We start from the raw sequence: 215,587 nt of genomic DNA, 5'->3' as shown, positions 1-215,587 counted from the left end.
ACAACACCTCACACTACATTATTCAAGCACACATTGACACTACTGATTTCACTGACTAACACACTCCATAAATAAATTTGATTCTTAATTCATATTATTTGTTATAATAAATACTTTATATTATTTGGCATTTTGTGTCTGTTCCCGTTTTTGTAATTGCCAACGGGCCGGGTTATGTCAATTTATATAAATTAGGAAAGAAAAGTTCGGAAACTTGTGTTTGGTCGATTATTTCTCTGTTGTTACAATGCTAATTGTCATTGTATTTGACATGGTTGGAAAGCCTGTTTATTTACCTTCACAATGATGTCCAACTTGTAAGGATCATGCATTTGTGGGATGAGCAACACAGCTGATTATGTGGGTAATGCCCAAGAAAAATTTGCCAAAATGCTCTGCCAATGGTAAACAGTGTATTCTCCTGTTGGTATTGACTCTTGTTTTGAGTTGTTTGGGGGATTGGATGATTGAACTCTCTATCAGTAACAAGGAACAAACAAGACATATTGTCTATTTTACACTTTATTCATTTAATACACCGTCAGGAGCCTGAGTAGCGGTGGAAGATCCATACGCAGCCACAACAGCCTGACACCTTTGTGAAGGTAAATAAACAGGCTTTCCAACAATGTAAAATACAATGCCAATTAGCATTGTAACAACAGAGAAATAATCCACCAAACACAAGTTTCTGAACTTTTTTTCCCCAGTATATATATATATATACTGTATAGTATCAACATGGAAGCTCTGGAGTTGTTGGAATGAGGAAAGTAATGCAACCAATAACTTCTGCTGTGAGTAATTAGTGAAAGTAATTAATTACATGTTTTAACTAATTTGCCGTACATAGATCATAACTCTGCTACCTACAAATGTAGATGACTAGCTAGCAAAGATCCATGGAGATCCATGGAGACTACTTCTAAAAGTTGAATGTCTCCAACAACTTTCTTTACATTTATATTTCTTCTTACATTTAAAGCAAAATACAATGTGTGAATAAGTCTGTTTTTGAGTGGTTTTAAGGTGCATTTTCTACTCAATATTTACAGAGCTAGGCAAGCAGTTTCACCATGTTTTCAGTCTTTGTGCTAAGTGAGGCTAAACATGTCCCAGACCTGTTCCAGCTCTGGACACACACACATGAATTTAACATCAATAATATATAATGACTCCAGATATGATGTGGGTTACATGTGCAATAACATATACAGCTTGACAAATATCATTATAAACGCTATTTTGTGGACGGAAATGTAGTTCAGCTGTGATTATATCATACATTATAATATGAAACACTAAATGAGTAAGCCACCAGAAGTTCCAAAGCAGAAAATGAAATTTATTTAAAATCATTCAGCAACTACAAGACCAGCACATCGTCCTTCATCATTTCCCTTCCTTCTTCCTCCTCTCTACTCCAGTAACTCACTCCTCAGACTCCCCTCACTGTCTGAAAAGTTGATCAGCTCCTCCACCTCATCACCCTCCTCATCCTCATCTTCCTCCTCAGCCTCTCCCGTGATGCCTTAGCCTCCCCCTCTCCTCCTCCCTTTCCCCCCAGCTCCAGGTAGCCCTTGGCCCCGCCGCTCTTTGTCCCACCTCCTCCTCCTCGACCCTCCGCTTTGCTCTTGATAGGCAGAACCATCAGGATACCCTTATCCAAAATGGGGGTCCCTTCAGGGTCGACTCCCTCCCCCGCTGCACAGCTGGCTCGGTCTGCGCTCAGGGTATGAGCGCCGGGATCCAGGGTGACGGTGGACTTGCTTGTGCAAAGACCCATGATCAATGCCTTCTTGGGCGTCTTAAATTGATTGAGATTAGCTCCTTCTCACAGATCTCAGGTGGTTTGGGTCTGTGTAATCAATTGCTTTGTAGTCTATGACAATAAACTGAAGCTATCCAGAAGCAAGAATATAAAAAGTTGACTCCTTGCTTGATTTGTAGTTCCAAGGCACAGGGTTGGTCGAGCCAAAAGATTCACAAGCTTCAACAATATTGGTGAATATCCCTCATAAGCCTCGCATAGGCACCTTGATGATTGTTAAAAGTCTGTTGAAAAACAAAAGAATCCGTTCCCTCTTCAAGTTCACAGTCATCAGTGATGTTGTGAAGAAAAGTGCGGGGTTACACCTGGAGCGAGGTCATACCTGGAGCGGGGTCATACCTGGACCGGGGTCATACCTGGAGCGGGGTCACACCTGGAGCGGGGTCACACCTGGAGCGAGGTCACACCTGGAGCGAGGTTATACCTGCAGCAGGGGTACACTTGGAGTGGGGTTTCACCTGGATCTGGATGTCACCTGCATCTGCTGCCGCGTCCGGTGCCTGCTTGACACCAACTGCTACCATCATTAATTAATTCCGTCTGTACGAGGGACTACCAAGACTAACGGCAGCCTAGAGAATAACACTTCTCGGTCACTGCCAAAGACATCAAGAACTCCCAGCAAGCATGCTGATGCTGCGGGAACCAACGCACGGGCATCGATCACAGGGACGTCCCACACCAACACACATGGACATACTGAGGAGAGATGCTGGACAGTGCTGGCGAGCTAGCCAGATGTATGGTGGACTGAGCTGGAAGCTCCACTTGAAAGCCCGTCTGAGGACGACCCAATGATATCAATTCCGATAGTTGTATTATCACTCTTTTACATCCACTACTATTGGTTTTGTGTTATCAGTCCTACTTGTATTAGTTATTACAGCTGCTGGGCTATTATTGTGGCTGCTTCCCTCTCTCTCTCTCTCTCTCTCTCTCTCTCTCTCTTTCTCTTTCTCTCTCTCTATCTATCCCCCCAACCGGTTTCGGCAGATGGCCTCTCACCCAGAGCCCGGTTCTGCTCCAGGTTTCTTCCCAGTAATCGGGGAGTTTTTCCTGGCCACAGAGCGCTTGGTGGATCTTGTTGGGTCTCTAAACTATGGTGTACAGTCTAAGACCTGCTCTATATATAAAGCATCTTGAGATAACTTCTGTTGTGATTTGACGCTATATAAAAATAAATTGAATTGCATTGAATTGAAAAGTGAGCTTCTTGTTAATGTCAGGTCCTGAGGCCTAAGGCCAGCGGAGATGCTCCCATCCACACTGTCTGGCTGAATTTGCTCGTCTGGTTTGAGAGGACCGTCCCAACCGAGCTGTCGGAGACAGACTCCTCTTTACCTGCCTTCAGTCCACAGTAGGGGTTTCACCTCCTCTGCTGTATCCAGCTATACATACAGCCAAACCCCTCCGGTGAATCTGTTCTATTCATCCTTGGACCACTTGGAAAATGTGTGTGGGGAAAGTGAAGAAGTACTCTCTACTCACCAACTATTGATCCAGTCTCTAGACTCCCATGTGAAGCAGGGCAGATGTAGATGAACTTTACGGTGGATAAAGTTAACCAAAGGCTGTGTGTAGCCAACAGGGCTGAGACCTGTTTAGGATGATTACATGTCCCTTTCCCAAACTCTGCCACAGAAGGTTTTATCAGCCTGCATTGTTCTCTCAGCCTCAGCTGCCTCACTGTTTTGACCGATGCTCGTTCATGTCTATGTAGAGCGAGTGTTTGTTTAAAAGTAAATTTGGGGAACGAACGTGATGTACCCCTTGAAGCTAATGGTGCTCACATGGGGGTTGGCCCCATTGGAACTCAAACAAACACTATATATATATATATAGGATTACATGTTTAAATAGTGTGAGAACGTGCTCACAAGCACCTATTTTTCAGGCCATTACGGCTGCACCCCTGGATGAACACAGTTCAACTTTTGGAACGCTGCAGTGCGCACTCTATGTCATGTGACGAGGAACAACCAATCACAGCCGTCTTTTCTTTCTGCCGTAAACATCATTCTACGGTAAATATGGAGGACAAGTTAATTATTTTAGTGCAGGACTAGCCACAGCTTTACAATCTGCCCCATGGACTACTTTATTGGCTTCTGTCTGAGGACGTCACAACATTCGGTTGAAAGGTTAGCCACTCTGACAAAGAGGAATCGAGAGTAAAGCTGCCGTGAGGGATTTACGGTGCTGGAAATGCATTTATCTTTGTTTCGACTGTGTTTAGTCATTGAGGCTTCCTGCTAAATTACTACAACTTCATCATCATCGTCATCACAGCGCGAAGGTTTTGGTTGTTTAGTAACGGCAGCGTGACAGGAGTGCAACCTCCAAAGCACCTTGGAAAGAGGAAAAGCAGCACAGCTGCCGTTTTCCACGCGTTTTAGACGTAGCATGTGTTTGACTCCATAAACGGCTCATTGTGAGGTAACAAAAACACAATCATTCTTATTCTCAGGTGATTATACACTAAAGAAAACATACTTATTAATATTATATTCCATTTCTGCCAATATATCCCCCTAATTTTGTTACACACCGGTCCTTCAACAGGGTCATATATCTCTTTATTCAATTTGACATGCTATTTGTCCTTCTATATTTGGATTATTTCTATGTATTTTTTATGTAATTTTGGCCCTCTATTCACATTCATTAGCACATTTTGGACAGTTTTAAGCATAGACTAACTTTATTACTATTTCCCTTCAATAGAGGTCATATACAATGTGAATGTATTTACGTTTTGTTTCTGTATTATATACTGTTTATACATGTATCTCCATGTATTAATCTGTATGGTATAGCTCTTGGCATATGTTTCCAGTCTTCAGCATTCAGTTATATTCAGTGATATCTTTCAGCTTGTGACACTAGTCCTCATTGTTTCTGAGTCATTAGGAGAGGCCATTTCTGGCAGATTATTTATGTAATTATATATTCTCTTTCCTGAATGATGAACCTCATCTGTGCATGTAAATTGCCATTTCTGTTGGTTTCATTCCACTGATGATAACATCTGGTTTTACCCACAATACATAAGGAGACATTTATGTGAGTGTTTAGTTTCTTTCATCATTACAACCATTTCTCATTAGTCATTTAATACATTTTTAGTATAAAAATGTTGATTGATGCAGCTTTATTAAAATCCATATATTGGCCTCAATTTATGCTTGTGTGCACCCCCTCGTGGCTGTGAAATAGGAATTACAGAAATACAGGGAACATCCCAAAATAGAAGTTTTGACCTCAAACCCAGAGAGCATCTCCTGACTCTCTACTGAGCACATTATCAGAAAATGGTTCTAGACCACCTGGTTTTACTACTTTATTATGGATGGATGTTTCATGGACAGACATTTGCACAAAAAGAAAAACATTTTCATAAAAACAACCACACATAATATAAATAAAGCTATGTTATATAAGCTACCTCTATGTTACAAGAACTTTACAAAGACTGTGGAGCAGGTGTTGCTATATTCATATGACTTCTTTATTCAACTTAAAGAGTGCTCCGAGAGCACAGTGCCTACAATATGCTTTGACACTTTGATCACAAATTTAAAGCAGTTCATTTATTAAATCCTATGAGGAATATGTTGATCCTAACCATACGGTCTAACCTTATATCTGATGAAACGTTTTTGTACGAGAACATCTTTAGAGATCAAAAAGTCTCAAAAGCACATGCAGCATAGCAGAAACCAACGGCAATACTATCTCTATATCAACAAGAGCCTCTAAACCTCTAAAGGCATCTTTGTATGAACTTTAATCCAATAAGAAGAGTAATTTCTGAAAAAAAACCTGTTATCTAGAAGGCTTCAAGATGAAAACGGATTCATTAGGGCCAAAATGGCTTTACAGTGACACTTGGTCACAACTAAGACGACTGCTTCTGTGTGCTAAAGTCATTGCAAAGTGGATCCATCCAAGATCAATACATAGATTTCCCCCTTTCACAAAGCTCTGGTCCACCTACGCTTTTCTGCCCTCTTTAGGTTTAAGATGAGAAACTGGATATTAAATGTGGAGGTGTGGAGTTAGAATGAAGTGATCTTACCAGACTTCTGTAGCAGCTGGTCATCGCTGCTGAAGCCACATTAGGCGTGGAATCTAGTTCTGCTGCATCGATTTAGATCTACTTTTAACTGTCCATCGTGAGTCTGATGATGTTATAGGAGTGCAATACCAAACTCTGTACTCTTGTTAGTATGGAGCTGGAGTCAGGACAGGGATAACCTGGTTCTGTTGAAATACACTTACCAACAGCTCTAAAGCTCAGTAATAACACATTGTATCTTGTTTGCTTAATCCATACACAAACAGAAATATTAAAACAACTATTGGTGGTTTTAGGGTGAATCATGTGTTGCAGCTATTCCTTGGTAAACATCAGCTGGACTCTTGTCATCACAGTGAGGTTGCCAGGTTTTACTAACATGACTGTACAGAGAATAAACTAAAACCGGCTCACCGACCTTATCTAGCAACTGCGATAAAGGTGACTGTAGTATAACCGTAGTATAAAGCAAGAGCGCCAGTCTATACATCCATGATATAAAGATGGACGACATGACAGCTCCCCAAAAGTGAAGCCAAAAGATGTTGATCACCTCCTGGTGGCTGGCTGCAGTATCGGTCATAAAGCCCGCCCCCTCCATGTTAACCGATGGAACATGGGCCACTTTTTTTTATTTTATCACGCTGATGAAAGTTCGAGTGTTCATTTTTCTGATAAGTTTGATTTTAATTAGTTATTTGATGATATAAAGGAGGTGACACATCATAATTGACAGCTGCTCTGAGTGAGTAGTCGCGGAGCTGGCAGCTCGGGAATTGTATGTAGAGTAGGAACATAGAGAGTTTAACTTCAACTTTAACTTTCCATAACCGTGACTGACTGTTTCAAACATCACTGTATATACTGTATAACAGACTGATCTTTATATACAGTCTATTGTTCATGCCGTCACTGACCGTGTTGCTAGCTAGCTTAGCAACATCTCCACTGACAGTAGCCGCGCTGTTGGGCTGCCGTGTCTTCATATCCACACGCAGATTGACTTCTGAAACACAGTTCACCAGTCTGTGTAATAGAACATGTGTCAATTTGATCTTAAACATATTTAGAGATGTTATGGTTCGTTGGTGTGTCTTTCTAACCAAACAGTTGGCACTTGGTGCTAACGTAGCAGCTAGGTGGCTCAAACTAGCAAGACTCCAAGGCGCCCCCCGATCACTACTGCGCAGACTCTGGCTCCAAATGACGTCACCAATACAAGATGGCAGCTCCCGTAGCCTATCTGGGATAATTGGCTTCATTATTGTACAGTGGCAGGAAATTGAGACGCGTCCATCTATATATACAGTGCTGGAGTGCTGGGTGGATGGATGAACCACTAAAATAACAAATTACCAGGCTTGCTGTTTCCCCTGCTTCCAGTCTTTATGCTAAGCTAGGCTAACCATGTCCTGACTCCAGCTCCGTACTGAACACAAAGACATGAGAGTGGTATTGATGTATTGGGTAAATGGTCAGTAGGGCCAGTAGAGTGAAAGCCCATGGTGAGTGTTTGTAGACCTCCTGGTTTAGCCTGATAACATAGCTGACTGCTGTTGTCTTGTGCAGCGTTAAATAGCCAACATTTTCCATGTACTCAGCAGCAAGGCAGCAAGAAAAGATGTTGTCCTGCTACCAAGAGCTCCATTTTGGCAAGTGCATTGTGTCCAGGTGTGTGAACCTCTGTCCTTTATGTCTTTATGTTTATGTCCATGTCTGTCCCTACCATGGTCCTTCCTCCCTCCTCCTTCTTCCTCCTTCTCTCTCTCCTCCCCCCATTTCTCCCTGAGCTCCTGTCTTCCTGCAGGCGGAGACAGAGACAAAGAGAGGTCGTCCACCACAGGTGAGGATGAGGAGGAGTCGGGACAGTCCAGCCAGTCTGCAGTAGAGGATCGTGGGTATCCGTCCTGCAGCGAGGAGCCTGGAAACGTGAACTTCCAGTAGGAGTCTCCTTTGAAGAGATAGACAGAGCCTGGAGAAGAGGGAGAGAAGTTTTCACAACCAACAACCAGCATGTTTTCAATATCATGTTGTTCTGTGGAACAGTGACAACACATTCAAAGTGCTTGCTTGTTTTTCCAGCCTCTTTCTCCCTTTCTCGCATCTCCTGATTCATCTTCTTTGCTTAATCTGATCTACATCAGACTTTCATATGTGCTCTGATACGTGTGCATTTACAAACAAAATCACATACATTTTCATCATACACCACAGTTGTCATTGTCATGATAAACTAATAAACGTATCTCTTCAAAAATTCGATTAGGGGAGTCAAAAATAAACAGCCAGTGGCCAAACACATACCATCCTGTGGTTACCTTCTAATTTGGCAATTTTTAATCTAGATAATAATAAAGATGATGCACAACTTTATTATGGTTCACTCATACACTGTAGACTAACACCAGCCCTCTCATGTAAAACCTCTGGTCATGCTTAACTTCTGTTGATATGGTGAACCTGTTAGCAAACAGTTGCCTGTCTACACATCCAGCAGACACAGAGCAACATTAGCCTTCACTAGGAGTCCTGTTTGTGTCATCTGATGAATGTAAGTCCAATATTCTCTCTCTTTTAGATCTGTGTTTAATCTCCACCAACTCTTTAGAAAAGAACTGTCTTTTTAGCTGCTAAATGCTCCACTATGTTCACCAAACTGGGTACAGTGGGTTTATCAGAGCTTTGTCTCTATGAGAGCATGAGAGGAAACCAGAACAGCAAAGTGAAACAATGAGCTGAAAGCTCCTTAAAGCCGAGGGGAGCTGCAGGTTCTCTGTAGGTTCATCACTATGACTGAACCCTTTCACATTGTCATGTGATTTTCTTGTTATAAAATATTCATAATGACATATTATGTCCATAAAAAAGATACATATGTAAGCCCTCTGTGATGGAGCATGGTACCAGAGAGCCACGCTTTTTGTCACCACTTGTTGGCAGCACAAGCCAAATTATTAGACTATGTTCAGACTCTAACACACAGAACACAGATGATGCTGATTTTTCATCATTCAAGCTCACTCTTGAATTGTGTGTGTGAATTTAGCTCAGATTTTTATAGTCACGGATGGGGGCTATAACCAAAGCCCTCATCCCTTCAAAATTCATCAGCGAAACACTAAACGCTGAAGCAACAGAATGTGCTCACCTCATCTTCTTGTCCTGGGCACTTCATTTGGTCCTTATAAGGACAGACACATGTAACGTGACACACAGACACAAACATGATTGCTGTCCTCACCATCGCTGTCGGTGGTGATGCCACTGACGCCCTCTCTGAGCAGCTGGGTCCAGGTGTCTTCTTGCTTCTCTTCCTCAGCGTCTCCCACGTTCCCCCACATAGGACCCTCCTCTGGGTCCCAGACCAGACCCCACCTCCCTGCTGCTGCCTCCTCCTCATCTCCAGCTACGTTCACCCCCATCCTGAGGGCAGACAGGGCCTGAGGGCAGCCTTCCTGCAGGGAGAGATCCCTGAACAGCCAGAACTGGGAACCTGCAGCAAGACGAGAACACAACCTTCTGATTCACTCCACATTTATCAAAGAAAACCCTTGCTGTGGGTGAATGGCCAATGATACTGCTTTGGAAAATGTATTGAGTTGATCCAGATGTTTCGCAGAAGTTGAACTGGGTAGCGATCAGCTTCAGTGTGACCACCATTTTGCTGTGTCATTTATTTTTGAATTCAGTGAAAAGTATTTATGTATGTATTTATTAAGTCTTTATGGTCTATATTCAGTCTCTTATGATTCATTTATGCGTAACATTCATAGTGTATTAACATTATTGGATTATACCACTAATAAAGATGATGGCATGATCTGACTGTCTCTCCAGCACAGCGTGAAGCCGAGGCAGGTCAGGAGGTAGACCCCTCCAGAGCCTTCTGACTGACGCCCCGCGCCCCGATACCAAGCCCCCACCGTTGACCCGCCACATGGTCAGACCTGGAGGGACGACAGAATGGGGGAGAGGCGAAGGCATGGTGATGCAAGGGAGATGGAAGTGATCCTGCTAACCAGAGCCAGACAAACTACTTTTTAATGTCTATTTTCTAATTTGACATGCCTAACGAGTCAGTTTGTGGTGTATTCAGACCTTTGAAGAAGAAGGTCTCTCCTCGGATCCTTGCCACAGCATCAAAACTGGTGTTACAGCGATCTATGAAGGGGCTGAAGGGAGAAAACACACAGCGAGAGTTACTTAATGAACGTTATGCTTTCATTTGGTAGAATTAAATCAAAGATGAACTTTAACACCTTAAAGGGATAGTGCAGGGGTTTCTCAGTGGGGTTCTATGAGGTATTTCTCCATAGTCGGTAGGTAATAACCTACAGTAGAAGATGGTCAGCACGCCCCAGTTTGGAGAAACAAAGCAAAGCAATACAGTGCTGTGGATGGGGTCAGGAGCTAAACAGATTTTAGACACCTAAAAGAAACTTACTTACTTACTTTGCGGAACATCGGCCATTGATGAATAGTTTCCACCCTTGTCTGTCTTGGGCGGTCTTCTCCAGCTGTTTCCACGTCAGTCCCTTCTTTTTGAATTCTTATTCCATACTCCTTCTCCAGGTGTTTCTGGGTCTTCCTCTCCCCTGTTTGCCTTGTGGGTTCCATGTCAACGCCTGCTCGGTTATTGATGTTTTATTTCTTAGAGTGTGTCCAATCCAGCTCCACTTTCTCCTTTTCAGCTGTACTTCTACTGTCTCTTGTTTGGTGCATTCCCACAGGTTGATGTTGCTGATGGTGTTTGGCCAGTAGATCCCCAGGATGCGTCTCAGACAGTGATTAGTGAATGTCTGCAGCCTGTTGATGATGTTAGTGGTGCTCTTCCAGGTTTCTGATCCATACAGCAGTACTGTTTTAACGTTGGAGTTGAAGATTTTGAGCTTGGTCTTTAGTGAAATGTTTTTGGATTTCCAGATTTTATTCAGTATGTTGAATGCTGTTCTTGCTTTTCCGATTCTTGATTTCCGATTCTACCTAAAAGAAAGGCTCACCTAAAAACATCTATATTAGTTTAAAGGTCCAGTTTTTAAGATCTGGCGACATCTAGCGGTGAGGCTGCAGATTGTGACCTCTCCAGTGTGCCAAGCATGTAGGTGATCTTTGATGGCCAACATGAAAATGCAAATGGAGCAAAAGACAGTTAGGTTTAGTTAAGTAACTCTCGCTGTGTGTTTTTTAAGTTAGTTTAGCTCTGAGAATACCAGTGAATATTCAGTGGAAGTTTCAGTTTGCTCAGAAATAACTGCTGCAGCTCCTCCAGACCAAAGGAGGTGTCTGTGTCTTGTTTCCCGGCGGCTGAGTGGAGTGACGGGGGTTAACTCCAGAGGAGTAATGTTAGGCCCAAGCAGGAAAAGTTAGCACAGTGTTTGGAGGTCCCCCTAAATGCTACACACTGTTCCTTTAAGCGAACGCTATATTTAGAATATATTCACATGATCTTGCTGTCAGACAGCCCCTTCTGACGGGGAACTGAACTGAAAGTGAAACCTACAGTTTCTATGCTCTCTTCAGAGCCACCAGACTCTACTGACAACAACAGTATAGATAAGTTTCACTTTCAGTTCAGTTCCCCGTTGTAAAATATTCTAAATATTGTGTACACTATATGAGATTGATGTTTTTTAGGTGAGCCTTTCTTTTAGGCGTATAAAATATATTTTGCTGCTGGTCCCATCCACAGCAGTACATAGCTTTGCTTACGTCTGTTTTGCCGACTACAGTCTACTGTAATTAATACATCAACTATGGATACTTACCTCTTCCAACCCTGAGAAACACCTCTGAGTAGGGTCCGACAGCTATCTCTGCTCCACTGACTGTCATGCAATCGTTTCAGATTTTCTTCATTTTCCGTCTGGTTTAGTACTACTACAAATCATCCTGGTGACCTTTCACACCAGCAGTGCTGAAAAAAGTGAGTGTGTCCTAACATTATTGTCAGGAGAGAAGCCCTCCAGCTACAACATAGCTGGAGGAATACTACAAACCTGAAGAGACACCTCAAGGCACACCACACATCTTATCGTTAACTTAACAATAAGATGTTACCTTATATTTTAACTTATCTCAACTTATATTAACTTAAGCAAACTAAGTTACTAAAGGATCAACTGGATGGATTTTTTTTATTCCCTTTTGTTATGTTTTTTGTGTGCACCACACACCATTGAAAGAAGTTTGATCATCATGGTCTTGACTAAAACTAGACTAAAATGTTTGTTTTGTCAGTCTTTTGATGACTAAAATGTAAAGTGTTTTAATTGACTAAATATAAAAAAGGATGAGGTTGACTAAATATGACTAAAACTAACGTAGACTTTTCATCTAAGGACTAAGACTAGGACTAAATCTAAAAGTAGCTGACAACATGAACACTAATCTAATGCATATTGTAGAGCTGTAAACAAATGTTGTTGCTACTGGTGAAACTAATTCATACAATATGGCTCCAAGCTGAAAATATCTCTTAATCTATATCTTATCATACCCATATCTGTGGTGATGATGGTGGCGGCCTCTGTGGCGCAGCTGAGGCTCTGGAGCGAGGCGAGGAGCATCAGTGGTCAGCAGCTGGTTCCTTTTACCTAAATCAAGAAATAAATCAATTTAAACCTAATGGCAATAAAGCAACCAGATACTCTTGGCAGTAATGATAAAGCCATACTTAGTGTTTGTGGTCGTGATCACACACCACTTTTTTCTTTTCTGCAATGTGATCATTATTTCATGATTTCTCCAAATATCCTAAACTGTCTCAGTGAGCAAAAGGTGTCAGATTCTGATGTCGTAATCTTCTATAAGCAGACATAAAGCAGTATCCAGAGTGTTAATTCATCTGGTTACTACACTGTTGACGATCACAGACACACCATCCAATATGGCGGCGCGCGGTTGTGCAGCGGCTCTTAGCTCTCTCGTCTGGTGCTTTTTTGTATGTATATTGTTACGTTTTTTGTGCTTTTCTGACGGACTCTGCCAAGCACAGCTTGTGTATAGTCGTCTGGAGTTGATTAACATTGGTCTACAAAGTAGTTCTCCAGTCACAAACTACTTTCAACAGATGCACAATATTCCGGACATCACATCTTGATGATGATCTTGATCCCAGGGGTCTCCGTGGATTGTTGTCGGCTCCCACAAGCGACGCAGGCGGCACAGGGATAGGAAACAAAAGTGCGGATGCCGAGCCGGCCTGCTAACCAGGCTAAATAAGCAACCACACAGACCCCCGCTCCCGAGTCTCTTTCTGGCCAACATCCGATCCATCGCACACAAAATGGACGACATGGAGCTGCGGATAGCAACAAACAACTTTGTCCGTATCTGCTGTGTGATGATCATGACCGAAACCTGGCTTCATCCCGGAGTCCCGACGCGGCCGTGCAGCTAGCAGGGCCAACTAGCCACGACCGCAACAGTGACTCTGGTAAGAGCAGAGGAGGAGGACTGTGCATCTATGTTAACAACGACTGGTGCTCACAGAGCCAAGCTATGGACAGTTACTGTTCCCCACACCTAGAGGCTCTGACGGTCATCTGCCGTCCGTTCTACCTACCAAGAGAGCTAACGGCAGTAGCTATCACGGCTGTCTACATCCCTCCAGATGCTAACGTTAGCTTAGCCCTCAGCCACCTCCACAGTGCCGCGGTACATGTAATTACATCAACACTTGGCCCGAGGATGCCCTCTCTCAGCTACAGGACTGCTTTATGAGCACTGAGTGGAGTATATTTGAGAACCAGGACTTGGAAGAATACACACAGTCTGTACTCTCCTACATCACGTACTGTGCTGGGAATGTCACTGTTAAAAAACACATCCGGGTTTTCCAAACCAGAAACCCTGGATGACGAGTGACGTACGGCTCCTCATCAGAGACCGCAACACCGCCTTCAGGTCAGGAGACAGCGCACAGTACAGCATGGCCAGAGCAAACCTGAAGAGGGGAATCAAAGCTGCCAAGGGGACGTACAAGAGGAAGATAGAGGGACATCTAGCTGACAACAATCCACGGCAGGTGTGGCTGGGAATCCAGGACATCACCAACTACAGGGGCAGCAACACCACAGCTGTCAACGCTGATGCGTCGCTAGCAGAGGAACTGAACAGTGTCTTTGCCCGTTTTGAGGCGAGCAGACCAACGGCGCCCCCTCCAGCCTACACCAGTACCTCACTAACTATACAGCAACATCAAGTGAGAGGTGCACTCACGTCAGTGAACCCGAGGAAGGTGGCTGGACCCAACGGAGTACTAGGGAAAGTACTCAGGGCGTGTGCGGACCAGCTCTCAGAGATCCTCACCAAGATCTTCAACCTCTCCCTGACCCAAGCCACCTTCCCAGCCTGCCTGAAATCAGCCACCATCATCCCGGTCCCAAAAACACCAGCCATCTGTCACGTTTAGGATGAATTTAACATTGAACCCAAATGCAGAGTAACTGGCAGGACAGGTATGTATTAAATAAAAGCGAGCTTTAATTAAGCTGAAAACAGATCCAAAAACCACAAAAACAGGGAGGAGAACAAAAATACAAAGAAACCACAAAGTACAAATGAAACACACCAAAAAACCAAATTGAGAACAACATGAAACTACAAACCAGAAGAGACTAGGAACACGGGCAGGAGGAACACTAGGACCAGAACCGGAGGAAACAAGAAACACGGAGGACAAGGTAGACGGGGCTGGGAAGACAAGACAAACCGACCAGGACAGAGGGGAAACACACAGGCTTAAATACCAGACAAGATTACACACAGGTGAAACAAATCAGGGCGGGGCAGACAATCAACAAAAGGCGGGAAAACAAACAAAAGAGGGAAGTAAAACCAGACAAGACACAGGAGGAGTGAACTACCAAAATAAAACAGGAAACACCGGAATAATACCAAAATAAACCAAAACCAAAATCACAAAAGTAAATAATAAGAGGCTGACACAGCCAGAACATGACACCAACAGCAGCCTGAATAACTTCAGGCCCATTGCTCTCAGGTCGGTGGTGATGAAGTGCTTCGAGAGGCTGGTTTCTCAGCACATCAAGGCCTGCTCCCCCGAATATTCGACTCCTACCAGTTTGCCTATAGAGCAAACCGCTCCACCGAGGACGCCATCGCCATCACCCTCCACTCCACGCTGAGCCACAGTAACACCCTGGAAACTATGTAAGGCTGCTCTTCATAGATTACAGCCCAGCTTTTAATACTATCATCCCGGACATCCTGATCAATAAACTCCTGGTCTTACACCTCCCCCCTCCACCTGCACCTGGATAAAGGAACTCACCAACAGACCACAATCTGTGAAACTCGGCCCCCATCTCTCCTCCTCTCTCACACTCAGCACTGGCTCTCCTCAAGGCTGCGTGCTGAGTCCACTATTGTATGCACTTTACACATATGACTGCACCCCCACCCACCCCTCCAACACCATCATCAAAATTGCAGATGACACCACTGTGGTTGGGCTCATCTCAGGGGGTGATGAGATGGCCTACAGAGATGAGGTCCAGCAACTGACAGTGTGGTGTTCAGCTAACAACCTGCTGCTGAACACCACAAAAACCACGGAGATAATCATAGACTTCAGGAGGAACAGCGTGGCCCACAGCCCTCTCCACATCAATGGGAACTGTGTGGAGAGGGTGCCATCTTTTAAATTCCTGGGAGTGCACATCTCTGAGGATCTCTCCTGGTCCACAAACACAACGGCTGTGAAAAAGAAAAAAGGCCCAGCAGCGACTTCACTTCCTGAGAATTCTCAGGAAAAACAACTTGAACAGAAGCTGCTGGAGTCCTTCTATCGCTCTGCGATCGAAAGCGTACTCACGTTCTGCATCACGTTGTGGTACGCGACGTGATGCAGAACTGCAGAGGGTCATAGACACGGCCCAGAGGATCATAGGCTGCCCTCTGCCCTCCCTGGAGGAGATCTCCAGCTCCCACTGCCTCAGTAGGTCCACAACTATTCTCAGGGACTCCTCCAACCCAGCTCATCACCTGTTCGACCTGCTGCCCTCTGGCAGGCGCTACAGGTCAATGAAAGCCCGCACTTCCAGACTCACGGACAGTTTCTTTCCCTGAGCCATACGGACACTGAACAAACAATAAATCTGTGCAATATTAATACACTGAATGTGAATACCTCTATCTGTGCAATATATCTTTGATGCAATATACACCTCAAGTGCAACTTGTTTTCATTTTATTTATTACACTTACCCTACCTATTTTACAAGAGCAATTACCTCTGTTTACATTACATCTATTTTTATATTTGATACTCTAGTGTAACACTTCTGTTTATACTTATTTATTACATCTACTTTACCTGTTTCATATTGCTTTATAACTGTGTGTGTTTTCCCTGTTATATGTTTTATCTGCCCCGTTTAGTCTTGTAAAGTATTGTTTTTAAAGCACTGATCAGAAGTGGCAACTGTGAATCTCGTTGTATTTAATACAATGACAATAAAGCTTTCTATTCTATTCTATTCTACTGTTAGTCCCTATATGAATGTTACAGAGATTTGGAGGGACCTCTGATCAGCTCCTGTTAAATGTGAGTACAATGACGAGGATTAATCATCATGGGACCAAAAAAGGTGTTTACACCCTGTTTACAAAAAACAAAATGTTTACACCCTAAATCCTCATGGTGGACATTTTGGTTTTTAAACACAGCTGTGAGAAAAGTCCATTTGTGCTGGGGAAAGTCTTACCATAGAGCTGGGTGATGTGCTCCAGATCTTGTGGTCCCAGGCGGTAGTGGAGAGGGTCTCCAGCAGGACCCTGGTAGTACGGCCTCATCACTGAGTGGCGAGATGAGGAGTGAGCGAGGCCCAGTGCATGGCCAAACTCATGGACCAGCACTGTGAACAGGTCGGTACCCTCAGAGGCTGCGAAAGATGGACAGATACAAAAAAAAGTGATGAGCTGATTGGGTAGAGGTGTGTAGTTCTAATATCAATCCTATCGTTCACTGTTGGAAGGGGGTGATGCGGTGATTCTCTTATTCAAGAAGGTTTTTCTGCTTTGGGCAGCATGAATGTACCCTGCAAATGTCATGACAAGACAGCAGCAATTATCCAATATGGTGGTAATTCCTGTTGGACACTGGGCTGAACGACTGCAATGGTCAAAGGTCATCATTCAGGTCATAACTGGGCTTCTTAGTGAGTTAGAAGCCCGGTTCCGCACCATGGAAACTATAGCTATCATTAGCTACTGTAGTTAGCCAGCCCCTAGCCGGTGCAGGCCGACCAAGCGTAGCTCCTGCTAGCCGTCCCCCGCCAACCCCCGAGCAGCCGGGAGGCCTGGGTGACTGCCCGAAGGACGCATAGTCGTACCCTGAAGCCCACCAACCACTCCACGTTTCAAGCAGATATTCCCCACTCAGCGACACAACTGCTGAGAAACCAACTCTGGTTATCGGAAGCTCTATCTTGAGGAACGTGAAGTTAGCGAAGCCAGCTGCCATAGTTAACTGCATCCCGGGGACCACAGCTGCCATAGTTAACCGCATCCCGGGGGCCAGAGCTGCCATAGTTATCGGATGGCAGCCGATCGGAGGTCACTAAAGTTAATGTGGAGTCGATGTGTGCATACGCAAAGACAATGTCGGACTCCGTAGTTTTCTCTGGTCCCCTCCCCAAACTGACCAGTGACGACATGTATAGCCGCATGAAGTCATTCCACAGCTGGCTGTCGAGGTGGTGTCCAGCAAACGATGTGGGCTTCATTGGCAATTGGAACTCTTTCTGGGGGACACCTGGTCTGATTAGGAGAGACGGCATTCATCCTACTTTGGATGGTGCGGCTCTCTTATCCAGACCAAGATTGTTGGTGGAACAAATCCATGACAAACCAGAGGTCATTCCAGGACGCAGAGCTGTAGTCTTACACACTTCTCTGCGCTTCCACTAGAGCAGTTACCCACCCATAGCTTAGCCCCAAACCTAACTGAGACCACCTAAATGAATTAAATCAAAAGTAAACAGAAGAGGAGTTAAACATAACAATCTAATAAAACCTAACACTAGCACTGCAATAAAGCAACAAAACAGGAGAATTAAATGTGGACTCTTAAATATCAGATCTCTGTCATCTAAAGCTCTACTAGTAAATGATTTAATATCAGATAATCACATTGATTTATTTTGTCTTACTGAAACCTGGCTGTGTCATGAAGAATATGTCAGCCTAAACGAATCCACTCCCCCGAGTCATATTAATACTCACATTCCTCGAGACACCGGCCGAGGAGGTGGAGTTGCAGCCATCTTCGACTCAAGCCTATTAATAAACCCTAAAACTAAACTAAATTATAACTCATTTGAAAGCCTTGTTCTTAGTCTTTCACACCCAACCTGGAAAACACTACAGCCAATCTTATTTGTTATAGTGTACCGCGCTCCAGGCCCATATTCTGAATTTCTATCTGAATTCTCAGAGTTTCTATCAAGCCTAGTCCTGAAAACAGATAAAGTCATTATAGTAGGTGATTTTAATATTCATGTGGACGTTGATAATGATAGCCTCAGTACTGCGTTTATCTCTTTATTAGATTCAATTGGTTTCTCGCAGAACGTGCATAAACCCACTCACCGCTTTAACCACACCCTCGACCTTGTTATGTCATATGGCGTTGAAATTGAACATTTAATTGTTTTTCCACAGAACTCTCTTTTATCAGACCATTATTTAATCACTTTTGAATTCTTATTACTAGACTATACACCATCAGACAAAAGTGTGTACATTAGATGTCTATCCGATAGTGTTGTAGCTAAATTTAAGGAAATGATTCCATCAGCATTAAATTCAATACCATGTCTCAATATAACAGAGGGCTCGTATGTTAACTCTAGCCCCACCCATTGATCATCTTGTAGATAGTGCTACAGACTCACTGCGAGTCACACTTGAATCTGTTGCCCCTCTAAAAAAGAAGTTAATAAAACAAAGGAAGTCAGCTCCATGGTATAACCCTCAAACACGCAAATTAAAGCAAGCATCGAGGAAACTGGAAAGGATATGGCGTTCCACCAAACAGGAAGAATCTCATTTAGTCTGGCAAGATAGTCTTAAAACATATAGGAAGGCTCTCTGTGATGCCAGAGCAGCCCATTACTCATCATTAATAGAGACAAATAAGAACAACACCAGATTTCTATTCAGCACTGTAGCCAGGCTGACAGAGAGCCACAGCTCTATTGAGTCATGTATTCCTACAACCCTCAGTAGTAGTGACTTCATGAGTTTCTTTAATGATAAAATCATAACTATTAGAGACAAAATGAATCACCTCCTACCGTCAACTGGTACCAATTTATCCTCAAACTTAGGAACCTTAGAAACAGCTGTACAACCTGATATATATTTAGACTGCTTTTCTCCCATCGACCTCCACAAACTGACTTCACTGATCTCTTCATCTAAATCATCTACCTATCTCCTGGACCCTATTCCAACTAGACTGCTTAAAGAAGTTTTACCTTTAGTTAGCACCTCTTTACTGGATATGATCAATGTGTCTTTACTAACAGGCTATGTACCACAGTCCTTTAAAGTAGCTGTAATTAAACCTCTTCTTAAAAAGCCCACTCTTGATCCAGAGGTCCTAGCCAACTATATAAATAACCTATATCTAACCTTCCCTTTACCTCCGAAATACTCGAGAAAGTAGTTGCCAGTCAGCTGTGTGACTTTCTACAGAACAATCATTTATTTGAGGATTATCAGTCAGGATTTAGAGTGCACCATAGCACAGAGACAGCACTAGTGAAAATTACAAATGACCTTCTAATGGCATCGGACAAAGGACTTGTCTCTGTACTTGTCTTGTTAGATCTTAGTGCTGCTTTCGACACCATTGACCATCACATCCTATTACAGAGACTGGAACATTTAATTGGCATCAAAGGAACTGCACTAAGTTGGTTTAAAGGTCTCATGTTATGCTCATTTCCAGGTTCATAGATGTATTTTAATGTTAATGTACATGTTAACATGCTATAATGTTCAAAAAACCCTTTATTCTCTACTGTTCTCATCACGCTGCCTGCCTCAGAGCCTAATTCAGCCTCTGTCTGAGAGACCCTGATTTAGCGCCTGTCTCCTCCCACTCGCTATGATTGGTCAGCGTTTCCTGCTGTCCTGTCAATCAAACGCCCTCAACACAGCGTCACTTTCTCCCCCTTCCCTGTAGCTCAGCTCTCCGTGCAGCTCCGTGAGCACAGAGAGAGAAGCAGCAGGAAGAGTTTATAAACTACTTAAAAGTTTATTAACCAGAAACTTCACACAGCGCACGTTACCGGAGGAATCTGAACAGAAATCGGCGAGAAATGAACAACATCTGTGTCCAGATTCCAGGTTTTCCTGACGTTTTTTCTCCGGGAGAAAAAGAGAGAGGATGGTCTTTTATGATACTATGGTGGCCTGTAGACACACTGGGGACAGATATTGATGTTTAAAAGACATGGAAAAGTGCATTTTGCACAATAGGTGACCTTTAAGTCCTATTTATCAGATCGATCTCAGTTTGTACATGTTAACGATGAGTCCTCCATGCACGCCAAAGTTAGTCACGGCGTTCCACAGGGTTCTGTACTTGGACCAATTCTATTCACCTTATATATGTTTCCCTTAGGCAATGTTATTAGAAAACCCTCCATAAACTTTCATTGTTATGCAGATGATACCCAATTATATCTATCGATGAAGCCAGACGAAACAAACCAGTTAACTAAACTTCAAGCATGCCTTAAGGACATAAAAACCTGGATGACCTGCAATTTCCTGATGTTAAACTCAGACAAAACTGAAGTTATTGTACTTGGCCCTGAACGCCTCCGAAACAAATTATCTAATGATATAGTTACTTTAGATGGCATTGCCCTGGCCTCCAGCACCACCATAAGGAATCTGGGAGTTATCTTCGATCAGGATATGTCCTTTAACTCTCACATAAAACAAACCTCAAGGACTGCCTTCTTTCATCTACGTAACATTGTGAAGATCAGGCACATCCTGTGTCAAAATGATGCAGAAAAATTAGTCCATGCATTTGTTACCTCTAGACTAGATTACTGCAACTCCTTATTATCAGGCTGCTCCAATAAGTCTCTTAAGACTCTCCAGTTGATCCAGAATGCTGCAGCACGTGTACTGACAAGAACTAGAAAAAGAGATCATATTACTCCTGTATTAGCTTCTCTGCACTGGCTGCCTGTAAAATCAAGAATAGAATTTAGAATCGTCCTCCTCACCTACAAATCGCTAAACGGTCAGGCCCCATCATATCTTAAAGAGCTCATAGTACCCTATTGCCCCACTAGAGCACTGCGTTCCCAAAATGCAGGGTTACTTGAGGTTCCTAGAGTCTCCAAAAGTAGAATGGGAGCCAGAGCCTTCAGCTATCAAGCTCCTCTTCTGTGGAACCAGCTCCCAGTTTCAGTCCGGGAGGCAGACACCGTCTCTACATTTAAGAGTAGGCTAAAGACTTTCCTCTTTGATAACGCTTATAGTTAGGGCTGTCTTTGACCAGCCCCTAGTTAAGCTGCTATAGGCCTAGACTACCGGGGGACTTCCTATGACACACTGAGCTCCTCTCTCCTTCTGTATATATTCATGTCCCATTCATTGTCACTAACTTCCTTCCTTCCCGGGAGTCCTTATGCTTTCTTGTCTCGCAGGTAACCACAGAGCGGTTTTACACCTGGAGCGAGGTTATACCTGGAGCAGGGGTACACTTGGAGCGGGGTTTCACCTGGATCTGGATGTCACCTGGATTGTGGCTGCATCTGCTACCGCGTCCGGTGCCTGCTTGACACCAACTGCTACCATCATTAATTAATTCCGCCTGTACGAGGGACTACCAAGGCTAGCGAGGGACTACCAAGGCTTAGTGACAAAGTGGCAGCCTACAGGCTCCGCCAAAGACATCAAGAACTCCCAGCAAGCATGCTGATGCTGCGGGAACCAACGCACGGGCATCGATCACAGGGACGTCCCACACCAACATACATGGACGTACTGAGGATGGACAGTGCTGGTGAGCTAGCCAGATGTATGGAGGACTGAGATAGCTGGAAGCTCCGCTTGAAAGCCCGTCTGAGGACGACCCAATGATATCAATTCCGATAGTTGTATTATCACTCTTTTACATCCACTACTATTGGTTTTGTGTTATCAGTCCTACTTGTATTAGTTATTACAGCTGCTAGGCTATTACTGTGGTTGCTTCTCTCTCTCTCTCTCTCTCTCTCTCTCTCTCTCTCTATCCCCCCAGCCGGTCTCAGCAAATGACCTCCCACCCAGAGCCCGGTTCTGCTCCAGGTTTCTTCCCAGTAATCGGAGAGTTTTTCCTGGCCACAGCGCGCTTGGTGGATCATGTTGGGTCTCTAAACTATGGTGTACAGTCTAAGACCTGCTCTATATATTAAGCGTCTTGAGATAACTTCTGTTGTGATTTGACGCTATACAAAAATAAATTGAATTGAATTGAATTGAATTAATTCAGCCATTTGGAGATATTTTCTGTATAAGAAGAAATTTGGCCTGAGGATGGTGCTACAGGAATTATCAAGAAGTCACCAAACTCAGTAGGTTCATCCTCTGGGTACTATGAGATAGAACATTTGATGAAAATCCAGCCATTACTTTTCAAGATACCTTGCAATGGACCAAAGTGTTGGTCAAAAGGACATTCTGAGCTGACAGGTTTGAGAATACCAGAGGTGTTGCTGTTGTGAGACATGATGCAGAATCAGGCAGGTCAGTTACACAATGATTTGTTTCATTTTTCATTTCTTTCCATTGCTAATGAATATACTGAATATCAAAGTACATTACATCCATCATGTGGCAACAGTTAGCAGCAGAGTTTGGTTTGAGCCTGGATGTCACTGTGTAATAAAGATGTGATAATATTAGAAGATGAACTGTGCAGAAGTTGTCTGAACATTGTTCCACCTGGCTGTCTGAAGGCCCACTCCTCCTCTGCATCCAAATGAACTCCTCCTGCCCGGGCAGGGTCTGATGGGAAGAAAGCATGGCCAACTGCACCGCCTGCCCCGTCGAAGGGATAGCCATCACCGTGGTAACCATGGAGGAAGTCTACCTGTAGGTCAGCTGCCTCTGGGCTGCCCACCTGAAGACAGAGGGCAATAGAAAGGAAAGGACGCTTGATGGTGATCAAAAACTGCAGCAAAGGGCAGTAAGTATGTGCAGCTATGGGGTGTTGTGCCCAGCTTCTGTCCTGACATGGCTTTCAACCCGCCCTGTAGCAAGCTCATATCTACCATCTTTCCATGTGTCCTTAATGCAGCGTCAGATAAATGTACCAACCTCGTGGAACTCCAGCGGCGTTGGCTCTGCCCACACTCTCAAAGCATAAAAGACCAGGGAGCGAATCATTTCCCGGGACAGATGGGAAGAGGACGGGTAAGAACGCAACCTAAGGATGTAACAGTGTGTTTGTGTGAGTAAGAGAGAGACAGAGGGAAAGACCATATACCCAGTTACAGATAACTTGAAGCAAATATATGTGCGGTTGTAAAAAATAGGGCTGGGTATCGGTGCTCGATAACTTTAAGGCAGGGGTGTCAAACTGAATTTCATCCCGGGCCACATCAGCATTATGGTTGCCCTCAAAGGGCCGGTTGTAACTGTAAGACTATATGAATATATCTACTCTTTATCATATTACATAATTGCCTCTGCATTTGATTATTATTGGTTTTAGTAATAACTTAATTAATAACTAGCTCTGAAAGCAGAAGTCTAGGAAAAATTATTGCAAGCAGACATTCAAGTGTACAACTATTGTACAATTCATTTAAAAAATGAATTCAGTAACAAAAACACATGCTTGTGCATCGATAAATATGCATGTACGTAGACACAAAAATATTGAATGTGGGCACACACACACACTCACATTTCTATGTGTTATTATAACATAGATCCCATGAATTTATGACATTAAGAAACCCTCATCATTACTCATCCATCAAAGATCAACATTTTTAAGTGAATAATAAAGTTCTTTTTTTTTACCATCACACAAATAATATGAAGCACTATTTATGACATCGACTTTGTTTCACTTGTTGGTTGCAGTTGAGAGGGGCAGAACTATGGTACAAAAATAAATACGCCCTGATCTAACGTGCAGTCTGTGGCATATAAATTGTTTGTGATCCAACAGCTAATCGGCTGAGATCATGTGTGGTTGATGACATTTTACTAAAACAAATGACTGCAGATAGCCTTGCAGTGTGCATAAGCCCAACTATTGAGGAATGGCTTTGATTATAGTAAACATGTGACTGTCTGAACACACACACCTGCACACATACACTGAGTACATATACAAAGTAATATACTAATAAAGTCAAAGTAAAACTAAGGGTTGTTTCAGTTCATAACTATACTGCTCAGGTTCTGGTTGAGGTTACTCAGGCATAATGTGGATGAAACGGGATGTGAGAGTGATGCTGCCTGGCCCTGTACACACCAAGTAGATCTCTATTCACCCTGAGACACCATATTACATACCATCCTAATCCATGGATCAATCCCTGCACATACCAACAAACACAAAACAAACAAAAGGCAAGCGCCACCATTAGACTGCCCGCATATGACATTGTACCTATTCTTGATTGAAATACATTTCATGATATTGTATATACCTGAAGCTTTTTAAAAAAGCCTATTTTGATCTATTTGTTATCTGGCCAGATGACTCACGCTGTTTTTCTGAGGTCAGTCCGTCGATGTCTGGCTTAATGTCTTGTGCGGTAGCAATCCGTAAAACAGCGTGGAGGTTATCATCGCTGATGCATGATCTGTGCTTGGTCTTGTTCAGATTCATGATTGAAAACATCTGTTTGCACAGGTAGGTGCTTCCAAACATGGACAGGACATGGGCAGCTTGAAGTCGGAGCTGTGGCATCAAAACAGGGGGGAGGAGACGGTAAAAGTCCTCGATTGCAGCATTCTGGAACTTTGCTCTCAGGCTGCTGTTGCATTGAAGTTCTATTAATTCCATCTGAAAGTGATGTGGTGCACTGTCGACGTCGGTGGTGAAAGGATTGGCAAAGATGGCAAAGGTTTGGCACTGTGCTTTAAAGTCAGAGAAGCACCGATCAAATTCATTAATCAACTGGTTCACTTTGGTAGCCAATCAAGCGCATGAAAAAGCACCCGTGACTGAGGTTGAGATGCTCTGACAGACAGGAAAGTGGGCAAGACTATCCTGTTTGAGTTGGCGCAGTTTCAGCTGAAAAGCTGTGATCGCGTCGTACATCCCCGTTATGACATGTTTGCGGCCCTGCAGCCTCTGGTTCAGTTGGGCAAGATGCTCTGTTATGTCACACAACATGGCAAAATCACATAGCCAGTTTGGATCTGACAATTCGAGCAAGGGTTTTCCTTTACTTTGCATGAACAGAGCAATTTCAGCCCGAAGCTCAAAAAATTGCTTGAGGACGGCGCTCCTGCTCAGCCACCTTACTTCTGTATGGTGCAACACATCTCCTTGTTCTGTGCCCACCTCCTTCAAAAATAGTTGGAGCTGATGGTGATTCAGGCCCCGCGCCCGAATGAAGTTCATCGTTTTCGTGACTGTGGTCATTACGTTACACAGTTCCAGAATCTTGCCACACAGAGCTTCTTGGAGGATAATGCAATGGTAACTTTCAGAGGTGTGTGGCAGTTACTTTTTTGCATTTTCTCTTTTCCCGCGGGCCTTGAGTTTGACACATGTGCTTTAAGGTATCGACCGAAATTACCCAGTACCGAGTAGTATCGCAACTTCTCCAGTCAAACAATACCTGCAATTGATACATTTTATGCCCAGATCTAGAAAAAAAATGACCATTTGCATGATTAGCCAATCACTGCAAGCATTCTTTGATTTAATGTGACATGTGATTGGCCCACTACCACAGCAGCTACACCCATAAAGGGTGTGCTTTGGTGAAGTCGGGCGCGGTGTGTTTGACAGAGTTGGTAGTTCAGTGCGCCAAGATGCCACCATAACATTGGAAAATATGGCTCTACTACACGCCTGTGGCGTCTGATTAAAATAAATGCAGAGGTGGTGGTATTTTATGCAACTGAATGTTTCCATTCATGTGATGGGTATCGATTGAGGTAGAACTAAAAGGTATCAAATGAAGTACTATACTGGTATCGGTATCACTTTCAGGGTACTGGTATTGGTGCTGGTTTAAATGATACCCAACCCTAGTAAAAAACTAAATTTACTATCTTAATTGAAACTGGAAAATACTCATGTTTGTTCCAGTTTACCAGATCATAATCTGCTATAGATTACGAGAAATTAATCTTATCCAACCTCCAGTTAATGTTCCTGCGTGTCCACATGGAGGTAGCCCTTCTCCTCCTGCTCCTCATGTCGCTCCCCTCTTGGTTGGCCGGTGATTTGGATGGGTCGTCCTGGTCAGGTAGGGAGCAGCGTGGACTGTTCATCAACGCCATTGTCTCTTTGTCTGAACACACCAAAGCACAGAAGAACCAGAGGAAAGGAAGGAGCCACATACAGAACACTAGATTCAAGAAGGAGTAGCCTGAACATTAGCATGTTGGATCTAAGCAGCTTTTCACAGGTAATCCTCACCTACAACTCCAGTGTCTTTGAGGCCTGCAAACCTCTGCATGGCCCTGACAGCATCAGTGACAGCTGTCCAGGCCTGCAGCTGACCAGTGGAGGGGTCTGAGGGTGGGAGGTAGCCATACTTCATCAACCAATCCTGTGAGTAGAGAACAGCAGGTAGTCATCTAAATACAGTGTCACCTGGTAACCACGAGGAAGCAACAAACACAACATGATCATACTGAACCCATGGGCCTTTTTATGGATATGTTTAGGCAACTCAAAGCACATGACTAAGGTTCATGAATAACATGGTCCTGGTTAAACAATCAATGCTGGGATAGGTGGTTGGGTGTTCCTAGCACAGGTCTCTGACACAGGATCAAGTAGTCTCATGCTTCAGGTCAGCATTATTGCTTGGCCTCCTGGTTTTCCTCCCTCAAATTTCAAAATATATGAATCCAACAAACTAAATAAGCGACAGAGCACTATGGTATCGGTTTATATTAGGATTTGCATCAATGCACACTTTGTTAGCATGCTATCTTAGCATGCGTGCTTTCTGCATTGTTGTTTTCACATTGATCCATTGTGTTTGACAAATGATGCCTACCGTCGTTGATATAAATGGGGTGGACTAAATAATAGGAACACCTCTTTGTATAATGCAGTACAGTTCAACAGCATCACAAACTAAGTGCAAAATGATTCTACAGTTGAATCAACACCTCTCAATAATCCTATAACCTCCATGAAGGGAGGAGTCATTGCTGGACAGTTGTAGTAGACTGCATTAGTTTTGGCTAGGTGGACCTAATAAACTGGCAGTTGAGCGGTTATAAACTGAAGGCAACGGCATCAGATTGTGTCTCAACCACAAGTCAAGATTTCATTGATTGGAGCACTTTCAGATCCAGGATCAGTTGTAGTAACGTCGTCAGGTGAGTTGGACTAACTGGGACCCAAACTCAAAATCCAGACTCAAGGTCCTTTAAAATGGCTTTTGAGCCAGATCATCATTACACCACTCGTGTTGCTCCTGTTAGCGCTGATTAGCTTAAAGTACGTTTAGGTATGCCTTCTTCAAATGAGATGATGGTCAGATATGCACACACTGATTCACACTGATTCATTTGCATTCCTTGCCCCCTATAAGTGTTCATGCTGTTTCTTTTACCACCAGTTGGGTGCCCTCATCTTCAGTGGGTGTCACTGGTGCAGAGGAGGGTGTGGGGGTTATATCAGCACAAGAGGCTGTTTGCATCCATCCATTGCTCAGGCACAGAAAAAGAATCCACATCTTCATCTTGGCTGCATATTTTTGCATAAACAATCTTTTGTAAATCCATCGGAGTCTGAGGTTATTCTCCAACCCTGGAGGGAAATCCAAAAAAAAAGGAAGATTGAAAATTTGGAGACAAATTGCAATTGCAGCTACAAATACTGACAGAATACAGCCATGAAAATGACACTGACCTCAGTTACTGCTACTGACTGATATTTTCCAACTTCAGATTATATTTTTTGTACAAGAACATGTTAAAGTCGTCCCACAGGACGGAGAAGATCAAGGATTAAACCAGTATCTGGGATTTTTTTGGCCACTTACAGAGCAACATTATCATTCATTTGGAGTCATGTTTGTGTCCACCATAATGTAGGTCTAATAGTCTCCACCAACTCCTGAAGGACATATCTGTCTCTTTAGCTGCTAAATGCTCCACTAAGTTCACACCAGCTAGTCTCTGTCTGCTGGTTTCTGCTGAGCTTCTGCTCTGAAAGCAGCTCTGAAACCTGCTTCAGCCAAATAAGACGCTATGAGAGCAGTGTGAGTGAACGAGAAGTTGCAGCTGGACAGTTAAACAATGAGATGAAACTCAATATAAAGCTCCTTAAAGCCCAGAGGAGCTGCAGCATTTATTTCTGCACAAACTTCCACTGTACATTCACTAGATATTCTCAGTGCTAAACTAACTCTTCTGCAGTGTGGAGTGTGAGAGGTGGAGCGAGAGAGCGAGTGAGAGCGAGTGTGGTGTGTGAGTGAAGGCAGGCAGAGGAGCACAGCAGAGTACAGCAGAGACTCTGGCCCTGGACACCAAAGCTATGGTCTCCCCTGTGTCTTCTGACCACGGTCGGGAGGCTGGAGCAGGAAGAGTTAACACTGTTTAACAGACGGGCTTCACTTTGAGGTTTTGGTGCTTCTGTGTAGTTTGTGTTGGAACAGCGTAGCCACACGCGAGCGCGCATGGGACACCGACCCACATGATTTATACGTGTTAGGACTTACAAACGTCCCTTTAAGTGAGTAAACTCTATCAATACTTCACCACAGAGCTGGCCGGTCTCCCAACACCATTGAAGGCTCTCTTTAAAATCTCTGTTTTGCTGCTTTACAACATTTTAATCTCAAAATCTATCTGAAAATGTGTTTTTACCCAAATCCTCTCTGAGCTCCCTCCATCATGCAAATACAGAGGATGCACTTTTCACTAGGTTCCTATCTCTAGTGTCTTCACTAACAACTGATAAAACCCACCTTGACATCAGGGTCACTACGGCATGAATGAGTGAAAGCAGTCAGCGGATGACGGGAAACATCCAGACTCTATGCAGTATTCCACTGGGAGACAACATACCAGATTCAATTAGAAGATGGATGCAAATTACCATAAAATACTGAGGGGGGGTGGGCACCGCTGACTGCTCTACAGGACACTGGTGGATGTGAGAGTGTGTGTGTCCGTGTCAGTCAGATACTTCATTTAATTAAGTTAGAGGGTATACCATTACAGTTAAAGCATGGGGGGGCAGAGAAGAAAGGATGAAAGGGAGGGATGAATGGAGGAGTGTTAAAGCAATGAGATTAGTAGAGTAGAGGGTAAGAGTCAACAGACAGACCGTTTAAAGCCGACAAACATTCTCCCTTTAACCAACCACCAAATTATGTGAAATACATTTTTATATTTAATTTGTGAAAAACTAGCATCCACTGTTCTCTGTCATAACACAGACAGTAAGATGAACCCTGTTCCTCAGCTTCTACGGTAACTACAAGTCATGAAGTCCTTTTCTTTTATCTGTTACTGAATGGGATTTATTATAGAGTAAACTGAACATTTTATAATACTCAGTGGACGTCCATAGCCGTGGCTGGAGAACACTGAGGTCACAACCTTTATAGACTGATTCCACATTTTACTCAATATAGTTTGAGACCAAGACGATTAAAAAGAAAATCAGCATATCTCATCCTGAATTTGATTCTCTGCACTTTAGAAGAGAATTTGAAACAAAATGTAAATTCTCTGTAATTCAACAGTTAAGTGAATAATTAAAAGACTTTCTTTTAAAAGATTATAAGAAGTCTCCGGAGGGGTGTTGGGTACTTTGAGACTAAACAGACACCCTGAAGCCCAGTCACTATTCAAATAGCAGTCATTCTGATTATATTGGCGCCGACACATGCAATACTGTCACCATCTGACACTGGCCTCCGACATCCAACACCTCTCGTTGTACAGCCCATGCATACGTCAGATAAACGTACATGAAATGTCAAAATTCCAAATGTAATCCAGCAGATAGGCTGCTTACCTTCCTCATCCTCCTCCTCCTCCTCCTCTGCGTCCGTCCTTCCTCTCACTCTCTCTTTATCTGCCACTATAGGAACAGATGGGTCCTTTCTCTTCTCTTGCTTCTTCCCTCAGCCCCCCTCCCCCCCCCCCTGCCATCCCCTCTACCCCACCCACTGCCACAACACTACATGATAAATGGAAGCTTGCATGTTTTGTAGAAACCGCCTCTTTCTTCCTCTTGAGAAGATTCTTGCTCTCTTTCCATCTGTGAGCTCCACCTCCCAACCAATCTTTACCATTAATAACATAACAAGAAACGCTTTGACTTTACACCATTCCTCTCTTCTAAAATCAAACTCTCTCTCTCTGAGTCTAGGATGGTGTGTTTGACCTGGAGAGGATTAGTGAGTGTTACACAGCAAAGATGGGTTTAGATTTAGTGTGTGCGTGTTTCCCTGTGTGCAGCATCTATGTGCATGTTCATGTGTGTCGTCTCTCATGACAGCATTAACATTTTACACACAATCCTCTTAACGCCGGGATTAAAAACTGAAATGAAGACGAACAGATTTGTCTCTATCTGTTTCCTTTTTTCCTCTCGTGTTCTTTCTTTGTGTTTAAGCCACTGGACCAGCTGTTAGAGGCTCAGCGTCCTCCTTTAAGTACCACTGACCTTCTTCTGCTCAAGTCTCTCCATAAAGACATTCATCCCAATCACTTCTAAGTTCAAATGCAGAGAACACCAATCACCTGTTGGAGAGAACGTATTGTAAGTGGTAATAGTTCATATATTCCATATTGCCATAGGCTGATTCATGTCAATACTAGTATTCTTTCTATTAACAGCTGAGGCGTCCCACTGGGATCATTAAGTTCCATCTATCTGCTCTACAGTGGCTGGCAGAACAAACACATGCAGGGCCGATGGGAACCTGATTCCTCTGATGTGTTTCTGCAGGACAGACAGATGGACTGACCCCAGTCTACATATACTTGTCAAGAGATTCATTTGTCATAGACATTCTGACAAAAGTCTAACATGACTCACATGCTGAATATTATACTCCACTGATGGTACCAAGTGTACTGACACTTGGTACCATCAGTGGAGAGTATATATACTCAGGGAGTACTGACTCCCTGAGTAGACTGGTAGACATACACTGATCAGCCATAACATTCAGACCACTGACAGGTGAAGTGAATAACATTGATTATCTGGTTACCATGGCACCTGGCAGTGGGGGGGATATATCAGACAGCAAGTGAACATTTTGAACTTTGAACTTTGTGTTTGAATCAGAAAACATGTGCCAGCGTAAGGATGTGAGCGACTTTGACGAGGGCCAAATAGTGCTGGCTAGACGACTGGGTCAGAGCATCTCCAGAACTGCAGCTCTTGTGGGATGTTCCTGGTCTGCAGTGGTCAGGACTTACGAAAAGTGGTCCAAGGAAGCAGAACCTGTGAACCGGCGACAGGGTCAGACCTGAGGCTCATTGATGCACGTGGGGAGCGAAGGCTGGCCCGTGTTGTCTGATCCAATAGAAGAGCTACTGGAGCTCAAACTGCTGAAAGAGTGAATGCTGGTTCTGATAGAAAGGTGTCAGAACACACAGTGAGGAGCAGGGTGTTGCGTATGGAGCTGCGTAGCTGCCGTGAGCATCAGAACTGGACCAGGGAGCAATGGATAAGGTGGCCCGGTCTGATGAAACACGTTTTCTTTGACATCATGTGGATGGCAACGAGTTGGAGGTGTTGACTCGGCCTCCAAATTATCCAGATCTCAATCCAATGGAACATCTCAGGGATGTGCTGACAAACAAGTCCGATCCACGGAGGCCCCACCTCACAACTTCCAGGACTTAAAGGATCTGCTACTGAAGGCTTGGTGCCAGATACCACAGCAGACCTTCAGAGGTCTAGTGGAGTCCAGGCCTCCACAGGTCAGGAGGACCTACTGAATATTAGGCAGGTGGTCATCATGTTACGGCTGATCGGTGTATGTCGCTGCGTTTACCTTCAGAGCCCAAACACACATTTATCATTATTCTGAGTGGACTCACTGTGATCACTGGGTTTGTTCACAGCAGTGTGGTTTCCACTACAGGAGCAAGTAGATGGTGTAACTGTGTGCTTCTAATAGAGTGTTGTAGTGATGCCAAGGGAAACACACCATCACACCTCCAGGGCTTCTCAAGTTTTTAGTAAACCTTTAGTTTCACATGTGACATGAACCCAGACCTCCTCCCTACGCTGACTTTGTCTCTCTTTATACCACGTCACCTGACTTCCTTAGAGGCAACCCTGCACTCCTGGCTCCAGATTATGTGAGTTAGGACTTAAAGTGCATTACTTTTCGTAGCTATAAGGATGAACAATGAATGAGAACAGCATACACACTATGTGTTTTGGTGAGTAACACTTAAACAACACAGTAACACTTAGTGCTGCTTCTCTGGTTGTGTGTAAGGGATAATGTACAGCTAGCCGCTCATTTCTGTCCGACAGAGTCCGACATCAGATCTGCGCCCATAGCAACGGTCTGTTATACATAGCAACGGTCTGTTATACATAGCAACGGCCTGCTATACATAGCTGTTATACAGAAAGAATAGACCGCAGAACGCCGTGATTGACCAATCAGAATCGAGTATTCAACAAAGACCCCCCCGCCCACCTACACCCTTGCTTTATTAGTTGGCCATAGCATAGCATACTGTCCAGACAGCATGCCCAGATAGACAGATGTATATTCTATAAAACATCTCTATGTTTCTTCTTTTATTCAGAATAAGTTTATATGAAAACATCAAATCAAGGTTTCTGGGGTAAATGTAGATGATGTCACCGTGACAACAGGCTATTTCCTCATGAATGCAGCTGGGACAGGTCAAAGGTTACTTGTGGTAATGGGTGATAGATGCTGGGGGGGGGTTCTTGGTAAATATATGAATGGAGCTGTGTGTCTGGGACTGTGTGGGGTTCATCTTGCTCTTTTTGGACTGCATGGTGTCTCTGTTAACCTCTCTGAAGTCCTGCACCCATGGTGTCCCTCTTCCACATCTGCATTACAGTTTGACTGATACTGGGTTCTAAAGGCCAATACCCACACACGTCTTTTAGAGGTTAGAGCTGCCAATACACAACATTTTGTTCCAATATCCAATATTTTCAAGTTTGCCTTTTTTCTATGCTATAATTCACAAAAAGTAGAAAAGTGGTCAGTGATTCCAAGAGTTGAACAAATAGAAGAGTCCTGAAGCTCTACCCAGGGAGGCCAGGCTGTGTTTACTATGTCATACAAGAGGGGTGGAGACACAATCTCACCTCTTACTGTACTGTGAAAAATATATGATATTTATAATTCAAAAAAATAATAATAATTACAACAAAAAAATTAAATTATTTCATATATAAGGATGTGGGAGATGTTTTCTTTGAAAAAAACAAAGAATGTATACCCTGAGTTTATCCATTTACCCGATCCTCAGAAACTACCATATTTGTGTGGGGAGAAAAATCAATGTGCAACATTAGCTGCAAACATATGTTGACCCAGAATAAGAGGTTCTACAAGTTCTGAACATGTTTCTGATTGATTACATATGTAAAAGAATGTCTGTTTAAAATGTATTTGTTTTATTGTGATTACTTCTTGTGTGAAATGTAATTATTCAATAATATGTCATTTAGCTTTGGCAATAATGTAACCTGAACATTCATGCCAATAAAGCTCATTTGAATTTGATTCCACTTGAAATACTATTTTGGGTGGAGATGTCTGTGCGTATCTTCTGATGGAGTTTCTGTGGAACCGTGAGCTCGGGGCTAACAGGCTAGTACACTGTATACTGCCCTGACGTTGGTCTGACGAAGCTGACCTGTGGTGGCTGGTGATCAGATGGTGGTTAACCGCCAGAGGAGCTCTGGGTGGAGGAAAGAGGAGGTCAAGGCTGCAGCTCCACAAAGAGGGCAGTGTTACACTGGGATGTCAGAGCGGAGAGGACAGAGACGACGTGGTCTCATTTAGAGAATGAATCGATTCTCAGTTGACAATGACTTCACATGAAATATGATCACAGCCCTTATGATCAAACCTCTTCTTAATTCAGGACTTAAACAGAAAAACACAATAAAGTGCTCTGAAAAATGATGTTTTGAAAGCTGTCATGGCTTTTCATGAAAACAAGGATTAAAGGGATAGCTCACCCAAACTGCAAAAAAACAACACCACGTTTTCTCACTTACCTCTAGTGGTATCATAGACTGTATACTGTATAACGATGGAGGAAAGAGACAGCCCACATGTCCACTTATGCCCTGGAGACATGTCCTCCTACCTGGGGCAACACCGTTAGCTAACCACACAGACCCAGTCTGAGCTGAACGTATTGTTTGCAGTAACGTAACTGCAAGTAGCCATACTTTGGGTGAATTGAACCTTTAAATGCAATTGTTGTGTGTCAGAATTGATTACAGCAACTCAAACAGCCCCCTGCCCTCCAGCTTTCATTTCTGTCAGAGCCTAAATGACATTATTGCTCAGGATGATGAGTGGTTTCTAAGTCACTTTAGTCTCACAAAACATGTTTTGTTCATGTTTCGTGATTGTTTTGTATTTGTTGTTATTCATCCACCCCTGTTTTTGTGAGAAAAGGATGAACTAGAACTGTGCTACAACCACATCTGTCACAGTACTCATCTCCCCTCCTGACATCACTGTCTGGCCAGCGGTAGAGGAAGTAGTACTGGGATAATAATGATGGAGCTTGTGTTTCAGGAGCTGTAAAGCTAACCTTGCAGGTGTTCGGCTACACTTACAGATTTACAGACAGACTTAGTCTGTGACTAAGTCTGTGGAAGAAAAATTCAAATCCTATAAAAGTAGCAATGCTACACTATAAAAATATGCCATTACAAAAAAAAGTACTGCATTCAAAATGATCCTACTATAAGTGATACTGCAGAAGGGTCTAGTTTCAGAATGTTACATAACAATGTAACATTCTGAAACTAGCCTGTATTAGCCTGATGGATTATTACTACTGATACATTCATGTGCAGCATGTTAATGTTGTACTGATTTACATTGGTAAAGGCAGTTTTTAAACATGTTATATAGTGTTGGGGAGTTTAATCTGTAACAACGCATATCATACATATGTGTAGGCCTATTTAATATTAGTGGTTGAGGTGCTGTCAGAGATTTGCCCTCTGTGCTGAAAGGCACAGAGGGCAGAGGCAGAAAGTGGAAATAGTCTACTCACATAGTCTACTCACTCCATCTCTACAGAAAGTATGACATCCATACATCCATCCATTTTCTTCCCCTTATCCGGGGCCGGGTCGTGGAGGCAGCAGGTTTAGCAGGAATTCCAGACGTCCCCCTCACCAGCAATGTTTTCCAGCTCTTCCTGGGGGACCCCGAGGCGTTCCCAGGCCAGACCAGATATATGATCTGGCGTCCAGGAGGATCCTGATCAGATGCCCGAACCATCTCAGCTGGCCCCTTTAGAGGGGAAGGAGCAGCGGCTCTAGTCTATTTGCACTTCCACTGCATTTCGACTCAGCTCCTTCTTCACCACAACGGTCCGGTACAGCGCCTGCATAACTGCTGACGCCGCACCGAAACCGCCTGTCCACCTCCCGCTCCATTTTACCCTCACTGGTGAACAAGACCCCGAGATACTTAAACTCCCTCGCTTGGGGCAAAGACCCACTCCCAACCTGGAGGGTGCGGTCCACCAGTTTCCGGCAGAGAACCATGGCCTCAGACTTGGAGGTGCTGACTCTCATCCTGACCGCTTCACTCGGCTACAAACCGTCCCAGTGCTGCTGAAGGTCATGGTCTGATGAAGCCAACAGAACCACATCATCTGCAAAGAGCAGAGACGCAGCCCTGAGGTCCCTGAACCGGACACTCTCCTCCCCCTGTGTGGGCCTTGAGATCCTCTCCAGGAAAATCACAAACAGGATCGGTGACAAGGGACAACCCTGGCGGAGGCCAACACCCACTGGAAACGTGTTTGACTTTGTGCCGGGTATACGGACGCAGCTCTCACTTTGGTTATACAAGGACGGGGTGGCTCGTAACAATGACCCCGGTACCCCATATTTCCGCAGTACCCCCCACAGGACTCCCCGGGGGACACGGTCATAAACCTTTCCGAAGTCCACAAACAACAAACCTTTTTTCCTTTTCATCATCACAACCTGTTTCTGGCACTGTAAAGCCTTACTGTTTCCACAATACAGCCACACCAAATATTGTTTCCAGGCAGAAAAGAGCTGTTAGCAACACAATGTGGTTTGAGCTACGTTCGCCACTGAGTTCAGCGCACATCACAACACACAGCGCCCAAGGTGGCCGACGCAGTGAATAGCTGTCGTGGCGCAGCGCAAGCCATTAGAAATTTGTTGTGAATGGGCTTTCACTGAGAGAGAGAGAGAAATGGAGAGAATTAAATTTAAATACTGAGAATTAAAAGAAAGATGAAAAAGTATTTAAGATAAAAATGCTGCAGTGCTATACTTATTTTGCTATTTTGATTCTTTGAAAGTCACTAGAATGCAGGAAACAAAGTCTCTGAAACAAATTTTTCTTCTTTAGGAGTGGTTTTGAAGTCCTCCTTATTTTTGTGGTCTCGAGGTTGGCAAGTATATGTCTTTAAAATGTCCACCAGTGGGGTTGGGCGTGCTTAAAATGTACATCAATCATTTTCATTGTAATAACCTTGTTTCTTACTTTAAACAAAAACAAACTTTAAACATTACTTTACTTTTAGCTTTATATTATGTTGCTTTCTCCGCTTTTATTTTGAAGGTTGAACTACCGATTTGCTTCCAAACCATGATCCCATGTGTTAGCTCCATAGACCATGAGGTGGACCATGAAGTAGACCAACCATGAGGTAGACGTTGTGTATAATCTATATTGTGACACCAACAAGATTATTTGAAACTGTGTCCTCTTGAAAAATTAATCACCATAATTTATATAGAACTCATAAGAATTTATGCTAGTGAGCTAATGCAGTCAAATACATACAGAGCAGACGGGATATTTATCATTAAATCCGGTTGGTCGTTGGTGAGTTGCTGGTAGTGAAAAAGGTCCACTGGGAACGCATCATTTCAAATGACAGGGTGAAAATGTGAAAACGTGGAGATGCCGGGGATTGAACCCGGGGCCTCATACATGCAAAGCATGCGCTCTACCACTGAGCTACATCCCCTGATGACAGCAGGGAAAATTTAATACAATTTGATCTAACCTGTGTCCGGTGTTTTGTTGTATCGTGTTTAAACAGCTAAATATTGGCTATTATGCTATTAATGGGGACAAAGAGTAGCAGTCCACACAGGAAGCCGGTTTATTTATATAATGTAACTTTCATTCAAATGTTTAGTTAGTCATCGTTTAAATGTACTGAAAATGGGTAACGGACTACGAACATAACGTTAACGCCATCCCTAACGTTACCGTTACCGTTACCGTTACTCCTCATAAAACTGAGATGAAAACTGAGATCTTGTCCCTTTGCTATTCTGCAATGTGTATTCTGAGTTTCTATCTGGTGTCCTGTGTGTTCCTGGTGGTGTCTGACAGGACGAGGTTGTCTCCGTCCACCAGCAGAGGTCTCTGTCTCCTCGCTGTCCAGCATATTGAAATGAGATGTCCTTCATGACACAGTTCACACCTTTCCCCGTAGAGACAGACAGGCGTGCTTTAGTGTTGTTTCATTTGTGAAGACAGGTAGTGTCCCAAAGCTCCACAGCTCTACAGTACTTTACCAGAGCCGCTCACCTCCACCTGCTGCCCGCTGGGACCCGGACGGACCGCCACCTCCACCTGCTGCCCGCTGGGACCCGGACGGCCCCGGAGGGCACGCCACTGAGAGATGAGATGAGGCTCTACTCCTTCAGAGCTGGATGTCTGCTGCTCTTCGCGTGTGTCGCGTCGGTTGCCTGGATTAAACGGGTTCCCAGTGATGGAGGTGAGCTGTCAGTGTGACCGTAGTAACTTGTTGGTCTGGAACACCACTTGAATGTAGCCTTCATTGACTGTCTGTTTCCATGAAAACACTCAGAGTTTTGATGTATTTTTTGTACATGTGCTGGCAACGCTGCGGGAGGAGTAGCGTGGCAAAGTTTTAGGCGGAAGAAGTCAGAATATTAAGAAAATAAACGTGTCGGATTATAGACCAGTGTGTACCACCTCAACATTTTCCCTTCCTGTTAGTGTAAAGAAGTACAAGTACATCCTGAAAACGTCCACAATTAATGAAAAATCCACCCCGAAATAGGAATAGAAGTGCATTTTATTGCAAAACTGTAATTAATGATTAATTCTGACTTTATGAAGTTATACTTTTGACTAAATATCAATAACTTTGGCTTACTATGTAAAAATTCTGACTTTTTTTATCTTAAAATCTGGACTTAATTTTTATAAAAAGTCATTAATGTGACAAAATATCTCAAAATTGTGACTTGAAAAATTAAAATCTCATTCTTTTGACATTTAAGATTCATAACTTTGAGTCGTATCTTTCATGTTTGACTACCCGAGTTTAAGTCAAGTCAAGTTAAACTTAATTCTCATAATTATGACTTCCTATGATAATTATTACTAGTATCTCATAGTTTTGGTGTGAAAGGTCATTATTCTGACTTATCATCTATCTATCTATCTATCTATCTATCAATGTGAAAAGTCATCCAGTAGGCCGGATTGGACCCTTTGGCGGGCCAGTTCTGGCCCTGGGGCCGTATGTTTGACACCCCTGTTCTAGAGGGTTTACATGCTGTGGCTAGCTCCACACCTGATGCTGTTTGTACAACACTATCTGAGGGGAGAGGACAGGAGATGGAGAGACAGAGACAGGTGATCAGAGAGGGGACAGGACAGGAGATGGAGAGACAGAGACAGGTGATCAGAGAGGGGACAGGACAGGAGATGGAGAGACAGAGACAGGTGATCACAGAGGGCAGAGGACGGGAGATGGAGAGACAGAGACAGGTGATCAGAGAGGGGACAGGACAGGAGATGGAGAGACAGAGACAGGTGATCAGAGAGGGGAGAGGACAGGAGATGGGGAGACAAACAGGTGATCAGAGAGGGGAAAGGACAGGAGATGGGGAGACAGGTGATCAGAGAGAGGAGAGGACGGGAGATGGAGAGACAGAGACAGGTGAACAGAGAGGGGAGAGGACAGGAAATGGAGAAACAGAGACAGGTGATCAGATAAGGGAGAGGACCGGAGATGGAGAGACATAGACAGAGACAGACAGAGACAGAGGAGAGGACGGGATATGGAGAGACAGAGACCGGTGATCAGAGAGAGTAGAGGACGGGACATGGAGAGACAGAGACGGGTGATCAGAGAGAGGAGAGGACGGGACATTGAGAGACAGAGACGGGTGATCAAAGAGAGGAGAGGACGGGACATGGAGAGACAGAGACAGGTGATCAGAGACGGGAGAGGACGGGACATGGAGAGACAGAGACAGGTGATCAGAGAGGGGAGAGGACGGGAGATGGGGAGACAGAGACAGATGATCAGAGAGGGGAGAGGACCGGAAATGGAGAGACAGAGACAGGTGATCAGAGAGAGGAGAGGACCGGAGCTGGAGAGACAGAGACAGGTGATCAGAGAGAGGAGAGGACGGGAGATGGAGAGACAGAGACAGGTGATCAGAGAGGGGAGAGGACGGGAGATGGGGAGACAGAGACAGGTGATCAGAGAGAGGAGAAGACGGGATATGGAGAGACAGAGACAGGTGATCAGAGAGAGGAGAGGACGGGAGATGGAGAGACAGAGACAGGTGATCAGAGCGAGGAGAGGACGGGAGATGGAGAGACAGAGACAGGTAATCAAAGAGAGGAGAGGACGGGAGATGGTGAGACAGACAGGTGATCAGAGAGAGGAGAGGACGGGAGATGGGGAGACAGAGACAGGTGATCAGAGAGAGGAGAGGACAGGAGATGGTGAGACAGAGACAGGTAATCAGAGAGAGGAGAGGACGGGAGATGGAGAGACAGAGACAGGTGATCAGAGAGAGGAGAGGACGGGAGATGGGGAGACAGAGACAGGTGATCAGAGAGAGGAGAGGACGTGAGATGGAGAGACAGACAGGTGATCAGAGAGGGGAGAGGATGGGATATGGAGAGTCAGAGACAGGTGATCAGAGAGGGGAGAGGACCGGAGATGGGGAGACAGAAACTTGGTTTTAACATTGTAAAACTCATCTTTACATCCAGGAACAAAACAATAGTGTCCCCTGTATTGTTTTCTTCTGTCCTGTGTCCTCAGTCTCTGACGTTCAACTTGGTTGAACGTTTTATTTTCTCTTTAACATGAAACATAAAAGAAAGACTTACTTTAGGTCTACCCATGGTATTAGCACATAGATTGATGATGTCATTTCCTGTGTCTAACCTCCATCAAATGTTATGTTCATACTAGATGACTGTGGTTGTTGTTCACTGCATCCGTCTACTGTTTCTGTTCTGTATCAGCCACAAAGTTGTTTTTTATTCAGGACGTTACATCTAGAATACAGTGAGCTACAGTTATAGTTTAGTGCACTTTACACTATTGTAACAAAACACGCCTTACACTGCAGCACTGTGACAGTTATCAGATCTAAAAGAAGTTATTTCTCCTTTTTCACCATACATTTGACATGTAGAGCAGTGGGGATGTAGTAATTAGCAATTCTGTAGCAATAGCTGACGAAGGTAATGTTGTTAAAATATAATCATATAATATCACAATGAGGAGAAATGTTGGCAGACATACAGTATATTGCATTGATTCAGTGAGCTCTATGCACAGTAAGAAGCATTGAAGCTTGTGCTAATATCAGGTATCTGTGTTTTGAGGCCTGATTTTGTGATTTGCATGTTGTACTACAGTATAGAGAAGAAAGCAAAGAGCAAAGAGTTCGGGGTTTAAAGGTCATAAAGAGTTTTGCACATTGAAAACTGTTCAGTTGTAAAATACTGTAAGAGCAACCAAGAAATGCTCCTCCCTGAGCTGCCTCCACCCTCAGAGTACCTACGTTCCACCCAGACATAATCTGAGCCCTAAATGTGCTCTCTGCACAGCTTCCTCCTTCTGCTTTTAATCAGGTCAGGACCAAAGAGTGACACCAAAGCTGAAACTGTTGCTTCCTTTCTCTTTTTATCTAACCAGGAACCTTACGAGTTTCATAGGTTCTCTATCAAGGCAACTTGATACATACTGTAGTATGTGCTTCAAATGAGCTGCAAGGCCTGAAAGGTTATACAGCTGGTCTAGTCTTATTCAATTGCTATTGTACTCCACTTTTGTGGCTTCATTATCAGCAGAGGAGATCATGTGACTGCAAAAAGAAAAGAGAAAAGAGACATTCTTCCAGGATATAAAAGCTGGCCAATGTGCCCTCTGTCTCTCTCTTCGGACAGCTACCGCCCACCTTACATCCTTTTCTTTTGGTTTCCACCATCAACAGCACACATGCCACACGTCTGTGCATTGCTGATATTTCTGATTTCCATATGCCATTGTCCCTTAGTTTTAATAAATTACCTTTGTTTCAGGTAAATATCTTGTGTGGACTCCCTCCTTGTCACATTCCTCAGGCAGGTTGGTCACATTGTGGTTGTTCCTGTTTGCTAATGCTGACAGGTGTTGTGAGAGACTTGCGGTCGCATGAGCAGTGCATGGCGGCTGTCTCGTTGAACTGCTGCATCTCTTGTTTGCCTTTTAAAATGACCATTTCATTTCATTGTAAATGTCATTTATATTTATTTTAGACAGAAAAAAGGTTGAGAAGCATGTGGTAATTAGTAAATAATGAAAATAATCTGTGATTAAAAGCCGGTACTATTCATTTATGGAGCCGTGCAAGTCACTGTTTTTTCTGCAACACTGTCATGCACATATTTCAGAATAAAAGCCTTGTGTTAACAAATGAAGGAATTCTGTCCACTGGAAAAAAAAGAAGAGGGTTTTTATTTTGAATCAGAAACAGGAAGTTTTGAGTTGTGTTGCATGTGTGTGACATATTCTACCGATGTCTAGACATTGAAACTGTAGTAATGTTGCTGGTATGATGTCAATATAGTGTCAAAGGATCATTTTCAACGTCTATCGTTGCTGTAAACCATGCTGCAAGCGGAAAAAATAGCCGAGCCGCGGCGTCCTCTGTGATCATTGTTTTCCAAAACTGGCAAAAGCATGCTCTCATAAAAGGAAGTTCTGTATGCATGTGTCTGGTGCTGAGTAGTGAACTAGAACATGTTAGTGTGCTGGATTACTCTAAAAATTAGGTGCAAACACCATCAACAGGTTAAAATGTCTTCAAATGTTAATTGTTGAAAGCAGTTGAAATGTCAGTTGAACTAAGAATTGAGATAGTTCAATTAAATTTTTCAATTCAATTTATTTTTTTATAGCGTCAAATCACAACAGAAGTTATCTCAAGACGCTTTATATATAGAGCAGGTCTTAGACCGTACACCATAGTTTAGAGACCCAACAGGATCCACCAAGCGCACTGTGGCCAGGAAAAACTCCCCGATTACTGGGAAGAAACCTGGAGCAGAACCGGGCTCTGGGTGGGCGGCCATCTGACCGGTTGGGGGAAGGAAGAGAGAGAGAGAGAGAGAGAGAGAGAGAGAGAGAGAGAGAGAGAGAGAGAGAGAGGGAGGGAAGCAACCACAATAATAGCCCAGCAGCTGTAATAACTAATACAAGTAGGACTAATAACACAAAACCAATAGTAGTTGATGTAAAAGAGTGATAATACAACTATCGGAATTGATGTCATTGGGTCGTCCTCAGACGGGCTTTCAAGCGGAGCTTTCAGCTGTCTCAGTCCTCCATACATCTGGCTAGCTCGCCAGCACTGTCCAGCATCTCTCCTCAGTACGTCCATGTATGTTGGTGTGGGACGTCCCTGTGATCGATGCCCGTGCGTTGGTTCCCGCAGCATCAGCATGCTTGCTGGGAGTTCTTGATGTCTTTGGCAGTGACCGAGAAGTGTCATTCTCCAGGCTGCCACTTTGTCACTAAGCCTTGGTAGTCCCTCGTTAGCCTTGGTAGTCCCTCGTACAGACGTAGTTAATTAATGATGGTAGCAGTTGGTGTCAAGCAGGCACCGGACGCGGTAGCAGATGCAGCCACAATACCGGAGACATCCAGATCCAGGTGAAACCCCGCTCCAAGTGTACCCCTGCTCCAGGTACAACCTCTCTCCAGGTATGACCTCGCTCCAGGTATAACCTCGCTCCAGGTGTGACCCCGCTCCATGGTTACCTGTGAGACAAGGAGGCACAAGGACTCCCGGGAAGGAATGAAGTTAGTAACAATGAATGGGACATGAATATATACAGAAGGAGAAAGGAGCTCAGTGTGTCATAGGAAGTCCCCCGGCAGTCTAGGCCTATAGCAGCTTAACTAGGGGCTGGTCAAAGACAGCCCTAACTATAAGCGTTATCAAAGAGGAAAGTCTTTAGCCTACTCTTAAATGTAGAGACGGTGTCTGCCTCCCGGACTGAAACTTGGAGCTGGTTCCACAGAAGAGGAGCTTGATAGCTGAAGGCTCTGGCTCCCATTCTACTTTTGGAGACTCTAGGAACCTCAAGTAACCCTGCATTCTGGGAGCGCAGTGCTCTAGTGGGGCAATAGGGTACTATGAGCTCTTTAAGATATGATGGGGCCTGACCGTTTTGCGGCTATCATTAGCAACGTCCACATGAATATTAAAATCACCTACTATAATGACTTTATCTGTTTTCAGGACTAGGCTTGATAGAAACTCTGAGAATTCAGATAGAAATTCAGAATATGGGCCTGGAGCGCGGTACACTATAACAAATAAGATTGGCTGTCGTGTTTTCCAGGTTGGGTGTGAAAGACTAAGAACAAGGCTTTCAAATGAGTTATAATTTAGCTTAGTTTTAGGGTTTATTAATAGGCTTGAGTCGAAGATGGCTGCAACTCCACCTCCTCGGCCGGTGTCTAGAGGAATGTGAGTATTAATATGACTCGGGGGAGTGGATTCGTTTAGGCTGACATATTCTTCATGACACAGCCAGGTTTCAGTAAGACAAAATAAATTAATGTGATTATCTGATATTAAATCATTTACTAGTAGAGCTTTAGATGACAGAGATCTGATATTTAAGAGTCCACATTTAATTCTCCTGTTTTGTTGCTTTATTGCAGTGCTAGTGTTAGATTTTATTAGATTGTTATGTTTAACTCCTCTTCTGTTTACTTTTGATCTAATTAATTTAGGTGGGGCAGACACAGTCTCAGTTAGGTTTGGGGTTAAGCTATGGGTGGGTAACTGCTCTAGTGGAAGCGCAGAGAAGTGTGTAAGACTACAGCTCTGCGTCCTGGAATTTATTTATTTATTTATTTAAAAAGGATCCCCATTAGCTGATACCAATAGCACCAGCTAGTCTTCCTGGGGTCCGAAATCATGTACATTAATTTATCACATACATACTATATACAACATCACATTTGTGTTACACTAATAACACTCAAATTTTCAAACATATATAAATTTCAAATTTCAAATTCATACACAAATCTTCCACAATTTTTTTTTTTTTTTGTTTAGCCTCAAGGCTCATCATCAGGGAAAAAGGAACAAAGAAAACAAAGAAAACCATACATGACCAACACTGGACTATCGATCAGCTGTTTAAGTAATGTATTCGTAGATGGTATTTGAATGTGGATTTGTTAGAGGATTGACGGATGTGAAGAGGGCAGCTATTCCAGTGAGTGATGGCGCGGTAAATGACCGTCTTTTTTAAGGCATTAGATTTTGGGTGAGGTAACATGATTTGGCCATCACCTGCTGTTCTAGTGAAATGACTGTGAACGTCCCTGCATCTGGTAATTTGACTGTATAAAAACTCGGGTTTAGTAGAATAAATGCTGTTACTAAAGAATGTCGCTGTGCTTAAGGCAAGTCTTTTCTCTACTGGTAACCATGACAGTTTATGATGCATGCTGTCTGTGTTCGTTCTCATGGGGCAGTGTAACACAAGTCTTGCAGCTCTGTTTTGTGCAATTTGTAGTTTCCACAGTATGCTTTTCGGTGCAGAAGACCATACAGGTGAGCAATAGTCCAGGTGGCTTAAACTTAAAGATTTAACTACTTGTCCCAGAACGTGTGCTGGAACATACGGAAGGCATTTTTTTGCCATGGAGATGCCATTTCCCATTTTCCTGACAATTGTTTCTATGTGCTCGACCCATGACAGTTGATTGTCTATGGTTAGTCCCAGTAATGTGACCTTATCCACCTGCTGTATAGGTTCACTGTCCAAGTAGAGATTCATTGTGGGCATAGATGACAGCTTATGACTAGATCCAAAAATAATGGATTTGGTTTTTGAGATATTTAGTACCAACTTATTTTGTTTTATCCAATCGTAGACCAAGTTTAGGTCTGAAGATAGAACTTGGTCTAGTTCGCCGCTTGTATTTGCTGCGTAATACAGTGTGGAATCATCGGCGTACATTTGTATACTGGCTTTATGCAATACAGATGGCAAGTCATTTGTGAAGATGGAGTACAGGAGAGGTCCAAGACAGCTGCCCTGCGGCAGGCCACAGTTAAGCCCTTTACTGTTTGACATGCTGCCATTGTAATACACCCTTTGTGTTCTGCATAAAAGATAATTCTTCATAAATGTGATTGCACTTGATCTAAATCCATAACGTTGTAGTTTATTAATTAAAAGGTCATGATCTATGACATCAAATGCCGCGCTGAAATCCAGTAACACTGCACCTGTTATCCTAGAATTATCTATCTCTTTTAGCCAGTCGTCTGTCATTTGCGTTAGTGCAGAACAAGTGGAGTAGTGATGTCTGTAAGCATGTTGAAATCTAGTGTACTGGCCATTACAGTCAAAGTAATTTTGTATTTGTGAATGGACTATTCTCTCCATCAGTTTGCTTAGTACAGGGAGAATACTGATGGGTCTGCTGTTCTGCCCAGTAAATGTTAATCTGCCATCTTTAGGTAAGGGAATTATTTTACCTTCTTTCCAAATACTAGGATATATACCTTCCATTAGACATTTATTTAATATGTGACATATGGGACCAGAAATGTAATCGGCTGAGAGACAAAGTACCTTACTGTCCAGCATATCAGTGCCTACGGAGCCATAATCAGGAAGGGCTTTTAACAACTTCCTTACTTCACTCTCATCCACACTGTTAAACTGAAATGAACAACTTTTGTTAATCATTATATTGTTACTTATAAGGTTGAGAGTATTGGAATCCATGCTGCTCATATTCTTCCTTAGTGCATCGACCTTATTCACAAAGTAATCATTAAAATAATTGGCTATGTCAAATGGTTTAGTCAAAAACCTGCCATCCGACTGAACAAAAGAAGGGCTCCCAGTTTTATTTCTCCCCATTATTTCATTTAAGGTTCTCCAGAGTTCTTTACCATCTAGTTTCACTGCATTTATTTTATTTTTATAATATTCCTTTTTCATGCTTTTATTCTGTTTTGTCACTCGGTTTCTCAATTGACAATATTTTAGTCTGTCTTCCACAGATCCTGACTTTGCTAATGTGGATTTGGCTTTGTCTCTCTGTTTCATAAGGTCTTTTAAAGACTCATTCAACCATGGAGCTGGTCTGGATTTGGCAGTATACTTCTTCATGGGAGCATGGTTGTCGACAATCCTCATAAAGATGTTCATAAAAATATGTAAAGAAGCTTCAGGCTCCTGTGTAGCATACACATCGGCCCAGTTTACATTCCTGACATCCTCCAAAAAACGTTCTGAGATGAATTTCTTATACATTCTCTTATTAATAATTTTGACACCACATTTAGGAATTTTGGTTCTCCTGGTAATAGCTATAATGTTATGGTCACTGAACCCTACAGGTAGAGAGACTGGTTTAGTGCAGCGCTCAGGAGCATTTGTGTAAATATGGTCGATGCAAGTGGCAGATGTATGACCAGCACTGTTAGTAAAGACTCTGGTCGGTTGAGAAATCATCTGTGATAGATTACAAGCACTGACTAGTGACACCATCTTCTTTTTCATCGGGCATTGATTTGCAAGCCAGTCAATATTCATGTCCCCTAATATGAAAATTTCACCATTCACATCTGCAGCTCTGTCAATTAGTTCACATAAGTCATTCAGATAATGAGTATCAGTTCCTGGAGGCCTGTAGCAACAGCCTATCAAGATTGGTTTTAGGTGAGGAAGATGTACTCTAACCCATAAGGATTCTAAGTTATTTGGCATGAGCTCAGCACACAGTGTTGCAGGAAAATTGTTTTTTATATATATCGCTACTCCACCTCCATGTATATTTCTGTCCCTCCTGAAGATGTTATAGCCATCAATAGATACCTCAGCATTCTGGATAGTTACATCCAAGTGGGTCTCAGACACAGCCAAGATGTGGATGGTGTTATTCTGAGTGAGATTGTTCAGTTCATGTACCTTATTTCTGACACTGCAGATATTCAAATGAGCCATAATAAGGCCCTTTGTAGGAGATGTTAACATGCTGAAAATCATAATTTGAAATATGTTCTTACATTTTTTTGGTTTGTATAAACTGTGGTGGCATTTAGTGGTTTGAAATGAATCACAGAAAATAATATGTAATGAGAGCGTTTGTTAGTCATTGTCTGTGTGGTTATCTCCAAGATGTTAGAATGCAGTAGAGATAGTAACCTGCATGGAATAATCCTACCTCCATGATAGTCCCAGCTGCAGGTCATTTATTCACCAAACTTGTCCAGTTCATTGCTGTCTCTTATAAGGAGAACTTTTGCTGCCTCTGGCGTCGATCCATTCAACTTAATGAATACTTTGCAATTCGTAGTCCAAGTCGCCTGGATCTTGTTTTGTTTTCTTAATATGCGTGCTCGTCTAGCGATGTCCGCGTTCTTCTTGGTGAGGTGTTCATTGATGTACATATTAGACCCCTTTAGTTTCCTTCCTTGCCTGAGGAGCGCATACTTTTTCTTCCTGTTGGTGAAGCGGATTAATATTGCTTGTGGCGCATCTTTGTTTTTGCTGGGCAGAGTGTGACAGGCTTCGATGTCATCGCTGTCAACAAGAATGTTTTTACTCTCCAAGAAGCCCACTACTTGTTGTTCCAGTGACTCTTTTTCGGCCTCGGAAACATCGACCCCGCGCCGGGCAGCGGTTTCCGCGGAGGCCGCTGCCACCCTGGTATAGGACTGATGCCTCGTCTTCAGGCCGCTGATGATTAGATCATTCATCCGTGAGTATTGTTCGAGATCAGACACTCGATTCTCCAGGATTGTAATCTTTATGTCTTTTTCCATGTTTTGCTTTTTAAGTGATTGGGCTTCTCCCATCAGCTCCATTATCCTCTTTTGTTGAACGGCGACCGTTGCGAGCTCGGCTGACATGAAGTCGAGCGATTTTTTAATCTCTTCCATCTCCTCATCGGGGATGGTTGCAGGTTTCCTCGGCATTTTGCTGTGCCGCAAGCAGTTCAAGTGTGTGTGAATTACGATATTAAGTCACCGAGTCACGATATTGGGCAAATAGAACAGCAACAGCTTCCGCGTTGTCGGCTGTCAATCACAGCGTGTCGGCTGTCACTCGAATGACCTCTGGTTTGTCATGGATTTGTTCCACTAACAATCTTGGTCAGATTTCTGGATAAGAGAGCCGCACCATCCAAAGTAGGATGAATGCCGTCTCTCCTAATCAGACCAGGAATTCCCCAGAAAGAGTTCCACATTGTTTTTGCGTATGCACACACCGACTCCACATTAACGTTAGTGACCTCCGATCGACGTAACCGGGTGTCATTACCGCCGACGTGAATAACAATCTTACTGTATTTACCTTAGCCAGCAGTCTAAAATATGATTCAATGTCGCCCGCTCTGGCCCCCGGGATGCAGTTAACTATGGCAGCTGGCTTCGCTAACTTCACATTCCTCAAAATAGAGCTTCCGATAACCAGAGTTGGTTTCTCAGCGGGTGTGTCGCTGAGTGGGGAATATCTGTTAGAAACGTGAAGTGGTTGGTGGTTAACCGTGGGCTTCAGGGTACGACTACGCGTCCTTCGGGCAGTCACCCAGCCTCCCGGCTGCTCGGGGGTTGCTGGGGGACGGCTAGCAGAAGCTACGCTTGGCCGGTCCGCACCGGCTAGGGGCTGGCTAACTACAGAAGAAGAAGATAAAGTGCAGAACCGGGCTTCTAACTCGCTAACCCTCGCCTCCAATGCAGCGAGTGCACTACACTTAATACATGTACCATTAGCTCTACAGGAGGCAGAGGAATAACTAAACATGAGACACACAGAGCAGGAGAGAGCAGGAGAAGGAGGAGAGGGAGAGAGAACAGGAGAGCATGAGAGAGCAGGAGAGGGAGAGAGAGCAGGAGAGAGCAGGAGAGGGAGAGAGAGAAGCCATCGCTAACGGCTAAGCTACTGCTAAGCTACTGCTAAGCTACTGTTATGCTACAGTACGATAGCCCAGCTAGCGTTAGCCGAGCTGAATATGTGTGGTTAAGTCTCTAAAAAGGAGCGAGTTATGAGTGCTTAAGCAGAACTAGTGTAGGTATAAATGTAGCGGGTAATTAGCCGCTGTAATGAAGAGTATATAACTAGCCCTGGATGTGCTAGAGCAGCTACAGAACACAGCAGCACACAGAAAGACAGGCAACCGGAAATGAGGCAATACGCTTACTGCAAGCACGTCAGCACGTCAGCACGTCCAAAATCATCACGACTTGACAAAATCGTTGTTGAAGTGTGTGCGCTGTAAATAGTGTCATTTAGTATGGAAACAGTGACAGCAGTTCAAGTAGTTGAACTTATACTAAATAGCAGTTGTAAACAGGTTGCAGTGGAAGGTGAAGCACCTATGACGGACTGGCCATCTGGAGTTTTCCCATCGGGCTGTTTGACAACTGCAACCCTAACTATACATATTTTAAATAATCCCAGCCCCCGCTCAACCCTTGTGCATCACTAGAGACATTTTTGGCTTTCTGATTTTTAATTTGTCGATCATTTTGGCTGTGTTAATGTGTATACATTTTGGCAAGGGTGTGAGTTTTCTTTCAAATTTTGGAAGTTCAACCTCAGCTCCTATAATAAGTCTATAATAAACCATGTAGCCAAAATACAGACACTCAGACTCTTAAAGCACTGCCTAGTTTCACCGTTTGGTCGGAGTAGATGTTCTAAAGCAGGGGTTCTCAACCTTTTGCAACTGAAGGCCCACTTGTGATTGTCAAAACATTTCCGAGGACCACCTTCCCAAATAAATGAGTAAAAAACCTAACATGTTTATACAACAAATAATAAACTGGGATGTAGATATGTGTTATGCCACTGTCAGCTGTAATGACCAAAATACATATTCTGCTTACCCTCAGCGAGACACTTGGGCTTGCCTCTGGGAAATAATGAGATCAAGTCGTGGTGGGATGTGTGAGAGGCTGACACGCAGAGTAGCATTCAAGGTTGCTTTCAGTTTGTTCCTTGCCTTTGATTTTGTGACAGTCACAATGGAAAACCCTGACTCACATAAATAGGTGGTGGTGAAAGGCAACAGAAATTTGATTGCCCGTTTTGACAGAGAGGGATATTGACTGGCAGCCAGTATCCAGAATGAAGCAAGGTCTACTTGTGTGAGCTGAAGCTTCAGGCTGCTGTCTGCTGATAGTTCCATCAGTTCATTTTCCAACACAGTGGAGAGAGCTATGTCTTCTGAAGCAGGATCCACAGAGAAAGGGTCCAAAATTCAAAGGTTTCCATCTCGTGCATCTTCTGGGAAGTAGTCTGTAAACTTTCCCGACAACTGAGTCAAATGCTGGGTTATAACACTGGATATGTTGACATGAGGAGTGGCTTCCAAAGTTTCACTGAGGAGTGAAAACACGTCAAATCGTCCCTCCTTGACTCTTCTGTTCCACAGAATAAGTTTTTTCTTGAAGCCCTCAATTTTGTCTGAAACCAAAAACACTGTGCTGTTTCTGCCTTGCATTGATATATTGAGCTGATTTAACTGGTCAAATATATCTGATAAGTAGGCCAGTTTTGCACAAAAGTTACCATCAGTGTAATGCTCAGCAAGAGGGGAGTGCTGCTCTTCCAGAAATGTGTGCACTTCTTCTCTCAGTTCAAAAAGGCGATTAAGCACATGTCCCCTTGAAAGCCACCTTACTTCACTGTGGTACAACAGCTGCAAATGATCTGCATCAAGTCTTTCACACAAAGCAGCAAAACACCTTGAGTTGAGTGCATTTTTCTTAATATAGTTAACAGTTTTCACAGCCACGTTCATGACTTCATGCAGTTCTGGTGACATCTGCTTTGTAGCTAGACTTTCCCGATGTAAGAAACAGTGCGTCTATTGATGCAGCGCCGTCTGTGCAAACACCTGTACAGTATTTCCAATCAAGACCTTTTTCGGTGAAAAAGGCAGCGAAGGCAGCGCATTACATTATCTGCCGTTGTTCTTGTTGGAAGCTCCTTGGAAAACAATAGATCCTCGTGAAGATTAATGTCCTTGCAGTATCTTACAAAAACTAACAATAAAGCGGCATTGCTAACGTCAGTCGACTCGTCCAGCTGTATGGCAAAGTATGGGCTCGCCTTTATTCCTTCCAGAAGTTGGCATTCGATGTCATCACTCATGTCAATAATTCTTCTGCTCACCGTGTCATTGGAGAGTGGTATTGACTGAATTTTGGTTGCAGCGGCTTCTCCCAGTAACTCTCGGCACATATCCACAGCGCTTGGCAAAATAAGCTCCTCTGCAATCGTAAAGGGTTTCTTGCTACGAGCAAGAGCAGCAACCATGTAGCTAGCTTTCAAAGTGGCTTTTGACTGAGTTGTTAATGTTGTGATGACTTTCTGTTGTGCCTGAAGCCCGTCCCTTTTCCTTAGGAAATATTCTTTTGGCTTCTCGACACATCCTGGGTGCTTTGTGTTTAAGTGTCTGTGGAGCTTCGATGGGTTTAGCGCCTCATTTGACAAGATTTCGCCACATTCAACACATTGTGCCTTGGGCTCAGCATCACTGCCTGCCATTACGAATCCAAATTTAATGTATTCAGGGTCATATTTCCTCACCACACGCTTCGGAGCTTTTACTGGCGCAGGGTTGTCTCCCACATCACTTTTTCGCTTTAAAAAACGATCCATTTTGTCTCACTGCATCCGAGAACGTTAGCTAGCTAACAGTGGCAAACACGTTTATCTCTACCTGATGATGTTTGGTGTTTTTACACAAGGATGAAGGAGGTTGGGTCACACTTAATCAACGCGCCTACGGGGTACCGCACATGCGCAGTAATATCTGCTCTGCACTCGCCGAAATTGAGCCGACCGCAGCTCCAGTTACACTGCGCATGTGTTATACCCAATACAAGACCCGTGTCCGCCCGTGTCTCAGCCTCCTTCAATAGGCTTTGGTTTTACGGCAGCTGGCATCTTACCTCCTTTAGGTTTTACCTGTTCACTTTGCTAAATAATAATAAAAAAATAATCTAGTACCACTGCCTCCGCGGCACACTAGATGGCGCTCTGCGGCACACCGGTGGGCCGCGGCACACTGGTTGAGAATGGCTGTTCTAAAGCCTGAAAACAGAGCCATGAGGAGGTGCAGAAGTCTAGTTTTCTCTCAGAACACTTGAATTGTAATATGCTGAAAGGTTATTATGGAATCTTTGCTCAATGATATAACGTATAACAGACTGTTGCTACGCATAACAGACCGTTGCTACGTATAACAGACCGTTGGTATGTATAACAGATCGTTGGTATGTATAACAGACTGTTGCTATGTATAACAGACCGTTGCGACGTATAACAGACCGTTGCTATGTATAACAGACCGTTGCTATGGGCACAACTCTGATGTCGGACTCTGGCCGTCCATTTTTGTGTCAAAATATTGATTTCTTCAGTAAGTAGCCGTATAATAAGCGGGATAATGTACAGCTGGCCGGTCGCTGTACATTATCCCTTACTTAATATTTTCTGACTAGAGGAGTGGAGCAGGATGGACAAACAGAAAGAGGAAAAATGATAAAGGTGGTGCTGAAAAGCTGAGAGACAAGAGGCTGAAGTCCCTCGGTCCTGATGCAACCAAATGTTTTAAAATGATTCATTTGGAGGGGGGGCGCTAGTGAGCAGGCGATGAAGTAGGCAGCGTGTTGCAGAGTAATACAGACAAAAACACCCACAGTCTTTCACCCAACTTGCTCACTAAACAAATGGAGAAAGAAACCATGGCTCTAAGAAGCAACGAAGGCCGTAATACTAACACTGCAACAACCGGGCCTGTAAAGACTACCGACTCAGGTGAGCCAGCTCCAGCTCCAGCTCCAGCAGCGGTAAGCCCAGCTGAAATCATGGCCTTTAAGAATGAGCTGCTGTCATCGCTGCGAGCGGATTTTACGGCTATTTTCAAGGACGAGGTTCGGTCTGTGCTTGAAAGTGAAATGTCTGCTATTAAATTAGAGATACAATCTACCAAAACAGAACTGTGTAACTTTAAAGTTGCTATAAAAGCCGAGGTGGCACATATTGGAAACACCATGGAGGAGATGGAAAGGGGACTTTCTGGATGTTCAGATGACGTCGCCGTTTTACAGCAAACCCTAGAGGACAAATGTGAGGATTTGGAAGGAAGATCCAGACGCAACAATGTACGGATAGTAGGGGTACCAGAAGGCCAGGGCAGCTACAGCACAACTGCAGTCTCCGCGCTGCTGAAAGAAGCATTTCAGCTGGATAAAACTCCTCTACTGGACAGAGCGCATCGGACCTCGCAGCCACCACCGAAACCAGGGGCCCCCGCTAGAGCCATAGTGGCCCGCTTTCATTACTTCCAGGACTACTCCAACATCCTGCGCCTTGCCAGGGAACGGAGGCGAGTGACGGTGAACGACCTAACCATCTCCGTCTACCCGGACTAGCACGAGCACGAGCAGCATACAACGGCATCACACAGCAGCTGCGGGGGGTCGAGGGACTTCGCTTTGGCATACTACCTGGCGCGACTTCGTATTAGCTACAACGGAGTGGAGAAGATGTTTACGTCGCCCGATGAAGCCCAGAAATACATCACGAAAAACATTACAAAACAAGCGGCTGATCCCCGTTAATGACTGGCTCTCATGGAAGGAGGCTATTATTTCTAACTGTAGGTTGTCCAAACTGACTTGACATAATCTCAAACCAGCCTGTCTGGGTAAGTGACGTGATGATGTCAAGCTAATGTCAGTAGCCTATAAGCCTGTTGATGTACACTGTTGATTTTAATTTGTTATATTATACAGTAGTGTGCAATATTTAGATAGCAATTGCAGATATGTCTAACTTCCTGATGTGAGGTTTTTTTTTTTCTTTGTTTAAACCATGGTGAATTAAAATAAGTTAGTTGGGAAATTATTTAAAGCATTAGGAGGTTGCTTATGTTCATTTTCACCCAATTTAACTTGATATAATCTATACCAGCCTGTTTGCCTATCTACTCTGGGTATAGTGTTAAGCCAATATCAGGTTAATGTCAAGGCACGTATGTAGGCCTAAATTATTTGCTTTCTACAATTGGTATGTTATCTTTATACATTTGCAGTATGTAACCTCTTGATGTGAGTTCACATATAAATAAATGGAAGGTTAAAGTGAGTTAGTTGAAACCTTATTGAGGGTTATTTTATTTTATATTGATATCTACGCCCAGAAGTTTTCATGTTTTGTTGAGTTTAGCTTCTAGTTTAGTAGTTTCCCCAATACAAGCACATAGTGTGGATATTGTTACTTTGGGAAGAAGGTTCAACCCAGCTAGGATGGGTGAGAAGGGAAGGGAAATGAGGGACTTAAAGGGTTTTCTGTACTTGGGTTTATTTTTTCATTTGGCTTACATCATATGTTATATTATTTATTTCTTTTTTTACTTGAGCAACGATAGGGGCATAACATGCAAATTATTATTTGTCACTAGATATACTCATTATCTCTGGCCATGGCACAGAATGTGACTTTAGGAATGATGGCTACGTGCCCAATTTCTTTTGTGAGCTGGAATGTTAAGGGGATGAACCATCATGTGAAACGCAAGAGAGTCCTGACACATTTGCATCAGTTAAAGGTTGATATTGCTTTCCTTCAGGAAACTCATCTGAATATACAGTATCTGACCATTCACGTTTGCATACTAGATGGGTTGGTGAAGTTTATCATTCAAAATCTCAGTGTAAGTCAAGAGGAGCAGCAGTCCTTATTAGAAAGCATGTACCTTTTATTTCTTCCCAGATTTGTGCAGACCCAATGGGCCGATATGTGATTGTTACAGGCAAATTATATAACACCCCAGTTATCTTAGCTAGTGTCTATGCCCCTAATTGGGACGACGCTGCTTTCTTCACTAATTTCTTCTCCCGATTACCTGATTTAAACGAACATCATTTGTTGATAGGTGGAGACATGAACTGCGTGATATCCCCTAGTCTAGACCGTAGCGCTGCCAAAACTACACCAACTTCTAAAGCTGCCCTTTCAATTCAGCTGTTTCTTGATACCTATGGGATAGTTGATGTTTGGCGTGCTCTCAATCCTACTGCTCGCAAGTATTCCTTCTTTTCAGCTGTCCACAAAACATTTTCACGCATTGATCATATCTTAATGGATAAGAACCCTCTGGTGCAGGAATGTGACTACCATGCGATTTTAATCTCTGATCATGCTCCCCTTAAACTGAAGCTTAATCTACCAACCTCAAAAAACGCTTACAGACCATGGCGACTCAACCCACTTTTACTTTCAGATAAAACATTTTCAGATTTGATCTCATCACAGATTGATTTTTTTCTAGAAATTAATCAAACACCAATGATGTCATCATCAACAGTATGGGAAGCACTTAAGGCATATTTGAGGGGCCAAATTATTTCTTATAACGCACATCTACGGAAAACCAGAAATTTTTGTGCTAATGAATTGATGACTACTACGAGCATGGTGATAAAACAGGGAGGATCCTTGCACACCAACTTCGCCAAAAAGCAGCAGGGCAGGTAATCCCTGAGATCCGGAATGAGTCTGGAATGGTCTGTATAGATCACTCTGACATTAACTCACGCTTTTTGAGGTTTTATCATAACTCTGAATCGTTGAGAGATGATTACTGATCGGCAGATGGCCACCCGCCCTGCGCCCAGTTCTGCTCCAGGTTTCTTCCCAGTAATCGGGGAGTTTTTCCTGGCCACAGTGCGCTTGGTGGATACTGTTGGGTCTCTAAACTATGGTGTACGGTCATAGACCTGCTCTATATATAAAGCGTCTTGAGATAACTTCTGTTGTGATTTGACGCTATACAAAAATAAATTGAATTGAATTGAATTACTTGATTAAATCATTTCTTCAAAGTGTTGAGATCCCTCATATAGACCCCGTGACAGCTGCCGAGCTAGAGTCTCCGTTTTCAATTGGAGAAATTGAGATGGCCATCAGGAGTATGCAATGTGGAAAATCCTCTGGCCCAGACGGGTATCCATCGGAATTCTTTAAGAAATTTTCAAATCAATTGGCTCCAGTTTTAAACTCTGTATATAACGACTCCCTGTCAGCTGGCTCACTGCCTGAAACATTACGACAAGCCACCATATCACTTATTCTGAAAAAAGGCAAAAATCAACAGGAATGTGGTTCCTACCGTCCTATTTCCTTGATCAATGTGGACAGCAAAATCCTGGCAAAAATGATTGCTCGCCGTCTTGAAACAGTCCTCCCAACCATAATCTCGCCTGACCAGACGGGCTTTGTAAAAAATCGACTGTCCTCTTTCAACATCAGGCGCTTATACGATATAATTTATGGTGAGCACCCGACGAACCGGAAGTGGTGATATCTCTGGATGCCGAAAAGGCTTTTGATCGGGTGGAGTGGGACTATTTATTTTGTACTCGAGAGATTCGGATTTGGACCAAATTTTTTGTCGTGGATTAAAATTCTATATAGTTCACCAATGACAGCAGTGCGTACTAATAATAATATATCACCTCCTTTTCAACTAACACGAGGGACAAGACAGGGGTGTCCTCTGTCCCCCCTTCTTTTTGTGATTACGATTGAGCTGTTGGCTATAGATTTGCGTAGCAATAAGGATATTAAAGGTATTACAAGGGCAGGGTTGGAACATAACGTCTCGCTATACACAGACGATATGCTACTCTATCTGTCTGACCCACCCTCCTCTCTTCCTGTAGCTCTTAATCTCTTAATTGAATTTGGCAAAGTTTCTGGCTATAAAGTAAATACACAAAAAAGTGAATTGATGCCCATAACTTTGGCAGCAAGAGACTCCCTGTTTATTCATACTGTGCCGTTTAAAGTGTGCATGGACAAAATTAAATATCTTGGTGTGTGGGTCACATACAATTTTAAAGACCTCTTCTCAGCAAATTTCCCTCCTTTCCTGTCCTCTCTCAAGGAGGATATTAATCGTTGGGATCTGCTACCCTTATCTCTGGCAGGTAGAATTAACGCTATAAAGATGAACTTATTGCCTAAACTTCTTTATATGTTTCAGTCTATACCAGTCTTCTTAACTAAAACATTTTTCATTTCCCTGGATAGAAAGCTTTCTTCTTTCATTTGGAGTAAGAAGAATCCACGTATACGCAAAGCTATACTACAGAGACCTCGGCAGCAGGGAGGGCTTAGTCTGCCAAACTTTCAGTTCTACTATTGGGCAGCAAATATCAAATTTATTTCCTATTGGATGGAAGGAACTGAAGTAACAGCTGTGCCTGACTGGCTAATACTAGAGAGAGACTCTTGTAAGAACACCTCATTACTCGCCTTATTATGCTCTAGCCTGCCATACTCAGAGCCTATTACGAATATACTTCTAACCCAGTTGTTATTCATTCTTTAAAAATTTGGAAACAATTCAGACAATCCTTCGAGATCTGTAAATTTTCAATACTGGCTCCCATTGTAAATAACCATGCATTCCTGCCACCTTTGACGGATGCCTTATTCAGTGGTTGGCAGAGAAATGGGATTTGTTCATTTAAAGACATGTTCATAAATGGCTCATTTGCCTCTTTTGAGCAGATTGTTCAGAAATTCAATATTCCCAGGTTACACTTTTTCAGATACCTACAAATTCGCAGCTTCATGTCTTCAAATATCATTCAATTCCCTACACAGCCGCTAGACACGCTCCTAGACTCAATCAATGACATCACATCATCCAGAAAGGGAAAGATAGGTGACATATATTCCTTATTAATGAGAGAAAATATGACAAGTCTTAACTCCCTTAAAAATCAGTGGGAGGGGGACCTTGGTATTGACATTTCAGATACTATCTGGTCAAAGATGATGAGGGGAATTTACTCATCTTCCATATGTATGAGACTGTCGTGCAGTTTAAAATTTTCCACCGACTGCACTGGACCAAAGTTAAACTATCCCAATTCAAATCCGATATAGACCCCATGTGTGACCGCTGCAAGCAGAACCAGGCCACTCTAATTCACATGTTTTGGGATTGTCCTAAATTATCTAATTTTTGGCAATTAATTTTCAATATGCTTTCCAAAACTACAGACAAATTCTTAGAACCATCAGCCTGTCTTGCTTTGTTTGGGGTGGTACCATAAAAAAATTTACGTTAAACAACAATAAACTAAACCTTCTATCTTTTGCTACGCTGGTGGCCAGACGACAAATTTTGATTAGATGGAAGGATTGCAACCCTCCAACATTTGCACAATGGCTCAGAGACATGTTATATTTTATTAAGTTGGAGAAAATTAGGTATACTATCAAAGGGTCAGCCGAGAAGTTTTCATTGATCTGGCAGTCTTTTCTTTGTCGCGTTGACTCTTTAGACTCAGATAACTTTGTGGCTGATTAAAGTTTGATGTATGTGTGTGTAGGTATGTATGTGTGTGTATGTATATACTGTATATGTGTATATATACTGGAAAAACAAAGTTTGGAAACTTGTGTTTGGTGGATTATTTCTCTGTTGTTACAATGCTAATGGTCATTGTATTTTACATCGTTGGAAAGCCTGTTTATTTACCTTCGCAATGATGTCCCACTTGTAAGGATCATGCATTTGTGGGATGAGCAGCGCAGCTGATTATGTTAGGTAGCGCCCAAGAAAAATTTGACAAAATGCTCCGTCAATGGTAAACAGTGTATTCTCCTGTTGGTGTTGACTCTTGTTTTGAGTTGTTTGGTGGATTGGATGATTGAACTCTCTATCAGTAACAAGGAACAAACAAGACATATTGGCTATTTTACACTTTATTCATTTAATACACCATCAGGAGCCTCAGTAGCGGTGGAAGATCCATACGCAGCCACAACAGCCTGGCACCTCCTCCTCATGCTGGTCACCAACCTGGTCACACGTTGCTGTGCGATGGCGTTCCATTCCTCAACCAGGATTCGTTGCAGGTCAGCCAACGAGGTTGTGTTGGTCACTCTAACACATACAGCATGCCTAACCTGATACCACATGTTGAATTGGGTTGAGGTGTGGACTCTTGGCAGGCCGTTCCATTCTCTCTACTCCCACATTGTGGAGGTAGTCTGTAATAACCCTGGCTCTGTGGGGGTGAGCGTTGTCATCTTGGAGGATGAAATTAGGTGCCAGATTGTGGAGATATGGGATCGCCACTGGCTGCAGAATCTCATCCCGATATCTCCCTGCATTGAGATGGCCTTCAATGATGACAAGCCTTGTTTTGCCAGTGAGGGAGATGCCGCCCCACACCATGACACAGCCCCCACCAAAAGCTGTTACTCCATCGGTGCTACAATCAGCATAGCGTTCTAAGCGTCGTCTCCATACTTTGACCCTGCCATCCAACTTTGGCAGACAGAACCTGGACTCATCACTGAACATGACATTCCCCCACATGTTCAGGTTCCATTGTCTGTGTTGTCGACACCAGGGCAAACGGGCCTGACGGTGAAGGGCAGTCATTGCAGGCTTCCTGGTAGCCTTATGAGAATAAACTGTTTAGAGCATTTTGGCAAATTTTTCTTGGGCGCTACCCACATAATCAGCTGTGCTGCTCATCCCACAAATGCATGATCCTTACAAGTTGGACATCATTGCGAAGGTAAATAAACAGGCTTTCCAACGATGTAAAATACAATGCCAATTAGCATTGTAACAACAGAGAAATAATCCACCAAACACAAGTTTCCAAACTTTGTTATTCCAGTTTATATGGATATTTGACCAGGAATATTTCAAAGGAAAAGTGCCCTAAATGGTGGGGTGTAATGTCCTAGAACTCTATCAATTTATCATGATTTATGTTTATCTATTTATTTTTTATTTATTTATTTATCTATTTATTTATATTCATTTTTGTACACTTTTTTTTTTTTTTTTTTTGAGTGCCCTCTGGGTATTGTCATGGGTGGGGGTGGGTGGGATATATACCAGTCCAAACATGTTTGTGCAATGGATTGTAAGAGTTGTATTAGCAAAATGTATAAATAAACTCTGTTTAAAAAAGTAAACCGTCGAAGGCACTGGCAGCAGAGAGCAGCCCAGTGATACCAGTTCAACTGTTAGTCAAGGTTCTGCAGCTGAAGCAGTAATAAGGATAAGACAAGCAAGGTTTGGTAAGGCTAGCTGGCTATGTGGCCATTTCAGATGTCTTTTGTTGAAACATATTCAACATTGTCCCGCTCCTCAATGGTATCAGGAAGCGACCAATCACAGCCTGGATTGGTAAACACTGAGCGAGGGACCGCTGGCAAGCTGCTGCCGCGCCTCCTCCGTGATTTGTTTGTTTATTTGATTGTTTTGCTTCAACTCGTCTGTTGCATACTGCTTAGATTGTCTGCTTCTTTGCTGAAGTAGTTCAACAGTCTGGTTGTCCCTGTGTGTTTGGCGCTACTGTGTTTAACTTTACACTCGGTAGCCTGGAGCTAATTTCGCCGGTAAAAGGGCTCACCTGTATGGGACTGTCGGGTCTCCTCTGTGCTCACTGTGGCTGGATTCCCTGATCTGGCACACGCCTCATCGAAGCTGTCTGCTGCCTATCCTGCCTGCTCTCCAGGGTTCCAAGTGATTCCTGTGGTTTACAGCACAGTGCTTGGTCTCGCCCACCGGCTAACCTGCTAACCTGCTAACCTGCTAACCGGCTAACCTGCTAACCTGCTGCACGTCCCGGCGGTGTGTTTTGGTCTTCTCGCCAGGGGGAGAAGACCGCTCCACATCTACCTGGCTGGCTTCGTGGCCTCATCATCATCATCATCTGGATTACAAAACTGTTGGATTATAGTGTTTTAGAGCTCTCAACACCATCATGTTGGTCATCAAACTCCTCATCTGGATCACTCTGTGTTTCACCGTCACAAGCGCCACCCTGCCGCTGAAATACTCTGCAACGGAGCTGTTGTCTCTTCGATCCCACTACACGATCCGTCCAGCTCTGCTTTTTCATCGTGACATCCTCAAACGACCCAGATATGTGCATCGTGGATCACATCGGAACTTTCAGTTCACCAAGCACAACAACAACAACAACAACAACAACAACAACAACAACAACAACACGAGCATTCCCTCCTTCTGGTCCACTGAGCCCCGCCCCCCTCGCACTGCCACCCGTCCTGTCAATCACAGTGTGTTGTCCCCCCTGCACAAAGCAGCCACCTATGCACCAATTGTCTGTTTAAAACTGGCTCTTTTTAACATCAGATCCCTCACTAGCAAGGGTTTGCTGGTCAATGAGTTTATAATGGACAACAAACTGGACTTTTTATGCCTCACTGAGACCTGGCAACAGCCAAATGATTTCTCCCAGCTCAATGAAGCTGTCCAACCTGGTTTTAAATACACTAGTAAACCCCGTGCTTCAGGGAGGGGGGGTGGTCTTGCTGTGCTCTATCGTGAGAGCATCAAAGTCTGTACAGTCACCGTCCCCCATCATTCCACTTTTGAATGTTTAGCTATAAAACTCACAGGCTCCACACCCATCATCATTATCACCATCTACAGACCACCAAAGCCCTCTGCCCTCTTTCTCACTAAACTATCACCACTATTAACATCTGTGTGTGCCATGTCCCCTCCTGTTATCCTTTTGGGTGACTTCAACATCCATATTGACAACTCTTCCATTGGTTTTACAAATGATTTCACCTCACTCCTTGAATGTCTCAATATCACACAATATGTCAACTTCCCAACCCATAACAAAGGTCACATACTTGATTTAATTTACTGCACTGGTATCACCCCTCATAACCTCACTGATGCTGACCTCCCCATCTCTGACAACTAAGTCATCTTAGGTCCACGCCCCCCTATCTAAAATAAAAGAGCAACGGACCATCTCCTTCAGAAACATTAAACGCATCAACCCCACAGATCTCATCACCTTTATTAACTCCTCCCCCAGTCCTCCCCCATCCTCCTCCCCTGCTGAACTGGTGAGTCACTACAATAACTGTCTCTCCTCTTCCCTGGATACCATGGCTCCCCTGAAAACCCGCACAGTCTCCTTCACCCACACCGCTTCCTGGTACACCGCTGACCTCCGTCATCTTCAATCAACCGTTCGTTAACTTGAGCGGCTGTGCAAAAAGACTGGACTTTCAGTGCACATCCAACTATACACAGAACACCGTTACAAGAACGCTCGCTCCACCGCCAAATCCTCCTACTACTCCAACCTCATCAATACCGGTCAAGGTAACACCAGAACCCTCTTTTCAACAGTCAATCACCTTCTTCACCAGCCTCCAAGAACCCTCCCCCAAAATACCTCCACTGATCACTGCACTGCCTTTCTGCAATTCTTTGATAACAAAATCAACACCATCCACTAACAGCTGGCCTCATCCTGCACCTCCCCATGTGACCCACTCTGGATGGTTACCTCCTGCCAACCACTCATCAGCACCCTCCCTAACTTCACACCAACAACAGAATTAACCATCACCGAGCTCATCCATAAAGCCAAACCCATTACATGTCAGCTCGATCCCCTCCCCACTATCCTCGTCAAAGCCTGCCTGCCCTCTATCTCCCCCATGATCACAAGAATCATTAACTCCTCCCTCACCACCGGTATTGTACCCCCCACCCTCAAAACTGCTGCAATTACACCAACTCTCAAAAAACCCGGTGCTGACCCAGCTGATCTAAACCACTACAGGCCAATCGCCAACCTCACCTTCATCTCCAAAACTCTTGAGAGAGTGGCTGCCGCCCAACTTCAGTCCCACCTCGACTCAAATAACCTCCATGAACCCTTCCAATCTGGTTTCCGCCCCAAACACAGTACTGACACAGCCCTGGTCAAAATCACAAATGACCTCCTCCGTGCAGCTGACTATGGACTGCTCACAATCCTCATCCTCCTCGATCTCACTGCTGCCTTTGACACCATATCCCACCCACTACTCACCAAACGTCTGACAATATTGGTATCACTGGTGTTGCACTTGCATGGTTTTCCTCATACCTCATCGACAGACAACAATTTGTACAACTTGTGTTCCGCTGTTTCACTGGGTGTCCCCCAGGGGTCAGTATTGGGTCCACTCCTATTTATCATTTACCTTCTTCCCCTTGGCGCTATCCTCTGTCATCACAATGTCCTTTTTCACTGTTATGCCGACGATACACAGGTTTAAATTTCAACTAAATCCTCCGACCACATCACCCCCATCCTCATCCAACTACACTGGCTCCCTGTTAAAGCCCAGATCGACTACAAAAACCTTCTGCTCACCTACAAAGCCCTCCACAACCTTGCCGTGCTACAGGGCCATTTTCCATTCCCTGTTGATGTGCAGACACTGCATTTGAGAAGTAAGTCATGAAAGAAGTTGAGATTTCAGTTGAAGTTGTGTCCATAGACACAGTTGAAGTTGTGTCCATAGACACAGTTGAAGCGTCCATAGACACAGTTGAAGTTGAGTCCATAGACACAGTTGAAGCGTCCATAGACACAGTTGAAGTTGCGTCCATAGACACAGTTGAAGTGTCCATAGACACAGTTGAAGTGTCCATAGACACAGCTGAAGTGTCCATAGACACAGTTGAAATGTCCGTATACACAGTTGTAAATGTAAACATTCCAGATGTGTCCCAGTTTATTTCCTGTTGTAGTGTATGTCTGCTGTTATGTTAAAACTGTATGGGAGTTTTTTTTAGTTAATAAGAAACCAATAGTACGTGAATTGCATACTGTTTCTGGTGAAATATTACAGTATGTAAACGCTGGACACTACGCTGGCATAAATATCCCACAATGCAGTAGTAATGACAACATTCATAAGAGACGTTGACGGACAGCTCTGTAACGTCCACAATGCTTCAATTTAAGTATAAGATTTCACTTTGCTAGCCGTGATATAGCTTTAAATTAGTTCAGACTTTGATTCTCACAAATCGTCATTTTGGTCACATGAGTTTGGCACAGGTTACCATGGTTACACGTCTAGGAAGCTCTCAGGAAGTGACAGCGTAAATTGCAGCTCAGTATGTCCGAAAGATGCATACTACTGTTTATTCACACAAAAGTACGTTGAATGATAGTACACACATATTCAATTCAATTCAATTCAATTTATTTTTGTATAGCGTCGAATCACAACAGAAGTTATCTCAAGACGCTTTATATATAGAGCAGGTCTTAGACTGTCTTAGAGACCCAACAGTATTCACCAAGCGCGCTGTGGCCAGGAAAAACTCCCCGATTACTGGGAAGAAACCTGGAGCAGAACCGGGCGCAGAGCGGGCGGCCATCTGCCGAGACCGGATGGGGGGATAGATAGATAGATAGATAGAAAGAGAGATAGAGAGAGAGGGAAGCAGCCACAATAATAGCCTAGTAGCTGTAATAGCTAATACAAGTAGGACTGATAACACAAAACCAATAGTGGTAATACAACTATCGGAATTGATGTCATTGGGTCGTCCTCAGACGGGCTTTCAAGAGGAGCTTCCAGCTATCTCAGTCCACCAAACATCTGGCTAGCTCGCCAGCACTGTCCAGCATCTCTCCTCAGTACGTCCATGTGTGCTGGTGTGAGACGTCCCTGTGATCGTTGCCTGCGAGACAAGGAGGCACAAGGACTCCCGGGAAGGAATGAAGTATAGTAAATATAGGGTATGTAGTGCATATTATGTGATATCGGACGCAGCCTGTGTGAATGAGGCAAGCTGACAGGAAGTAAACATGGACCCAAGCTGTTGCCTAGCAATGCAATTCTGTTGAAACGGTCTGTTTGTTTCAGTTGGTGTGTAAGCAGTGACAGCCATTGAAATGTCACTTTAAGAAGTTGAAGTTTCAGTGGAAAAGCAAAAAAGAGCCAAAGTGCCCGTTGACATGCAGCCACTGAGTTGTTAAGCAAAGATGCAAAATTTGCTGAATCCAGCTTCTCAAATGTGAGGATTTGCTGCTCGAGGAAGGGGCATTTTTCAAAAGTTTGAGAAGTTTGAGAGAATATTTGATGATTACCTGAAAAATGTAATGTGCCTCAAGTTGTCACCAAGACCTACAGTTTAAAGATCCCTAAAACTGTGTGTCTTGTTTGACTTGGAAGCCCAGTTTCTGAGCTGCAGCTGCAGCAGCACTATAGCAATACAGCTGTACTACTTCTAACACTGATGACAGCCAAGTTGAGTTTGATCAAGTGAAATGAATGCTGAACATCTGATGATGGGATTAATACTTACGTCTCTGTGTTCAGGTTCAACAGGACGGCCAGATCTGCAGACCCTGTACCAGCGTCTGGTGGTGGCTGAGGAGTTGGGAGGGCAGGTCAGCAGGGATCTCAGCAGCATCCTGGTACAGCTGAGGAACATATCCAAGACTGCCAACATCACCCATCCCACCCTTAACACCACCACCTCCACCACCTCCACCATTTCCACAGGTGGTGTTCTTACCTAAAGTAGCAAGCATGTGATGGGCAGTGGTTCAGCCCTGTAGACTTTATCAACCTGAAATAGACATTTCTATTATACTCTATATCACCGACTCAAACCCTCTGAGAAACTCTTCACACAATAACTGGTACCAGGTGACACTAGTACGTACGCCAGTTCTAGTACAATGCACTGCTTCTGATCTGGCAGTTACTGTTAACGTACTGCTTCACAGCCATGGATGAATCTATAGTGGACCCCAGGGCAAAGGTTTGCTGTTGGCCCTTATTCAGCCCTTCACCTCCTCTCCCACTGGTTCCCATTAACCAGGGCTCCAGACGGCACATATCAGATCATTATTTTGTGAATGTGCGAGATAAAATCATCATCAGCCATCGTCTATCCATCCCCATCTCCAAAAGTCTCAAATATCAACTTGACGAGCAAGCGTGTGTTGAGCAGTTGTGAGCGCGTAGGGAGGGTAGAGCTCATGCTTGTAACAGCCCTGTGCTCGCTGGACTGCATTTATGCACGCAGAGCAGAAACGTTACCTCACTTTTCCGCTTGCTCTGTGCGCTTGCATCACGTGCATGTGTGCCTGGATTTTATGTGCGTGGGGTGAGACTAATTATACGCCATATGCATGTACGTAATGGTGCAAAGCGCATGAATGCACGTGATGCGCGTGTATGTAGTGGCATAAAACGATCCATTTAGCTGTAACTGTGTTCCAATTCTAATTCAAACGCCAGTGATGATGAAAGTGTTCACTTTTCACTTGTTCATTGACTGAAGACCTCCTCTCCCCTTTCCCTCCTGCGGACAGAAACAACAAGGCTGCAGACAGACAACTCAGGCCGACAGACGTTCCTCCTGCCCAACATTTACCTCTACATGCCCCATCTCAGACAGCATCCAGGCAGCCTCCTGCCCAGAGTTGTCCTGGGACAGGGACGCCGTGGAGGTACGAATCACTCAGCTTTACTATCAACCCTTATAGGACTCTTTGTGTTTCAGCCAGCAACTTCATAAGAGAAGAGTATCTCAACTAAAGTGTGATTGTAAAGTGTGGGGGACGAGTGAAAGGGTCAAACAGCTGTTCACTGTTGCTCTGTTTTCTTTCTCATTACCTATGTATGTGTGTGTGTGTGTGTGTGTGTGTGTGTTCTCAGTGTCCATGGTGCTGGGCATCCCTACAGTGAAGCGTGAGAAGCAGAGCTACCTGGTCAGCACCATCAACTCTCTGCTCTACAGCCTGACGCCTCTGCAGCAGCAAGATCTCCTCATAATCGTCTTTGTTGCTGAGGTAAGACACAAATATACAGTATACACACACAGATAAGAAAACTGAAACCACTCTCATGTTCGCACACTAAATATGAAGCCAGAGGCAGCATTCAGCAGGCAGCAGGCAGCAGGCAGGCAGCAGGCAGCAGGCATGCAGCAGGCAGCAGGCAGGCAGCAGGCAGCAGGCAGGCAGCAGGCAGTAGGCAGCAAGCAGCAGGCAGCAGGCAGCAGGCAGCAGGCAGCAGGCAGTCAGCAGGCAGGCAGCAGGCAGGCAGCAGGCAGCAGTCAGCAGGCAGCAGTCAGCAGTCAGCAAGCAGCAGGCAGCAGCCAGCAGGCAGCAGTCAGCAAGCAGCAGGCAGCAGGCAGCAGCCAGCAGCCAGCAGGCAGCAGGCAGCAGTCAGCAAGCAGCAGGCAGCAGGCAGCAGTCAGCAGGCAGCAGTCAGCAAGCAGCAGGCAGCAGGCATCAGCCAGCAGGCAGCAGTCAGCAGGCAGCAGTCAGCAAGCAGCAGGTAGCAGGCAGCAGCCAGCAGCCAGCAGGCAGCAGGCACTAGTCAGCAAGCAGCAGGCAGCAGGCAGCAGGCAGCAGGCAGCAGGCAGTCAGCAGGCAGTCAGCAGGCAGGCAGCAGGCAGCAGTCAGCAGGCAGCAGGCAGCAAGCAGCAGGCAGCAGGCAGCAGGCAGCAGGCGGGCAGCAGGCAGCAGTCAGCAAGCAGCAGGCGGGCAGCAGGCAGCAGGCAGGCAGCAGCCAGCAGGCAGCAGGCAGCAGGCAGCAGTCAGCAGGCAGCAGTCAGCAGGCAGCAGGCAGCAGGCAGCAATCAGCAGGCAGCAGGGAGCAGGCAGCAAGCAGCAGGCAGCAGGCAGCAGGCAGTCAGCAGGTAGCAGGCAGCAAGCAGCAGGCAGCAGTCAGCAAGCAGCAGGCAGTCAGCAGGCAGGCAGCAGGCAGCAGGCAGCAGTCAGCAAGCAGCAGACAGCTAGGCAGCAGGCAGCAGGCAGGCAGCAGGCAGCAAGCAGCAAGCAGCAAGCAGTCAGCAGGCAGCAGGCAGCTCAGTGTGTTGTTCTTACAGTACCCTTTTTGTCTGGATTAAACAAACAAGAAATACAATTATAATGATTAGAGAGCTTTAGGTGCTGATAGGCTGATTTGTGACCTTGGACAGAGACAGGCTAGCTGTTTCCCCCTGCTTCCAGTCTTTATGCTAAGCTAAGCTAACCCCCTGCCGGCTTTAGCTTCACATTTAGCATAAAGACATGAGAGTGGTGTCTTTCCTCTCATCTAACCCTCGACAAAAGGACAAATAAACATATTTCCCAAACTATTTCTTTAAAGAGAGACATGAAACAGGCAGTGTTACCAGTTTCTCCCAGCGTCAGAAATATCTGCCAAAATATTCTAGATGCAATTAAAACTGAAAAGCTGCACTTTTGCATAGGATTTATTGCTGTTGTATTACTAAGAGCACTCCACAGTAGATGCTGTTATAAACTCTTCATGATTTAAAGATCACACCTCACACCATTCCCATAACATTATCTGTAAACTGCATCTCATAAATCACCATCAATGGAAGAAGCCTGGAGTACAGGAAGTCAGCACGTTGTTCTTATTCAGCGCCACAAAATAACCTTTCCTCTCTCTCTCTCTGTCTCTCTCTCTCTCTCTCTCTCTCTCTCTCTCTCTCTCTCTCTCTCTCTCTCTCTCTTTCTCTTACTCTCTCTCTCTCTCACACACACACTCAAACACACACATGCTCATGCTCATACACGGAAAAGACAGACACAGAGCTGTCTGACATGTCAGGTACTGAGACCCATGAGAAGGGTAAACACGTCTACCCTTTAAGACATCTAGTTTCTGCAGTACATCACAAATACCTGAAATACTGTACCTGTACCTTGTGTTTGTGAGTTTACAGTTACATGAGTCAATCACAGGCTACGTCACCCCATATCAATGAAAACTGGGTATACAAGGTCAGGCCTTGTTGGGACGAGCTCAGTGAGGCTGTCTCACCCCATAAGACCTCCATACTCTGTTTATTGTTGTTTGGTATTAATTAACTAATCCCTTTTTCTCCCCCCGTCATGTCAGACGGACTCAGACTATGTGGGCAGCATTGCAGAGACCATCAGGAGGAAGTGAGTGATTCTAGACTGTCTCCCATGTTCACCTTGGTCTCATGTCTTCTGTTAGCTGTGGTCCCTGACAGTGGCCAGCTGCTTGTGTCTTATACATTTTCTTTTAACTGAAAAGGTTTTCAAAGAGGTCTATTGAGGTAAACAAATAACCTGATTGGTTACTGTTATTAGAGTTTAAAGCAGCAGGTTTGTCCTGTAAGCATACAGCAGTCTCATATCAGCCTGTATCAATCCCGTTAATTTAGACATCATGGATTCACCTTGTTTCCCCTGCTCATCCTCTACTGGCCGTCATTTGTTGTCAGATGTGGGACTGTGATTTTGGTTTCACTACACTGCATAAAACTGAAGTTATTGAATATTTTTCTCTTTTCGGCGTTGCATTTTGTAGACGGTCCCTGACCGCTGGTCTCCAGCTGGCTGCACATAGAGACCAATGTAATGTGTCCAGCTTGGAGAATGACTCGTTGTGATTTAAATGAGCTTGTAGCTCGTTGTCTACCTTACTACGGTTAGAAAGAGACCTCGTTGGTGTTTTAACAACATTTCGTTTATGAGTTATTGATCCAGGAAGTTCATAATGACCTAAAACACAAGATGGCAGCAGCGCCGTGATGACGTCAGATTTCATTCCATATTCTCACATTTCATTCCATATTTTCACATTTCATTAAATATTCTCAGGATTCATTCAATAGGGCGTTTTCACATTAGGTACGATTGTTCCGTACCGTGCCTGAGTACGATTGCCCCCCCTCTCCATTCAGCTTTCACATCAGTAAAGTTGGTCTGTACCCGAGTACAGTCATCATCCACGTGTATTTGTTTATGTTGAGATCAGCTGTTATTAGTGGCGGAGCATCGTAAAACTGGACAGAAACAAAATAAAACTCACCAAAACCATCTGAGCGTCTCTCGTTCTTCAACGGTAGACCTAATGGTCTACCGTTGAAGACTAGCTAAATATAAGTTTGAAGAAACACCATCTGCATGTAGATGGTGCGGCTTGGACACATCATCAGTGATGAACCCAGGGTCATCGGATGTTTCGGGTCTTTGATCATCAGATACCCTCACCTAGCGTCCCAACCGGGGATGATTAGTCCCCGGCTTGTGTCCAAGTGGCACGCTACGCCATGGATCCCCCCTCTTGATCCACAACCACCTTGAAGCTTTTTCTGCAGCTTCAGTGATGTTCCTGGATGCTTTTCTCTCTTGCAACCCTGTGATGCCAAGGAGCCTGAGTACCCGGTGTAGAGACTGCCCTGGAAATCCCCTGCAGCCCGACTCGATAAGCTTACAGCGAGCTTTCCACCCACTCCCTCTGCAGGCCTCTAGCAGTTCAAGGTATTTGACCCTCTTTCGCTCATGGGCCTCCTCTATGCGGTCTTCCCAGGGGACTTTAAGTTCCAAGAGCACCACTTGCTTTGAACGTCAGATGTTAGGACCAAGTCTGGCCTGAGTGTCGTTCTCGCAATGTGCTCTGGAAACTTCAGCTGTCTCCCAAGGTCCACTTTCAGCTGCCAATCACGAGCCGAGGCTAGCAGCCCAGTTGAGGTATTCCGCTCTGCCTGAGGTTTCTCCCCTGCCCTGACGAAGGCGATGTTGTGCCTTGCTGGGAGATGATGTTTGCTCTGTTTGATTCCAGTGCAGATGGTGTCCGCTACTGCCTTCAACACCTGGTCATGGCGCCATGTGTATCTCCCCTCTCCCAGGGCTTTCGGGCAGCAGCTTAGGATGTGCTCCAGGGAACCTCATGCCAGGCACAGCGGGCATGCTGGCGTATCTGCAAGACCCCAACTATGCAGGTTGGATGGGCTTGGGAGGACATCGTACACCGACTGAATCAGAAATTTGAGTCTTGCTGATTCTGACTTCCAAAGTTCTGTCCAGGTGATCTTCCGGGCAGATGCATGGTCCAAGTTAGTTAGTCCAAGCTCCTTGCTGACGTATGGCCACTGTCCTACTGCAGCGCTCCTTCTCCACCTCTGCCCGGATCTCTCCCTGAATCAGCCGCCGTCTCTCTCTCTCCTCTGAGCTTTATCGTAGCAAGGTCTTGTATGACTACCGAGCCCTGCTCGTCCAACTGCCACAGAGCCTACCAAGACGCCATGTCTCAGCCTCGCTTCTGCCTGCACGACTGCCTCCTGAGCCCGTCACTTCCTTCCAATTTTCACTGTTATGCCTGCAGAGGAGACTCTGGTGTCAGATGAGTCTGTGTAAAGTATAAAAGTGCAAAGCTGCTAAGGCTCTTTGGCAGGGCCAGCCACCTGCGAAGGAACTGGCTGATTTTTCGCTCGAAGCCCTCCACAGTGGTTATTGGGACTTCGTAGCAGTGGCCAAAGGAGTCTCGGCAGGATACCATGATAATAGATCCATGCCTAGAACTTCCCTGGGAGTCCTGGCTTGACAACTGCTGACAGCCATGTCTTCAGTTCCATCTGTGTTGACTGGACCGCCGCCATGTCTCTCAGGGTTCCATGGAAGATTTTCCCCAGGCTCTTCACGGGCTTGTCGGACACTGATGGGATTAGGACTCCAGGTGGAAGTGATACTTGTCCTCCACTCTCCCCTTCCTCAGGACCAAGGACTTGGATTTGGCTGGCTTGAAGGCCATTCTCGCCCACATATTGAGCCTCAGAGGTGAATCTCAAACTGAATCTGCCTTAGTAGTCCCAAATGAGTTCTTGGATCTTCTCTGGGACGTGGTATGCTGTCAAGGTTGTTGTCCCCAGCTTATACGGAATGGATCCATAAGCATTGGCAAGGTCAAGCCAAAGGACTGACAGGTCTCCTCGGTTTTCCTTTGCTTCTCAGATCAACTGGGTGACCACTCCTGTATGCTCTATACAGCCTGGCACGACTGGAACCCCTCCCTTTTGCACTGCAGTGTCAATGTAGGAATTCCTCATGAGGTACTCAGTAAGCCGTTTCGCAAGGATCTTGAAAAAGACTTTGCCCTCCACACTGAGCAGTGAGATGGTAAGGAACTGCGTGATGTCTCTCGCATTCTCCTCCTTTGGTATCCAAACACCCTCTGCATGTCTCCACTGCTTGGCTACCTTCTCCCTCCGCCATACTACCTTGATGAGTCTCCATAGCCTCTGCAGGAGTCTCGGGCAGTGTTTGTAGACTTTGTATGGCTCTCCACTCGGCCCTGGAGCTGCACTCGTCCGCGCCGCTCTGACTGTATCCCTGACTTCTGCTAGGGTGGGCTCTTTGGTGTTGAACTGGATGGAGGGGTCAGGTGGTGTAATTAGCTCTCCACATGGGGCCAGATCTTCCTCTCTCCTACTGTCACTGTAAGTGGCACTAAGGTATCGGTTGATTTCCTCTTCTGGGCATGCAAGGGTCCCGTTCCGCTTTTGCCCAAGCAGCTGTTTAGTAAATCCAAAGGGATTTGCTATGAAGGCAGTCCGCTTGCGAGCCCTCTCTCGGCCCCTTCTCCTGTGCCACTCAGCGCATCGGAGGGAGATGAGCTTCTGCCTCACGATGTTCCGGAGCTCTGTGAGGGCTGGTCTTTCCTCTTCTCTTGCCTTCCTGTACTGCTGCTTTAGAGACCTCAGTTCTTTCCTGTGCTGGGTGATCTTAATCTCTCGCCGGTTTGGCCTAGCTGTGCTGTTGGCTTTCGGTCGTTTGATGCCGAATCTCTCAGCACCAATGCTGATGATCAAGGTGTTTCGGATGTTTGATCATCAGACACCCTCACCTGGGTGACCAAACCGGGGATGATCAGTCCCCGGCTTGTGTCCAAGCCAAATAATAAACATCGCCGGAACCCCATCGTCTACTATTGTCTATATTTTAAGGAACCTCTCGCCTGCCTTCCTGCTGTATTGCCCATGGTCGTGCAGTTTAGAGGATGAGATCAGCTCATGAAAAAAGCCTGCCCTTTCACAGCTACTCACTAACTGCTAAAGTTACTCGCGTTAAATAGCAGTCCACTTCTGTGTTTCGGTACAGTTGGCTTTCACACGAAACGTGCCTGAATACGGTACGGAGCATTCACACTAATCAGTCGAACTTGACTTTGGGGACAAGAGTAATCGGATCCGGGCCCGGGTCCCTGATGTGAAAGCACCCATATTCTCAGGATATCATTCAATATTCTCACATTTCATTCAATATTCTCAGGATTCATTCAATATTCTCACATTTCATTCCATATTCTCAGGATTCATTCAATATTCTCACATTTCATTCCATATTCACAGGTTTATAAATGTAATGTACAGTATATATTGATATATTTATATATAGTTAATCTGGCTGCTGAGTTCTGGATAGATACTAATTGTGAGACTGAGTGGGAGTTTCAACAGGTAAAAGGAGAGTTACAGTAGTCCAGGCGTGATGACAAAAAGCATGCATGATTTTTTCGGTCATTAAAATTGAGCATGTGTCTTATCTTGGAGATGTTTCTTTTTTGATAAAAACAAGCTTGGATGATATTTCTGGTCTGCTGCTCAAAGGATGAGTGGCTATCAAAAGGTTCTTTGCCAGGCACTTAACATTTAATAATTGGCTTTAAGTGAACCGAGGGAGGACTGTATCTGTAGTTTATGACGCTGTGGACCAAAGATGAAAACCTTTGTTTTATTGCTATTGACTTGTAGTAAGTTAGCTGCCATCAAGTCCTTGACACTGGATAAATATGGATGCAGTATGGTTAGAGTGTTCAGTACGTGTGGTTTAAATGATGAGAGGTAGAACTGTGTATCGTCAGCGTAACAGTGAAACCAGATGCTGTGTATAATATGTCCAAACATGTACAATGAGAATAAAGCTCTAAAATATAGGACAGTGAAAAAAAGATAAAGTATACTTAACTAAACCTTAATAGCAGTAGTAATAGTAAAGTATTAATACTAGTACAAGTACTATAGTACCAGAAAGAGTAGTACAGTATGGCACAGGTATCACTTCTTCAACACCCTGCCTTTATAGGTCAAGGACTTGAACCTAGCATTGTGGTGGTTGGATGTGGTGGGTCATTTGCCAAGCTACTACACAGAAGTTCTACCTGTTGTCAATAGCGCCACTAAGGGACCTTCACCACAGTACATTCTCTGAACATGTTGCATGGCCTATGTTAATACGTAACTGTACTCACTACTACTACTATGGTTTAATCCAGTCATCACTATAATGTATAGAGACAATCTCACCATTTTGTTGAATTTTTGCCGTTTATTATTGCCTTACATTGTAATAACACATAGTTTTCACTATAACTTGTATGTAAATAATATTTGCAATGCTGAAAACATGGAAAAGGCAGCTTGGGGGTGGCCAACATTTTCAATATTGCTGGTAATCCTGGTCATCAGCATGCCAATCTGAGATATCTCAATATCCACATTTCTTCTAAATATATGTAAGGGATAATGTACAGCGAGCCGGTCATTGTTGTGAAAGAGTCCCCGACATGGCGATGCTGCCTCTCTCATCACCCTGAAGGGGATTCTTTCACAACAATGACCTGCTAGCTGTACATTATCCCTTACATATATTTAGAAGAAATGTGGATATTGAGATATCTCAGATTGGCATGCTGATGACCAGGATTACCAGCAATATTGAAAATGTTGGCCACCCCCAAGCTGCCTTTTCCATGTTTTCAGCATTGCAAATATTATTTACAGCTACTTTCATTGGACAGAGATGGCGACACTGGGCTTGTTTGTTTCTGTTAGATCATTTTTAACATCCAGTGAAGATTACCAACCTTACCTTTAAAAGCAGTGTCCAGGCTCATCTGGAGTTCAGTACACCATGATGGACCTTTTCTGTTCTCTACTCTGACATGTTGATACGTTTTACTTAAGCAGTAAACTAGATTCTACAGTATATGTTTTCACAAATTACAAATACAATAACTATATGGATCTTTTCATTGGATTTGAGACTTAAAGTAGTGATCACAAAAAGTGTAATGAACAATATTCTTAAAGATCCTATTTTTATAGTGTCATTAGTATTTATAGAAATTGTTGTCCATCAACAAAGTATTTTTTATGTAGGACTCATCTTTCCCATATGATTTGAATGCTGAATTGTTGTGTAGTCCTGTTGTTATTTTGCTGAAGTCAGTCAGTTAACAGTTGTTTCTTTATAGTTTTCCCAAGGAGGTGCAGTCCGGACTGTTGGAGGTTGTCTCTCCTTCTCAGTATTACTACCCCGACTTCACCAGCCTCAGAGAGAGCTTTGGAGACTCCAAGGAGAGAGTCAAGTACATTTACCATTTCTCTTACTATTTATTTGAAATGCTAGAAGTATTGCTTGTGTTAAAGGGATAGTTTGGATTGTTTGTGGGGTTGTATGAGGTGCTTCTCCATAGTCAGTGTATTACCTACAGTAGATGACAGTTGGGAGAAACAGACAGGAGACTTTGGTGAATCTGAACTAACCCCTTAAAACACCAAAGTAACTAATCCATCGAGGCAATCTGTTTAGCTGCTGCCCCTGTCCACAGCAGTACATTGCTTTGCTCCCGTGCTGGTCCATCCACTGTAAGTAATACACTGACTATGGAGAAGCACCTCATACAGCTTTATTCCCATTTATGTCATCATTTTCTTTGCTGTACCTGTGTATTGACTGCTGTTGGAATGGGATCATTGGTATATACACTACAGTTTATAAAGAAATAAGAAAATGAGCACCAGTAGGTGAATTAGAATTTTATCACAATTCACTTGTCTGGTTAATTATATTGATGTTTGTGTGTCGCATCTTTTCTGCTCTTAGATGGCGAACAAAGCAGAATCTGGACTACAGCTTCCTCATGCTCTATGCTCAGGACAAAGGAACCTATTATGTTCAGGTAGGGCTCAGAGGTCAGACAACTATTGATATATATGTGTTTCCTATAATGGGAGTATACAGTATAGAATGTTTTTTTACGGCCCACCCAGATAGTGTGGAAATCCAGCTCAAAGTGCAGCCGAGATGATGAAAGACACAAATACACACTCTGATGGGAACCAAACATATGTGATGTATTTAACCATTAACCAGTGATCTCCAAACGCCGTTAGGAGCAGTCAACCCAGCAGTCAGTTAGAAACACACACAGGTGGGTAGTTATCATGAGCAGCAGAACCCCCCCCCCATGTTCAGAACAAGACAGACGCAGACAAAACCACACCACCCACACTCTCTGACTGAGAGAGAACCCCTCCCCCCCTTCCCTCAGAGAGATCTGACTGCAGCCTTGTTGCAAGCTTGAAATAGTTGTTGAGGATTTCTGTAATGGAGTCGTCTCTCACTCAAACCAAATAGTGGCTACTTACTGAAATGACTTATTGTGTGGTGTGATTTCCAGTTGGAGGATGATATTATAGCAAAGACAGGCTACTTCAACGACATGAAGAACTTCGCCATCCGGGAAGAATCCAAACGGTGGCTCTTCCTGGAGTTCTCCCAGCTTGGATTTATAGGTGTGTATGAAATATTAACGTGGAAGGTAAATCCACATAATGAGCCTTGTTTTTATTTGTAGTGTATACTGACAGTAACGTGTTTGTGTGTGTGTGTGTGTGTGTGTGTGTGTGTGTAATCCTCTAGGAAAGATGTTTCGAACCCGTGACCTCCCGATGATTGCAGAGTTCTTCCTGATGTTCCACAGAGACAAACCCATCGACTGGCTGCTGGATCACATTCTGTGGGTGAAGGTTTGCAACCCAGAGAAAGACGCAGTAAGTCAAACACACCTAATAATATGCACATGAAGCAGTAATCTGACATTTTACTTAAGATTCAACATAACCATAGCAATATCTTAGAGGGCAATTCATCTGGCAACAGGACAAAACCAAGACTCAAGGAAGTGTAAAAACACGTGCAATATGGTAAATTGAAAACTAGAGCACCAGCACAGGAAAGATAAAATAAATAAGAAGGAAGAATAAAAAAAACTCAACGAGAGCAATAACCTACACTACATATAGTATACTAAAGTGCATCCTTCTTAAAGTGTCCCTTTTGCTTAATGTGCATGATAAAAGCCTATTGTAGCTGGAATAGAAAAAATGGATGCAAGACATTCAAAAGATTAGATCAAAGCAAACTGATAACAATAAAGATCAATAACAGTATATAACACAAAAACAAGGCAAAGACTAGACATTATTTTACACATGGTTGGAACATCCAACCATCCATCCATTATCTGTAACCGCTCGTCCTATTCAGGGTCGCTGGAGCCGATCCCAGCTGACATTGGGCGAAGGCGGGGGGGTAAACCCTGGACAGGTCGCCAGACTATCACAGGGCTATTGTTGGAACAATGAAGCTATTTTATTATTGGTCTTTATTGACCATTATTAAAGATTGCACGCTTTTTAAAGGTTCTATATATGAGATTTTGAATGTGAATATAGCATCAAACAACTAGCGTCTATGTAAAGATATAGAGGAGTAATGTCTACCTGAGCCGAGGGTGAAGTCTCTCTCTCTGTGTGTGTTGGAATCAGAGCTTCTCTGTGCTGTGTTGACACAGCCAGGCTGGCCGTGTGCATGTTCGTGTGAGTCTCTCCCTTTGAAACTGTTGGTCCTCCCCGTGTTTACAAAGAGACTAAGAGAGTGACCTCCCACAGAGGTAGCTAGCGTTAACAGGATAGTTAGCAAGTTAATATTACTTTACATGGGTTCAGGTCACTTGGCAGATTGAAGAAATAGCTCCTTATCAAGCTGAACATGTTACTAATGTTACTAAAATAACTCTTTACTGTAGAAAAGCATCAACATTCCAACCGACGAAATAATAACCACGATGTACATCCTCTCACTTGTCTTCCTCTTGCTTAGTGTACATCCTCTCACTTGTCTTCCTCTTGCTTAGTGTACATCCTCTCACTCGTCTTCCTCTTGCTTAGTGTACATCCTCTCACTCGTCTTCCTCTTGCTTAGTGTACATCCTCTCACTCGTCTTCCTCTTGCTTAGTGTACATCCTCTCACTCGTCTTCCTCTTGCTTAGTGTACATCCTCTCACTCGTCTTCCTCTTACTTAGTGTACATCCTCTCACTCGTCTTCTTCTTGCTTAGTGTCCTTACCTCCTCACTTGACATTGTTCACTAAAGTGTAGTCTGACTCAGTGGATGTAGACTGTAGGTGTCAGCCTTCCATTGGCCTCCTATTTCACGTGGCATTCTCCCCTTCCGCCATCCGTGCTGTTTATTTTTCAAGGCCATCGACGCTGCATCGGCTTAGCGCCGCCCAAGATGATTGTGATTGGTTTAAAGAAAAAGAAACAGGCCAGGGAGTTTTTCCCCCGATAGCAGGATGATAATGTGTGGAGCCAGACCTTCCTTTAGCACTGACACAAGGCTATGGGAGACCAACAAAAGGGTAACCGTATTCTATTGTTTATCTGGTTGTGTGTCCAGGGACCGAGAACACGAAGGGAGCGGGGAGGTGTCGCCGATGCGCCCATTTGTTTTGTTCTGTGATGCGAATGGTCTAGTGCAACATCTAATGGTTCTGAATGTCGTATATAGAACCTTTAATGTCCGCATTTCATAAACATAAACATTAGTTCCTCAATCACATTATCCATCCATCCATTATCTGTCCTGTTCAGGGTCGCTGGAGCCGAGCCCAGCTGACATTTGGCGAAGGCGGGGGGGGGCGGGGTAGACAGAGGCCCTGTTCAGATTTGGTATTAACATGCGTCCTCAGTGATTGGATCACAAGTGGACAACTTGAAGTACAGGTGTGAACACACTCAAGACACATTGAGGACGCATTGAGATCGGATCGGAATTATTATCATACTGTGGGAGATGTGTCTGTGTTTTTGTTGACATGACACCCGACCGCCCCCCCCGCCTGTTCTTTCTCCTCCCGGCTCTCTGGAGCTCTGTACTCTGCTGTTGTCTGGCAAAGGCACCGGTGCCCCGGGGACTTCCAGTACAATAACCTTTTATTTTGATGTTAAAATGTTTTTAATAAATGTACCCGATTCATGAATATGTAGAATATTACTACTGACATTAATGTAATATTACGTCACAACGGCTGCTGTATTAGCCGTGTGTTCACCACGTGTTTATTTGCATAATAGAACATTGAAGTGAGATCGGATCACAAGTGGTCACTGGAGACACATGTGGAGACGCATTCTAATGCCAGGTGTGAACAGGGCCTCAGACAACACGCTCACATTCACTCCTATGGGACATTTAGAGTCACGAATGAACCTAACATGCATGTCTTTGGACTGTGAAATCGGGGAACCCTGAGAACCCTGAGAAAACCCACGCTAACACGGGGAGAACATGCTAACACAGGGAGAACATGCTAATACGGGGAGAACATGCTAACACGGGGAGAACATGCTAATACGGGGAGAACATGCTAACACAGGGAGAACATGCTAACACGGGGAGAACATGCTAACACGGGGAGAACATGCTAACACGGGGAGAACATGCTAACTCCACACAGGAGGACTCCAAGCTGGGTTCGAACCCTGTGAAGCGACAGTGCTAACAACTGCACCACCGCGCCGCCTTCCATCACATTATGCTGCTCAGTAATTATTATTATTCAGAATGTGGAAACAGTCTTCACAGAAGTGGAGCAGGTTGTTCAGTGGTAAATACTTGAGGAGTGTACATAAGTGATAATGACGTTTACTTTATGACGGTGTAGTGACCTACATGCTGGTGGTGTGTTGTCTCATCCAGAAACACTGTAATGAACAGAAGGCCTTGCTCAAGCAGAGGTACAAGCCCTCCCTCTTCCAGCATGTCGGCCTCCACTCCTCTCTGCCGGGGAAGTTACAGCACCTGAAGGTGAGTGTCCTCTGCCCTCTGTGTTAAACCAACATCCATAGTCTGCCTGGGACTGTGTTTCACATCTTTCTATTCATTTAATAACACTAATGTTTGAAAGTAATTCATTAAGAAATGAGACAATGTGATTGATTTATCAGTGAAGTGTATGGATCTGTTTACTAGATTATTTAACAGTAGAGGTTTCTTGATGTGAAATAGCTTCATGCTGCTGTTTCTCAGGAGTGTGTAGTATGGCTTCCCGTAGCTTGGAGCTTCATGAGCTACAGTTTTAAAGTAGGTTCCCCGACACTGCTTGTGTCATGTGACAGTAAACAGCCTCTTTGGTCTCTCTTCCACTTGTGTACTATGCAGGCCTCCTGCAAACAGTTTTTATACCATTTTGGTCACTGATACAAGCATCTGTGTTCAGTAGGGTTACAACGCTCAGGAGAGTTCTCTGACTGTTCTGTGTTTGCTGGCAGTGAGAAGTAGCTTTAAGTTCTGAGGACTCAGTAACATCACTAAGACTGTACCAAATACTAAAAGTACTACAAAATAAATGTATTTTTGAACAAAATCTTCAATTTGAATAAAGTGATTCATTGGATTAAATTAGTTATTGGCATCGGACCAGTCTACCTCGTCTACTGTATCCCACAATGCAAAGCTTTGGACCACTACAAGCTACGGTTACAACAACAACAACAGCCAAAACTGGCTTCTTCTTTACATTTTTCGTAGCTATTTCATCACTAAATACACGTCTGAAATTTTTGAGACGAGAAATCAACTGTGTAGATTTTGAATATTGACAGGTTTACGATATTAGATGTTGAATCGAACATTTGCTCTGTCGTTTTCAGAGTTTAAAGCGCCACAAACTGCAGTCACAGCTAGCTAGCGCCTGCCGGGGTCGCTGGAGAGGGAAGAAGAGAGGGAAGAGGAGAGAGAAGAGGAGAGGAGAAGAGAGGATAGGAGAGGGTAGAGGAGAGGGAAGAGGAGAGATAAAAGGAGAGAGAATAGGAGAGGAGGGGGAAGAGGAGAGAGAAAAGGAGAGAGAAGAGGAGAGGGAAGAAGAGAGAGAAAAGGAGAGAGAAGAGGAGAGGGAAGAAGAAAGAGAAGATGAGAGGGAAGAGAAGAGAGAAGAGGAGAGGGAAGAAGAGAGAGAAGAGGAGAGGGAAGAAGAGAGAGAAGATGAGAGGGAAGCGGAGAGGAGAGAGAAGAGGAGAGGGAAGAGGAGAGGAAAGAGGAGAGAGAAAAGGAGAGGGAAGAGGACAGAGAAGAGGAGAGAGAAGAGGAGAGGAAAGAGGAGAGAGAAGAGGAGGGGGGAAAAGAGAGAGAAGAGGAGAGGGAAGAAGAGAGGGAAGAGGAGAGGGAAGAGGAGAGGGAAGAGGAGAGAGAAGAGGAGAGGAAAGAGGAGAGAGAAGAGGAGAGGGAAGAAGAGTGAGAAGAGGAGAGGGAAGAGGAGAGGAAAGAGGAGAGAGAAGAGGAGAGGGAAGAGGAGAGAGAAGAGTAGAGGGGAAATGAGAGAGGAAAGGAGAGGGAAGAGGAGAGGAGAGAGAAGAGGAGAGGGGAAAGGAGAGGGAAGAGGAGAGAGAAGAGGAGAGGGGAAATGAGAGAGGAAAGGAGAGGGGAGAGGAGAGAGAAGAGGAGAGGGGAAAGGAGAGGGAAGAGGAGAGGGAAGAGGGGAGAGAAGAGGAGAGGGAAGAGGAGAGGAGAGAGAAGAGGAGAGGAAAGAGGGGAGAGAAGAGGAGAGGGAAGAGGAGAGAGAAGAGGAGAGGGAAGAGGAGAGGGAAGAGGAGAGGGAAGAGGGAGAAGAGGAAAGGGAAGAGGAGAGGGAAGAGGAGAGAGAAGAGGAGAGGGAAGAGGAAAGGGAAGAGGAGAGAGAAGATGAGAGGGAAGAGGAGAGAGAAGAGGAGAGAGAAGAGGAGGAGAGAGAAGAGGAGAGAGAAGAGGAAAGGGAAGAGGAGAGGGAAGAGGAGAGAGAAGAGGAGAGGGAAGAGGAAAGGGAAGAGGAGAGAGAAGAGAGGGAAAGAGCAGCCTCTGACGGGGCAGAGAGATTCCTGCTGAGACAACATATTCCTCTAAGATCTGGAGGGAGATCAGTCCTCTGTTTAGAGCTGAAAAAGCAGTTTTAGTAACGTAAATGTTGTGGATCAATATTTTATATTTCCCGCCCACCCAAGTTGATGATCCTGTTTGTAAACTAACAGAACATAAACAACTAAATCAAAGTTGTATTTTTCGTTAATATTGTAATTGTAACGAGTTAGTTTTTTTGTCCAGTGCTTTAAGAGCTGGTTTAAAGGCTAAAGCCTCGTCTAGCATACTGCTAAATACATCACTTTAACGGTTTCATACTGCATACTACTGAGGAACGCAGTATGTACTGTATACTGCGTACTGCGTCGTCAGTAGAATGTAGTATGTACTGTATACTGCGTACTGTGTACTGCGTCGTCAGTAATATGTAGTATGTACTGTAAGTATACAGTACATACTACATATTACTGACGATGTACTGCGTCGTCAGTAGTATGCAGTATGTACTGTATACTGCGTCGTCAGTAGTATGCAGTATGTACTGTATACTGTGTACTGCGTCGTCAGTAGTATGTAGTATGTACTGTATACTGCGTACTGCGTCGTCAGTAGTATGCAGTATGTACTGTATACTGCGTCGTCAGTAGTATGCAGTATGTACTGTATACTGCGTACTGCATCGTCAGTAGTATGCAGTATGTACTGTATACTGCGTCATCAGTAGTATGCAGTATGTACTGTATACTGTGTACTGCGTCGTCAGTAGTATGTAGTATGTACTGTATACTGCGTACTGCGTCGTCAGTAGTATGCAGTATGTACTGTATACTGCGTCGTCAGTAGTATGCAGTATGTACTGTATACTGCGTCGTCAGTAGTATGCAGTATGTACTGTGTACTGCGTACTGCGTCGTCAGTAGTATGTAGTAGTTGGTTTGGAATAAAGACGTAGTCTTTTTTTTATAATTCACTTTCTTTAATGTATAGAACTCGTCAGTGAGCGGGAGAGCAAACAGTTTTTTACTGTAGTGAAAATGTTTTTTTTCAAAGGCTAAACGCAAACAAATATGGACTGAAGCAGAATATTTTGTAATCATTAGATAAAAACATGTTGTGAATTTTGTAAATTATTACATCTGTGTTTGGATCACACAAGTCTGAAACAATCCTACACAGCCACCACTGGAATCTACTGATAGTATCATACTAATATGAGTGTAGCCTGATCTTTATCTGACGCTAGGCAGAGATACGGGTTTGAAAACAATTAATAGACAATTCAAAAAAAGAAGCTGTGCAGCATTCAATTTCAAATTCATTTCAATGTCAACGTAATGAATGAAGCTTGGAACTAGTCGGTCCAGCCTTAAACATCACATTGGACCAGTGTTTCCAGTCTGCCTGCTCACCTACATTTTCATCTGTCCAATGAAATGCGAAAAAAATCATCTCTGTTTGTTGAGACTGAAGTCGCAGCTATTTTTGAGACTCCTTTGAATTCCATTCCCAAAGTTTGAACTCCTCACTTCTCACAAGCAGAGGATGGAGACCACTGATCTTCTGCATGGCAGCCAGACTGGAGAGAGTTGATTTAGAAGGTCAGAGATTCATTGGTGAAACGTAGATCAGAGTTTAGATAAGATAAGAAGCCTGATGTCAGGGCCAGCTGAGCTGATTGCCTCCTGTGTGAGTAAAAGAGGTGTGGAGATGTTTACTGATGATGTGAACCAAGAGGGTATCGCCCTCCTTAAATCGTAAGCCAAATGGATCATGGTTGTCTCTGTGATGGTAATGCTGCCATCAAAGCATGATGTAAATAGAGTTATTACAAGTGTGTGTGTATGTGGGTGTGTGGGTGTGTGTGCGTGCGTGCGTTCATGCGTGTGTGTGTGTGTCCTCCAGGATAAGGATTTTGGGAAGCAGAGTCTGTTCAAGGCCCACAGTAACCCGGCTGCAGAGCTGAGCAGCAGCATGAAACATTACCAGCAGCACAGTCTGGCCCGGGCTTACACAGGAGAGGACTTTTTCTGGGCATTAACACCCATCAAGGATGACTACATCCTCTTCACCTTCACCCAGCCAATCCACATTTACAGGTCAGTTATTCATTTGTTTTTAAAGTTGACAAAACGCATTTGGTATCATTTAGATCTTATTATCCATGAAAACGTAGAAAAGGAGTCTGAGATAATGCAGCTTTCTTCAGTCCAGTTTTCTAGATAAGGGATGATGACGCAGACTGCCTCTGTCTGTAGCTGTGAGCGACGCCTCATTAAGAATACAATCAGTGAGAACATGTAAACAGAGGTGACAGATGGGCAGCACACCCTGTTCCACTCACCAATGTTTAAGTCACAGCTTCCATGCTTTCCTTTGTGTCAGCTACCTGTAGATGTGCAGTTCTGCTGCAGCATTTCTTGACTTTTTGTTTTGGATCTATTCAAGTCACTGTTTACAGTGGAAACATGTCCTCTGTCCTCATCAACTAAAGGGCCATGCAGCTGTGACACCATCTTTATTTGTACCACACACCATGCAAATACCATTGGACAGACCAGGCAATCTCAAACACCAAGTTGCACCACAAAGCCTAGAGATGATGCAACCGCTGACATGTTCTCTTCCTGTGTGAGAGGAAAGATGTGTCACAAGTCTGTATTTGTAACCTAAAAACAAGTCAAACACAACAAACTAGCTTCCAAATGTTACTCCGTTCTATCTTGTGAAAAGTTGCGGCTGCTACTGTATAGTTGTGCTTTGAGTTTCATGAGCATTGCCATGCCTTAGTTTATACTTCCGTGGAAAAGCATGTGCAGCGCTCCCACAGAGACGGTTAGTGGAGCTCACAGAGAGCTGCAGAGACGCGCCGTGTGACTATGCACCGGGAAGTTTGATTGGACAGAGCCGGGAGGTGGCATGTTCAGGCAAGTACCTCACATCTATTATCACCTTATTAGTTGTAGACACAGGAGCTCCTCCTCATCATCCAACTCTCCTCTGTCCTCCTCCATCAGTCCGTATCAGTCCTTCATCCTGTCCTCTGTCCTCCTCCATCAGTCCGTATCAGTCCTTCATCCTGTCCTCTGTCCTCCTCCATCAGTCCATGTCAGTCCTTCATCCTGTCCTCTGTCCTCCTCCATCAGTTCGTATCAGTCCTTCATCCTGTCCTCTGTCCTCCTCCATCAGTCAGTCTGTATCAGTCCTTCCTCCTGTCCTCTGTCCTCCTCCATCAGTCAGTCTGTATCAGTCCTTCCTCCTGTCCTCTGTCCTCCTCCCTCTGCTGATGTGACTCAGTGTCTACAGGTAATGGTACCGCTGGTAGAGAGGGAGGAGGGTCTGCTTTGTCTCAGCCAGCTGATCAGTTTACTAAGATTCGTGGCAAACTAAGCTAAACAGACGACATACAGACAGTTTTTGTTTGAGCTTGTTAACAGTTCGCTATTAGCTGAGCTAGCGCTTGTGTGAACAGAAGCTGTGTTTCCACCAAACAGTTCAGTTCAGTTCAGATCAGTTCAGTTCAGTTCAGTTCAGTTCAGTTCAGTTCAGTTCAGTTCAGTTCAGTTCAGTTCGTTACACATTAGAATGGTTAGTTTGGTGTTTCCATTATCAAAAGTTGTGGATAGTACCGGTACAACCGTTCCATTCCTGGTACCTGCTCAGTCGAGGTTCCACGTGAGCCGAGCCGATATTAGCAGGTGGTCAGAGAAAATCGTTATAGCGCGACACGGGACATCCTGCACAAACCCACCATTTTTAAATAACCAAGCTGCTGTCAATAGCGACTACAATTTTTTTATTCAATTCACCCAGATTTTTAAAAATGGCAGTTCGCTCAGCGCCAACACAGAGAACAGAGGAGATGCTGCAGCCTGACAATAAATTAGACCAAAACTTTAAAAAGTACCAATTAAAGAGCCGATAATGTTGGGGCTTATCAATACTACGGTTGTTAATAATTTAGCACCGGTGCCCGTTGTCATGAATGGCAATGCAGGGAAACCATTGGACCCAAACGCAGACAGATGAGGATGAATTCAGGGATTTATTTTCAAAAAGGCTTACAGTGATCAAAAAGTCCAAAAGGCGGTGAGTCCAGCAGACAGACTAGCAGGTAACTGACAAGTAGCCGGCTGGTACGTGAGGAGAGTGATGCTGATAAAGGACTTCATGACACTTACCTCAAAATCTCCTCGGACACCGTTAAGGACATCACATTCCACAGAGTACACCGCATTGGATCCAAAAACCCCACAAACAAACGCCCACGCCCCATAGTCGCAAAATGTGAACACTTCAAACAAAAACAAAAGGTACAACGGCAAGGCAGACAACTTAAAGGCACGGACTTCGGACTTAATGATCAATTCCCCCGAGAAGACGCAAAACACTATTTCAGAAAACAACACATGCAACAAGGACAAAAAGTGGTCATTTCATTTGACAAACTATACATAGATGGAAAACTCTACCGCGCAAAACAACTACCCCATGGCTTTTCTAATTCCCCCCTCCGCCCTCCCTGCATAACCTCTCTCTCTCTCTCTCTCTCTCTATCTCTCTCTCTCTCTTTCCCTCTCTCTCTCTCTCTCTCTCGCTCCCCTTCAGTTCACTATATCCTGACTTATATATATACTGGAAAAACAAAGTTTGGAAACTTGTGTTTGATGGATTATTTCTCTGTTGTTACAATGCTAATTGGCATTGTATTTGACATCGTTGGAAAGCCTGTTTATTTACCTTCGCAATGATGTCCAACTTGTAAGGATCATGCATTTGTGGGATGAGCAGTACAGCTGATTATGTGGGTAGCGCCCAAGAAAAATTTGCCAAAATGCTCTGCCAATGGTAAACAGTGTATTCTCATAAGGCTACCAGGAAGCCTGCAATGACTGCCCTTCACTGTCAGGCCCGTTTGCGCTGGTGTCGACAACACAGACAATGGAACCTGAACATGTGGGGGATTGTCATGTTCAGTGATGAGTCCAGGTTCTGTCCAAGAAAGTTGGATGGCAGGGTCAAAGTATGGAGACGACGCGGAGAACGCTATGCTGATTGTTGAACCGATGGAGTAACAGCTTTTGGTGGGGGCAGTGTCACGGTGTGGGGCGGCATCTCCCTCACTGGCAAAACAAGGCTTGTCATCATTGAAGGCCATCTCAATGCAGGGAGATATCGGGATGAGATTCTGCAGCCAGTGGCGATCCCATATCTCTACAATCTGGCACCTAACTTCATCCTCCAAGATGACAACGCTCACCCCCACAGAGCCAGGGTTATCACAGACTACCTCCACAATGTGGGAGTAGAGAGAATGGAACGGCCTGCCAAGAGTCCAGACCTCAACCCAATTCAACACTTGTGGGATCAGCTTGGGCGTGCTGTACGTGTTAGAGTGACCAACACAACCACGCTGGCTGACCTGCAACCAATCCTGGTTGAGGAATGGAACGCCATCCCACAGCAACGCGTGACCAGGTTGGTGACCAGCATGAGGAGGAGGTGCCAGGCTGTTGTGGCTGCGTATGGGTCTTCCACCGCTACTGAGGCTCCTGACGGTGTATTAAATGAATAAAGTGTAAAATAGCCAATATGTCTTGTTTGTTCCTTGTTACTGACAGAGAGTTCAATCATCCACCAAACAACTCAAAACAAGAGTCAATACCAACAGGAGAATACACTGTTTACCATTGACGGAGCATTTTGTCAAATTTTTATTGGGCACCCACATAATCAGCTGTGCTGCTCATCCCACAAATGCATGATCCTTACAAGTTGGACATCATTGCGAAGGTAAATAAACAGGCTTTCCAACGATGTGCAATACAATGCCAATTAACATTGTAACAACAGAGAAATAATCCACCAAACACAAGTCTCCAAACTTTGTTTTTCCAGTTTATAAAAATGCACATTGGTCTCACCATCACTTAACACGTAAAGTTTATGCCTTTGTATTTTATGTTTTCTTTGTTTATTGTCATCTCTCTGTTTTATTTGTCTCTCCCTCTCTTCATACCAGACCCGCTCATCCCATACATGTATCATATCATATCAACCACACACACACACACACACACACACACAGTCCACTCATGCTCCACATCTAAGGAAGACCATCTGCCCACACACCTACACACAGACAAACCCAGACGCATATACCTCCACACACACACACACACACACACAGATATGCACAAAACATAACACCATTCAAATAACAGCACACACCGTGGCACCATGACCTCACTTAAATTTTTAACTTGGAACATCCGAGGAATTGGTTCACAGGCAAAAAGACTTAAAGTATTCAACCACATAAACACATTACAAGCAGATATATGCCTCCTTCAAGAAACTCACACATCTGAATCTGACTTTCATAAATTAAGAACACCACAATTCAATCAAATCTTCTTCGCTCATTTCAACTCTCGACAAAGAGGTGTAGCCATTTTAATACACAAAAATATATCATTTACACACAACAACACCATCACAGATCCTGAAGGACGATTCATCATAATAAATATCACCATACACAACAGCCCTATCACTATTGCATGCATCTACGGACCAAATACTGACGACTCATCCTTTTTCCATAACTTTTTCACCTCTCTCTCCAATCTGTCAGACTCTCCAATAATAATCGGAGGAGACTTCAATACAGTCATAAACCCATCACTCGACAGGTCTAACAATCCAAACAGCACACGTAACTGCCAAACTACAGAAACCATTAAACAGTTCATGAGTGATTTTGGTCTTCGTGATGGTTGGCGATTAAAACACCCGGCCGCTAGGGAGTTTTCATTCTTCTCATCAGTTCATCACTCCTACTCCCGTATTGACTTCTTTTTAACCAGCAACTCAATTATTTCCCCAATCCCAAACATACTAATACACCCCATTACCATCAGCGACCACGCTCCTGTCTCCCTCACCTGGAATTTTGACCATCCTCACAAACCATCCAACAGATGGCGATTTAACACATCTCTGCTGGCTGACCCCGATTTTGACAATTACATCAAGAGAGAGTGGGCCTCCTTCCCTGACATAAATGATTCACCGGAATTAGCACCATCACTACTTTGGGAAACAGGGAAAGCAGTATTAAGAGGACAAATTATATCATATTCCACACACAAGAAAAAGAAAGACAGGGAACAGGAAATATACTTAGAACAAAAGATTAAAGAACTACAGAACATAAACGCAAATAATCCTACAGCACAAATTTTAAATGATTTACGAACATACAAACTCCGACTGAATGATCACATAAACAAGAAAACGCAATTCCTCCTACACATACTCAGACATGAACATTTTGAATACAGTAATAAATCAGGAAAAATATCTGACTCAGCAGGGAAGACCGTACAAACACCTGAAAACATACTCAACAATACATAAACCAAGCCAAGAAGATATTAACTCATTCCTCAACAATATTGATTTACCCAAACTTTCTGAAGACCAAGCAAATACACTTGACAAACCATTTACAATAACAGAATTCTGTAACGCACTCAAACTCATGCCCAACAATAAATCACCAGGACTTGAGGGCTTCCCTGCTGAGTTCTACAAACACTTCTGGAACACTCTAGGCCCCATTTTCAACAGATTAACTACTGAAATTAAACAAAAATCCAAACTTCCCATCGACATGAACACTGCCATAATCTCTCTTTTACTCAAACCTGATAAAGACCCCACCTCCCCATCAAGTTACCGCCCCTTATCTGTCATTAACACAGACACACAAATCATTAGCAAAGCATTAGCATCACGCATTGAAACAGTTACTCCATCTCTCATCCACTCAGACCAAACTGGCTTTATCAAAGGAAGACACTCATCCAATAATTTACGTAGACTATTTAATTTAATCCATTACACATCAAACACAAACACACCAACAACAATAGTTTCTTTAGACGCCGAAAAAGCATTCGAAAAAGTAAATTGGGTATTTTTATTTTCTACATTAAAAACATTTGGTTTCGGTGAATCATTTATACACTGGGTTAGGATTTTGTACACATCATCAATGGCCACGATCACCACTAATGGACTAACATCACAACGCTTCACTTTGCACAGGGGTACATGGCAAGGATGCCCACTCTCTCCATCTTTATTCGCAATATTCTTCGAACCACTTGCAGCAGCCATCCGTCAAAATGTAAACATCACAGGAATCCAAACAAACAATATGCATCACAAGATCAGCCTTTATGCAGACGACATTCTCCTTTACTTACAAAATCCTTCATCTTCATTACCCGAAACCATCCGCCTCATAAATACTTTTTCTAAAATATCTGATTACACTATCAACTGGTCTAGATCCACCATTCTCCCACTCAGCCCTAATAGTTGGGATGTGGCAATTCCAACACCACTCACCTGCCTGCGCACTGCTAATATCACATACTTAGGAATCAACATTTCCCCCAGGCTGTCAGAGTTAGTCCATCTCAATTTCAACCCACTTCTCAAAAAACAGTAGAGGACAACCTTCAACGTTGGATGAATCTACCCATATCCCTCATAGGCAGAATCGCATCTATCAAAATGACCATATTACCAATGATAAATTACCTATTCTCAATGATCCCAATCAAGCCCCCACCCTCCTGGTTCAAATCTTTAGACTCCATCATCTCAAAATTCTACTGGAAAAACAAGACCCCTAGAATCAAACTACCCACTTTACAAAAACCCAAAGCTCAAGGAGGTCTGGAAGCACCAAACATTCTCCATTACTTCATTGCCAACCAACTGCAATACATTCACAAATGGACCAATCCCAACCAATCCGACAACTCCTGGACAGATATAGAACAAACACTATGTACCGATTTCCATATTTCAGACCTACCATTCATCAGTCGAAATAACTAACACCACAATCTCACCTAACAAGTGTAACACCCACCACAAGTGCTGGCTAAGGAATGACAAGTCGAGGAGTATCTTAACAAAATAGAAGTTTTAATTACATAAATTCAATTAAACCATTCATATTCCCCACTGTAAACTACTCACTGTGTTAACCCCAGCTACACTAAAATCTTACCCTTTTTTGTACCTTGACTCAGTTGTACCACCACCTGGTGCAAAGGAGCAGCCATCTTTGCAAATCCTGCTATGAAGCACCTATAATAACTGGCAAACCCTAGAAAAGATCGAAGCTCAGCCAGGTTAGTGGGGGTCCTCCACTCTCGCACCGCAACTACCTTATCTGGGTCTGTTGCAACTCCATCAGCTGATAGTACATGGCCCAGATATTTCACCTCTCTCTGAAAGAAATGACACTTCGAGCCTTTGACCTTGAGCCCCTGCTTCTGTAGCCGAGAGAAAACTTCCTCCAACCTCTCCAGATGCTGCTGAATAGAGGAAGAGAACACGATCACATCATCAAGGTACAGTAGAACAGACAGGGCAGGGCTGAATTACACACTGGTACAGTGCAAATCAAGGTGTTAACACGCTAAGTGAATTCACACATCTATAAGTCACACGTGATTAATTTCACTGCAAACGATTTGGAAACCACCCCACACCTTAAGCCTGCTCTGGCTGTCTGACTGGGATTCAACGTGAGTACGGTTATACACCGTGGGAGAGCAGGCAGATAGACAAACAAAACAAACAAAAACAAACAACAAAAATAAAGAAAGAAAACTAGTCCGCCCCAAGGGCAATACCCATTTCTTTTTGCCCGCTACCGGCTCACTTGCCAGGGCGGACTAGACGGTAAATAAGCCCTAAAGCAAACAAACGCAAACAAACAAACAAAAACAGTCCCACGGCAAGAGCAGCTAATGACCGACTGATGCTCTGCAGAGAAAACAAATATTAGTAATCTTAAAACACTTTATTATCATACATTAAAATACATGTCAACTAAATATTAAAACACTACATAACTAAACTTTAAAATACCTGGTACGTCGATCTACTTTCCTACCGACTACCAGCCGCCTTCAACGCAGCAGGGAAACAGGTCCGTTGTTCCTGCTCTTTCGTTCCCTGCCTGCCACACGGAAAGAGGTGTGCATGTGCCTCACTCCACCGGCCTGAATCAATGCCACAATCAACGTTCCGCCTGCAGGTAGCCCTATATGGGCAAACCCTCCCTCATGGTTGCCCCTCCCCTTTCCCGGTCCGTGTCACCTGCCACACAAGCACACTCCGATCTGGAACAATCCTGACTTTTTAATGAACAGAAAGCCACACCTCATAACATCTTCCAAAATAATACTCTGGTCTCATTTCCTTTTTTGGTCCAGAAGTACGGCATTGGGAAGAATCACTTTCTAGAATTCCTACAGATTAAATCATCTATTCAAGCAAAAATCAACATTAAAGCATTTAACTCAGATCTTCCCCCACCAGCATCAGAATTGTTTAACATCACCTCCAGAAAAAAGCTACTATCTAAAATATAGAAGATCATTTCCACATCCAACCTAATAATATCCATCCCGTCAATAAAATGGGAACAAGACTTACAAATTATCCCCAGTGCCAACTTCTGGACCAAAATTTGCCAAAACATCTTCTCTATATCAACCAACACAAACATACAACTCATCCAGTACAAGATCATTCACAGAGTACACTACACGGGAAAAAGAATGTTTCAAATGGGTTTTACAGAATCAGAAATTTGTCCGCACTGCACACAAAACACCACAGACACCTATATGCATGCCACATGGGACTGCACACCAATCAAACAATTCTGGCGGGACATCACTGACAACCTCTCTCTTCTTCTGGACTGCCACATCCCACTCTCCCCTTCACTCTGTTTACTGGGAGACATATCCAACACCAACCTTAACAACACATCCAGCAGAATACTCTCCATAGCCCTAACCATCGCCAAGAAAACTATCCTCATGAACTGGAAATCAAGACAAAACAATATTACACTTTGGAAAAATCTATTAATCGATTACATATCAATGGAAAAATTATCTGCCTCCATAAAAAAACAAACCGCCGACTTTGACATAATCTGGAATCCATTCATCGACACCATTAATTCATAATTTCCTCGCCAACTTCACATAGTGAAAGTCTACTTGGTGTGCGGTTGATGCTGCATAATAGACATGAGCTGGAGTTCTCCAGGCCGACAACCCATAATGACGGCACCATTTAAAAGAAAAAAAGAAAAGAAAAGAAAAAATAAAGAAAAGGGGGGTGGGGAAGATAGCTGACTTAGATGAGCAAACCCCCTCCTGAGGGTCTGTGGGTTGCCCACCTGCATCTCAGCTTGTAACTAGAAAATGCATTTCCTGCTGAAAATGCGTGGGAATGCTGACAGCTGAAATTTATTGCAAAGCATTGCTGAAAATGCAGAAATGTGAGATGACTTGCCTAAAAATGTTCAAGCTCAAATGCATTGCACTGCACTGCTGAAAACCCTAGAAGATGAAATGTACAACTGTCAGAGTTGGAAGCTGAACTGCATTACCTAAAGAAGCTAAGAGCTGAAATACATTGCTAGAAAAGCTGGAAGTTAAACTGTATTACTGTCAAAAGTGGTCAATTTGAATTTTCCTGAATAGGTGGAAAGAAGAAATGCTTTGAATGTATATCAGACACATGAACTGCATTGCTAAACACAAAGAGAGACAGAGAGAGAGAGAGTAGTATTTGGGTGAAATGCCACTTTCTGTGTAACAACTTATAGATTTTAAAGATTCATTCAGTGAAAATACTATTTCTGTCCAAGCACTTATAGTTTTAAAGGTTTATTTCACCCACATACTACTCTCTCTCTCTCTCTCTGTCTCTCTTTGTGTTTAGCAATGCAGTTCATCTGTCTGATATACATACAAAGCATTTCTTCTTTCCACCTATTCAGGAAAATTCAAATTTACCACTTTTGACAGTATTACAGTTTAGCTTTCAGCTTTTCTAGCATGTATTTCATGTATTTCAGCTAGCCTAGCCTTGACCCTGTTGATCCGGCCAACTATAGGCCCATCTCTAAACTGCCATTTTTATAAAAGAAGTTCTAGAAAAAAAAAATTTAATCAGTTAACTTCCATTTTAAATGACAATAGTATTTTAGACAAATTACAATCAGGCTTTCGTTTTACACACAGTACAGAGACAGCGCTCCTTAAAGTGACTAATGACCTCCTTTTAAAACGCAGATGCAGGGCTCTGTTCTATTTTAGTTCTTCTTGATATCAGTGCGGTCCTCGACACGATAGATCACAAAATTCTTTTAAACTGTCTGAGGGATTGGTTTGGTATAACAGGTCCCGCTCTAAACTGGTTTAAATCTTATTTGTCCAATAGAACCTTCTCAGTAATACTTGGCAGCTCCTCGTCCTCCTCGGCTCACATCACCTGTGGAGTGCCACAAGGCTCTATTCTAGGTCCGGTCCTCTTCTCACTTTACATGCTTCCATTGGGTCATATAATGCAAAAACACAACGTGTCTTATCACTGTTATGCAGATGACACACAGTTGTTTTTGCCCATCATCCCAAACTGCCCCAATAGCATCATTGCCCTGCAAAACTGCCTAACTGAGATTGAAGAATGGATGCATCAAAATTACCTGCAGCTGAACAATAATAAAACAGAGGTTTTATTGATTGGTCCAGACTGCACAACTGAAGTGCTTAAACACAAGCTGGGTTCCTTAGCTCCCTATGCCACACACTCTGCCAGAAACTTAGGAGTCATATTTGACTCCAATCTCACCTTTGAAAAGCAGGTCAAGACAGTTGTCAAGCTTGTTTTCTAAAATTACGAACAATCTCCAAAATAAAATCTTTTCCTGTCATTCAGTGATATGGAGAAAGTCATACATACTTAAATTTTTTCCAGACTTGATTACTGTAATTCCTTGTATTCCTGCCTCAGTCAGAAGCAACTTTCACGACTACAACTGGTTCAGAACTCTGCTGCCAGGCTTCTAATGGGCATTAATAAAAGGGAGCACATTACACCAGTCCTGGCATCATTGCACTGGCTTCCCCTACAATTTAGAATACATTTTAAAATTGTATTAGTCACTTTTAAAGCACAACTTGGTCTGACCCCAGAATACATAATGGATCTCTTAACACCCTATACGCCTGTACGTGGTCTGAGATCATCTGATCAGCTACTTCTTGCTGTTCCCAGGTTCAATTTTGTGACGAGAGGCGATCAGGCTTTGCTGTCAGGGCTCCCAAACTGTGGAATGCACTTCCTATAGAGATACGATCATCTAACTCTGTATCCACTTGTAAAAAATGTTGAAAATGCATTTTTTTAGGATAGCAAGTATAAGACTGGGTATAAATATATGTATGTATACATCCATTTCTGGACGCATGTATACATTTATACACATTTATGTATATATACTGTATATTTGATTTATCAACTTGTCCTACCATTTTACCACTTCTATTAGTATTGATATGTTCGGTTATGTTCAGTTTTAGCAGTTACCATATTTTTTACTTTATTTATCTGCTTTTATTGTCTTGTGAAGCACTTTGTAACATCTGTTTTGAGAAGTGCTATATAAATACATTTATTCTTATTATTATTATTACTCGCTGAGATGTTTCCTCCTCTACAAAATTACCATGAACCCACATAGACCCGCGGCTCCGTCCTTCATCCAGGACAACTACTCTACTTTGTCGTTTACTTCTGCGGATATTCCGTATCATAGCAACCCGACGCATCCAAACTGTCTAAGCTGAAAAAACACTGCGCCTCCAAAGTGCTCTCAAGCGCTCCCAGCTGGCCGTTTTCAGACACAGGCCCAGTAATTTTCAGTAATTATGCTTTATGTGTCATTTATTTAGGAATGAATTTGATAAGACAATATAACACATCTAATAATGATGTTACAGTTGGATATAGTATTTTAGCCCTAATGCACCTGTATACAGTGTGTCAGGGGTGTCAAACATACAGCCCGAGGGCCAGAACTGGCCCACCAAAGGGTCCAATCCGGTCCACTGGATGACTTTGCACAGTGATAGATAGATAAATAGATAGATAGATAGATAGATAGATAGATAGATAGATAGATAGATAGATAGATAGATAGAGAGAGAGAGAGGTAGAGAGAAAGATGGATAGTAACTTTATTGATCCCAAGGGAAATTCAAGAAATTTAAAAATGGCAGAGAAGTATGAGATTTTCATTTTCAAGCCTCACTTTTGAGATACTTTGTCAAAACTTAAGTAAAAGAAAAAGTCCAAATTTTGACATAATAAGCCAAAGTTATTGATATTAAGTCAAATGTATGACTTTCTAAGTCAGAATAATGACCTTTCACACCAAAACTATGAGATACTAGTAAGAATTATCATAGGAAGTCATAATTATGAGAATAAAGTTAAACTTGACTTGACTTAAACTCGGGGAGTCAAACTTAAAAGATACGACTCAAAGTTATGAATCTTAAATGTCAAAAGAATGAGATTTTAATTTTTCAAGTCACAATTTTGAGATATTTTGTCACATTAATGACTTTTTATAAAAATTAAGTCCAGATTTTAAGTTTAAAAAAGTCCGAATTTTTACATAGTAAGCCAAAGTTATTGATATTAAGTCAAATGTATAACTTTTTAAAGTCAGAATGAATCATTAATTCCAGTTTTGCAATAAAATGCACTTCTATTCCTATTACTGATTTTTCAATAATTGTGGACGTTTTCAGGATGTACTTGTACTTCTTTACACTAACAGGAAGGGAAAATGTTGAAGTGTTGTTATTTACAGGTTACTATGCAGTGGTTTTACTGGTCCGGCCCACTTGGCATCAGACTGGACTGTACGTGGCCCATGAACTAAAATGAGTTTGACACCCGTATACTGTATGTTGATCCTGGCAGTCCACTGGCTCATTCCACCTGGGCTGTCTCTTCTCTACTGTAGGTACCTGTTCCGCAGCGGAAATATTGAGACCAGTGGAGATAAATTCAACAACACCACAGTGGAAGTGCTGCCTAGCAATGTGAGTAACCTGCCTCTGTGTGTGTGTGTGTGTGTGTGTGTGTGTGTGTGTGTGTGTGTGTGTGTGTGTTCATTGGTTCCATTGCTGCCGTCGAACAGGTCTTGGTTTTCATCTCAGGTGTTGATGCCTCGGGAATGAGTGGCAAGGCATCAGGAAACACCCACCACACCGAGCTATCTGCTATCACTCCACTGCCTCCCTCTGGCTCTGTGTGTGTGTGTGGGTCTGTGTGTGTGTGTCAGTTGACACTTCTGTCACACTAAAGGGGAAAAGTGGTCATGCCGTGGGTGACCTTTGAGTAAAGTTACACTGTGTGGAAGATAAGAGGAAAAGCAGATGAGTCCAGAGGTCCAGAGGCTTCAGGTTGCTGGTGAAACACCGACAGACCAAAGAGAAGAAAATAGATCAAATACATTACGAATGTATAAAAACCTATTCAGTGCAGGCAAGTTAATAACAGCTGGTTCCTGGTGAGCTCATTGTTTTTTTAGCTGATGTCATGATGAACGTGTCAAAACCATGGACAGCATCAAGAGGGGAGAGAGAGAGAAAGACCCACTTTATTATGCCATCGTGGCCTCTTACTGATAACAAATATTAAAACGGATCAGTATCAGCGACAGACTCCAGCCCAGTGGTCTACTGGACACACACATTACCTTGATTTCAAATAGCATCCTAACAAGTGAGTACAGTCATGCTCCCCAGAGGAGGAACTGGACTTACAAGCCGGTCAAATCATGAACTTTGTTAACAAGAAACCATTTAATTAGATGGCCGTGGAAGTTGCTGTGCATATTAATGGTCACGTATAGGGCTATGTGTTGTTTCAACATTTTCAGCACTAGAGCTGATGTGATACCTGAATTTTTGATCTAAAACTGTCCACTGTCTCAGTATCTCACTTCATTACATCATACATTTAATCAATTCTAATTTAGGGTGCATAAAGATAACAAGCCACTTACTTTATCATTTCACACCCTGTATAATGTTTCTATAATATGCCTATAGTGACTTAGAACCAACAATGGTGCATTCATGTGGTGTGTGTCTTACACTAGGCTACCAGGTCATCCCTTATTTTACATTGTTGCATGCAGGGTCTGAAATTAGCATCAATGCAGGTACGTTGTTGGCAGTGTGCAGATAAAATCATCAGGCCACCCGCCACTTTGGCAGGCAGGGAAAACGTTAAGGACATCCCGTCGTCCCGGGGCCGGAAAAAATATGATTGGGGAGGATGAAAGTTAATTTTGGGACGAGAGTTGAAAGAAAAATACCCGTTACATTAGAATGAACGGCGATGAAAATGACTGCACGTTTTGTGTAGCGCAACCGTTATTATTAAACCTCCGTGACAACATATACTAACACACGCATACACACTGTATGCATCCGATCCGTCCCGCACATACACACACACACAAACACATATACCGCCGGCCTCTGATGTGAGGACAGCTGCAGCGTCAACGGAATTATTCCAATGAGGTAAACTTTATATTATTAACGTTACATTTAGCTAACGTTAGACTGTCCGATGTTAACGGTAACGTTACAGTTAGCTAACGTTAGACTGTCCGATGTTAACGGTAACGTTACAGTTAGTTAACGTTAGACTGTTGGATGTTAACGGTAACGTTACAGTTATCTAACATTAGACTGTTGGATGTTAACGGTAATGTTACAGTTAGCTAACGTTAGACTGTCCGATGTTAACAGCAACGTTACAGTTAGTTAACGTTAGACTGTTGGATGTTAACGGTAACGTTACAGTTAGCTAACGTTAGACTGTTGGATGTTAACGGTAACGTTACAGTTAGTTAACGTTAGACTTTTGGATGTTAACGGTAACGTTACAGTTAGTTAACGTTAGACTTTTGGATGTTAACGGTAACGTTACAGTTAGCTAACGTTAGACTGTTGGATGTTAAGGGTAACGTTACAGTTAGATAACGTTAGACTGTCCGATGTTAACGGTAACGTTAAAGTCAGTTAACGTTAGACTGTTGGATGTTAACGGTAACGTTACAGTTAGCTAACGTTAGACTGTCCGATGTTAACAGTAACATTACAGTTAGTTAACGTTAGACTGTTGGATGTTAACGGTAACGTTACAGTTAGTTAACGTTAGACTGTTGGATGTTAACGTTAACGTTACAGTTAGCTAACGTTAGACTGTTGGATGTTAACGGTAACATTACAGTTAGCTAACGTTAGACTGTCCGATGTTGACGGTAATGTTACCAGTTATCTAACGTTAGACTGCTCGATATTAACGGTAACGTTACAGTTAGTTAACGTTAGATTGTTGGATGTTAACGGTAATGTTACAGTTAGCTAACATTAGACTGTCCGATTTGAACAGTAACGTTACCAGTTAGCTAACATTAGACTGTCCGATGTTAACGGTAACGTTATAGTTAGTTAACATTAGACTGTCCGATGTTAATGGTAACGTTACCAGTTAGCTAACGTTAGACTGTCCGATGTTAAAAGTAACGTTACAGTTAGTTAACGTTAGACTGTTGGATGTTAACGGTAACGTTACAGTTAGCTAATGTTAGACTGTTGGATATTAACAGTAACGTTACAGTTAGCTAACGTTAGACTGTTGGATGTTAAGGGTAACGTTACAGTTAGCTAACGTTAGACTGTCCGATGTTAACGGTAACGTTAAAGTTAGTTAACGTTAGACTGTTGGATGTTAACGGTAACGTTACAGTTAGCTAACGTTAGACTGTCCAATTTTAACGGTAACGTTACCAGTTAGCTAACGTTAGACTGTCCGATGTTAACGGTAACGTTACCAGTTAGCTAACGTTAGACTGTCCGATGTTAACGGTAACGTTAGCAGGGCCGGTTCTAGCTTTTTGGGGGCCCTATGCAAAATCTTCTTTTTCGACCAAAAGCAATTTTTTCCACATAGAAAATATTTTAATTTAACTTAGCTGCATTGTTAAGGGATACTGGTGAAAAAAGTAAGTTTAGAGCCCTGGATGGAAAGAGATGTTTCAGTTTGTTTGGGACCAGAGACACGGTGAAGAGAAAAAAAAGCGCTCAAAAGCATGGCGCTACTAAACCTGACCTATTTCTCCCTGATAATGCTTCACTGTGAACAACAAACCTGTGTTGAAATCAGCAGGAGGAGAGTTATTAATATTAGCTGTTAGCAGCTGATAGCAGCACATTCCTGACTGGTGAAATAACTAAGCTACTAACGTTAACGGAGGTGCCATTGAGTTATTATTATGAGGTGTTCAGAGTCTGCTCAGGAAAAATGACTATTGGGTGAAGGTAAATTACAACGTCATCATGATGTAACCTCGTAAAATTACGTTTTTGGCGATAAACTTGAATAAATCCGATAGTTTGAAGGAGATGTTTTCACATCAATATAAAATAGATATTAGACAGAGAATTATGAACTGTTTATAATTATTATGTCCCTCTCTCTCTCTCTCTCTCTCTCTATATATATATATATATATATATATACTCACCGGCCACTTTATTAGGTACACCTTGCTAGTACCGGGTGGACTTCTGCCGCTGTAGCCCATCTGCTTCAAGGTTGGACGTGTTGTGCGTTCAGAGATGGTATTCTGCATACCTTGGTTGTAACGAGTGGTTATTTGAGTTACTGTTGCCTTTCTATCATCTCGAACCACTCCGCCCATTCTCCTCTGACCTCTGACATCAAAAAGGCATTTCCGTCCACACAACTGCCGCTCACTGGATATGTTCTCTTGTTTGGACCATTCTCTGTAAACCCTAGAGATGGTTGTGCGTGAAAATCCCAGTAGATCAGCAGTTTTTGAAATACTCAGACCAGCCCGTCTGGCACCAACAACCATGCCACGTTCAAAGTCACTTAAATCCCCTTTCTTCCCCATTCTGATGCTCGGTTTGAACTTCAGCAAGTCGTCTTCACCACGTCTAGATGCCTAAATGCATTGAGTTGCTGCCATGTGATTGGCTGATTAGCTATTTGTGCTAACAAGCGATTGAACAGGTGTGCCTAATAAAGTGGCCGGTGATTGTATATACATATATACATACATTTATCAGCTGGATCTGGCGTGATTACCAACATTCCTGTTTTATTAACTCGTTTTTTGTCAGCAGGTTAATGGTGACGTTGGAATGTGGGCTTGGGTTAATGATTGCATATCACCACAGCGCTGTAATGTGTGTGTGACCAGTGTTGATTTCTTATCTGATCCCAGCTTCACAGGTTTGATAGCGACAGGGTCGGGTCAGGGAGAGGCTATAAAGTACATGCTGATAGTGAAAGTGCTGTTTCTCCTCAGAGCTGTTCAGAGGATGCCTCTGTGTTGTACAGTATCACACAGCTGTGTGTTTGGCTGTATCATATGGTGGGACTCCTGAACTTGTGGAAAAATGACACAGGGTCTGACTGACTGCGGTGTTTAAAGACAGTATCCACACCAGTTTGTTACTTAAAACTAAAGTTCAGATCCCACTGAAAGCAACTCTAGGACAGCAGGACATCAGAGTATAGGACAGATGGGAGTTGTCTCCACAGGGCAATATTAGTCACATTTAACGCCAATGATGATGCACAATTATTTCAGGAGTCATAACAGTTTTGGAATTGAAAAATATGATGAGTTTGCTAAATCTCCATGATTAAAGGGAGAGTGTGTAGGGTTTGGCAGCATTTAGTGGTGTGGTTACAGATTACAGCTGAGTTCCCCTCCGCTCACTCCTCCCTTTACAAGACTGCTGCCGGCTTGTTATTAACACGATGTGTTTCTGGGTAACATATCGGCGGATGCCTCTCTCATTCAGCAGCCTTGTTATGTCTGTATAACGTTACACTACGTTGTCTCTCATCCCGTCATCTACCGCTTTGTTCTCTCTCAGCGCGGACGGACAGCAGCTCCCGCACACACATCGACACACGTATCTCTCTGCTCTCAGGAGGAGGTGGGGTCATGCATCATCAACGCGTCATCAGTTATCAGTTACACTGTGTATGTGTTATACCCTGTGGTGTTAATGCTCGGGCTGATCGGAATCCTTCAAATTATTCCTGAATCCGGATCATGATCCGGATCGCCATCAAAATGGAATGGATTGTTCATTGTGCCAGACAGACAGACCCTTGGCCTTGAAGGAGATAATAACTAATAATAGTTGTCACCTCTTACACCTCGTGTTACGAAATTAGAAACAAGGTATGTTATAAGACACACTCTCGAATCAACGAGCACTTTTTCAAACTATTATTATGTGGATATTAATTATTAGTGTCCCCTCCTAATAATATACATAGTGGAAGCTTGGTCAAGTGTTGCCTGTCGACGGATCGTCAAATCATGTTTTCTTTTTTTTCTCATTGATCCGTCTTTGTTTTAGCTTTATTTATCTATAGACCAACCACACACCATCATTATTGGCCGAGAGACTGTACATGTGCCTCTGGTTTAGCTGTTGTTTCAGGACCATGGACAGCCTGTCTGTTGTGAGTAGGGGGTGGGGTGGGGTGGGGTGGGGGGGTGGGGGATGGAGGTGCCTGCCTCTGCCATCAGTGTATGAATGGGTGACTGTTGACGAGAGCTTTGAGTGATCGAAAGACTAGAAAGGAGCTTAATAAAAGCAAGTCCATTTACCATCTAAAGATCTCAGGGTTCATGTTGATATCACAGTGGTAGCCCGGGGACACTGTGTGTTAAACCTGCCTGACATCCGTTGTGGTTTCTTCCTTCAGGCGGCAGCAGGAGACAGACTAGTGGCGAGTTCTTCTTCCTACAAAGAATCTGACAACGGCTTCATCATTATCGGTAAGTACATCAAATAAATTCATAATCTCATAATAACAATACAAATGAATAAAATTGAAATTTGAATTATTGAATGATCAAAGAATGGCACGGTGGTGCAGTGGTTAGCACTGTCGCCTCACAGCAAGAGGGTTGCAGGTTCAAACCAAACTTCTGTGTGGAGTTAGCATGTTCTCCCTGTGTTAACGTGGGTTTTCTCCGGTTCTCTGGTTTCAGGTTAGGTTCATTGTTGACTCTAAATGTCCCGTAAGTGAGAATGGTTGTCTGTCTCTATGTGATAGTCTGGAGACCTGTCCAGGGTTTAGTGGACAAATTTGAAGAAATTCCCTCCGGGCTTTCATAAGATATCACTTTCACAAGAATAGCACAGACTAGGGATCCCCAGTTCACCTGTCAGGGAGAACTACTGTAGCAGCCCCGGTGCTGCGTTCACTGTCTCCAGTTCACCTGTCAGGGAGAGTTACTGTAACAGCCACGGTGCTGCGTTCACTGTCTCCAGTTCACCTGTCAGGGAGAGTTACTGTAGCAGCCACGATGCTGCGTTCACTGTCCCCAATTCACCGTCAGGAGAGTTACTGTAGCAGCCTCAGTGCTGCGTTCACTGTCAGGAGAGTTACTTTAGCAGCCACGCTGCTGCGTTCACTGTCCCCAGTTCACCGTCAGGAGAGTTACTGTAGCAGCCACAATGTTGCATTCACTGTCTCCAGTTCACCGTCAGGAGAGTTACTGTAGCAGCCTCGGTGCTGCGTTTACTGTCTCCAGTTCACCGTCAGGAGAGTTACTGTAGCAGCCATAATGTTGTGTTCACTGTCCCCAGTTCACCGTCAGGAGAGTTACTGTAGCAGCCATAATGTTGCGTTCACTGTCCCCAGTTCACCGTCAGGGAGAGTTACTGTAGCAGCCAGTGTGCTGCGTTCACTGTCTCCAATTCACCTGTCAGGGAGAGTTACTGTAACAGCCACGGTGCTTCGTTCACTGCCTTCAGTTCACCATCAGGGAGAGTTACTGTAGCAGCCACTTCTTTTCACCCTGTGCAACATGTGGCGTCTATCATTATTTGAACCTTCTTTCAACTGCGTCCCCCTCTCTGGCGGTGTGAAACGGACTCAATAGGAAGTTAAAATATATAATTATAAAAATATAATTCAAAACGGTAAACACCCACAGCATAAATCCAGCTGTCCTTCCTGCATTTGTCAGTTTAAACTGTGTTAATTTAAACCTGGATTATGACTTAAACTTCTTCATATGTGTGTAATATTATCGTACGATCTGCTCACTGAGCTCTGATTGGTCAGTAGGAGGTGTTTTCATACGAGTTGATCTCTTATCTGGAACATAACCTGCTCCGGAGCAGGTTAGCCGTTCAGCATCAGTTACCATGGCGATCTACCCCGGTAAGAAGTGATCCACCTTCGTAGTACGGAAAACCCAGAGTTTACCCTGAAGTTACCTCGCTAACGCCATATCCTACTTCGTAGTACAGGCCTCAGTTCACCGTCAGGGAAAGTTACTATAGCAGCCACGGTGCTGCGTTCACTGTCTCCAGTTCACCTGTCAGGAGAGTTACTGTAGCAGCCACGGTGCTGCGTTTACTGTCTCCAGTTCACCATCAGGAGAGTTACTGTAGCAGCCACGGTGCTGCGTTCACTGTCCTCAGTTCACCGTCAGGGAAAGTTACTATAGCAGCCACGGTGTTGCGTTCACTGTCTCCAGTTCACCTGTCAGGAGAGTTACTGTAGCAGCCACGGTGCTGCGTTCACTGTCTCCAGTTCACCGTCAGGAGAGTTACTGTGGCAGCCACGGTGCTACGTTCACTGTCCTCAGTTCACCGTCAGGGAGAGTTACTATTGCAGCCACGGTGCTGCGTTCACCGTCCTCAGTTCACCGTCAGGAGAGTTACTGTAGCAGCCACGGTGCTGCGTTCACTGTCCTCAGTTCACCTTCAGGGAGAGTTATTATAGCAGCCACGGTGCTGCGTTCACGTCTCCAGTTCACCTTCAGGGAGAGTTACTGTAGCAGCCACGGTAATGCGTTCACTGTCTCCAGTTCACCTTCAAGGAGAGTTACTGTAGCAGCCACGGTGCTGCGTTCACTGTCTCCAGTTCATCTGTCAGGGAGAGTTACTGTAGCAGCCACGATGCTGCGTTCACTGTCTCCAGTTCACCTTCAGGGAGAGTTACTGTAGCAGCCACGGTGTTGCGTTCACTGTCTCCAGTTCACCGTTAGGAAAGTTACTGTAGCAGCCACGGTGCTGCGTTCACTGTCTCCAGTTCACCGTCAGGGAGAGTTACTGTAGCAGCCACGGTGCTGCGTTCACTGTCTCCAGTTCACCGTCAGGGAGAGTTACTGTAGCAGCCACGGTGCTGCGTTCACTGTCTCCAGTTCACCGTTAGGAGAGCTAATGTAGCAGCCACGGTGCTGCGTTCACTGTCTCCGTTCACCTTCAGGGAGAGTTACTGTAGCAGCCACGGTGCTGCGTTCACTGTCTCCAGTTCACCTGTCAGGAGAGTTACTGTAGCAGCCATGGTGCTGCGTTCACTGTCTCCAGTCTACCTGGTAGGAGAGTTACTGTAGCAGCCACGGTGCTGCGTTCACTGTCTCCAGTTCACCGTTAGGAAAGTTACTATAGCAGCCATGATGTTGCGTTCACTGTCCTCAGTTCACCGTCAGGGAAAGTTACTATAGCAGCCACGGTGCTGCGTTCACTGTCCTCAGTTCACCGTCAGGAAAGTTACTATAGCAGCCACGGTGCTGCATTCACTGTCCTCAGTTCACCATCAGGAGAGTTACTGTAGCAGCCACGGTGCTGCGTTCACTGTCTCCAGTTCACCGTCAGGAGAGTTACTGTAGCAGCCACGGTGCTGCGTTCACTGTCTCCAGTTCACCGTTAGGAGAGCTACTGTTAGCAGCCACGGTGCTGCGTTCACTGTCTCCAGTCCACCTGTCAGGAGAGTTACTGTAGCAGCCACAGTGCTGCGTTCACTGTCTCCAGTTCACCGACAGGAGAGTTACTGTAGCAGCGACGGTGCTGCGTTCACTGTCTCCAGTTCACCTGTCAGGAGAGTTACTGTAGCAGCCAAGATGTTATGTTCACTGTCCTCAGTTCACCGTCAGGGAAAGTTACTATAGCAGCCACGGTGCTGCGTTCACTGTCCTCAGTTCACCGTCAGGAGAGTTACTGTAGCAGCCAAGATGTTGCGTTCACTGTCCTCAGTTCACCTTCAGGGAAAGTTACTATAGCAGCCACGGTGCTGCGTTCACTGTCCTCAGTTCACCGTCAGGAGAGTTACTGTAGCAGCCAAGGTGTGGTGTTCACTGTCCTCAGTTCACCGTCAGGGAAAGTTACTATAGCAGCCACGATGCTGCGTTCACTGTCTCCAGTTCATCTGTCAGGGAGCGTTACTGTAGCAGCCACGGGGCTGCGTTCACTGTCTCCAGTTCACTGTTAGGAGAGTTACTGTAGCAGCCACGGTGCTGCGTTCACTGTCTCCAGTTCACTGTTAGGAGAGTTACTGTAGCAGCCACGGTGCTGCTTGTAGTGTTGAGGACATGCAGCCTCTTCCTCCACCGCTCATATAGTTTAGTTTAGTAGGTTGTCAGCTGTGTGTCTGCCCGGCGTAACGATAGCGAGTGTCCGACAACCGTGTGTATGTTTGTGCTACGTTCGTGCGTACTGTACTGCGTTCGTTTGTAATAATAATAATAATAATAATAATAATACATTTTATTTAGTAGCGCCTTTCTGGACACCCAAGGACACCTTACAAGGATCAGTTTAAAACATAGACAGATAAAACAAATAAAAACAACAGGACATGACAGAGACATAATTGTACAGACACATAGGATGGGTGCTAATGAGTACTAGAGAGAGTAGGCCAGTTTGAATAGGTGGGTTTTGAGGAGGGATTTGAATGATGTAATAATGTCAGACTGCCGGATGTGTGGGGGGAGTGAGTTCCAGAGCCTGGGAGCAGAGCAGCTGAACGCACCAGCTCCCATGGTTCTGAGGCGTGAGGTGGGGGTGGTCAGAAGTCCGGCTGATGATGAGCGGAGGGAACGGGAGGGTGTGTACTGCTGAAGGAGATCTGTGAGGTAGGTGGGGGCAAGGTTGTGGAGGGCTTTGTAGGTGAGCAGGAGGTTTTTGTAGTCGATCCGGTATTTAACAGGGAGCCAGTGCAGTTGGATGAGGATGGGGGTGATGTGGTCGGAGGATTTGGTGCGGGTGATGATCCGGGCGGCAGAGTTCTGAATGATTTGGAGTCTGTTCAGCAGTTTGGTGGGAAGGCCAGAGAGGACAGCATTGCAGTAGTCGATCCGGGATGTGACAAATGCGTGAACCAGGATTTCAGTGCTGGAGTGAGACAGGGATGGGCGGAGTCTGGAGATGTTGCGGAGGTGAAAGAAAGCAGTCCGGGTGACGTTTTTTATGTGGGATGTAAAGGAGAGGGGGCTGTCCAGGGTGACCCCGAGGCTCTTGACATGGGTGGAGAACGGAACAGAGAAGCCATCAATGGTGAGGTTTGGAGCAGTGGTGTGTTGAGATTTGGAGATGTTGTTTTTGGAGCCGATGAGCAGGGCCTCGGTTTTGTACTGGCTTCGTGCTCCCCGTTGTCACACATATACAGTCTGTCAGCGCAGCGTAACTTTAGTGAGTGTCCGACAGACCGTGTGTGTGTTGGCAGTGACTGTGAGGTTGTTGGTGGCGTTCTAGCTGTGAATGTAGCTGTAGCAGTTTGTGTACAGTTTATTTATCGTGAATAAATGCTACAACTCCTCAGCTCAAGCAAGCTCAAGAGACCTGAGCCAACTTCCTGTATCTTGCAACGCCGGCTCAGACTCTCTTAAGGTGGGCTGTTTTCTCCTTAAAGAGACGAGCCGCTCCTCTGAGTTTTTCTCAGCTTTTTAATTAATTGATAATATTTTTTATAACCGTTTAACCGATAGCGTTAATCGGTTAAAATTCGTAATGAATCGGTTAACGGTTAAATGGTTAATTATTAACATCCCTCGTACGGACAGATGTACGGACCAAGCTCCCAGGATCATCTTCATCATCATCATCATCATCATCATCATCATCATCCATCACACAGACAGCACACACAATAGCAAATGACACTGATGACTCCCTCAATCAGCACTCCCATTACTACCATCAGGCCTGTCACCATCATTACATTATGGGACTTATGCTTCCATATATGGACGTGACCTCCTCAACCATCTTTGCTGACCTCGATATCGATATATACGTGTTTGTTCACATAAGAATGTCACCAAAATTTCTAACATGATGCCAAAGAAATAGCAGGGTTTTGGGGTGTTATTAACGCAGCCTGTTTATGTATTGCTTTGGTTGTGTGGTTTTATTTAATTTAATTTAGGATATTTTAATTTTTTTCACATTCCAATTCCAATTTCTGAATATTCTTATGAGTTAAAAGTCCATTGCTCTTTGAAAGGGTGTAAAGTAGTCATTGTGACAGGCCTCAGCAGGAGCTTTGCTCCTTCTGACTGCCTCGCTGACACTGTGGTGAGCTGGGATGGAGGGTGGATTATCTGTATGTATAAAATGATGCATTAGTGAAAGTCTACAACTTAAACACTGTAAAGGGAGATACGGTGTGAGCTAGAATGTTTGTGCTTTCACCCTTACACGTGCACGGACAAAACCACTACTGTGCGTGTTTGTGTTTCAGGTGCATTTGAGGACGGAAAAGCTGAGGGGGAGGTTGAAGAAGTGCTGCAGCCCATCTCAGCGCTACGCCTGGTGGTTCACTCTGACGCCGACGTCTGGGCTCTACTGAGCGAGGTCTGACCTGCTGTGTGTGTGTGTGTGTGTGTGTGTGTGCGTGTGTGTGTGTGTGTGTTGCTATGAAATGATATTGAAAGCCAGATACATACACTTGCAGTTTTGGGGAAGCAACCAGTCATTCTGTGCACTCTATGCTAACATATTAGCATACTGTACGTTCAGTAATAGTCAGCATTAGACTCAGTATTGGCACAGAGCTTTTAATGAAAACTAATATATCCAGGACCAGGTGGTTAAAACCATGTCAGGTGTGTAACCACACATCAGCTGTTCTGACCACATACTCTTCACATGGGAACAGGGAGAGGAGTTCCTCTAACACTCATTAGTCAGATCTAATTAGAGCTGTTCTCGAGGCGTGTACAGACCTGGCGTTACCATCACCTCCCTCGCTTTCCTGTTACTATTGTTACCTGTAAGACCGAAACTAATTCCCCTTTCATTATTCTCATTGGCTGCATTCCATTTGGCTTTGCATGGTGCCAAGAGGTGACAACTAGGGCAGCACAAATGATGCTGCATGTTTATCAGATGATAATCAGGTCCAGCAGGTCCAGCAGGTCCGGTAGTGTGTGAGGCTGTGGTAATACAGAGTGTTGAGTAGTTGTACTGAGGTGAAGAGGGCAGCATGTTAAACTGCTCTACAGCTTCCTTAACAACGTAGGAAATATGCTTGTTTACTTTCTTCCCAAGCGTGAGATGAGGAGATCGATACAGATCTCATATGTATAGAGCTGGATTCAGGATGCTGTTAGCCTAGCTTAGCATAAAGACAGGAAGCAGGGGGAAACAGCTAGCCTGGTGCTGTTCAAAGTTCTCTGAAGTACAACGTGTTAATATTACCCCTTTTACACAGAGGACTCAACCAGGGTTGGTTGTGTGTATGAAAGGGTTAACCCGCGTTGATCGACTGGCCTTTGCGACCCAGGTCGAGAGGTGGGTCAGACCAGGGTCAGACCAGGGTCGCTAACAACCGGGGCGGGACACACCTATCCTCATCCACATCCTAACACGGATATGTGGCGAGACATGGAGGTGCGGGAGCTGCTGGCCGTCCACGGAGAGGAAGAACAAAGCGGTAGATGACGGGACGGAGAGACAACGCAGTGTAACGTTAGACAAACATAACAAGGCTGCTGAATGAGAGAGACATCCGCCGTAACGTTACACAGAAACACACCGTGTTAATAACAAGCCGACCACCTCACGGCACCGGCAGCTGGGAGCTGGGATCTGTTTTTAAAGGGTGTTTACACATCTTCTATTTGTAACGTTACCTTTTTAAACTTTTTATCTTTCCAAATAAACCTGCTAAAAGATCCATCTGTTGCCTGTTCTCTCTGTTAGAAAGTAACAAACCCAGTCCTGGTTCATTACTTTATCAAGCAATTAGCAAACTAAATGAAATATAATCTAATTTTATTATGTTTGGACAAGCTCTTACATTATCTAACAGTTGCCCCATGTCCAGCTGAACAACCCTAGTAGGTCTACTATACTGTATTTAGTAAACCTTAGCTGGGATGGCAGAGTGAGTGAAGTTTGCATTTCAGTTTTCAGAAGTGTCTATTCCGTCTGTAAATGTAGCCTATATTATCATATTAGATAACACAATGTGGTCTGATATATGATAAATGGGTTCTGTAGATAGACAGAGGAGAAAAGGTTCATGTTGACGAATAGATACTGTAATCTGTATGTTGTCTGCATGTTTTTTCATACATTACAGCTCCGTATATACAACCTAGTTAAACATGTTGACTGGCTCGGTTTGAATTGACAAAAGGAGGGTTGGACCAGGGTAGGTTAACCCTGGTCAAGAGTTGCTTCATATAGTAGACCTACTAGAGTTGCTCAGCTGGTCATGTGGCAGCTGGTAGATAATGTAAGAGCTTGTCCAAACATAATAAAATGAGTTTATATTTCACTTAGTTTGCTAATTGCTTGATAAAGTAATGAACCAAGACTCTGTTTGTTACTTTATAACAGAGAGAACAGGCGACAGATGGATCTTTATAACAGAGAGAACAGGCGACAGATGGATCTTTATAACAGGTTTATTTTGAAAGATAAAAAGTTAAGAAAAGGTAACGTTTCAAATAGAAGATGTGTAAACACACTTTAAAAAACAGATGTGCTCACATCTGGCGGTACCGTGAGGTGGTCGGCTTGTTATTAACACGGTGTGTTACCATGTAACGTAACGGCGGATGTCTCTCTCATTCAGCAGCCTTGTTATGTTCCTTTAACGTTACACTACATTGTCCATCACCGTCCCGTCATCTACCGCCTTTTTCTTCCTCTCTGCGGACAGCCAGCAGCTGCCGTACCTCGATGTCTCGCCACATATCCGTGTTGTTCTCGTCCGTCGTTCATCTCCGGTGTGTCTGAAATCATTCCTGCTGCCATCGCTCCGTTTGTTGATCAGCCCCGGCGACCGGTGACAGTTACGTCACGGACTGCTACGGCGACCGGTGACAGTTACGTCACGGACTGCTACGGCGACCGGTGACAGTTACGTCACGGACTGCTACGGCGACCTGTGACAGTTACGTCACGGACTGAGCGCCCTCATTTGCAACCAAATAGGTTTGTCCCGCCCCGGTTGTTAGCGACCCTGGTCCATGCAATTCACATCAAAATAGACCCTGGTCTGACCCACCTCTCGACCCGGGTCACAAAGGCGAGTCAATCAATGCGGGTTAACCCTTTCATACACACAACCAACCCTGGTTCAACCCTGGTTGAGACCTCGGTGTGAAAGGGGTAAGAATTGTCCTGACCAGGGTTGAACCCGGGTTGACTGGCCTGGTTTGAATTGACAAAAGGAGGGTTTGACCAGGGTCAGATAACCCTGGTCATTCGTGTGAAAAGGCTATTAGTGAGCTGCAAAGGTGCTGGTTAACCAGGCTAACTAGGTGCTGACTCCAGCTCTGTACTGAACACACACTCAGTGATAACGGCTACACGCTCACTCCAAACCACAGATACATTCATCAACATTTCTTCATCAACATCATCATCAACCTCCTCATTTCACACTCAAAGAACTGTGTGTGTGTGTGTGTGTGTGTGTGTGTGTGTGTGTGTGTCTTGCAGCAGCTAAGGTTTGCTTAACACTCACTCTTGTTCCTCTCTGTCAGATACTCATTAAAGTTTGAAGACCACAGAGAAGAGGAAACCACAAACACACACACACACACACACACTGCCATCAAGCCCAGTGCTTCAGCTGAACAGACTGCCCCCCCTGCTGGACGAACACTTTCACTACTGGGACTATTATTTGATCTACTGGGATTACTGGAATTCCATGAAGTGCCTAAACCACCGGTGGTCTGAGAGGAAGGAGGACGCACGTTTAGTGTTTGTTCTGAGGTCACGTACTTTAAGTGTTGCCTTGTGGAGTTTGGAAGGGAATCCACCTCCCTGTAGCTGTTTAAAGACACTCCACTTATCAAAGAGTTCAGAGTGAAAACAGTAAAGCTACTCAATAATTTATTACATTATATTTTGTTGTAACAAATAAAGAAAAGAATCTAGTACCACCTCGTCTTTAGAGTCATTCATTTCAGCTGCTTTCTTTTTTTACCTGCATTTATATGAAATAGTGAAATACAGGTTTGGAGAAGTGATGATGAGCGGCAAGGGAGGAGCATACCTTTTAAATGGAGGGAAACATTGACCAGCGGGAGGAGGCGTCACTCTGAACAAAGCGTGGATCTGTCAGAGCGATCAAGGTTCATCGTGTCATTAACTGTTGATGAGACAACGAAGCCACAGAGACAAAATTATACCAGCAATCACCTGCTGGCTCCTCTGCTGGATGTTAAATACTATATACCGACTTTACTCATCAAGTTAAGACTGCACTATTGCTTGGCATCCAGATTCTCTCTGTTGTGTTTGTATCAGTCATGTGATCGAGGGAGGCCTTACACGCTGCTTTCACCGCTTGAATTGAGCTGGGGCATCCGGCGTATGCGCCAGCTGTTACGCCTTTTAAATGGTGTGACTCCACCTACTCGGCGTACCGGCGTGGTAATGGTGCGGAACATCTTCACATCATTTTCAATAAGAACCAAACAGGGTAGACCGGAGCTATGACGGGAATTTATTAGGTCACAAATCTCCATCTACCAATAAGAAGGATACAGGTGTTCTGCCCCACACTGACAGGTTCAACAAAGCTAACAGGAGACTCAGGAAGATGTCTCTCATACACAATTAGTACATTACAATGTAGATATGTTTTTCTTCGTTCAGATGATGTGTCCATTTAAGCAATAGGTCTTACAGTTTGGGAATTATCTGCTTTAAAGCACCAAGAGAGTCCTTCCTTTCTCTCATCCGCTGCAATGTTAATTCATCTCTGAAACTCAAATGTGGAGACTTTTTAAACTGCCAGTTCTCAGTCATTTTTTACTTTATCCACACAAATGACACCTTCATCAAAGTCTGGAGGCGCTCAACGAAGACATTTCAGCTATACAACTTATCGTTTTTAACTGAGGGGTCTTTTTCAGGTAGTAGCTTCTCTGTGTTTTCCCCAGCTATGTCCAACCATGACTCAGCACTTTCAGACACAAACAGGTGATTCTGATTGGCTGATCAGAGCTCCATCAGTTTCTGCCTCTTTAGCACTTTTTGGGACCTCTCTCACTACATTTTTAATAAGATAAGATATTCCTTTATTAGTCCCACAGGGGGGAATCTGCAGTGTACAGCAGCAAAGGGGATAGTTCAGAAACAAGAAGCAGCAATAAAAACAAAAAGCAAGATACAACACAGTAAATCAAAAGTGGAACAAGATATGAACAATTTAAATAGAAGGAAATATAAAAAATAGGAACAATATATACAATATTGACAATTGTTAGCTGATTCAAGCCTTCGGATGTTTCAGGTTTTAAAGTACATCTGTCTCCCATACACACACAAAAACAGCAAAAACACGGGAGTTGTTTGCGTTATTGTGTGACTTTGGTGTTTTAAAGGGTTAGTTTGGATTCACAAAAGTCGCACAACAAAAACTAACTAACCGATTGAGGCAGCGGTAGACCAGCAACTCCCGTGTTCTGCAAGGTAAAATGACTGTTTTTGTCTATGGAGTCTGGTGGCTTTGTAGAGAGCATAGATGGATATAATGGCTTCAGTTGTCTGACAGTGAGGTAAAGCGGTGAACATACTGCATTTCTTATGTAACCTATATCTTCAGATGTTTCCTTTCATTTGTCACCTGCCTGTATTATGCAGTATACCGATCAGCCATAACATTAACAACATTCAGACCACTGACAGGTGAAGTGAATAACATTGATTATCTGGTTACCATGGCACCAGGCAGTGGGGGGGATATATTAGACAGGAAGTGAACATTTTGAACTTTGAATTTTGTGTTGGAAGCAGAAAAAATGGGCCAGCGTAAGGATGTGAGCGACTTTGACGAGGACCGAATAGTGCTGGCTAGACGACTGGGTCAGAGCATCTCCAGAACTGCAGCTCTTGTGGGATGTTCCCAGTCTGCAGTGGTCAGAACCTACCAAAAGTGGTCCAAGGAAGGAGAACCGGTGAACCGGCGCCAGGGTCAGACCTGAGGCTCATTGATGCACGTGGGGAGCGAAGGCTGGCCCGTGTTGTCCTATTATCCAATAGAAGAGCTACTGGAGCTCAAACTGCTGAAAGAGTGAATGCTGGTTCTGAAAGAAAGGTGTCAGAACACACAGTGAGGAGCAGGGTGTTGCGTATGGGGCTGCGTAGCCACAGACCAGTCAGGGCGCCCATGCTGACCTAATGTTATGGCTGATCGGTGTATACCAGTACTGAAAATGTAGAGGGCGAAGCAGCAGCTCACTTGTCCTTCCGAGCACCCTTAGTGACTCTGTGCATGCGAAAAAACATCACTAACAAACATTTCATCAAAAAGGATCACTTTATTAAACTAAAGTCATTTCAAATTAGCAACAAAAACTATCCTTTGTAAACAATGTAGAAATGCAACAGGGTTAAAGATATCTCAAGACTTCATAGATGTGTTTAACAGTAATGCATAAAATACAATATGCACATTTGTCACTGATTTATTGAGAGGCTAAACAAGCTTTGCCAGTTTAATGGTATTTATTCATTTACTTCCAACTTGCAAGAAGCAGCAACAGAAAAGTGACATTGTAGTGAAATGACAAAGACTGGAGGCCTTTAGACCCTCCTCTCTTTAGAGAGGTTATAAGCAGTAACAATAAAAACATTTTATAACAACAAAAATACAAATTCTAAGATCTACTGTGGCAACGTCAGCAATACTGACTAATAAATAAGAGAAGGTTGAAGCAGCCCAGTTCTCCTGTACTGTGCTCCCTGTCGTGGGGAGACAGTAGACAAACATGTGTCTCTTCTGATCCTCCATGCAGGCCAGTAGGAGTCTCTAGTGCAGTGACAAAGACATGATCCCTCACCAGCTTCCCACCAACAAACACCGGAAAACTGTGTTGAACCGAGCCGGAGCCGTTATGGGCCGAGGAGAGAAGGGAAGTTAACGTAAACATCCTAACTCTAAGAATGTGAACAGGGTTGTGGGCTGGCCTTTATTTGTTCGGTGTGGGGGTGAAGAGGGTGGAGGAACAGCAATATCACCAATTCCAAACATCTCTGTGAGCCAATGAACATCTGACAACATGGCATTCAAAGAATCTCAACACGATGTGGGCATCTGTGCTGCCGACTGTGAGTATAGAAAACTAACGGGAATGACTGTGAGCTTATGAGTTTGTTGATTTGTTGTTGTTGGAGTTGATTTTCCGTTATTAACTGCACAAACTGCAAAAGCAATGCGTGGAAAATGTTAAATATCCCCAGAAGGAAACATCCTAGTAGGCTCAGGGTGCAGAGTTAGCTATTAGCATGTAGCGATGTAGTCAGAGCCCCTGATGTTCATAAGGTGGTGGATAGTGTTGCGCAGGACCTGCTGAGGAAGGAACGGGCAAGACACACCGTTACTGAGTGTTTATGTTTAAAAAATATTGCAAATGTGTGTCACGCTCTATGATCAATGCTAGTGTTACTGCTATAGTACCCATATCCATGTTACTAACAGATCGTGTTACTGCTATAGTACCCATATCCATGTTAACATATCTTGTTACTGCTATAGTACCCATATCCATGTTACTAACAGATCTTGTTACTGCTATAGTACCCATATCCATGTTACTAACAGATCGTGTTACTACTATAGTACCCATATCCATGTTACTAACATATCTTTTTAATGCTAGTGTTACTGCTATAGTACCCATATCCCTGTTACTAACAGATCTTGTTACTGCTATAGTACCCATATCCATGTTACTAACAGATATTTTTAATGCTAGTGTTACTGCTATAATACCCATATCCATGTTACTAAGAGATCTTTTTAATGCTAGTGTTACTGCTATAGTACCCATATCCCTGTTACTAACAGATCTTGTTACTGCTATAGTACCCATATCCATGTTACTAACAGATCTTTTTAATGCTACTGTTACTGCTATAGTACCCATATCCATGTTACTAACAGATCGTGTTACTGCTATAGTACCCATATCCATGTTAACATATCTTGTTACTGCTATAGTACCCATTTCCATGTTACTAACAGATCTTGTTACTGCTATAGTACCCATATCCATGTTACTAACAGATCGTGTTACTACTATAGTACCCATATCCATGTTACTAACAGATCTTGTTACTGCTATAGTACCCATATCCATGTTACTAAGAGATCTTTTTAATGCTAGTGTTACTGCTATAGTACCCATATCCATGTTACTAACAGATCTTTTTAATGCTAGTGTTACTGCTATAGTACCCATATCCATGTTACTAACAGATCTTTTTAATGCTAGTGTTACTGCTATAGTACCCATATCCATGTTACTAACAGATCTTTTTAATGCTAGTGTTACTGCTATAGTAGCCATATCCATGTTACTAACAGATCTTGTTACTGCTATAGTACCCATATCCATGTTACTAATAGATCTTGTTACTGCTATAGTACCCATATCCATGTTACTAACATATCTTGTTACTGCTATAGTACCCATATCCATGTTACTAAGAGATCTTTTTAATGCTAGTGTTGCTGCTATAGTACCCATATCCATGTTACTAACATATTTTGTTACTGCTATAGTACCCATATCCATGTTACTAACAGATCTTTTTAATGCTAGTGTTACTGCTATAGTACCCATATTCATGTTACTAAGAGATCTTTTTAATGCTAGTGTTACTGCTATAGTACCCATATCCATGTTACTAACATATCTTGTTACTGCTATAGTACCCATATCCATGTTACTAAGAGATCTTTTTAATGCTAGTGTTACTGCTATAGTACCCATATCCATGTTACTAACAGATCTTTTTAATGCTAGTGTTACTGCTATAGTAGCCATATCCATGTTACTAACAGATCTTGTTACTGCTATAGTACCCATATCCATGTTACTAATAGATCTTGTTACTGCTATAGTACCCATATCCATGTTACTAACATATCTTGTTACTGCTATAGTACCCATATCCATGTTACTAAGAGATCTTTTTAATGCTAGTGTTGCTGCTATAGTACCCATATCCATGTTACTAACATATTTTGTTACTGCTATAGTACCCATATCCATGTTACTAACAGATCTTTTTAATGCTAGTGTTACTGCTATAGTACCCATATTCATGTTACTAAGAGATCTTTTTAATGCTAGTGTTACTGCTATAGTACCCATATCCATGTTACTAACATATCTTGTTACTGCTATAGTACCCATATCCATGTTACTAAGAGATCTTTTTAATGCTAGTGTTACTGCTATAGTACCCATATCCATGTTACTAACAGATTTTGTTACTGCTATAGTACCCATATCCATGTTACTAACAGATCTTTTTAATGCTAGTGTTACTGCTATAGTACCCATATCCATGTTACTAACAGATCTTTTTAATGCTGGTGTTACTGCTATAGTACCCATATCCATGTTACTAACAGATCTTGTTACTGCTATAGTACCCATATCCATGTTACTAATAGATCTTGTTACTGCTATAGTACCCATATCCATGTTACTAACAGATCTTGTTACTGCTATACTACCCATATTCATGTCATTAACAGATCTTGTTACTGCTATAGTACCCATTTCCATGTTACTAACAGATCTTGTTACTGCTATAGTACCCATATCCATGTTACTAACATATCTTGTTACTGCTATAGTACCCATATCCATGTTACTAACATATCTTGTTACTGCTATAGTACCCATATCCATGTTACTAAGAGATCTTTTTAATGCTAGTGTTACTGCTATAGTACCCATATCCATGTTACTAACAGATTTTGTTACTGCTATAGTACCCATATCCATGTTACTAACAGATTTTTTTAATGCTAGTGTTACTGCTATAGTACCCATATCCATGTTACTAACAGATCTTTTTAATGCTGGTGTTACTGCTATAGTACCCATATCCATGTTACTAACAGATCTTGTTACTGCTATAGTACCCATATCCATGTTACTAACAGATCTTGTTACTGCTATAGTACCCATATCCATGTTACTAACAGATCTTGTTACTGCTATACTACCCATATTCATGTCATTAACAGATCTTGTTACTGCTATAGTACCCATTTCCATGTTACTAACAGATCTTGTTACTGCTATAGTACCCATATCCATGTTACTAACATATCTTGTTACTGCTATAGTACCCATATCCATGTTACTAACACATCTTTTTAATGCTAGTTTTACTGCTATAGTACCCATATCCATGTTACTAACAGATCTTGTTACTGCTATAGTACCCATATCCATGTTACTAACAGATCGTGTTACTACTATAGTACCCATATCCATGTTACTAACAGATCTTGTTACTGCTATAGTACCCATATCCATGTTACTAAGAGATCTTTTTAATGCTAGTGTTACTGCTATAGTACCCATATCCATGTTACTAACATATCTTTTTAACGCTAGTGTTACTGCTATAGTACCCATATCCATGTTACTAACAGATCTTGTTACTGCTATAGTACCCATATCCATGCCACTAACAGATCTTGTTACTGCTATAGTACCCATATCCATGTCACTAACAGATGTTGTTACTGCTATAGTACCCATATTCATGTCATTAACAGATCTTGTTACTGCTATAGTACCCATTTCCATGTTACTAACAGATCTTGTTACTGCTATAGTACCCATATCCATGTCACTAACAGATCTTGTTACTGCTATAGTACCCATATCCATGTCACTAACAGATCTTGTTACTGCTATAGTACCCATATTCATGTCATTAACAGATCTTGTTACTGCTATAGTACCCATTTCCATGTTACTAACAGATCTTGTTACTGCTATAGTACCATATCCATGTTACTAACAGATCTTTTTAATGCTAGTGTTACTGCTATAGTACCCATATCCATGTTACTAACAGATCTTTTTAATGCTAGTGTTACTGCGATAGTACCCATATCCATGTTACTAACAGATCTTTTTAATGCTAGTGTTACTGCTATAGTACCCATATCCATGTTACTAACAGATCTTTTTAATGCTAGTGTTACTGCGATAGTACCCATATCCATGTTACTAACAGATATAACAGATATTTTTAATGCTAGTGTTACTGCTATGGTACCCATATCCATGTTACTAACATATCTTTTTAATGCTAGTGTTACTGCTATAGTAGCCATATCCACGTTACTAACAGATTTTGTTACTGCTATAGTACCCATATCCATGTTACTAACAGATCTTTTTAATGCTAGTGTTACTGCTATAGTACCCATATCCATGTTACTAAGAGATCTTTTTAATGCTAGTGTTACTGCTATAGTACCCATATCCATGTTACTAACATATCTTGTTACTGCTATAGTACCCATATCCATGTTACTAAGAGATCTTTTTAATGCTAGTGTTACTGCTATAGTACCCATATCCATGTTACTAACAGATTTTGTTACTGCTATAGTACCCATATCCATGTTACTAACAGATCTTTTTAATGCTAGTGTTACTGCTATAGTAGCCATATCCATGTTACTAACAGATCTTGTTACTGCTATAGTACCCATATCCATGTTACTAACAGATCTTGTTTCTGCTATAGTACCAATATCCATGTTACTAACAGATCGTGTTACTACTATAGTACCCATATCCATGTTACTAAGAGATCTTTTTAATGCTAGTGTTACTGCTATAGTACCCATATCCATGTTACTAACAGATCTTGTTACTGCTATAGTACCCATATCCATGTTACTAACAGATCTTTTTAATGCTATAGTACCCATATCCATGTTACTAACAGATCTTGTTACTGCTATAGTACCCATATGCACGTTACTAACAGATCTTTTTAATGCTAGTGTTACTGCTATAGTACCCATATCCACATTACTCACAGATCTTTTTAATGCTAGCGTTACTGCTATAGTACCCATATCCATGTTACTAACAGATTGTGTTACTACTATAGTACCCATATCCACGTTACTAACAGATCTTTTTAATGCTAGTGTTACTGCTATAGTACCCATATCCACATTACTAACAGATCTTTTTAATGCTAGCGTTACTGCTATAGTACCCATATCCATGTTACTAACAGATCTTTTTAATGCTAGTGTTACTGCTATAGTACCCATATCCACGTTACTAACAGATGTTTTTAATGCTAGTGTTACTGCTATAGTACCCATATCCATGTTACTAACAGATCTTGTTACTGCTATAGTACCCATATCCATGTTACTAACAGATCTTGTTACTGCTATAGTACCCATATCCATGTTACTAACAGATCTTTTTAATGCTAGTGTTACTGCTATAGTACCCATATCCATGTTACTAACAGATCTTTTTAATGCTAGTGTTACTGCTATAGTACCCATATCCACGTTATTAACAGATCTTTTTAATGCTAGTGTTACTGCTATAGTACCCATATCCACATTACTAACAGATCTTTTTAATGCTAGTGTTACTGCTATAGTACCCATATTCATGTTACTAACAGATCTTTTTAATGCTAGTGTTACTGCTATAGTACCCATATCCACGTTACTAACAGATCTTTTTAATGCTAGTGTTACTTGTGTGAGCAGAGCTCTGTACTTTTAAGTAGGGGTGTAACAATTCATCTACTACATCAATGGATCGATTTGTATTCCTACGATCCAACTACATCGATAGGTACTAGGCAAGTTGTCCTTCACGGGAGACGTATATCGATATAAAATCGATCTGAAACGCAAAAATGTATTGTATGAATACTAAGAATTTGCATCTTGTATTTAAGGACGACAAATGTTATATGAAAGTGTTTTTTAGCACTTTTATTAGTAAAGAAATGTTAACCGTTACTCCGGTTAACTCTCCAGACATGCGGCAGCTTGCCAGCTCTGCCCCCTGCAGCGCGGAGCTGCATGCCGATGAACGGTGCACTGGACTCCTCACTCTCTCAACCGGTAGCGGCATGAAGGGAGACGGGCACCGGTCTGCATGAGCTGCCGGTGCTGTGGTGAAGAGGAGACGGTCAGCAGAGTTTCAGGCGCTATCAGTCCACTTGAAGAGGGCGGCTTCACCCACAGGAGCTTTCCCTGTGCGCTGTCGTTTTTCATTCAGAGAAAAGGACTTTCCTTTCCCCGTCATGATATCTACGTGCAAACAGCATCATTCTCACGTATCCAGCCGGAGAGCAGACGGTCCGCGAGGCGAATTATCACGACGGGAGTAAAGTAAATAAACAAAAGAGAAATTCAGCTAACGTTATTGTAACGTAGTTTTAACATGTTGTTCCAGATGTTTTCATGTATGAAAAGAGCCCAAATGAACCCTGTAGGTGGACTACTTGATTACTATCAGCAGATTAGTTAAACAGCGTTTTTAGGAATGATTCTGTCCCAAGCTGTTTGATCACTATCAGCTGTTTGATCACTATCAGCGGTTGATCTCTGTATTATTGATCTACCGTTTATATTGAAAATGAGGAGAGAAGCAGCAGGTTAAACCACTGTTCATTTAACTTGAATAGAAGTTGGTTTATTATATGTAGTGTTAAATATTGCACTGCCTTGTATCTTGAGAACTGAATCAGCAGGTCCTGCAGTTGCACTTTTTATTATTTTCTAATAAAAGCTGTATGTATTTGCCATTAATCGTTGTTTACTTGTTTATAACCATAATTAATTTATCCCTGATTCCCTCACAAGAAAAACTTTGAGGAATCCTGACCTGCTCTGTCCAGTATCACATATTTATTTCACAGTCACACTGATTGAATCTTCGGCAAAAAAAGTTACTGAATCCATTTCAAATCATTGAATCGTATCATACCGCTCTAGATGAGACAAATATCGTCCTTGAATCATATCTGAACCAAGGAAATTGTCTTGTATCGTTGTAAAAATGTATCGTAACAGCCCTACTTTTAACCCATACTGCCCGTAGCTGGTGTGGGACATAGACACAGTTCATCTCTCGCTACCTGTGGAGCTGACTTTGTGTAGTCTGGGTTAGCATTATTACTACTTTTATCACTGGAATATGTGTCATGTCGACAGATGGCTATCAGAGTGTGGCATGTGGTACAAAAGAATTTGGAAATGCAATAACAAATGCAGCATATAAATGTACCTCTAAACAGTCATTTTGATGGTTTCTAGTTTCTAAACCCTTAAAATGTCCATGTATAAGCGATCATGATGTGATGTTTTCCACCCCTGCTGCGCATGCATCCTCCATTGTTTGATTCATTTTTGATCCTTTGTTTAAGTCAGTTCCTCATTATTGTTCTATGAATGTTTACATGTAATCGGTTCTGACTACTGAGTCAATTCTGACTTCATTTACAGCACAAAATAATCCCCATACAAATTAAATATGCACTTAATGTAAGTACCATTCCAGTTTTCAGTCAACCACAGTTTACACATGTAGCTGTGTTAAAACTACTGTCTGCTGGACCGTCAGGGAGCACCTGTTAAGAGCTAGGTCTGCTGTTCTCAGTACTCTGCTTCCTGGGATGAGAGATGAAGTTAGATGTGGGTCTGAGCTGCATCTGACTAAAGTCTAAAACAGGCTTCTGAACAAACACATATTTGTATCCAGATGTGATGAGGTGATTTCAGGGTTACCACAGCTCACACGATGCGGTGCATGTCTGCTGATTAGTGGATCTTAACAGAAGTGGGGGGTCTTTGTATTGGGGCTAATTTTCCAGTACTGAAACCTGTACATTGTGATTTGATAAATGCAACGCTGCCTCCTAGTGCACATGTTAAGGTAATGTAATACCCATCTCTGCAGACTCAGACACACGTTCTAGGCGTATGCAATATTTACGGGTCCATGATGTTGGTCATTGGAGTCCAGTCATCCAGGACGGTGTTGGCTCAGGTTATAGAATGTGTGTGAGGCTCCAGGTAAAGGCTCTCACAGGGTCTCCTTACTTTCGTTTGCTCTTGGTGTCGGTGGTCTGGAAGACACTGGAGGCAGACATGAGGTTCTCTATATACTGACCCAGAACCTGGTTCTCGGACTTCAGCTTCAGGTTCTCCTCTTTGACAGCATCCACTCTGGCAGACAGGTCTGAACACACACACACAGTCATCAGCAACATTATACAGGTGTATGGAGGCTGGATGGGTATTTTTGTTTGATCATGTGCTCTAAAGAGTCAATAGAACACAAATCCTAAAAAGAAACAGCCAGACTTTTGACCTGAAGTTGATGGGTTTGATTTTCACCAGTATCTGCCATCTTTACCATCAATTATTCCTCCTCACAACAAGTTATTTTGCCCATCACCTTACAGTCAGCCCAGTGTCTTTAGTTTTATTCCCAACATGTAGAGAAATCCATTGTTACGTGGTGTCAGTATTTCTATAATGTCTTATAAGTGAAAAGTGTTGCAATATATTGTAAAAGAAAGCTAAGCGAGGAATGGGAGCATTTGGAAGAGCAGTCTAACATTACTGTAAAACAACCAGAGTTTGATGATGGATAACCTTCATATGTTCCTGAAGTACACACTGGTCTGTCTGGTTTTGATTGCAAAGGGCAGAAATAAACATTGTTGGGCAGGTAAGTCATTTGAGATCTTTTGGAAATACGACTTACTGTACATTCACTGCATTGTATGTTTATACATCCAACAGAAATACCACGCCACCATCCCCGTTTGCTTGAAATATTTGCATTAGTTGTTATCAGTGCTAGTTTACATGGACCAACACACCTGACCTGTCAAACTACTTTCTTCTGTTTCCTGTTGGAGACAAAGAAACAAAGGCTTCTGGTTCCCTCTGACACAGGCTGGTATTTATTAAACTGCCTAAAATGTATGAAACACCTCAATTAAAAAATGGATATTGTTTTAGGCCTTTAGATCAGTCTCAATATTAATGATTGCACAAAGAAGGATTCACAAATGTATTTTGTGATTTATATATAAATGACTCTCCACAAAAATAGTTATCATTGTATATAAATGTAAAAAAAATCCACATATAAAAAAATAAGATTCACAAATATATTTCTGATGCACACACAAATATTTCTTGTTTTAAATAAATGTCATTGAAATCTACAAATACATGTATTTAAAAGAATTTGCAATTTTCATCAAAAATTATATTATTTATATACAAACTGTTGAACCTGCATTTACAAACTGCTGACATGTGTGAACTTCAACAGGGAATTATCTGTAGCCAATCAGACGTCTCACACCTTTTCAGCCAATCACATGAGCGTGTCCCCACGGGGATATGATTTATGATTTAAAGATGAAAAATCTGGTCACGTTGCTGCTTGTATGTGGTGGATGGACGGTTTGACTGTCTGGCTTTGTAGATTAACAACTAAAAAGTGTGTGTGTGTGTGTGTGTGTGTGTGTGTGTTTTACCCTCTAAAGTGTGTTGAAGCTCCAACACCTGGTTGATGAGCCTCGTCTTCTCCTCCAGCTCAGCCTGGTTCTCCATGTCACCTGCAGCCATGTAGAGGGAGTCAAACACCACGACGGACTGACGGACTGACTGACTGACATGTGGACTGAGCACAGATTGTGTGTGCTTGTGTGTGTGGGGGGGGTCGTCTCACCATCGTCTGAGCTCATGGTGAAGTACTCGTCTTCCTTTTTGGAATGCAGGGCTGCGACTCTAACGGACACTGCAAGATTTAGGAATATTATTTGATCAGTTTAGTGTAGACGTTTACAATACAAGAGAGACCAGAGGCCTGTACTACGAAGAGAGTTATCTGGCTTCACTCAGCCTAACAAACAAGATCTCGCTAAACGGTCCTACGCAGCTGGTTATCATCTCAGTAAATCAACCCAGGGTTTCTCAATCTGGCTATGAGCGCGTTCACAAGAACGGGGCGGTGTTTGCAGCATCTGACCAATCACAGACATGGACAAGTCTACTGACTGCAGACAGACAAGCAGAGCAGCACATTTTATAAAGGAAGAGTAAACTATATTAGACAAATATGAAGAAGTTAAACACTTAATCCAGACTAAATGCAGGAAGGACAGCTGGCAAAAGAAAAAACTCCCGATGTGTGAATGTGTAAATTAACAGACTTAATAAGGTAACAGAATACTCAAAAGTCAGATACAGTCGTCTAGATGGGGCAGTGATATAAAAATAGCTTTCAGAAGTGTAATGGTTGAATAGATTACACTTCATTATGCCCTTTAGTGAAGATGTGGCGTGTGTGACTATTTCAGCCTTCTTTCAGCTGCGTCCTCGTCTCCGGCGGTGTGAAACGGACTTGAGAGCAAGTAAAAAAATTAAAATAAAAAGATAATTCAAAGCGGTAAACACCCACAGCATAAATCCAGCTGTTCTTCCTGCATCAGTTTAAACTGTGTTGTTTTTAGTCTGATTATGACTGTAACTTCTTCGTATTTGTGTAATATTATCATACGATCTGTGCACAGAGCTCTGATTGGTCAGTAGGAGGTGCTTTTATAGGAGTTGATCTCTTATCTGGAACATGACATGCTCAGGAGCAGGTTAGCTGTTCAGCATCAGTTACCATGGTGATCTACCCCAGTAAGAAGTGATCCACATTCGTAGGACGGAAAACCTTGAAGGGTTAATTAACCCTTACTTCGGTAACTCTAAATCCTGCTTCATAGCACAGGCCCCAAGAGCCACTACGTTGATGACATAACTCAATGAAATGCTCGTATTTGCAAGTGTCTAAACCAAAACTTGCAAACATTTTTCCCTAAATAAATATCGAGTAACGTTACTGTCGGATACACTAATTTGTAAGGTAGAATTTAATATCTACAAATAACATTTAAAAATGAATACAACATAAAAAAATTAAAAAAATTTAAAAAATGAATTAAAAATGAAGAAACTTTAAATAAAGAAGCAAATTAAAACAGGAATATTTATGTCACATTTCATCAATTAATGGCTGCATTTATTTTGTAGTATTACTTTTGCTACATTTAATGACACATTTATTTATTCATTCATTTATTTTTGATTTTGGTAGCTTCCGTCCTCCATAAGAAAACAGCATCATAGAGGCTCAGAAAACAGCGTTAGATATGAATGGGTTGGGGTTGTAATGGCATGATGAATGTGTTGGGGTTTTATCTTGTATGTTTTCTTTTCTTTTATTGATATGGACCTCCCGTGGGTCCCAAATAAAGTTTACATTTAATGTAATAAACGTTGACAAAGTGGTACGCCCAATCTGTCTCCATAGCCTGTATATGGTCCTCATAAGAGACAAAACAAAGACAAGAATTTGGTTTCAACATTGTTCCACATTACCATCTAAACATGCTTCTAGCTGAGTAAACGGAACTTCCAGACTTGATGAAAACATGGTGAAGTAAAGCACACCTGAGCCCTACAGCCCTATCACCATCACTGTCACTGTCACATCCTGTTCTAGCTGCGAGTCTGAACCACCGTTAGCTTGTTAGCCTGTTAGCTAGCCATATTCAAACGGGTGACAGAAGAGGCAGCAGGCGGACAACACAAACCCACCCTGAGCCAGGCCTGCTGCTAACTAGCGATTAGCATGCTAACTTCCTCTAGCTAGATGCTGTGTGCTTCAGCTGCCACACACAGTACAGTGAATAAACCCTCATGTGAACAGGGGACACGTACCTTACGATGTGAAAAAACAACTGCTGCGTTTTAATTCAGAATTTCGACAAAAATGCAAGGGTTTGTGTAAATCCCCACAGCTTGTGATGAGTATGTCCAGATCTCCAGCATCAGGCCGGTACAGCACACAGCCGCCAGGGGGCGATGTCACACCACCAGGACAATGCTCTCACCCTTTCAATGCCTGTAGAAGAAGGACTTCAGTTGTACAGGTGGCTTTTTTAACCTTCTAATGTCAGTACAGGTAACACATCATCTTAATTCTCGCAGACACCACACATTATGACTGACATAGTGATGTGTAGCGTCCCAAGAAGTAGATTACATGGGGAAGGACAGGTAGAAGTCTGATAGAGGCCAACATGTTTAGGGACAAGTCAAGGATGGGTGGATGGATGGATGGTGGATGGATGGATGGATGGATGCTGGATGCTGGATGGTGGATGGATGGTGGATGGATGGATGGATGGATGGGTGGTGGAAGAAATCTCAGCGGCGGCTGCACTTCATCAGGCTGCTGAAGAAGGCTGGACTCAGACGTCAGCCCCTCACCCTGGCCTACCAAGGGTTTGTGGAAAGCATCCTCACCAGCAGCATCGCGGTGTGGTTTGGGAATGCTACCCAGGCTGAGAGGAAATCGCTGCAGCGAGTCATAAAAACTGGAGAAAAAATCATTGGCTCTAACCTCCCCTCCATTGACATGATATACACCCAGCGCTGCAGGAGGAGGGCACAGAGCATCCTGAGGGACACACACCAACCAGCTCACTCTCTGTTCAGGTGGAGGGAATCAGGACACAACCTGAGGCACCACAGGCCAGAGAGCATCTCCACTCACAGAGCACCACTGCTTTCACAACAGCTTCTTCCCAGCTACAATAAGACTGGTGGCAAAGGACGTTAAAGAGGGACACAAATAGCCCACACCTCACCTCACCTCCATACCATTACTGACACACAGTACACCTGAACTGAATGGACTGTAATGCTGTGCAATATGCTGCCTTCCACTGTGGAATTGTCTGAAATATATTAATTCTTTTTTTTTTTAAATATATTTTTGAGAGTTACAAGTTCTTTTAACATGGTCATGGAGCATATATACTATATATTTGTATTCTGGGGGTATCGTTCCTATGCAGAGGGTAGTTTAGTTTATTTATTGACTACACTGAGGGTGTTTTATATATATATTTATTATATATTTTAATAATTTATTTATTTATTGTGTTGAGTTGAATGTGCTACTTATTTTGTACTGTAATTACCTTGTGCCTTTTCTACCTTTTTTCTTTTCTTAAAGCTGACTCGGTGTAAAGGTGCAAATGGCAAATAAAACTCTTGAATCTAGAATCTTGAATTTAAGACACCCTTGTATCCCTGAAGGTCATGAACTAAATAAAAACAAAAAGTTTATTCACTTTGATAAATCAACCTTGATATTTTTTTTTTGGGGGGGGGTTATAAAATGTCACTGTGCAGGGGAGTAATATTCTTTATTACACGGCTGTGTTGAATACACGATTCTGATTGGATAATCACGGCGTTCGGCGATAATCACAGCTAGCGGGTCATTGTTGTGAAAGAATCCCCTTCAGGGCCCTGTCCGGGTTTCTTTCACAACAATGACCCGCTGTACATTATCCCTTACTTAACAAATGAGTACAACAATCCTATTATTTTTGAAATGGACCTAATTTCATAGACCTACTATTTTACTGGTTGTTCTGCATAAGAAGGTGGAGGTGAAATCTTCAGAGGTGGATGTGAAAGTACTTGTGTAGTATTCCTCGCAGTATTCCAATCAAACCCAGTAGAGACAGAGTGGCAAAGACAGCCAAAGTCAGGTAAAACCCAGGTAACCTGCAAACAAACAAACAAAGCACTCAGTCAGCATCCTCACATTGAGGAAAGTCACTCATCAAATACTTTAATAATGTCATGTCGTATATTATACTGGAAACACACATTTAAATGTTTAGTAGGAACTGCGCATCAGTTACATAAATTACCTTTTCTTGGTGGACTTGACGTATCCATTGACGTATTTTTGTCTGGCGATTATGTACACCAATCCTCCTGCAGCTGCTGTCTCCTCACTGAAGAATATCCCACAGGTCCACAGAGTCACCAGGAACAACGGGTAGAACTCCACACAGTTCTGACTGCCAACACACACCACAGCACACAGCCAACTGTAATGCCCCAATGTCTTTGATTGTCTTTGACTAGGAGAAACACTTGATGTGGCATATTATAATTTTGGATAGCTGATATTTAGAGCTGCCATTCAGTATCTTCATTCTATATTCACGGTGTTTCCCTCAATTGTGTTCTTGTCCAGGTGCAAAAGCCTGTGAGACAGCTCTTAGGCTACCATGAGACCATTCAGACTGACTGTAGACCTGTGTAGGAACTTCACTCTCTGCTCAGGTAAACATTACTCCTCTATATCTTTACATAGACAATGGTTGATGATGATATATTAATGCTGTGAATATGTGTATAGAGAGTCTTTAAAGAACAAGGTATGGAAGCTTTACACTGATCAGCCATAACATTCAGACCACTGACAGGTGAAGTGAATAACATGGATTATCTTGTTACCATGGCACCTGGCAGTGGGGGGGAAGTATTAGACAGCAAGTGAACATTTTGAACTTTGAACTTTGTGTTGGAAGCAGAAAAAATGGACCAGCGTAAGGATGTGAGCGACTTTAACGAGGGCCAGATAGTGCCGGCTAGACGACTGGGTCAGAGCATCTCCAGAACTGCAGCTCTTTTGGGATATTCCCGGTCTGCAGTGGTCAGGATCTACCAAAAGTGGTCCAAGGAAGGAGAACCGGTAAACCGGCGACAGGGTCAGACCCGAGGCTCATTGATGCACGTGGGGAGTTAAGGCTGGTCCGTGTTGTCCGGTCCAAAAGAAGAGCTACTGGAGCTCAAACTGCTGAAAGAGTTAATGCTGGTTCTGATAGAAAGGTGTCAGAACACACAGTGAGGAGCAGTTTGTTGCGTATGGGGCTGCGTAGCCGCAGACCGGTCAGGGTGCCCATGCTGACCCTAGTCCACAGCTAAAAGCGCCTACAATGGGCACGTGAGCATCAGAACTGGACTACGGAGCAATGGATAAGGTGGCTGATGAATCACGTTTTCTTATACATCATGTGGATGGCAACGAGTTGGAGGTGTTGACTCGGCCTCAAAATTCTCCAGATCTCAATCCAATGGAACATCTCAGGGATGTGCTGACAAACAAGTCCGATCCACGGAGGCCCCACCTCGCAACTTCCAGGACTAAAAGGATCTGCTTCTGACGGCTTGGTGCCAGATACCACAGCAGACCTTCAGAGATCTAGTGGAGGCCAGGCCTCCACGGGTCAGGAGGACCTACTGAATATTAGGCAGGTGGTCATCATGTTATGGCTGATCAGTGTATATTATCTGTGTATCGGTGTTGTGATTGGTAGATTATCTTTTACAATCTGAAACACAGGAATGTAAGAAACTGTAAGATACTGTAATGTTAGATATGAGTAGTGGAGCCAGAAATGTGAAGTATTGCACAAACTGAAATTTAAACCAGATGATGGCGCTAGAAGACAAGATAATGAATGTCTGTACTACATTTCATAATAATCCATCCAATAGTTGCCCAGTGAATGTTTTGTTTTAATGTCAACCTGTTGGTGGCACTAGAGGAAATGTCAGGGGATCACCAGCGTCAGTAAAATCCATCCTCTGGGGACCATGAATGTCTGTACAACATTTCATGGTGAGAGTTGATGACATATTGTTTGAAGGACCAAAGCGGTATCCTTGTGCCAATATGTTTTGCAGTTTAAAAGGGTTAATGTAAAAGCACAATTGAGCATAATTATTTATCAAATAGATTGTGGAGTATGTGACGACCTACCACTGGCATACCTTTTGAATTTGAATTTGGGGGTTATATAATTATATATTAGTTTATGAAAAGATGTCTTAGTCGTCTTACTGTGCCCGAAAAGTCCTCTCAAACTCTGGAGGTCCAGTGACCGAGGGTGGCAGGACCTTATGGGCCATCCGGGACCAACCAACCCGCCGGGCCAGGTAGCCTGGAAGGAGACAGTGATGGTGGGTTTGAGTCTACTGTCACTACAGTACAGTTCAGTAAACTTTGACCCAAAACCACTCCCACAGTGATATGGGAGTGTGAGAAAAGTACTTGGTGCATATCCACTACTCCCTCTGATGAACAAGACTGTTTAAGTAGGTATGCTGAATGTTTAGCTCACCCATGTGCAGGGCAGACAGAAGAGATACTGCAGCCAACAGAAAAGGGGAGTCGGTTCCCATCGCTCTGCTGAAAATGTAGCTCTTCACACAGTTCGCCTCATGTACAAAGTCAACTTTACATAACAAGCAGAAGGTACTTCCTGGGATAAAGCAACTTTAGCACAGCCCACAACAAGTTCTGTCACGCTGTGTTGTTAAAGCCCTGCCCTGCTGCTGAATAGATGAGGGAAGGGAAAGCTGAGCTAAAATATCCATACGGATATCTGCACCTGCTTGGTTCATTGCACAAAGGCTGCTTCTGTTGCTCTCCTTCAACTACAAACGCACCATAACTACCAGTAGGTAGTTATCAACCTTCTTACTGCACATCCACCTCCTGCATTGTTACTGAATCTTCAAGAGATATTGTAAAATTACAAGTGCACACATGCGCGTTGTGCGCACCATGAAAAAAATCAACTCTAGGTGTTATCAACATAATAACCTAGTCCAGCTGGTGTGTTTTATCTGATGAATTTCAGTCTCTTTGACATGTGCTAGATCCATACAAGGAGTAGGTTTGGTTTCAGATGTGGGGGGGGAACAATGCAGTAAAAACAAACAAACAACAACAACACATTTGAATCAATCGAGCAAATAACTTAAAACATTGGCGCTAAAATTAGTTACTGTGTCTTCCATAATAATGGTAGTTATAAGAAAAATGAAATGGTATGTAGACCTCTGCATTGTATCCCTACCTAAAATCATTTTTAGTTTCCTTTATAGATACCTTACACTTTATAACAGATACATGTACTGTATTTGCACATTTACTACAAAGAGAACTGGGCTTTACTATCTTATTTTTAACTGATGTTCAGTTAGCATCTTTCTAGGAGAATATTAACAGTATATTAAAATATAAATTGAACATTTTTTTTTGTGATTTGTGACACCTGCATACAGCCCCAACAACCTCCAGCAACATAGTGCAGCCTCTATGTAGCCTGAGAAGCACCATGCTCCTGCTAAACTCTCAGACTGTATCAGCATTTTATCAGCTCACATCTGAACTCTGGTGGCTGCATACTGAGGATACTGTTCAGAGAGACTTCAGTAAGAAACTATCACCTGTTAATTACCCACCCCACTGGACCAGTATCTCTGTGAAAAACTAAAAAAGGAAGGGGCTTTTAAGATGCAAGGTAAAGTGTAAAATGTTTCCAGACTCTTACTCATGTGGCATTTCTCTTTATTTACTTAAGAGTATATGAATTATATATATATACTTATATATACTTATATATATATCTTTAAAAGGCTGAGTTAATGGGGCAATTAAACAGAGTGTTATCCTATCCTTAAGCCTCAACTTTTGTACTCACAGGTTAGCCGTCAGTGGCTCCATCATAATTCATGTAATTCAAAGTTGAAGCCTCTGAACTTCATCTTAAAGCTGCATTAATCCATATTTGTATATCAGCAGTAGTCCATTGGCCCAGACCAAAACAATCACTGCTGGTACCACCTGAGGTGGCAAAGTCTAGTAATGATTTTTGTAATCCTCCATGTGTTTGGGACACATTCTGATATAATAACCTTTGCAGAGTGGCTGCTCAGGTGTAGTTAACAGAACTTTTATATCCATACCCTATGACAGGCGTAAATAGGCAATATTACCGAAGAACTACCTAGACCAAAGCCAGATAGATCACAAACTGGTTCTTATACATGTGTTTAAATACACAATGAAAATACATGATAATAAGGAATACCAATAGTCCTTGGGCCAGACCAGATATCGGTACCACCCATTTGAAAACCCACTGGCCTAGAAATAAGATAATGTACATCACTTATCTGCAAGGTGAAATTAATAGTCTCATTTTGATTTATAATAAATGAATGAACTAATAATACAATGTGTGTGTATTTCACTGTACAGTGAAAACCTCCAGGGTCAGTTAACGACGTGCCTGCAGCCTGCAGCCTGCCGTGTACACATGACGCCCCATGCAGGCTGACAGGCAGACAGGCAGTCAGGCAGCCGGTGGCGCGGTCAGCGGACAAACAGCAGCCGCCTGCAGCATGGACAGCGATGAGGACAATATAGAAGAGGTCGTGGAAGGTACCGAACATATTACTTTTATTTACTTCCCCTGTAACCACAGACAAATGGCGGCTATGGACGATATTTCTCGGTTACTTTGAGATTCCGAGTTTTCCGTGAATATCCATGAGTCAGCGTCGCTGGGCCCGCTCGGTAGCTCAGAGCCGCGGACTTTATTTATGAAGAATATCCGCCTGACAGGCAAGTCAGGGCGGTCCGGCTGAGACCAGCGTCCCGCTGCTGGAACGATTTGATCAGACAGGAAATGTAAAATAACACCAAAGGTTCTATTTGAGTTTTTCACAGCCTGCTACACGTGTGCTCGGTTTATGATCACTAGTAACACTGAACATGTGTTCTCTGTATCTGTCAACAGTACTGGGAGCCGTTAGTAGCAGTTAGTAGCGGTGAGCCGTTAGTGGCCGTTAGTAGCGGTGAGCCGTTAGTATCCGTTAGTAGTGGTGAGCCGTTAGTAGCCGTTAGTAATGGTGAGCCGTTAGTATCCGTTAGTAGCGGTGAGCCGTTAGTATCTGTTGGTAGCGGTGAGCCGTTAGTAGAGGTGAGCCGTTAGTAGCCCTTAGTAGCGGTGAGCCGTTAGTGGCAGTGAGCCGTTAGTAGCCGTTGGTAGCGGTGAGCCGTTAGTAGCCGTTGGTAGCGGTGAGCTGTTAGTAGCGGTGAGCCGTTAGTAGCCGTTGGTAGCGGTGAGCCGTTAGTAGCCGTTAGTAGCGGTGAGCCGTTGGTAGCGGTGAGCCGTTAGTAGCGGTGAGCCGTTAGTAGCGGTGAGCCGTTAGCAGCGTGAAGCCCTTAGTAGCGGTTATTTCACCTGTTACAGTACTGTGAGCCGTTAGTAGCAGTTATTTCACTTGGTACAGTAAATCAAATCAAATCAAATCAATTTATTTTTGTATAGCGTCAAATCACAACAGAAGTTATCTCAAGACGCTTTACAGTACTGTGAGCTGTTAGTTGTGGTGAGCCGTTAGTAGCCGTTAGTAGCCGTTAGTAGCCGTTAGTAGCGGTGAGCTGTTAGAAGCGGTGAGCCGTTAGAAGCGGTGAGCCGTTAGCGGCGGTGAGCCGTTAGCAGCGGTGAGCCGTTAGTAGCCGTTAGTAGCAGTGAGCCGTTAGTAGTCGTTGATAGCGGTGAGCCGTTAGTAGCCGTTAGTAGCCGTTAGTAGCGGTGAGCCGTTAGCAGCGGGCACCTGTTAGCAGGGGGGAGCCGTTAGTAGCGGGGAGCCGTTAGTAGCGGTTATTTCACCTGGTACAGTACTGTGAGCCGTTAGTAGCAGTTATTTCACTTGGTACAGTACTGTGAGCTGTTAGTGGCAGTGAGCCGTTGGTAGCGGTGAGCCGTTAGTAGCCGTTGGTAGCGGTGAGCTGTTAGTAGCGGTGAGCCGTTAGTAGCCGTTGGTAGCGGTGAGCCGTTAGTAGCCGTTGGTAGCGGTGAGCTGTTAGTAGCGGTGAGCCGTTAGTAGCCGTTGGTAGCGTGAGCCGTTAGTAGCCGTTAGTAGCGGTGAGCCGTTAGCAGCCGTTGGTAGTGGTGAGCCGTTAGTAGCGGTGAGCCGTTAGTAGCCGTTAGTAGCGGTGAGCCGTTAGCAGCGGGGAGCCCTTAGTAGCGGTTATTTCACCTGGTACAGTACTGTGAGCCGTTAGTAGCAGTTATTTCACTTGGTACAGTACTGTGAGCTGTTAGTTGCGGTGAGCCGTTAGTAGCCGTTAGTAGCGGTGAGCTGTTAGAAGCGGTGAGCCGTTAGCGGCGGTGAGCGGTGAGTAGCTGTTAGTAGCGGTGAGCCGTTAGAAGCGGTGAGCCGTTAGCGGCGGTGAGCCGTTAGTAGCCATTAGTAGCCATTAGTAGCCGTTGGTAGCGGTGAGCCGTTAGTAGCCGTTGGTAGCCGTTGGTAGCGGTGAGCCGTTAGTAGCCGTTGGTAGCGGGGAGCCGTTAGTAGCCGTTAGTAGCCGTTGGTAGCGGTGAGCCGTTAGTAGCCGTTGGTAGCGGTGAGCCGTTAGTAGTCGTTGGTAGCGGTGAGCCGTTAGTAGCCGTTTATAGTGGTGAGCCGTTAGTAGCCGTTAGTAGCGGTGAGCCGTTAGTGGCGTTGAGCCGTTAGTGGCCGTTAGTAGCGGTGTGCCGTTAGTGGCGTTGAGCCGTTAGTAGCCGTTAGTAGCGGTGAGCCGTTAGTAGCCGTTGGTAGCGGTGAGCTGTTTGTAGCAGTGAGACGTTAGTAGCCGTTGGTAGCGGTGAGCCGTTAGTAGCCGTTAGTAGCCGTTAGTAGCGGTGAGCCGTTGGTAGTGGTGAGCCGTTAGTAGCCGTTAGTAGCCGTTAGTAGCCGTTGGTAGCGGTGAGCTGTTAGTAGCGGTGAGCCGTTAGTAGCCGTTGGTAGCGGTGAGCCGTTAGTAGCCGTTAGTAGCGGTGAGCCGTTGGTAGTGGTGAGCCGTTAGTAGCGGTGAGCCGTTCGCAGCGGGGAGCCGTTAGTAGCGGTGAGCCGTTAGTAGCCGTTGGTAGCGGTGAGCCGTTAGTAGTCGTTGGCAACGGTGAGCCGTTAGTAGCGGTGAGCCGTTAGTAGCCGTTGGCAGCGGTGAGCCGTTGGTAGCCGTTGGTAGCCGTTGGTAGCGGGGAGCCGTTAGTAGCCGTTGGTAGCGGGGAGCCGTTAGTAGCCGTTGGTAGCGGTGAGCCGTTAGTAGCCGTTGGTAGCGGTGAGCCGTTAGTAGCCGTTAGTAGCCGTTGGTAGCGGTGAGCCGTTAGTAGCCGTTTGTAGTGGTGAGCCGTTAGTAGCCGTTGGTAGCGGTGAGCCGTTAGTAGCCGTTAGTAGCGGTGAGCCGTTAGCAGCGGGGAGCCCTTAGTAGCGGTTATTTCACCTGGTACAGTACTGTGAGCCGTTAGTAGCAGTTATTTCACTTGGTACAGTACTGTGAGCCGTTAGTTGCGGTGAGCCGTTAGTAGCCGTTAGTAGCCGTTAGTAGCGGTGAGCTGTTAGAAGCGGTGAGCCGTTAGAAGCGGTGAGCCGTTAGCGGCGGTGAGCGGTGAGTAGCTGTTAGTAGCGGTGAGCCATTAGAAGCGGTGAGCCGTTAGCGGCGGTGAGCCGTTAGTAGCCATTAGTAGCCATTAGTAGCCGTTGGTAGCGGTGAGCCGTTAGTAGCCGTTGGTAGCGGGGAGCCGTTAGTAGCCGTTGGTAGCGGTGAGCCGTTAGTAGCCGTTGGTAGCGGTGAGCTGTTGGTAGCCGTTGGTAGCGGGGAGCCGTTAGTAGCCGTTAGTAGCCGTTAGTAGCCGTTGGTAGCGGTGAGCCGTTAGTAGCCGTTGGTAGCGGTGAGCCGTTAGTAGTCGTTGGTAGCGGTGAGCCGTTAGTAGCCGTTTATAGTGGTGAGCCGTTAGTAGCCGTTGGTAGCGGTGAGCCGTTAGTGGCGTTGAGCCGTTAGTGGCCGTTAGTAGCGGTGAGCCGTTAGTAGCGGTGTGCCGTTAGTGGCGTTGAGCCGTTAGTAGCCGTTAGTAGCGGTGAGCCGTTAGTAGCCGTTGGTAGCGGTGAGCTGTTTGTAGCGGTGAGACGTTAGTAGCCGTTGGTAGCGGTGAGCCGTTAGTAGCCGTTAGTAGCGGTGAGCCGTTGGTAGTGGTGAGCCGTTAGTAGCCGTTAGTAGCCGTTGGTAGCGGTGAGCTGTTAGTACCGGTGAGCCGTTAGTAGCCGTTGGTAGCGGTGAGCCGTTAGTAGCCGTTAGTAGCGGTGAGCCGTTGGTAGTGGTGAGCCGTTAGTAGCGGTGAGCCGTTAGTAGCGGTGAGCCGTTCGCAGCGGGGAGCCGTTAGTAGCGGTGAGCCGTTAGTAGCCGTTGGTAGCGGTGAGCCGTTAGTAGTCGTTGGCAACGGTGAGCCGTTAGTAGCGGTGAGCCGTTAGTAGCCGTTGGCAGCGGTGAGCCGTTGGTAGCCGTTGGTAGCCGTTGGTAGCGGGGAGCCGTTAGTAGCCGTTGGTAGCGGGGAGCCGTTAGTAGCCGTTGGTAGCGGTGAGCCGTTAGTAGCCGTTGGTAGCGGTGAGCCGTTAGTAGCCGTTAGTAGCGGTGAGCCGTTAGTAGCGGTGAGCCGTTAGCAGCGGGGAGCTGTTAGTAGCGGTGAGCCGTTAGTAGCCGTTGGTAGCGGGGAGCCGTTAGTAGCCGTTGGTAGCGGTGAGCCGTTAGTAGTCGTTGGTAACGGTGAGCCGTTAGAAGCGGTGAGCCGTTAGTAGCGGTGAGCCGTTAGTAGCCGTTGGTAGCGGTGAGCCGTTAGTAGCCGTTGGTAGCGGGGAGCCGTTAGTAGCCGTTGGTAGCGGTGAGCCGTTAGTAGCCGTTGGTAGCGGTGAGCCGTTAGTAGCTGTTGGTAGCGGTGAGCCGTTAGTAGCCGTTGGTAGCGGTGAGCCGTTAGTAGTCGTTGGTAGCGGTGAGCCGTTAGTAGCCGTTTGTAGTGGTGAGCCATTAGTAGCCGTTGGTAGCGGTGAGCCGTTAGTGGCGTTGAGCTGTTAGTGGCCGTTAGTAGCGGTGAGCCGTTAGTAGCGGTGTGCCGTTAGTGGCGTTGAGCCGTTAGTAGCCGTTAGTAGCGGTGAGCCGTTAGTAGCGGTGTGCTGTTAGTAGCGGTGTGCCGTTAGTGGCGTTGAGCCGTTAGTAGCCATTAGTAGCCGTTCAGAAATGGGTCAGGTTAAGATCCACAGTTCTAAAACTGTTTAAAAACACGGTTAAAACCAGTTAAGAACCACAGTTTTTCAGACGCAGACTGCACACTCACACACCGCTGCTGCGTGCCGCCATGACCAGCACCACCTGCATTACATGTGGACCGGAGGAGCCGGGGATCGAACCGCTGATCACATTTGCGCCAATAAAGCAAGCATATTATGTCCATTACTCCCAGCCATGTTATCTTTGGGCCAATAGAAAAGAAATGATTGTGAAACATCACGTCAGGTCATGAGTCAGTCACTTCACTCAGGGCACATGGAAGTGTTCCTGCTGCTGCGTAGCTTGGCTTATTACTGCTTGGCTCTGAAGTATTTCGGTTGGAAAGTCTTAGAATACAAAGAGTACAGTGGTAGTAGTATATGCTTAATCGCTGTTACCATTATGAGGGGGTCCTTCCTGGGAAAATGTTCTCCCTTACATCACCAGACCGTGCAGACCCCCTCAGATCCAGAGCAGGGGATCGGAGGACCTCTCATAAAACAATCACATGCTTTATTTGATAGTCAGTTTATTTCTGCCCAAAGTAAATTCACAATGTGTGTGTGTGTACTCAGGTCCAGTGGATGAGGATGATCAGCCCCACGGGTACTGCACAGTAACCTATTCATCCAGTGATCGGTTTGAAGGACACTTCACCCACGGAGAGAAGAATGGGAAGGGAAAGTTCTTCTTCTTTGATGGAAGGTATTGCAAACATAAGACAGAGAAAAATGGAGGCATTTCCCTCAACCACTCGACCGCCATGTTTATCAGAGCAGTAAGTTTTCAACAGATTAATAGTAGTGTCCAACCTCGAATGTTGAAATGTTTTACAAAATTACAACACTATTGGGACGAGACTTAAGTAAAAATCTTGAACCAGTTACCAGAACCAGAGGTGATGCAGACGCAGACCACAGCTGTGTTCTGGTCACTGCAGTCCAAATACAGGGGACAATAGTACCTGTACAGTACATTATAGTCCTCAGGAAATGCTAAAACATGCACGTGTTGTTCTCGAAGCAAAACTTTTCTCACAAAGTTCTTGCTTTATTCTGAAAATATCATAATTTTATCTTATACATATTACCTCTTTAATCTTGAAATATAATGGCATCAATCCCAAAATACTTTCTAAAAATTAAATTAACAATAGTATTTTTTTTCTCGTGTATTACCACCTCTTTCTTAATATATTACCAATTTTATCTAGAAATATTACAATTTATCATTTAAATATTACGACTTTTTTTCTCAAAATATTACCTCTTTAATCTCAGAATATTACTTTTTGAATTGTGGAATTATTACCTCGTTGAGCTCATAATAATATGACTTTTTTCCTCGACATATAACTACATAAATCTTGAAATATTACAACTTATTTTCTCAAAGTAGTACCACTTAAATACGACTTTTCTCAAAATATTACCCCTTTGAAGTCGTAATATTACCTCTTTAATTTTTGGAATTTTATGACTTTTTTTCTAAATATTACCTCTTTTAATATAGAAATATAAAAAAAAAATCCCAAGATATTAGCACTTTAATCCCAAATATCACAACTTTTTGTCAATATATAACTTAATCCTCTAAATATTTCTACATTTTTTTCTTTTAATGTTGTTACTTGTTGGCTGGACTGCAGACCCTGTCACTGACTGACTGGCTGACTGACTTACTGGTGAAGTTACAGGATTGGTCGGCCAACTGTTGGAGTTTCCTCATTGGTCGTTGCTCTTTCAAAATGAAAAGGCGGAGAACAGTTCTGTGTTTACGTTTTCTGGGGAGCAAGCCACACGTCGCTACTGCGGTATGAACCCAAAATAACAATAATAATAATACAATAAACGTATCAAAACAATGCTGAAATAACAACATAATGATGTTGATTTATAAAAAGACCAAATTCATGCTTTGTCAGGTCTGTCTGCAACACAACAAGCAAACAACTTTTAAAATGCTTGTTTTCTGAACCGAGTTCGGATCGATCAGTGCCAGGCTATGCTAACATTGTAGCTACACTATCAACACTCAACATAACATCATCCAGGCATAAATACGGCAGCGACGTTGTTGTTAACGGATCAAAAGTGAAGCCGAAATAACTACATAATGATGCTGACTAGTAAAAAAGTCTGAATTCATGCTTCGTCAGGTCTGTCCACAAGACGCCAAGAAAACAACTTTTAAAATGCTTGTTTTCTGAATGGAGTCTGGATCAATCAGTGTCAGGCTATGCTAACATTGTAGCTGCTCCATGAACACTCCTTCTAGGAATAAATACAGCAGCAACAACGTCAGAGATGACAGCGGGAGAATCTCTACGCTGATAAACTTTAGTGAACTATGTATATATTGTTACACACCACTTATATGATGAATGCTTTTGATACACATGCTTTAATAAAAAACTGAAATACTTTTAACCTTGCAGACTGTATGTCATGCTAATACCTTTTCACTTATATATAATGTATAATATACTGACTAGTAAATGTTACCATCTACTATTACTAAATGTCATTTGCTTCATAATAAGTTGTCTTTCAATCAAACATTAAGATAGAAGTGGAAAAAAAGTGTTCTCAAAACATTATAGACATGATCACTGACTATTTGTGTTTAGCCACAAATTCACATACTGACCATATACGGTCCAGCATTATACTCAGTTTGACCGAATCTTGTTTCTCATAGCATTACTACTTTTTACTTTATTTTCAAACTCTCAACAATGGCCCTAATGCTCTGTTGTATGTATACTGTTGTAATAGTATACAATCAGCAATTTCTGGAATATTGTATAAGAGTTACAGTTAGTACAGCATACACATATTTATAGGCAGTATGGTAGTGAGCTTACTAGAAAATATTGCACGTTCGGGCGGGTCAAAAAGTGACAAAACAGTGTTCCGAGTCAGTTATTAATAACTTACAGAAGCATTGTGTGCAGTAGTCCACCTCCCCTTCGCTCTCTCTGTCTCTCTCAAACACACACACAGCAGCTGTAGTGGCGAATGTCATTTTAATATATTTTGTTCCACCATGTAATGTGCTGTCAAGAGGTCCTGGTCATTTCATGCATAGACATACACCGATCAGCCATAACATTAACAACATTCAGACCACTGACAGGTGAAGTGAATAACATTGATTATCTGGTTACCATGGCACCTGGCAGTGGGGGGGGATATATTAGACAGCAAGTGAACATTTTGAACTTTGAACTTTGTGTTGGAAGCAGAAGAAATGTGCTAGCGTAAGGATGTGAGAGACTTTGACGAGGGCCAGATAGTGCTGGCTAGACGACCGGGTCAGAGCATCTCCAGAACTGCAGCTCTTGTGGGATGTTCCCGGTCTGCAGTGGTCAGGACCTACCAAAAGTGGTCCAAGGAAGGAGAACCGATAAACCGGCGACAGGGTCAGACCCGAGGCTCATTGATGCACGTGGGGAGCGAAGGCTGGCCCGTGTTGTCTGATCCAAAAGAAGAGCTACTGGAGCTCAAACTGCTGAAAGAGTTAATGCTGGTTCTGATAGAAAGGTGTCAGAACACACAGTGAGGAGCAGTTTGTTGCGTATGGGGCTGCGTAGCCGCAGACCGGTCAGGGTGCCAGTGCTGACCCGTCTCCAGATCTCAATCCAATGGAGCATCTGTGGGATGTGCTGGACAAACAAGTCTGATCCACGGAGGCCCCACCTTGTAACTTCCAGGACTTAAAGGATCTGCTACTGACGGCTTGGTGCCAGATACCACAGCAGACCTTCAGAGGTCTAGTGGAGTCCATGCCTCGACGGGTCAGGGCTGTTTTGGCAGGAAAAGGGGGACCTACTGAATATTAGGCCGGTGGTCATCATGTTATGGCTGATCGGTGTAAACGGTTCATTCTAAGGTAACGAAAACACAATGATTCTTATTTTCAGGTGATTATACACTAAAGAAAACATAGTTATTAATATTATATTCCATTTCTGCTAATAGATCCCCTAATCGTTACACACTGGTCCTTTAAGGTGATTGAATTTAATAAAATCTCCCATCCTCTGTATCTCTCCTCCACAGTGCACTGGAGGGTTTCTATGTAGATGACGCTCTGCAGGGCCAGGGGGTGTACACATATGAAGACGGAGGTATTCTCCATGGGACGTATGTGGATGGAGAGCTCAATGGGCCCGCTCAGGAGTGTGATGCAGAGGGCCGCCTGGCGTTCAAGGGCCAGTACAAAGACAACAACCGCTGTGGGGAATGCTGGGTCTACTACCCTGTGAGTCAGCTCAGTGCTCACTGCAACACACTGGCTATGGGTACATGTACGGAGAATTCAAATGAGGCCATTGTTAGGCCATTAAAAGTTCTAAATGGCACTGAATGTTCTTGAAAGTGTTGTTTAAGGCAGACACAATTCTGATACAGTGCATGTAGTAGAAGTAAGGTAGAAGAATGGTCTTTAACTGTCTGTATTGTGCATGTTGGTGTGTACTGTGGTGCGTCTAGGATGGAGGCTGTGTGTTTGGGGAGGTGAATGAGGACGGGGAGATGACCGGTGAATCTGTAGGGTACATCTACCCCGACGGACACACGGCTCTCTTTGGAACCTTTGTGGATGGAGAGATCATCGAGGCTCGCCGCGCCACCCTGATCACAAACGAGAGCAGAAGGCCACGCTTTGAAATCGCCCCCAACAGTAAGGAGTTGCTGGATCCATTCACAACCGTCTCCTCTCCTGAAACCACTCACATTTGTTTGTCTAGTTGCAAATCTTCCATGTAGGAATGAGTGATATGAATAAAATCCTCTATCACAGAATCTGTAATAGGATATTCGGAGTACATTTCCTTGAAATTCAACTGAAAAAACTTTTATGAAAAATAAAACCGAATGAAATAGCTGACCAGTCAAGATGCTACGTCATATTGATGCAATAATCCAACTGGCAATATAAATGGTCTCAGAGATGTTAAAGGGATAGTAGAAACGGTACACACACAACACACGCAAGTCTCTCATCCAGTACATCATCATACTGCTCCAACCTGCTGGAGGATCTTGACATCTTTCTGCAGTGTGAGTTGTTGAAGTGAAACTAGTCTTGGTGTGAATATTCTAATGATCTGGTTTGACGTGCTGTAAACTGGAGGAGTCCCTCTGTGATTTCAGATGGTCTCCTGCAGTTCTGGTTTATGTTGTTGTTCTACTTGTCTCATTTATAAAACAGTTCATGAGATCCACACTAAATGTTTGCGGATACAAATGACGAAATGTACGCATGCCAAAAATATATTTTCAGGTCCCGTTTTGTGCGTATGCAGCGGTTATAAATGAGACTCCTGACATTAACATGACATACTGTGTTTTTAAGGTCCTGTGTACTCGTACGACAAGTCCACGTCCACCTGTATCACCAGCCACGCTCTGCTTCCTGACCCTTATGAGAGCCAGAGGTAAGTAAGCTTCATACTGTACATACTGCTAGTCTTATCTTCCTGAATTCACCATCACCATCCTGAAGCATGAGCCAATCAGGGCCCCGTTTTAGAAAGCAGGTCTAACAAACTCTGAGTCTAAGTCTGAACTCTGAGTTGACTAATCCTGAAGAGGGAAACTCAGAGCAGCTGATCCTGAACATAAAAAGTCATCATCAATGGAGCTCTGATACAACGATTCACCATGGCAACAGGTAGATGAGAGTCAGAGCCTCTGTTTTGGTCCAGAGGACGTTGAGATATTAATGCATGGATATGCTGACCGTGCACATTTCTCTTTTAAAAAAAAGTCAGAGCAGGGAAAAGTGTCAATAATACAATCAAGTTTTATTCAGTGGTGTCCATGAATTCATCTTTAAGCAGACTGACATTTCATTAATCGTTGATAAAGTGGTGAATGTGACTGTATTAGACTGTAGCCTACATTACATTTGAATAGATTTATTCAGCTTTAATGTAACGCGACAAAACACAGGATTAGCAACTGAAGATGAAAAATATAAAATCTAACTTTCAAAGACATAGAGACATGACTGTGAGCTCACAGTCTGATCCGGGAATAACGTGTTTGGTGATTTAAAGGTTCAATAGAGTAGTAGCTCAACTAACTCCGAGGTTTCACTCATCCTGCTTCCTATAACAGGTCTGTGGGCTGTTCTTCATGTTGTCTCCGTAATGTTTCTGTGTCAGGGTGGTTGTGGCAGACTCTCTGATCAAAGGAGCAGGACAGGGCCTGTTTGCCAGGACAGATGCTGAGACTGACACTGTGATGGCTTTTTATAATGGAGTACGCATCACACACTCTGAGGTATGACACACAGAGCACAAGTAAAGACTGTGGAGTAGCTGAACTAATCTTACAAAATATCAATTACAAATTTGAACGAGAGTTAATAAACTAGTTAGCAGAAAAGTTGAAACAGTTTGTTTAAAATGTAAATGCGAGTAGCTAAAGGTGCCGGTGGTTCAAATAGATAGCTAAAAGTAATGACTGATGGTTAGCTTAATATAATGGATAAATGGTTGGAATATTTAGCTCAAAGTAACGGATAACAGTTGAAATAGTTAACTTAAAGCAGCAGTGGGTAGAAATGGAGCAAATATGATTTAAAAAAAAGTAATTTTTATAAAACGGTCTCTGTATCGTGACAGTAGTACATGAGACAGGTAATCTGAAAAACATCATGTCCCTCTGTGTCCTCCGGTGCTCCTAACGGCATCTGCAGGATTTCACAGACCGGAGGAAAACAAGGAGTAATAGCTGATCTGGAGTCTGCCGTCCAGCTGCCGTCTCTGAGCAGCTGTCAATCACTCACAAACTCCGACCAAACGGTCAAACTAGGCAGCGCTGATCAAATATGAATCAATATTTTGTTACTGTAATGTCTATTTCTCTCCTCACATGTTCTCAGAATCATCTTGTAGTGTACAGTCTAGCTGTAAAATGAGAAAGTTTGTGACCCAGCAGCCATGTTGAGATCTGTTAAGGAAATACCAAGCACTGCTCACCAGCCGGAGCACAGCCAATAGGAATGCTCTCTCTCTGAAATGAGCTGTGATTGGTCAAAGTCTCCCGTCACAGGCTAGATGTTCTAAAGCCTGAAAACAGAGCCATGAGGAGGAGCAGAAGTCTAGTTATCTCTCAGAACACTTGAATTACAATATGCTGAAAGGTTATTATGGAATTTTTGCTTAATGATGCCAAAAATATACTGACCTCTGTTGCTTTAATGATAAAACGGTTCAAATAACTAAAGGCACCAGTGTTTAAAATAAATGGTTTAAAGTTACCTCATGGAATTTTCAACTGGTTCTGAAACAGTCTCAATGTAACACTGATGCCTCTATATGACCTCCATCAGTAAACAAAACCGTCACATAGAATATCGGCTATTTCTATATAGTTATTCTTACTACCTGTCATCAGGTCTGATGCCCCACGACATCAGATGTAACCCTTAACGGCACTCAGGTTCACCAGAAACTCCTTCAGCTCAGACTCCAGCAGGGCCTCCACGGACAGACCCAGATCCGACTTCTCTGCCGCCTTCTCCCTGAAGTCGGAGCTCCAGCGGGAGGTGGAGAGCTCCGCCCCCGGCAGCAGCAGCTCCTCTTCCGGCCAGGAGCAGAGCTTTGCCTCACTGCTTCGCCGGTCCCCACTGATCCAGATGGGACCGGCCAAAGGTGGTGGTCGGGAGGATCTTTCATGTGTTCCAGAACGACCTGTACGTCGCCTTCTGTGGGAAGTTCCAGTGTGTGTCTCAGCAGCGGGTGGACAGAGAGAAGCTGCAGCGGGTCAGCAGTGTCTGTCTGCAGCTGTAGGACCTGGAGTTCACCGCCCACTTCCTGGGAGCCAACACCGACACCACGCTGCTGGAGGCCCGAGACGTATTCCCGGTCTCGCTGGAGGGAAGGGAGGCACAGGAGAACCAGAACCAGGACTGAGTGGGGCAGACTGTCAGACTCTGTTGCAGTGAAATGAGAGGTTTTCTAAAGGGAGTCTGGCAGCTGCAGATCTTTACAACACGAGGCGGTGATGCTCATGGAAACAAGACCGCTTTCGTCCACAGGGGTCGCCAAAATCAACACAACATGAAAGTTCCTTGTAGTAACTTTAAAATAGATGGATGAAATATTTAATTCAAGTTATGAATAAATGAGTGACATTTGCTACCCTTCACGTGTATCCTTAGTTTTCCTCAGTCATTTGGCAGTATTTGTTCTTATTAAACCATTTGTCTTTTTTGTCATGACTACATGGACTCCTCAGGTAGACAGCAGAGACTGGGCACTGAACGGAAACACAATCTCATTGGACGAGGACACAGTGATCGACGTCCCTCAGCCATTTGACCAGACGGAGAGATACTGCGCTTCTCTGGGTCACAAGGCTAACCACTCCTTCACCCCCAACTGCAAATATGACCCGTGAGTACAAACCAAGCCCCCAGGAAGAGCGCCGGGCTTTGAAGCCAATTAGTAGTGGCCAAACGGCAGTACTACAACGTCCGTGTCCGTCACGTGATGCCATTGGGCCCAAAAAGACTTTTTCCCATAGACTTAAGTTGGGAAAGAGACGTCTGTAAATCAAAGGATATTTTTTTTTTTTAATCAACTCCCCAGTACAAACACTCATTAGGTCCTAAAAGCTGTAAAATGCACAATAGCTGAATGCAGAGTTATTTCCCTTCCTCCGTTCATGTGAATGAGACCCAGACCGAGGCTGGAGCGCGGGTTGGGAGGAGGAGTTAAAGGAAACTCTACTGCTCCTGCTCTATGGGCCCTATGGATGAGGAAGATCACTGGATGATCCGGGTACTTTATCTCTCGGCAGTCGAGCCGTTTGGGCTTCATGCACCACTGAGACACTCTCATAGAATAAATAGGAGCCTCCAATGCTGCATCCAGTTCTCTTTATACATCCATGGTACAGACTGACAGGAGCAGACAGGAAAGGGAAGGCAGTAGTAGATTTTCTAAATAAGATTCAAACATTTTTGAGATTGAGAGTGAATTCCTGATCTCGAACACAATGGTTGAAAAACAATCTCTGCACAAGGTTTATTCAGTAGCTGTCCCAAAATTTGCTTCACAAAATCTTCTTCAAACCTCAGCACTTAACCCAACTTAACTAACATTTATTTAAATCATATTTACATTTAACTAAACATAAGTAAACCAAACCAACCTCCACCCACAGTAACTGAACTAAATGGAACTCATCTCCTGATTCAGGTGAAAGACTAAACTAAAGGCGTGCTGTGTGTAGAACTGAGACTTTACTGGCCCAGTAGATGTTTAGTGGAAGTGTACATGAGGCACACAACATCTTCTCATACCCACAAACCAATTTCAAGCATTAACGGAGAAGAGACGACAGGAAGTGAGAAGTCGCCTCTGATTTATTCATGCACAGAAGCGAATGGTGGATATTGAGAAAGATGCATTGCAAGTATGAGTGACAGAAAACGCTGCTTACCTTCTCAGAGCGTCATTACAGATTGCATTTCTTTAACAAGCCCTTTGAGGCCAATTTGTGAAAAAAACTGACCTGAATTGACTTCCTGCATAGGTTTCCTGGAGATTTGAATAGTGATTCTTAAAATGACAACAACAATAATGTTTTTTTATAATTGGTCTCGCAAGTATTGCAAACATGTAGTTTGGAGCAAACACTAACCAGTGAAACATCATTTAATTGGGCATTAAATGTGGTCAGTCTGTTCTTGTAGAATAAAATCAAAATAAAGACTAGAATAGATATACAGTTAGTGAATAATATCTCTATTTCCTTACTGTTTTCTGCTTTGATATTAATTTGACTTCTCCCACAATGTCTTCATCCAGCGAACAGCCCACTTATATGTTCAGGTGGCTGCATGTATGAGCCTCTCTCGTCTCAGGGAACACGTCTTATGAAAGTATGAAGAGATAGCGGTGTCCTCAGTGGGCACACGTCTTATATGAAGTTTTAAAAAGCAATACACTCTGCTGTCAGCAGTTCTACACACCTTCACACTTTTGTGAGGAAGAAAACTTGGGTTGAAGATAATGTACTTGAAAGTGCAGTTATTAAACAACGGATATTAATTCGATATTTTTTCTGATGGAGCTATATATTATGATATAACAACTGTATTATTATTATAAAGTCAAATCAAATCTTCTCTCATCACTAATTTAGTCGATTTAAATGACAGCTTGTTGGAAATGATTGATTGAGATGTTGAAAATGTGTAAAATATTATCACGATATGTCCATTCTATGGTTCCACAGACAGTCGCTATGTGGCATATAGGGCCTTAAGGTACTGGCCATGAACCAGGGAACCTTCTCTTCCTTCATTTCTTACCATCTCTCTACTGTCAAATCTCTAATAAAGGCATAATATGCCCCAAAAATACTTGTCGTTGATGATAATAGTGGGTTATTGTCTTGCATCATAACATTTCTATTCAGCACAGTGAAGTTCTTATGGTTCTGTTTCTGCTCAGGATTTGAGAGCTTGTTTTATTTTTGCTTTGTGCAGGTTTGTCCATCCTCGTTTTGGGCCCATCAAGTGCGTCCGAACCTTGAGGGCTGTGCAGAAAGATGAGGAGCTAACGGTTGCTTATGGTTACGATCACGAGTCAACGGGGAATAATGGCCTTGAGGCCCCTGATTGGTACAAGCAGGAGCTGGAGGAGTTCCGGTCAGAGACAGGCGACTCCCACTAGCCTGTGAAAATACAGATGAATCTGGACAATAAAACAGGCCTCTACCTGTGCTACCACCTTACAGGACTCCTGCAGCATTATGCCACTCAATATCCCCTGCAGCTGCTAACCACGCCCTAGATATCTGAGAGGTTACTATGCCTCATACACTGTTCAAATGGAATACTGCTTGAGAAAGCCAGCATGAATAGAGGCCTGAGCAACAAAAGAACTATGCAAGAAACTAGATGTAAGTAGAGGAGACGTGTCTCTGGCTGGAGGTGCTGTTCTGTCTCATTTGACCACCGTCCTCCTCATCACATAGGACTGGACTGGCTCATTGGTGCTTAGAAATGGAGGATATAATGAAGAACTATCACCATTTTCTCATTTGTCACTGTCTATATCTTCACTTAACTGTATGTCACTTGTTTTACGCAGCGGCTGCAGTTTACTTAACAGGGCTCCCCTCAACAGCACAGTGTTTATCCATCTCATCTGTTCTATCTGTTTAGCTCACACCTCATTTGAACTAATTCAGCTGGCTCCATCCATGTTTATACAGTATATACAGTATATAGTACAGTGACTCATTTATTCAGAATATCTGAAATGGGTTGAGTACTGGATTTGCTGAGCTGTGTAGAGGTGGTTTGTAACTTAAGGACTGGATTCTCTACAACTACAGCAAAGACCTACAGTGAGCTTGTTCCACTTTTCTAACCCATTTATCTGTATACGCTGCAAAATAAAGGCCAACATAAAGAAAAGCAATCCACAAGCCTCGTTTATCATATGATGAAATTAGTTAGTGTATGTCTTTGCTATTTCTACTTTCTCAAACTCCTATTTCTCTAATCAAGATAGTATATTCTTTCATGCTATCAATACCAAATAAATAAGCATTGCTCCTGTGTGAATTAGGCTTTTGTAAAAGACAAAGTGTAACTGTAGCCTACTACTAGAAGTACCCTGGTATTTTATAGTACACTGTGATTTGCAAGTATTTTGGGGGTCAACATTAAGAGTTGATTTGTAAGGAAGGATATGCTAAAGTGAATTACTGCAATGCTAAAAAGTAGCTTAGCTTAAATCCAAAGTCCTATTTCATGAGTGTTTTCCATCCATCTGGTGATACAGAGGTGAACCTGCTTGAATTTGGCTAATTGAGTTTTTTAAACATGTATTATGTAGTCCCTTAAAGAACAGTGCTAGGTTCATGGGACAATATTTGCAGGTATTCGGAATTAACAACTTCACGCTGGCCAATGCAGGTCAAATATAGAACTATGAAGCAGAAATTATAACACACAAATCTGTATACTTGGTTGAGGGTTTTTAGCAAATCTTCCTTTTAAAAGTGCTAAATACGGGATTGGGAGCATTTCTATTGCCTCTCAACGGCTCTCAACATGGCGACAGCTGGGCCACTGGCTCCTAGCTAACTGTGCTAACCTGGAGGTGGGTGCTACACTTGATCAACAACGGTGTTATCAGCTGGAACCGGTGCATGAGAGCGGTGCATAAGAGCGGGTGCATGAGAGGTGCATGAGAGCGGTGCATAAGAGCGGGTGCATGAGAGGTGCATGAGAGCGGTGCAGAGTGGCAGCCGTGAGCTAGCCAGTGGGGCACGCTCACATGTAGGCTACTAATAGTAGTAGTAGTACAATAGTTTTTTGATATATTAAAACTGATATCATAGACTCAGGTAGACATTACTCCTCTATATCTTTACATAGACAATAGTTGATGATGATATATTAATGTTAATATCATAGACTCAGGTAGACATTACTCCTCTATATCTTTATATAGACAATAGTTGATGATATATTAATGTATTAATGGATATCGACTTTAGCCCCTTTAAAGGTCCCATATTATGCTCATTATCGGGTTCATTCTTGTATTTTGTGTTTTTACTAGAACATGTTTACATGCTGTAATGTTAAAAAAAAAACGTAATTTTCCTCATACTGTCTGTCTGAATATACCTGTATTCACCCTCTGTCTGAAACGCTCCGTTTTAGTGCATTTCAACGGAATTGCGTTGCTAGGCAGTTTGGGTCCATGTTTACTTCCAGTCAGCTGATGTTATTTATATACTCTGCAATAGGAAATAAACTAGGACACATTTAGAATGTTTATGTTTAAAACCTTGTAATGATCTATATATATTGTATATTTGTGATATCACAAATGGACAGATATCCTAACGGCTTGTTTCAAACGCACAATTTCTGAATACTGGCTATGTGTGTTTCTCGTTTTGATAGTTTAACAGTATTTATAAAGCACTTTAACCTGCTTTATACTTTAAAAGACATGAAAATCTCACAATATGGGACCTTTAAATCTGTATCCTAAGGCAGGAGTAGGGGGCGGGGCTCGGCAGCCTGAGAGTCCAAATTCCGGGCAACAAAAGACCCCGCCTCTCCACCTGCTGCTGGTAGTCCGGGCTGGTCCGGGTTAATGGATAAACTCACTTCCTACCTGCTGAACCAACAGTGAAAGCAGGCTGCTGACCGGAAGATACTCACCGCTGGAGACAGAGACAGAGACAGAGAGCGGCTCCTGGAGACAAAACTAGGTTTTAGGTCTCAGGTGTCTCAGTTGTCTCCAGGACCGGGACCGGTACCGGTACCACGGGTTTGGACTTAGAAAGCTCACCGAACTCCACCGAGCTCCCCGCCTGTGAGCGTGTAGCGGGTGAACAGCGGTTGAACAGCGGTTGAACAGCGAGTGAACAGCTGGACATGGACCCACACAGGTACTTGATCTTCAACCAGAGGAGCGTGCTCGTCCTCGGGATCCTCCAGATGGCCTGTGCGGCTCTATGTGTGGTGTGTGGCTTCATGGACGCTGTCTTCCGAAAGGACACCCCGCTGAGTAGCAGCAGGACCCCGGTGTGGGGAGGACTGGTGAGATATGTCGATCCTCTATGATAAACTCTTTAGCAGTCCGCCACTTCTCAGTCTGCTTCTGCCAACAGGTTTCTGTAGATTAGGCGACACTAAATGTGCTGAATATTGAATGGAGTCTGGTGTGAACCTCTGTTTGCGCTTAGCTGTCATCTTTGACCTGTTGAATCTTAGTTCCTGCTGCTTTCATTCAGGCCAGTCTCCCTCCTCACAGGTCATGACCTGTCCTGGTGTTCTGGCGCTGTTCGCCTCCCAAAGGAAGAACTCAACACTGGTAAGTGTGATGCTTGCTGGTCTCTTTTTATCTGTATGGGGACTTTTTCCTCAAGACAAGGTGAGTTTTCCCCCTATCGGCGTCTTTGTCGATTACTTTCATCAGTGATTTAACAGTTCCTTTTGTTTTTTTCATTAATACTAGAAAGAAGACTGAATTTATAATATCCATCTACATCTATTTAAGAATCCTTTTTAGCATTTTGATCTCCTACCTGTAATATTATTATGGGAACTTGTGCATAAATTCACAAAACACTAAATATCTGCAGCGGCGTGCACCGACACATCTCTGTGACACTAAATGGTAACCCAAACTAAGCCCTAACTTAGGGGTCAGCAACCTGCGGCTCCAGAGCTACATGTGGCTCTTTAGCCCCCCCCCTCCAGTGGCTTTGACTAAAAAAAGAAAATAGAAATGAATAACGGTTATTTTTTAACATCATTGTTGTAGGCCTAAAGTGTTTCTTACATTCTCCAATTGTAAAAAATATGTAGCCTATACACCGAATAAAAATTGTCATTTCAATCCACTAAAATGTGCGTCATACCCTATGTACGGTACGGGACGTCTTCTGCCCGGCGCCTTATCTTCTAATTTTGCCGAACCTCAATAGCTCAATAGGCTAGCTATGGATTCTACATCCCAAAAAAGAAAAGTCTTTTAATGTAATTTAATTTAATTTAATAGTGCGTCGACAGATTCGACAAAAGTAATAAAAGACATTTTCAGAAGAAGCACACTAAATGTGCTGAATAGCCAGCAGCAGCTTCCAGACAGATCTCCTGAGAGGTTTCTTCAATGTCCTGCGTCTCATTTGGACTTGGGTCCTCACTGCATTAGACCTTATAGGCTGTGTTACCTTCATTATGAGGCTCAAATATGTTTTCAGCTCCAGATAGAGTTCTTTAATTTCTTTTGGCTAAACAATGTCTCTTTAGATAGTAAAGGTTGCTGCCCCCTGAGGAACCCAACCACAGAGTCCAAGGCTATGAGGAACATCATTTGAAACAGAGAATGACACTCCAGCCTGACTGCTAAAATCTGCGAGTTTCAAAAATGTGATTACGAATTGGCCAATATTAATTTTTCTTAACAATCTTGATACGGACCCCTGAGATGAGCTTTTTTGATTTATGGAGACATTTTTCAGTTGTAAAATCAACCTGCCGGTGCTCTGTGGTGGGCAGTCTTTGTAACAGAGATGGTGCTCCCAACTGACCTTAAAGATAATTTACATTTCTGTTCTGTAATTTCTTGTTATGTATTGTCCAACATATACACCAATACCAATATATTTCATCAGCCAATATTCGACACAGGAGGTTTGGACAGGGCCAGAGCAGTGGAGCTCTAACAGAAGCCCCTAACCCCCTCGTGCACTTAGTTTACTACCAAGACTGACAAGTGTGACAACAACAACAATGACTCATAAGATATTATTTATTCGGTGTGATTAATAATTAGATGGGGACCACACAGCAGATTGAACATTGGCCAGTGGTCAATATCTTTGATATTTGCTCTGCATTATAAGACTTTGGACTTCCGTATGGCTCAGCTCTACATCATATTTGTAAAATACAAATATTCCAGTTGGATTACATCCTTTATATGGAATTAAATATGAAGGATTAAATAAAGTATCAGTCTGAAAAATAGAAATACACCCTTTATTTTTCTCTCACATGTACAGAGTGTCATTGAGTTTGTCCCTGCAGGTGAGTGTGATGGTGGCAGCAGCAGGACTCTCCTGTGTGGCTGCAGCGTTTATATCCGGTTACTCCTGTCTGACACTCACCTACGGGGAGGAGGATGAAGACGTCTTCCACCAGCACGACAGTCCTCGAGTGGTAACCACCACATACACACACACACACACACACACACACACACACACACACATACGCGCACACACACACACACGCACGCACGCACGCACACACATGCGTGTAGATGCACTACCACAAAAGATGTCCTTTGGGTGTTTTATCTGGTGAATGGTGTAGAGCTTCCTCCCAGCGGACTGTGTGAACACAGGAGTAATTCATTACATTACAGTGTTGAGGCGTTGCTACTGGATGGAGCCATTGTTAATGTTACTATTAGAACACCTGAGATATTCCTTCTGTGACAAGTCCAAATGCCATAAGAAGATTTGTATATATATATTTTATTGACACTGAAGAATGAAGTTAGAACAATGAGGTAGAAGCTAAACTAAATTGGCATCAAAGGTTAAACAGGAGAAGTGTGCACGGCACCGTTAACTGTGAGTGTGTGTGTCTGTATGAAGGAGGTTAAAGGGAGTGGAGGACTCTAAATCAGGGATAAATGAATGAAATTAATATAAACTGGAAAAAAAAGGTTTGTAAACTTGTGTTTGGCGGATTATTTCTCTGTTATTCCAATGCTAACGGTCATTGTGTTTTACATCGTTGGAAAGCCTGTTTATTGACCTTCACAATGATGTCCAACTTGTAAGGATCATGCATTTGTGGGATGAGCAGCACAGCTGATTATGTGGGTAGCGCCCAAGAAAAATGTACCAAAATGCTCCGTCAATGGTAAACAGTGTATTCTCAAAAGGCTACCAGGAAGTCTGCAATGACTGCCCTTCACCGTCAGGCCCGCTGGCGCTGGTGTCGACAACACAGGCAATGGAACCTGAACATGTGGGGGAATGTCATGTTCAGTGATGAGTCCAGGTTCTGTCTGCGAAAGTTGGATGGCAGGGTCAAAGTATAGAGACGACGTGGAGAACGCTATGCTGATTGTTGCACCGATCGAGTAACCGCTTTTGGTGGGGGCAGTGTCATGGTGTGGGGCGGCATCTCCCTCACTGGCAAAACAAGGCTTGTCATCATTGAAGGCCATCTCAATGCAGGGAGATATCAGGATGAGATTCTGCAGCCAGTGGCGATCCCATATCTCCACAATCTGGGACCTAACTTCATCCTTCAAGATGACAACGCTCGCCCCCACAGAGCCAGGGTTATCACAGACTACCTCCACAATGTGGGAGTAGAGAGAATGGAACGGCCTGCCAAGAGTCCACACCTCAACCCAATTCAACACTTGTGGGATCAGCTTGGGCGTGCTGTACGTGTTAGTGACCAACACAACCACGCTGGCCGACCTGCAACCAATCCTGGTTGAGGAATGGAACGCCATCCCACAGCAACGTGTGACCAGGTTGGTGACCAGCATGAGGAGGAGGTGCCAGGCTGTTGTGGCTGCGTATGAATCTTCTACCCGCTACTGAGGCTCCTGATGGTGTATTAAATGAATAAAGTGTCAAATAGCCAATATGTCTTGTTTGTTCCTTGTTACTGATAGAGAGTTCAATCATCCAATCCACCAAACAACTCAAAACAAGAGTCAATACCAACAGGAGAATACACTGTTTACCATTGACGGAGCATTTTGGAACATTTTTCTTGGGCGCTACCCACATAATCAGCTGTGCTGCTCATCCCACAAATGCATGATCCTTACAAGTTGGACATCATTGTGAAGGTAAATAAACAGGCTTTCCAACGATGTCAAATACAATGACCATTAGCATTGTAACAACAGAGAAATAATCCACCAAACACAAGTTTACTAACTTTTTTTTCCTAGTTTATTTTTTCACATAGGTGCACAACGTGTAATTTGTCATCAGTGTCATCACATTGTTAAACACATGATGTATTCAGGGACTCTGGAGGAGCTCAGTCTAGTGTGAGACGTCATCATTATCACAGACTACAGAAAGCCTGCGTTACAAACTGGGCTCATGGAGGCTGAAATACATCAGAGAGGGATTCTAACAAAAGACACTTTCAAATTGCTTTTGGGATGTGCACTGTTTTGTGGAACTTCACCATATTCTAGATAAAGTCAGGATATCTCCCTTTCCAGAGTAGGGCTTTACTGCGATCAGCTGAGCACACTTTGTTACAGAGCAGGACATGAAACTGGTAGATATCCCGACAGACAGAGGATGATTCCTTATGATGGTTGTGACTTTAATCTTTAATGGTGCCAGGTTGCCCTTTGACCCACACTGAGGTCCATGACAGTGTGTCTTGTTGAGAGGTAGGGACAGCACTGGCAGGGTTTGATATCTGTGGGAAGTGCAGCTACGACTACTTACTGCAGGACTTCTACATTGTGTGTCTCTCTGCACAGACGTTTGTGCTTCATCGGATGGTGAAGGGGGCCAACGCCACCATCCTGCTGACCTGCACCATCAGCCTGGCTCTCTCCTCTCTCATCGCCTACGTGGGCTGCCGTAGCCTTCCCGGCTGTGGATGCTATGATGCCAGAACCGGATTGGTAGGGAAGAAGACTTTAAAATGAGTTCCTGTTGCTAGGCCTGTGGAGCTGTCTGTTCTCCACGGCACAGACGCCGTTTCCACTTATCATGGTGGCACATTTACCACGCAACATGACTCATTATTTGATTTCAGGTAGAGGTAGACAACAGCAGCTTCTCCTCTCTAGCCAGTGAAATGTTAACTGTTGCTGGCGGCTTGTGTCAGCTGTAGCTAGCTAATGTTAGTTAATGTTAGTTAATGTGAGTTTCCAGCTGTTGATCCATGTACAGGACACGGAGAGGAAAAGCAATAATGTTCTTGTATTGCCGTGTACAGCTAGTTAGTATTAGTAGAGTATTAAAGGACCAGTGTGTAACATTTCGGGGGCGCTCTATTAGCAGAAATGGAATATAATATTCATAACTATGTTTTCAATAGTGTGTAATCAGCTGAAACTAAGAATGGTTGGTTGAGTTCTGGTAACCTTAGAATGAGTCCTTCATATCTCCAGAGGGAGCAGGTCCTCTTCAGGGAGTCCTCCATGTTTCTACAGGAGCCCAGAACGGACCAACCAACCTCTGGCTCTACAGAGACACTTTCACATTTTATGTTACCTGAAGGCCACCGTAGTTCTCCAACACGCTGGTGAAACCCTGGTCCGCCAGCCGCCGTCTGACTTCCTGTTGCTCCCAAAGTAGTGTTATGATGGTATGGATGACCTCTGAGCGAGGTGAACAGCGGTACCACGGTTTAACACTCGGTGGCTCACGTTACCTCAGTCTTTAAAGGGAGGAGTGAGTGGGAGGGGGAGCCCACTCAGTCACACCGTCTGCACTACACACTGTCCCTTTAACAGTATGAAGCTCAGACATCATTTCTTTCCAACATAACCCTGTTCAGATACGTTCTTTACATTTCTATGTTGCTGGACAGGCAGGACTTCTACAGCAGTGTGTTCCACTTTTAATGTCAGGAGCCAAATCGGATAAAAGCAGGACAGGGCCCCTAAACTCTAATATAGGTTTAGATATAGATATGCTCCTTGGCCTCAGAAGTAACACTACGTTAGCCTGTGGCCAGCCGTGCCTGCTAACGGTAGCTAAGATAGCATTGGACTGTTAGGAGAAAGGGTCAATAACAGTCATCTCACACTGTGTACCTCAAACCACCAGAATCACTCAGATCCCTGCTGTAGAGTATTGTATTGTTAATGTTGCTGTCAGATAGGAAACTCCACTGTGGGGGTCTTCAGTGTTTTTACGGAGCAGCTAAGGGGACACGGGGGAGAAGCTTTTCATTTAGAGTCCCTCTGACAGCTGCAGTAGCTTGGAAGATAGCGATACAGGGCCCTGAATTAGATACATTTACTGTTCATCAGACCACAAATGAGACAAGAATTAGTGAGCTGTTGCACCCCGCCCCCCTCCGTCTCACTCCATCTCACCCCCCGCTGCTAGGAGATTACTCTTCCAGGAGGAGAGCGGTCAGTAGCTCCGGAGACGGACCTTCAGTTAGTGGCTGTAGCAGCTCTCATTCAGCCAGTGCAAACCTGACACTGGACGTCTGACACCGGACGTCTGACACCGGACGTCTGACACCGGGGTCTGACACCGGGGCTCTGGCACCGGGGGTCTGACACATGGTGTCAGACATCCGGTTTTGTGTCCTCTCGTGTCCTCTTAGGGGCTCCACATGTTTTGCTTCCACTTGACCGAGCAGATGTTGATTATTGTGAGAGCGAGGCTGTTTCCCTCCGTGTGGAGGAGAGCGAGGCTGTTTCCCTCCGTGTGGAGGAGAGTGATATTACCTCCATGGATGGATTCTTTTGTTTTGTGTGTGTGTTGCAGGAGACGCTGGTTCCTCAGTGTGACCCCGGGGACACTGAGATGATTTGTACATGGCAAGGTAAGAGCTCATGTTGTCTTATGTTAGTTGCTGCTGATATTATTCCGGTGTTTGTCAGTCTTTCGCTGTCAGTAGTCGTGTGATGTAGTTCTCCTCTGTGTCCAGCAGGTGGTGACGACAGGCTTTTCAACTCTCCTGCTCAGTCCACTGACCAGGGCACCACAGAGGAAGAGGAGGGCCCCTCCAAACTGCCTCCATACAGCAGACTGACCTGACACACATCCACATGGAGAGAGACTGGTCCTACACATCCTCATGTTTCCTCCATTCCAGAGAGGGGGGGGGGGGGGGTGGTTATGGATTATATTTCATTAAAGTTGTGCCTACACATTTCTTAATTCTGGTGGATGGTCGGAGGGAAGGAATCTCAAGACTGAACTGAGGACGTCACATGTTGATTGTTGTAGAGAGATCTTTGGACTGTGGCGGTGTCCTCATTTCCTCTTTGAACAAAGGTTTCTGGAGCCAAAGTGTAATCCCTGTAACATGTCAAAACTGAAATGCCTCCTGTAAAACTCCCCTGTACGCTGTGTGAAAGTGAGCTATGTTCTCAATATGTACATTTGATGTGTATTTAATAAATAAAAGCTGACTGAGCTGCTTCATCAAGTCTTTTTAAAGAGAGATGACCACATGTTGAAATGTTCAGGGTGCTTTATTGCAAGGTCACACATGACAGGAACCATTGCAACTACTCGTCCCCAGTAGGTTCCTTCATTCATCAGTCACTTTGGGAATTGAAAGCATTCTGTAATGAATTTTTCTTTCTGGGCATTTGCAACGAGACAGTTGCCATTATTTGTTGTTCATGGCTATAGTGAAGAAAAGGCAACCATAGGAGACCACAGCAGGGCCCTGTGTGGAGGTGGATGGGAGGCATTCATCACAAATAAAGGACACTTGAACAGAAGAAAGCAGCGACCAAATGTAAAACAATCAAACACCCACATGATGTGTTCCACTGCGCCTCAGAGAGGCAGCGAGCACAGCCGGCAGCTCTGCCTGTTCTTCTCTTCTCTCTTCTCCATCTGTGTGCACGGAGTCCTGAGACGCCGCCGCTGGCTTTGACTGATGGACGTTAATGTGCAGCGGTATCGGCAGAGAGAGCCACAGGACCAGCTGTGGCCACGACACACATCCAGCTTATGGTGCATCATGGCTTACGAAGGGTTGAACAGTGTCAGCTCTTTATCATACAACGGCGTTAACCACATGCACAATATGATATCACAAGCTCACATACAGGACAAGTATCCATCCATGTACATGAACCCCCCACATTCATTGTGTATAGCAGGCCTGTTTGGCAGATGGGCTTTAAAGGATTCACCTTAACGGTTAACATCATCACATCATCACATGCCACTGGACTTTCAGAAGATTTCAAATATTGACTGAGCAAATATGTTTGTTGGAAATGAATTCAACATGTTTGATGGGCTTCATAAATACACAACATGTGAACAGACCTGTGTTTGTTAACAAGAACACACAGCAGGGCACCTTTAATGAGACGGCTGGATTCAAAGCAGACAGACTATAATCAGATTACAATGTGTTCTGTTATTACGTCCACCCCAAGTCTGCGTGACAAATGACATCCTGCTCTCCCGTCCTGTCGTAGTAAAGAAAGACATCCCTCCCTTCAATCCCTTGTTTCTTAATGCCAGGTTGTCGCCATGTCTCCTGTTGCCACTGAGCAACTGATGAAGAAGAATAACTGATTTAGAATCAGATTTTTGGCCCCTTGTTCAGGATCATTTCCATGAACCGAAAGACATACAGTAAATACTACCTCACAACCATTTAAAGTCATTTATAAAGTGAAGCACAGGCATCGGGTCCTCCTTTCATCTACGTGTTTGTGCTGATTGTGAAGCCATTTAGCCAGATCCATTCTTCCTTTCTGTTTGTGCAGCGTCAGGCTGAAGTTGTCTCCCTCTTTCCCTCCATGTTTGTCCCTCAGCAGCTGCTGCAGCCCCAGCTCCTGGCCCCGTCTCCCCCGTCATCCCTCCCCCTGCTCAGGTTGATGGTGTCCCCTGATCCCCCGGGTGGCTGGCTCAGTACCAGAGGCTTCTGAGACTTCAGCTTGTGGGCCACCGTCATAAAAATAGCCTCGACGTGGTCACTGTTTCCTCCGCCATGTCCGTCTCCCTGGCTGTTTGGGTTCTTGGCAGACGTCTCGAACAGCGGCATGGAGTGGGCATCGGCGAACTGCTGCGCCACGTCTGTGCCTACTTGGACGGAGTCTTGAAGGTCGCACTTGTTCCCGACTAGGATCCTGGGTACCTCCGTGCCCAGCGCGTGCTGCTTACACTCCTCGATCCAGGCCGGCAGGCTGCGGAAGCTGGCGGCGTTGGTGACATCGTAGACGAAGACGACGGCATGCACGTTGCGGTAGTAGTGCTGCACCATGGACTTCCTGAAGCGCTCCTGACCTGCAGTGTCCCACAGCTGAATCTGTGGGGGACAGTTGGATGGATCAGCAGAAATGGATCAGATCCCATTAAGACCCAAACCAACACTGATTCATTCTAATAACAAGTATTGTGTGTATCAATGCCTGAGATCTCCTCTTCCTCTGTGCCGTACAGCTGCAATAGCATTTTTCCACTTGTGCAATGTTGTTAATAGTCTTTTTATTGTCAATACTGTATATATTGTTCCTATTTTATATTTCCTTCTATTTAAATTGCTGTATCTTGCTTTTTTTGTTTTTACTGATGCTTCTTGTTTCTGCACTATCCCCTTTGCTGCTGTACACTGCAAATATCCCCAATGTGGGAAAATCTGATCTGATCTGATCTGATCTCATCTCATCTCATCTCATCTCATCTGATCTCATCGTTGTCCTCAAACTATTAAAAACACATGAGCCACACTGTTGCACTGGCTGGTTGGTTTTGGTCTTTTTCATGGAATTTGTTGACAATAAGACATGTCTACAATAACTAAAGAAACTTTAAAAATTCATTCAAAAATATGGAAATGTATCAATTTGCTGTGATTTGTAAAATGTAACTAAGTGCTACTGTAGTTCTCCTGGCGAACATTAGTGCAGCCAGCAGATTAACCTTAAACCTGGCTTGTCTTCTTCATTCCTTATTTCCTACATCTACTGGCATGTTGCTTACAATTAAAAGGGACATTTCATTGTTTTTTAATGTATTTAAAACACTCAGTTTACTCATCATGGGGATTACTACACAGCATGTGAAACTGCTTTTATGAGGTCTCTGTGGTGTTGGAGGAGCTTTATCATGTTTGACAAAACACCTCTGATGATGTCATCAGGGTTATCTCAGATATGCACACACACACACATCTTCCTTTAGTGCTGCTTTTATATCGTTTGTTGTATTGTATTACCTACTGTTTATATTCTGTTCTCATTTAGATATGGCAGCATGGAGGGGGCTACAGCTACGTCTCATTGTGTAATCCTGTATATGACAATAGCAAGTCCTTGAAGCCTACAAACTGGGGGCACGATGAGGTATGAAAGAAGGCCCATCCTACGTGTTTGGAGCTGGACTCAGAGACTGGAGGCAGAATATCTCAAGCTTTGCTGCTTTGATTTTAACTATTTGTGTTTTGATTGTGTCTCTTGCAAGTCTCAACGCTGTGGAAGGGTGACATTAACTGTTGGCTTCTAGGAAGAGTCAGCTGTTATCTGCTATTTACAATGAAAAGTGCTCATCTAAATGACCTTAATGGTTTACATACTGTAGTTGCCTGAGGAACCAGCACCAGAACCAGAAGGCACAATGAGGCCAGCACTCCTTCATTTATTACCATTGAAACGCCCTTGAGCAAGGCACTTTACCCTCAACTGGTGCAGTGGAGCAGCTCAGTGGCCCACAAATCAGCCTGTTGATAGACAGACCCCACTAGCTGTGAACCCCCATGCTCTCCCTCTATACATCTATACTCTCTATATATAGAGAGTATAGATGCATCTATTCTCTCTCTCTATATATATAGACAGTATAGATGCATCTGAATAGATGCATCTATACTGTCTATATATAGAGAGAGTATAAATGTATTGGAGTTTTGCATGACGTGTCCTCCATGTGAGAACAGACTACAGGCCCTAACGTTACGGTACAACATCTGCATCTAGTGTGCATTACATCTGGGTCTGCGGTGCACACCTTGATTTTCTCGCTGTCGATCTCGACCAGCCTCTCCCTGAAGTCCACCCCGATCGTGGCCTCGGTCTTCTCGGGGAACTTCCCGGCACAGAAGCGGTAGGTGAGGCAGGTCTTCCCGACGCCCGAGTCCCCGATCACGATGATCTTGAAGATGCGGGTCCTCGGCGGCGGAAGAGTCGAGCTCGTCAGAGAGCCGGAAAATTCAACGGACGACTCGTTCTCCGCCATATCAGACCGACAGGCTGGATGGTCGGTAGGCAAAGGAAGCCTCCTGCAGCAGCAGCTCCGGGTCCGGGTCCGGCTCCGGCGGTCCGCCTGCTGCTGCTGTTGCTGTGATGATCAGCTGACACCAGATCAGCTACCGGCTGTCTTTGACAACATTCACATGCATACGACGTGAAGAATTAACTACATGTATCTGAAACAAGTGCATCCCAGTAAACACTCCCAGTAGTCAGCTAGGAAGCCACGTACATGTTTTCCAACGAAGGGCTTTTCTCGCGAGATAAATGTGTGCAGCATTCACTGTCCCGTGGAAAAGACTGTAAAGTCGAGCTTCATCAGTTTACCCCAACTTTCAAGGGGTAGATAGTAGATACTGCTCACCACTGCTTTCAGCTAGTTAACACCACTAACACATCACCACTGCTTTCAGCTAGTTAACACCACTAACACAGGACCACTGCTTTCAGCTAGTTAACACCACTAACACATCTCCACTGCTTGCTGCTAGTTAACACCACTAACACATCACCACTGCTTTCAGCTAGTTAACACCACTAACACATCACCACTGATATCAGCTAGTTAACACCACTAACACATCACCACTGCTTTCAGCTAGTTAACACCACTAACACATCACCACTGCTTTCAGCTAGTTAACACCACTAACACAGGACCACTGCTTTCAGCTAGTTAACACCATTAACACAGGACCACTGCTTTCAGCTGGTTAATACCACTAACACAGGACCACTGCTTTCAGCTGGTTAACACCACTAGCACAGGACCACTGCTTTCAGCTAGTTAACACCACTAACACAGGACCACTGCTTTCAGCTGGTTAACACCACTAACACATAACCACTGCTTTCAGCTAGTTAACACCACTAACACATCACCACTGCTTTCAGCTAGTTAACACCACTAACACATCACCACTGCTTTCAGCTAGTTAACACCACTAACACAGGACCACTGCTTTCAGCTAGTTAACACCACTAACACAGGACCACTGCTTTCAGCTGGTTAACACCACTAACACATCACCACTGCTTTCAGCTAGTTAACACCACTAACACATCACCACTGCTTTCAGCTAGTTAACACCACTAACACGGGACCACTGCTTTCAGCTAGTTAACACCACTAACACATCACCACTGCTTTCAGCTAGTTAACACCACTAACACAGGACCACTGCTTTCAGCTAGTTAACACCAGTAACACATCACCACTGCTTTCAGCTAGTTAACACCACTAACACATCACCACTGCTTTCAGCTGGTTAACACCACTAACACATCACCACTGCTTTCAGCTAGTTAACACCACTAACACATCACCACTGCTTTCAGCTAGTTAACACCACTAACACGGGACCACTGCTTTCAGCTAGTTAACACCAGTAACACATCACCACTGCTTTCAGCTAGTTAACACCACTAACACATCACCACTGCTTTCAGCTAGTTAACACCACTAACACAGGACCACTGCTTTCAGCTAGTTAACACCACTAACACATCACCACTGCTTTCAGCTAGTTAACACCACTAACACATCACCACTGCTTTCAGCTGGTTAATACCACTAACACAGGACCACTGCTTTCAGCTGGTTAACACCACTAGCACAGGACCACTGCTTTCAGCTAGTTAACACCACTAACACAGGACCACTGCTTTCAGCTGGTTAACACCACTAACACATAACCACTGCTTTCAGCTAGTTAACACCACTAACACATCACCACTGCTTTCAGCTAGTTAACACCACTAACACATCACCACTGCTTTCAGCTGGTTAATACCACTAACACATCACCACTGCTTTCAGCTAGTTAACACCACTAACACAGGACCACTGCTTTCAGCTGGTTAACACCACTAACACAGGACCACTGCTTTCAGCTGGTTAACACCACTAACACAGGACCACTGCTTTCAGCTAGTTAACACCACTAACACATCACCACTGCTTTCAGCTAGTTAACACCACTAACACATCACCACTGCTTTCAGCTAGTTAACACCACTAACACAGGACCACTGCTTTCAGCTAGTTAACACCACTAACACATCACCACTGCTTTCAGCTAGTTAACACCACTAACACATCATCACTGCTTTCAGCTAGTTAACACCACTAACACATCATCACTGCTTTCAGCTAGTTAACACCACTAACACATCACCACTGCTTTCAGCTGGTTAATACCACTAACACATCACCACTGCTTTCAGCTAGTTAACACCACTAACACATCACCACTGCTTTCAGCTAGTTAACACCAGTAACAGCACCACTGGTTTTATTTATTTATTTATTTATTTATTTATTTATTTATTTATTTATTTATTCTTTCATTAATCCTATATGTTGTCTTTGATAAAGCTGATAAAGCAAACAGATTATTTTATTACAGATAAGTTTATTTTTTATATATTGTTAGTTATGGCATACATCCACTTTAAGGAGAAACTTTGTTTTCTATGGCTTCTCTGTCCCGGTTGCTCCTACAATCCAGAAAAGATTAATTTCATTCATTGTAAGGCCAAAGAGGTAACTTCCAGAATTTCTAAGATTTGAATTGGACAAAGTCTCTAAGATGCATACAGGTGTAGAGGTTGCTACGGAGCTAGATGCCTTGCTCAAGTCAAGTCAAGTCATTTTTGGTTGTTTAAGGGCTTTTTTTCATGGTTGATGTAAGCAGATGTTACATACTGGCTTCTATAACCATTCACTGCTGCCACCCAGTGGTCAACATTAAGTTCACATCATCGTTTTTCATTTAGAGTTTTCTAAAATATGAATTCTATTCTGTTAGACATCAGTGTTGCTGCTGCTGTTATATTTATAATAAGATTAACATGTATTAACTTTATTCATTGGTGGCAAAATGAAACTATTAGTCAATTAATTGATAAGTTGATTGACAAAAATTAATCTGCAGCTATTTTAATAATCAACTAATTGTGTCAAACATTGTGCCCAGCTTTTCCACTGTGATGTTCTGCTGTTTCTCTTCTCCTTATGTCATGGTAAATGGACCATTGGTCACATAACACAAGGTCTAAGATTTCACCTCAGGCTTTAGGGTATTGGGATGGGAATTATTCACTATCCTGTGACCTTTAAAAGACCAAATAGAGGAGAAAAGACCTGCTAGCCTCCAGATAAATCACTAAAGAAAACAAGTGTTTGTTTCAGAGAGGACCTCCTACCCTGCAGTAGGCCTACAATAGCCTACATGGACACCATCACTGATAATGGCCTATAGATGTGAAGAAAACACACCAACATGTGTTCTTCCTGAACTAGTACAGACTAATCACCTGTATAGATCGTCTTCTCTTTTAAATCCCTTTACTATTTCATATAGTGTGCTTGGTTGGCAACATTTGCATTCTTCCAGTATCACCACACTGAGTGGTTATGTGGTTTCTAAACCTAATCTGATCCAGTGGAGGGCAATGAAAAGGGCTGCTCCTAGTCTGAATTAAACTTGCTCCCCATTCCGTTTAGATCTAAATTTCTCAGTATGGATATGAATATAAAGTATCCTCGCATTATATGCCCGTAAGCTCATCATGGTGGAGAGGAGGTGGCGTTGCTCTGGCTCTACCTGTTTGGCGTGGAGAGGAGGTTGTGTTGCTCTGGCTCTACCTGTTTGGCGTGGAGAGGAGGTCGTGTTGCTCTGGCTCTACCTGTTTGGCGTGAAGAGGAGGTCGTGTTGCTCTGGCTCTATCTGTTTGGCGTGGAGAGGAGGTCGTGTTGCTCTGGCTCTATCTGTTTGGCGTGGAGAGGGGGTCGTGTTGCTCTGGCTCTATCTGTTTGGCGATGCCTGGAAGCTGCCTGGATCCACTTTCTCACATATGTTCACATTATATGTATTATTTTTTGTCATATGGATAGTCTATGTTGTATTCTCATTATGTTGTTACTCTGTACAGACGACATCTATGGCACATCTGTCCATCCTGGAAGAGGGATCCCTCCTCTGTTGCTCTTCCTGAGGTTTCTTCTTTTTTTCCCTGTTAAAAGGTTGGTTTTGGTTAAGTTTTTCCTCATCCGATGAGAGGGTCGTACTGTAAAGGACAGAGGGAGTCGTATCCTGTACAGATTGTAAAGCCCCCTGAGATAAATTTGTGATTTGTGATTTTGGGCTATACAATTTGACTTGACTTGACTAGTTGTAGTATTTCATCATACTCAAGTAGGCCCACTTTCATTCAGCATCTCCCTGATGTAACACACGTGACACAGCCGGCTCTTACCCCCCGTTACATCATGACCTTCACATGCCCACTGCCTGTAGCTGTCCTGTTCTGTTCATGATCACAAGCAGGACAAAAGTAGCAGAAATGTGTTGAGTTTCTATATCACACGCGTTTAGTATCTTGTGTTTATCATATTATTAATAGCATGTATACCTTCATTCAATACACAGCGTAATAATGTGTTCTTAGCTGTTAAAAAGCATTCAGGCAGTAAATGAGCAGCCCGGTTCGGGGTCCTGCAGCGGTGGCTGGTGCAACATGTGTTGGGTAATCCTTCTCTTCTAGAAGAAGCTTCGTAGGTTCTCTGCTGTTGCACTGTTGCTGGACCTGGACCTGGACCTGTCCACCGCTAGCTCGACCCGGGACACGCCGTCTGGACGCCTGAACACACCCGGAGACACCCGGAGACACCCGGAGACACGACATCTAGAAGCTGTTCAACTGATCAGGGTTCTGTTTGGACATTAGTCGCTGCGGCGTTGTTTTATCACTGTTAGCCTGTTAGCCTGTTAGCCTGTTAGCCGAGTTGTCAAAATGTTGAGTGTCGCCAAAAGCGTTTCAAGGACTCTCCCAACAAGGAACTGTACAAGAAGTGTGTCCTCTTTGATGAAGAAGGTGAGTTACAAACATCCTCTTCTAACTAATGATACATCCGCTCATATTGACCTCAGTTAGCTACACGATCTGACCAGCTGTCGACTAGCTGAGCATGCTAACAGTGTTAGCTTGAGGCCAGCTCACTGAATCGTGACCACCAACATGTCATTGTGTCGTTAGCTATCTAGAAGCGGCCTGTCTTCTTCAACTGGTGCAACTAACACGAGTAGGAAGTGTTCATTGTAGCTTACAATACACGAGTTGACATGTACCGTTACTGTGCTGGGGGGGTGATCCCAGGTGTTTGGGGGGTGATTCAGGTGTTTGGGGGGTGATCCCAGGTGTTTGGGGGGTGATCCAGGTGTTCGGGGGATGATCCAGTTGAGTTGTGTTGAAAGTGGCTCACTGGTTCAGTGACCTTCATCGAGGTGTCTCCTCCCCAACATGCTGCAACACTTCTCACATGTTGTTCTAGTTGAATTAACCCATTCATAACTTGTTGGTCGTCTCTAGTAATCCTTGTGCTGCTTCTTAACATTAATTTAGGATGTTAAGTTGTTATATAAGCGCTATTAGACTGCTGTCAGTTTGTCAGCTGTCCTTCAACATGTTACCACCTACTAAAGGTGTATGGCATGTTCATGTTTGTGGTTTACTGGGCTACTCTGAGAAAGGTCTGAAGCCCAACTTTCTTTATTGTAATATGTAACAGAATTCTTTGTGACACTGATGAAAATTACTGAACAAACCTGACATGAAGCATTATTCATGTTGCCATAGTTCATTGCTGAAAGACAACATTTTGTAACAGCTGTGTAACTGTTTTGTGATTTACACACAGGCATGCTGGAGTGGCGGCTTCCAACCAGATGCTCTGCGAGCTCTGGCCAGGAGGGATTATGCGTGAGTACCAGCACCGAAGCTGTCTTAAGATATCTTAAAGTGATGAATGAAGTATGAATTAATCCTGGCGAGCAGGATTTAAGTACAATTTTGAAGTATAAATATACTCTATGAAGAAGTAAACATCACTGCTCTTGATTATTGAAACATTCTAATGAAACTTATATGATTCATCTATAATAACAATATGAACAACTGTGTATGTCTTCTGTGTTGTAGGTCAGAGGCCATCAAGGGCGCAGTCATTGGCATTGATCTGGGAACCACTAACTCATGTGTCGCAGTCATGGAAGGGAAACAGGCCAAGGTGAGGATGAACAGACACTTCACACGTCTGTCATGGATAGAACACTGTGTCGACATGTGAGCTCTTTGTCCTCGACCGTTCAGTATGTTAAAATTGAACGTAAAATGTTAAGGGGTCACTGCGTACTCCATCAGAAGTGCTTGTCAGACGGTCAGATAGTTTTGGAAACGGCTTCTCTGTAAATTGGATTGAAACATTCTTATGTTGCCTTGTTAACGTGTCGTCAGAGTGGTTCAGAATAGGGTTGGGTACCGTTCACATTTGAACCGGTACTGGTGTCTGGAATTCGATACTGGTACCTTTTTTCTGTACTTTAATCTCTCTGTAATAACAAATGTAATTTCAGTTGTAAAAAATAAGTAATAAGCCGCACATGTGCTGACCAATCAGTGCAGCTTTGCTGCGGCTCATACAATGAACCCAACCCTAGCTCAGAATATCTGGCCTTCAGATGTAGCTTTACATCTGATTATTATCCAGACACAAATCCTTTTCTGCCTTGTAGTGTTTATTTGAGCTGTAAATGGTCATTTGAGAGACTCCTTTTTATTTGTAACTTTATGGTCCAGGAAGGGTGACAGCTGATGCTGGCATATTTATGAACTTGGTTAAAACATTGCAGGATGAAAACCAATGTCCTGAATTAGTATTCGTTTGTGTTTACTGGAAGGAGAACATGGAATACATTTGAATACATTTTAGGCTTGAAAACAGATTTGTTTAACCCTCAAATCAAGACTGGTCAAGTAAGGCTTTCTGACAGGGCTGTGATGAGTTGCTGTAAAAGGAGTGAAAACTGATATCAGGCACACAATTTGCAAAAGCTGTTTCACAGGACTATAATTCTATACTATACTACTACTATACTACAATTTTAAAACAGCATTTGGGACCTCTGACATTTAATGTATGCAAACGACAGTAAGTGCCTTATATGACGTCTGTATGTAGTCTTTTTCTTGATTACAGATTTCTTGGGTCTTGGATACAGATTGCTCCATGTTACATAAGAAAGAAAAGCGTGCAGCAGCGTTTTACTCAACGTTTCAAGTCTCGGTGTTTTCTCTCATTAAACATATTCAAAAGAAGCTTTAGATACAAAACCTTTTATCAGTCTGTTTTTGGCAAGGAAACTGTCGGAGGATAATTGTCCCATCTGAGGTTTGCTCAGCCAGACTGACCAGGAGGTCCATGTCCTCTGTATGTCCTTCAGACCCTCTTGTTTCTGCTCCTGACTCGGTTCAGTCACACACTTCAGGATCACCATACATTTTCCCTCTGGTTAAAATCTGCTGTCCCTCCTCTTTCTGTTTATTTGTCTTCATGTCTTTCAGTTAAGTTTGTTTGCTAAACATCCTTTCGGTCTACCGGAATTGCAGAACCCCCTGCATATAGCATATTTGCTCAGGGAAATTGGGTTTTGTGGTAAACTGATGTGTTTGGAGAATGTTAGTCCAAACAAGTCAGTCCAGTTCTGACATGATCTTTATCTTCATTAAGGACGTGTTTGTATAGGGTTACTAGTTTTCAGTTTAGTTCCATGGAAATAAGGATCAGTTTGTAAAACAAGGTGATTTATTAATTGATTTAGAGACAATTATTTTCATATTCTCTGAGAGACCATTACACAGCTAAAGAGCAGTAGTTTGACAGACCGATTGGAGTAAGTGTGGCATCAGTCAGATAGATGAACGGTCTGAAGTTTCATGAAGCATCTAACAGATTTCTGTTTCCCTCTCAGGTATTGGAGAATGCAGAGGGAGCCAGGACGACTCCTTCAGTCATCGCATTCACAGCAGACGCGGAGCGTCTGGTGGGCATGCCCGCTAAACGCCAGTCAGTCACCAACCCTACGAACACACTGTACGCCACCAAGAGACTGATCGGACGTCGCTTTGACGACCCCGAAGTCCAGAAAGACCTGTGAGTGCATCTGTAGTCTTTATTATACCCCTGTGACAACATAGTCGGGAATATACAGCGCTCCGAGTGTCCTTCCGTCCGTTCACGTGTCAAACTTCCATTTCTGGAGCAGAACTCGGAAACTATTTAACTTAGGGCGTTTTTACACCAGTAGTTTGTTTGCTCTGGTCTGAATCGGGGACCAGATTGTTACAATGTTGCATATTGCCTCGAGTTTGGTTTGTGCTCAGGCAGCATTTACAAGCAGACCAAAATTTTGGTGCGCAAAGAAGCTGCTCTCTAATTGGTCAGAATTTCCATGCGGGAAAACTCCCAGAAGTAAACAAAGAAGAGCAGACTTCCAGAACGCAACAATGGAGGGACAACTACGCAGCTTGGACTTGGCCCTGGTCATCTTTTTTTACATCGTAGCAATGTTTCACTCAAGGCAACGATACAGTTTGAAAATGAGGCGCGACTGGATGTATTGATGCACTGGAGTCGCTGAAGGCTCATATCAAGACCGTTCAGGAGGAGGCGTGCATTAACCCTCCTAAACTGTGACATGCCCATCGGCCGAAAATATTTCCTTCGATCCATCAGGTATGCCCGAGGTCTTCAACACAGCTTGACGTTACACCTGTTTAGTACTGATGTGAATAGCGAGGGCAAGCGTATGCTCTTTTGTAGTAATGTTGTCTGGTGTTGACGTGCACAGTGCAGCTTGCTTCCGGAGCTGGTTTAATTCAAAAAGACGCAATGCTTTCTCCAGTTGGGCCATATCAAGGTCGGATCATGTTCTCACCACAAACGAAGCGTACCAAACCGTACCGCAGTTCATTTGGAAGCGAACCGAGACCACCCCTTCAAGGAGGTCTCGGTTTGCTTGTTTTGGTGCTGCACCCGAGTGCGATTGCTGTGTTCACACCTGCCCAAACGAACCGCACCGAGAGGGTAAACGCTCCGGGGTTCCATTCAACCCAACTAAACAAGGCAGGTGTTAAAACGCCCTAAGGGCCCTCAGGGCAGGTGTGAAAACACCCTTATGGAAAAATGTTGGTCCGCTTGTAAATGCTGCCGTGTGAACACAAACCAAACCAGAGGATCTATGCAAATTAGCTATGGCTAGAAGTCCTATATGCGTTGCATCGGTTGCACTTTAATTAAGTGTAACAATGTCTATGTATTGTTCCTGTCAAATAAACTAATAAATAAATACAAAACTAACAAAACATGTTGAGTAGATGTTTGAGATTTGAGACAAACAGACACAAAACCAGATTGATGAACTAGACTCCTCAGACTAAGTTAAATGTGTTAACAGGAAGAACGTCCCCTTCAAGATTGTGCGTGCATCTAATGGTGATGCTTGGGTGGAGGCTCATGGGAAAATGTACTCCCCCAGCCAGGCTGGAGCCTTCGTCCTGATGAAGATGAAGGAGACTGCAGGTATGACTGAAACTACACTGAATACAAGTTGCGTGTGTTTCTTTGACATTTGTCATTCATATGTGAGCTTTAGTTTTGTAATGATTTGGCATTTGTGCTGCAGAGAACTATCTGGGAACCAAAGTGAAGAACGCTGTGGTCACTGTACCAGCCTACTTCAACGACTCTCAGAGACAGGTACGCACACACATACACACTTCATGCGCTACAGGTTGATGAGCCAGTGTATGGAAGTTTTTATTGGACTTTATTAGTTGTAATCCACAGAAGACAATCCACAAATGTGTACCATGATTTCCAAATATTTCACTATCCACAAACATGTACACACAGGCGCACTCTCATACATACACACGGACAAATGGGCAAGGAGAGGGGGGGTCTAGGAGTAGGCAGAGGAGAAAAGATGGGTCTTGAGGCGGGACTGGAATAGGGTGAGGGAATCAGACTGTCGGTCTTTGAGGACTGGCATCACCCCAATCCTCAAAGACCTGTACTCACGGTACAGATGGATACAGGTGATGAGGAGAACAGCCAGATGGTTATTGTAATTCCAGTGGTGGAGTGTCCGGGAGGAGTTGAGGGGGACAGAGAAACATGCAGGGCAGCTCCGCTAGCGAGTTAGCAGCTAACCGGCTAGCTAGCGAGGAGAGTGCAGCGAACGGGAGCACGGGGAAAACCAAAAGACGGAGAACAAGAGTGGGAACGAGTAGGAACACAACAAAACTCAGGAGAACAGTGAAGAAACGGCAACAAAACAAAACAAGACGAGAAGAAAGACAGCTGACAGAGGGAGAAGCTGCAGTCAGGCCACGCCAGCAGTGCTCGCCCACCGGCACAAACGTAAACAAACACACTCGCGTACGGAGGCCGCGAAGAGACACACGATTTGTGTTGTGTAAAGTCACATCCACAAAAATACAGGGCGATTTGCAAATACACATAATTTACTCTGTAAATACGTATTTTAAGGTTTACATGTAAAGTGATATATACACATTTGTGCATCTATTTCTACACGTGGAATGCTATTTGCGCATTTGCAGATCGCTTCCTGTGGGTTTATGGGCCACGTGACATTTGCAACTTCCCTCCTGTGTGGTTACGTAATTTGGTAGACGAGAACCTGCATTAGATGTTGGTTAGAAAAGTGTTGGAGAATAAGCAGTCCCCTCCGATCTGTTTGGTTCAGTAACTTTTTTCTAGAAGTGTGGCCAACATATTGGCTGGCCAGCAACCTCACAACATTCCCAAATGTGTGTTTTCTTTAGGCTACCAAAGATGCCGGTCAGATTGCGGGTCTGAACGTCCTGCGTGTGATCAACGAGCCAACAGCGGCTGCGCTGGCCTACGGCCTGGACAAAACCCAGGATAAAATGTAAGTAGAGGAAAGAGGACCACTGCTGGTGTTCTCTATTACACCACTGGTATCAGTTCTTAGTGAAACACTGAAAGAGACAGCATCATATATGGTTGTGCATTGAGCAATAATTTTTAGAGTTTATGCCGGTTTTATTACTATTATTATTATTATTATTATTATTATGCCGCGGCTGAAATTGCCATGAGCTGGAATGAGCTAGAATCATGAAACTTGGCACAATAATTGGAAATTATGTGCAAATGCTTCCCCAGAAATATGACCCCAATCATGTCATAGGCGCTGTAATTAATGCCCAAACACGTGATTTTGGAAAGGCCACGCCCCTCACACCATGAGTCCGATTGACTTGAAATTTGACACACATGTCTTGCTCCATGTGCTCTACTAAAAAGCCTTTTGGACCATAGAAGTCAGCCACGATGGATTTTTTGCCAATTTGCATCATGTGAAAAACCGTAATATAATTTTTATAATTGACTATCAATACCAAATTTGGTGCATATGGACGTGGCCTATATAGCATTATATGCTATATCGGGCCTTCGCTCAATTTGCTGTGAGCTGGAAATGATTTGAAAATGCTTTGCATAAATGGCGCTACAATTAACAGCCGAAAAAGTGAAAACTTTGAAAGGCTGGCGCCCTCACACCGTGAGTCCGATTGACTTTAAATTTGACACACATGACCATGTGCTCTACTAAAAGCCTCCTGAGCAACTAGAATGACACTCGGAGAGCACAGACCTCCGCCAAGGTGCCCGAGTACTATTGCCCCTCTCTGTGCAGCTTGCGTCATCATCCACGTGTATTTTAGTTTATGTTGAGATCAGCTGTATGTAGCGGGGCATCATAAAACACTTCATTCAAACTGGACAGAAACAAAATAAAACTCACCTAAACCGTCGTCATTACTCTTTCCAACAATCACCAAGTGTAATTTCACAGAGTTTAATGTGAAAAAAGGCCGAATCTACAGGTGTCCCCCCTCCCTCCAACCCCCCGCTCTCTCTCTGTCTCTCTCTCTCTCTCTGAAGGAAAGAGGTGGGGTCATGCATCATGTGTTATACCCAGAGGTCTTAATGTTCGGCTGATCGGAATCCTTAAAACAATTCCTGAATCCGGATCACCACCAAAATCGAATGGCTTGTTTGTTGTGCCACACCCCACCCCTCCAAAAAATTGCATTCAAATCCATTGCAGACTTTTTGAGTAATCCTGCTAACAGACAAACAAACAAACAAACAAACAAACTTTGTTGAAAACATAACCTCCTCCCTAGGCCTTCGGCCTTGGCGGAGGTAATAAAAGCCACCATGATGGATTTTGGGCTGATTTGCATGATATGAAAAACACTAATATGAATCAAACTAGATTTTGTCTCTATCGGCACACACCTTGTGGGATCAAGATATACATTTCTAATATAAATAAGATCAGTCAAAGAACGTGGCCGCTATCAATCAGAAAACTTTGCAAAGGGGGGGCTTAGCAGGAATTCAATCTTAACTCAAGTTGAAATAGACCCCCGGCACTAAGACCTGAACATAGATAACAAGTATTGTTAACATGTGAAGAAAGATGAATGAAATAGCAGGACTTTGAGTGTGTAATTGAGATGCTGTATCCATTGTGATGATGGTAAATAAACCTGCATTTATAAAGCTCCTTTCTAGTCTTCCGACCACTCAAAGCTCTTTACACTACATGTCACCATTCACCCATTCACACACACATTCATCAGTTGTTGGTTTGCCTGTGTTATTAAACTGACCTGTGTCTGTTTCCAGTATTGCTGTGTATGATCTGGGTGGAGGTACGTTTGATATCTCAGTCCTGGAGATCCAGAAGGGAGTTTTTGAGGTGAAGTCCACCAACGGAGACACCTTCCTAGGGGGAGAGGACTTCGACCAGCACCTCCTTCAACACATTGTCAAGGAGTTCAAGAAAGAGGTAAATAAGTGAAGTGTCAAATGTTTAGACAAGCCTCTCACCTGTAGGTCAGTCTGCATGTTCAGGATTTCATGTGTGTTATGTGTCGTCTCTTCAGTCTGGTGTGGATCTGATGAAAGACAACATGGGTCTCCAGAGAGTCCGAGAGGCTGCTGAGAAGGCCAAGTGTGAGCTGTCCTCTGCACTGCAGGTACACAGAACACCCTCATCATCACTAATACAACAGGAAGTCAAAGTACACAGTCATGACCCATTCAGATAGATGAATAGGAATCATACCCCAAACTCTGCTTCATCAGAAGGTCCTGTATTGTTGTTCACTGCAGCAGCTCTGTTTTAGAGCGTGCTGCTGCTGAGCTGCTGAGCTGCTGCTGCAGGACTCGGCCCAGTGAGAGTGAACTGTCCTGACCCTGCCAGCAGGGCAGGCCTAGTACAGGGCCATACAATAACACTACTCTATTACTACACTACTGTTAGTAGACCAAGACCAAAACATTCTTTTTTTTAAGAAGTTGAATTCAATTTATTTTGATATCGCGTCAAATCATAACAGAAGTTCATAACAGAACTCTTTTTCTATAGAGCAGGTCTGGACCATACTCTATAGTATAGACCCAACAAGAGATCCCAACAAGAGCATTGCATTGGAAGTTGAGGCTAGGGCTGTGACGATACGTTTTTACATTTTAAGACTACGTTAATTAATTAAGAATAATGTTAACTGAGCTTCTGTTTTGTTTTTTACTTTATTCCCGTCGTTATAATTCACGTCGCGGACCGTCTGCTCTCCGGCTGGATACGTGAGGCTGATGCTGCGTGCACATAGATATCATTACGGGGAAAATGAAAGTCATTTTCTCTGAATGAAAAAACGAAAGCGCACGGGGACAGCTCCTGTGGGTGAAGCCGCCCTCGTCAAGTGGACTGATGGCACCTGAAACTCTGCTGACCCATCTCCCTTCACGCCACTACCGCGTGAGAGAGCGAGGAGTCCAGTGCGCCAATCGTCTGCATGCCGCCATGGATATGTGCTCGCGCTGCAGAGGTCGAAGCTGGCCAGCTGGCGCATGTCTGGAGAGAGAACCGGAGTAACGTTTAACATTTAAAGTGCTAAAAAACACTTTCATATAACGTTTGTTGTCCTTAAATACAAGGTGCAAATTCTTAGTATCCATACAATCGATTTTTGTGTTTCAAATGAATTTTATATCGATATACGTCTCCCGTGAAGGACAACTTCCTGAGTACCTATCGATGTAGTTGGATCGTAGGAATATAAATCGATCCATCGATGGAGTAGATGAATCGTTACACCCCTGGTTGAGGCTGATATTTTGTGCAGATGTTCATAGGACTGAGTATTATTTAATATTTATGATTGATTGATCGATTTATTTCTACAAGAATTTAAATGTCTTTATTAACCACACTCTGACCACAGAAACCCAGGGTGATGTTTATTTTTGTATTTATGGATATATATCATCTTTTAGGAATGGGAATGTAAATGGAGATTTGGTTAATTCCATAGAAATCCTGTGTAGTGTTGATCAGTTCTATCATCATATCATCATATCTGACGTACATGAGCATTTTCTGACAACTATAACAGCATTCATTGCTTAAGCTGTAATTTGATTGAATGTCTGAATGAGATAATTTACACTTAGTACTAGGGGTGGAACGGTTCACAAAATTCACGGTTCGGTTCATATCACGGTTTTGGGGTCACGGTTTTGGGTTCGGGTCGGTACATTTCTGTTACAGCGAGGAGGCCATGTTCTGATTTCAACATGCTTTTCATTTATTTGGCAAAAATAAGTTAACAAATGTTTGCCTTAACAAATGTTTGGCTTCCATAAAGAACATCAACACTTCTTCATTGTCAAATCTTAATTGAAAGAATATGATAGATCTTCTAGAGTCATTAGTGCAAACAAAGAATGCAGCTTTGTTATTTTCATATAAATATGATGTAATTATAGACCATCAACATCAATTGAAGCATAAGCTCAACACAAGCAGAACTATACTAAAAAAAAACACCAACAGTATAACATATGTCTTTATTCCCTGTTTATCAGCTCTTAATTGAAAGATTAGTTTTTCCACTCACAAAGTGCAGTATTTGGAGGAATACGGTTGGATTGGTGCCACCGTGTTATTTAAAAATAATGAATAAATATAAAACACATGACAGGGATTGTGCTGATGGAATTACTGTGTTGCTTAAGTGTCGGCGAGAGGGAATATTATAGCACAAGTAACGTTACGTTAATCATACGCTTATATCCAGCGTCCTCCATGACTGCATAAGGCAGCATATCTTTCACTATAAACCTCCCCGATGCTGTAGTTGTGTCTTTACCCCGTCTGGGTCTGCATGTAGAGGCTGTTTAAATACTGCGGGGAGGAGCTGCTCTTTCCTACCCGAAGTGTTGCCGCTAGCATAACTCACACGTGTTGCACAGTGCTCACACAGTCGCCGTTTTATCCATCATTTTTGTTCCGTCATTTCCATGGTAACACTAAATCCGTAATGCTCCCATACAGCAGAGCCAAACGATGCTGGTGGATCCTCTAACTGGACTTTATCTTGTCCCCTCGCCATTTCCTAAACTGACTGACAGCCGCACTCTTCACTTCATCCGTGAAGGAGGCTGGGTCACGCTTCATCAACACATGCGCTGTAAAATCTGGTCTGCACTCCCCGAAATTGAGCCAATAGCAACGCACGGCCGCAGCTTCAGTTACACTGCGCATGTGTTAAACCCTGTACATCAAGCCCATGTCCGCCCGTGTCCCAGCCTCCTTCAATAGGCCTTGATTTCTAGTGTGACAATATACGGGAGCCGAACTCTACATGAAAAAATACACAATCGGCCTCATAACTTATTTCAAATGAACCGAACGATTCATACACGTCCGAACCATGACCAGAGAGCCGTGGCTAGAGAGCCGTGGCTAGAGAACCGTGGCTACTGGGATTTTTTGACCTGAACTGTTCCATCCCTACTTTATACTGATGCGTACAGTATGTAAGATGGAGAAGATGCCTGTAGCAGTGTTGAGTATTTGTTAATCAGTCAACAGAAACAACTTGTAACTAGAATGGAAACCTCTTGTAGTGAGCACGCCTGTCCGTCTATGAGCAGATGATTATTAGAACCACATTTGTTCTTCTTTATTTCTCATGCAGATTACCATCTAATTGACATTTGTATATTTATTACATGAATATAAAGTAATGAAACAGCTTCACTATTACTGTAGTTTTACTGTACTGTTGTTTCGAACACTTTTCAAATTACAGTGACTACTGTGTATACTGTGTAATAATACAGTGCTGTATATGAAGCTTACTGTAGGCCCGCTCAAGTAGGCATTACATGACTGGCCATCATCAGTCCATTGACGAGGACAGCTTCAACCACGGGTACTTTCCCCGTGCACATTTGTTTCCTGTCTCCATCTGTAGCGGCCACGGCTGTTTCTCGTTGTTTGAGTAGACCACACGAGGTAGCCTGAGGAACACCGTTTCTCTGGTACATCTCGTAGCATCACTCTGTCATGAGCTTCGAGGCGAATACGTTTTTCATTGAGAGAAAATGAGAGAAAATGACTTTCTTTTTCCGGGTTGCCGTGAAACCGAGTTATCACATGATTATTCTCCGTTTCCAGACTGACATCAACCTCCCCTACCTGACCATGGATGCCTCTGGTCCCAAACATCTCAACATGAAGCTGACCCGCTCTCAGTTTGAAGGCATCGTGGCCGACCTGATCCGACGCACCGTGGCTCCCTGTCAGAAGGCCATGCAGGACGCCGAGGTGTCCAAGGGAGACATAGGAGAGGTGCTGCTGGTCGGAGGCATGAGCCGTATGCCCAAGGTACAGAACACAGTGTAACCCCCCCCCTGCCCTCCCTCGCCCCAAGCCTACAGGTCCTAACAAAGAGTTTGTCGTGTAGTTTATTTGACATTATGAGGAGGACGATATTAAATAACATGCAGCTACAAAATCCAATACCTGTTTCCCATGTGGTCTTTGATGTAAAGATACAGGTGACATGACACTGCACAATACCTACAATAGGAAACATGGTTACAGCAGTCAACAGTCACAACACATTATAATAACTCATCAATTGAAAATCAAATTTATATTAGAGTATAACATAAAGCAGTCAGTGTTGTGAAGAGCGTGACATCTGCTGGCCAAAAGTGGCATTGCAAGTATTCTTGATTCTATTTTTGTGGAAGGTTTAATCAACATTGTTCGACCTCGAGCTGCTCAAGAGCAGGCTGTTTAACACTCTTGTGTTTAGTTTAGTTATCAAATAATACATTCTTGCTTTCAGTCACATAACACCTGTATTTTAGTTTACATCATGTGTTTGTAAGAATGTGCAATTTGGACAAGCAAGCATTAAACAAACTGGAATTTCATTTTAATATTTGTACTCTGTGTGGCACAAAATTGACGTACAAATGATCCGTCCATCCATTATGTGTAACCGCTAATCCTAAGTCGATCCCAGCTCTGTACAAATTCTAATCATCATTATTGCTGTTGAAGTATAACTCTGTGTTTGTCTCTGCAGGTTCAACAGACAGTTCACGACCTGTTCGGCCGCGCTCCCAGCAAGTCCGTTAACCCTGATGAGGCCGTTGCCATAGGAGCAGCCATCCAGGGGGGGGTTTTGGCCGGCGATGTCACTGATGTTCTGCTGTTGGATGTGACACCACTGTCTCTGGGTATTGAGACCCTGGGCGGAGTCTTCACCAAACTCATCAACAGGAACACCACGATTCCCACCAAGAAGAGCCAGGTACTGAAACCAACAGAGAACTGCTTTGTATCGAGCTATTTGCCTCTTTCTACGGCCTCTGACAGGTGTCACATGTGAGCGTTAACACGTCCTGAAGTACTGTACCTGCTCCCCTCCAGGTGTTCTCCACAGCAGCTGATGGACAGACTCAGGTAGAGATCAAGGTGTGTCAGGGAGAGAGAGAGATGGCAGCAGACAACAAGGTGCTGGGTCAGTTCACTCTGGTGGGAATCCCCCCCGCCCCCCGCGGTGTTCCTCAGGTTGAGGTCACCTTCGACATTGACGCCAACGGCATCGTCCATGTCTCAGCCAAGGACAAGGGGACAGGCCGAGAGCAGCAGAGTAAGTGAAGATACATTAAGGACAGCTGAACATCAGTAAGAAGTCATCATCAACGCTAATGTTAATATTGGGCTTTAAGGTTTATTCATGAAATGCTTTTAGAGCAGCATACTAATGTTCTCACTAGTTTGAATTGGCAGATATACTGTAGATATCAAACCGCTGCGTGCTGAGTGTCTAAACAGCCTCTCTGCTCTGTCCTCAGTTGTGATCCAGTCATCGGGAGGTCTCAGTAAGGACGACATCGAGAACATGATCAAGAATGCTGAGAAGTACGCGGAGGAGGACAGGAGGAGAAAGGTAAATACTGGAGAACAGTGAAATGGATTAACACCATAATAACGAGTTCACCGCGTTTCTACATATGTATTACCATTCACTGATCTAGTCTGTGTATACACAGACTTCAAACCCCTCTAACCCTCATTTGATTGTGCACAGGACCGTGTGGAGGCCGTCAACATGGCTGAGGGCATCGTCCATGACACCGAATCCAAGATGGAGGAGTTCAAGGACCAACTTCCTGCTGATGAGGTCAAACTTAAATCTTTATTTGTAGTGTACTCAGTTTGTGCCTTAAATTTGCTGGTTTGAGCCACAAAATGTAAAACCTGCACCTAAATGACATTTCCACTTGTTCTAAACTTCATGGATGAATTGGTTGCTGATATAACGTGTAGTAACCTTTGTCTGAAAGAACGACGGGGATATAGGAGGTAACCACATACTGAAAATCCGGGTTTCAATCGTCCCAACATGTCCGTAGACATGGAGCACTGTCTGCTCTACTATTTGTACCATGAAGATGATTTTATTGTTATTATGGGTGATCCTCCAGTTTGTGCTTCATTCATTCATGTTTCCTCTCCGATCCGTCCACTCACAGTGCACCAAGCTGAAGGAGGAGATCTCAAAGGTCAGGGATCTTCTGACCAACAAGGACTCCGAAACAGGAGAGAACATCAAACAGGCGGCCACCAACCTGCAGCAGGCCTCACTTAAACTCTTTGAGATGGCCTACAAGAAGGTAGGAACATACTGTACATTCACACTCACTGTCAAACTGTGACACGGTTCAAGATGATGACATAGTGCAAAGCCCATAATCCAGCTTCAGAGGAACTCTTTATTTTACAGCTCTGTAATTCTCAAGTTATTTGTGAGGAAGCTTCCTGGAAAGAAAGAACAGTGTCATTTGGTACTAAACTCTGGGGATTTCTCATAAAGACCTGCTCCATTTAAACTTGCATAAGTATTCTTTGTTCTTATTGAGGGCTGCAACTAACTTTATTACTTAATCAATTATCTGTTGATGTTTGTTTTTGTTAGATTAAACTATTCATCTTTTGGTCTATAAAATGGTGAAAAATCAAATAGTTTGAGTTACAGCAAGACTTGATTTACTATCTTCTATCCCATGAGCCAGAGAAAAGCAGCTAATCCTCACAATGAAACTGTAACTAGGGAATGTTTGGCATTTTTGACAATGAATGATTGGTTGATTTTGAATTGCCTAATGGACTAATGGACTAATTGTTTCAGCTCTATTATTTATTATGCTTGCCAGTAGACATTTGACATTATTGAATGTTGGGCAGGCAATAGCGACTGGTAAAAATGAGTTGGAAATGTTCCAGTCGAACACTGTCTATACTTTAGTACCAAGTTCCATAGTAAAAGATGAATAGGACATTGCAGAGTGTGAACATGAATGTCACTTACCTCCAACGTCCTCCTTCCTTCCTGCAGATGGCGGCAGAGCGGGAAGGCAGCGGCGGCAGCAGCAGCAGTGGCAGCAGCTCGGGCTCATCAGAGGGAGAGAAGAAAGAAGGCCAGCAGTAGACCTTTGCACTAGTGTGTCACTGGGTTTCCATGACAACGGAGAACTGTCTGGCTTGGCGGTGGGCTGGGAGGGGACAGTGGCAGTCTTGAGTGATGAGCTGAATCTTAGTCATTCTCACCATATTATTATTCTACTGTGTTTTGGCAGTAAAATTCTCTAGCGAAAAGTGAATTGTCAACGTATGCTCCTCCATGTCTGTTTGTAATTTAATCGTCTCAAAAACAATGTCATGTATGTTTATTTTTACAAAGCTGTTAATTTACATTCTGAGGTAGTAAAGGTTCTTTTTGTTGTGTCTAAGACATCACGTAGGTTTCATGTTCTTTGGCTCCATCATCTGAAGCAGATCAGCTTGTTAAAGGCTCTCATCACTCGTTGTCTGTACCAGTTGAGCTGAGCTCTGGTACAGAGGACAGCCCTACTCTGTCTACATAATGTAATATTGTACAGCACTCTACACATCAACCATAGCTATCTTGTTTTAATAGTGCACTCATTACTACTCGGAGGTGGGAAGTTACTGTATAAAAATCTCTAAGTATAGTAGCCTTTTCATGTCAGAAACTTGCCACTTCTCAGTTGTCCTGAGCTCACTCTAAAGAGTTGCATTACTTCTACTGTTGAAATCTGCAACACTCTGAGAGGAGTTATGATCCTATTTCTTCTTGTTTACTCTGGCATTTTATCTACAGGCCAGGGGACATCAGGCTAGAGGAGTACTGACTAATGGGGGGTGGGGGGGGGACAGAATCTAAATAATGTGTGTGTGTGAGAGGATGAGGTCAAGCTTTAGTTGATGTGGCTCACATTTGATGTAGGTGAATGTAAGGGATTGATCTGTGAGAACGTCTTTTAGTTCTTTGCATCCTCTTAAACAGCGGAGTTCTGACTCTAAAAATACACGTGTGACATTATGGCCGACTCAGTTAAACTAGAAAAAGGTAAATCTGGAAGTTGAAATTGCACAATAGAGGATGAGACCTTAGTTTACTTCTCATTTCAGATAGATAACATGAGGAAGGGTTGGGACTGTGGAGATTCAGTATGAGCCCGGCTGTGTCATTCCCCTCCAGAGGGAAGTTCTGTTACTGCCACAAACTGCTCTGTGTAATGCCATTGTTGCTACCTGCCTGCCTGATAGTGATCCAGGCTGCTCTGCATATGAAGGGAGCAATGAGGAGGAGGCGGCATGCTGATTTGGAAATGGGGGGGATTTTTTTTTGGGGGGGGGGGGCTGTTTTTTTATAATAAAAATGTGAAGTGTGACACTGGTGTGATAGTATCTGGTAGAATGGTGCTGTGGTTTATTCAGTGTTTCCATGTTAACATGAGTTTTTCCGGTGTATACTAAGGACATTCCCATCAGCCTCAGACTACTCTGCTTTTAGTGTTTATTAGCATGCTAACGCACTAGACTGAGTGGGAGAACACATGAAGCATGCTATGTTAGCATTTAGCTCAAAGCCCCTCTGTGCTTAGCCACTAGCATGGTTGTAGACTCTTGGTCTGTTTTAATGCAATTACACAAAACTAGTAAGATAAAAGAAATGGGACAAGAGTTCTAACCATATTTATATCAATCATAAAAACAAATTATAATTGTATAAGCTGAGCTGTGGAATACAAGAATTCTGGTAAATTTAAAAGACAAATAACAAAACAAATGACAAATTAGAATAAATGTAAATATATAAAGTTGCCAGTAAAAACAAAGAGTAATGTAGCCTACAACGAGCTGGATGGAACAGCTGCAATGTGCTGCTTTAACAAAACTCTGCTTCAAACTTCACACTAGAAATATCTGGTTAGTCTAGTTATCAGTTGAACATACTGACATAATCCCAGTTTAAACCTCCAGTCTAACCACTGAGGAGACTGCAGAGGGACTAACTGTATTTAGAGCCCAGTTGACCCGTTGAGGTTCAATAATGATCACTGAGGCTCACTGACACTTTTCTGGACAGGTAAACCAATTCAACATCCAAATTCAACAGTATTCTCCCATCATGCAACACTGCGGGGACATAGACTAAATAGAAGTTTGAATCATTTCTTTCTTCTTTTGGGGACAAACAATTTTCACATTTGATGTCTGAATTAGACTGTTTTTTTAATCTCTGTTAGAATAGCTATTATTGAAGAAGAGCATCAATATATCAGCTGATTCTGAACAGTAGTGTGTATGAGTATTTATGTGACATTTATGAGTGTCGTAATAAGATAGACTTGAAGAGACAGGTTAAGTATTGCCATCTTTGACAAAGTGTTATTTTGATAAATGTTTGAATACCTTTGACTATGGACACTTCTGCCAGCAAAGTGTGAACAGTCCTCTGTTAGCCACCATGTAACAAACATATTCCCCGCCGTTATTTGACCTCACTCACGATGGCACACCGTAGACATTGACAGCTTCCAGAAAGCTTCATAAAGACAGTGTACTCAAGTACACGACAAAACGACTAAAGCTGTCACCACCATGCACAACAATATGCCATCCTGAATAGAAAAGCATGAGCACAGATTAAGATCAGTACGAAAGGACAGATAATCTGGCAGACATCAGTAGTGCCGTAGTGTGCCACCGTGATTCAGCGGCATAAACCGATCCCCGGAGCGGTATGCCGCTCCGGTTCCACCGGCATATATACCGGTTCCTAACGGCAGGTGCCGCTTGAAAGTGGTAGGCCACTGTCAGACTGTCATACCAGCACCAGCTCTATGATATTTCTTCTGTCTTTATGAACAACATAGTGGCGTAAATATAAATAAATAAAGTAATTTGATACTTGCCGATGTACCCTGAAGCTAATAATAGAGCTAGCCTATAGCCTTAGCCTAGCTAACATGGCTATTGTTAGCCTAGCCACCATAGCTGACTAATCGATAACATAAATTTAGAGCCATCTAACCAAATAATACTTGTATTATTTTTGGCATGTTTATAGAACACAATCACACACATACATATTATTTATTATTCAGCATAAATACTTTGAATGAGTAACGTTAACCGGTTATCATCGTGGTGTAGGAACAGGTTTGGTTATTAGCAAATTAAGTAATAATATCAATAGAATTATTGATATTAATACAAATTATCAATAAACAATAATAACGGGGCACCACCCTGGAATCAGGGACCAATAACCAAAATGTTAATATAGTCTCAAAAAGGGTTGTTCACTCCAAATGCCAGTATTTGAACTCTACATTTATAAGATGAACAGTGAAGGGTGAATCCGAGCACTGACTCTCACAACCAGCTGTTACTACAATACAAATGCACAAATGATCACAGACAACTGCTATTTAAAAGTAAAAACAGTTTATTTAAATTTAGTGGTATCAATCAGTAATCAACAACAATCTAACACCATCAATCAATAATCAATAGTACTAAAACAATGGTAATTCATAATCAACAATACTTCCAGAAAACAAACGGCTATCCTACAAAGCAGCTGTAAGCACTACACTAGAATCAAACAAACATAAAGACAAGAGGGTGTGTGTGTGTGTGTGTGTGTGTGTGTGTATCTATGTGTGAGTGGGTGTGTATGGGTGTGTGTGGGGGAGGAACAAGAGGAAGCACGAGGTGGACGTGCCCGAGCAAGTGGTTACGTGAGGGGATTTGCTACTAATGGCGGACGAGGCCGCGAAAGTTAAAGGCAAAGCACAATGGGGAACGTGGTCTAACTAACTAATTCTAACTGCCGCGGAAAAAAGACGTAGTAGCTGTATTATTATAACTCAGAAACCCGGCAGGCGAACTCCGGTTCGTCGGCCATGCACTGGTCTTTTAACTGATAAAATACAGTTACAGATCTTTTACCGTGGTGGCAGAAACTAATACAAGAAAAAGCCCACGGCGTGGGACACAGTTAACAACAGTTAACAACAGTCAACAAAGCAAAGCAGCAAACAAGCGGACTCAGCGGTCCGTACATTCAACACAAATAACAACCGTACATAAACTTATTGTGACACACGATTAAACTAGTCTCTGCCAAAACACAAGCCTCTTACTTAGGACGCTTCTCCGAAGGGATTATGGTGTGTTTCTTCCGTTGATTGGTCCCGCGGCGTTGCGCAAGCTCAGGCAATAACGGGCTGTTATTACGCTCGTCAGCGGGTGAGCGGCAGGGCTGATTCTCCGTGTGGCAGCGGAGGGAAAACAGCCAGAGTCAACTCAGTGAAGGAAAAAGGCGGTCGTCTTTTTCTTCGTAAAGAACGGGGTCCGTTCCTTCCTTCTGCAGGTATGAGATCACTGATTGCAGAGATCTGGGATCCAAATGTCTGGTGAACATAAACAATAACTTAAACTCGTCCAGCGAGGTCAGGAACTGTGCCTAGGGTTTAAAGGGGAACGTTGCAGCGTTAGTACCTCCTGAAGCAAACAAAGTTGCAATGGAAAGGCGCGTTCTTGTAGGTGCGCTCGTCTTATATCTCCCGTGAGACTGTGGGCGTGTCACCGGAGACTTCCCCACAGTTCCTGTGACCCTCATCCAATTCCCAGGTTTGGATTCAGATGAAATCTTGCACCCAGGTGGGAGATTTCAAAGAACTGGCGGTTAGTCTTTGTTCCTTTGTTCAGGCTTTTCATTTTACATGTAGGCCTTTTTAAGGCTCCTGGCCTTGCAGGCCGCTCTTTGTCCCCAAAGACCTGGGGTCTCATTTATAACCGTTGCGTACGCACAAAACGGGGCCTGAAATGTGCGTACGCCACTTCCCACGCAATAGTTGTGATCTATAAAAACAAACTTGACGGGAGAATGTGCGCACCGGTACGGAAACTTTGACCCGTGCGTACGCACATTATGGAGGCACCGAGGTAGAGGAAACTGGAGACGCAGACGGTGAGGTGGTGAATTGAAGCCGGACTGTAGACATTAAATCTCATTATACGTATAAAGATGCCTCTCACACATTTAACTTCACTTCATACTTATATCCACTGTATCATAAACATTTAAAACAACAGTGTTCTTTGTGCTAGTGAGCCATAACTATTCCATAAGCACCTTACAAATGTAAAATATATCAGCCAACTCAAATCAAATTCCGCTCAATATCTCATCAGCGCTGTCTCACCATCACGTTCCCTCCACCTCCAGAGCGCAGAGGAGAGGACCGGACTACCGAGAGTCGCAGTCAGCTGTGGAGCAGCTGATGAAATCATCATCATCGGTTGTAGAAATCCAAGATTATATCAATTAGCATTAAAGTATGGCAGAACAGAGCGGCAATAGTTTTCTTCTAATAGTGTGCAGATATCACCAAGTACCATATTAGTTTTCATAAAGTTGTTGTGTAAAATCGCTGCAGTGATGACATGACTTATTAATTTATTTATGGTTTATTAGATAGGGACAGATACAGTATAAATAGACAAAATGAAAACAGCTATCCGATGCAACTATCAGACTGTCCCCAGTGCGCCACCGCGGTGCGCCACTCTGCCTCCTCCAGTCACCTCCACCCGGCACATCTTCACCAGTTACCTCCACCCGGCACATCATGTCCTGGGCCAACATCAGATGCAGTTTGGGATATTCAGGGGCCAAACTTTTCAATGGGTGGCAGAAAATGCGTTGGGGTATGCAGGTTATGTGGTGGCATCAATGTCAGAGGAGTCAGGAAACTCTGATTCACACAACAACCTCGTCAACAAAAGAGCCTTCCAGGGGTACATCTCACATTATCCTGCAGGCCGTTATGCCATCCAGGTCAAGCGGGAGGTGAGATCCGCTAGAAGCCAGAGCCAACCTGCCACTGCTGCTGCTGCCACCTCCACACAGCCGCCCTCCAACTCACCACGGCCCTCAGCCTCTTCACGAGCTGCAACCACCACACAGCCGCCCTCCAACTCACCACGGCCCTCAGCCTCTTCACAAGCTGCAACCACCACACAGCCACCCTCCAGCTCACCACGGCCCTCAGCCTCTTCATGAGCTGCAACCACCACACAGCCGCCCTCCACCTCACCACGGCCCTCAGCCTCTTCTCGAGCTGCAACCACCACACAGCTGCCCTCCACCTCACCACGGCCCTCAGCCTCTTTGCGAGCTGCCACCTCCACACAGCTGCTCTCCACCTCACCACGGCCCTCAGCCTCTTCACAAGCTGCAACCACCACACAGCTGCCCTCCACCTCACCACGGCCCTCAGCCTCTTTGCGAGCTGCCACCTCCACACAGCTGCTCTCCACCTCACCACGGCCCTCAGCCTCTTTGCGAGCAGGCCATCTCCACCTCAAAAATCACCTTCGTCAGCCCAGAGAGCCTGCCTCCTGCAGTTGAAAGGAAAGGCAGACCCTGTATGCCTAACAGCAGTGTGGCAAATCCCCACATCTTTGTTTTGCCCCCTAATACTGCAGGGATGGCCCAGCTAAAACAAAGACTGAACATAACTCCATTTGCTGGTCTTAGGCCGCCCTTCCTTGCAGCTCTCGAGCCGCCCCTCCAGGCAGCTCCCCAACCTCTCAGACCTCTCCTGCTTGCGCCCAGACCTCTCCTGTGTGCAGCCCAACCTCACCTGCCTGCACCACAACCTCTCTTGCCTGCCTTCCAATCTGTGGTTCCTGCAGGTTCTTCCCTGACAGATGTGCCTTACACCACTCAAAATTACCACAAGAGGAAAAGACAGGAGGAGGAACAGAGTGGCAAAAGGAAGAGGAAATACTCTAGGAAGAGTGACGCCATCACCTGCAAGCAGTGTCAGAGGGAGCGGGACCCTGCCACCCACCAACAGTACTTTGGGAATTGGTACTGCCAGGCCACAGCCACCGTGACTCTGGCTGAGTGGAGGGCTGCACTTGAAGCCCGGGGATATGGCACAAAAAAAGATACTCGACCCTGATAACTCTGTTCACATTAGCCTATATTGTATTGTATTATATACTATTTCATATACTGTATTGTATTCTAGTAATATAGTATTAATAATAATCTATTATATTCTATTATACGATACTATATTCTATTCTATTCTATTACATGGTATTATATTATATTATATGGTATTATATTATATTTTATTATATTATATTTTATTATATTGCATTATATTATATATATATTATTCTAGTAATAATAGTATTAATAATAATCTATTATATTCTATTATACGATACTATATTCTATTCTATTCTATTACATGGTATTATATTATATTATATGGTATTATATTATATTATATTTTATTATATTGCATTATATTATATATATATTATTCTAGTAACAATAGTATTTTTAATATATATTTTTTATTGTATTATATATATTTTTATTGTATTATATATATATATATAACATAATATATAACAAAATAGAACAGAATATATATATATATATTCTGTTCTATTTTGTTCCATTACATTGTATTCCTGTTGATTTTATTGTTGATAAATGTATATACCACTGATTGCACTGATTTTATTACTGTACTGTTTTTTAAAATTTGTTTATAATAAATATGTTATTAAGATGACTCAATACAAGTGTTCTTTTTCATTCAAATACAATGTATAGCATACCACTGAATTATATTATATACAATAAATATATATATACTCTTCTAGTAATAATAGTATTAAAAATAATCTATTTTATTAGCCTACATTATATTAAATTATATTATAATATTATATATAAATTATTCTGTCCTGTTCCTAAATGATAGGCTATTAATTAATCACAATGGCAAGTGTATAAAGTTAATAGTCAATGCTTGTGATAAACAAAATAATAATAATCTATTTTATTAGCCTATATTATATTAAATTATATTATAATATTATATATAAACTATTCTGTCCTGTTCCTAAATGATAGGCTATTAATTAATCACAATGGCAAGTGTATAAAGTTAATAGTCAATGCTTGTGATAAACAAAATAATAATAATCTATTTTATTAGCCTATATTATATTAAATTATATTATAATATTATATATAAACTATTCTGTCCTGTTCCTAAATGATAGGCTATTAATTAATCACAATGGCAAGTGTATAAAGTTAATAGTCAATGCTTGTGATAAACAAAATATTGTAATATTTACATACAGCACACACTGCTTAATTTCTACCATAGATTAAGCACAACAGACAATATTAACACACCGTTTGAACCGCCTTAATAATAAAGCCAATTACATCTTTCATATCATTACAACACGGGATACGAGGCGATGATCATCAGCCGTGTTTTGGTAGCGCGTTAATGTTACTATTTATAGCATTAATAGCTCGACGATCTGCGATAATAAAGCCAATAGGAAATAGCGATAATAATGATAAATGACAGTCATTATAACGGCAACGATAAAAGATCCACCTTAGAACCATCTATTCATGTGTGTTTGCTAAATATTAATGGCATGTGGTTTGGGTGAGACGGGTTTCGAGGCGAGGATCATCAGACATATTCTGGTAGTGTGTTACTATTTTTAGCAACCGTAGCACAACCAACCGGTTATTTCCTTGGCGCAGTAGGCAGCGCGTCAGTCTCATAATCTGAAGGTCGTGAGTTCGAGCCTCACACGGGGCACGTCTTTTGTATCATGTTCACATGGAATTACCTTCAGTCACATGGAATTATCTGAGCCCACGAACTCGACCTTGGTTTATCAATATCCCCGGCAGAGGTTGCCGAGGTAGGCTCAAAGCTCCTTGGCGGAGAGGCGCCAGGGGTAAATGCCCTGGTATCACATAGCTCAGCCTCTCCAGGAAAGGTTATTCCAGGGTGCCTGAAAGGAGGCCCCCGACCGATTGTCGAACCTCTCCAATTATCTTCAGTCAGATACGCAACTGAGCCCACCAACTCGACCTTGGCTTAACTTATCTGTTTTTTCTATGACAGATTTGGTGAGACATTTTCAACTTTCAGGAGAATTCTGCCATTGGGTATTTTACCAAGTTGGAACCAGATCCAAAATGGAACTGGCTTTCGGAACCCATCCCTACCAGTGCATAAAAGTGCACGTCGACTATGTTTGCATTTGTGCCGGCTTGGCCAAGCGTTGTCATTTGCATACACCATTTGTGCGAAGGACAACCTGTCCTTTCAGTTCATGTTAAATTAAAGAACTTCTGTATTTCACTCATCAAGTTGAGCCGAAGGCAGCGCGTGTGTCTCATAATCTGAATTCTGATTCTGGATTTTACAGATCCATTTTGGCTGTGTTGTGGGCCTTGTTGGTGCAGTCGGCAGGCAGTGTATAAAGGAGGTTTGCTGTCTTCTAGTTCAGGAAAAGCTGTGTTTTTTAGATCTTTTTTTTTTCTTCAATCTTCAAAAAAAAAGATATTGTGCATAGGTTGGGTAAAAGAAAAGCTCGCAGACTCCCCGTCGGGGAATCGAACCCCGGTCTCCCGCGCAGCACACAGGGATTCTTTAGCTAAAGCGCCCTAAACACATTTCCATTCATTCTCTATGGTAGTGCTGAACCACTACGGATGCAATATATCTTTGGCCGCTATTGTTTGTTTGGCGCCCTTTTTCCGAGGAGAGGAGTTGTTGTTTCCTTCGCCACTCTGTCAGTGTTGGTCTGGATGATCTACACTTCACATCGACTTGAGCTTGAGCTACGCTGTGTGGACATTACGCCAAACGGTGAGTTATATTTAGATAAATAAAGATTACCAACATGTTACTATAATGTATCCTGGCGCTGTGTGACGTGTTCTTGCTTGTGTGGACGCTATAAAGTTAACGTTAGCCGTGTTTCTTCAGTTTATTGTGTCGCCGCGGCCGTGTTGGCGACTTTGGGATGAACTACAAGCTAACGTAACATTTTTAACAATGAACCAACATGTTATTATAATGTATCCTGGCGCTGTCTGACGTGTTCTTGTTTCTGTGAACGCTATAAAGTTAACGTTAGTCGTGTTTCTCCCGTTTATTGTGTCGCCGCGGTACTTTCGGATGAATTACAAGCTAACGTAACATTATTAACAATGAACCAACATGTTACTATAATGTATCCTGGCGCTGTGTGACGTGTTCTTGCTTGTGTGAGCGCTATAAAGTTATCATTAGCCGTGTTTCCTCAGTTTATTGTGTCGAGCTGCTGCGGTATATTCGGATGAATTACATGCTAACGAAACTTAACATTCCTTAGGTTGAAAGCATCACGTTGTTAGTTAACATTAATGTCTAATGTAGCGTTAACTACGGTATATCAGCAGCTTACATCAGCAGTAAGGTTAGATATAACGTTACTCTGGACACACTAACGTTACTTTACATACACACATTGACAGAATGATAAATGAACAAGCTTCATATGAATCATAAAGTCGTCGTGTTTGCACTTAACGCTACGTCGACTACTTTCAGTCTCCGTTGTATAACGTTGCTGTTGTCACAGCATGTACTTATACTTAAGGTTTTTAATGCAGGACTTTTACTTGTAGCAGAGTATTTCTACACTGTGGTATCAGTACTATCACTGAAGTACAAGATCAGAGTACTTCTTCCACCTCTGTTAAAATGAGAGAACACCAGAATATTGTTTATTAATTGAGAACCAATGTCTCTGAGGGTTTTTCATACTTTGTCATGTTGTGTACAACGTACTATTCATGCTTAATTTTAACACTTATTATATGCTTCTATACCATATTACAATTTTCAAAATACTAAATAGGCCACGTTTGTCTGAGCTTGTCAAAAGCAGAATATATCAAATATAGTCTAATGCATGTCTGTTTGGGATAGGAAAGGTGAATTGAATGCAGGGCGTTGCTGGATAAGACACTTCACACTTCAGTGTTACTTGAGTCAGAATCACTGGTTGGGGGTGGGGGAGCTGAGCTCCCTTCACCTTCAAGTTCTTTCCCATGGGTAGTTCAAAGCATTTAACCCATGGGGGGGGTCTATCTTTGAAGTGTAAATAGTCTGCCTCAACAACCAGAGCTCATCGTTAAGACATACACAAAGGCAGGCACTTAATCAAGGTACTATACAAAGTAGTAAAGGTAATATTAAAGTAAAGGTATTTGATATCATTTTTTTTTCTTCAAAACCCTGATAAATACAGTGAGAATATGTAGACAGTAAAGGGGCTAGAGCTGAGATGTGAACCTCCTAATTCCTGCTCTCCCTTGAGACCCTCACTATTAACATTTGTTATGAAAACAATGCCTGTCTATAACATATTGATAGATCAATATGCTTTTCTTCATTACAGGTAAAATGCAGAAAACTGTTTTTTTCCCTGGGAGAATGAGTGTCACATTCCGCAAGGGACCACTTGGATATCTCTGTCAGGATCCAACGGATGCAGCCAAACTCCTTAAAGACAACCCCTCTCTACAGGACAAGTCTGCACCCGTGAAGGAGGAGCTGGTCAGGAAAAATGCACTGTCTGTGATCATTTTAAGAAGAGGGGATGCTTCAGATAAAACTGAGGTGGCTGGAGAATACATCCTGCAGTTTGGGAAATATAAAGGGAAGTCCTTCCGCTGGCTCCTTGAAAATGACATTGGGTATACCATCTACCTAATCAAGAACCAGCAAAAGGAGGAGACTGCAGGAGTGTTCACGGCAGGGGGGCACAGCAAGGACAGCCTGCTGTCATTTGTGAGCTATGCCCTCAGCTTTCAAGAAATCCAGTCTCTTCTCAATTATGAGAAACAAAAGCCAGTTGTGACAGCAGCAGCAGCAGCATCAGAGGATGACCAGCTGGTTGGTTTTGGCTCTCGTGCCAAAAGCACCTGGAGAGAGATTTGGGACAGCAGGGATGATGGCTATGCAGCCTTTATTATGAGGAAAAGCTGTGCTCCAGGAACAAAGATGCACAAACTACAAGTGTACCTGCAGAAGAAGCTGCCCTCCCCCTCTGGCTCCTCTCTGGTGACACATGCCTCACAGGCCCCTGCTGAAGCCATGGGTGGGTCTTGTTTTCCATTTGTTTTGTCAAAAAAATGTATATGCTGTCATGGTATCCAGTGTATTTTAGTACACCAAAGGGAGTAAACTTCGTCTTCCATTATTTCAGTGGTGATTTTATTCATACTATCCTAAGTACAGTAAAGCCATATTTTTAGTACATTCTAATTCTTGTCTGTTTGCATCACAGTGATGGATGAAGATGAAGAGCTGGAGAGAGCGATGCTGGGTATCTGTCCTTCTAAGCAACATGTGCAGAGCTGTGAGTAAACATTTGTTGTCTTATATTGGTTTGTTTCTACTGCCTGAAGATTCAAAATAATTTACAGTTCAGCCTGTTTAATATTAGTTGTGTATTCTATATAGTTTATATTTAATTGTTTTTGTTTGTGTTTTACAGCTGTTTCTGCACCATCAGCATCAACTGCCAGACGACAGGCTTCGGGAACAGAAAGAGGTTCTTAACCAAACAAAAACGTCCTGTCGTCGACAGAGACTCTGGGACCATGAATTCTTATCCCAAACCGAAGCATGACATAAACCGTTCCTTCTCATATTGACCATGTTCTGGTCATGTTTGTGTTTTGCTGTTCAACTTGTTGTCCTAGTGACTATGAATTGATTCCAGTCATGGCGAGGGTAAGTAGCACTCTTTATTCCAGTTTTTAGACTTATATGATGAATATATATATATACATATACATATATATATATATACATATAGGACTGCTGTGGTTACTAACACTTGTATGCATGTGTTTGCGGTGTGCCATGTTGCTTCCCCTGCTTAGGCTAAATTGTAATGACTGACTACTAAATATTTATCCATACAAAACTAAACTGCATGTGTATGAATGAAATTCTTTATACTTTAATGTAACAAACAGTCTGTTTAACTATATAAGGCTGAGATAAACAGGTGAAGTAAAAGATGGATAATGTATGCCTTTACTAACACCAGTTTTTTTTATATTGTCAAAATATAAATGACTGACAAGATTTTTTCTGTTGTAGTACCATCTGCTACACTGTCCACACCAACTGAACTGAAGGGTTCACAAGTAGATGGTAAATGCATTATATTTCTTTTTATCCATTTAAACCTTTCTGTCATATTCCCTCTGATTATGTCCGTTATAAACCAATAATTGATTACTTTTTGTGGTCCTTATCTCCTTGCAGCCCCTGCTCTGCCGATGGTAAAGAGACCTGTGCCCCTTCCTCAGGAGCTGATGTTCCTGATGCCAGAAACACCAGGACCCTTGCCAACAGAGACAACTGTCACTGTTCCAGGTGTGTATTATTTTAACTGTATTTGCATCTTAAAAATATCCATATGTAGTGTCCATCGGAACTGTTCTCATTGATGTAAATCAGATACTGGTGCACAATGTCATAGTAAAGTTTTTTATTTATCTTACTGTGAATAATAATGAAATGTTTAATATTCTATATAGTGTCAGAGGCACTTCCGATTTCTCCTGAGACGTCTGCAGAGCCCATTCAACCGCCGCTGCAACCGCCAAGAGCTCAAAGTAAGTATTTGAATGTTCTTGATTTGGTTGTGTGCATGTCAAAGAGATAGAATCAAGTCAACACACAATCTTAATAATTTGCTATGTCTTTCTTCTTGCCTGACCAGGTCAGCCATTACCCAGGCCATCAGCTGTCCCCAGCTGTCCTCCTCCACAGCTTCCTGGCTATGACCATGATGTCAGTCAGTGGAACTGTTCACAGCAGCAGAGGACCTGGATGAAGACAGAGCTGGAATCCCTGGGTCTCTGGCCAGGCTCCATTCCTGTGCGCAACCCCATGAAGATGCTGTCACTGTGGCGTCTCCCTCCCCAGCCAGAATTAATTGACAGCATCTCTGATCTTCCATCCCCAAAGTACTCTCAGCTCCATCCCTTTTTCATATGGAAGCCAGAGAATGACAACTTGATGGCGAGGCTGAGGAACAACGACACTCTGCCATGTATCGAAGGTTGTGCTCAGCCTCAAGTTACCTCTGCAGGTGTTGGTAGGCCTCGTGTGATTGTTGGCATCACTGGACAGTACTACCTGTTGTCATCCAGGCTGTGCTGCAAAGTGTGCCGGAAGAGGTGGTATGCTGACAACCCACTGTGGCTGGAAAAGCTTCCAAAGAGGTTCACAAACCTGTTGCCAGCAATACTGACCTACAAGAAGGCCATCTGTAAATCGGTCATGGACGAGCTTAGACGCACAGGTAACTCACCCACCGACATGACAAAGCAGATTATGGAGATGATGTTATCATCAATATTTTTTGCTATTATTGGTGACATGAACAGCTCATAATCACAACTTACATTGCTTTTCATATTTCATATTTTCAGTTCGATGAAAGAAAATCCCTTTGCATTCATTTAGCTCATAAGAATAATTATATTGTCATGAGTGAATACACTGGACTGCACATAGTGATTGATATGACTGCTTTAACATTCATGGCTATATTTGTCTCCATTCTTTCTTTCAGGGATTGCTGTGCAGCGTTTAAGGTGGCAGAATCTTGTGCAGGAGAGCATCTGAACTGGGATGCTTGGAGGACAACTGATGCCATTGTTGCTGAGGCCACTTCTGGTAACCTGCTGAACGTCTGTGCATCACGATCAGACTTCAATACAAACATGACCATCAAGCTGGACTTGTTCCACTGTCTGAGGCGGTTTCTCCGGGAGTGTGTGTCAGAGCACCATCCTCTGTACAGCTCTTTTGCCCAGTTTCTGTCTGCAGCCTTTTCTGTGGTGGACCAGGAAGACCTGCAGAGGCTTAAAGACGCCTATGCCTTCTGTGGAATTCAGCCTGCCAACCCAACAAAGCCACACACTCGCGAGCACTGCAGGACCAGAATTCCACTGCCTGAGGAGCTCATCAAGAGAGTCGAGGGAGTTTTCCAGCACTTTCACCTCACGTGTGATCCAAATGGTGCTCCTCTCTTCAAGCCCTCTATGCTGAAGACATGGCGGATTCAGCGTGTGCACATCCTGCGAGGTTGCCTGAGTGATCCTGAGGTGGAGGGTGGGATCTTGTACAGGCATGGAGGAACAGTGCAGCTGAATCATGTGAAGGGTGAAGGGGCTAGAGTTCCTGTTTGGATCCCCATCAGAGGCACATCCCAGCAGGAGGGATACCATTTCCACCAGGCTCAGTGGGTCACTGGAACACGTGTCTCCACAGAGCTGTTTCAGGCACAGGGGATGACAGGGGTGGCGCGGTGGAATTACCAACGTCTGGTGGACTTGAAGCAGCCGGGTGTTCACCTCCCAGCTGTCTTTGATCCAGCGTTGATGGCAGAGCTCAATGCAGTCTCTGAACGGGTGTTGGGGCACGTGAAATATCCTGCTTTTCAACTCTCTAACAGAGACACTGGAGAGAAGTTTGGCCTTGAGTATGTTGAGCCTGGTTGCCGCCCAGTTCCTCTAGACTGGGACAAGCACAGGAGCAAGACCGACTCTACCACAGACCGGAATCCACCTCCGCAAAGCGGCCAGCTCACTGCCCAGTCTGAGCCTCTTCAGTCATCCTCCATGGCACCACAGAAGCTGTTTCAGTTTGCCGCATGCCCTCCTGCTGACTTGGCTATAAAACCAGAAGTGACTCCAAGTGCAACTCCCGAGCCTCAGACAGAGCCAGGTAAACATTTGACAGACAGACAAAGTACTTGACAAAACTTCAGCATCAGTAACTGGATTTTCATCCTATTTATTTAGTAAATACCCTAATAGATGTGTTGCATCTTTCTTTTCTTAGAGATGAGACAATATGAGGGCCTTATTTGATGTGTTAATGAATCTACTTTTACATAAACATACCAGTCAGCCATGAGCCATTATCTAAAAAATCTGACAAAGTATAAAATGTTTTCACCCATGCGAGTGTATGAATTGGGGTTTTCCCCCTTCTGTGTGCCAGAATGATTTATTGTACTCCGTCTTTTATTTTTATAGAAACCACATCTCCGCCGTCTCTGCCCCTGCTGTCCTCCCCAACTGGAGCTCGCACTGGACCTGTGAAGACTGGTGGGAGGGTATTTGTGTTGGACCACAAGCGCTGGCCAGCCCCTATGAAGCAGGTTATTGACAACCTGCTGAACAAACACCGTGGGCAGAAGGACATGCTCAAGCTTGTGGACCAGGACTGTGCTGCTCTAGTTCACAACTCCTGTACAGACCCAAACAGCATGCTCCACCCAACTACCAAACTCCATATTTCACAGTACATAAAGCACCTCATCAAATTATTAAACACCAGATCCTCTTTAAACACCAGCCCCGAAAAACTGCAAGAGAGGCAGGAACTCTGGCACTCTCTGTCAGAGGGCAGTGAGACTACCACTGTGCCGGTTGTTAGCATGCCTGTTGCAGTTTTTAACCCACCTTCACCTGTTCAGACCCTTGCCACACCTCTAACGCAAGCGTCTATTGAGAAAATAGTTCACAACATCATGGAGAAGCAACAGCAGCACCAACACCAGCAACAACAACCAGAGCAAAAGAAGGCACACACAAAAACGTGTCTTTCCTGTGGCCAGCCAAAGTCGAGATATGAGAATGATGGTTCTTCCATCCACTTCTTCTTCCAGCAAGGTCCTGTCAGATATTTCTACTGCTCCACAAAAGTTTTCAAAGCTTATGGTGCTAAAGGTCTGACAAACCCCAAAATGCCCTTTCAAGACTTTGCAGCGACAAAGTTCTTTCAGCAGGAACTGGACACAACAAAAAAAAGGGTGGAGGAGCGAGGACAGCAGAAGAGGAAAAGGACTGACTCCCCGCAGACAGGTCGCAAGTGTCGATTCTGTAAGATGGAACTGAAGCAGGGCCCAAACAGTCCTCACATTCACACTGGATTCCCTGGAATAGCAGGGAAGTACATCTACTGCCCTGCTAAAGTCTTTTCCTACTACAAAGATCAGGGCATGGAGAAGGAGATGACCTGGAAGGAGTTCTGCTTTTTATGAGACTGAAAAAAAGAGATGGGAGGTTGAAAGGGGAAAATGAGAGACAGGGAGGGGGAGTGTTTTGCCATGTTTTAGTCATTTTAATAATTATATTACACCACACACACAGCTTGCAACACTGTGTAATCTGGCTCACTGGCCCCGTCTGCTGCTCTCTCCTGGTCTCTTAACCACCCGGACCTGATGGCTGATTGGGCGAAGCCGTGTACAAATATTCCCCACAGCTGCATGATGGGGGAGGCGTTACCTGAAGAGACAGAGGAGAGAGCAGAAACACACAAAACAACATTAATATATTTATTTTACATATTATTTTGTGTTGAATATTTACTGTCACGGTTGTGTTTAATATACATTTCATTCACTAATGTCTACATGTCTCATTAATAAATGAATAATTTATAGTCAACAGTAAGTCTTTAATTGAAATAATTAAGTAATTGAAATTTAAATGTAACACATAGTAAGAAAACTCTGTAATATAATTGGTTAATAGTACTAGTACACATACAGCCTGTTTCCCAGTAAGAAAGAGGAAACACTATAGTTTCAATTCTATGTTAAAGGTCTCATATTATGCTCATTTCCAGGTTCATAGATGTATTTTAATGTTGCACTAGAACATTTTTACATGCTGCAATGTTCAAAAAACCCTTTATTCTTCTCATACTGCAGCCTGAGTCTACCTGCCTCAAAGCCTAATTCAGCCTCTGTCTGAATACCCCTGACTCATAGCCTGTCTCCTCCCACTCTGCTCTGATTGGTCAGCGTTTTCTGTCAATCAAAAGTCCTCAACAACACAGCGCCACAGCGCTCATGGCTTGAGTGCAGGGAGAGAGAAGCAGAAGAGTAAAATAAACTACTTTTAAGGTTATAAACCAGAAACTTCACCCAGCGCACGTTACCGGAGGAATCTGATCAGAAATCGGCAACAAATGATGAACATCTGTGGTCCAGATTCCAGGTTTTCCTGACGGTTTTTCTCAGGTAAATAATACTATTTATAGCTCTGCTAGTTAGCTCAGTATTTACCTTATGCATCAACTCTGCAAACCGTAAACATACACTCTGTTTTACGTCTCTCTTTACAGATCCATCTGTGAGAAATGACCGACAGAATCATCCCAGAGGAGAGCAGGCAGCTGAGAGCAGATAGCTGAGAGCAGATAGCTGTGAGCAGATGGGAGATACAGAGCTAACCCGTTAGCATGTGGCTACATGCTAACGGGTTAGCTACATGCTACCGCTATGAGACGGTGTGTAACCACAGCGACCATCAGGGTGGAAAATAGAAGATGTGAAACAGTAGTCAGTTTATTATTTCTGCTAAAAGACACCTGATAAATGTATGGAAGATCAGAGTAATGGTATATTATTTACAGTAGAAGCTGTCTCTGTGTTATCATGACTACAGACCACCGGAGCTTAGCTTATCATAGTTTACCAGAGCTGAAGACTTTCTCCTGTACCATGTCACATAACTAACTAACAGGTGAGATGATTACAAATGCTGTGAATAATTAATATTGTCATCTGTCTACTCAAATAAAGTTTGACTGTGAAACAGAAATATGTTGTGTTGCTTACAGTCACTATTTACTACCTGTACTCTTCTACATGCATGACATCAAATATATATAATATATAAATATCAGCTGTTTAAACATTGTAATTACATAAAGCCTTTGTGAAAGAACATGTTATATTTAGATGATGGGAGTACATGAAGCCTGTTCTGCTGGTTCTTGCAGACTAACAGTAGGAGCTACTTTGCTCAAGTTCGGTTGAGGAGGAGAGACAGTGGGCGGGGTCAGCTACTGAAGGTTCTCTCTTGTTCGACCAGGAAACCCTTACATGGCTTGCAATTCTCTAATGACGTCAGAAGAGATGGAAAAGCTGCGAAGTGATTTCCAACACCCATTTCCGGACAAACGGAGCAGGAGAAAAAGAGAGAGGATGGTCTTTTATGATACTATGGTGGCCTGTAGACACACTGGGGACAGATATTGATGTTTAAAAGACATGGAAAAGTGCATTTTGCATAATAGGTGACCTTTAAAACTTTTTTATCAATCACTTTTTATATACCTGGTCTTTGATGGTACTGCATCCCTCTCACCACCCCTACTTCCCGCATCCATGCTATTGCATGAATAATAGTAATAGATAAATACATAGGCCTATATTTAAAACAATATCTGCATTATTTGAATAGTCTCAAACTGCCTTGGACTTGCTTGATACTTTTATACTTATATTTATACTTATATATTCTAAGTATAAATGTATAAGTACCTGTTTCAACCTCTGTAGCAGCAGTGCTTTATGCAAAAAAAGTGAATGCAAAGCCCTGTGTTGAATATCTATTGTTCATTTTAGTATGGGAAGTCTTGCATACCATAATATTACTTCAAAGTGTGTTTGTATGTACAACACTGCTAGCTGTCTTTCTCTAATGTGAATCTCAACACTTGGATACAACACTTTTTGATATCTGAAGTTGGTTCAAAGGATTAAGAAATAAAACGTTCTGACTTCAACTCTTTGTATCGATGGCGTGGAAATCAAACTTCTTCTATCTCCCCAAATCTTACTCTGTTTCATCTTCTAGCACTCCTTTTCCATGATTGTCTTGTGGTCAAACGGATAATGAAAAGCCCTGAAGCTAAGCTGAAGCCAACTATTGAATTTTTGTAATGTTGGCAATGTTGGAATTGACGCTCTCTCTACTGCAATGCTATCACTATATGTTGCTTTAGTTAAGAATATAACCCAAAATGTTACTCACACAATAACAGCCGACTTTGACCTGATTTGAAGGATAAGGGAGTTCAACAGAACTATGAGGTCCCGGAGCAGTGCACTTACACTGGTGTTGCCCTTTACGGATGTTGTCTCAGCAGTGGAGTGGCAGCGATGCTGCAGGCTTGTGGAGAAATGTCAGTTTTTTTTTCTCTGTTCTGCACTCAGAAATCTCTCTCATCTCTCTCAAGCCTTGACAACAGTTATGTAGTCTGGAATTAAATGGTGGGTAAACCATCAACAGGAGCAAAAATCAATTATTCATAAAAGAGTGTTTTGTAAAAGTACATGGATTTGAATAAGTGAGAGAAAGCATGTGTGCAAGTGCATGTTACCAGAGCGTGGTGGTGGTGTGTGTTCATGCGTCCATCAGACCATGTAGATGACAGTGCTTGCATGTATTCATGTGGTCATTTTCTCTGCACCATTAATAACGTCATTGCTGTCACAATTAAAACATTTTGGTCTTTGGTACCGTCCTGGAGCAGATACAGCCCAGCTGTCAAATATGGAAGAATTCATTATGTGAAGAGAAACAAATGGAGCGTAGCGTTAGTTCAGCAGCTGATCTTAAGCCAGCCCAGCTGATGGATCATCTGATTCCCCTTTGTGCATTCATTGGTAAATCTCATACAGGGCGCCTTATTTAAGCTGCTTCAGAACGACCAGATTATCTGAGTACACACTTCAATTTACCCTGCTGCTCGTCATGTCCATTGCCGTCCGTGATGAGGACCCATGGCTGGACGACTGCGTCATAGAGTCACAGCATCAGCAATCTGAGGCAGAGGAAGCCATTGGCGAAGAGGCCCCAGTCCCTATGCGCCGGAGCTCTCTTCTGGCAAGTAGACATTCGAGTTCTACTCCCAGCATTAGTGAATGACCAGTGCCCAGGCTCCTGGAAGTCCTGTTTGAAAACCATATCACAGCTACAGCCGCTGCACCGCCCTCCAAAAGAGCTCGAGCCCCAGCCCCAGCAGCTGGCTCCGTGGACCGAGAGGATAACCCCGTCCTGTCAGCCTTATCCAGCATCTAGTCATCGCTCACCAATATGAACTCCAGAATCCAAGCCCTGGACCCCGTTTCGGCATCCCCAGCAAGCCGGGTTCTACCCAACACGGCCAGCCCTTCCACCGCCGTGCCACCATCATGGTGAAAAAAACAAAAAACACACATGATCAGGCATAAATCTCACAATCTTGTGGCTTATTGTTGCAAATATTAACATCACTACCTCCAAGAAAGTGCAGCTCAGAGCTGCTTCCCCAGCTTTTCAGAAAATGCAACAACACAGAGGATGTTCTGTAGAAAACAATGAAAATCTGTGAGCCAAAGATTCAGAAAAAAAGCCTTGTGTTTTGCAGGGAAAGCTTTGTCCAAAAAAAAAGCTCCAGATGATGGCGGTTGAAAAATTGTGAAAATGTGCATTTGAATGTTGGACTAAACTGGCCCACACGCAACAGTCCCCTTTAACAAACCTGTGCTAGTGTAGACCTTTAAATGTGTATCTGTGGGGGGCGCTGTGGAGCCACGAACCAAGATAGCAGCTTAACGTGGAGGCTCGTACAGCTTTGCACTAAATGACTTAAAACCCTAATTTACCAATACCAACTGAACTGGGACTATGTCCAAAAAGACTACGACTAAAGACTGTGATATCTTCACCCGAAAACGCGGCTCCAAAAAGACGAAAACTGACATTACATCCGAGCTACACGAGGAAGCTAACGCTAGCGGCATGGCAGACTTGGCGGCGGTGCTGGCTGAACTGAAGTCACGTCACTCTGAGTTTGGAAGTTTTGAATCCAAACTGGACAGTATAGATGCCCGTCTGGGTAAAGTGGCCAGCTCTGTCGCTGCACTGGAAAATAATATGACGGAGGTGAAGCGCGACATCGCTTCCACTGCCACACGGATGGAAGAGGCTGAAAACCGGATAATGTCAACAGAGGAGCACCTGGACAAGAACCAGACTGAACTTACCAACACCATGAAATGAATCACCTACCTGGAATCAAAAACTGACGACCTGGAGAACTGGAGCTGAAGGAAGAATTTACGTCTGTTTGGTCTCCGGGAGGGCGCTGAAGGTAACCAGCCTCTGCTGGAGTTCATACAGAACATGCTACCGCGCTGGCTGGAGCTAGACACCGGGAAAACCTTCACCCTAGAGCGCGTCCACCGAACCCTAGCACCTCCGAAACCAAACCAGGACAGAGCGGTTATCATCCGGTTCCTGAAATTTCAAGATCGGGAGTTTGTTTTCCGCTCCATTAAACAGCGTAACATCATGTGTGAGGGAAACAGACTTTTCTTCGCCCAGGACCTCTCAGCTGAGACCATGCGACAGCGGCATGAGTTCAACACAATCAGAAAAGTGTTTTTGTTGATAAAGGAATTTTCCGCAGATTCCAGCTTAATCCATGCAAGATCCGGATCCTCCACAATGGGAAAATACACCTCTTTTCATCACCAAAAGAGGCCGAGGATTTCCACCGCGGACATGTCTGAGAGGTCTGATTAAAGCAGCGGTGAGAATTGATTATTTTCCGACTTTTTAGTCGGAGTATCAGTTGATACTGATTGTTTAAGAGATATAAGTCTACACGAAACGAGTCCCAGAAGACTGTTATTTTATTTATTTATTTTTTCCTTATATTTATTTTACTAGAACGGCCACTCCATCCTTTTTTATTCTTGATAATATTGTAGTCAAGACGCTGTTTATGCTGCCAGAACTGTTTTTGTTTCTGTGTTCGTTTTTATTGGAACTTTATTTCCACTGAGATGGACCTGAATGGACACTTCTAATAGGTAATACTGGCATACAACTCAGTGGCTATTTTAATTTCAATTTTCAATCTTTTTTTGGTTTTCTTTCTTTTCAATATTACATGGGTTGAGTATATCATTTTCTAAGTTACAATGAGGTGCATGGTTGACGGACACAACTATTTGCCTTTGGAGTAGGGTTTATATAGTTTAGCTGCTCCTCCACAGAGTGGATCAGCACAAGCCCCTGTGTTTTGTTCTGAGTAAGGGAGGTGAATTTAAGTGTTAATGTGTAAATGTATGGGGATTATTTTTTGTTTTTGTTTTTTTGTTTTCTGTCTTTTCGTATGTCATGCACTCAACATAGCAGTAATGTCTCTTACTTCTTTTCCTTGTGTAATCAGTGTGTATTATGGAACAGAGGAACACTCAGAGTATCTTTAATATAAAAGCCACGAGCTGGAATGTCAGGGGACTAAGGAAGTTAATCAAATTGAAACAGGTTATAAACCGGATCAAGCAACTTAAATCAAAAATAGTTTTTCTTCAGGAGTCCCATCTGACCATTTCAGATATTAAATTGGTACAGAATAGATGGCCTGGTCAAGTAATATATTCGTCATATAACAATTATGCTAGAGGTGTACTGATACTTATCCATAGGTCAATACCATTTCAAACTATGAAAACTATCCAAGACACAGCTGGAAGATATGTTATTATTCAAGGCAGTATCCTGTCTCTCACATTAAACCTAGTCAGTGTATACGGGCCAAATGAGGACAATCCTACATTTGCGTGGCTCTTTACGTGGCTCTTATATCATTGGAGGAGACTTTAATTGCACTATAAACCCAGCCTTGGATCGCTCTACAGGCGTTGATATCTATAAGTCGCAAACTAGAAAATTAATTAAGCAATACATAGTGGATATAAATTTGGTTGAAGTATGGAGAGAACAGAATCCTAGCAAAATAGAATATTCGTGTCACTCGGGTACATGTAAATCTCGTTCTCGTATTGATTACTTTCTTGTCTCGAGAGAGCTTTTATCAAAGATTAAAAGTTGCTGGTACGATTGTATATAAGTTAACCATGCTGCTGTCTCGTTAAATATTCACATAGACAAACATAAGTTTGTCTATGTGTCCCCCAACTGGCGGTTCCAGGTAAGATGGTTACAGAACCCGGACTTTGTTAAACTCATGGAAACAAAGATAGATAACTATTTTGAGTTAAATACAGATCACACTAGTGCCAGCACGAGATGGGAGACATTCAAAGCATACATTAGAGGAGAAATTATTAGTTACACAAGCTCCAAGGCTAAACAACAAAAAATAAAGATGGAAACTTTGGAAAAACAAATTAAATCTTTAGAGATAGATCTCAATGAAGGGGACGATCCAACAAAACAAAGAGATCTGCTACTTTTTAGAGCCAAATATAATAAATTGTCTGCAGATATAGCTGCAAAAAGTTTAATGTGGCTGAAGCAATCCTATTATGATCAAGGGGAAAAAACTGGGAAACTTTTGGCATGGAGAATAAAAAAAATACAATCTGATAGAGCAATTAACAGTGTAATAACCTCTTCGGGAAGCCTAACAGTGGACCCATTGGAAATTAATAACAGTTTTAGGGAATTTTATGAAAATTTATATACATCGGAATGCCCCCAAATTTCAGAAGAAAGGGACATCTTTCTTGATCAGTTGCAATTTCAGACACTGACAGAAGATGCAAAGAAGGAGTTAGACAGTGGTTTAACAATTGAAGAGCTATCACAGGCTATCAGAAATATTAATAGTGGCAAAGTGCCAGGGCCTGATGGCCTACCAATTGAATTTTACAAATCATTTCAAGTAAAACTTTTAGCTCCACTCTTGAATATGTATGACGAATCCTATAGAAATGGAACTCTTCCACCCTCTTTAAGGCTGGCGCTGATAACGCTAATCTTGAAACCAGGGAAACCTTCTACAGAGTGTTCCTCATTCCGGCCAATAAGTTTAATTGGAGCTGACACAAAAATACTTTGTAAAGCCCTAGCAAGGAGATTAGATCCTTATGTCCCACATTTAGTTAGTAATGATCAGAATGGTTTTGTCCAAGGACACCAAGGATTCCATAACATTAGAAGAGTTCTTAACATAATTCATGAAAAATTTGATGCAAAAGATACGGCACTGTTGTCGCTAGATGCCCGGCAGGCCTTCGATAGGATAGAATGGCCATATTTATTCAAGGTTTTGCCTAGATTCGGATTTGGAAAAAACTTTCTTAAATGGATTCAGATTTTATATACAAACCCAACAGCCAGTGTCTTAACAAATAGTATAGTCTCTAAACCAATCATCTTGGAGCGATCTACTCGCCAGGGGTGCCCTTTGTCACCGATGTTATTTATATTGGCTTTAGAACCCCTAGCCATGACAGTAAGAACACAGACGGGCCTGTCGGGCATCCGGTTAGGAGAACAGGAGCACAGAATATCCCTATATGCTGACGACGTGATTATTTTTTTAACAAATCTATCTGTTAGTATCCCCAATTTAATGCAACAGATTGAACTGTTTGGGCGTTTCTCTGGTTATAACATTAACAATTCCAAATCATCAATACTATTTTTGAAAAAAGAAGAAAGACTAAACCCAGTTATAAAAATCCCATTTGTTAATGCAAAGGAAGGATTCACATACCTCGGTGTTAAAATCACCCCCGAAATTAGAATGATTGTCCCAACAAATTATGACCCACTAGTGTGTGAAGTGGAGAAGACACTGGATCGATGGATGACAATGCCCATATCAATGGTTGGCCGTATAAACATGATCAAAATGAATATAATGCCAAAGTTTCTGTACCTCTTTCAATCACTCCCGCTCCCATTACCAAAGTCATTTTTTGATAAGCTTAATAGTACTTTTGGTAAATTCATTTGGAATAACAAAAAATCTAGGCTGAGACTTAGGTTGCTATACCTGCCTTATGAAAGGGGAGGGCTGCGGCTCCCAAATCTGAAATTGTATTACTGGTCAGCTCAGTTACGCTCTGCAATGTTCTATTTTTCAATGGAGGCTCTTCCAGCCTGGGTGAATATTGAGCAGGCATCAACACCAAACCTTCCATTAAAACTGTATTTATACTCTGCAGATCCCAAAAATCTGAAACAAACAACGGAGAACCCTTTCCTTAAAAATACTATTGACATTTGGTATAAAGCACATCAGCATATTGGGGATACCCCGCCGATTTCTCGCTTCTCCCCCATATGGGGCAATGTATACTTTAAGGCAGGAAGGGCAGATGGTGGTTTGAGAATTTGGGCAGAAACTGGTTTGCAGAAAATAGAGGATCTTTATATTGATGGTAACCTTCTTACATTTGATCAGCTGTGTCAGATATATTACATCCCTAAAAAACACTTTTATAAATATTTACAGCTGAAACATTTTATATTATCAAAACATAAGTTCATAATATCTGAACCACCACTATCACATCTTGAAAACCTGATACTTCTGAATTTAAATGGGAGGAGTCAGATTTCTTTATTTTACGTGGCTTTGATGTCATATGATAAGGAGTCTACGATTGACAGGCTGGAGGCATGGAGACTGGATATTCAAGAGGACATATAAGAGTCTGATTGGGAACTTGCATGTTTAAAGGCCCAAAAACAATCAATCAATACGAGAATGAAACTATTACAATACAAATGGTTAATGAGAACTTACATTACCCCGGCCAAACTGAACCAGGCATTCCAGACACTTGTACTAAATGTTTAGAAGGAAGGGGTACTCTGTTTCACGGTGTATGGGACTGTCTGAAATTAAAAAAATACTGGGAAACAATTGTTCAGAATATATCTGAGATTGTTGGAGTGAAGGTGCCTCACCAAGCAAAGATATGTATACTAGGTATATATCCAGATAACTTTATTGTTAGCTCAAAACAGTTAATTTTAATTAACTTTGGACTCCTGCAGGCCAGGAGAATGAGAGCTTTGTCTTGGAAAAAAATGGATTTATCTCCGATACATGTATGGGTGAGGGAGATGGCATCTTGTGTTGTACTGGAGAGACTTACATACATAACCAGAGGAAAAGCAGCAGACTTTGAAAATATTTGGAAACCTTTGTTGGAGTTTCTTGGACGTCAGGGGGCACAGTCAAATTAAAACTGCTGTGGGTTGTTGAGTGCTGTTGTTGAAATTGTTGTTGTTTTTTTGGGTTTTTTTTTGTCTTATCTTTTATTTTCTTTGTTTTCTTTGTTGGATAAGTGAAACATGAAATGTCATGTCTCGTTTTCTTTAAAATTCTGACTAAACATTTCATTTTATAATTTAATAATTAATATTGTTAGTCTGTCTGTATGTGTATATATGTATATATGTCTATATGTAAATTCAATAAAAATATTGCTTTAAAAAAAAAAAAAAATGTGTATCTGTTGTGTTATTTCTGAAAAGAAAAACAATAAATATAATTTTTACAAAAAAATAAGTGTTTTATTTGTTCTACTAAAATTAATTGAACAAATCAATAAATCTCTCTCTCTCTCTCTCAATTCAATTCAATTCAAATGGCTTTATTGGCATGACGTAACACTGCACATGTTGCCAAAGCATATTCAAATGATGATTTTTTTTTACAATAATTACATTCATAAACATCGATTAAATAAAATAAAATACAAAATAATTTCAATCAATTAATTGGAACAATGATATAAACAGGAATGATACAAATTTACAAACAAACAAACAACAACAAGGTGCAGACAGCTGTCCCCGTCCCTGTCCCTCAGTTCATGTCCCTGTCCCTCAGTTGATGGCAGGCAGCAACATAGACTGCTACCAGCTCACAGGTCCTAGTGTCCTCCCCCAGTAGGACAGATAACTTGTCTTCACCTGTGAGCTGTAGAAAATGTTTAGTTCTGAAATTAATTTTTTTGAAATATATATCCCTGATGTCTTGATATTTCTCACATTTGGTGAGGAAGTGTAGCTCTGTTTCAAGCTCACTCAGGCTGCAGTGAGAGCACAGTTGCTCTACAGGGAGCCAAGTCTTCCAGGTCTTCCAGTTCTATGGCGAGGCTGTGCTCACTCAGTCTGTACTTTGTCAAGGTTTTTCTTAAATGTAGATCAGTAACCATGCTCAGATAGTCTGCTATGGTGTACTGTCGATTTAGAGCCAGATAGCACTGCATTCTGCTCTGTGCCTTTGTCTGTGTTTGCCAATAGGTGATGTAGTTTAGTTTTAACTGTGTTGTAATTTGGTTGAGTCTAATTGGTGGTCTGTTCTGGTCCTGAGGCCTTGGTGTGTTAGTGGAGAGGGTTGGTGAACTCAGCCTCAGGACCAGCTGGGTAAGGGGGTTCCCCTTTCTGCTCATCTCTTGGCACTGCAGGGCTTGGTAATGATATGAGAGGGGGTCACTATGTTTTAGATGTGTGTATTTTTATTATTAGTGGATACTGGCCTAATTCTGCCCTGCATGCATTATTTGTAGTTTTCCTCTGGACATGTAGGAGAATCTTACAGAACTCTGCATGCAGGGTCTCAGTGGGGTGTTTATCCCATTGAGTGAAGTCTTGGTTTGTAAGTGGACCCCACACCTCGCTGCCATAGAGTGCAATTGGTTCAATAACACACTCGATAAGTTTAAGCCAAATTCTAATCGGTATTTCGGTTTGGATATTTTTTTGAATGGCATAGAAAGCCCTGCGTGCTTTCTCTCTCAGCTCATGAACTGCTTCTTTAAAATGTCCAGTTGAACTCATTTTTAAACCGAGGTAATTGTAGTGTGTGCAGTACTCTACATGTTTTGTACCAATTGAGAACTTTGGTAGAACATCCTGAGATCTGGATCTTTTTTGGAAAATCATTTTTTTGGTCTTTTTGGGGTTTACTGTCAGGGCCCAGGTCTGACAGTACTGCTCTAGCAGGTCCAGGCTCTGCTGTAGACCGTCTGCTGTGGGGGACAACAGAACCAGGTCATCTGCAAAGAGCAGGCATTTCACTTCCTGATTGTGGAGACTTACACCAGGGATCTGGGATTTTTCTATTAGAGTAGCCAATTCATTGATGTAAATATTGAAGAGTGCAGGGCTGAGATTACAGCCCTGACGAACACCCCGCCCTTGGTTAAAGAATTCTGTTCTTTTTTTTACCAATTTTGATGCTGCACATGTTGCCAGTATACATTGATTTAATAATATCATATGCTTTACCCCCTACACCACTTTCAATAACTTTTGTAGAATAATCCTATATGCCAAATAGAATCAAAAGCTTTTTGGAAGTCAATAAAACAGGCATAAATTTTGGTTTTATTTTGGTTTATATGTTCATCAATCAGGGTGTGTAGGGTGTAAATATGATCAGTTGTGCGATGTTTTGGTATAAATCCAATTTGGCTTTTACTCAAGACATTGTGTTTGGTAAGGAAGTTCAAAAGTCTGGCATTCATGATACTACAGAAAACCTTCCCCAGATTACTGTTCACACAGATGCCTCGGTAATTGTTAGGGTCAAATTTGTCTCCGTTTTTATAGATTGGGGTTATGAGTCCTTGATTCCAGATGTCAGGAAAATAACCTACACTCAGAACCAAATTAAATAGTTTTAATATAGCCAATTGGAATTTCTTGTTTATGGGTTTGAGCATTTCGTTCAAGATGCCATCAGGCCCACATGCTTTTTTAGGTTTGAAGGCCTGTAGTTTCTCAAGGAGCTCTTGCTCAGTAATTGAGGAGTCTAATGGATTTTGGTTGTCTTTTATAGCTAATTCCAATTCAGTCAACTTCTCATGAATTTGTGATTGCTCTGTGTTTGCATTAATTTGAACGGTATGGTATAGTGTTTTAAAATGAGTTGTCCATATGTCACCGTTTTGTATAGCCAATTCCTCATGTTGGGATTTATTCCGTTTTTTCCAAATTCTGCCAGAAGTTGTTTGTTTTGATGACCTCCTCAATTACTATCAGTTGCTGTTTGTTGAATTGCTCTTTTTTTAGTCTGAGTGTACGTTTGTAGAGTTTTAGGGTCTCACAATAATGAAGGCGTAGATCAGCATTATTGGGGTCTCTGTGTTTTTGGTTTGATAACATCCGAAGCTTTTTCCTAATAGTTCTACAGTCTTTATCAAACCAGTTGTTTTTCACTCTTGTTTTTGGTTTATTCATGGTTACTTTTAGTTGAGCTGTTTTTGCAATATGTTAATGTTTTTCACTGCTAGATTGAGGCCTTCTTTATTGTAAGAGTATGTGGAGTTCAGAAAGTCATCTAAAAGTGTTTGGATTTTGGAGTTATTGATTGCTTTCTGGTATTGTTCTGCACTGTTTTGGTCCCATCTGTATGAATTTCTAATGTTGTACAGCTTACTGGGTTGCGTGTGAATTATCTGTATGTCTGATCTTTTGATAAACAGGGTTATTTGACTGTGATCAGACAGAGGAGTTAGTGGTTTGACTGTGAATGAGCTGAGAGAGGAAGGGTCGATGTCTGTCATCATATAATCTACGGTGCTGTGGCCAAGAGGTGAGCAACAGGTGAGTCTACCCAGGCTGTCCCCCCTTACCCTACCGTTGACAAAGTACAGACTGAGGCTTCGACAGAGCTGTAGGAGGTCCCTTCCGCTCTTATTGACGACGTGGTCGCTGTTGTTCCTGTGGGGGAGAGTGAGAGTGTCTAATGTGTTCTGATTAAGGATGAAATTGTCCCCTTTTGGGTCAGTGAGGTCAGCTAGTGTTCCTGTGCGTGCGTTTGTGTCCCCAGCGATGAGCACATTTCCCTGGGTCTGGAAATGGCTCGTCTCTTTCTCAAGGATGGAGAAGATCTCATCTGAGAAATAGGAGGATTCAGAGGGGGGGATATATATCGCACAAAGAAACACATCCTTATCGATTGACAGGAGCTTCTTTAGTTTTAGCCAAATGTGGTATTTGTCAATTTTGAGGGGCTCGATTACATTTTGTAGGTCAGATTTGTACCAGATGATTAATCCTCCAGATCCTCTACCTTTGTTAGTGTAGCTATGTTTTTGAGATGGAACTGTTATTTCCCTATATTTTTTTGGACAGTGGGTGACAGTGTCTGCTTTACACCATGTCTCCTGCAGGATGATGATGTCGACATCTTTAAGGTTTGTATTGAATTCAGGACATAAACTCTTCAGCCCCAAGGCTGAAGAGTTTAGGCCCTGGATGTTCCACATGCATATAGACAGGGATTTCATTACAAAGATAATAAAGAGAACAGTTAAGACAGTAACTTTTGGATTGTTAAAAGAGATGCAAACATTAAACAATATAAAACATCATTAAAGGCATTTGTTTGAGTGATGTGTTTATGTATTTATAAATGTGTGTGTGCATGTATGTATGCATGCGTGTATCTGTATATATATATACGTGTGTGTGTGTGTTTGTGTGTGTGTGTGTGTCTGTCTGTGTGTGCTTGGATTTGTTTTGTTCTAATGCTAGTTCAGCTTAGTGCAGATGTACTGAAGGAGCTGTTTGATCTCACTCATTCCTTCAGAGTCCACTCGTCCTCTGAGGGCCTCTGCGTAGCTGCGTGGGGCCTAGTGTGGTCCTGGACTCTGGGGATGTGGGCTTGGTCTGGACTGGGGCTGAGGGCCGGTCTCTTTGTTCTGGTAGAGTTGGTGGTGTGGTGGGGGATAGTAGGCTGGGCCAGGGCCTCTCTGCCCGTGCTGCTGGAGGTGTTGGTGTGGTGGTGGGTAGAAGGCTGGGCCAGGGCCTCTCTGCCCGTGCTGCTGGAGGTGGTGGTGGTGATGCTCCGGTGGTGGTGGAGGCCTGTGGGGAGTGTTGAATCTGGGTGGATGTCTAGGAGGTCTTGGGCTCCTGGTGGGGTCAGGGTAGTACGGGTCTCTGGGCGGTCCCCTGGCTGGTGTGGAATGGAGGGTTTGGCGGCCAAGTGCCACATCCTTCAGTGTTTTGGTGAATATCCCCACTACCTGCTTCTTTAAGTGGGAGTTGTCGTGTAGGTGCTCAGGAGTTATGGTTGGATGATGGGCAACATGCACATTAGGAATCAGGGCACATCCTTTGGTGATGTCAATGTTCACCTTGCTGATGGTTTTGGGGTGAAAGTCTTTGCGGGGTAGCAGGGTAGCGATGATGATGCGTGAGTTGGGGAAGGACTCGGATGCTTTCTCTGCAGACCAGACCGCCAACATTTTCTTGCTCCTCTCGCAGGTTGTTGGTGCCGGTGTGGATCAGAATATGACCTGGTGTGCCAAACTCAGCCTGGGAAAGGATGTGGAGCGCGTCTTCTGTTTTTGGGCACCATATCTTGGACACTTTTAAGTTGGGGAATAGTTTTTGCTCTTGAATGAATTTTCCATTTGAGTCGATGAGAATAACGACCTTTGTGTCTTTTTTCAGGGTGGTGGGCTGACATTGTGGGTCATTTGTACGTGGGGCTGATGTAGAGGGGGGGGCTGGGAGGGAGGTTAGGGGGGGCTTGAGAGTTTTTCACTGCTGCATCATTGTGGGTTATGATAGTGGTAGGTGGCGGGGGGGGCAGTTGGGGGAGGATTGGGAGGGGTGGGGGGTTGTAGTTGTTCTGTAGGAGTCTCTACAATCTGTTTTCTGTGTTGTAGCTCCACCATGATGGTCGACAGTTCCCTTGCCATCTCTTCTTTCATCTGTGCTATTTCTTTCCTCATGATGTTTTGTGTTTCCCTGAGTTCAGTGGTGAGGACCTGTTTGTCCCTCTACAGGCTAGCTACCTGTTCCCTCAGCTCCTGGGTAGCAGTCTCCAGCTGGTGCTTCTCCTGGCAGAGCTGTTCTCGGAGGTCAGGGTGTGATGTGGTGCTGGTATAGGAGCACACCTGTTCTCTCAGCTCGGTGAGCTCCACTTCAAACAGAGCCAGTCTCTCTCTCAGCTGGTTGACAGTGTGGTGGTCTGGGTTCTGGTTGTCAAAGCCAGGCAGAGGGGACGATAGAATGATGTTGTGGGCCTGGGTTTCTGCTGTTGGGGTGCCTGTGGTAATGGGGGAGCTCAGAGTGCTGCTCTTATTCTTTTTTAATTCTGCCATTTTTGTCAGAGTGGGGAAGTCCTGTGTAAATGAGCCCAGGGTGGTTTCATTACCCTGCACCATTCTGGTAAAGGTTCACAGTCATCAGTTTTCCCTCTTGGTCTTTGTCTTCATCCTCAAATATCTGGATTTGCCTCCCCTTGCAGATCCCTCTCCTTGTGGTGAAGCTGTAGTGCTTTAATATGTCTGTGTGCCATGCAGTGGTGTGCTCAGTGTAAAAGAGCAAGTTGGTAATAGTACCAGTGCTATTCGAGCGATCAGCATACAAAGTCTCTGCATTTTCTCTCTGTGTCTAAACTGTATTCTTCCATTTTCTGATTTTATTTCTGCAGGGTATTCAAAAAAGCAGGGGAAGGTGCCTGCTGCTGCTGCTGACAATCCCGCCAAAAAAAAGCTAATGTTAACGCTTAATTTAGCAAGTAGTTAACATTCTATCAAGTTCATTTATTGTAGCTGTAAAGCTCACTGAAATGCCCTACCTGCTCTGGTAGAAGAAGAAAAAAAGTAAAGTGAATAAAAACTGTATTCTTCTTTTCGAGGAGTTTCAAGTCAGTGTTTTCTGTGGCTAGCTAGCTAGCTAGCTAGTAGCTAGT

General features: G+C 43.3%; 10 protein-coding genes, 1 long non-coding RNA gene and 1 other non-coding gene across 25 annotated transcripts; 7 read left to right on the top strand and 5 right to left on the bottom strand.

Moving 5' to 3' along the window:
- Positions 1–6,538: 6,538 nt before the first annotated feature.
- On the bottom strand, positions 6,539–30,243 carry mmp17b (matrix metallopeptidase 17b). Of its 2 annotated transcripts, XM_037780507.1 has the most exons (13): positions 30,139–30,223; positions 29,081–29,164; positions 27,722–27,918; positions 26,569–26,701; positions 26,287–26,440; positions 23,268–23,376; positions 22,893–23,070; positions 16,640–16,816; positions 12,406–12,502; positions 10,008–10,081; positions 9,707–9,856; positions 9,151–9,402; positions 6,539–7,881 (listed from the first exon to the last, which is right to left on the bottom strand). In XM_037780507.1, the coding sequence occupies exons 3-13, from the start codon at positions 27,869–27,871 to the stop codon at positions 7,481–7,483; spliced, it is 1,875 nt and encodes a 624-aa protein (XP_037636435.1). In that variant the 5' UTR covers positions 27,872–27,918; positions 29,081–29,164; positions 30,139–30,223; the 3' UTR covers positions 6,539–7,480. The 2 variants fall into 2 exon arrangements, with proteins under 2 accessions (XP_037636435.1, XP_037636436.1); XM_037780508.1 differs by lacking the exon at positions 29,081–29,164 and having other exon boundaries at positions 30,139–30,243.
- Positions 30,244–37,283: 7,040 nt separating this feature from the next.
- On the bottom strand, positions 37,284–37,355 carry trnaa-ugc. Its single transcript has one exon. It is a non-coding gene; the product is annotated as a tRNA-Ala (tRNA).
- Positions 37,356–37,854: 499 nt separating this feature from the next.
- Positions 37,855–112,505, top strand: zgc:154054 (uncharacterized protein LOC777616 homolog). The gene is made up of 15 exons (XM_037779961.1): positions 37,855–38,117; positions 65,888–66,073; positions 66,892–67,029; positions 67,238–67,371; positions 69,440–69,486; positions 75,605–75,718; positions 76,237–76,312; positions 76,814–76,928; positions 77,056–77,186; positions 80,180–80,287; positions 84,215–84,408; positions 97,248–97,326; positions 103,067–103,139; positions 108,845–108,957; positions 112,104–112,505. The coding sequence occupies exons 1-15, from the start codon at positions 38,027–38,029 to the stop codon at positions 112,119–112,121; spliced, it is 1,617 nt and encodes a 538-aa protein (XP_037635889.1). The 5' UTR covers positions 37,855–38,026; the 3' UTR covers positions 112,122–112,505.
- On the top strand, positions 105,710–107,128 carry LOC119494244. Its single transcript, XR_005208158.1, has 3 exons — positions 105,710–105,752; positions 106,446–106,450; positions 106,592–107,128. It is a non-coding gene; the product is annotated as an uncharacterized LOC119494244 (long non-coding RNA).
- Positions 112,506–121,363: 8,858 nt separating the features above from the next.
- On the bottom strand, positions 121,364–127,894 carry LOC119494242 (short coiled-coil protein B-like). Of its 3 annotated transcripts, none has more exons than XM_037779976.1 (5): positions 127,187–127,894; positions 125,145–125,213; positions 124,951–125,031; positions 123,494–123,632; positions 121,364–121,720 (listed from the first exon to the last, which is right to left on the bottom strand). In XM_037779976.1, the coding sequence occupies exons 2-5, from the start codon at positions 125,158–125,160 to the stop codon at positions 121,660–121,662; spliced, it is 297 nt and encodes a 98-aa protein (XP_037635904.1). In that variant the 5' UTR covers positions 125,161–125,213; positions 127,187–127,894; the 3' UTR covers positions 121,364–121,659. The 3 variants fall into 3 exon arrangements, with proteins under 3 accessions (XP_037635904.1, XP_037635905.1, XP_037635907.1); XM_037779977.1 differs by having other exon boundaries at positions 121,364–121,558; positions 127,187–127,891; XM_037779979.1 differs by lacking the exon at positions 121,364–121,720 and having other exon boundaries at positions 122,330–123,632; positions 127,187–127,639.
- A 771-nt stretch (positions 127,895–128,665) lies between these two features.
- On the bottom strand, positions 128,666–131,618 carry mgst2 (microsomal glutathione S-transferase 2). Its single transcript, XM_037779975.1, has 4 exons — positions 131,464–131,618; positions 131,184–131,283; positions 129,199–129,351; positions 128,666–129,049 (listed from the first exon to the last, which is right to left on the bottom strand). Exons 1-4 carry the CDS (start codon positions 131,522–131,524, stop codon positions 128,941–128,943), a joined length of 423 nt encoding a protein of 140 aa, XP_037635903.1. The 5' UTR covers positions 131,525–131,618; the 3' UTR covers positions 128,666–128,940.
- A 1,812-nt stretch (positions 131,619–133,430) lies between these two features.
- setd7 (SET domain containing 7, histone lysine methyltransferase) lies at positions 133,431–149,676 on the top strand. 8 transcript variants are annotated; one of them, XM_037779962.1, is made up of 8 exons: positions 133,431–133,574; positions 138,797–138,926; positions 142,286–142,487; positions 142,718–142,907; positions 143,583–143,664; positions 144,397–144,514; positions 146,477–146,634; positions 148,737–149,676. In XM_037779962.1, the coding sequence occupies exons 1-8, from the start codon at positions 133,460–133,462 to the stop codon at positions 148,921–148,923; spliced, it is 1,182 nt and encodes a 393-aa protein (XP_037635890.1). In that variant the 5' UTR covers positions 133,431–133,459; the 3' UTR covers positions 148,924–149,676. The 8 variants fall into 8 exon arrangements, 6 of the variants coding, with proteins under 6 accessions (XP_037635890.1, XP_037635894.1, XP_037635893.1 ...); XM_037779964.1 differs by lacking the exon at positions 133,431–133,574 and adding an exon at positions 134,733–134,831 and having other exon boundaries at positions 138,797–138,999; XM_037779963.1 differs by lacking the exon at positions 133,431–133,574 and adding an exon at positions 136,343–136,426 and having other exon boundaries at positions 138,797–138,999.
- A 1,647-nt stretch (positions 149,677–151,323) lies between these two features.
- zgc:113425 (uncharacterized protein LOC541425 homolog) lies at positions 151,324–158,907 on the top strand. Of its 4 annotated transcripts, none has more exons than XM_037779972.1 (6): positions 151,328–151,823; positions 152,038–152,097; positions 153,819–153,950; positions 156,274–156,420; positions 158,249–158,306; positions 158,415–158,907. In XM_037779972.1, the coding sequence occupies exons 1-6, from the start codon at positions 151,659–151,661 to the stop codon at positions 158,519–158,521; spliced, it is 669 nt and encodes a 222-aa protein (XP_037635900.1). In that variant the 5' UTR covers positions 151,328–151,658; the 3' UTR covers positions 158,522–158,907. The 4 variants fall into 4 exon arrangements, with proteins under 4 accessions (XP_037635902.1, XP_037635901.1, XP_037635900.1 ...); XM_037779971.1 differs by having other exon boundaries at positions 158,412–158,907; XM_037779974.1 differs by lacking the exon at positions 156,274–156,420 and having other exon boundaries at positions 151,324–151,823.
- Positions 158,908–158,945: 38 nt separating this feature from the next.
- On the bottom strand, positions 158,946–162,933 carry rab33ba (RAB33B, member RAS oncogene family a). Its single transcript, XM_037779970.1, has 2 exons — positions 162,464–162,933; positions 158,946–160,766 (listed from the first exon to the last, which is right to left on the bottom strand). Exons 1-2 carry the CDS (start codon positions 162,689–162,691, stop codon positions 160,269–160,271), a joined length of 726 nt encoding a protein of 241 aa, XP_037635898.1. The 5' UTR covers positions 162,692–162,933; the 3' UTR covers positions 158,946–160,268.
- Positions 162,934–167,189: 4,256 nt separating this feature from the next.
- Positions 167,190–182,783, top strand: hspa9 (heat shock protein 9). Its single transcript, XM_037779960.1, has 16 exons — positions 167,190–167,583; positions 168,407–168,468; positions 168,688–168,775; positions 170,517–170,698; positions 172,002–172,126; positions 172,230–172,303; positions 173,398–173,504; positions 175,298–175,460; positions 175,558–175,650; positions 179,142–179,351; positions 180,064–180,291; positions 180,411–180,633; positions 180,839–180,933; positions 181,075–181,167; positions 181,520–181,660; positions 182,383–182,783. The coding sequence occupies exons 1-16, from the start codon at positions 167,503–167,505 to the stop codon at positions 182,473–182,475; spliced, it is 2,058 nt and encodes a 685-aa protein (XP_037635888.1). The 5' UTR covers positions 167,190–167,502; the 3' UTR covers positions 182,476–182,783.
- Positions 182,784–191,882: 9,099 nt separating this feature from the next.
- Positions 191,883–196,736, top strand: LOC119494255. Its single transcript, XM_037779995.1, has 6 exons — positions 191,883–192,091; positions 195,386–195,439; positions 195,554–195,664; positions 195,829–195,906; positions 196,014–196,598; positions 196,729–196,736. Exons 1-6 carry the CDS (start codon positions 191,935–191,937, stop codon positions 196,734–196,736), a joined length of 993 nt encoding a protein of 330 aa, XP_037635923.1. The 5' UTR covers positions 191,883–191,934.
- A 56-nt stretch (positions 196,737–196,792) lies between these two features.
- LOC119494232 lies at positions 196,793–199,996 on the top strand. Its single transcript, XM_037779959.1, has 2 exons — positions 196,793–198,028; positions 198,343–199,996. The coding sequence occupies exons 1-2, from the start codon at positions 196,822–196,824 to the stop codon at positions 199,350–199,352; spliced, it is 2,217 nt and encodes a 738-aa protein (XP_037635887.1). The 5' UTR covers positions 196,793–196,821; the 3' UTR covers positions 199,353–199,996.
- Positions 199,997–215,587: the final 15,591 nt, after the last annotated feature.

This window comes from Sebastes umbrosus, chromosome 9, assembly GCF_015220745.1.
Source record: "Sebastes umbrosus isolate fSebUmb1 chromosome 9, fSebUmb1.pri, whole genome shotgun sequence".
Classification (NCBI taxonomy): domain Eukaryota; kingdom Metazoa; phylum Chordata; class Actinopteri; order Perciformes; family Sebastidae; genus Sebastes; species Sebastes umbrosus.
This window is presented reverse-complemented; position numbering and strand designations above follow the sequence as displayed.

What these genes read in the sequence shown, in the direction of transcription:
- mmp17b (XM_037780508.1), bottom strand. Translation starts at nt 27,871, where the DNA reads ATGCAAAAATATGCAGCCAAGATGAAGATGTGGATTCTTTTTCTGTGC. An exon ending in CGCCGCTGGAGTTCCACGAG is followed by an intron (nt 23,071 to 23,267) that starts GTTGGTACATTT and finishes CTCTGTCTTCAG; the next exon opens with GTGGGCAGCCCAGAGGCAGC. An exon ending in CATCATCACCACAGATATGG is followed by an intron (nt 10,082 to 12,405) that starts GTATGATAAGAT and finishes TTCTCCCTTCAG; the next exon opens with CCCCTTCATAGATCGCTGTA.
- zgc:154054 (XM_037779961.1), top strand. Translation starts at nt 38,027, where the DNA reads ATGAGGCTCTACTCCTTCAGAGCTGGATGTCTGCTGCTCTTCGCGTGT. An exon ending in GGGACAGGGACGCCGTGGAG is followed by an intron (nt 67,030 to 67,237) that starts GTACGAATCACT and finishes GTGTGTTCTCAG; the next exon opens with TGTCCATGGTGCTGGGCATC. An exon ending in GCAACCCAGAGAAAGACGCA is followed by an intron (nt 77,187 to 80,179) that starts GTAAGTCAAACA and finishes TGTCTCATCCAG; the next exon opens with AAACACTGTAATGAACAGAA.
- LOC119494242 (XM_037779976.1), bottom strand. An exon ending in GCTTCAACACACTTTAGAGG is followed by an intron (nt 123,633 to 124,950) that starts GTAAAACACACA and finishes GTGTGTGTTCAG; the next exon opens with ACCTGTCTGCCAGAGTGGAT. An exon ending in GACACCAAGAGCAAACGAAA is followed by an intron (nt 121,721 to 123,493) that starts GTAAGGAGACCC and finishes TGGATACGTGAG; the next exon opens with AATGATGCTGTTTGCACGTA.
- mgst2 (XM_037779975.1), bottom strand. Translation starts at nt 131,524, where the DNA reads ATGGGAACCGACTCCCCTTTTCTGTTGGCTGCAGTATCTCTTCTGTCT. An exon ending in TCTGTCTGCCCTGCACATGG is followed by an intron (nt 131,284 to 131,463) that starts GTGAGCTAAACA and finishes GTCTCCTTCCAG; the next exon opens with GCTACCTGGCCCGGCGGGTT. An exon ending in GTCAAGTCCACCAAGAAAAG is followed by an intron (nt 129,050 to 129,198) that starts GTAATTTATGTA and finishes GTTTGTTTGCAG; the next exon opens with GTTACCTGGGTTTTACCTGA.
- setd7 (XM_037779962.1), top strand. Translation starts at nt 133,460, where the DNA reads ATGCAGGCTGACAGGCAGACAGGCAGTCAGGCAGCCGGTGGCGCGGTC. An exon ending in TATAGAAGAGGTCGTGGAAG is followed by an intron (nt 133,575 to 138,796) that starts GTACCGAACATA and finishes GTGTGTACTCAG; the next exon opens with GTCCAGTGGATGAGGATGAT. An exon ending in TACGCATCACACACTCTGAG is followed by an intron (nt 144,515 to 146,476) that starts GTATGACACACA and finishes TGGACTCCTCAG; the next exon opens with GTAGACAGCAGAGACTGGGC.
- zgc:113425 (XM_037779971.1), top strand. Translation starts at nt 151,659, where the DNA reads ATGGACCCACACAGGTACTTGATCTTCAACCAGAGGAGCGTGCTCGTC. An exon ending in ATGATGCCAGAACCGGATTG is followed by an intron (nt 156,421 to 158,248) that starts GTAGGGAAGAAG and finishes TGTGTGTTGCAG; the next exon opens with GAGACGCTGGTTCCTCAGTG. An exon ending in GATGATTTGTACATGGCAAG is followed by an intron (nt 158,307 to 158,411) that starts GTAAGAGCTCAT and finishes CTCTGTGTCCAG; the next exon opens with CAGGTGGTGACGACAGGCTT.
- rab33ba (XM_037779970.1), bottom strand. Translation starts at nt 162,691, where the DNA reads ATGGCGGAGAACGAGTCGTCCGTTGAATTTTCCGGCTCTCTGACGAGC. An exon ending in TCGACAGCGAGAAAATCAAG is followed by an intron (nt 160,767 to 162,463) that starts GTGTGCACCGCA and finishes TGTCCCCCACAG; the next exon opens with ATTCAGCTGTGGGACACTGC.
- hspa9 (XM_037779960.1), top strand. Translation starts at nt 167,503, where the DNA reads ATGTTGAGTGTCGCCAAAAGCGTTTCAAGGACTCTCCCAACAAGGAAC. An exon ending in CCCGAAGTCCAGAAAGACCT is followed by an intron (nt 170,699 to 172,001) that starts GTGAGTGCATCT and finishes ATGTGTTAACAG; the next exon opens with GAAGAACGTCCCCTTCAAGA. An exon ending in AGCTGTCCTCTGCACTGCAG is followed by an intron (nt 175,651 to 179,141) that starts GTACACAGAACA and finishes CTCCGTTTCCAG; the next exon opens with ACTGACATCAACCTCCCCTA.
- LOC119494255 (XM_037779995.1), top strand. Translation starts at nt 191,935, where the DNA reads ATGCAATATATCTTTGGCCGCTATTGTTTGTTTGGCGCCCTTTTTCCG. An exon ending in TGTGGACATTACGCCAAACG is followed by an intron (nt 192,092 to 195,385) that starts GTGAGTTATATT and finishes TTTCTGTTGTAG; the next exon opens with TACCATCTGCTACACTGTCC. An exon ending in GAAGGGTTCACAAGTAGATG is followed by an intron (nt 195,440 to 195,553) that starts GTAAATGCATTA and finishes ATCTCCTTGCAG; the next exon opens with CCCCTGCTCTGCCGATGGTA.
- LOC119494232 (XM_037779959.1), top strand. Translation starts at nt 196,822, where the DNA reads ATGACTGCTTTAACATTCATGGCTATATTTGTCTCCATTCTTTCTTTC. An exon ending in CGAGCCTCAGACAGAGCCAG is followed by an intron (nt 198,029 to 198,342) that starts GTAAACATTTGA and finishes TTATTTTTATAG; the next exon opens with AAACCACATCTCCGCCGTCT.